The sequence below is a fragment of the Carassius carassius genome, chromosome 14 (genome assembly GCF_963082965.1).
Source record: "Carassius carassius chromosome 14, fCarCar2.1, whole genome shotgun sequence".
Taxonomy (NCBI): Eukaryota; Metazoa; Chordata; class Actinopteri; order Cypriniformes; family Cyprinidae; genus Carassius; species Carassius carassius.
This window is the reverse complement of record NC_081768.1, coordinates 3,003,685-3,292,042: the sequence shown is the minus strand read 5'-3', so window position 1 is coordinate 3,292,042 and position 288,358 is coordinate 3,003,685. Positions and strand designations below refer to the sequence as shown.

The 288,358-nt window shown below is 36.0% G+C and overlaps 8 protein-coding genes and 2 pseudogenes across 11 annotated transcripts in view; 6 read left to right on the top strand and 4 right to left on the bottom strand.

The window, feature by feature from the left end:
• LOC132156730 (anaphase-promoting complex subunit 1-like) overlaps positions 1-31,037 on the top strand; it is a 58,695-nt gene extending 27,658 nt beyond the window's left edge. For both annotated transcript variants that reach the window (XM_059565715.1, XM_059565714.1), the window contains exons 22-48: positions 1,815-1,893; positions 3,142-3,178; positions 3,306-3,379; positions 4,866-5,044; positions 5,857-6,083; positions 6,476-6,594; positions 8,122-8,393; positions 11,234-11,468; positions 11,591-11,682; positions 12,348-12,482; positions 13,391-13,473; positions 13,875-13,953; positions 15,377-15,451; positions 16,327-16,397; positions 16,566-16,656; positions 16,744-16,797; positions 16,885-17,078; positions 19,366-19,452; positions 20,038-20,155; positions 21,999-22,076; positions 22,160-22,227; positions 23,616-23,754; positions 24,039-24,125; positions 25,775-25,870; positions 28,107-28,311; positions 29,285-29,419; positions 30,636-31,037. In XM_059565715.1, coding sequence (XP_059421698.1) covers positions 1,815-1,893; positions 3,142-3,178; positions 3,306-3,379; positions 4,866-5,044; positions 5,857-6,083; positions 6,476-6,594; positions 8,122-8,393; positions 11,234-11,468; positions 11,591-11,682; positions 12,348-12,482; positions 13,391-13,473; positions 13,875-13,953; positions 15,377-15,451; positions 16,327-16,397; positions 16,566-16,656; positions 16,744-16,797; positions 16,885-17,078; positions 19,366-19,452; positions 20,038-20,155; positions 21,999-22,076; positions 22,160-22,227; positions 23,616-23,754; positions 24,039-24,125; positions 25,775-25,870; positions 28,107-28,311; positions 29,285-29,419; positions 30,636-30,748 — 3,222 coding nt within the window. In that variant the 3' untranslated portion in view covers positions 30,749-31,037. The remainder of the gene's footprint in view (positions 1-1,814; positions 1,894-3,141; positions 3,179-3,305; positions 3,380-4,865; positions 5,045-5,856; positions 6,084-6,475; positions 6,595-8,121; positions 8,394-11,233; positions 11,469-11,590; positions 11,683-12,347; positions 12,483-13,390; positions 13,474-13,874; positions 13,954-15,376; positions 15,452-16,326; positions 16,398-16,565; positions 16,657-16,743; positions 16,798-16,884; positions 17,079-19,365; positions 19,453-20,037; positions 20,156-21,998; positions 22,077-22,159; positions 22,228-23,615; positions 23,755-24,038; positions 24,126-25,774; positions 25,871-28,106; positions 28,312-29,284; positions 29,420-30,635) is intronic.
• Positions 31,038-100,007: 68,970 nt separating this feature from the next.
• On the bottom strand, positions 100,008-117,238 carry LOC132156729 (bcl-2-like protein 11). 2 transcript variants are annotated; one of them, XM_059565712.1, is made up of 5 exons: positions 116,596-117,238; positions 114,596-114,873; positions 111,324-111,457; positions 102,337-102,463; positions 100,008-101,240 (listed from the first exon to the last, which is right to left on the bottom strand). In XM_059565712.1, the coding sequence occupies exons 1-5, from the start codon at positions 116,610-116,612 to the stop codon at positions 101,182-101,184; spliced, it is 615 nt and encodes a 204-aa protein (XP_059421695.1). In that variant the 5' UTR covers positions 116,613-117,238; the 3' UTR covers positions 100,008-101,181. The 2 variants fall into 2 exon arrangements, with proteins under 2 accessions (XP_059421695.1, XP_059421696.1); XM_059565713.1 differs by lacking the exon at positions 102,337-102,463 and having other exon boundaries at positions 116,596-116,952.
• Positions 117,239-118,314: 1,076 nt separating this feature from the next.
• On the bottom strand, positions 118,315-166,077 carry LOC132157559 (acyl-coenzyme A oxidase-like protein; annotated as a pseudogene).
• On the top strand, positions 165,981-185,502 carry LOC132156728 (lutropin-choriogonadotropic hormone receptor-like). The gene is made up of 11 exons (XM_059565711.1): positions 165,981-166,314; positions 174,232-174,303; positions 175,818-175,892; positions 176,047-176,121; positions 176,569-176,643; positions 176,925-177,002; positions 179,614-179,682; positions 179,942-180,016; positions 181,635-181,820; positions 182,118-182,183; positions 183,598-185,502. Exons 1-11 carry the CDS (start codon positions 166,160-166,162, stop codon positions 184,817-184,819), a joined length of 2,148 nt encoding a protein of 715 aa, XP_059421694.1. The 5' UTR covers positions 165,981-166,159; the 3' UTR covers positions 184,820-185,502.
• An 881-nt stretch (positions 185,503-186,383) lies between these two features.
• Positions 186,384-214,360, top strand: LOC132156726 (tyrosine-protein kinase Mer-like). Its single transcript, XM_059565709.1, has 19 exons — positions 186,384-186,623; positions 189,282-189,627; positions 190,309-190,409; positions 190,496-190,666; positions 195,693-195,779; positions 197,281-197,396; positions 197,539-197,719; positions 198,945-199,090; positions 203,695-203,830; positions 205,250-205,391; positions 209,477-209,565; positions 209,640-209,735; positions 209,817-209,897; positions 211,052-211,144; positions 211,274-211,392; positions 211,480-211,589; positions 211,959-212,118; positions 212,567-212,703; positions 213,619-214,360. Exons 1-19 carry the CDS (start codon positions 186,542-186,544, stop codon positions 214,058-214,060), a joined length of 2,835 nt encoding a protein of 944 aa, XP_059421692.1. The 5' UTR covers positions 186,384-186,541; the 3' UTR covers positions 214,061-214,360.
• A 2,040-nt stretch (positions 214,361-216,400) lies between these two features.
• On the top strand, positions 216,401-226,584 carry LOC132156727 (transmembrane protein 87A-like). Its single transcript, XM_059565710.1, has 20 exons — positions 216,401-216,612; positions 217,519-217,579; positions 218,118-218,209; positions 218,298-218,432; positions 220,472-220,528; positions 220,620-220,673; positions 220,769-220,862; positions 220,947-221,008; positions 221,262-221,445; positions 221,829-221,928; positions 222,601-222,694; positions 223,340-223,411; positions 224,402-224,510; positions 224,592-224,650; positions 224,730-224,833; positions 224,914-224,987; positions 225,115-225,185; positions 225,423-225,475; positions 225,590-225,620; positions 226,161-226,584. Exons 1-20 carry the CDS (start codon positions 216,475-216,477, stop codon positions 226,200-226,202), a joined length of 1,686 nt encoding a protein of 561 aa, XP_059421693.1. The 5' UTR covers positions 216,401-216,474; the 3' UTR covers positions 226,203-226,584.
• A 4,261-nt stretch (positions 226,585-230,845) lies between these two features.
• On the bottom strand, positions 230,846-258,150 carry LOC132156724 (fibulin-7-like). 2 transcript variants are annotated; one of them, XM_059565708.1, is made up of 8 exons: positions 257,744-258,150; positions 256,386-256,548; positions 253,656-253,832; positions 247,584-247,709; positions 246,331-246,468; positions 236,839-236,976; positions 234,162-234,300; positions 230,846-232,551 (listed from the first exon to the last, which is right to left on the bottom strand). In XM_059565708.1, exons 1-8 carry the CDS (start codon positions 257,813-257,815, stop codon positions 232,176-232,178), a joined length of 1,329 nt encoding a protein of 442 aa, XP_059421691.1. In that variant the 5' UTR covers positions 257,816-258,150; the 3' UTR covers positions 230,846-232,175. The 2 variants fall into 2 exon arrangements, with proteins under 2 accessions (XP_059421691.1, XP_059421690.1); XM_059565707.1 differs by lacking the exon at positions 257,744-258,150 and having other exon boundaries at positions 256,386-256,812.
• A 9,056-nt stretch (positions 258,151-267,206) lies between these two features.
• LOC132156467 (rano class II histocompatibility antigen, A beta chain-like) lies at positions 267,207-269,227 on the bottom strand. The gene is made up of 4 exons (XM_059565454.1): positions 269,011-269,227; positions 268,553-268,828; positions 267,575-267,856; positions 267,207-267,460 (listed from the first exon to the last, which is right to left on the bottom strand). Exons 1-4 carry the CDS (start codon positions 269,081-269,083, stop codon positions 267,339-267,341), a joined length of 753 nt encoding a protein of 250 aa, XP_059421437.1. The 5' UTR covers positions 269,084-269,227; the 3' UTR covers positions 267,207-267,338.
• Positions 269,228-269,339: 112 nt separating this feature from the next.
• On the top strand, positions 269,340-271,024 carry LOC132156466 (zinc-alpha-2-glycoprotein-like; annotated as a pseudogene).
• Positions 271,025-272,691: 1,667 nt separating this feature from the next.
• Positions 272,692-282,495, top strand: LOC132156723 (zinc finger CCCH domain-containing protein 6-like). Its single transcript, XM_059565706.1, has 12 exons — positions 272,692-273,115; positions 275,285-275,501; positions 275,585-275,710; positions 275,793-276,024; positions 276,148-276,266; positions 276,349-276,477; positions 276,566-276,680; positions 276,819-276,928; positions 278,154-278,371; positions 278,788-279,218; positions 279,318-279,491; positions 280,257-282,495. Exons 1-12 carry the CDS (start codon positions 273,030-273,032, stop codon positions 281,714-281,716), a joined length of 3,417 nt encoding a protein of 1,138 aa, XP_059421689.1. The 5' UTR covers positions 272,692-273,029; the 3' UTR covers positions 281,717-282,495.
• The last annotated feature ends 5,863 nt before the right edge of the window (positions 282,496-288,358 follow it).

Genomic DNA, 288,358 nt, shown 5'->3' with positions numbered 1-288,358 from the left:
AGCAGATGCCCCACCTCGATTAGTCCCTGGAAGTGGTGTTCTGAATCACTCGAGAGGAAGATCATAGAGGTCAATGGTGTCATGATGTGTGTGTTTGTTTTCTACTTCCTTCCATCAGGCAAAGCGAAGTGACGCACAACCCCACGAGGTGCTGACAAACCGTTACGCAATTATGGGCCTTGTTTACCCCACCGTTCCCGTCCCTTAGATTAGAGTCCAGAACATTAGAGCATCCATTTGATCCCTCAGTACTTACACTCCCACTGCCTCTCTCTCTCTCTCTCTCTCTCTCTCTTTCCCATCCCCTTTCTTTCTCCCTATTATATTTAGTGGTAATTGCTAAGGACAGCATCAGCATGACTGTGGCTCATACAGTACATAGAGCGGGTTGAGGAGAAGTCTGGCGTTCTTTTTCTAAGATATCAGACTTAAGATTTTCACCTGTTTGGAAACCTAAGCCGGTGAAATAGCCTCTAGGCTTAGACATTGAAAAAAAAAAAAAAAGAATCTGAGCCATATCTTTCCTGTAGAAAATCAAATGGTGTTAGACTTACATTTAAACAATTTTCACTCAAAACTTTCACTCAAATCACGTTGAATTAAAATCTAAATTTTGAAGTTGAAAGACTGAAACGGTTTTAGTGAAATGTGTGTAAAACATGCTCGGAGGACCTTTCATTTACAACTTTGGACTCTTCCTATGTAGTCTCTGCCTGTGTAATTAGTCTATTCAGAAGTATTTAATAATTACCAGGTTGTGAGAAATAACTAGTTGTTGGATGTGCCAAAGTTTACCAGGTTATTAGTGGTTTCAAATACATTCAGATTTCAAAGATATTCAGAGCTTTGCTTAAGCCATTAGTATGTAAAACTAGTTAACTTGGTCAGTGAACAGATAAGGGTTGTTTTAGTATCATTTACCGTTTTAGTATTACACTGTTATAGTTTTCGTTTAATATTTTGAATTAGCTTTATTTTCATATTTTTTAGTTTTCATTATTTTCAGTTATATTTTTAGTAATTTATGTGCTTTCGGCTTTTTTTTTTTTTGTATTTCTAAATAGTTGTAATTTATATTTATTTCAGTTTTAGTTTTATTTCCATTTAAATTTTTGTAGTTTCAGCTAATTTTAGTACTTCAGCGTAAACTCATTTTCATTAGCTGGCAAGGCAACATAAAAAAAAAATAGTGTAGGTTTTCCATCTTATTTTTTTATATTTTATTTCTTTCTGCTTTATTTCAGTTAACAAAATGTTATTATTTTAACATTAACATTTTATTAGTTTTTGTTAATTTGATTTATTTGGATTTTAGATATATTTTAGTTCTTCAACTTAAGCTTATTTCATCTAGTCGCAAAGGAAACATTTCACATTTTTCATTGCAGTATTTAATTTGAGCTTTTTCCCTTAATAAAAATCAGTTTTAAAAGTTTTAGTTAACTACAAAAATATTGGAACAGATTTCAGACCCATACAATGTCAGTAACTCCATACTGTCTTTCTGCTTCATTTCTGATTCTTGCATTTTGGTGATTTTGTTATGTGCTTCTTACACACAATAATTTACATTTCTCGGCTGCATTTGAAATTGATGTTTTGAATGAGCCATATTACCTGTGATCTGTGGTTTTCATGCATGCAGTCATGTGTGTGGTTGATGACTGCGCTCATGCATCGCGTCATGATGAAACATGTTCATTCTCCCCTACAACTGTCATTACAGCAGCAAACCAAAACCACACAGGTGCTGTCCCACTGCTAATACTAACTCTCTTTATGCCCTGTCCTCTTCCTCTCTGTCTGTCTCTCAGAGTTATGCCCTGTACGTGGTCGGGGATGAGGATGCGATCTCGACAAACATGTTGAAGTACCTCTCCAGGCTCTCAGCAGGTGGGCTACATGTGTGTGAGATTAGAGGCTAATGAGAGGCTCTTAACTGTCCTCAGGCCTGGCACTAGACTTCCTGCCAAGCAATAAATAGGAGGATTAATTCATTTATTTATTACATTGCACATGGTAATTTGGATGCACAGATGTAAACTTTTTGTCTGGTACTAATACTATGTATCATAAAACTAGATTGTTCATCAAAATTACGAGGCTAGACCAAACGGAAAATATAGTTTTGCCTTTTCTGAGTAACTGTGTTGATCTGGCATGGGCTATTTTAGATTAGAGAAATAATTTTGCACGTAAAGGGCCTTTTGCATTAAACTCAAATTTTGCATAAATCATTAAAAAAATTATTGTAAAAATTGTACAATTTATGCAACAATTTATGTAATGTCTTTTAAAAGTGTGCAGAAGTTTGTTTGTGTTTCTTGATTAACATTAGTGTTGCTTTTAATGGCATAATATATTTTAATCTGTTGTAATAATAATAGAAAAAAATACAATTCAGTGCAGTCAGTTCACAAACATTTGTACATCACAAATATTTGTATATAAAATGTATTTTAGACATACAGAGTCTGGGGACTGTTTCTGTAGTAAATGTTATATGCGGATAGTTTTCATTAGGCCTTATCAGATGATCAGCGTATTTTGTAGTTTATCTATTTAATAATGAATAATGAGCCTTATGAGCTTATGCTACTGGTGGATAGTTTGTGGGTAGTAAGATTTAATGTTTTTTAAAAAAGAGGTCTAAGTAAGGCTGCATTTATTTATACAGAGAAACAGTAGTCTTCTATTTTAATATATTATAAAATATAATCTATTCCTGTGATACAAAGCTGAATTTTCAGCATTCCTCCAGTCTTCAGCGTCACATGATCTTTCAGAAATCATTCTTCTATGCTGATTTGATGATCAAGAAACAGTTGGGCTGCTTTATATTTTTGTTTAAGGATAAATATAAAATTCATAAGAACAGCATTTATTGGAAATTGAAATATTTTGTACTATTATGAAAATCTTTGTCACTTTTGATCAAAGTATTAATGTCTTTACAAAAAAATAAAATATTTTTTTTACTGGCCCTAATCTATTGAATTGCAATATACATATATATATATATTTTTTTTCATTCTCTAGCATTTCAAATACATTTGATAATGCAAAAACCAGGGAAAATGATTACCGTAGATTAGTGTATCCGTGTTATAACTTTTTTTTTTTTGGTCCATGTTCACACAGGGCAAAAGAAAAACACGAGTGATCCTTTTCTGAGAAGGTACCTATGGTTTATGATTATTGTCATGTGGCCTTATGTTTGTTTTTCTAGATAAGTCTCGGCTCATAAATTCTAGTCAGCTGATTTAGTTTCTCCAGTGTGTTTGATTGTGGGGTGTGTTTCACAGGCAGAGCAGCGTGAAGCCCGCTCCTTCATCTGGATCCCTGGCTGAGAAGCTGGTGGTGTGGTTGACCTCTGCAGGTCAGAGTGACACCATCAACACAAGTACACACATGCAAATACGAGTGCTTGGCCAGTAGAGGTTTAACGATCCATCAATAGAGATAGACACATCTATGAAATGTCTAATGATACAATGTATCAACGCCACATGTAAAATATATTTCTCTTTAGTATAAATATGCACGTTATTTTGACACTGTCCACATTTTCATCAATATCTGTCTATGCATTACCGGCAAAGTGTGCATTCTCATTCAAACTCACGTGTCAGGATGCTAAGACTGTGTGAAGGTTGAGCGTAAAAGACGCTTGAGATAGTTGACGGAATTGTTGAGCACTTGTGAGAATTACATTAACATGTGCGTCTTGTTGAATATTCTAGTAAACACAGTCGGTTAGGCCTATGTCTTAACGTAAACTGTTTAGAAAGAAAATGCATGTGTATTAATATATTTGATCTGTGCTTTCCTTTTAAAGTTAAAGCAGACTAATAGAAAACTTCTGTGAAAGAAGAAAATTCCTCACCGATTTTGGCTGAACAACTTTTATAAGGATTAATCTGTATTTAATTTATACATTGACGATGCAGTGTTTTTACATTTGATTATTACGTTTCTGTACCTGAAAATTCATTTTAGATCTACCTCAAAAGCACTGTTTATTTAATTTGTGTCTTTGCTATATTATTTTTATTTTCTGCTATTTCTTGTAAGTTTGTTATCTGTAGAAAAGATTTTTAGCCTTGAGCCCATAGTAGCAGCGAAAAAAATTAACAGATTTATTTATTTTTATAAATTTTTATACACTAGTACCTTGTTTGTGTTGTTTCCTAATGTGGATTTACATTATTTCACACATTGCATATTTTAGCACAGAAGCCTGAAAAACTGTCTTGACTATTGTCATATCTTAAGATTTATTAATTATTATCTTTAAGAAAAAACAAAAAAACATTGTAGGCCTGTTTTTTGTTGCGACTATCCCAATTGTGGAACAGGATGTGAAAATGTAAGATAAATGTACATGTTATGTTTGCATTTGTGAGTTATGAAAAATTTAAAATAGTTATATAATGTAATAGTATTGACATATCAATCGATATTTCCTGTATCTAATTCGTATCGCTATGAGAATCAATATCGTGTCATGACGAACGACCTGATCTACAGCCCTAATGGCCAGCACATTGTAAGCACACAGTCCCATATTTTACATGCATTGTTGTTTCTCTGATGGTAACAAACTGCAGTACTCAAGGGGGTGATAGAATTTCCTTCAAAAGTCTTTCGTTCTTTCGTATAAGCTAGATATAAACATGTAAACCATTCTACCTTAGTTTTACTTTGCATGATTATGTTGCTATGCCCGTGACAGTACTTTAGACCAGGTCCTGCCGCCTCTGTTGGTTTACTTAAGTTTACATTAGATTAGATATATACAATCTTATATCCTGTCATGGGACATGTGACTACACACTATTTTACATGCTTTTTTTACACCGCAGGATTTACACTGAAGGATCTGGAGTCCGTTCCGTTTGGTGTGGCTCTGCCAATCAGAGACGCCATCTACCAGTGCAGAGAACAGCCCTGCTCTGATTGGTCTGAGGAGGTCTGCGCTCTGATTGGACGACAGGACCTGACCAGGCAAGCTCACAAAGTGACCCTGGCCAACCGTAAATCGGTGAGAAAGTGAATCAGATGTAAAGAAACTAGATCTTGTTTGCCATTACAATTGTATTATCATTGGTTTCTTATTATGAAAAGTCTTAATATATTAGTATTAATGAGTATCAGCTTTTATTTTACAATTTTCAGTTTTCATTCTAATTTTGGATCAGTTTGTGCTTTTGTAATTTTCATTAGTTTTAGTGCTTTTTTTTTTTTTAATATTTTCACTTTATTTTTCAGTTTTAGTACTTCAGCTTTGAATTTTTTTAAGGTCAAGTTTTTCATTTAATATTTAAATTTATTTCAGTATTTTTAATAATGCTCAACATAGTTTTAGTTAACAGTAGCAGCACTGTTTTTACCAGATAAATTATACTGTAGTAAGACAATAGTAAAAGAATAAGTCATACAAGACGAAAAACATTTTACAAAAGGTTGCCTGGCTATTTTAGCTGTTGCTTTTATTTGGATCTTGCCTCTAATTAAAAATGTTACTTATATTATTCATGTTTTCACACTTGCATATTCATTATCATACAAAGTGTCGGAAACCTTAGCAGGGCTAAAAACAAATTTATAAAGCTATTTTTGCCTTTCTAAAAACAATGTTGAAGTATTGTCTCCTGGATGGTGGCTTTGCTGAAAATATCACCCGTCCTCAGTTAAAAAACTTTAGTCTGAATAGTGCTGAAGATGGTATTTAAGACCAGTATTTCCTAGTGCAATTACTGTAATTCTGAAGTGATGAAATGCTGCATTATAAAGTAATTATAAAAGAACTGAATTGTCCACGCTTAACATTCAGTGTGTTTGTGTTTTCTGTAGACTGTGGGTCTGAATGTTATGCTTGAGCCACCAGTCACCAGTGAAGCAGACGAGGAGGAGGATGGTATGACAGACCTGCACCCTGAGGTGACAGGCCTGATCTGGAGTCAGGATCTGAGGGTGCAGGAGGTCCGCCGTCTGCTCCAGAGCTCCAGACCCATCCGGGTCAATGTGCCCCACCTGCCTGAAGTCAGTGACCATGAGTACATAGAGGAGAAAGAGAACAAGTGAGCATACTCAGTATGCAAAACAAAATGTTCTTTATTGGCATCTATGGTTCCATGTAGAACCTTTAACCTCCATGTTTCCATTCCACAAAAGGTTTTCTGTATAATGGAAAAAGATGATTTAGAATATGAAAAAAGGGTTATTTTAGGAACTGTAGATTATTTTCTGTGGCTTCGCTGCCAATAACTGCCTTTCATTCTTAAAAGTGTTACTGCTTTTTTTAACCTTCCTATTTTTAAGAGTGTAGGTTTCTGAAATTATCTTTAATTAAAGAACTAAGTGAAGAACGTAAACACAAATATGCTGAAATGCACTCTGTTAGTGTGTATCTCTAAATCTGTGCCATTCTGTCCACCTGAATTCAGCACTGCTCTACTTATTTTTGTTGCAGGCTGCTGCAGTTGTGCCAGCGCACCATGGCTCTTCCGGTGGGACGGGGACTCTTCACTCTTTTCTCATACCATCCTGTGCCAACCGAACCACTCCCTGTGCCTAAACTCAACCTGACTGGTACTTTCATAAACCACCGCCCAATATTTTGAAGTGTCCTAATGAATAGTTTTACAGGGCTAGCAATGCAGTTTTTAAGAGCCCTGTTGAATTTTGTTTGGCAGTAACTGTGCCCAGACGTTGCAAACCTCCCACCATTCCCACCACAGCTTTATGTCTTTCACCATCTTCCACAATTTCACGTCAGTTGAAAAGAAAACGTTTGTCCAGGACCCTTAGTGGTCTCTGCTATTTTTTAAGGAAAGCATCACCATTGCTCATATGTTGCTCAACAAAAATATCATGCAGAGTTCTGGATGGCCTTTTTCAAACTGGGATACCAAGTAATGACCCAGAACACCCAAAAATTCAAAAATGTAAGATTTATGTTTTTGATTTGTGTATAAATTTTCCATTTTAACTAGTCATAATTAATCATGATTAATCGCATCGAAAATAAAAGTTTTTGTTTATTTAATATATGTGTGTATTGTGTACATTTATGTATATATGAAGACACACACATACAGTGCATTGTATATATTTAGAAAATATTAATATTTGTTTACAAGTATATATTTATATTCATAGAATTTATATTATATATAAATATTTAATATATAAACAACATATTTTTCTAAAATAAATACATGTATGTGTGTGTATTTATATATACATAAGAAATATACACCGTACACAGACATATATTATGTACACAAACACTTTTATTTTGGATGCAATTAATCACGATTAATTGTTGCCCAGTACTAATTTTAGTATAAAATATTCACCATTTAATGCTAATCATATTTGTCAGTCACAGATGAATGAACCAGGTAAGAAACGGGCAAGATTTCTGCACTCTATCTAGTGTACATTTACAATCTGCATTAGATATTTGATTTATTTCTTAAAAGGAAATCGTGTTTTCAAAGTGCGTTTATCCAAATGGCTTAGAATCATAAAAGATTTGATCATTATGAAACAGATCAGTTTATTCAGTTAAACAGTATGAACATTGTGAAAATATTGAATATAGAGCGATATTCAGTTAATGTTTGAGATTGAAACAAATAGGATTTATTGATGATGAATATATAAACATGGTTATTGTGTTTTTAAAACAGATCCCGTTTTTTAGTCCTATTGCAGAAATCTGACCTGTTTTATTAATGTATGACTGACAAATTTGCAGCACATTTGTTTATTTAGTTAAAAACTGTGATACAAATGGATGGAAATTTTATATGCAATTGATAACATACATAAAGCTTAAATATTTTTTTAAATGCACCCACAACACCCGTGCATTGCTATGGCAAGCACGGAAAAGCACGGAAATTTTAGTTAATGCTTTTAGTGTAATTTTTATTGAAAAACCTCTTCCTGTGTAATTTACTAGCTAAAGGGCACTAATAAATGCTGCCTTATTATGTCTTTCCTCACTTTCTCACCATTTTCTCACCAATGACATATCTGTCATTTTTGCTGAACCCAGCTAACAATGCAGTGTGAATAATGTCCCTTCTCTTTTGTCTTCTCCACCAGGCCGCGCTCCTCCCAGGAACACCATGGTGGACCTGAACAGCGGTAACATTGACGTGCCGCCCAACATGACCAGCTGGCCTAGCTTTCACAACGGTGTTGCGGCTGGTCTTAAGATCGCCCCTGCCTCTCAGGTGGAATCTGCCTGGATTGCGTACAACAAACCCAAAAGTGCTGACCTGGCCAATGAATACGCCGGTTTCCTCATGGCCCTGGGCCTAAACGGCCACCTCACTAAACTAGCAACACTTAACATCCATGACTACCTCACCAAGGTCAGTTACAGCCTGTGATGGGAGGTTTTGATGAATGTAGTGATTATGAACATCAATACTTAGTTTTATGTCTAGAGAGCGAAACTGCAGTCAATGAGGGCAAAAGAATATGATGTCTCTTTTCATGGTTCAGTGATATTTCATTATTTATAATTTAGTATTATAGAATAATTGTTAATATTTTTATTAATATTTTGAATTAGCTTTTATTTTTATATTTTCATGTTTAACTTAATTTTAATATATATTAATTTTAGTTTTTTGTTGTTGTCATTTTTACATGAATATGTTTTTGAATATATACATATACATATATGTATAATATTAAGATAGACTTCATTAATTTTTTATTCGCTTTTTCCAGTTAGTGCTTACATATAGATGCAAAGGCATCATTTCAAATTTTTTCATCTAAAATTTATAATTTAATTTATATCAGATTTCAACAAATACAAATTTAATAGTATTATTTGTAATTAAGTTTTATTTTCCCTTAATAATCATACGAATGTATAGTACACACAAATATATATATATTTTAATATGCATTATTATGATTGCATTATACAACATAAACATATCACAACTTCTATATGTACAAAATGCTGCAAATGCACAAGCAAACTTAACAGCAGCTGCATTGTGAATGCGCTCTTCCTTTAGCAAGGCACTTAAACGCAAACACACAAAGATTCCATAACATTATTTAACAGTAATGTTCTCATTATATTATGACAGACTTGGCCTGCACCTGTTGCACTTCACTGTATTTAACTTTTCGAAGTGATTCCAATAATATTTCAAGCATTTAAAAACCATCATCACCAACAGTGTGTCTGCAGGGAATAAAGCATTATTTATCAGCTTTAATATATCTGCAAAATGTTCTTATCGGTTCGATAACGTTAACATTAAAATTAACACTTATCGGCCGATACCGATATGGTTGCCGATATATCGTGCATCCCTAACTTATTTCTTCCTCCTCATGGACCTTCAGTTCATTGAGGCTTTTCCTGAAAACCAGACCTCCCTTCCTCCTTGTAATTCTCCTATCTCGCCATTTTTAGCATCGGAGCTGTCAGGTTTGCATGTTTTCTGGGGTTTTTGCTCTCATCCTGTTGTTTTTCTCACATGAAAGACAAACGTAGATCTGAGTTTCATTCTGACAGTTCACAGGGCAGTAACGTGCGCTGCTCTCTCATTTCCAGTCAGGCCATGCTTTGTTGATACTTTCTGTGGTCGCTGAGCGTATCTGTAATCTATAAGCTATATCGAGCCTTTAGCTAGTTTGGTGTTTACATTGCCCGCTCTCACACTGAGATCTGTGGCCATGCTTTCGAGTCTCCGATAGTACTCTTGCCGATTTTACAAGAATCTGGTAGAAAAACATCCTGTTTTACTTCATGCACATGTAAAAATGAATGAATGAGTGAGTTTAATGAATGAATAAAGTGTTAATTGAGTCCCAAGGTTGCACATCTCCCTCTAAATCCATTCTGTGCTTGAATGGAGAGAAATTACAAGATGTTTGGTCAGATCATGAGATATGGACACACTGAATCTGCTTTAAAACCTGCCTGGCTCTATGCTGGCTTCATAAGGAGCTGTTTTCTAATATAGCCTCCAACTGTAATTGAAACCCAAGTGACTGATTTGCAGTGCTCTACATAGGCAGCAACACATGCACCACATGAAAATTTATGCAAAAAGCACAGACCTGACTCTACAGTGTTCCATGTTGCTAATCTAACTTGCAATATTTGGGACGACACTGTAGGATATAAGTCATTGCTGCTTGTATATAATAAGTTTAGTATTCTCTCTTTTTATCATTCAGCATTAGATTAACATTCCATGATGTGGTAATAATCATATTAATGTATAGCACACACAAATATTGGTTAAACATTTTATTTTATACTGATCGTGGACTTCAGGAGAAACCCCCCTGCAGTCCCCCCACTCACCATCATGAACAGCACTGTGAAGTGCAGTGGAGTCATTCAGGTTCCTGGGCACCACTATCTCTCAGGACCTGAAGTGGGACATTCATATTGACTCCATTGTGAAAAAGGCCCAGCAGAGGTTGTACTTCCTTCGCCAGCTGAGGAAGTTTCTGTCACGAAAACAAATTCTTCGTATGTGTGAACATACCTGGCAATAAAGTTCATTCTCATGAATAAAAAAAAAAAAAAACTATATATGTATGTGTGTGTACATGTATGAATATATATATATATATATGTATATGTGTATATATATATATATATGTATGCATGTATGTATATATGTATGTATGTTTATATATATGTATGTTTATAAATATATATATATATATATATATATATATATATATATATATATATAAAATGTTTATATTAATATTTTAAATTAACAATTTTAGTCAACATATTTTTTTATAAATATAAAAGTATCTTTGTATAGGTATAATTATTTTTATGATAATACATTATTATTATAATACATTATAATTATGTAATAAATTAACATATCATATATCATTTTATTGTATTTTAATTGTATTATTTCATGATATCTCTAATCATTTTTGATATGGTTCATATACTAATCTATTTTTCAAAAACTTTAATGTATTACAAAATGAATTCATTTACTAATTATATCTAAACAATGTTATGTATACACAATTATTATTATATTCTATATTGCTATATATTAACCAAATTATATACTTAATAATAATAATAATTATTATTATTATTATTATATTTATTTGATCTTTTTTTCTTATTTGGCCTATGTTATTACACATGAGCATTTTATGACATGGTTGTGTCTTGTCTCCTTTGACTCAGGGTCACGAGATGACGAGTATCGGGCTGCTGCTGGGTGTTTCTGCTGCCAAACTGGGCACCATGGACATGTCCATCACCCGTCTGCTAAGCATCCACATTCCTGCGCTGCTGCCGCCCACCTCCACAGAGCTGGACGTGCCTCACAGCGTGCAAGTGGCCGCTGTGGTTGGCATCGGTCTGGTTTACCAGGGCACCGGCCACCGGCACAATGCAGAGGTGTTACTGGCAGAGATCGGTCAGTGTGTATGATGGCATCAAATGAGCGAGCTGTTATCATTTGTGCACATTCATGATTGAATTGTTGAGTTAAGTGTCATATCTGAGTCTGTAACAGCTGTGTGTTGTGTTGTTCCCAAGGACGTCCACCTGGTCCTGAGATGGAGTACTGTACGGATAGGGAGTCCTACTCCCTAGCAGCAGGACTGGCACTTGGCATGGTCTGCCTGGGGGTGAGTGTGTTTCCAAAGCGTTTTGTGAATCTTATCCTTTTCCTTGCATAGTCAGCAACAACCGCAACCAGCTTGAAGGAGCACAATGACCAAAAAAACCCTAAATTATCCACTATTTCAACTGAACTAAAATTATATCATTATCATTATAGTCTTTAGTCCTGTGCAGTTTTTACATGTCAGTGTACTATTTCTCAAAAACGTCTTTCGGAAGTAGAATTTATTTATGAACATATTAAAATAATATAATAATATTTAATTAATATTTGTAATATGATATAGGAGAAGGTTGATAATAGAAGAATTGGACTGATCTGAATGTGAGAAAGTTGAATTAAAATGAAATCAGATTTAGATAAAACTATGTAAATGATCTAAGGACAGTTTTGAAAAATGTTTAAAATATTTTTAGGGTGTATTATAAATGTGCTTTAAAACACATTATCATGCGCACAAATTATGGGCTATTTCCAAAAAATCTGATTATATGAATAATATTTTAAATGCCATCTGCAGTCATTTATTTTTATTTTGCGGTAGCGGTGTTTATTATGAAAAGCATGCAGACTCTTTCAGCAGAAGCATGCATTGTATGTATCTATGGGAGATGGGAACCAAAATTATTCCCACGCTGACCCAGCTGTTTGCCCTCTGCTTCTCTGCAGCACGGCAGTAACCTGATCGGGATGACCGACCTGAACGTGCCCGAGCAGCTCTATCAGTATATGGTGGGAGGTCATCGGCGCATGCATGCTGGCATCAACAGAGAGAAACACAAGTCTCCCAGCTATCAGATCAAGGTGGAGTCATTACATAACCATCAAAGAGCTTGTATTCATTTAGAGATTTATTTGTGTGCTGAGAATAATGCCACACCTCTCGTGTGGTCGTGTTTGACAGTTTAAATTATTGTGTGAAAAACAAGGGTTGTTCAAAACACAACAATCTGCTACATACTATTTATCTGGTGCAGTGAATAAAATGTAATAAATAAAAGAATGAATAAAAGTATGGTGAATTGTTATATATATAGTTTTTTATATTTACGGACGAGTCTCCTGTCCCCATATTGGGGAAGTATAAAGTATAAATCTGATGTACAGAGGTGTTGTGTGCGCTGTGTGAACATGTAGTTCTAGACTAAATGTGAATATGCATTAATCCATCCCTCTCGCAAAAAAAAAAAAAAAAAATTTAGTATTCATCAAAATTAATTAAAATAGTGAAATGCAAACTCAGAACCTCCAACCTGCAATAAAAATGTTAAATAACACAAATGTATCTAATCTCATTTTATTAACTAATGTCTTTGCTGCTGATCTTTGATGACCCAGTTCAACCGTACCTAGAAGCAAACATGACTTTAGATAAACTAACAATTGTGCTTCATTGTTTTTTTTATTGCTGAAGAGTGTTGAACCTTCTTCTTTTCCTTCATCCTGAGGTTTATTCATTACACTTTTTGGTGTGAAAGGGCTTTTACAGTTTACAAACAGTCAAGCCCTGCTCATATTTAAAAAGTACGCATTACTTTCCATAAAAAGTAACTAAGTTACGTAATTTAGTTATTTTATTTTATTTTTTAAGTAAAGCAATATTGTACTGCATTATTTTAAAAATAACACTGTAAGTATAATAGTATACTGAACTTAGCCTTACACTACATTATCTAAGGTAAAAAAATTTTTAATGTATCTATTTTTATTAGGAGGGTGACACTATCAATGTGGACGTGACCTGCCCTGGTGCAACACTTGCCCTCGCCATGATTTACCTGAAAACAAATAATCGGTGAGTTTTGTTTCATCATTCACCTACTTTAGTTTCATTTCTTAATCTAAAAAACACATTCTAACTTCTGCTCACTTTTGTCTTTAATTGTTGAGCAAACCGTTTGCCTCAAAAGCGCAACTCTGGATGATGTAGAAATTGACCGGCTTTTCAAACAAACAGAGCAATATTTTGAAAGCGTGTTATGCACTCCGGAAAGTCAACTTACAAATTAGATATAGTTGTCTGTGTGCAATAATCCAGAATAAGAGTTAATTTCCCAATAATCACACTATTGACCTTTTAAAGAAAAATTCATTATGAATCATGAAAGTTTCTTTCAGTTCTTATGTTCAGTGCGAGGCCTTTTTCGGTTTCTTCTGCTCTCTCACATTCACACCTGTCTCTCTGGTCCCCTCCAGGTCTATAGCTGATTGGTTAAAAGCGCCAGACACCATGTTCCTGCTAGACTTCATCAAGCCTGAGTTTTTGCTGCTGAGGGTGAGAGAGCGTTACAGTTCGACAGCCATCAGAAGTTCATTCAGGCCTCTGGGCTCGCAGGGACTTACACATTAACACCTCACATTGGGTTCAGTCCAAGTGTTCTCATGTTTTACGATGGCTTTTCAGGCAACATATGGGGTCATTTTAGCCTGTTGTGTAGTTAACCAACAGGAGGCTCACTTCCTTCTCAGATTCTTTTCCTACTGGTGGAACCGTGCCAAGTCCTAGAGTGCTGCCTTCACGTTTAGACTAATCTGAAAAAGTGCTTCCTTTAAAGATATATTTGTCCAAATTTAATAAAGCTGATACAGGCCTAAATTCAGTATCGATATGAGATAGTAAATAAATATCTATAACCATTTCTCCAATAGAAATGTGTATTTATTTTATATATTTTTTACTAAAATAATGAATAAATTATTTGAAAATGCATCTACTTAAAAAATTATTTGAACTTGATAAATCTTTACAATAAACAGATTTATGCTTTAGGTCAAATAAGTCAAAATAAAAGTCCCACTTGTCTGTGAAACGGAAGAAACCTTGACTAAAATAATTTCCAATAATGTAACGCCAAATTTTGGTTGACCCCTGCACTACCATCTTGTCTTTCGCAGCATCTAGTGCACGAGTGCAGCGTTTTTAGAACACTGTCAGTTTAAAAATAAGTTTAACTAAAAATAAGTTTTTAAACATAAAAAAGCATTTGATGTGAACGTCACCTTAGAAGGCAACTGCCAAGTAGGCAAGCCAGCTCACTAGAGCCCCTTTCACATTGCACGTCCTGGGATTGATTCCGGCATTGAACCCGGGTCGGGGACCTAGTAACATTGCCGGGTTCAACCCGGGACGAGCGCTGTTTGAACAAAAGCCCGATCTAATGCCGTGTCGAAGTGATGACGCACGTTATCGCGCGACTCTTTTACCGTCTGTTTTGAAGGAAGATCAACGTTCGCGACGAAAAAATATGTGCAAACTGTAATGAAGCAGAGATCAGTTAGTTCCTCACTTTCCGCGGTGACGCCGAGATCGTTCGCTTGCTTCAGTGAAAGTATAAGGTGCCTAACGTTTTCGACTCGTACATTACACGTCACGCCCTGATGTCACGTGTCGTTACGGGATCTTTACGGGTTGTGTGTGAAAGCACGCACATATCCCGGGTAATCACTGGCAGTGAAAGTGCAAAATCTAGCGACCCGGGAACAATTGCCGGAACACTTTACCCGTGTATTTGCCGGAATGGCAGTGTGAAAGGGGCTTAGGTTTTGGAACAGTGTCACACAGGACTTAATCTATAAACATGAATGCTTACAAAATAAAGGGGTTGTACAGATATCTCCCTATTTTACAATTCAGCGTAAAATGTTTATTCATAGCCAGCTCTTTGTGTTTGGTAGCTCTGTCTTTGTTCTCTCTACAGACGCTGGCCAGATGTCTTATCATGTGGGATGAGATCTTTCCCAATGCTGATTGGGTGACCAGTAATGTGCCTCAGGTATGTTAGAAGACTAACACCCTGCAGAGACTCCAATATTGCGTCCTGTTTCCAACTAGTTTCTCAAGGGGAAGCACATTTTTTCCTCGGGTCTTATTTTCACTTCCTGTTTCCCTGTAAGTTCATAGCTTGGTAAAATATTTAGCAACGCTTGTGTTGTAAAACGTGGAGCTGTTTGGTCACTTCAGCCGTAGAGGTGGTGCGCAGGTCATTGAGCAAGAGAGGAGGGAGAGGAAGGTCATTGAGAAGTGTGTCTTTTAATTCTGAAGTCATTTCAACATGCTGCAGTTGTGCCAGATCTGCTTTCACACAGAAATGGTTCAAAACTAAGTTTCTGTTAACTTTGTTGCTTTTATTTTCTAATTCTCACATGAAAAAATAAAATATCAGTCACAATTCAGTATTTAAATATCAATGACATGATCACTGATGATAATGTTTTGGAATGTTTCAATGCAAAAAATTCTATCAATCTTAGGTCAGTGGAAAAAAATAAATCTTCCATTTTACTGATTCTTAGCCAAAGATTATAGATTTACCAAGACAGTGCACTCTTATTACTATGATTGGAAGTAAATGCTGTGTGCATTATGGCTATTTAATTGTGAGTTTCTCAGTAAGTTTTTGAGATTTCAATATTTCCCCATTCAAATAGTTAGACTTAATCTTGTATGCCCACAATAATTGTCCGAAAGCATTGCAAATATGACCTCCAAATGAACATACTTTCCTTGAAAGGGACTTTGTTTCTAGCATTGAGCTTAACTTAATTTGGCTCATTGCTAGTGAACAGAGAGGATGTGACGTCATTTAGACGCAGTGTCAGACTCTCTTAATATGATTAATGCTATAAAATATAAGCTTTGTGTTTTCAGATCATCCAAGAAAACATCGGAAACCAGGAGCAGACGTCCGTTTCTGAGGATCTCAACATGGAGACCATAGTGTGAGTAGCATCTGACTCTCTATGATGTTGTGATCGTGTGATTTCTAGGAGATCCTCATACCCACGGACTATTTCTCGCCCATATGGAGGTGTTTTCTATTATGACTTTCCAATGAGTTTTTGTTCCTTTGATGACTGGATGAGCGACATTTGTCACTGTTTCCACAGTCAAGCTCATGACTATATAATAGCTGGAGGCTGCCTGGCCGTGGGATTCCGGTTTGCTGGGTCTGCAAATTCAGATGCTTTTGACTGCTTAGTAAGTGGACGTTTACTTCCCACTTACAGATTTGAGATCTTTCTGAAAGTTCCATGAATATTCTTAATATTTTCTTTCTTTATAAAGTACAAATTTGCCAGAAACTTCATGCAGTGTCTGACGACCTCCACAGCTACAGTGGTGAGCATTTGTTTGCATTGAAGGCGATCATCGTCATGTAATCACAAATATTTATTCACACTTCACACAATGTCCGGTCAACTCCAGACAGGGCAGTATAACCTGCAGACGTGTTTAAGCATGGTCCTCCTGGCGGTTTCAATGGTGATGGCTGGTTCAGGGAACTTGAAAGTGTTGCAGCTGTGCCGATTCCTCCACAAACGCACCTTTGGCGAGATGAATTATGGCTTCCACATGGCCCATCACATGGCTCTGGGCCTGCTCTTCCTGGGTGGAGGGAGGTTAGTTGAGAAATACCAATACTACCCAGCACCTCAGTTCACTTTATAGACGTTATTATGCAATTAATTAGTACTGTTTACTAAGCATCACTATTGCTTAGTGTATTAAACAACCCTATGTACCCAAGTATAAAGTGCTACTGTGATTATATATTTTTGTAGGATTTTGTATTATTGTGGAAAACAAGCTCTGTGGCCTGCAAAAGTTTAGGATTATTGCATGTTTTTACATGTAAACACAAAGTGGCTATTGAAGCAGATTAGTGAGTAAATGAGTTTACCAACAACTTCTGAAGTCCCATCTATGTTGCCTTTTTTAAGAGACATAAAAGCTTAAAAAAGTCACAAGTTTGATATTACTGATGTAGAATAAAATGTGAAAATATCTTAACGTGCAAACATTATTTCAGGCCAAAAACCCACTGACTTATGGTCAATTAAACCGTAAGTTAAAAATACTTGCTAGGTTTTAGGACTCATTCTAACTCATCCCACACATACATCAGTGATTCCACAGGACAAAGGTTTTTGGGAAGTGGCCAAGCAAAGCGTGAGAACATGCCCGCTACAGTTCATGCTATTTATAACCACAGATAAAGCATTATTGTGTTTTTGTCCCCTGACTTTAAAACTGCGATAATAGCCTTTCCCATAATACTTCCGTTCTTCTGTTATGAAATGCTTTCTTTATCTCCTTTGACCCCACATTTCATCCTTTGCTAAACAGTGCATTAAAGGAAGTTCAGCCACAAAGGAATGCCGTCATCATTCACTTATTCTCATATTGTTCATGCTTCTGCATATTCAGAGTTACATTTGATCACACAATGAATTAGATTCAGCCTTGATGTCAAATTTGCAATAATGATTCTTCATCCACCAAGTTTAAATTTAGAAAAAAGGAAATCACATTGGTCTGGCAAAGTGATGCATGTATATGAAAAATGAATGAAAATTCAGGACCAAAATGTAAAATTCAGGTTGTAATTGTGCAAAACTGAAAATGAATTTTATTTAATTGCCAATCAATTTGTCAAATAAAAACTAAGCTCTACAAACATTTTAATTGCAGCTTTTTAATAACAGAATAGTTTCTACTCCACTTTTTTGTTGAAATATAAATGGTGGCTATAATATATTTTTCAAACATACATTAAGACAACCAGTTTAGTACAAATATAATAAATATTTAATAATAGTGCATGTATTTGCCAAAATGCTCCTCTCCTGAGTTTTTTTTTTTTTAGCTAACTATGTCTTTCTTGAGATACACAACCTATTGTTTATTAGCTGTTTTACTGACGTCTTTCCACGGTTGCAACACTGATTGAGCAATTACATGAGACATGATATGTTTGTTTCTTTCAACATATTTTCTGATGTTCATTCATGCTTATTTTGTGCTGTAACTAATAGTAAACTGTTTGAGATGATCGCTTGAAGTGAGGTGCTACAGCAATCTGTGATTTAGTTCATGCATTAACTGTAAACAGCATTGACTAAAATATTGATCTTGAGGTTTAAGAATACATATCATTTTTGATAATATTAATCAGCACTAGCATCATTATGGCTGACAAATTCACCTCTCGTAGTTTTTTTTTCAACATTGTTTGCATGAAATCGACTGACACAGAAACACTAATGAAATATTGCTGATTCGTCAATGATTTTGTCCCTTCAAAACCATTTCAGCCAAAAGCAAAATTTACTGTTTCGGCTGTTTTGGAACATGAAAATGAATGTTGTTTTTAAACTCATGCATAATTTAACTTACACAAAAACGGCAGTCGCCACCCTGCCTGTACTGCTGCTATAGATATGAGAAGAATTGCATATTAAAAACTGTACATGCATGTGTGAAGCAGTGAGCTGAAGGTGTTGTGGTGGGCCGCTACACAAGCTCTTTTTAAAGAGAATTAAGGTGACCTCTAACCAGGTCAATAAAAGGCACAGTAAGAGCCTCTCGTCCTGTCAGAACCTGTTCAAGTGCACTCTTCAACTCGCCCATTATTTTTAAGTGAGGCCTTTTGAAAGAGCACAAATAGTACCGGTGAACAATGCATGGCCAATTTCCCCCTTGCTACACAATTGCGTGTGTCACATGCGCTCTGAAATATTGCCTCCGGGGGACAACTGAATATGCAGCATGCGCGTCCTTTATTTTGGACTAATTTTCAAACATCAATTCACATGCATTGTTCATTTATGTTTTGCTCACTCAAATGGTAATCTAAAAAAAAGTCAAAAACCCCATTTTTATGACATACTTTTGCTTTTCCCACAGGTACACACTCAGCACCTCCAACTCGGCCATTGCTGCCCTCCTTTGTGCACTGTATCCTCATTTTCCTGCTCACAGCACAGACAACAGGTAGACAACAGCTGCTAACACACACACACACACATCACAGTGAGCAAATATGACTATTGTCTTCACTTCTGAGGAAAACCACTTTCATTTTTATTATAAATGAGAATTGTTACCTAGAATCGTGTGTGTGTGCGCGTGTGCATTAAATGCTCATATCTGCATGGTGTCAAAAAGTATTCGCACACTTGAGTCACACTTAAAAACACGTGAATGACGTTGCATTAGATAAGAAGATATCAAACCATGTGGCATTTGTTTCGAAGAACGAGCGCAAACACAGCTTTCACATGAAACATTTCACAAAACTATTTTCAGTTTGAAATGACAAAACAATATATCTAAAGACACTTTTGAGCCGTTTTAAGCGTAAATGTGCAATACTTTTGGTGGAGACTGTATTTCGTCTACTAAAAAAAAAGAATAGAAATGAGAGTAAACACCTGACAGTAATTGAAACACATATTCCAGAGTTTCTAACTACAACTGAATGTCTGTCAGGCTGGTATATGGGATTGAGTTTAAGGTTGGAAGTATAATCATCATTTTTTGTTTCTTCTAAACAGATGTTCTTGTTCGTCTTTGCAGGTATCACCTCCAGGCGTTGCGCCACCTGGCTGTGCTCGCGGCAGAACCGCGTCTGCTGGTGCCTGTAGATGTAGACACTCTCAAACCCTGCTACGCTCTGCTAGATGTCACCTACAAGGTATGTGCTGCACGTGCCTCGCGCCTTGATGTGGTCTTTCAAAACACACATTCAATGAAGCCCAGTTTTATTTTAGTATGAATTATGTACTATTATGGTGTTTATTACATTTTTGAATGAGCTTTTATTTGTGTATGTTCATTTCTCATATTCTTCAGTTTTATTTATTTATTTATTTTAAATATTTTTTATTTAGCTTTATTTTAGTTTTAATAATTGTAATACTTCCACTTATTTTATTTCAGTTAGCTGTCAAGGTAATATTTACATTTTTTTAAATCTTATTTCGGTTTAAGTTGTTAATCTAATGTTTACATTTTATTATAGTTGAATGTGAATTAGTAAATATTGCGTTAATGGGTTTAGTTTTCATTTTAGTTAACAATAACAACACTGGTTACCAACATTAATGCCTTGTCCCACACAACAGAGCTTTTTGAAAACGCCGTTTTCACGTTGTAGTGTGGACTGTGAAAGCATAGGCTTTTGAATATGATGCAATTTTAGTCTTGTGACGCATATTATACCAAAAGATATCCGTGTTTATACTGGTATTGTGCATGTTATGTGCTAAGTCCTTTCACATTATTGCTGCAGATGTGTTACTTGCAGATGTGTACATTCTTTGTACATCACAGTCCTGCAAAGTTGAAAGCAAATTTACTTGCAATTGTTGTTTTTAACGCAGTTGAGTTTTAGATCAGACATACAATCGTGAGTGTGTGGGACCTGGACGTGTCAGCGAATGGTGGGTTCTCTTCGTAAATAAAACAATCCTGTCAGAAGAACTGCATAAAAACGTATCAAGTCTGTTCTGTGTGTATCATCTGGAGTGAGCTTTTTTGATATGCAGAAAGCAGATTTAACGTTTTCTGATGTTTCAGAATGGATGAGACTGTTTGCAAAACGCTTGAAATGCTAGTGTGGACGGAGAGAGTTTTAAAATGAAAACACAGTTTTCAAATGCATCTGGATTAATGTAGATGTAGCCTAGATCAAAACAGACCATTTTCAATTTTTTAATTCATGTTATGAAAAATTTGTTTTTGTACTTGTTCACTTAAGTGCAACTAGCTGTATTTTTAGTATATATATATATATATATATATATATATGGGGTGTGTGATAGAAAATAATGTTAACCAATAGCCAATCATTTGTTTTAGACCATAGTTGTAGGTAAAATAGGTTTTTTGTGTGTGTGTGTGTGTGTGAAATGTACTGATATAATAAGGGTTAAAAGTTAAAGGTTGTGTCAATATGAGAAAATAAGAATATATCTTAAAAATGCAACTTGAGTCACACCTGGGATGAGTAGTGATACTCTTAAGGATGAACTTGACCTTTCGACCTCCATATCAAGGTCAAAGGCTTCATCAAAAGTGCACTGCAAAATGATTTCACATCAAACTCTGAACCTTTTCATGATCCCTTTTCAATTCTTTACTCAAATCACATTTTTCCCCGTATTTTACTTGCTAAAATGGCATGCCTTTTGTTGTTGAAGAGTGTAATTAGCACATAGCTTCACATCCCAACATCTATCCGTCCTGTTGTGTGTGAGGCCATTAGGCCACATAAAAGAGATTCCTAGGTGATAAACACGGCGAAGGACTGTTGAAGGTTGACCGTGATGTCTTACCATGTTTCCCCTGCTGCTTTGAGGACTTATCTTTTCAATTAAATGACGCCAGCCAAAGGAAGGGAACCAGCTGTTCACAGCAATTACAAAGATGTCTTTGTTCACGCTGGCATAGAGTCATGCATAGTGAACGTAAACATAGTGATGCAAGGCGTTAGGCTTCTAATCTGTTTGTGCATGCATGTGGTATGTGTTTAATAGGAGACGCAGTGGTACGAGGAGACGACTGTGGAGTTGATGGCTCCCACCATGCTGCCTGAACTTAACCTTCTGAAACAGGTAATGAATTAAACCACTTCCAAGTACAGCCCATACAACCTCCCTAAATCTGACATGATAGTTTTTTTTTTCTTTGCATCCAGATTAAGGTGAAAGGTCCAAGATATTGGGAGCTGAACATTGACATCAGTAAAGGCACCCATCATCTACAGTAAGTCTGCATGTATATCAATCGAGGTGGAATCAAACTAAACAACTGTCTTGTATTCTAAGGCACCATAGCTATGCTCCAGATGTGAATGCTTTTTCAGTTTGTGCCCAGCAATGTTATGTCCTAATGTTATGTAACTTCATCTTGCAATCTAAGAGAGCACCACACGTGTTCTTCAAAATAAGACAATCCCAGAAAGCACTGCGACAAGCTCAGTAAAAAAAATTCGTTTATTTTGTTCAATACTGAAGTATTAGTGTATGCATACATTATATACACACATAACCGTTCACAAACTCAGGGTCAGTTATATGTAAATTAAGAATGCATATAAATGTAATTAGAATTTAAAACTCTTATTTAGCAAGGATATAGAATTATACAGGAGTCACACAAAACGTAGCTTTATTTATTAAAATGAGAGAATTGCCTTGGGGATTTTTATTTATTTTTTAAATTAAGTCGTCTTTGACTGCAAAATCTATTTTATTAGTGTCCTGCTTTAGAATATACTAGGAAAGTATTACAAATAAATTTTTAGAAGAACTTCTCCTATTAAACTCTATAATTTATTATACCATTCCTTTTATTTTGTTTGTAAATTATATTGTTTAATTATTATTTACAATTCCTTCAAGTGTTGTTTTTAAGCCTATTTAAAATTTTATTACTCTTGAGTTTTCCATGAATACAGCCTTTGATGCTGATATGGTGCAATGATTAATAAACTTAATGATAAATAGTAATTCAACAAGGAATCATTAAATTGACCAAAAGACATTTATTAGGTATTAAAGAGACATTAAAATGCATTAAAGACATTTCTAATGTTATAAATGTTTTCTATTTTAAATAAATGCTGTTCTTTTAAGCTTTTTATTCATCAAAGAATCATGAAAAATGCAAAAACTGTTAAGCTTGTTTAATATTAAAAATAATAAGCACAGCACCATTTTCAGAAATCATGTGACACTGAAGATTGGAGTAATGATGCTGAAAATGCATATTTTCATCCCAGAAATAAATTTTATTTGAATACTTGAAACATTTTTCTTTAAATTGTAAAAAATATTTCATAATTTTAGTTTTGACTGTATTTCTGATCAAATATACACAGCCTCAGTGTAAAAAAGAGACATCTTTTGAAAATATTAAACAAATATACCAAACCCAAACTTTTGAACAATAGTGTAGTGTTATGCTTAATGCTGACCTCTTAATATAATCAACATGAATACTGTTTATGGAGCACACATAGTGTTCCTAATCACTCACTTAATAGGTTCCATTTTTTTTTAGTATACTTCTTTAGAAGGCAGCTCACTAAGTTTTGGAATGGAGTTCAAGTTAATTGTGATCAAGAATTTTAAGCACATTCTGCTTTCTAGATCCATCCTGTCCAAAGACGGTGTTCTGTATGTGAAGTTGCGCGCCGGACAGCTGCCCTACAAAGACGACCCTCAAGGCTGGAAGAGCTTACTGGCCCCTAACCTCAACAACAGAAGCGCTGAAGTGCGCACTTTTAAGGTCGGTCTGTGTGCGCAATAAATATTACCAACAGTCCACAAACTGGTTTGGCCGACATATGCCAATATTTACTGTGTCACATGTCTGTTTGTATATAATTCAAGCATTCATCCACTCATGCAAATACAGAGGACAAAGGTGTAAAGATATTTCCGGGTGTTTGCTGAGGTCTTGTGTTCCCTAAGTTCCAGCATAACGTGTTCTTTCAAACTGCTGCAAAGAATGTGTTTTCATGTCAATGAGTTATTTTTCCCTTTCCTCCCACTTGTTCGTCTCCTACGCAGCCCGAGGCCATCTCAACCTTCACCTCAGACGTGGCTCTGGTCTCCTTCGCCGAGTACTTCTGCAGGGCCTCGGAAAACATGAAGCATGTGAGACCATAAACATGTTGTTTTAAGGCCAAGTGCTTGCTTTGGTAAATAGGAAAAAAGCATTCATGTCCCTACAGGGGCGAGGTCTTGTCCATGTGCATTCGTAAGGAACGAGACGTGGATACTAAATAGTTGTCAGAGACCAAATTTGGCTTGACTTGATCTTTTAAAAACTGTTTGGGTGAGGTGAAAGCCCTTAGTTTACACACTGTGGGATGCAGTTGTTTTAGTGATTTAAAGTTGTCTTCTTAAACATCTAAGACAGAGGAAAAAAGAAAAGCCTTTGGTTTTTATGTTTATGCATCACAAGAGGATTATGCTGGGTCATTTCCAACTTAAAGGAATGATCTGGGGTCTGTTAAGTTATTTTTTTATAGCCTGTGTTCATGAAAAAGTATTTAGGCCCTCCTCAGTTTGCAAAAGTAAAAAGCAAGTAGGTGTACAGTATCCAGAGATGCAAACGTGTCACTTTTTGGGGAAATTATCTTTTTTGGATCCAAAGTAAGTCCTAGTTTCAGTGCAGCATTGCATTCTTTTGTAATGAGAATCGTTTATAGGGCTCCCTGCTGTTCTCCATCAAATTAAAAGCTCTATGGTGTTATTTTTGAAAGGAAAGAAATAAAGACAGCCATGAATATTAGTTAACTCTGTACTATTATAGTAAAATTGTTAAATGATACTTGTTTAATGTTACAGCACAATAGTATTATAACAGTAGTAATACATTTATTGATTTATGTTTTGTGATTTAATAAAAGAAAAACATTAGTATAAGATAATGACAATTATAATATAATTATTATTATTAGTAGTAGTGTCATTATTCTTTTTTTACAGTACTGTAGTAATTTCTTTATTGGTTACTTTTTTTTTTTTACAGTTTAATAAAATGTTATTATATAATATTGTAATATAATATAATTATTACATATTTTATTCTTTTGTTAAAAGTCATTTGTCATGTCACAACCATGTAAAACTGGTAATGATACGTGCAATTATACGAATGATTTAGATAACTTGCATCTTTAATAAAGCAGGTTTTGTACAGAAGGATTAACTCATAATAATGTTAAGCATGTCAGAAATGCTTAAACCCATGAACATTAATTTAAGACCTTTAGTATGTAGTCAAATACAACATACGGTAATGCAAATCACCTTCTTTTGCATATAAACAAACTGGAAATGTGTTTATAGTAAATACTCTTATAATGGAAGCTCAGCAGGAGACCACAAATAAAAACTCTCGGTTTCAAGAGTGTAACCTTAACACATCAAAGAAGGTTTATTGTCATTTCTTTCATACATGATAGAAGAGCAAATGAAATAAAGTGACGCCTCGAGCCTCGGTGCAAAGGTTTAACCAGAAAATGTGTCATGTTCGCTATAAATACAAAACGAATGCAGTAAACATAGGAGTCAATATGACCCACTTTCCTGCTACGCTTGCCATTACCATAAACATTTATTTAGATTTCAATATTTATATTTATTTTTTGTTGTAAGTATCTTTATGGCACAGATGATGTTCTTAGACATTAAGTTAAGCGTAACTCGTAAATTACTAACAAGTCGTAAGTATAGAGTAAATAACACCATAATGATGGTGTTGCTTTAGTTTTCACACATTTTCTGTCTTATTACAGAAGCAGGAGACCGTGGCATTACTGTCAGCAATTCTGTATGAATGTGTGACACAGGAATACCCAGAAATGCTGCCTACACACATCTCTATTGACCAGGTCAGTTACAGTAAAGCATGAATGCATGCAAATATTGGGGGAACTAGTGGTTTTTTACTTGGGTGGAATTTTTTGCTATCATTGTGTCGGTTTCTAAAAAGGTTTTTAAAATGTTTTTGAAAGTAGACACTTTTGCTCACCAAGGCTGTATTTATTTGATCAAAAATACAGTAAAAATTTGCAATATTATTAGTTTAGAATATTTTTTTATATAGGTTATATTATAAAATGCACTTTATATTATTTTATATTATAAAATTTACTGTAAATTTTAAAGTGTAATTTATTTCTGTGATCAAAGGTGAATTTTTCAGCATCATTTCTCCAGTCTTCAGTGTCACATGATCTTCAGAAATCATTCTAATATGCTGATTAAGAAACATTTATGATTATTATCATAAACCATAGTACATATTTTATTTAGCAATATAAATGTATTTTTATTTATTTTTATTAATTTAAATGCAAAACAGTTATGTAAATGTATTATTTATTATAAAATATATTTTTGTTTTATTTTATAATTACCCAGATATTTATTTGTATGATTCATCAGATTCCAGCCCAAAATCAACACTTAATCATGAAATAATAAAACTAATAATGTATATGGCGAATCTAGCCAGGATTTTTTGATGAACAGAAAATCCATCCTTGTGACATATGTATTTACTGTCACTTTTAATCAATTTAATGCATCCTTTCTGAATAAAACTACTAATTTCTTAAAGGGGTGGTTGATTCTGATTTCACTTTTTTTTTTACGTTAGTGTGTAATGTTGCTTTTTGAGCATAAACAGTATCTGCAAAGTTACGAAGCTGAAAGGTCAATGCAAAATGAGATCTTTAAAATTTGGCTACAAAAATGGCTCGTAGGGACTACAACGAGCCACTTCCTGGGTCCGTTATGTCATGAAGCCAGAAATTTACATAAACCCAGCCCCCGGGAACATGTGATAAAGGGGGTGGGCCGTGTTGTGTTTTCCAATGATAAACTTTGTTTATAGACAGATATTTTTCACATAGCTATGAGAAGTTAAACATGGATGCGCATGGTTGCCGTGCTGAATTTAAGCTAAAACCGTGTATTAAAAGCTAACATAAGCAGTAGCATTTACAAATAACAGCATATCTAAATGTATGAGACAACAACAAACAAAAAAGATACCATTAAGAGCTGTGCTTGCACAGGTTCTGTGTGATCCTCTTCACTGATATTATGAGTCTCAATCGGGCTCAAATTCATGTGCAATATTCACAACGTCATTGTTCACTATACAACCAGAACACATGTCACTGAGGTTAGGGGCGGGTCGTTTAGATGTGCACTAGAGACCGTTTAGCCAATCACAACACACTGAGCCTGCTGACCAATCTGAGCCCATTGCATATTTCTGAGGGAGGGCTTCATAAAAACAGGAACTCATCGGAGCGCTCAAATAAGTATGGACAGAGCGGTGTAGAATAAAGGTTAATTATGTGAAAAATAATGTTTGTTTTTCTTCTAAAGCGAAGCATTAACACATTAGACTGTACCCCTTGTACACAAGGCTAGAAAAAAAGGCCTTTTAAAGAAAAAAACTTACTTAGTTTTTCCAAACTTTGAGTCCATCATCTTGAATGAATCTTTTCACTGATCTTTTCACAATAATTTTGATGTTGCTGTGCTGATTGCATGTGGGTCAAAGACGTTAAGATGTCCGCATCAAAAGAAAAATACAAAAGTGATTTTGTGTCCATAGAAAGCACATTAAATGTAAGTAAAATGTCTACTTTTAAGGTTTCAAATAAGTTTTTGGAGAATAAAATGTCAAAATTTGGTTGAAATAATGTTACATTGTCAATTCAGTGTAACACAATATTTATTTAAAAATTCAAACAACATGCTTATTCTGACGTGTACATATTAAAATATCTAAAAGAATAAAGGAGCATACTAAATTTTACAACAGTTTTAAGCAGTATTACACTTTTTTTAATGCTTAAACACTTTTTCGTCTTTGACCCATGTATGTGCTATGGAGAAAGAAGTGCATTATGTATGTAAAATGCCTTATTTCTACTTCAGCTGCATAGTTTGATTTTGTTTGTTTTTTTATTATGTTTGTGTGTGTGTGTGTATTTTTTTACATCGTTTTTGCACTTGGCATTCCCTGTGGACAGCAAAGAAAGAATTTCTTTGTACAGGGAAACCTGTTTTCCTTAAATGTTATCACACTTGTACGCTTCTCCATAGGCCGTGCGGACTCTGGATCGAGGCGATCTCTGTGAGACGTTCAGTCTGTGGCAGATGAAGCTGGTTCTGGAGTTGTGTGAGAGTCGAGTCCTGCAGCAGCGGCTCAGAGACACACAGCGTCAGGGCCACGGCCTGCTGCTCAGCTCTGAGTTCCTGCCCGTCATGAAGAGCTCCGCCGACCGGGCCCTGGATCGCTGGCTCTGTGGTGAGCAGCATGACACAGCATCAGCATCTAACATCATTAGTTCACGTGCTTAGTCAGATTTTAGAGCTTCTGTGTCAGCGTTTGGGTCTTGCATGTGTTTAGTGTTTTGGTCAACACCTTCAGCAAGTGTGAAAGGCTGTAGTGATGTCTGCTCTCTGCAGCGGCTGGCAACTTAAAGGCTAACGAGGGGAAATCTTCCTAACCATTCAGTTTTTATTTACATTGTTAACTTCCACTCTCATTACTGTAAAGCAAAACAGATTCTAAATCATGTAACATAATTATTATAGTTATAATTGTAGTATTTGTTGTACTGGCTTTATTCTAACTTTAATTGAACAATGATATTGCTGCATTAGAAAACGTTTGCGAAGTGAAGGGTGACATTTGCTTAATTGTCATAATGACAAAATGCACAAATCTTAATGGTCATAAAAAAACCTGATTCATTTTCTTTGTACAAAATATAATTTTATAAAAATAATAATAATAGATGTATTCTTTTAATTTAAAATGATTATTTATCAATATTAATGTATTCATTAATTTTTTTTATTTAAATAAAAAGTAATTATGTATTATTATAATTTTTTAATTTTTCTATTCTATTCTGAAATATAGCCCAGACATGTCTTTTGAGATTCATGAATCCTGTATAAAGCATGTCTGGATCAGATTATAGCCCTTAAAAACTTAATAATAATAATGATAAATTAATTTTTTTTTCTAATTTTAAAATAAATATTTCTTAATGTTATTGTATTATTTATATGTATTATTTAAACAAAATGATTATTTAGATATATATTTTTTTAAATAAATGCCCCTGACATATTTTGTGAGATTCATTCAAAGGTGAAGCCACACTAGACATTCACTTCTATTTATATTTGTACAGATGCATACATCATTTTTTCACCAAGTTTGAATCCTTAACTATTAAGCTAACAGCACTGTTATTTTTAACTCCCAGATAACAGTCACGTGCTGCAAGAGTACATGAGAGGACAGCCAATGAACAACGACACTGATGTCAACATGTTAGCCTGCTTCCTGGTTTACCATTCTATCCCCAGCCTCAAGAACATGGTGGCATCTGACCTGGAAGGTACATTACACTCCAATAGTGAAGTGACTTTCAATAGAAGCTAATTGCTGGTTTATTGAGAGAACCAAGAGTTAAATGTAGAGATCTTTGTTTAAAGTAAATTAAGTAAGCTCATGCCATTCCAAACCGGTGTGACTGACTTAGTTCAAAACACAAAATGAAGCTCTAAAGGCACCACAAAACAATATTCCAGAACCAATTTCAGTCTGTTCCTCACACAAAGCTACCATATGGCTTCAGAAGTCTTGAAATATTCTTCAAGAGTCATATGGATCACACTTAAGGTCCTGATATACTTCAAGCAAACTGGTGTGACATAAAAATAAAAATGAAATAAATAAAAAAAATCAGGCCAAAACGAAGCTCGTCTGGAGTTTGTTTTGGGAGTTTGAAATCACAAACTTTCCAGAAAATTTCACTACAGCTAGTTAACACCTTCGAACTACCATTAGTCCGTGGCAATTACATAATAAGTGTGCGTTCTTTGACATGGAAATCAGTTACGAGGATGAACACAGCATAGCTGCTTTATAATAGAAATTGAAGTTGTTCTAATGGAAGAGCAATATTGCGCTGTAAAATCTGCTTACTTTTAAGGGTCCGTTTGTTGATTTTTCAACCAGCTTTGTGTGTGAGTAGTTCAAGTAAATAAACAGTGTGTATTATTTTTTGGTTCACCTTCAACAAATTCAACATTTATTTATCGTAAAACATGACCAAAGATGCCTTTGTCCTGTTTTTTTGTCTAAACTAAATACCATACTTAAGCAGTTTTGTATTCCCACTCGCGGAGCCCTGTGCATTATGGTTGTTGAAGTTTTCCTACCCTTTTGGCCCAGTCTTTTAAACTTAAAATGCACTTCTACTACATAGACAGCCAACTTTTATTTTTTTATTTTTTTTTAAAGCTTAAATAAGATCTAAAAGCTTAAATGTTTCCTAAAAGTAAACTCAGGCGTTTCACAATTCTTTTTAGTCCCTATGTGAAGGATAAAAAAAACCTTTGTGCTTTTTTTTGGAGAACAACCCCTCCAAAGAATAAATAGTCATATTTTCGGCACAGCATGTGCAAGAATAAATAATGAGAGAAATGCAACTTTTAAGTGCAGTTATCCCTTTAAGCACTGGATATCTGATCAATATGTTCTGAAATTTTGCACTGATCTATAGTTAGTCTTTCTTGTACTTTATCTCCTAACATACTCTCTCTGTACAGGATGTTCCTGTTTTCCAGAGCTGCTGGTCAAGAGCAGTCAGTTGGGTGTTCCTGTACGTGCTCTGCTGCGTTTGAGTCCTCTGCTCCTTCAGAAACAATATTCTGGAGTTTAACCCACCAATTCCTGGAGGTCAACCAACCTTCTCCTTATACAGGTACCGCAGGGTCATGGTTGCCTTGTCCTCACAGGCCACAGGAACTCGCTGCATTTATTATGTGGACATTTTTATCAAATGATTGTGTCTTTGGAGCCCTGGAGAAACATGTTTGCTCACCCCTGGTTTGACATGTGTATATAGTTTGTAACTATATTTGTACCTGTGAGATTCCAGTCAGTAAATATGACTGGAGGAAATGGTTTTCATAAAGTATGCCTAGCTTGTATAAAAAAAAAAAAAACTTGTCTGGTTTTGTCAGTTTTTTTTTTTTGGCCAAGGTGAGCATTACTTTAAGGGGCTTTCACACATGCAACAATTCTCAGTTGCTGGATCCAACACTGGCAGTCTTCATATCATGTCACTGCTCATTTGCATAGGATTTAGCTGTCAGCTGCTTGGAAATCAATAATTCTCATTATAAAAAAGAATGACTTGCAGTCGCTTCTTTGGTGCAAATCATTATATATGTGAACGCCCCCTTTACTATTGCTCATACTTTAAATTAGGGGTTTAAGTCACTAAACATAAGTATTAAACTTTGTCACAATAACTGCACCAGGACATGAATGATTGCTCAAATCGTTTGTTGTTAATTAAACTATATATCAAATAAATAAATAAATGTGTAATTGAAATAAAGCTGAAATGAGATCGAAATGTAAATATTAGATGGAAAAAAAACAATTTAAAAATAAGAAATGTTGCTTTGGCTGCTAACTGAAAGAAAATGTTAATTGAATTACTTAAATGCTTAAACCTGGTATTAATTAAAAGTATACAGTATAGAAAACCAGTATATAAAAACAAAAACCAATAAAAACAATGAAAGCACAAAACAAATCTTTACTAAAACTTGAACTAAAATGAAAATAAAATATAAACATAAATGCTAAATTCAAAATATAATGCTTGTGGTGTCCAAATTAGCGCGTTAACCCACGGCTAGTGTTGGCCACCCCACTTACAACTGCTGCTACTGTCACTTTTTCTCTTGACAAGAAGAGCATTTATTCATTTGCAGAATGACTGAGAACGGGAGACGTTTTAGATGCGCGCTCCACTTCACTTAAGCGCCAGGCGCGAGTCAAACAAGCGTGGAAACAGTACTGTGCTCACTTGATTGAAATTATTGCAATATAAAAGTATATTTAAACATTATGGTAGTTGGGTTTAATCGCAATTAATTTCAGAAAAATTTGCGATTAATTATATATATATATATATATATATATATATATATATATATATATATATATATATATATATATATATATATATATATATATATATATATATATATATATATATATATATATATATATATATATATATATATATATATATATATATATATATATATATATATATATATACACACACACACACACACACACACACACACACACACACACACACACATATAGACTCCTATAGAGGGATCCCGAGTCATATCTCAAGCTTCGAGTCTTTAGGGAATTGGGCCAGTAAACAACCACCCAGTGCACATGGGCCTCATGATGACAGGTTTTGCATAGGCATCCACCGTTCACATTTCCATCAGGAAATGTAAAAATCTTGTTTGCATATGTTCTTTTCTTACACATGGCTTTTCTGTCTTTCGTCTTATTAACTGTAGCTCAGCAAAATAAGTATCACACAAGCATTCCTGTATAAATGAAAACCACCCCACTACCAGGAAGACATCACCACACACCCTCTCACATTTCACACTATTTGAATAGCCACGTTTCTGTTTAAAATAGCTCGGCCTGTACTGTGCTTTGAATACTGCTTTCAGTTACTGTGTAACTATTTTACTGAACTAAACCACACTGAAGTGAAAGTTCTGCTGAAACCTCCTGCTGGTAAAAGAATGTAAAGTGAGAGAAACTTCATGTGAAGTCAGAAGACTTGTGTAGAAGCTGTAAGGATTATTAACAGAAAATGAAACCCATTAACAGAAAATGAAATGACTGGTCATATTACCCTTCAAAAATGTGAACCAAAAAGGGGCTTTTGAAGGTTAATATGACCAGTGATTTCATTTTCTATTAATGGGTTTCTTCAGAAAAAAATGAGAAATGGAAACTGAAAGCACAAATGGAGAAAACTGGCCTCTTTTCACACAGAGTAAATATTCAAGGGCTACCAAGCTCTAAAAGGCCTGAAAAAAGCACCATCAAATTAGTCCTCATGTATTGTGTGTTTCCAAGTATCCTGAAGTCATGTGATGTTTTGTGTGAAGATTGTTAGTTTTTCACTGAAAATCTTCCCCTTCATTGCAGTACTTAAAGGGATAGTTCACCCAAAAATAAAAAAAATTGAGAATTGAGAGTTATTCCTATGAAGGTAATTGTCTGCTCTGGAACCAAATTACTTTGTGTTGTTCACAGTAAGGCCCAGCTTCTGTATGTGCTCCAGAACAATCTCTGTGTCACATAGAGCATGCAGCTTGCATCTTGTTGGGGCGCAGAGAAGCCAATCATCTAAACAGGGCAGAATCCTCATGCCCTGAGTCTAAAGAGGAGATAGGGCTGCACTCATTGCATATCGTAAAAACATGAGGAGTCAATTCAGAGCCCGAATTGCAGGACTCTGAATTGATAGACCTGACCCTGAAAGATGAATCTTAGGAACTTCCTGTGGTGGAGAGCAATGGGAACATGGAAGTAAGCATCCCTCAAGTCTACACTCACAAACCAGTCTCCTGTCTTCACAGATCAAAGAACATCGACTGTGCGCAACATCCGAAAGGGAACACTTTAGGAACACACTGAGGTGTCACAGATTCAGAAGTGGATGAAAACTGTCATCCTTTTTTGGAATGAGGAAGTAAGTTGAGTAAAAACCATCTCTCTCTGTCTGAGAAGGGGAACTTTCTCTATGGCTCCTTTCAACAACAGTGAACAAATTTATAATGGAAAGGGCCATTAAACTGGTTGAATCTTTGACAACTGTAGGAAGAATTCCTGAAAATCTTGGAGGCAGGCATCAGAACTGCAGACTGTATCCCTTATTCAGAGTCATTGTCATCTGCAGAATTAAGAGAATGTCATTAGGAGAAGACTGGCCTGCACTAGATGAATGTACAGACCTACCGCTTGAACCACCAGCACTAGACCGGCTGGAGAGAGCATCCTCTTCATCGAGGAAATGTGAAGTGCTTATTTGTTAAACTTACTGTAAAATTAAGCTTTTTTTAAGTAGCTTTTAAGTTGTAAAAAAATATTTGCAGTGATGTTTTTGGAAAGTAGTTGTAAAATAATTGATGGAATTGAAAATTAACACCAGACGTTTTTTTGTTTGTTTGTTTGTTTGTTTTTTGTGAATATAAGGTTGAGGGGACTTGCAGTAATGATTCGGAGAGGAAGGGGGCCTTGGAATAAAAAGGTTGAGAACCACTGTCCTAGTCCGAACATTCACTGCTATTACACCCAAACATGAATACTCAAATTGTAGACTAATTCTGTAGTTTCAGGTTTCTAGATTCTATGTTTACGTTTATCATTATATGTCATATACATTTTTTCACTGGAATAAGTGTTATTATGAATTATGGACTTGTATTTTGTCCAAAAGCCACAGTTTAAAGTTGGACTAGTGTGGATTATTGTGGTGTTTTTTCAGCTCTTTGGACTTTCATTCTGATGGCACCCATTCAGTGCAGAGGATCCATTGGTGAGCAAGTGATGTAAATTCATCTACATCTTGAATGGCCTAAATTTTTATTTTTGGCTGAACTATTCCTTTAATAGATTAGCGAATGTTTTAACAAATGTTCTACAGTCTCTCATTATTTAGACTTCATGCATACTAATGTTAAAATTGTATGCTTATAATAGTTTTAGATGGAATATATTGTCATGTCATGCGTGCATTTTATGACGGGTCACCAAGCCTTATTTTTCACTGGGCTAATGCATCCTGGAATGATTAAAAATATTATTTTATTGTGGCAACTGAAGTCACTTTTGTCCAGGAGTTAACTGGGACTCTCACATTCACACGTGAATGTAACTTGCCATGTTGGAGTATGTAAAAGCTTGAATGAGGTTTGAGAGTTGCAACAATTGGGGGAATAACCTAAAACTCCATTTTGAACTTTCTGTGCCATTATTGGCAACAAATAGTAATTGCTTCGAATGCTCTCCCAGTCTACCAAATCCTCACCATTGGTTGAGCCAATGCTGCTGCGTTGGACCAGTCAAACACAAAGATTGGAAACCCATTCGGTGGTACATAAAATGACACACTGCAGCTTTAAATTCCCTGTTTTTAGTGTGGAGTGCACCACTTGGACTTGAAGCATATTCATAGTTTCATACCCTCTCTTAGCTTCTCTATAGTACTTCCTGTGTGGTTGGGAGTATTGCAAAGGTTGACTGGGCATCGGTATGCCAGTGACTTGTTCAGGAAATCCATACTATGTGATTCTGCCCATGCTCTGTGATCAGATAAACTCTTGTGTGTGTGTGTGTGTGTGTGTGTGTGTGGTGAGTGTTTGAACACTTCATTTCTGCTCAGTTCCCTCTGGAATTACTTAAATGAGCTCCGTTAGAGTTAAACATTGTCTCAGAAGGCTGTGCAAGCTTTGGGAGGCCATGTATAAAGTCTAGATGAAGGAAATCTGCCCTGAAATAACCCCTGCTCACGTGTCTGGACATTCCTGAACAGTGATACCTGTGATTACTGAACCTTCAATCATGAGAGCTGTACCGAATCTGGGGAACAACAGACATTTTAAGATTATTTGTAAGATTCAGCTTGAATGAAAGGTTAACATGAATCTTCTTTAAAGGATTTTTATACTGTGTCCCAGTTTTTGACTGTCACTCCGTTCATGTGCATTTCAAGAAGGAAGGGAAACTTTGAGACCTGATGTGGGATGTTTGGAATGTGAAATATCATGTTGTGAAACCTTGTGGCTGAATGTTTTTTTAGAATGTTTTTGTGCTTCAAAAACAGTTTAACATATTTGTGTCTGTGCATGCATGCAGCATTGATGGCAAGCCCTCACTGACACAGTGAAGCACGCTGTCTGTGTTTGAACGTGATCGGATATCCCCCTGGTCTGGAGCCCCACATCTATATTTGGCATGATTAGTCATGTCAGAATGAAGGGAAGCTTTAGGACTTCCCTTTGTTCTGCTGTGACGTCACAATACATTCAAATGTACAATGTGGGAAAGTCTTCTTTTGTGTACTGAGAGCATATGCATGTAGTTTTATGTTACAGTTGGCGTCAAACCGGATGGTTTTAATTCCTCATTTTGACCTTGAATTCGACAAGCATTTAAAACATGCAGGAACAAGTTTTCAGACAACATCGTGTTTTGAATTCCCATACACGCCCAAATTTTTCCCACGCTTTACAATGCCGCAGTGAAAAAACTGGGTCTAGTTCAGTTGTTGGAGCTTGGAGTTGTTGTTTTTTCTTAGATTTTAGGTTAAAACTTTAGGTTAGAAACTATTTGGTTTTTGAAACTATTTCACTTTTTTGCCGTTTATTTTAAAGCCCCTGTTAAAAAATTAATATGAAATGAAGGCAAGGCAAGGCATAAATATTCATATAAAACAATTATCTCATAGTTTTAGATGGAATATATTGTCATGTCAACTAGTAGTTGACTTAACCAGTGCAGTGTGCATTTCCTTTTATTTTGAGAAGTCTACACGTTTTATGCCAGTTCACCAAATCTCACCCATATGATTTATTTTTATTATTATTATTTCTGGCACACATCACAATGAGCTCATTGTGCCCCATGCATCATGGAGTTATTAAACCGATTGTTTTACCCAGGAAACAAGTCACGTTGTCAAGGCGTTAACTGGGACTCTATTCATTCACAACCTACAGAGAGATTTTGAATCGTTGCCGCAAACTGAGTCTGGTGAAGTGGGCGTCACCAAGAGCGCTTAAGAGAAAGTATGTGTGTGGACCTGTGACTCTACATGAATGACTCAAGTGAAGAAACACGAGTGAAACCACTATTTCAAAGGAAAAAGAAGAGGAAGAGGGGACATCTTGAACATTCGCAGTGGAACTTGAGTGCGCATCTGCGCAAAGTCTCTCCAAAGTCACTTGGTAACTTCTGCGCACCAGTGCAGCTCCATTCTCAAGCAGTTTTGGGGGTAAGTGCACATTAAACACACTAAAGCACTGACTTGAGTATTGAGTATTAAAGGGGGAAAAACTTCATCATAAGTTTAAGTTTTTGCTTATTTATTTAGCATTTTAGATTCATTTTTCTAATCTTACGGTTAGATGCACTGCTGTACTCTAGTATAAAAATGAGTCAGAATTTGAGCGTGCACTTATAGTGCGTTCCTCCCATCACCACGACTTGAAGATCCTTTAAAGCACTGTCAAATCAACGCGCTCTGTTTTATTATTATTATTTTTATCAATGCATACTTAGTATGCATTATATATTGTGTCATTTGCAAAAAAATGTTGCAGGCTTTCTTACATAAGATGCATTGAGTTATTCGGGTCATTTTATTCTCATTGGGCGCTCGATGAAGATAAGAGGAAGCCTGCGGTGCGAGCATGAGATAGTGTTTCTGACTTCCTGTTCCTCTTCAAAAAAGATACTTAATTGGAATAGCTATGCATGGCTCCATATGGCAAGCGTACATGCATGAGGTTTTCGCGTGGAATGACGAGACTAGAATAATGCAAATATCTTTGAATTCCACCTGTAACTGATTCTCTGTTTAATAACTATTTCTTATTTAGCTTCGAAGCGTCTGACCCGTTACGCGAGGCCCGGTCTGTGGTTAGTTACTGTGTCGAGTCACGTACTTAGTTGCTCCCATGTCACAGCGAGGGGGCGTGGCCGGCGGCTGTCAAAGCGACGTCGTGCAGGCGTTTGTATCTGGGTAGAAAAGAGCGCGCGTTGGCTGTGTGTCAACCCGTTTGCTGGCTCCCTAGATAACAAACTAGGGTGCACGCAGCCAGTTTCTGGTAGAAGTTGTGTCTTTTGTTGCCTTCTTGAATTTATGTGTTTGTTTTTCGATCAATAAGCATCTTCTTGCTGTGTGCTATTACAGACGGTTTTATAAACACGCCAAAAACGAAGTAACTTGTTTTAACTGAAATAAAGCCTAATGGAAATACAAACTAGCATTTTTTGCTATTCATTCCGTCTATTTATTCACACAGCGCCGATGACGCTAGACAGACGCGACGCGACGCAACATTCAAAGACGCTCATCTGACGCGTAACGCAGACGGAACGCGCCCCGAAACGTTTGACAGCGAGCTTGAAATCAACTTTTGACCCTTTTTAGTGTGAGAAAACGCTAAATCCCTCTCTTTTGAAGGCGTTTTTCCTTCTTATTCGTGTCATGTTTAACCGTCTCATGGAACTTCCTCTCATTGCCCATTCATGTGGTTTAGTAGCACGGCCCTATATAACTTACACCCATCTGTGAACACGGAGGTGATTTCCAGTGCCCTCGCAACATCATTTGTACCATGGTATACATTAGAATACTATGCCATCACTGTAACATGGCATGGCAAGCAGGTGTTTTAAATGTCAATTTACAGTCTGGCTTGACTTGTTCATGGTAATTTACATATCTGAAGTGAAAGAAGGACTAACTGAGAGCAAGCACTCTAAGAAGTTGTGTATTTTTAAGGTCACATTCGTACCCTTTTATTTTACACTGCCTCCACGTCTACTTTTAGTTAAGCAACGTTGGTTTCCAGTAAAACCTGTTACTGGTGGCCGTAGACAGGCGGAAGTGGTAGCAATGAAACTTGCATTCATAAAAAAGTCTGGTTGTGTCTATTGTTCTGTTTTAGATGGGTTTGAGATGACTGTTCGTGATCAGATACTGTTCCCCAGTAAGTGTGCTGCTTCTAGAGCACACCTCGTATTTCAAAGTTTGATGCAATTCATTTTTGGCTCTGAAGTTGAGTATACGAGAGGGAAACCTCTGAATCACCGGGCCTGATTTTGGTCTGATCTGTCAGATTAGAAAAAGGAACCAAAAAAAGGTTTGAGGAATGAATATGTCTGTAAAATTATGCACAGGTGATAGATATTCGATGATAAGAAAACTAGACATGTGACCTGTGTGCTGTTGCTGTGGTGTGAGCCAGATGAATTTCTCTGCTAGGTTTCATTGCCATCTAGTGGACATTTCTCTCAACTAGGTAAAAGTAATTTACTGTTTTCTAAAAACCCACGCATTTTGATCTACTACAGTATCTAATTTTATAATCTAATATTAATTTGTACCATAGGAGTATAGACATTGTTCAGTTTGAATAGTCATTTAAACTATAATTAAGTACAGTATAATATAAATATAGACAAATAAGTTTGTCATTTTTGACTTTGATTATAGCTTGTGAAGAAACGTCATTGCAATAAAACACAAGTAATTGCAATACTTATTTCAACAAAGTAAATGTATAAGATAAAAATGGTATGTATGTATTTTATGATAATGGTGAATGACGTAATCAGCAGTGACGCATGAAGACCTGTAGTTTCTTGTTTATTTTTATTTTGTCCAATAGGTGGCAGTATTTGCAACATTTCTGACATATGGCCCGTGGTTATGTAAACTTGCCATAAAGTTAATAATCACCACAGGAAGTACTGTCAATCATAAACTATTATAGATGTTTCTGCAGCATTTTGAATGTAGTAGCTACCTAGTCTTAGCACCATTTTTTTACATTTACAGTACCATGGTATTGATAGAATTACATCTGAGAATTATGTAAACAACTTTATATGTAAATTTATATGGTATATGGCTATCGATAGAGTATTATGGTAGGCTATATATTAGTGTAATATAAAAAAAGTGCAGTAGTAGCTAATTGAAAAAACTGACAGTATTATATTACAATTTTATGTGTGTGTGTGTATGTGTGTGTGTGTGTGTGTGTGTGTATATATATATATATATATATATATATATATATATATATATATATATATATATATATATATATATATATATATACACAAACCTACACACACAAATTATGTAAATATACTTAAATAAAACAGATATATGTGTGTGTATAATTATATTTTAATTATAATTTATAATTTTTTTGTAAAATATCGATTTTTCATAAACATACTAGTAAACTTATGATGGTGCCTTTTTGTATTATAGGGTAATATGATATAATGTATTTAAAAAACATTGTGGTATTCTACAATTTTTACAATTTTTACAATTATTCTACAAGTGTAGAATTCTTTGATGTTCTTTGCTATCAACTGTCTTTTGTTTTTTATTCATGCATCATAAAATGATATTTCAGTTGAATAGATTATCATGTCAAACACGATCTAGTTAGTAGTTCTACAGTTTCCCTTCTCTTCATAATGCGTTCACTCCTGCAGTCCGACAGTGTTATTTGTACACCATAAACATGCTCCGTCCTGCCCTCCCATGAAAAGCCAGCTAACCTGTGTGTGAAACATGTATCAGTCATCATGCTGCTCTGGAAGCTCTGCAGGATTAAATACAGCGGTCATATGAGCTCGCTCAAATGATTATTGATCATCTTTAGAGCTCCTCTGTAGCGGAGAGAGCCTATTGTGTTTGACACGCCACTCTCAGGGTTTGATGGGACGCTCTGGAGTCTCCGTGTCCCTGGAGGAGCGTGTAAGAGGAGAGTATTGATCTGAGGTTTTGTGTGGGTTGCAGTGAGAATGAATCCAGAGTTTGTTCTCACAGGGTCGGAGCAAGAGAGACGCAGCTGCACGTGTCTTTAATGAGCCCCAGCTGTTTTTTCGGACACTTATTGACTGCTCATTTGTTTTCAGTTTGTTGTAGACATTCCTGCATGCCCAGTGCATTGGCATGAGTGTTCAGGAAGCTTGCAGTCCCTCACGGGCCAGAGGAACAGTGAAATGCTCCTCAGCCTGTTTTGTGATGCAAATGATGTTCAGTTCCTGTTGATGTAATTGACACTGCTTGTTTTAGTCACCACAAAACGTTCCAGTTTCATTTTTCAGACTTTTAAAACCATTTACCTGGTAAACTGCAAGTGGTAGGAGTTGAAGGCGGATGCATTTTTATAGCAGATAAACACCTGAAAGTGTGAAATGGCACAGAAGATCCTGAAGCTCACGTTAGTGTGTGTTACTAAAGGTGAAAGAAGCTTTTTAAATATCAAAATACTTTTTCCGTATCCCCGTTTACTGTAGATAAATAGGCTAAAATGTTAAAGGGATAGTTCACCAGAAAAATAAGATATTTTGAAGATTGTTGGTTTGCGGACAGTTGACGGTAGCCATTGACTTCCATTGTATATTTTCCCTACTATTGAAGTCAATGGCTACTGTCCACTGTTTGCTTTTGAACAATCTTCAAAATATCTTCTTTTGTATTCAACAGAAGAAAGAAATACAGTACCATATGAGGGTGAGTAAATGATGACAATCTTCTTTTTTTATTTATTCCTTGAACAATATAGTTTAACTAAAAAACTAAAGTGCCCCAAGTTGATTAATCACAGTACATTAAGACAAAAGTTGTCTGAAATGTTATGTATAAATATGCACATGAGGCATTATTGTATGCATTACATATATTTCTTGAACAGAAAATATGAACACTGGATTAAAAAAAACAAATTAATTTTTTTTAATTTAAAGAAACATATATATATATATATATATATATATATATATATATATATATATATATATATAAATCTCAGAATTTACTAAGATTGTTTTTTTTCAAATTCTTGCCTTACTAATTTATAATAAAATATTTTATATTAATATATATATATATATATATATATATATATATATATATATATATATATATATATATATATATATATATATATATATATATATATATATATATATATATATATATATATTTAAGCATAGATTAGCATACTAAAAAGTGCAGTTACTGCGTTTCACCTTTGTGGGGCAGCACTCAACAAAAACCCAACAGGATTTTCCCATTGGTTTGTGGATTTATGCTGAAAATAAGCTCTGTTACAACAATTTATGATTAATTTAAATACAATCAGCAGAAGTACAAAACTAAAAGCGATTATGAGTTTATCTGTTCGGTGTGATGTTTAATGTCTCATAACCTCCGTAGTGCCTTTTAGATACTTGTTTGCCATTTTCAACTTTAGTTGTCTTACAATGATCTGATTCAAGATGCCTTTCAGTGTCTTAACTGAAAGATGACATTAAGTCTAAGATAACACTTGCAGCTTGTTACTCACAGATTCTGCATTTCCTCCCAGATGTCTGCAGGATCTCATTCATTTCTATTCTTCCGTCTCCTCCTCCCCCAGTGTGTTTGTTTTCTGACTCTCTTCTGCCCAGCACAGGAAGTTGAGTAGTTATGGATCTAAAAACATGATGGAAATCAAGCGTAAAGTGACTATTCTGACACACTTCCTGACTAGCCAAGTATTTTCCTGTGTGCTTTCATACCATGTGTGTTTCTGATCCCTCTGATTATCTCTAAACACTTATAAGGTAGCAGTTTTTTGGCCGCCTTGTCTTTATTGTGACCGTGGAATGGGATCTGGACTAAGGACCGAGGCCAGATGTTTGAGCGCTGCTTCTGAGATCTTTCATATCGAAGGTTTTTTAATCACTTTTATGAGAGAAATTCATTAAAATCAAATGGGGCAAATTAACAGTCTCTTGACAACTTGTGAAAATTAGATGTACTCTGATCATACGAAAATTATTATTTTTTTCTTCATATAACTTTTAAGGTTGAGTTTAGTGTTGGATTTTACATAACAAAATAAAATGTTGTTTAACGTTTCCATTAAGTTCTGAAAATGTTATGTTCCTCTGAACTGCAAAAACATCAATGTTTTTAAATATTAAAGAAAAATTCCAATGCAATTTTAGAATTTTGCAAACATTATGAGAACGTTACTTTTGAATGCTCTCTGAACATTCTGAAACAAGTAGTAACATTAAATGTCCCGTTCTTCGTGATCCCATGGTTTAAACTTTAGTTAGTGTGTAATGTTGTAGTTAGAGTATAAATAATATCTGTAAAATTCAAAAAACGACCCGTTTGGACTACATCCCTCTAGTTCCTGCAGTAATGACATCACTAGAACAGTTTTTGGACTAACCTCCGCCCACATCAATACACAAAAAGGGGGGCGTGGTCTTGTTGCGCTCCAACGGAGAAGGAGGAGGAGCTGTGTTTGTCGCCATGTCGTCGAAACGCTGTTATTTTCATCTCGGAGTCCAATCACCTATGTTTGACCTTTCCAGGGACGCTGTACTTACCTTAATTAGATTAATGGTTACAATTTATGTTTAACTCGGTTCCTGAAAATTATAATCCACATGTAAAACTATGTGCAGCACATTTTGCTGAGGACAGCTTCCTCAATCTCAATCAGTTTAATGCCGGATTCGCACAAAGATTATTCTTGAAAGATGGAGCAGTTCCCTCTTTGTCTGGAGAAGGCGTTGTTTATGGACCACAACCAGTAAGTGTATTTTATTATTTAAGTTGGTGCGTTTTACAGTTTCTGTAACTTACACAAAGGGCAACACTGTTTAGCTTTGTTAACAAGATGTTACGGCTGTGCAAAAAAACGAATGCAATTTTCATGTGCATCTCGTCAGTAAAACCGCTCCTGTGATTATAAGTACATCTCCAGCACATGCTCCTGCCCACTTGCTTCTCAAAACTAGCCCAATCACGTTTCCAGGAGGGCAGCGCGCGCTCAGCTGATGTCGAGTCACAACACAGGAACCGCTGGCACAAACAGAACTCATTACGTATTTCTGAAGGAGGGACTTTATAGAACAAGGAAGTCATCAGCCCGTTTTTATGACCGTGAAAACAACGGTATACAGATAGGTGAATTGTGTGAAAAATACTGTTTTTTTTTTTTTTTACACGCGAAACATGAACACATGTTATATTGTACACTGTAAACACAATCAAAGCTTCAAAAAAGCACGAAAAACGGGACCTTTAAAATACATCAGATGAACGTCAAAATAATGTTTCAGAAATAAAATGTTCCATGAGCGATGTATAAATAACATTTTCAAAACAAACACTGTATCAACATTACCTGAAGAATATTTGTTTGACTTATGTGTCTTGGAAAACTCTTTACTCATGGCATGAAGCCAGCCAATCAGATTAGAGCTTGCCAGATCAAGGAAGTGGTTGTTCTTTTTTCTGTTTAGTATAAAACAGTCAGTGAAAGGCCAGCAGGTAATCTGAGAATGAGACTTAATTCACATCTTTGATTGTAAGGTTATTTATTCTGTATGTATCTATATTTATTCAATTCCAGATGCAACAATTCACGAGGTGATGTCTGTGATGTATGTGTAAGAGTTCACCCTAAATGACACCGTACACTGTGATTATGTCAAAGTGAAACAGAGAAGGTCTGATCATCGAGGGGGTGAAGAAGCCGCATCATAATGAGTCAGTACAGTACTCATTACTGCACAGCAGCTTCAAATGTGCGTGGTCAAATAGCACAGCTCGATCGCTATGCTTTCTTTCTGTTGTTTTTTTTCCAGCTTTATACCTTTTTGCTTTGTTTTGTTTTTGTTTGAAGAGTGCTATACTTCTCTGAATTTGCCAAGTAAATCCAATATGGTCTGAAAAACAAGCAGATGAACAGTATAAGAGACATAGTCAATTATTTCAGTAAGTATTGTTGCTAAATTGGAAGCACATATGATGGTAGGTTTAGGGTTAGAGTTGGGTTAGGGGATAGAAAATATCGTTTGGTTAGTATAAAGTAATATGGAAAGTCTATGGAAAGTCCCCACAATTCACCACAATTCAAGAATGTGTGTGTGTGTGTGTGTGTATGTGTATATATTCTTTCTCTTTCTCTCTCTCTCTCTCTCTCTCTCTCTCTCTCTCTCTCTCTCTCTCTCTATATATATATATATATATATATATATATATACAGTATATACAACCGAAATTCCGGAAAAGTTGGGACGTTTTTTAAATTTTAATAAAATGAAAACTAAAGGAATTTCAAATCACATGAGCCAATATTTTATTCACAATAGAACATAGATAACGTAGCAAATGTTTAAACTGAGAAATTTGACACTTTTATCCACTTAATTAGCTCATTTAAAATTTAATGCCTGCTACAGGTCTCAAAAAAGTTGGCACGGGGGCAACAAATGGCTAAAAAAGCAAGCAGTTTTGAAAAGATTCAGCTGGGAGAACATCTAGTGATTAATTAAGTTAATTGATATCAGGTCTGTAACATGATTAGCTATAAAAGCTTTGTCTTAGAGAAGCAGAGTCTCTCAGAAGTAAAGATGGGCAGAGGCTCTCCAATCTGTGAAAGACTGCGTAAAAAAATTGTGGAAAACTTTAAAAACAATGTTCCTCAACGTCAAATTGCAAAGGCTTTGCAAATCTCATCATCTACAGTGCATAACATCATCAAAAGATTCAGAAAAACTGGAGAAATCTCTGTGCGTAAGGGACAAGGCCGGAGACCTTTATTGGATGCCCGTGGTCTTCGGGCTCTCAGACGACACTGCATCACTCATCGGCATGATTGTGTCAATGACATTACTAAATGGGCCCAGGAATACTTTCAGAAACCACTGTCGGTAAACACAATCCGCCGTGCCATCAGCAGATGCCAACTAAAGCTCTATCATGCAAAAAGGAAGCCATATGTGAACATGGTCCAGAAGTGCCGTCGTGATATCTGCAATACATTTATGTTGTTCTGTTCTGTTTACCCTGGGGGGTTTATTTCTGCTAACCCTGTTCTTATAAATGCTAGGCTGGATGGATTTGCAGAACAGAACCATACCGTCAATCCAAACTGTATGCTAATCAGGGACGTGTACAGACATGTTGAGCAGCAGTGGAAAAAAGGGAACTTCTCATATTTTTATTTTTAAAATATATATTAACATAACTCTGACTTACTCACCAATTTATTTATATTCCCTCACACTCACCCAATTGTTTCATGTTTTTTCATTTTTCAACAGATGTCTACAAAATAATCAGTTCACATAGAGGCCATGGCCTTCTTTAGCATTCACTCATTTTATCACAAGAACAGGCAACAACAAAGGAAACGAAGCCACGAAGTCCACGTTTTCTATGCTACTAGTTTCAAGTACAACCCGAATTCCGGAAAAGTTGGGACGTTTTTTAAATTTTAATAACATGAAAACTAAAGGAATTTCAAATCACATGAGCCAATATTTTATTCACAATAGAACATAGATAACGTAGCAAATGTTTAAACTGAGAAATTTTATACTTTTATCCACTTAATTAGCTCATTTAAAATTTAATGCCTGCTACAGGTCTCAAAAAAGTTGGCACGGGGGCAACAAATGGCTAAAAAAGCAAGCAGTTTTGAAAAGATTCAGCTGGGAGAACATCTAGTGATTAATTAAGTTAATTGATATCAGGTCTGTAACATGATTAGCTATAAAAGCTTTGTCTTAGAGAAGCAGAGTCTCTCAGAAGTAAAGATGGGCAGAGGCTCTCCAATCTGTGAAAGACTGCGTAAAAAAATTGTGGAAAACTTTAAAAACAATGTTCCTCAACGTCAAATTGCAAAGGCTTTGCAAATCTCATCATCTACAGTGCATAACATCATCAAAAGATTCAGAGAAACTGGAGAAATCTCTGTGCGTAAGGGACAAGGCCGGAGACCTTTATTGGATGCCCGTGGTCTTCGGGCTCTCAGACGACACTGCATCACTCATCGGCATGATTGTGTCAATGACATTACTAAATGGGCCCAGGAATACTTTCAGAAACCACTGTCGGTAAACACAATCCGCCGTGCCATCAGCAGATGCCAACTAAAGCTCTATCATGCAAAAAGGAAGCCATATGTGAACATGGTCCAGAAGCACCGTCGTGTCCTGGGGGCCAAGGCTCATTTAAAATGGACTATTTCATAGTGGAATAGTGTTTTATGGTCAGACGAGTCCAAATTTGACATTCTTGTTGGAAATCACGGACGCCGTGTCCTCCGGGCTAAAGAGGAGGGAGACCTTCCAGCATGTTATCAGCGTTCAGTTCAAAAGCCAGCATCTCTGATGGTATGGGGGTGCATAAGTGCATACGGTATGGGCAGCTTGCATGTTTTGGAAGGCTCTGTGAATGCTGAAAGGTATATAAAGGTTTTAGAGCAACATATGCTTCCCTCCAAACAATGTCTATTTCAGGGAAGGCCTTGTTTATTTCAGCAGGACAATGCAAAACCACATACTGCAGCTATAACAACAGCATGGCTTCGTCGTAGAAGAGTCCGGGTGCTAACCTGGCCTGCCTGCAGTCCAGATCTTTCACCTATAGAGAACATTTGGTGCATCATTAAACGAAAAATACGTCAAAGACGACCACGAACTCTTCAGCAGCTGGAAATCTATATAAGGCAAGAATGGGACCAAATTCCAACAGCAAAACTCCAGCAACTCATAGCCTCAATGCCCAGACGTCTTCAAACTGTTTTGAAAAGAAAAGGAGATGCTACACCATGGTAAACATGCCCCGTCCCAACTATTTTGAGACCTGTAGCAGAAATCAAAATTGAAATGAGCTCATTTTGTGCATAAAATTGTAAACTTTCTCAGTTTAAACATTTGCTATGTTATCAATGTTCTATTGTGAATAAAATATTGGCTCATGTGATTTGAAAGTCTTTTAGTTTTCATTTTATTAAAATTTAAAAAACGTCCCAACTTTTCCGGAATTCGGGTTGTATATATTTAGAATAAATGACTGCATAAAGAAGGACATATTTTCACTAATCATTTCTTTATTTTGCACAAGACAATAAATTGTTTGCGCATTTGAATTACTTAATGCCTGATTTGCATATCAATGTGGGTTTTACTGTATGGATCTGTTGTTTCTCGATTAAGTTGCCTATATGCCCATGATATATTGCCTTAGCTTAACTTTAGCTAACTTATTACATGGTAGCCTATGAACCATGGAGGTAGCAAGACAAATTAATTATATTGCCTTTTATCTTTTAGAGGCACAGGTAGCTTAGTCTTTTGTTCATCACCACTCACCTCCACACCAAACGACTGAAGAAGGAGGGCTTCACTTCTGCGGCTCTACGCCTGACTGTGACTGTGATGTGCCGATCAATGTCTGCTGCAATGATGTGCTGCATGCCTTATGCTTACATATACATATAGGGATGCAAGTCACATCTAGAGGTCTGAATATCTCAGATACTTAAGGGTGGATTCTGGGTGGACTCTTGGGTCAGTAAACAACCACCGGGAACACCCTAGCAACCACACAACACTGCAATCAAAACACTTCTCACAACCTCTTAGGAACCACATAACTACACCCTGACTACCTCCCACAACACCCTCGCATCTTGCCTGTGAGTCGTGCTCATCCAAACACCACCCACCATTTCTTCAGATAATCTAAAAACCTTCTTGTTTCATGTAATAGTCACTAATCTATCGCTCAGAAACCAAACAGTTTGAGACTACCTGTAGCATTTGACTCATCTGAAGGTCAAAATCACAGCCTCGTTTATTCACAGTCTCATGATCTTACGAAAAAACCATTACTGCATTTTTTTGAAAAATCGATTTGCGTCATGGTCTGAGAGTCTGTGTGTACATTTTTTCTTGCTTTCTATTAAACCAATATACAGTACACTGATAAAATGGCATTAAAACTGGTTTTAATTCAGAAATATTATTTAACGCACTGAACCAGCATACATTAATTTCAATGAATAATTCCAGGTGACAGTGTACATTTACTTTGCAAGCAAAATGACTTGTATATGATATCAAGCCTTGCTTTCTGAAAAAAAAATGCATCAAAATGAAACGTTTAAATAACGTTCTAACAAGGTTCTCTGAAATTTGAACTTTGATAGAATGTTTATTTAAAGTTATCTGGTCTTTATGAAAATTTTCAAAACATCCATGGAATATTTCTCTGAAACATTTTAGTTGGACATCCATCTAACTTTTTTTTCAATATGTTGCTTCTTACTACTTTCAAATAGTTCAGAGAACATTCAAAAGGAACATTCTCATGATGTTGGCAAAACGGAACATTCCTCTTCATTTAAAATTTTTTTATATTTGAATGTTCCGAGAACATACACTGTAGAAATAACATTTTCAGAATGTTTTTTTTCCCTCAGCTGTGATTTTCCGTCCCAAGTGAATGTATCTTGATGTAAGAATGTTTAGATGTTTTTAATGGAAAACAAGCCTAAAATACTCCATTGTACTCTAGATCCAGCTGAACTGAAGATCTGCTCTAGTTGGAGATCACTGAACTGATTCTGCATTCTTGTCATGGGTTGGTTTACTTTACCGCAGTCTCTCTCTCCCACACACTCTCTCTGATGTTTGTCAGGGGTCAGTGTGTGTCTCCTCCGAGCTCTGGCCCCTCACTGCCCTCCCATGCAGTGCTGTGGGAACTTGACCAGTCATCTGCGCAGTTATGAGAGGCATGTGTTTGAGAGGAAGCAGTGGTTTGTGAGTCAGCGCCTCATGAATCGTTCCGTTCCGTTGGCCTTTGGCTCTCTTTTGCTCTTTGAGTCATCTAGATCCCTGTGGTCCTGTGAGATGGGTGTGTGTGAGGGGGAGGAACGCTTGCGTTCCACTGTTTCTGGTCCATTCTCTTGTATTGTTCAGTGCTGTGAGTGCGACTGTCAAGAGAAGCAGTGAATGGTAAGTCAATATCTAATCAATACAGGCTGGATGGCCTTATGACAAGCAGTTGCGAAGGAATGCTTCTAATTGAGATGTCTTTACCTTCTATTTGGTCTTTTCTTCTGATTTGCTGAATTAAAAAAAAAAAATAGAGTGATAGCGCATCATAGTTGCGTAACCGAAATCAAGATATTTCACTGTGATAGTAGCACAGGGTTGGCACTTTACCAAACCTTAAAAACATTTGCAAAGCGTTTGTTGTAAAATGTGCCTCAAGGTCTGTGGCGCATTGACATATTACAACACATGACATCAGTAATGCTTTGATATTGGCCCTGTGCGTCAGTTCACTAATTTAAGGCAATGAATCTGTTTGTGCGATGATTGTGGTGATTCATTACCAAGAGTACAGTGTGAATGGTGCAGACGTACTGGAAGCTTTTCATATTGTTCCACTCAGATGGCAGATCGCCATCAGACCTTCTGTTTATTTGTCTTGAATAATTCAAAGACTTGATTCTTGTTCTTGGTGCGCAGATCCTGTAAATGGACTGTGTGTTTGAAGCTATAAACAACAGATCTTCTGCTATATGTCATGTATTTACTGCTGTACGTCTATGCTGTAAGTTGTCCAGCAAATTTAACCCTTTTTTCTTACTTTAAATATAGAATATATTCATTTTTCATCAAAATTACGCATTTTGTGAGTGTTACTGTACAGTACAATTAAAGATACTAATGGAAATTTTAGCTAACTAAAACCTTAAAAATATTTTTGTTGCTTGAAATAAAATAAAATATAAAAAATAAAGTTATTTAAATTTAGGCTAGTTTACTTGAACTTGAATGACTGTACTACTGAAATGACTAAAAATAAATAAATAAACAAAAACTGAAAACTATATAGACACATTTAAAAAAAAATCTGATTATAAAAAATAACAAAAACACAAAAATATTGAAACTTTAAAGTGATGTAGGAAAATATTAAAATTAATTTTAATTTTAATTCAAAATCTCAACAAAAATTATAATAGAATATAAGTGATACTAAAATAACGCCAGATGTATAGAAGCACCTTAGCCATGTATGTTGTCATGAGAAAAGTGGTGATGTACATCTGGAATACACACACACACACACACACACACACATGTATATTAATACAAAACCACAAATAAAGAGGAAAAAACTTACATAATTAGAAAGTAACCTATGAACATTCTACATTTATGTGTCAACTAATGTAAATGTATAATCTAACTAAATCCTACTGTGGCACATTATATTATTTCTTTCATGAATTTGTGAATTCATGAAAAGGAAGTCAATGCGACCTTCTTCATTTCCCATGGACCCTTTGGATTTTTTCCCAGCATAGTGTGGGAAAACAGTTCCCTCCTCCAGTCTATCTTTAGCTGCTTCGCTGTAGGCAGGGCTGTGTTGTCCATTCAGAGAAAGACTAAGTCCCAATTCATATCCTAGTACTCCTAAATAGTTCACAAGATTTACATTAATGCATTTCTAATCACAGAAAGTACAAAACAGAAATGCAAAGCCAAAGTGAACAGATATGACCCTAAATGTCTAGTAATAAGACATTTTAAGATAAATACATGCTAATGTGCGTGCTAAGAGCTACTATGCAAACAAAAACTGATAAGTTACTGAAGGAGAGCTTTGTGTTATTGTTTTTCACAAAACTGGCAAGTAATGCAAAAACAAAGTGAACAAATATGCCTAAACATAAATTAAAAATACATTTTTAGATACATGCCTCATCTTTTAGAGCTCAAATAAAAACACAGAATAGGAACTGTGTAATTAATTTGTTTTAACACCATACTGTATATGACATTTTCTCACATACTGTACATACATCTGCTTACCTCCCAGCATGAGAAAACTTGTCTTCCTTCTTTTAGTTTAAAACGGACAGATTCGCGGCACAGCGTGAGTTTGCAAGCGTCATTACAGTGTAAAGTGATGGACATACAGAATCATACCTGCAGGGGTCACTCATACTGCATTAAATAAATAACAAACAGTTAATTTAGCCAAAATACATAAATATACAATTATGATGCTATATTATTGATTATTATATGGCTAAGGGTGGTTGCTAGGTCGCCATGATTTTGCCAAGTAAGGGATCAACATCTTTTGATGATCCTGGATCAACATTATTATCCAAAAATACAGACTTAACCCAGTCCCTACCCATAATTTATTCCTCAAATCATTGGGAAGTGATAGCTGATTAACAAGAGTGTAGAAGAACCTGACCCTGATTGTAAGCCTAAAACAGATATTTCCTGAAAAGTTAGATCTCAGTTCTGAATGGTTGATTTGGAAGGTTGAAGGATGTTGATCCAGGAACGTTGTACTTGGTGAAATCACATGTTGCACAGTGATACCCAGAAGCACTGGGTGAAGCACTCATAGCTGTGCCTTATCATGAATAAAACACAGCTACTGACCAATCAGAATCAAGGACTGGAAAAGACAAAATAAACATATAACCATATAATAAAGCATATAAACAAATAATAGTATGCTACATGCTAATGCTAACATTGCAAACTCAATGGTGGAGCATGATGATAAAATTAGCAAGGAATGCCAAGCCAAAGTGAGCAAATATGCACTCAACAAGTTACACAAGCAGTTTGTGATGGTTTTCATAAAATTGGCTAGGAATGCAAAGTAAAGTAGTAATATGAGTTAACATAAATAATGCACAACATTACTGAGGAAGAGCTGGTTTTATGTTGGTTTTCATAAAACTGGCAAGGAATGCAAAGCCAAAGTGAACGAATATGAACCTAAACTTAAAGGAAAAATATATTTTAAGATAAATAACGCAGACTACATGCTAATGCTAAACTGCAAACAAATGGGACTGGACAAGTTGGTATGAAAACGCATATTTTACACACACACATTCCGATCCTGGCTTATTGTTTTACAACATACTCAAACCGATCCATTGTAATATGCTAGATGTTGTTTCAGATAAAAAAAACAATTTTGATTGAAAATATTTGGGTTTGAGTTTGTTCACAGAGAAAATGACCAATGAAAAAGTCCAAAAAACACCAAACCTTAACTAAGCTTCTGGTTTTGATGCTAAAACACGTTTTGCAGAAGTGTGAGAGGTCTTGTTTTGATATTGCCATGCAGAACAGACTAAAATAAGTCCTTCATAGAGGCATGTACCCCACACTAGTATACCATTTACAGTAAGTGCAGAGCGTCAGAACTAGTAACGTAAACCACTGGCTCTAGGGAGCATGATGCATTGAGCACTGTGTGGGGTGCATGGGCGGCTATGACAGAGATGAGTCAGCAATCTTACCAAGCAGAAAACAGAAAAAAAAAAAATTGATTAGTCTTTAACGTTAATCTTGATCAAGAGCGTATCATTCTCACAGACAGATGACTCTCGGAGAGCTTTCAACTGGAGCGAGAAAATTGAATTGCAGGTTTGTTTTGTGATTTATATTTCTTTAAAAGTAGATTAAGACTTCTTCTATGTGCATTGTATGTATAAGCTCATCTAAATGTAGATGAATCTTGTTTTACATGAAGAAGACATTGCATTGTCGCAATTGTTAATTACAATTGTTGTGGAAGAAATTTTGTTGCAGTTAGCTTCTGTGTTCATTTAATTCTTTTCAAGCATTGTCAAGCATGTAACTTTTATGCTTTGTATTGTGTTCTGTTATGTATGTTTCATACTGTATTTGTTTTGCATGGTTAACAGGTTCATATTATTTTTTTATATCAAATCTGGCAATGAATGAGATGCTTTCACTTGACAGCTTACTGGGCCACGTCATTTATTGAATCGACTTGACCGCTAGATTGTACACACGTCATTTGTTGACCATAATTGACCGCTGTTGCCTTTTCATATTATGTAGTAAAGATTAGTATTTTATGCAACACAAAAATACAAGTTCTAGTTTATGTGCATTAATATTTCCTTTAAAATAATCCATCAACTCAATGCACAACACAACTGATTCATTTAACCTTACCAGTGAGGAGGAGCATACATACGATTTGTTTTAATTAAATGCAAATGTTGTAATTTTTTTAATTTATTTTTTAAGATCATTTCTCATGTGGCCAGTCTTTACTGTGTTGTTATCTGCAAAGTTACAGCTGGCTGGTTATACAGCTACTGGAGTTTTATATGACTTGTTATGATTTCTGGTAAAGATGATGTGGAGCTCGCTAAATGTCACTTTAATGTCAAAGGAAAAGGACGAGTATCAGTTGTTTTAGTAGAATCAGGTGTCAAATGACTCTTAAATTGCCTATTTGATCATCCGAGCCTGGTTTCAGTTCGATTTGTCATCATACCGAGCTATTCGAATTACGAATCGTGAAATGTTTGTTAAATGGTTTAGTCATTTCGCCTGGTCTCTCTTTTTAGTAGTAAGATTCAGCACATTTTTTTTTTGAAGGGTGCAAAGAACTCGTTTGCTGATGCATGATGTCAATAGGACACTGCATGGTCTCGGCCCTCCGCTTTCTACGGCTTTTAGTCAGCGCTGTAGATTCTCAAGATTGCAGATTGTAAATGCATTAACTCTTTGCTTATCAGCTCATCGTGGGCAAGACATTTCGCATATTTGGCTTGTTGTTATAAAATTTCACTTCACCGCAATTTGAAAACAATTTATCGTGATTTTATGTCACAAGTCGGTTGTTTATTGTACAAAAGTAAAAAATAAAATAAAATAAATTGACAATTTAAATGTATTTGCATGCTACCCAACCATATGCAAAAATAGAAATAAGAAATAGACTGAACAGGATGATTTTGTAATTGCATAAACAAGACGTGAAGAAGTGATTTCCCAGACAAACACATATAGGAAGTGTTGTCTTCTTACATTTAAAAGTGTAAAGTGTTTATCTGCATTTTCCTACCATTGTTTATTCCTTGCTGTTTGTGACAGAACAGGTCTGACTTCATTCTAGGTCACGATACACCAAACAACATTATAAATAATATATCCATGCTAGCTCTTTCTAATATTACCGTTTTCATGTAGTTGGTAATGATGATCCGGTGTGTGTTTGTATTTAAAGGATTGGTGTAATGAGGAAAAGCAGATGATCGAGAAGACGGCGGTGGGGATATTTAGCCGTAAGCTACATGCTTGGGCGGTTTGGATAAAAGCGCCATGTGATGAGAATGACTCACTATTAGTATTGTTTTCTTAGAATAGTTTGTCCTCTGAAAACATGCTGTTCTCCAAGTCAGAAATTTTTTTCAACATTTCCACAACTTTTACTCACCTTCGTGCCTTCTAAAGCTTTATTTATTGCATTAGAAGCTGCTCTTTTAATTGCATTAAAATTGAACGGTGACTACAGCTGTACATCAAGAAGTTTAAAACTAGATTTTCAATGAATAAATTAATTTCTTTATGTTCACATTATAACTAATTGACTCAGAATATAGTGTATGTGTGATGTGAATTTTATGATGTTTTATGGCACTTTTTTGTTATTGTGGCGCATTCAGTGTATGGAAATGTTCAGCTTAATGTTTCTTTTTGTGTCTCATGGAAGATATAAATTCATACAGGTTTGCATCAACATGAGGGGGATTAAATGATGACAGCTAGTCCTTCAAAATATGGGATCGGATAGATCTCTGAAAGAAGTGTCTTATTGGCAAGGCTGTGCTTATTTGATCGAAAATACACTAAAACAGTAATTGTGTCAAATATTATTACAAATTTAAAATAACTAACTTCTATTGTATTTTAAAATGTAATTTATACCAGTCGTCAGTGTCACATGTTTCTTCAGAAATCATAGAAATATGTTGTTTGCTGCTCGATAACTTTATTATCAATGTTGAAAATAGTCATTCTGCTTTGTATTTTTGTGGAAACTGTAATTTTATATTTTTCACAATTTAGAATGTAAAATATAAATAAAACAGAATTTCTTTAAAATATAAATATACATGTCTTTACTGTAAATGTCTTTTGATCAGTTGCATCCTTGCTAAATAAAAGTATTAATTTATTTGAAAATAAATAATATAAATCTTACTGACCCCAACATTTTGTGCAGTTTGAGATGCACTTTGTAAACTTAATTCTGCTCAGCTCTTAAAAAACATACAGAGATGTCACCTTTTAACTGTATAACTTCCTTTTGTAGGAAGGTCAATCTGACAGATTTGAAATAAGTGATTTCTTACTCAAACAGTGACCGCTGTGCTTGTGTATGACTACTCTTGTGGTATTTTCAGTAATGTGCCCCCTTTGCAAGTATTAAAATCAGCAGACCTGACAGTGACTAAATTTAGGAAAGCAATGTCACTGTTAAAAGACTGCGGCACATTTTATATTGAATAATCTAAGTAAAAATAAGTTACTGAGTAGATAGATGGATAGATGGCTAGATAGATAGATAGATAGACAGACAGACAGACAGACAGACAGACAGACACAGACAGACAGACAGACAGACAGACAGATAGATAGATAGACAGATAGATAGATAGATAGATAGATAGATAGATAGATAGATAGATAGATAGATAGATAGATAGATAGATAGATAGATGTGATGTGAGTACACTGAGAGAGTTGATCAGTTTCATTGTTTGATTTCTGTAGTCTCCGCCCACTCCTCCTCCTCCACCAATCAGAACCCAGCAGTGCTCATTGTTCGCAGCTGCTCTGGTGCACAGGAGCTTTTTAAAGTTTGTCTTTTTGGTCAGTGTGATCTTGTCAGAACACAGAGCTGATGTCTGGCTATCTATTAAGAAATTATAGGTTTTCACATCTTTACCTATTGTTTTCCTTTCCTGGTAATATGATAATGTAATGTTTCCTCCTTTGATCTACCACATCTTCTGTTTTCATTTTTTATGTATTTTTTATTTTTTAATGCTCTTTAATGGGATTAACTGAGAAAATGGAAAAAAGGAAAGAAAAAAAGAATCGATTTTATGAGGTTTTGTGGCCGTTTTCTCCACTTTGTTCTACCCTTGATGAAATCAACTTGAGTGAAACGAGTTTCAAAAGCATCCTGTTGATATATATATATTTGCAAATGGAAAAAGTTTGTTTCAGTTCCAAGCACTTCAGCCCCTCGTACAAAGAACAGAGTAGTAATGAAATGTAGAGCAGTGTTTATTAAATGTGTTGTAATGCCGCAAGCGGCCAGCTGGTGTCGCCAAACACCCGTTGAAGCCATTTCTCTGTTTTCCTATTGTCTTGAATTTTTCTCGGCGCAGGTATATCTCCCCATATGCCACAAATGAGTCATTAGAGTCATTTTGAAACAAAGGGAACTCTCTTTAATTTCGCAGTTTCATTTACAAAACGTGCGACCTTTAGTATTTCACAAAAATACGGGCGTTTTTCATGAAGAGAAGCCTACAGACACTGAAGCCTACAGACTGTGGCTAAGACACGTCGAGTTTATTTAAAGTTACCGTGATTACGATTCAATCTCTTCTCGTATTTAGATGACAGCTCATTACTTTCTTAATAAATTACTCATGAACGACCACTATTATAACTAATCATATTTTTTTTTATGGGATATTGTGCTTCTTTGCTCTGGTTAATTCCCTTTAAATGTGTTTTAAAAGAACACCTGAAGCCTTTTTGAGTCAGGCCGATGAAATTAAAGCTATTTTGACATTTCTTTATTTTTAGAAAATCGTTATTATAGTTGTACTTTAGCTCATTCATTTTGATTGTTGGGCCTACTTTAGGCCACCTTTTGAAAAATTAATCTGATCTCTAAATGTCATCTTTTTGGGTTTCAGTGTCTCTTGTTTCTTTTGCTAACCACATTGTGAAATGTGATTTATAATTCAGATTAATTTTAAATCCTGAGTTTGGTTTTCATGAATTGCAACACATTAGCCACTTTTTGCTTGCTTATTTCACTTGATAACTAGTCAAGATGATCCCTTTTCACATGAATATTCAGGGATAATTAAAATTAATAATAACTTTGCTATTTTGTTTTATAATTATAATAATAACTTCAGTACTTTAATATAAATGTATACTTAAAAAGTGAACAGTGAAGATATTTCAAACCCTAGCTGGCTCTTCATAATGAATTTCATAGGTATAGTCTAATTTATTCTGCTTGATTCAGTCATTTATAATATTTCTGACTAAATCGAACTGTCTCATTTTGATGTTAATCACATAAAACACATTTTTAGGTCTGACAAAATCCCTTTTATGTGTAGGACATGCTACATTACTACCAGAATAGATGTTTTCATATCAAAGGCCGTGTTCTTTGTTTATGCATCATTGTATATTAACCGAATTACACGAGCGATATGCATTAGTCAGATTCTCTGAGGGCGTTTATTTCCTGAGCTTCAACTCTTATCTAAAACCTCTCAAATTTGCTGTTGTGCGTCGGCATTTTATTTTTTCTTCAGCTTAAATGTGTGAAAACTGAAACAGATTTCTAAGAAAAGATGCTGGCTTTCAGTCTACATCACAAATGTAATTTCTTTATGTTCAAAATTAATTTTAACTAAATGAACCGGTGTATATATTTTAAAACAGACTTATGTCCAGCTCTGGTGTTACCAAAAAATAAAATGCAGTTCCTTGATTCGTCAACAGAATATGCTTAGAGGGATGCTTCTGGATGTTTCTTATTATTGTATAAAATAAGAGAGGGGTGGGGGAGAAAGAGCATGTGCTTCATACAAAAAGCCACATAATCAATATGACTTTTAAAGAAGCAATCGATGAGAGAAACATGCCGCCCGTGCTCGAGTTTCCTCACACAATTACCTCACTGACATTTTGTGAGTTTCAAACACATTGGGCGTTAGAGTTTCTATCTTTACAGCCAACACAAAAACTTTAACACACATTTAGAATAAAAGTTTCCAGTTCATATTTAAAGCTTATTTAAGAGTATTTATCCATGTTACAGTCTACAGCTGCATTCTCAAAAGTGTGGAAAATAATTGCTTTGATTATAAAAAAACAAACAAAACGAGTTTGATTTCACACTCAGCATGCATCTGATTTTACATTTGGTACATGTCTTAGATTTAGTTCTGTGTTTTCTCACGCAGCCACGGTGTGCCGTTTCCTGCTTGCTATTACAACATCAGACCTGTTTTGTTTTCCTTCTTAATTTATCTTATCTTTAGCTGTCTTCGTTAACTAATAACCATGATTTATGGGAATGTCACACATGAAGTCCTATAGTACCTGCGCATGTAGGCTGCAGTCTTCAATTATGACATTCTAGTTCACACATTGTGGGTGGATGAAGAAAATGTTTGAATTTCAGATGTAAGGGTGTTGTGTTCTATAAAACCGCCTATAAATCAATATGGGTTTCTAGTGAGATTTCGAATGGACCTACAGCTGTAGTTCGATAAGAGATGATATCACATTGACTATTTCAGTATTAGTCAGTGGAAACTGTTACAAGGAGTATAGAACGGCATATAAAGGATCAGCTTCAGATTAAAGTTTGTCTGCGCTGTATTAACTATGAAGGGTGAGTCGTTTGCTTATGAATTATTTTTCCATTTTAACTGTGCTGATTCGACTGCTTATTTGAAGCTAATAATGTGAGATTGATTTGCTCAAGCTGGATTTAGGGATATCTGAGATGACTGTTGTGTTTGGGAAGGGTGTGCGAATAGAGTTGTGGGCGTCTATATGATGAATATGACTATATTGTTTGCGTGCCGTGTGTTTTTGTTGCAGGGACGTTGATTATGCCTGATATATGTGTGCGCGTGACCATTCGTGGTGTGAGTTGAGTGGAAAGGAAGCACTTTGACAGGCGTTCTCTTTGTTCTGAAGCATTGATTTGACTGCGCTGGCTGATAAAGACCGTGGATCAGGGGTTCTGGTTTTGCTTCGGGACTGATTTTCACACTGTTCGAAAATAGTTTACTGGGTAGAAGTTTCTAAATGTCCTTGAAATCAGATATTGGAGTGGATAGATATTGCTAAAACATGTCAATTTGGGCATCTAAAATAGCTATAGGACTGATTTTTACACCATTCTAAAATTGTTTGCCATGCAAATATTAATAAATAGCCTTAAAATCAAATACTGGAGTGTGTAAATATGGCTATAAACATGAACAACTTTGATATCCTTTTTTGTTTTTACACGTTTCTGAAATCGTTCACCATGCAAAAGTTAGCTAATCACCTTACAATCAAATATTTCAGTACATAAATATTGCTATAAATGTATGAAAATGCCACTCAAGACAATTTTGGTTTCTAAAATTGCTTCAGGACTAAAATTGTGCAGGCAAAAGTTCATAAATTACCTTCAAATCAAATATTTGAGTGTAGATTTATTGCTATAAACATAGGTCCATTTTGGTATCTACGGTTCTACTGAATAACATGCTAGCTGTAGCAATATATATTTAATGCATGTGTGTTTTCTTTTGTCTTGCATATCTAGTTTAAACAGATTAACTGGCACAGAGATACTGTGTGGATGGTGTTTTCTTGATAAGTCTATTTTCTAAGCCTATTCTGATTTCCTCTATAGTCTTGATTTTGTGTGGTTAGTTGCATTTTATTAGTTGTGTTAAGGTTTTTTTTTCAGCTCTCTTTGATCAAAACAGACCTATGACCCATTTTTGTCTAACAACCCACCGGTTACAGCACCAACTTACAAGATGTTTGTTTTTTAAAACAGGAAATGGCCGCATGACCAGTTTATCACCTCCATTGTCTTTCTTATTGTGTCTTTTAGTAAAATGTCTGTGTAGCCTATTAAAGGCTTATTAGAGAAATAAACTACAATGTCATCCTATTCATCACTGAAATCAAAATCCAGGTTAGGTTATTATGCAGATGAAATCTTGCACAGAATACCATGGTACAGTTAACACTCAGGTAAAAGATAAAAGTGAACATTTGTTTTAAGTGCATTTACTCTGGACACTGCTGTCCATCATGTAAGGCAGACTGTGGTATTATGTTTAGGTCTGTTGATGTGCGTTAGGCACTTTGTGAAACCAATGTGATGGATCAAAGCAGCTCTATTTGGGCTTTTTACAGCGTAGACACGACAGTCTTCCCGTGATGGACTGGAAACTGCCGAGGGCTCCCGAATTTTAAATTGTGAAAACAAGATGATGACATAACAGTAGATAAGAGCAGACTGTCTCTTCTGAAAGCCGAGATGCGGTAAAAGAAGTATTGTAAATTGCATACGGCTGAGACGTGAAACCCGAGCTGACTTCCACATTGTAGTTTATTTGGAGGCGCCCCGATGGCCCAATTGTTCTGCTTTGAGCGAGGAAATTGAGCAAGGCCACTCATTTAAGCGGTGACAAGGAAATACGTAATGGGCTTATACAATGTCTCGAAAAATGCACTGTACGTGAATTTTGTTGCCAAATTACATGACTAATAACTCCGTTAACCTGCTTATTTTTAGATGAACTTTTTTTTACAATTACAGCATGGAAACACGTCACTGAATAACCATGCATGCCATTTAAGCTAGATAAACTGAAGCTTTTATTTAATATTATTTCACAAATTTGCTTTTGCACCTTTTTTTTTTTTAGTTGCATTGAATAAAAATGTATGTGATAAATGTAAGTGATAATTGCATTGCTGATCCAAGACCGTGAAACACGCAGTGTACAGACAATTCAACACATGATCTTAACACCCCTACACATAAATTAACCGGCCTTCTGGGCTTTTAAGAATGTGAATTCTTCAGTTCAATAACCATCTGTCCGCTTACATCTGAGTTAGTCTGTTTGCTATTCGTGATTTTATTTTTATTCCCTCACTGGAAACTGTCGGGAAGCGCTGCCTATTTCACTGTGACCTTTAACCTTTTATTTGTCTCTTTGAAGAGCAGCTGCACTAGTCTTACTACACGCAACGCGGGACTATTTCTGCAGCTCTGGAAAAGCAAAAACTGTTGCCTTTTGTGCAGAATGGAACAAACGGTTCTTTGTGTTTGCATTCATGAGCTCCAATATTGGCATTTGTTTACTTACACCGTCTGTGCAGCATTCTGCAACAGATTGTCAAAGATAAAATGCATTTTCTGATAGTGAAATTTCAGCTCATGTCATATTAAAAACAGTTTGCTGAGAGATAATAGGGGAGAGAGCTGTGTTTGTGTGTGCGTGGGTTGGTTTAAGCACAGATGGCACCAGCCAAAAGCATAGGATGTTTAAATGTCAGGCTAAAATACCATATCCTCCACAAAATATAGTACAGTCTCGGCCTAATTAAATTCACCCTTTTTTTCTTTTCTTTCTTTCTCTCTCTCTCTCTCTCTCTCTCTCTCTCTTTCTCTCTTTTTTTGTGAAAACCACAACTTTTCAGTTTTGTTTTTCGGGCGTAATTTGGTTTTATCTTTAAGCTCATCATCTTTGTGTTAAGACAAACATTCCAGGAACCTCCACTGAACATCGCCGGCGTTATTCAGAAAGCCTCTCGCTCTGGGCTTTATGTTGAGTTTTGTTGCACACGTCAATCGCTTCTTCGTAGCGATCAATTTACGGGACGTTCTCCGCTAGTATTAATCTTTTTTGTATTGTGCACACATTTGCAATGCAGATCGGATTGCACTAATAATGCTTATCCCAAGTTTAATAGGATTAATTGATATTCCAGATGCATTGGGGTTGCTTTTACTGAATGCCCTTTGAGTACAGAAATGCGTATTTTAATGAATCCATCAACCCTTTTAGTAACCAGAAGATGATATTCTGGGATTATGTGATGTTAATGTTGCTTTTTATACTTTAAATGTGCGATTTAAGTATCTCTGTTACATATTTCACGTGGTGTTGAAACATAAAAAAATATCACTGGTAAACCATAAGATTAAGATTGCTTCCTTTGACCTTTATTACTGCAGAGAGACCATTTTAAGTCATTTTCAGGTGAGATCTGGCTGTTGGCTCGACGTTAAAAACTAATCTCTGAATCTCTGATCCAAAACAACAAGGCAAAGCCACAACTTTGAGATTTTAAATTTCATCTGCTTACATTGAGATCTAAATGTTACATTTGAAAATTCACCTTAGTGGTTTTATGTGTATTGTTGTGACTGTTTGTGTGTCTGTGTGTGTGTGTGTGTGTGTGTGTGTGTGTGTGTGTGTGTGTGGATATACTCCCACCTGTGGTTCTGTGTGCTGCTTTACTCAGACAGTAGGAGGGCTGAAGACATTTTAACGCAGTCTCATAAACGCTCCTGCATGAAGCAAGAGCAGCAAAAAAATACCCAGCTGCACACAGTGGACATTTTAGTGCTTTCTGAAATGTTGTTAAAATTGTTACCTTTGTTTTTGATGTTCATTCAAATTAATTCTTGAGACTTCTCTCTGCATTTGCCAAAGGAAATGAGCAGATGGCATGCCATCAAAGTTTCCATGTTTACATAAACGTCTTGCCTTCACCTAATGACCTTTATGCAATTAAATAAATCACTTATAAATGCAAAAAAGTTCTTTATTGATATCTGAACTGCTTTTGGTTATATTATTGATTATTATGGTTGAGCTCCTCTGACATTTTTCTCATGCATCTTTTAGTTGTCCTTTTAGACGAGTCAGTGTTGACTAATATAAGAATGATAAGGAATTTAATTATATACTTTAAAAAATATGTGGGTAAGAGTGGATGAGCTGTGTTAAAGGCTGGTCTTGTGTTGACTGTGAAGTTTCAGTATTATTGTCAGTGTGTGTAGGTGTAACTTGTTATCAACAGTCAAAACAGCGTATGATTTTACTCAAACTATTCGTTTTGGAGTTGTCATCATCTGTGTTGCTCATAACGCTGGGGCTACGGCTAATTTTTTGCGTGATTTTTTGGTAAAAACTGTACCGGGTTTGTTAGATGACAATGCAAACATTTGTGCAGAAAGATTAGAAGAGTTTGCATGAAAGTGAAAAATGTTATATTTTGACACAATAAAGCATTAAATTGTGTGAGGCACACCGCAACAAGAAAGAGTTGCTATGAAAGAGCTGGAGATGAGAAAAGTGCTGTAACATTTGTTTTGATCTCCTTCAGGAAGATCTACATCAGCACTGCCTTCATGTGTGCAGCACTCACGTCTGAATTACTGCTTTAAAATGACCGATTGTCTTTCTCAGGCTTTCACATATTTTTGTGTTCTTCTTTTTCTTATTTTGTCGTGTCAAAGACGAGAGAATTCGACAGTCTGCCCACGGCAGTTTTCTCCTCTTTGCCTAACCACGAAGCTCATCAAACGCACTTCTTCTGTTCTCCTGACTGCCTCAATTGACTAATTCTGATCAAGTAGAAATGCAGCGTAAACCTTTTGTCTTTTTAGAGCGTCGTCATATTTTCTTTTCGAAATGTGGAAATTGAGATTTTTCTGTTGTGGGATGAAAGTTCTTGGAACGAGGGTTCGGGTTGTTTTGGTTTCTAAAATCCCCTAAAACACTCAAATCTGAACATGGTTAAATTATCTCTAAATTGTACATTTCGTTTGCTAATTTTATAGAAATATCTAAACATGCTTTGGTGAGGTATAATTGGTTTATTTTAGAGATCTAAAGGAATACAGCACTTTGGCATGTTGTTTACATTCTTTTTTTCTCTCTCCCTAAAATGATCAAATTAGAATTATTGTGCAAACTTTAATTTGGAGACACCTTTATCTTGTAGTTGTTTTTATATAAATAATCCTGAAGTCATTTTGAAACTGATGGTTTAGGTGATATTATAAAAGACTCAAGGGGAAATTTTGCCTCTTGAGCATGTTCTCACCCACTCAGTTTCGTAGGAAAATCTTTAACCTTTTCAGCAACAACGAATGCCCATCAAAAAGTCTGAGAGAGAGACAGAGAAAGAGAGAGAGAGAGAAGTCTGTTTTTCAGGCCACGAGTGTTTTGAGAGACATCTTAAGGACAGCATTTGTGATATTCATTTCGGTTATGACTCAGTTTTCTCTCATTTGAAACTACAGATTTTACGACGATTCACGGACTGATTGAATATTTCTTTCATGAAAATTCATTTCGAAGTGTCAAATTGGGACGGCGCACAGCTGAAATTTGTCGAAGACCTGTATTTCAGAGATTCCAAAGCTAATTTTGGTGAACCTACTACATATGAGTAGTTTATTTGAGAATAAAGTGGCATACTGGTTTTAAATTTGAGCACTTGAAATGTTTTAAATGCTTTAAATTTAGGCTTTGTATTATTTATTTGATTTGATACAATCCAGCTAAATCAATAAAGACACAATCACTTCATAATATGTGCATCTTTCATCTTATTTTAAAGGAATATTTCAGAGCAACTCAACAGAATTAATAGAGAACTAATGCAAATGTAAGATTTTTTTATATGTGACCCATTAAAATCAGAGAGATTTCTAGTTCTGGTTATGGTTAATAAACCTGGCCGATTTCTAAACAAAATAATTTAAAACACATCTTGCATTTTCTTTTTAAGCCCTGTTTCAGGCTAGAGTAGGCCTCATGTTTTTGACCTTTTTGTCACCTGAAGGTCACATGAATATATTCAGCATTATATCAAGTTTGAGATATTCAGGATAAATTGAATTGGTGAATTTGTTTTTTTCTCATGATCTGTTTGCTCACACGCACACAGATATTAGCCTCTCACTTCCTGTTTAAACTTTTGTTTACCATCTGTAAGGTGCTATTTTTAACCCTCTCAGCAGCGACCGTTCAGACACATTCTTATGTGCTGTTTCTCTCCTTGTTAATGTTTTTTGCATTGAATAAAACAAATGTAAATTCTCATGCTCCCTTTGACAAATACTCTTTGACCTCAATTGAGAGAAAAACACACCGCCTCTGAAGTCTCTCAGCTCCCACACGACCTCCAAAAGTGACTGTAGACGGTCTGAATAATAATTCCTGTAACTTAATCAGAAGCACAATGAGCTGATGAATGATTTTAAAGAAAATAGATTTCGATCTGCTCAGTGTTCCTTAATGCAGCTCGTCAGAGAGAATAGTGTTTGGTGAATTAGCAGCGTGAATGCGATGAGAAACCACGTATTGTCTTTCTAACTGTCTGACTAACTCCTGTAGTGCTTTGTGGTGAGTTTTATTCAGATACTGCACAAATTTGACTCTAAGATTTAGTGTAAACTTGACTTCGTCTCAACTGTGTCGTAACCTCTCCTTCTCTGTCTCATCCAGATGATTAAGTGCACATTTTTGATTGATATCTGGAAGGAACCTTTGTACATGAAGAAATTTCTCGCCTACCATCCACCTACGGGACCGGTGCTTTTTTTTGTGTGTCTTTTTTTCCTCTGCTCACACTGGAGATGGTTACTAATCACTGTTTTTTAATTTGGAACTCATTTATCAACTGGCCTAGAGTAACAGATACAAGATAAAGCTTGCGTCAGCATGCGATACACGCATACAGTACATGCGACACACATCATGTTATGAAAGCTCAGCAAAGACTTGTTTGTCTATATTCCCCTCGAGTGTCAGGTGTCCCAACCGTAAAGCTGCATATTTACTCTTATCATCTAAAACACAAATAGCATGGCAATTATTAATGGTGACGCGTATCTTCAGAGCTAAAGGTTACGTATTTGCAATGACCGTCATTTTAGGATGTTTTTGAATTTTCACACCCTACAGCATATGGAACTGTTTTATATGTTGAAACAGGATTTTTTATGTCCTCTTAGATTAGAGATTCATAATGTACACTACAATTCAAAAGATCTTTTTAAGACATTCATACTTTTATTCATGCATTAAATGCATTAAATTGATCAAAAGTGACATTAAGGACATTTATAATGGTACAATTAAAAAATAATGCTGTGGTTTTAAACTTTTTTTATTCATCAAAGAATCCTGAAACACAAAAGATATGAAGCAGCACATTTGTTTTCACCATTGACACTGAAGACTGGAGTAATGATGTTGAAAATTCAGCTTTGATCACAGGAATAAAATACATTTTAAAGTTTAAATACATTTTAAAATGTCAAATAGAAAACTGTTTTAAATTCTAATAATATTTCATAATTTTTGATAAATGTCAACATAATAGAGTCAATGTGATACAAGGGTGTCTAAAATTGCCGATTTATATTTTCAGTTCATGCCCTCTTATACATTTTAAATTTTTTTATATAAAGGTTGCCCCTTCATGTCACATCTGTTACAATATTGTATTTTTCAACATTAAAAGAATGACCAATCCACGATTGAATAAGCCATTGTCTCACATAATTAAAAACAACAATAAATAAAAATGCATGTGCTGAAATACTGACAATATTTCATTTGCTTATTATTATTATAATTTTTTTATATTAGGTCATCTACTGCACCGAATTAATGATCAAAAGCACCAGTAAATATACATGATAAATGAAAACTCCTCAACCCATAAGAGTAGCGTTTTAAAATGTCTCCCCTTACAGCATTCGTCAGCGCAGGCCGAAACCGAGAGGCTTGTTTGCTCTCGGATCTTTAAAGAATAACCACGAGGACAAATGGAGACACTAATCTCACTCACACATCAATTAACAGGTCAAAGACTCGCTGGCCGGTAACATGCAGAGCGGCGTGAATATTTAATAGACAGGGACGCCGTGTTGTTGAAGGGTGTGAGTGCTGGCGTCAGGAGTTAGTTTTTTGTGGGACGTAAGTGCATTGTGCTTCATATTGCAGTAAAACTCTTGTTGATATGGTGGTATAAACACAATCAGATTCAGAAGTGGCATGCAATATTCAATCATGCACACATTTATTTATTGTGTTACTTTGACATCTCCCATTTCCTGTAATTGTTATTTTGAGTGGAAGTTGTTTTTTACACCAAATTTTTGTTTTGATTAAAGTTTATATCTGTAATATATTATATTCTATAGCAAACAGGGGTTTTGTGTCATAGCTAACTATATTGTGTCTCCGCATCCAAGATGCATCTATTTTATAACACTTCTGTGAAGCTACTTTCAATCGGCCCACATTAAGTTGTATATATTGTGTTTGGTCTGGTTGCATGTGTACATAGTCTTTGTGTGGGCCAACGACTCACGGTGTGTGTGTGTGTGTGTGTGTGTGTGAGTATCTAGGCACACTCGGCCGCAGTGTCGGGTTTCCCATCAGGCCCTGAGAGAGCTTTTCTGGCTATTATCTCTTTAGTCACGAGCAGCGCCGTCCTCTCTAGCGCTGACAGAGAGATGGGTGCGAGCCTTCCTCACGCCGCTCTCATTCTACACTCTTACTTCACTAATTGTTTTGTGAGCAAATACTGAATTAGCACAAGATAGCACAAGGATATTGTTTAGACCATGCACTTTCAGAACTCGAGACTTTATAGAGATTGCAGTGCATGTTTAATTGTCTTTAGTTGTTTTAAATTTGTTTCTGAATATGTGTAGCAGCTCGGATCTATTGGACTCGGGAGAATTGTGAGATTTTGATTACAATATTTGCTATTGTTGCTAAACTGAGTACACTTTAAGATAACTGGGGCCCTTTTTCAGGACAAACAAAAGAAGCACATGAAAACGTCTCCATTTGTTCTGCTATTTAATCTCACTGTGGTGCAGAAGAAAATATCGCATTGTGCTTTTTCATTTTGGATAGGCGTATGAATCTTTGTCTTAAATGTGAATATGTTTTTATGTATGTATTTATTTAAATCAATTAAATGTATTTGTTTTTATGAATACTGTTTTATTTATTTTCATTTTTTTAAATTATTTATATAAACATTTACATTTATATGAATTTCTATTTATTGTGATAGCGTGTTTTAAATTAATTAGTGTTTTAATTCATCTTTCCTGTGAAATCTCTCAGCCTTGTGTCATCACGTATTATGTATTCTTCAAGGATGTGGGCTTTTATACGTTTCTCAGCCATTAACCAACAAAGTGCTTGATCAATGACTTTGTAGAGGGGGGACTAACACGTGAACATGTGGTTGAAGTTGAGAGGGAGACAGCCGCCATGCACAATGCAAATTAAACACTGTGTGGGTTAATATGTATTTGTTTTTGACATCATTTACTAGCACAGGTTGTACCGCTGCTTTTCCGTTAAATCGTGATTGCCGCAAACAATTTGTTTTTTCCACCTTCATTATTGAAAAAAAGTGTCATGTGATTTTCGAAAAACTGTTTGATGCAGATGTGTTCAGATCGTGTTGTTTTTCTCTGGAAAGACAAATCCAATGTTTAGTGTTTTAATAGCTGCATGGTTTTGCTGTAATAAAGATTATTATAATTTAGACTTTTTAGCATTCATATTGGGATTTAAAATAAATAAAAGCATCCTTTATAGTTTCAGAATGGTGCTTTTTTTCAAGCTCTTAATATGAAACATCTTACTATATGCCATAAAATGTAAATATTGACTATTTAAAGCATGACTTTGAAAGAGCAAGTCATTTAACATTTTTGTGCTGAGGTTAACTAGATTATCATCTCAAAGCCCTAATCATTTTTTATGAAAATCCTAGTCATAAAACATGTCAGGTGGCATTAATTCTATACGTGCTGACGTGACACATTTACACTGCTTGTAATATGAGGTGTAAGTATTATATTGCTGAAAACTGAACATGTGCACATGCACGGCTACATTTGAATGATCACACTGGTCAAATATTGTAGGTTCTTTCCCAACTGACAAATGTTCAAAAACATTGTCCTGATGTTCAGAAAATGTTACATCTGAACATTCAAAAACAAAGCGAACATTCCATTTTAGAACTTTGCAAACATTATAAGAATGTTACTTTTAAACCTTTTGAAACTTTTAAAAACCATTAGATGAATGTCCAACTACAATTTTTTTGAATAAAAAAACGTTCCATGAACAATATAATTTTCTATGCTAATGTTTTGAAAACACTGTTAAATATGAAACTCTCCAAATAACAATAACATTTTTCTTTGCTAACGTTTCATTAAATTAGAGAAACATTATTTCAAAATGTTCTCTTAATGCCCAAAAAATGCCCTTAATTTTTTTTATCTTATATGAACTTTAAATGAACATGCAAACATTGTAGGACTGTTATTTTTCAAAAACATGAGATCACCGTCCAACTAAAGCATTTCAGAAATCAGATGTTCTGTGAATCATATAGATGTTGTTGTTGTTGTTTTGTTCTGTTAACACCGGAAGATTATTTGTTCATAACTTTGAGAGAACCTTTCAAGAACGTTAACCAAAGTTCCGAGAGCGTTTCTTTTTTTGACCTTTAAAAGCAAACAAGATTAACTCTATATTCTAAAAGTCTAATCCGTGGCGGTCATTATGTGTGTAATGAAGTCCGCCCGCTCGCTATGGGAACAAAGAGACTTCTCTCACTCATGACTCTGTGGATCGGGGAGGAGGGGGTGGAAAAGAAAACACAAAATAAAGCAGAAACGGGGGCTGTTGAGGGCACGGCCTCAGGCCCTGAAACCTCAGCCCTGCTATTACTGCACGTCTGCAGAGAAACGCTCACAGACAGGTGCCGCAGCCCGCGGCTCTCTCACTCTCTCCTGAGGTTTACATCAGTCGTTGTGATTCTGCAAGTTAACTGAAGTTTGTGTGCTTTTGTGCAGGTCACGGTGAGGAGAGACTCGTCCAGCAGAATGGCGTCAGACGTGGGCCGCAGCACTTGAGGTCAGCCGTTCACTCAGCGCACTGTGTTTATTCTGCCTTCAGATCCTCCTGGGAAGTTCCTACTTAAAGTTCGGAAGTCATAATTATGATGTGAAGTGATTTTGCTTGAAATAATACGGATGAGCTGAGCATATTTATGTGTCTTTAACCAAGGTAAAAAGGTTGAATGTTCACAGAACTTGCTTAGAATGTTAATACAGTGTTCATTAACAGTTATCTGGTCTTTTATAAATTTCCCCAAATTTTAGCACAACATATATTATAATAATCTTTCATTTAATGTTTCGGTTCTGAAAAATCGAATGCTTTCTTTTTAAATGTTTATTGGTTTTGGAATGTTCAGAGAACATTTAAAAGTAATGTTTTAATAATGTTCGCAAAATGATAAAATGGAACGTTTGCATTAAAAACCACATGTTGAAACCTTTGGATGTTTTGAATGTTCACACAACATTCTGAAATAGTTTTTACAACTTAATGGGAACATTATTGAAAAATTCTTTGAACTTTTTTGTTTGCTGGGAACTTGAAAAGCATTTTTAGTTCCAGTGCAACAAAATTAAGATCAAATGAACCACATTAGTTGTGATTTAAGCTTTATGTATTTTATTAATCTTGTGTGACAGTATACTGTATAATGATTGAAATTATTCTTTTTTCATTATCACAAAACGTTTACCAGTTTTAAGATTAACATTAAATCAACATCCACAGTCTTGGTTCCAGAAGTATTTTTCTCATTCATTTTCTATAAAGGGATTTTTCAGAAAAAGAAAGAAAGAAAGAAAAAAAGCCATTAAAACTTCAAAGACCAACCAGCTTAAAGATAACAATAAAGATAAAGTTGGTGTAGTTTCAGTTTTTAAGGAAAATGTCTATTATATATCATATAAAGTATAATGCAAATATTAAGTATACTTTTATTAAGCATTATACAACTGCATTTGAATAGTTCATATGTATAAATGTTAGTAAATTTATTTTATTTATTGATTATTTAATTTAAAGGGGTCATATGATGCTGTTTAAAAGAACATTATTTGGTGTAAAGAAATGTTTGTGGTTTAAGGTTCAAAAAACACATTATTTTCCACATACTGTATATTATTTTTTCTCGTCTATGCTCTGCCTTTCTGAAACGCATCGATTTTTACAAAGCTTAACGGTCTGAAAAGCGAGGTGTGCTCTGATTGGCCAGCTATCCAGTGTGTTGTGATTGGCTGAATACCTCAAGCGTGTGATGGAAATATTATGCCCCTTAACAGATTGTGATGCCCTGTCCTGCTGGAGCGATGAGACATAAACATTAAAACCCATTATAAATGTGATATAAACATGATTTCTAGTCGTGTTTCTTTTGAAAGGCAAAAACAATGTAGTTCCACTTTCTCAATGAAACCGCGTCACACACTGCCGGATTCTACGAAGGAGCATCCATTGGGCTTGAGGCAACCACACGGTGAAAGCCGATTCAGCGATCCACAGTGCAAAGTTAATGTATTTCCTCAGTGATCAGCACATATCGGCTCCAGGCATGACGAAGAGGATATCGTCCTCTTTTGGAAGTTCAAACTAAGTAGTTTCGCTTTCACAGTAAAACACAGAGCGTCTATATGACATGGCGGCGGTGGCAACAACAATAATACAACTAGAATAAAAGATACGCCTTCTTTCTTTGCGTGAACATTTGGGCAGCGTTATGCAAATCTTCCCACATAGTGATGTAGAGATGTGGGGGCGTGTTTAAACGAGGCGTTTTAGGCGGATGTGGACGAGACTTAACTTTTATAAAGAATATCTCTTTGGATTTGAGACTTTAGTCTTTGCAACTTTACAGATCTTTAATCACCAGAAGCACTCCAAAGAGAAAGGAAAAATTGAAATTGCATCATTTGACCCCATTAATTTAATTAATATTTTTTTATTTATTTATTTTTTCAGAGCTCGTGTTGATCTGTCTCGAAAAGTTTGTAACTCTATTGAGAAGATGAATGGATTGTACTTCTGGAACCCAGTTGTTGTGTTCTATAGCAATTCGCTTCTGCTGTCATTTCATCATTGACACGAACCCACCAATAATGCTACGGGCTGTTATAAAATCCCATGTTTCTCATTACTAATTACGACATCCTGGCGAATATACTGTGATGTGACTTGAAGACAGCACGGTTTATTTATTTTCAAGCTAAACTGCTGTGGACTGCTGTAGAGAGAAACAACAGAGCATCACTGCCAAACTAGCTGAAGTATTGTTGATGAGCTGATACACTTATCACTGGCAATAAATGTTTCCCTGAAAAACATGATCATTTTGACATCTGTCTTTTTCTGTGGTCAGACTTGTGACTGTTTATTTTAACGGTGCGTTTACGTTGAGCTGTCCTCCTACGATCTGTCTGCCAGTCGCGAACAGAGTGGTTGAGCTGTGGTTTATGTGCACGCAGTTCATTCCCAGAGTCTGTGTTTGAGGACACGTGTAACGCTTTCTCAAATGTCACTCACACATGAGATGTAAGCTTCATGTTGTTGACATACAAAAACTGCCTATTTGAAACATTTCTGCAGTTTGTGCCATTGCATTTCTGCCTGCCTTGATTTTAGGACAATGCATTTCCTGAGTGTGACCATTAATAGATTTATTTTAGTTTTGTTGTTATAAGTTACCAGGAAGAATGTGTTGGATGAATTAGTAAATGATGGTGCAATTAATCATAACTAATTATGCAGTGCTGTTTTAAGTGTACTAAAATACCTCAGTTATTTGTAATTTACATGTGCACGTGTAATTGCAAAATGTGTTTTGATTATTTAATTTAGCTCTTGATTTAAGATTGCAATTTATTATCTTGTTTTAAGACTGCAGATGTGTTTGCACATGCATCTGCATTAAATGCAGTGCAGCGAAGAGTAATGCAACGGCTGAATTTGGATTATGCAGATGTCATTTTTAGTCCTCCCTCTGTTAACACTAATGGGTGTGGGTTAAATCAAATGGTTGAATCATGAGTTTTGCATAAGTGTTTAAAGTCAGATACAGACTTATGGATTAAGGTCACCAAAATATTTGTGACTTTAGAGTGAGTCATTGTTTGTTAAAATAAGAACAGTGTCATTGGTTCTTCATCGGTGGTTAGTAGATGATAAAAAATGATACATGTGTAGGTGAAGAAAACAAAGTGGGTTGAGATGCAGAATACTATGAAAGTGGATATGTTGCACACACAAATAAACAAGCAAACAAGAAAACATATTAATTTTCTTTGAAGGTTTTTTTCTTGTCACGGTTTATTAGTAGTTGTTTTTTTCCTATTGGTTTTTTTGGATTTTCTCAGCTTTGTGTTTTAGGCTTTTATCACATCATAAATTACATTTTATATAAACCACAATCTATCATTCAAAATATAATAATTAAATAATAATAAAAACATAATTATTTGATATAGAATTTATATACCTTTATAAAAAAAAAGTATGTGTGTGCTAATATTAATTAGGACACATTTTTAACTCAAACACAAATTAATACTTTGATGCATATTATGCCATTAATGTTTATATTTCCTATAAATGTCATCACATATCATAATTAATTTTCTGAGGTTTTCAAATTTTTTTTCTCATCATAAATTACATTTATAAATGAACTTCTATTTGTGTTTCTATTTCCACTATAAAACACAATCTATGCTTAAATTTGTTTTTGTTTTTTAATGAAAATTACTTATAGCACCTTATATAATATATAAATATTAATATAATATTAATACCAACCCATATAATAAATTTGAAATATTTTATAATAATAGATTGTTCATAGATCTTCTTATCATACATTTTTATACAAGACAATTTGACATGAAATTTACTTTATTTATTATACGTAATTATATTTATATAATAAAAGTAATATGAATTTGTGTGTGTGTGCATTTAAAACATTTTATTTCTAACTCAAGTAAAGCCAAATGAATGTTTTGATGCATATTATGTCATATCCTATAACTGATGTTGACATTTCCCATAAATGTCAACACGTATCACAAACTGATGTTGTTGGGTGATAAGCAGCATGTGTAACCGGTGCTCTCATGGCTGAGGGGTTCAGACCGGGGCACTGTAGGGTGGGTCACTTCAGGACATGAAGGCTCTGGGTCTTTGCCAGGATCATGAGCTACTAACCAGCGGCTCCCTGCTGATCACACACTTGCTGCGTATAGAGCCACAGGTGCTGCCACACCAGCAAACTCATCTGACATTTAATCAACTACTGTAGAAGGTTGAAACTGATGAAAAAAAGCTTTTTTCTAACATTTCTATATGATATTGTGATAAAAGCGCACTATTCATGTTTAATTCTTTAAGTGCAGCTATTGATGTGAACATTAATATGTCCGTTCATAGGCATCGAAAGACATTTGTGCATTTGTTAAAAAAACAAATCGTGAACCCAATCGCTGGAAGTTTATTCGTTTAATTGAGGGAGTAATTAATTACTCAAGTCATGCGAGGAAATGGGTAAACATACCCTCAAGACAAAAACATCCTGTAGACAGACCTGCTCGTGCTACAGCAAATGTGGGCAGATCGATCTGATACTTTGCTTTCTTGAAATTGTTCTTAATGTCTCCAGCAGCAGGTGCAGAGCAGATTTTGCATGGAGAGGGTGAAACTGTGCAGCTGCAGCAGTGATCCTAAAGCTCAGACGTATGTCAAGATTTTGCTGTCGTACCTTAAGATTATAAGCAAATTTCCTCTGGAGCTTCATTTGACATTGACTTTTGCAGTGGTATCACATGCAGGAGAAACATACCTTTACAGCACTGCCATAGAATTAGTGTCTTATGTAGCTCGAAAGCATGTGAAATAACACTTTTTTTAATTGCAGGTGTATTATTCAATGTCAGTAATTTGCAACAAAATGTTTGACATGAAACTTGAAATAAAATCAGGAACTAGCTCTATTTTAGAGGTATGGGTGAAACATTTCTCGCAGTGGACAAAATTAGACACGTGCGGGAAAATACTGATGAAAACCCCCTGAAATACTGTTTTTATCACCCAAAGATTATATTTTGTGTTTTAGTATTTTTCACATGCATATTTTTATGTATGCATGCCACTGAGTATCTAAAAATGAAATTAATATCAGTAAAAAAAAAACTAATTCACATTTCAAGTTAATGTTTCTGAAACACTTTTTCACTGCAAATTGCTGTTTTAATTATAAAGCATTAGTATTTTATCAGCATAGTAAAAATGTAATTGAAATTAATAAATTAACTTATTATTATTTTTGTTTGTATTATTTGTGCTCCTAAAAATAATATCAGTAACAACTAGAGATTATATTTAATTTTAATATTTCACATAATTTTATATATATATATATATATATATATATATATATATATATATATATATATATATATATATATATATATATATATATATATTAAATTATTAAAATATTTGCATGTGCTGATGAAATTCAATGTACCCGTCTACTGTAACTGCATCTTTCTAATTAAATACTTTTTCATCACAAATTACACAAAAATTATCAGCATAACAAACTTAATTGATTATGATTTTAGTTTGTCTTATGTGCTTACTTAGCCCTACAAATACTGTCAGTATCCATATTTCATTTTTAATATGTATACACACCACTGAGTATAAATTAAAAATAAATTGACATCAGTAAACCAAAACATATGAAATTTGAATGAACTAATGAAATTCATTACACACATTTATAGATATTTTATTTTCATACATGTATAAATAAATACTTTTTTGATTTCATATATCATAATTTAATTTTAAATGCAATTTTAAATGATCTTTCACATATTTTAATGTAAACACAACACCAAGTATCTAAACATAATTTCGATAAGTAGGCTAAACAAAACATTTTAATATTTATTATTAACAGCATATTGTGTAAAATGAGTAAATTAGAATTAGAATAGTTTTTTTGTTTGTTTGCTTGTCTTTAATGTGCTGTAATATAATCAAGAAAATCTGAACTTCTACGTCATGTATAAACTGGAAAAGCAAGCATCTGGATCATAAGCTCCTGGTTCACGAGCGCAGTTTGCCCGATTGTGTCTTCCTGACCACACCTTCTGCTGTGAGTCAGCAAAAAACACAGGAAGCTGTTTCATTACACAATGCCTACTAACTGTTCCCAGTTTTTCTTTTTTCATGTGCCACTGTAAATCTCTTTGGCAAAGATTTTCCTCGATGTTCTAGGTGCATTTTAGCACCATCACGTAAAACCCAAGACAAACACAATCCAGTGTCATAACCATTATCTTATCTGGCGAGAGGTGAGAAGTCAAGGTCAGTCGAAACCGAGCGACAGCAGGAACGATGAGAAGACGAGAGGCATAAAAGAGCTTGACAGACGTGTTGGAGCCAAAGCATGTGTGATACAGATATGATGAATATCTGTTTACAGGCCAGCGGGAGTCACTTCACAAAGACTGTGGTGACTCACGGCCGTCCGGACGCCATCCTGCTCGCCTCGACTGGGGCTGGAAGTCAAGCGTCGGTGCCTGAAGCTGTCAGGCTTTCAAATGCCCCATATTTAACCACTTTAATGCCTCCAGGTCGTGTATTTAAACAGCAGGGGCAAAAGTTTAAAGGCATGGTTGCAAAAATGTCACTCAAAGGGGCAAAATTGCTACATATATTAAGGATGTGGATGCAGGAAATGACTTTTTTTTTTTTTATGCTGTCCAACACATTAAACGCTATTGTCCAAAAGTTTGTGGTTTTTATGTTTCTGGAGAGTCTCTTCTGCTCACCAAGGCTGCATATATATATATATATATATATATATATATGACTAAAAATACAGTCAACAATATTATTACAATTTAGAAAAACTTTTTTTCTCTTTTCCGTTTGAATATATTTTAAAATGTAATTTATTTCTGTGATGCAAAGCTTTTTTTTTTTCCATGATTGCCCCAGTCTTCATTCGTCCTTCAGAATTCATTCTAATATGCTGATTTGCTGCTAAAGAAACATTTATTTTCTATGTCCAAAGTTTTTGCTGCTTAATATTTTTGTGGAAGCTGTGGTTTGTTTGATGAACAGGAAGTTAAAAACAGCATTTATTCATAACAGATATATTTTGTAACATTATACATGCATTTTTTTATACATTTTATGTATCCTTGCCAAATAAAAATATATATATATATATTATTTAATAACGAATGTTAGATTTAATATTTTTAATATAAAATTTTTAATATAATAATATATCCATATATTTATATATATTTTATATATATATAAAAAAACGGACCCCAAATTTAAAAAAAATCTGTAAAAACAAGCAGTAAATATCTGTAGTTTTGACTAGACTGTATATGCAACAGCTGAGAGTGACCAGATCAATTGAGAAACAATGCCCTTAGAGTCGATTGTGGAGCTCAATTTTTTTCCTAAAAAAATGTCCTTAAAAATGTCTGTTTCTGTCAACAGATGCTCCAGTTTCCAAAGGAAAGCCGTTTGAATACAGTGTCATAATGAAAATGTTAAGTCATGGAGATCTATGCTTAATGACACGCTCCTAAAACTCTGTTTGTGTTTCACGATTGATGTAGAGGGACGTGTGTTTGTAGTTCTACTTAATCCACCTGAAACTGTCTGTTACAGACTGTACAGAAGGCCTACCTGACTCACCGATATTAGCATTCACCGTTACAATCACACCATGACAACTCAGCCCCAATTAGCCTTCCCTTGCACCTCTCTGGGCTTTTATTAGTCTGAGCTGTGGTCATCATCATGAGACGGCTGTCTGCTTTTTGTTTATTCTCATGTAGTTATGACACAAATGCAGTGAGAGAGAGGAGTCTTCTGTCTGGGCCCTGCGTGTGCCGCGGGCGAAAGGCTCCTCTGTGATGGGACATGCCCTGACATATCGCTCCACCGCTCTTCTCCTCACTCGCCGATCTTTGTCCAGCTCTGTGTACACAAAAGCTGTGGAATCAGGTGCTGATGTGAATTGGACAGGATCAAAATGTGCTGGAGAAGCACAATCATTTGTGACCCTGGTACTTAAGGGTCAGTGTTTTGAAGCTGAGATTGATACATCATCTGAAATTTATTAAATAAGCTTCCCATTGACATATGGTTTGTTAGCACAGGACAATATCTGTCTGAGGTCTGGAATCTGAGGGTGCAAAAAATCCCCTTTAAAGTTTTCCAAATGAATTCTTAGCAATGCATATTACCAATCACAAATTATGATTTGATAAATTTACAGTAAGACATTTACAAAATATCTTAATAGAACATAATCTTTACTTAACGTCCTAATGATTTTTGGCATTAGAAAGCAAAATAAAAAATGAGATCGCTTTAATATCTCAATTGGTTCTCCTCGATAGTATTCAGATTAAACTGGTTCTACTCTTCTTTGTGTTTCAAGGGAGATCTCTTTAATGTCTCACGTTTTTCTCTTTGGCGAGGAAAAGGCCTAGTATCTCACATAATTTCAAAATAAATCTCAAAGTCGACATTTCAATGGGAAAGTAAAAAAGTGCTTTCCTCTCAAGAAAATGATATGCATGTTCTCAGTGTTAATGTCTCAAATTGTGTTCATATTTGCCAAGACATTAAAATGAACTTGGACGGCTTTTATAAATTCTCTGAAGGCGAAGTGATTCGTGTTCCATTTAATGCAGAGATTTCATGCACGTTTAGCTTCTGCTGTCAGACGGACAGAAAAATCACAAATCAGATCTCTTTAATACTTGTTTCTCCTAGGCATTAAATAGAGAGCAAATTGACATGTTTGCTCTTTTCTTCTCTAGAAAAGAAGCCTAGTGTCTCACATGTGTCTCCTGTAGTTTTAAAAGAGAACTAAATCAAAGGGCCAACACTTCAGTGTTAAGAGATATTCAAGATGAGTCAAATTTCAAGCCACATGAAAGCAAAATTACAAATGAGATCACTTTTGCCCTTTTTCTCATGGACAAAAAAGCCCCAATACATTGCAAAACCTTCGACTGCTGCTATAAAGAGATACATAATTCAACTCATAAAAAAGTGATATAAATGAATGTTTTAGGTTGAATCAGAGATATTAAATGATATTTTTGTCTTGAATCCAGTTCGTTTTGATGCTGACAGTTTTGTTCAGTGTACTATCAGAAGAGATAGTCCATTGTCCTCCTTTGGATAAAAGCGTCTGCTAAATGACTAAATGTAAATGTAATGTAAGAGATGCTAATCAAAAGATCGACACTGATGTAGAGAAGTTTAAGATGAGTCAGTCTCTTAATAATCTGTGAGATTTTAGTTGTTTCTTCTATCTGTATAGCAATGAGATTCAACAGAGAGCAACAGGTCGGGCTTCTCTCTCTCTCTGTGAATCAGAAGGGATCTCGATGTCTCAAGATCAGATTTACCAAGACATCAAAGTCAGTGTTATCAATATAAACTTTGACATTTCTCATTCATAAGTTCAAAAGTTGATTCAAAGGTTGAAAACACAATGATGTGAAGAGAAGTTTAAGATGAGTCCAATCTTAAACCTACAGAATCACTTTGTTTCTCCATTTAATCTCAGATTGATCAAACTCTTAGTGAAAAGTCAGAGCTATCAATTTGGACTCAAATGTTTCTTATTAAATTCTCAAATGATTAAAAAGATCATGTGAAAAATCACAAATGAGATCTTCAACTCATTTCCCTTTGAATCTCCTAAAACGAAATGATTTTCATTTAAAACACATACTGTACTGCCATCCACAAGGACTGATTCATGTTTATTTTAGGTTGTCACTTGTACTCATCCAGTCAGTCGCTCACGTACGACACGGACTTCCACGGCAGAGATGATCGTTTAACACTGATTGTGGGAGTTTTCGGAGTAGAACATGTTCTTAGATCAACATCTTTTTGTTAGTTCTAGAACAATGTGTGTGTCAAACATGAAAAAGTCTTTACCCTTCTGCTTATACAGTTGCACAGATCTGATTGGTTGATAGAGGAGGCATTCCAGGACTACACTGATGAAAGTCAACAGCCATATCAGTTATTTAAAGTAATTTTTTATATTTGTCTAATCAGAAATCAAGGTTTAAACCAGTTGTGTTCAGTTTGTCTAATTACACCCCCCATAGGGAAAAACAAAAATACTAAACATTTTAAAGTAGTATATATCTGTTGACACCAGTGTTATTTTAGTATCTTTGATATAGATACTATAGCATTTATAAATAACTTATAAGTTTTCATTTCAATACTGTTTATTTACAGTTTTTTTAAATGCTTAGTTTTTTAATATTAATATAAAACTATAATTAAAATGTCAATACGCACAGCACAGATACAAATTGTAAATTGTATGAAAGTAAACTAAATTATACATTAACAAAATATTTTAATTTTTTTTTTAAAGTCGAATTTCTAATTTTATATCTAATTTGGCTTTTGTTCAGGATAACATTAAGTTTTAAAAAGCCTTTTTAAAAAATGTTTTGTCTGTTTCACACTGAATGAGTGTTTTTGTCTTAGAGTAAATAAATATTTTGATTAATATTAAACCCAAATTTAAGGTTTTGAAGCCAAATATGTTTGGCTATTTATTTAATGTTTGTCCATAGTGTATTGTATCTTCTGACTTATGGAGCGCCCCCTCCATCCTGTTATGTCATTTTAACTCTGTTTCACTGGCTTATCATTGCTGGTGCTTCTGATAAGATTGCAGCAGCTGATAACAGATGAAGTTTTCTGTATGTCATCCACCCTCAGACACAAACATCATGCTGAGATGCACAAGCCTGTTCAGGACTCTGGGGAAGCCTGTGTTTTATGCGAGGGGTCAGGTTTTGACGATAGGGAAGCATGTGATGCAGGCTGGTGTGTTTAGTGCAGGGTTCAGTCGTATAAGGGAAGTGTTTCTGAAGCTGGTTTGGACAAACAGAGCGTGATGTACAGACGGTTTCTGTTTTGGTCCTGTCGGGTTGTGATGTGTCTAAAGGTACAGCCTCCTATGCTTATCAGATATATATCAGCCCATCACTTTCCTAAGAATGAAAACACACTCTCTGATTAGCATCAGACTGGAACAGCAGCCCTTTGACTCACGGTAATATCACTGATTTATTTCAAGCAAGGTTTAACACTGTAGCTGTTTGATAAGTTATTTTTTTTATTTGCATTTGGCGTAATGTTTTTCCCAAAGTTACATACAGTGCCATTTTTATGTTCCCAGGTCACGAAGCCATGACTTTGTGGTTTTGAGAAACATGCATTGCCTGTATTGACATTGGGAACTTTTTTAAATAAATAAACCAGTTCTTCCTTGTGAATTACGTAAGATATTTTAAAAGATGGTGTAGTAGTGTTTTTGCCTTTTTGTATCATTAATGTGACTTAATTGCCTTGTCTCCCCCTCCAACGTTTCAATTTTTTTTTCACTATCCCATGACATACAAGTGCTGTGCTCTACCCATATTTATATTATCATATTTAAAGACACACACACACACATGTATTTACAATGTTGTATTTAATATTTCATGCATTATTACACATTTATCGTGCATTGCTTTCATAGCATGAGGTTCGGGATTGAACTACTTTGTAAAAAGAGAAACAAAATGTCAGTGTTGAAATGTGGCGGCTCCTGTGAAATCAACCTCCTAACTGATTGTGAGGACTCATACTACAGGACGCTCGTTACAGGACGGCCTGCTGACATTTGACTCACCTGTCCTCACCAAAGGCCCTGCCATAATCTAGCAATATATTTACATGCATTCACATGCATTTACATGTCAATGCACGTTTTTTGTCTTCATTCTGGACAGCATATCTATAGTTTTATTTATTTGAACTTAGAATAAGAAAACAATTTTGCATTTTAAGTTTAAGTGTCTTTACTGTTTGGGGTCACTGTATGATAAGCAGGTTTAAGAATGGGTGTTTCTTTATAACAGGCTGTATCATGTGCAGGAAAGAGGAAGATGTGTGGCAGGTCAGTAAAGGCACACAGTTATCTCTCTTTCAAGTAAGAAGGACATTCAGGATATTCCAGAGACATTTGACTGAGGAGTTTCTTCTCTGAGAGCGTGTTTCACCTGAGCTTGCTTTATATCTGCTCAAAATAACCCCGTCCGGCTTAGCCACACCTCGTGAGTCACCAGCGGCTCACACACTTACACACACAAGCACTGAATCCACACATTTACATGTGCTGCTCTTTTTGTGTTAGCCTCAGTTTGTTCTAGTTTATTTAGAGTCATAAAGCTTTTCAGTGTTAATTCTGTTTTACAGTTCTTTGTCTACAGAATATTTAGTACAGGAATAGACAGTATAGAAAATAAATAAGTGGAGTAAATGAACTGAAAGGGACAATAAAACAAGGGGATATGGTAAAAATTCATTAAACAAATTCATTAAAAAATAAATACATTGCAAAAATGAATTTATCTAGTGTCTACTAGATAAATACCTACTACAAACGATTTCAAGTTACCTGTTAAGTTTTCTTTTAAGATCATTTATTCTATTGAAAAATTGGTTTTACTTGATTTTTATAGCACATTTTTTGTGCATTTTTGTTGTGATGATTTGTGTGGTAAATTGTGACATTTGTTTTTTACATGCTTTGCTGTATTTCTGCAGAAAATCTGGAAGGGAAAACAATAAAAGCATTTTCAGGATAGCTGTTATGTTTAATTAATTCAAATTATTCTGTAGAATTTTGTAATATGCTTATAAAATTATTTATTATTACATTTTTTTATGCATTTTTGAGGCATCGCATTTTGTGGTCTAACTTTAGAGTAAAAGATGCATTTGATGCATTTTCTCCAGCAATTTAGCTAAACAGAAAATAAAAGCACTTTCTTTTTACTTGTTACATTTGTTAGATAATGTAATCTATTGAAAATTAATTTGCCTTCATTTTTTTCCACTTTGTTCCACCTTGATTATAGTTTTGCCTGGTTGCATTTTGGTCTAAGTTTAAAATAGTTGACTTTTTTGTATGTGTTTTGATGCGTTTCCTGCAGCAGTTCTGACAATAAATATCAAACTCCACAAGCAAAAGGCAACAATAGCAAAAGTGAAAACACCTAAGATGCTAAAGCATATGAAGGAGAAACCTTCTCTGCATTATTACATGTATTCGCGCTCTTTTAAACGCTGGCAGTAAATGGTAAAGAAGATGGTGTTGTGTAAGTGCCTGGGCCGCCCTCAGGGAGAGCTCTGTTCATGTTGACACTTCCTGAAGGGGATTTTTCAGGAGGGCTGGGGCTCGAGCGAGTGAAAAAGCCTATAGGATGACTAACTCTCCCTGGAAAGTACACAGAACTCCTGGAGGGTGAGGGGCCGGATCACAGGTGTGGCGGGAGGTAACTGGGATGAGGAATGGGTTAGGATGGAGTTTACCCATGGAATCTACAGCTGGAAATCTTTGGATCATATGTGCACATATTAAAAAAATCAGTGCATTTCACATGTGGATGCCTTGGGGCAACTTCCTGAGCTTTTATGAGGTTACACAGTTAACATTTGGTCAGCACGTAGGGTTAGGTCAGCCAGAAATGAAATGATGTCATGGCACTGCAAGCTTGTGTGATTTACTTTACTTAAGACAAGACACTACTAAGAAAAACATTGTTTATTCATGCACTGGTCAGTTTTCAGATTTTGTGCTATTTGCCTTTTAATTATTACGTTTTTTGGGGATTAGTGGACGTAAAGTGTTTATTGCACTTTATCTATTTGCGTCTGTGTATTTAAATCACGGACTTTATAGGCCATTTTCACAAAATTAGTTTTTTCTCCACTGCAGCAGCACTTACATACTGTACACCAAAACTTACAGAATTATTATTTTCTGTATGCTGAAGGTTTTTATCATGCAGGGGTTTGTTTATGTATTATCCACCTGAGCTTTTTCAGGATGTCATTACTACAATAACTACATTTTTTTTTTTTGGGCTGTTGACAGTATTTTCTGATTCATGGAGTGATATTAAGTGAAATCTAAAAACCCCTCTGTAAAATCCTTGCACTCTTATAAAATAAAATTAAAATTAAACAAGAGCTTTCTACCAATGTTCAGATTTCTGTTCTAAATTTTTTTTTTGGAAATTAGTGTATTTTTAATCACATAATGGATAATTTTTGTGTTTAAACATAATAAACACACACACACACACACACACACACATATATGTATGTATACATATATGTATATATATATATATATATATATATATATATATATATTTTTTTTTTTTTGTGATTGTTGACAGTGTTTTCTGAATTATGGAGTGATAAAGAGTTATCCAAAATCCCTTCTTTAAAAAAATACAATGAAACAAGAATTTTTAAATAACTTTTAGATTTCTGTTCCAAAACGTCATGCAAATTAGTGCATTTTTAATCACATTATGCATCATTTTCATATTTAAGCAACATTTCAGAAAGCATAATGCAAATACATTTAATACATATTCTACCAATTCACCTGGGGTGTCTCGTCTTAAGAAAACAAAACATTCACGCTACTAATTGCCGTGCAATGGCAATGCAAGACAAGGTGGAATCAAGCTCAAGAAAGCACAGTAAAATTATCTAAATTAATTCGTTTTCAAATTCATTCATGCTTTCATAATACTTTCAGCCGAAGCTCCTACAGGTGGCATCTTCCAAACCGGTTGCAAATCAAGTTTTGCAAAGAAAAAAAAAGTCTAATAATGGCTGGGGGTGTATTCTTCTGAAGGATTTGGGTGACACACATTTTCCATGACTCTGGTGGCCAGCTCATGTGTTTGTCCTCCTTGCCCTCTATAGAGACGAGCTCAGAAAGAGTCGCTGCCCCCCTTTCTGGAAACAGCTGCATGCTGGGAGAAAGACGGGGAAAGAGAGCAAGGAAAAAAAAGGAAGGCAATAAAGTAGAGGGCTGGATGTATTTATTTGCTTTTGGTCTGGATTACCAGCAGCACAAAGTTTCTCTTCCCACTTTACCAAGAGAAGTCCCCAACACGCTACGGTAAATGCAACCACACTGCAGTGTGGCCCAATCGCATGCTAAATACAAACACTGATACATGTAGTGGATGCATCTTTATTTGTCCCATCTGTCTCGACACAAGGAAGTAAAACTGCAGAATATACTCCAGTGCTTCTGTTTGTCTTTTTCAACGGCAGATACTTTTGACTTATGGTGTGTTTATTCCATTAAACAACTAAATGAATCCCACAGCAGACCTGCGAGTGCAGCTGCTTTGTGACTTAAAGGGGTTTTTATTTCTTTTCAGTTACAAACGTGCAAGGAAATATACGGTAGATCAGAAGAAAAAAGAGAGAGAGAGAAAAAAAGGTGCTGTGCAATGCGGCATCAATTCTGGCGCCTGATATTTTGGGGACTTTTGACGTTTCATATTCAAATAAAAGAGCAACATACTGTAAAGTGGCCCTAAAAACACTACCTTACAAAATATAAAAGCAAATGTCATGTGCATTCAAGCATCTTTTCTCTTCTGTATTTATGCTTAATGTATTTTAATCACCTGGTGTTTTGCTGACTTTTTGTGGATGTGTGAAGGTCACACAGATGTTGTTCACATATACTGTACACTGTATCTATTTAAACTCAAAATTGAATGAAGTTTTTTTTTTTGTGCATGTAAAGTGTATTTGTGCCAGCTTGTAAATAAATGCCATTTGCTTTCATATTTTGTTGTCTAATGCAGTGGCTTTCATAATGTGCTTTTTCAAGTGAAAAGAAAACATCCAAAATGCATTCTTTTAAGAGTTTTCTTTCCTCCACTTAAATTGCACTTAGATATGTCAAAACATACAGATTTATTCCTACATGTATTCTGAAGGTTTTTACTGTTTTTTGTTTTGTTTGTTTGTTTGTTTTTTAACTGTGGTTTAGGGTTGCTCATGTTTCAGTTGTCTGATTTTATACACTATTTTCTTCCTAAAATTAAAATCAGTGCATGTTTAAACATAACATTTCAGAAAAAAGAAATGTTGATATTTTTATGACTTATTTTTTAATGAGCACAAATGTATTTTTGTGCATGTGTACTTGTGTCATCTTTCTTGAAAACAAAATGCCACTTGCTTTTTCAATTGTATAACTTAAGGGATTTCAGAAATGTTAAAAGTGACCTGACCAAATTTTGCTATAATGTTGATTACCTCAAAAGCAGTGGATACAGTAAATCACTTTACAATAGATGTAGTGCATCTTAAATGTAAAACTACACACTTTGAAAGTTCAACCACAAGATTTAAGCATGAAGCATCTCAAACTGAAGTCAAAGAATTGCATACTGTCTGTGAGTATAAAGTTATAGTCAATATTTCCTCCTAATATTTCAGCTCCTGTCATGACCACTTACATCTGGTAAACCACAGTAACTTTCATATGATATGCACAGGGATACAAGAGAAGAACTTTTAAATGAAGTAAAATCTGCCCACAGGAATAACATCTGTGATGCATGACTAAACACTTCATGTGGCTTGAACAGCAGTGCCACCACTAAAAGAACAATTTAAGACACCTCACGACCCAAATAACACATGTCTTTCAGGGAAAAAGTCCTTAAAATAAAATTAGCTTCACGTTAGCTTTTTAAACCTGTGAACTGCACGACCCATTTAATTTCACTGTAACTATTTCACTTTAACTTATGCATGTTTTTTTATTGTACAGTATGTGTATCATATGGCCATTTTTGTTTTTTAAAAAGCATAAAAAAATAATTTTGCTCTTCATATTTCAGTCCAAGAAAATACATTCACATAACTCACATCTGATGAAAAAAACAAACACACACTTTAATGTGTGCATCAGCATCGAACATATAAAAATAAATATATAAATAAATAAAAGCACACACTCTCTCTCTAGAAAAACTATTAAGTCAAATCTAGTAATTCAATCTAAATCTAGTAGTTTGGTCTCTAGTACAAGGCTATTCAACATTTGCATTTATCCTAAATAGGCAACTATAACATTGAAAATGTTTTTTTCTTTTCCAATTCAAAAATATATTTAATTGAGCCCCACTGTTTACAACACATATTTAGCATATATTTAAAATATATATGGCCTGATATTTATTCATTTATTTGGAAATGCTGTAAATAGCCTAATATGTGTTAAACCTCCAACTTTCCTCTACTCTGGTATATTTTCAAGATCTAGATGAGCCTTATAAGTGCATGAGAATGAGAGAATGATGGGGCAACATTTGCCTGGGTCGCCAACTTCTGCACATGCAGCTTTAAACATTAGTCCATCACCAGCCTGGTTAATATTGTACAGCCAGAAGAACTAGTACAGCTGCATATTTGTCCGATGAGCTTTTTCTTTTAGTCATACTTTCCTTTGTCAAAACAATCATACATGACTATAATTTTATGACACATTCTTGATCGAAACGGTTCACACCGGTTCAGGATTGGATGCATGTCTGTTTTGGCATAGAATTACAGTGTTTTCTGTGTCTTGAAAAGCCATTGCAGCATAGAAAACTGCCTTTCAGGTTGACATGATACATACGCTGATGATAAGATATAAGTATAACACCTTCTCTGACCTGTGACCTACTTCCCTGCTCATGAAGCACAAAGATATACAGAAAACATGATGAACAATGTGGAATGCACTCATACAAACAAGCCAGAATTTCCCTCACATTTCCCTGACATACACCTCGCATTTCCTTGTTACTCTTTGGATTTGTTTGCTTTTTGTGTTACATAACAATCTGTCACAAAGAGCTTTGCCGTGCATGTTCAAGTGCACATCATATATCTCTTAGAAAAAATATTAAAGATGGAAATTACATTAGCTTTCTTTTCTCATCATACGACAATTAAGTAAACACGTGGATTTTAAATACATTTTCATTAGGTTGTAATTTATTTATTAAAGGTGTTTACTTCTTGTTTTCTAACCAATGATTTCAAAAAAGCTTGTTTAATGGACAGAGGCAGACAGTAGTGATTGGGAAGTATTTTTACTCAAGTAAATTTAAAAAGTATCTGTAGTTTATCAGAGTGTTTTTCTTTGGAAAACTACATTCTTACTTCACTACATTCCAAAGTATAATGTCACACTTTTTACTGCACTACATTTCATTAAAGTTGTTGTTTGTTTTACCTTTAATACTTAAGAACAATAAAAATGTAGTATTTTCTTGTTCTCAAGTAAGTCTTTAAATTACTTTTACTTGAGTAAAAGTAAGAAATTAATAGATTTCTAATTTAATTAAGTTTTAAATTATATTTAATGTGAATTGTAGTGCAGAAAAAAGGTACAATATGGTTTGGATTAAGTTGTGAAGTAATGTTTTCTAAAGAAAAAACCCTCTGATAAAGTACAGACACTTGAAAAGTACTTTTAAAGCAGAGTAAAAATATTTCACTACTGTCCGCCTCTGTTAATGGGGAATATTGTGTAAACTGAAAATTTTTTGGTAATGGTTTATGCTAGTTTTTTCCTGTGTGACTTATAACTTTCCATATTGTGTTGTAAAATTTAACTAACAAAAGCCACTTCCTTAATGACATCATCCCCCAGGAAGTGACATGGTTTGAGAGGCAAAGCAACACAAGCTTCAGTAGGCTAAATATGAGTTCAGTGGTGTTATGAAAAATTTAAATATTAATAATAAATAAAATTAACATTACATGAAAATATAAATTGAAATTCAAAAACAAGTTTGCAATTGTTATATATATATGTGTGTGTGTGTGTTCTTGTTTTTGTGATATATCAGGACACAACTCTGTATAATAACATGGGTATGACACAGGTATTACAAGGAGAGGGTGACTTATGAGGACATAACCCATGTCCCCATTCTTCAAAACGCTTATAAATCATACAGAATTAGTTTTTTTGAGAAAGTAAAAATGCACAAAGTTTCCTGTGAGGGTTAGGGTTAGGTGTAGGGTTGGTGTAGGGCCATAGAATATACAGTTAGTACAGTATAAAAACTATTACACTATTAACCACTTTTCACAAAAACAAATGTGTGTGTGTGTGTGTGTGTTTAAAAATCTTTTTGAAAAATACATGTAATTTTTTAAAATCATTAAATATTTTGTCTTTTTGAAAATAAAGTATGGGCTATACAAATCCAAAGCTTGCTGTCTTATCCAAAGCAAGTTACAAATTATATAAATATACAAAGTATTTTAAGTGCTTGACCAGAGCAGATTTCAGAAAGTCTGTTATACTTCCTGAAATATTTCCTGTATGTTGTAACACAAGCACATTAATATTTTAAAGTGACTCCAGTGTGCTGCAGAACAGGACCTGATACTGTCACAGTTATTGCCTTCTTTGAACTTTTTTTCAGTTCATCTTCTGCAATACATTAACAGATCCTCGAACGTGTCACTTATTAAACCTGTAGTAGCTGCTGCAAATCTGATGCAACTCCACGTCGCGGCAGAGATGCACAGCGCAGATCTCGAGGTGATTCAACGGCTGGCAACAAGTCAATAGAAACTCTTTATTATGAGCTCATAATGTCTCTCTGATTATTTACCACCTGAACAATAGTGCTCAAGAACACAACATGCTCAGCAGGACTGAAGGACATGCATGTCTGAATAAATTGTTTTGAGGTATTTTTTTCAACAAGCATTTGCACATAGCCATTGAGATGAATATTAGAAAGGACTGCTGGGACACTGTGTGCGTTGCAGTTAGTTGCATCTCACCGCTCTGCTTTTCAAATTAGAAACCTGAGAGATGCTGGACTGTTCTGCTTCTGACAGTGTTTTACGCAGGACAGAATAACTAGCAAATTTGCAGCCTGCAGTTCACTTGCCTGCTACCTGAGACCTACATCTATACAATGACAAAACTTTTGCTGTAGAAACAATTTTCACTCAGAAACCGCTAGTAGATTTCACAAACAATTACAAAGAAACGGCAAGTGATTTAAATGATTCAGGTAGAAAAACTGAAATAGTATTTTCTTGTAAAACATACTCCAATTATCTCATTTACTACTACAAAATATTTCTTTTACAAGCTTATACACCAGGTTTATTATAGTTAAAGTAAAATCATAAAAATACTTCCATTGCTTGATTAAAATAAACTTTAAATAACTTAAAGATTGAAAACTAGTTTAACTTGATGTACTAAAATAACTAAATCTGAATAATAAATAATAAAATATAGACATTAATAAAACATAGATTATTGTTATTAATTATTATTATTTGTTGTTGTTGCCTTTAAGGGAGAGTGTAAATCACAACTAAAGTGGTTAAATTTACAGAGTAATTCAGATGTGTTTACAAATGATTTAAATAGTTAAAATTACATAAACAATGATAAAATAGTTTGTTGTTGTTTTTACTGTAAATGTTTTGTGTGTGTTTAAAAGTCGTTTTTCCCCTCCAGCAAATGGAATGGCAAACTAATCTTTGTGAGTGTAGTAGTTATATGCCACTCTCACATACATTCGCTGTGCTATGGTGGCTCCGACAGTAAGGAATACAGATGGAGCAAAACAATATGCCATTAAAATTTGCATCCGTTTTTCACTCAGATGATGAATTTATTTCCACATCCTGACTTCTCTGTGATACTTGAGCATGTGCTTTTCCACCCGCGTACGGCCTGATGCAAACTCCTTCGGTGCAGCTGGTAATGGAAACTGCGACACCGGCTGCCACTTCAAACACACGCAGAGATAAAAGCCTGACAGAAGAGCATCTCGCTCAGTGTGCTTTATATCTCATTGTGAACTATTGCAGAAATCTCTCTTTCTCACACACCAGATCCTCCTCAGCCCTCACCACAGCCTTCATGTAGATTACAGCCGCTTGATCTTGAAAGTCAACAACTGAAACAACATCCCATTTCAGCTGACATCATCATGACGGCACGCGCAGAGAAAATAGCCAAACATGTTTCACAACCACTTCCCTTCATGCACCTGCAGCGTCTGCTGTGAGCTGTGACCACCACATAAAACAGGGCTGTTTTTCCTGCCCATATTCCCAAATTAACCAGCTTGGGACTCGTCAGCTTTAAAGTTTGCACTTTGAGGAATATCAGAGCGGATGTCATTGTGTTTGAGGCGTTTCCAAAATTTGAGGCAGCACAAAATGCTGAATTTGTTTGCATAAAATCTAAATTGAACATAATTACTTTTTTTCCTCCCGATTAATTATGTAAATATATATTTTTTTATGTTTAACAAGGAAATATTATTTCGGAATTTTTTTTTACATTTCAGAACACAAATTTTAAAGGGGTCATGAACTGCCTTTTTGTTTTTTAATTTGTACTGTTCTCGGAGGTCCACTTATAACATTATCACATCAAAAGACATCATAATTTAGAAGTGATAAGCAATTTGCAAAGCAAATCTGTCCTGTTTTTAACCCCCTCATTTGAACGATCTGTTTGAATTGGCTGATTGCAGACTCGGAAGTAAAAGCCCACTGCTTTGATTGGCTAATAGTTGTGTATGTTTTACAGCAAACATTCCTCAAAAATAGCTCAATACATTTCAAACGATCTTTAAAAAGAGAAAAACAATAGTGTATAATGAAAACAGTTACTCACATTTGTGTTGCAGATTTATTACTGTCGGATCCAATATAGTCGGCACAACATTATCTTTTAATTGAGCACAGTCTCATGAAAATGCGTATAAATAGTATGCCAAATTAAAATGAAAACTTGTAGTATTGATACACAAAAATGGACTTCGGCATGCATATGATACGCAGGTTTCATGTACATATGATACACATATATTCCACAACCCTAAACTTACCCATCGTGTAGCATATTTATTTGGCGTACTATTTATACGCACTTTTATGAGATCGGGTTATTTAGTTTCAACCTTTTTAAAAAACTTGCATCAAAATGTCCCTTGTTTGTAAATGAATCCACAGTAAAATGAAGTGAACAAAAGACCAAAGTCTTACTGATACGGTCTGGATTTTCATTAAAAATAAAGTTAATTCTCTCTTATCTTCATTTTTTTCTTGGATCAGAAGGGTGGCAATGCATGCACGCAATGTTTTTCCACACCTTGTCACTGGAAAGGGTCTTCAGAGCATCTTTATCGTTTGGTTTTTGCTTTATCGTTTGAGCCCGCATGTTAGTCTCTCTCATAAAACACTACATGAGCGAACTGGTGGCTGGGGCTAAACAAGCAGTGATGTCAAAGCACACGTTCATCTTCTTCTGAGTACGCGGTGCTTATCCACATTATTACATCATAGAGTCCAACATTCCAAAAGCGGTGGTTTTGGCAGATTGGCTTCAACACAAGCTGTTTTTAGACTTAAGATTTGAGTTCTGAAACTTACAGGATGTTTTTATAGTACAATTGCCTCTTATATGTTAAAAGATCATGGGAATTTTGGTTTCATGACCCCCTTTAAATTAAGTCAGTGCATTAATTGCTGTTTCTTCGTAATCAATTAATAGCATTTTCTAAATGAAAATTGTTTCTATACCATATATTTTTTTCAGTGTGGTATAATTGCAGTAAAACAAATAATATATATATATGCCGCTGCAGCTGCCATATGTCCCTGGAGCCTCTGAAACTGTTTCAGTGGGACCACTGTCCTGCTCTTCAACATATTCAGGCAGTTCAACATTGACTAGCCACGTTCCTGCTTGAAGCGTGCTCTCTGTTTGACCAAATCCCACTGCATACCAAAAAAGAGATCCTCTGCATTGGGGACAGTTTGCTGTTTTCCCAGTTGACCCACAGGCCCAACCGGCTGAGGTGCGAGATCACCAACTCCCTGCTCTCTCAGGGGAAACAGGGCTGCCTCCTCAACTTTCGTGAAGACATGGGGTGACAGGGACAGTCCGAAGGGTAGGACCATGTACTGATATTCTTGTCCTTCGAATGTGAACCGCAGCAATGGTCTGTTGCATGAAAGGATTGGTTGGTCCAAGGTCCAAGATTCGTTGTAAACCACCACCTTTTTTGGGTAACACCAGCTCTATCGCATCGTTCACCAGCTGGACTGCAATCTACACAATGAGAACATGATTGATCCACAAACGCCACCTCAGTGTGCTTAATTCCCAGACATGTGAGGCAGTGATCGTGACCATCACCCAACACCTGGTAATGACCACATCCTGAAACGCCCGGGTGATACGTTGTCTGTAGCAAGATATAACATCATATTTACAAAGATGTAACGTCGAGTTTTCTAGATGGAGTCGTGTTTAAAAAGACGCACCCATTAATGCTCTTTTAGGGAAAAAGCTCTTTCACCAAGAGCTCCAAACTCTGAACTCATTCAGTCTTCTTCTCTCAGTAGAGTAGTCAGGGGCAAAAGGATGTGATTGCTCGGCTCCTAAAGCGAAAAGCTGACTATGCATTGCACCTGCTGCTTAGTAATACTCGCGCTGTGATCCGCAGCAATTGGATGCATTCATTGCATGCCAATGTGCATTGGCTCATTTAGTTTATACTCGAAGTGAATTGGTCTCTCTAAGTGAGATCCCAAAATTGGTCATTACAAACGTGATGTTGAAAGTGACCGACTGAAAGGGAACTGCATTTTCAGAGTTCATGAGAAAGCATTAATGTTTTACAAGGTGACGATTAGGTATGTAGTTGTTTGATTTGAATCGTGCGAAAACATTCAGTTTTTTCGAAAACAGTTAAGCATAAAGACCCACCTCTCAAAGGATTGTACAGAAACTTACAAATGAAATTGTATGAATTCTTATGAATTAGTTACCAATTCACCAATTAGGAGGTGACGATTTTGTACACATTGGTACAATGTTAATGTGAATAGTACTAAAATATATATATATATATATTTTAAAAACATTATTTTGGCAAAACAGATTGTTCAGAAATGTACAAATGTACATAAATGTTCATAAAAATAAGCCAATAACTTGCTAAAACCCAGTCACGAATTGTCATGAAACTGTGTTGGCAATGTCAACAGCAAAAATGAAATTGACTCAACTTTCCAGTTGCTTACTGAAAAAATAATACCTCATTTAAATAACTTCCTATTTACATTATCCAAGCATTCTTGGAATCCAGTTTATACAAATTAGGCACCAAAACGTAAAACAAATTACCATGAGATTGTGTAGGCAACATCAACTGCAAACATGTTGTAGAATAAACTAAATTGGTTTACATTCCCCTAACATAATTAAATCTAGAAGATTGTACATTTCAGAGAATTATATCAGTCAAAAGCAAGCAAATCAGGTTCAGGTGAGAAACACAATTTTGTTGTGTAGATCTAAATTAATATGCTTAAAGTTTTTTCTGTTTCTTAGCATTGGGGAGTGAAAGCAGCAATGGTGCTAACTAGATATTTGTAGGAGTGTGACAGTAACTCAGCTGTTTTCAATACACTGTTGCTTTTCCAGTAACTAGCTGCTTTTAGTGACAGGGAAGCAGTGTAGCATGACATTTGTTGACTTTTGCGCACACCTTTACAGCCAAGTGAACTGTGGCGATAATCAAACCTGCTCTGCTGAAACATCCACACATTTGTGGCTCTGGGAAGTCTCGCTTTTTTCTAGGTAATTGGTTTGTAGTTTCTGCAGTAAAATACAGTGGCACTGCTGGGTTCCCAGCATGCTTTGTGGCTGGGGTAAAATCTAGCAATATTTAATCTGATTGTTGCCATTATATTACCATAATAATGTGTGTTATCATTGATGAGATTTATGTTCCAGAAAGTGTAGTGTTGGATTGCTGAAGGTTGTTTTCTTTTGTTATGGTTCTTGCTGCTGACATTATACTGCTCCACTGCTCCGGGTGTGTGTTCATGGTTTGTGTGTGTTCACTGCTTTGTGTGTGCACTTTGGATGGGATAATTGCAGAGCACGAATTCTGAGTATAGGTCACCCTACTTGGCTGAATGTGACTTCACTTATAGCATGACATCAATAGAGTCATCCTTAATAAAACAAACATAAAAGATGGCAAGATGGCATATGATATTTGTTTTATTGCATATAATCTGGATATTACATATAACTCTAACCCTAACCCAAACAGACAATATTTTGTTTAAATGCTGCTGCTACTTTGTTTTTGTGTCACTTTTTAAACTAATCATTGTAAAATAACCATTCATGGTGGATTGCATTATTTGAAAGCTGTACATTTACTAAAATATTTCTCCCTCCTAAAAGGCTTCATTATAGTTAGCTATACACTAAAAAATGTAGCTAACTACTTTTCCAGGGGTTTAGTTTGACTTTAGCTTGTAGCGTTAGAATGTATATTTCAAAGTGGTATCCAGCTTTGGATAAAAGCTACGCAGAAATCTTTGACAGGAGCAAGATGGCAATTTATGTTTTTATTTATGAATTTGTTAAGGTGCTGTCAATTGAATCACTACATATTCTATCATATTTGTACAATACTATAGTGTTTTGTTTTATTGTAAATTGTGAAAAAAAAATTTTTTTTACCATTAATCCCGATACTGCATCCATTGCATCTGATAGATTTTCTCAAACTCTTGACTTAAAGAAAATCCCAAGTTTCCCCACTCGTAATAACACATGTGCAATGACATTCATGTGCATTTAATAAAAAAATAAATAAAACAATCTTTTTGACACGACTTGGACACACCATTACTGCTGACATTATAGCATAATATTAATGAAGTTGATCTAAATCATTTAAATTTTTATAGCACTTTATAAAATACAGATTGTTTCAAAGCAACTTTAAAGTATTAAACAGTAAAGTAAAATCAAAGTTGCAAACATTTGCCTCACTTTTCAAGTTTGCAACATTGATTTTACTTGACTGTTTAGTAAAAGAATATCATAAAGCAGCATTTAAACAATACTATAACATCTAATATAACATCTACAATATCAGCAAAATACAATAACATCTACAATATCCACAACATCCTAATAATGACACCATTGTCTTGCTACAGCTGCTTTACTTGAATGAAGTGAATGATGAATGATGTATATAATAGACACACCTGACATGAAAAAAATCTGCAAAGTACTGGAGATGAGGGTTTCTCCCAGGTGAGCTGATAAACATGTTGAGGTGTTTGCATGATGGAACTTCTTTATGAGAATGAAGTCAATAGAGGAAGACATATGTCTGGGGTCTAAACCACAATATCCTGAGCATATGGCCCCCGTTCTGCACAAGGGTGAGCTGTGACAGCCAAACACACCTGTGAGTGTGTGTCCTTCCAATGAAGACTGCAAATTTCCTGAAAGATGTGGTTTCACACTAAAGGGAAACCAACAATGAACAGCGGCTGTGCTGGAACCCAGCATGGCGTTTGAGAACTGTGCAAGAATTTGCATCTGTTTGCTTTGAGTTACATTACACTTGACAGCACAGACACTCACTCAAAGTGCCAATGAATTATCTTACATTCAGATGAAATGAAGTGTGTGACATAATGTGAGTTTAAGAATTTATACTCTAACCCTTGTGCACTAAGCACTTCCTCATGCCAAGAACATTAACAACATCAACAACAAAAAAGACACTCATTTAGTTCTTTTTTTGTTTTCCAGTGGGGAAGAAGAAAATCGTGTTTGTCAAAGCTTTGTAGACTATACTGGTCGACGTTTTTCAGATTTTATCTTGTGAAATCTGCAGGATAAACAAATAAATGACTAAGCGTGATGTGAAATATTTGTGTGGTATGCAATAGTATAACATTTAAATAAAATTAAAAACATCAATTCAGTTATAATACTTTTTTTTTTTCAAAGCAACCCAACAGTAAATAACAAGGAGTAATGTGAATAAATAATTTTTCATATGTTATCATCATATGTTTTACATTGCTATACTTATTAATTTTAAATAAGCATTTAAAGAGCACACAAAGTTCGCTAATGTAATTACAGACTATTTATTTATAACTTTAGGGTTGTCAATTTAGAAATATTAGTTTAAAATGGCAGTATATCTTGAGTTCAATGTTCCTCTCATTGTTAGCTGTGTTGAGAATCATTTGCATGGGAATGTTCCCACATAGATCAATAAAGTGCTGCTTTTTAACCAGGGGATGTGATGCAATTTGTCGTGTCAGAGCATGGTTAATTGAGTCATGCTAAGTTAGACATAACTCTAACATTCTCAATAAATCCTTCCTCTTCAGTGCACGTGCAGTCATGTGACCACACCCTGATTGGCTGAAAGCAAACTATGGAATTATGTCACAGTTGATGCCAAGTTGTGGAAGGTACCGTACTTTCCATGTCCTGCTGAAGAGCACTGATAGGTCGCTCATTTGGAGGAAGAGAGACTTTCCAGATCTCACAAACAAATAAAGTCTTGTGTCGCAACATTGAGTTTTTCATGCAGGCTGTACAAAGTGTACCTAATCTGACGTGTAAATGGCTTTTAGTGATGTAACCCAAATGAATGGTACGATTTGATCAGTTATTGATTAAAAGTAATTGTTTGATTATGCATGACAAATTTCTTTACAGTGTGCAACTACAAATTTTTAATCAGATTGTCTGTTCAATTTATTTAAAGTTAAATCATATTAAACTGACCTGTAGTTGAATCTTGTACAATATAATAAATGAAGTTAAAATTGGTTAATTTGATGATTTAAATTTTTTAAAACATGTTGACAACTTATTGATCAAATAAAATAGAACAATAAAGCATGCATATATATTAATGTTTTTTTTATGTTATCTTATTGCAGAATGTATGATGAAAATTTAAATTTTTGTTGTTTTTAAATAAATCAAGAATCACCCTGTATTGTCTTTTTTATTAAGGTGTATACTATTTTTGACAACATTTTAGGACTGGTTATCTTACATTTTATTTGATGATTCATTTTTAATACTAACTTAATCTTTAATTTTATTTAAAGTACATTTGTGTACTTGTTTCACTCCGTCCAGTGCACATTATTTTGCACAATAATGACAATATTAATAATTTGCACAGTGTACGGTTCTTAAGATTTTCAGTCCCAAATGTTTATATTGAATTAATTTAATCTTCTAGTGATACAAAAATGACTTTAATTTCTTTCATTGTGATTTACATGTGATGTTGATCCAATTACATTTCCTGCAGGGCATCAATAAAAACTTAAACCCATCAGTTTTATTCAAATCTGTGGATTAATGCTTATTAAAAGAGACAGACTCTGTATTTAGAAAGATGAAAAAAGCGGCTTTTATTTACAGCAGTATTGCACAAATTAGCACAGAAATAGTTCAGTGCAAAATACAAAAAGATGCATTTAACAAACAAACAAACAGAAACAAATGATCATTGTGCTACAAATGTACTGGGTCCTGGGTGGCGTCAGATCGGGTGATGCGGGTGTTCAGTGCAACAGGACTGAAAAGACTCAGTCAGAGGTCCAGTGAGAAACACACAGGTTGGCCTGTAATTCGTGAGAAAAACAAAAACAGTTTGTTCTGGAATCAAAGGGCTGAAGAATGGGAATGCTGCTTAAATCTTTCAGCAAAGGCAAAGAATGAACACATGCAACATGACACAATGTAGTATGCATTGAAAAACGAGGTCTTTGGTTTAAATGGTAAACCTGGAACGGTAGACAAGCTAAACATTGTCATTTTGGCAAAGAGCAACAAACCGATATACAAACAAATGCATGTGATAACACAGGGCCATGCATCTTCCACAAGTGGAATTGTCTAACCGACTTCCTAAACTTTCAGCAACACGTTTCATGGTAGGAAGTCAATACATAAGTTCATATTTAAATCTTTGTGACTTAAAAAAACACATCATTGTTATACCAACATACTTGATGACTCATCCCGAACCTTGTGCATTGATTACTGGAATACTGGGAGAACGGTAATAAAAGGCAAAGCCGGGAGGAGAATCTATTAGCTGAAGTAAAGATGGAAAACTGGTTTGTTCAAGAAATCTACACAGGTGTTTTTTCCTTAGTCCCTGAGACTGTTAAAGGTCATTTAGTCAGGCCAGTTTGTTAGTCGTAATGTGTACACTACTAGTGGACATGGGCAAAGAACTAGAACGGCTGCAAATTTCAGTCCCAAATTTGGTGTAACCATAAACAATGTTTCTGTGAATAAAATCCTGATCTATCACCATTGTGCACTTGAGCAAGGCACTTAAATGCAGTTTCTTCCATGTGCATGATCACTTCGGAGGAAAGCTATTCCATATAAAACCCCTTGACCTAAACTATATTCACAAAACAAGTAATAAACACATGCTGTTTTATCATTAATGAAATCATCAGTTACAAGCCCAAAATATCACTTATGCTCTCTAATAAAACCAAACAATTAACCTAACAAAACAAAAATACCAAATGTGGAATATTTATGTCAAAACAACAAATACATCCATATTAGTTACACATACTTACTATTTTTGCATGACGGTCTGAATTATTTAGTGACAGGAATTTAATAACACAAAACAATGCTTAAAATATGAGATTTAGGAGTCGTTCAGAAGACCTTTTCACATGACTCTCATCTTTAAACACTTTAAGCATAAAGCGGTACTTTGATCTTTGCAGGAAAAGTGTTGCAGATGGCAAAACGGCAAAGCTATTTTCTTGGCTTTCTGGATAAGAACTGGGTAAAAAGTAAAAAAAAAATGGTTGGACAAATGTAGGTTCATACGTGTGTAACGTGATTTAAAAGTTCAGTGGCAAAATGGCTTCAAGTTAATATTATTTAAAATTATGTTAAAGCAATATCAACAGTTATAACTAGGTGAAATACCACCTAAAGTTCACGGGCCAAAAAAGGTCACAGAAGTCACTTTCAAACCTTTTGTTCAGCGAATTTCGCTTCATACTTTTTCGCCCTGATGCAAAACTCTCAGTTGTGTGGATTCCTATTGAAATGACTGGATTTTTGCCACAAAACTTAAAGAGTCACCTTAAGGATGGGATCTTTTGGGAAGTAATTATTCTTTTTGTCAATTTTCCTTGGCTCCAGTGCAAATCTGTAGCAGAAGTTTCTTCCAAATGGTTGCATCAGCAACACACTAAAATGGAAAGTGGCAGCCATACTTTAACCAATACTAATACGAATTTCAATATATCAGTATACAGACTACTGCGTGAACATCATATAACCTAATTAATATTCATGTCCCTCCTATTTATAACAAAGGTATAGCTCGGTGCTTCAAAGTTTCCCGATGTATTGGGATTGACGTGAGTCATGTGAAAAAGACTTTAATTATCTGGCTTCAAAGTGAGAATGCACTTCCGATGTAAAATCCAAGAAAAAGACGGACTAAAGGTAAATCATCATTCAAATGTTATGTGTCAAATTTCTATATATTGTTGATGGTTTCGGTCATGTCTTCAATTGCAATTTTATTAAAATCTAACTTCATTTTCTGTTTTGGGGTTTGTATTTGTATAGACTATTCAAACCAATCGCAAGTGCAAACTTGGAGCCAATGAACACATGAGGGACAGGCAGAAACACTAACATCATCGCTTGATCAACTAACGTCCACGTTCATGAAATTATGCACAAAATGTACAAATTAAATACAGTGGAAATAAATATGAAAGCAATAAAGAAAAAGACAGGGTAAAGACAAAAAAGAGAGATGTGTCAAGGGCAAACAGGCAATGAAGGCACGTTTTCCACACTCCACATGGGCTTCAACAAAAACCTTCATGTCAACACAGCATGTAATGGCTCAGCTTTCCATGTGAACGCAGGAACCTCTGCTGTGAGTCAGTCTATGGATGGCCAAGGGTTCCCGATTTATGTATCCGTCCAGGTCTGCACATATCCCGACAGGTCCAAAACTGTACGCCGAAACCCGGAGAGGTTGCGGAAGAGCAGCACTGCTGTTATTCCTCAATATGTACATATTTACAGTCAGGTTGGGGGGGTGATGTATGATGCTACATGTCTGCTACGCGTCTGCTGGGTGTTCAATGTGTCAATCATCTCCTTCGCAGGAAAAACTGTACTACACGTCCAATAAGGTCATTCATCCACACGATGATGGCGTGTTCGTTGGGAGCATCGTTCCCGCCTGCACCGGCCTGTTCGGATGAGAGAAAAACAAGGCATTTAATTGAGAATCATGTTATTAAAATCAAATAGTACAATGCTAATAGACAACTGCTGCTGACAGCTAACAAGAAAAAGGTGTTGGATCCCCAATGTCCTTTAGGGATGGCAAATCCTGTCATGCAACTCAAACTTTCCGGTAATATTTTAAAAATAAAGACTGAAAGAGTAGTCAGATGTGAAATGGTAGCATATTGTTTGTTTTTTTTAAAGCCTACGTTAAGCTTTTTTCTTCTGGTGACTGTATTTAAACTTCAAAATTCATGAGTTAAAATTATCATAGAGATTATTTTGTTGGCCACAGAGCCTATTTTCTGCAGTAACCCATAAACCAATGGAAAATCCTATTGGCCTTTCATTGAGGGAACCAGAATTACTGCGTATTGTTGAGAGGTTGGCATACCAAAATACATTATCACTGCAGTGCTATATTGCATTTGTTTTAATTATATATATATATATATATATATATATATATATATATATATATATATATATATATATATATATATATATATATATATATATATATATATATATATATATATATATATATAAAATACATTTACATTCCATAGCTGTAATTTTGCTTTTAAGGGCATAAACATAGAGATGTGACTCTAAATTGAGGGTTTAGCTTGAATAAAAGCATTTTAGCATAACACACAAACTCTTCTTAATGGTGCATCTTTTAATTACATTTCCTGAATGCTAAAATGCTTTTTAGAAAAGGGGTTGAATTTGGAGCTAAATGCTAAAAATAATAGTGTTTACCTTACTAATCTACTATTTTTGGACACATATTAGTGCACGTACGCACATGAGATCATTCTGACTCGCAGATCTCACTAATCTTTACAGTAAAGAGCCGCCCAGGTAAGTCCTTCAGCATATACCGTGACACTCTGCACCATGTTGACACATGAAATACCATGGTGAGACCTTGATGTTTTGAGGGGTTTACAGTATCTGTACGCCGGTCAGATCTACAACAAATGCAATACAGGAACTAGCAGCTGCCAGGTTATCCGGTGATCTCCAGGTCTGTGAGATTTGGCAGCGACTGACCTGAACCAGGTGGCCTCTTTCTGGCCTGCAGCTCTGCGCTGCGTTCACCCAGCGTGCTGAATGACTGCGATAAACAGCGAGAGCATTTCCCCCAGGAGACTGGCAGGAACTCGTGAGGAAACACACTCTACAAGCCAGAAAAAAAGACAATAAAAAAAGCCTTTCCTTTAGAGAATTTAAGGAGGATGAAAAACAGCAGGCCGGGGCGTGACCCTCACCTCCAGGGTAAGAATCTACTTTCAGATGGCAACTATCATCAGGCCGGGTGAATCTTATAAAAACTGCTATTTCAGCCCACAATCTTAACACGAATGTTTCAAAATAACAAAATGATTTATATAATTATAATTAATATAAGTAATATTATTTATATTATATAATTAGTAAAGAAAATATTTAGAATATTTAGATAAACAATTAAAATAATTGTATCATAAATACAATTATATGCAATATAAAACAGAGTAAAATAAGCAGTAAAACTATGTTAAAAAAGGTCTTAAAAGAGGCCTTTTATTTATGCCAAAATTTAATTAACTTCACAATTTCAATTCTAATATATATATATATATATGTGCTAATAATGTCACATTAATAAACTAAATGTCACAAGAAAAGGCCTTTTTCTTTTCCTGCTTTTTCTTTATGCAAAATATAGTTTATTTCTTTTTTTTGGTTTTGGGGCGAAATGACCCATTTTATGAGATTCACCTGGCTATCACACACACATTCATTAATGAACCTAAATCACTGAATCAAGGCAGGTGTGCGTCTATGAATACGTTCGACCTGCATGGGGTCTAAATTAGGCCCTGTCATAAAACACTTTCTTTGCAAACAAAGATAGAGAGTGAAAAAAACAGCTTTCAATTCAGTAAAAGCCCTTCCAAAAATCACAACGTGCCCAAGGAAGGACCAGAGGCAGCCAGAGGAAACAGGTGAGGAGGAAGTGGAGTGAAATGGAGGGAGATTTTACCATGTGTTGTGTGTGTGTGGTTATCGAAGAGATTCATGAGTCAATGGGGCTGTGGTGCTTAAAGTGAACATGCTTCAAAGAGAAAAGCTCGTTTCAAAAGCTGCATCATTTCACATGACGTTCATTTTGACTTGAGTGAGTCAACGCTAAACCACGCATCACTGCGAGTCAATGATTTCCACAACAAGATAACTCTTGAGGTCACTGAGTTTAGGTGAACCGAATACAAGGGGCACTTCAGAGAGGAAGCAGTGCCACATATTGAGTTAAATATGCAGGAAGCGTGATCTGAAGAAGTGCTGTTTACTGATATGGGTTTTCAATGACCAGTAGCAATAAACAGAGATTAGGATTGCTTTTGCATGAAATAAAATGCGCTTATCAGGTAGGGGTGGGTGATTAATTCAAACATAATATTTAGCAATTATTATTTAAAAAGATTTAAATCAAGGAATCATCGTTTTGAATATTTTTACACTTAAGACATTTTGATAATACACCAATGCTACAAAATGACAAAAATTCTGCTTCATGCATGAGATGCTGCACAAGACTAGATGGTCAAACATGTTCGTCAAGTGCATGATTACACAGAAAAACAATGGAAAAGCAGAGCAGTGCAATGAAAAACCTGTAAAGAACTACTACTGTATGTTTGATATTTAATGTTTGCATAATAGTGACAGGCTAAAATCTGCTGATATATAATAGCATACTACTGGGGTTATACAGTACTTTGCCATTTTGAACTTGAACTGCCTTGACTTTTTGAGTTGCCCTCTAAAACTGAATGGCTTCATTTTGGTTAATAAATATTTAGCATTTTTATTATTTCATAATATTTATGTTTAAGAGAAGTTTATACAATAGTTGTCTTCATATTTAATGCACTGTTTCTGCAAAGATATTTTACACTTACTCCATGTTGACCACTTCATGTGGGATAACACTTTATTTTATTTTTTGCTATATCGGCCAGCACTAATATCAACTGCACAATGCATAGCCTGTAGTGCAATTAATTTAAATACTTTTAAAATGCATGTATAATGTATAAATGCTGTACAAAGCCGAGCTATATTCACATTTTATATTTGGCCTGTTAGTTGGCATTTGCAAAAACCAATGGAACATTTTCAATTGCACTAAAGCATTTGACTCACATTTAAAAAGGACAAATTATTGTTTTTATCTGACTGTAATCAAACATTTTACATGAGGTACAAGCCCCTTAAGGATGGTAAAATTTTAAAACTGCTTCAAACACAATCAGAATTCCAAGTCGGAACTTTCTGCTTTAAAATTTGGAGGGAGATTTAATGCTTCCATTAATTGGACACAGATAGGATGACCCTAAAACAGCCAAACAGCATCAGATTTATTGGTGTATCACTAGTTTATATAACCGTTCATATGCTGTTAAGAAAGCGCAGTTGTGTGTTGCATGCACAACTTAAGTGGGTCACGAAAAGGCTCTTGGTTGTGATGTGGTGAGTGTGTCTTCAAAACCAGCGTGACACTGCAGATCGAGAAAAATGACAGACGCGCATCCCTCTAATCAGGCACAATTAGCTTATTCACCGCTGCGGAAAAACACAGTCTTATTTACTATTTCAGCCCGGTTTGAGTCGACATATCAGCTCTCGCATCCTCCATCTGGGATCAATTGTGCCACTGTTAGCTTTAAAGGAGCTCTTGACACAAAAGTTGGTGTTTATCTAGAGTTCTATCTGTACTGTGGGACAGGGGGCAAACAGAGAGAGCGTACGGGAGAAGAAGGGTGGCATCCCTGACTCATCTCGCAGGGACAATAGAGTCTGGCATGGAAAAAAACTGCGACCACATGCAAGGAAAAACAGAGCTGCCACAACTCAACAAAGCCAGAGCGCAGCAAAACAACCCTCACAGACTGTAGTGAGCTGCTAATACATTCACAGATGGTCGGTTTGCTATTGCCAGAGCTGGTAAAATGCATGTAATACAACACAAGGGCATGTGCTTTCAGTTTACGTGGACGAATAGCATGTGACAACCTGACGAAATCGAAAAACATGGAGCAACAAAGAAACTACTCCATATTAGCTGCACGTCAGCCTGCAGTTACAGTGCAAAGACGTATGATGGAATGTGTATTATTGTGAAAATCAGTGTAATGACATAAAAACATGAGAGGAAGGTACAAACAGATGCACAGGAAGCAGAATTTGGGAATTGGGACCTCAATCACACTAATGACAATATTTATTAAAAACTCAAACTTTACAGAAAGTTTCCATTTGTGAAAAACATATTTGAAGCATTTTTTAATGGTTTTAGTTAACTATAACAACTGCATGAATAGTTGTATTTTTATTAACTAATCTTCACAATGACTGAAAAATAATGCAACAAATTTGCTTCTTAAAATAAAACATTCAATTTAAAATTTAATTGAAGAAAAATTTCAAATTTATTAACATTTTTATTTTTTTCATATATTTTCATTATTAAATTTTATTATTAAAAATACTTAAAATTATTGTGATTTCTAAAGCCACAATAATTGAAAGACATTTTGTCATTCTAATCTAATTAACATCCAAAAAAAAACTGTTTTTCAGAGTTTTATTTTTTAATTTCCCACCAAACTACATAACGAAACATACTGAATGCACTGTACTTCTAACCATTGCACATTTTCATCCATATCATATTAAATAGAACATCTACCCCTACAAAAGGCATGTTCACACCAAGAACAATAACTATAATGATACATATAACTATATTAGTGTTCACTCTAATGCACAATAGTATTCAGTGTAACATAAACATGTGCTGCAGTTTTGGCATCTGCTACTTTAAATGCTCAAGCTCTTTAAAGTCAGGTGGATTCTGATTGGCTGTCAATGATTTATTGTTCATAAAATCACTCTGGAAGTGATTCCAACAATATTGTTTCTTTGTATTGTTTTCGTCGAATTTGAACAATTATCTTCTTTGGTGTGAATGGGCCTTAAGGTCAACTCAAGCATCTTATCTACTCCGTGAAGCATCCATTGGTTCGTTCCAGCTGCGCTAGGAAGGACAGTTGAGGTTCTGACTTACTGCTAGTCACTCAAACTGCACTAACCCTCAGGGAGACAGTGAGTTTGCAGCATGTTCGGACATAAACGCATGCAATCATCTCCTGAGAGGTAGCCGCATGACTCAACAGAAACTTCACCAGCTACAATACTCTAGACTGTTCCAGTTCTCCAGGGAAGAGGGCGGCAACAAAAGAGCATTGATGCAAAGAGCTGACAAAGGTCCGTCATGTGGGATTTTGCAGTGCGGGATGCAGACATTAGCGGCACTGGAACAACGAGCAGCTCTGTGGCCAGACATCTGCTCTGCATTAGTGCGGTGCTTACTAACAGAGTGCTAGCATGTCACACCAGCACTCCTCCATCAGAGCCAGCGCTGGAGAATGCTGCACATCCAGGACAATTATAGAGCCTCCAATAAATCCCAGCTGAAGTTTCTGATTATCTTTTCTATTTATGAGAGGAACTTGAACGGAAAGCTCACACTGAGTTCTTGCGCCGCTGCATTTAATAAACACGGCTGCCAAAAGAGATTTGATTGCTCAAGTCTTTCTTAATTTATTTTTTTATTGTGCCAAGCATCATTATTAATATTCCTCATACTTACTGTTCGGGCTTTATTCAAATCCCTAACACAAAGTGTTAGACGTTATTAGCTACAACTCATCCTAATACCTCAAATCGAGCGTCTTGAGTGGGAGAGGTGTGATATTGCATTTCTAAGTGATTGAAATTACAATTTTAGTCCGGCAAAGAATAAAATAAAACAAGCCAAAAAGTTTCAAATTTACAATGAATTGGGGACCAGGTCATATTTAGAGACTTGAGGATATTATGTCCTGAAGCATAATTTTAATTATGATGATTTCTAGACCTGGAAAGGGGGGGTAATTTTGTACAAATTATACAACTACATCAGCATTTCTACAGAAATGTTATATATATATATATATATATATATATATATATATATATATATAATATATATATATATATATATATTATGCCAAGCTCTAAAACATTGAGTAGAAATTGTGAATGATAAAAAAAAAATCCTTATACAATATCTTTTTGTAAGATATTGATTATGGATCAGGAATTTTTTTATTATTATTCACAATTTCTACTCAATATTTTGTAGTAGTAGTTGTAGTAGTTGTATGTAGTTGGAACTCACTGGGTCAGAAAACGGGGTCAGAAAGGTTCAAAAGGTTGAAAACCACAGGTCTACATTATAATTTACTTAAGTTAAACACTATAAACCACTTAGCAACACCCTAGAACCCATTTTCAGTACTCTAGCAACCAGATAGCAGTGTCCTGACGTGAGCTTTACACAGACAAGATAGCATTTTTTTCATAAAGTCAAATGTTTAATGACATATTATGGCATTTTCTATATTTTTTAATTTTAAATGTGGAAATACTTCATTTAATTGACAATTTTTCCCAATCAGTTATTCCAAAAATCCCCATTTAGAGGTCAACCAAATGTGGACTAAATATCCAAACACGCACAGGAGCATCAAACTCCTGAAGGTTGAGATTCACTGGTCTACATCGTAGTTTACTTGCTACTTTCTATCAACCATTTAGTAACAACCTAGCAACCACTTGGAATACCCTAGCAACCACATAGCAGCACAGAAGATATAACCATTCATATTTTATTCTTCCATTGATCATGGAAGTCAATTGTTTAATTTAATAAAAGTTTTGTTTAATCTGACATGTTAAATGTGGAAGTTCTTCAATTCATTGACTGCTTTTCCAATCAATTATTCCAAAATCTAAACAAACTAACACACGCAGGAGCATCAAAACCTCGAACACAGACACGTGAGAAGAGAAACAAACAAAAGCGTGGAGTCCAACCCCTCCATTTGGAGTGCTGGCCGGCCGTTTCCTCTCTGACCCTGACAGTGAGTGTCTCTCGCTCGGCCCGAGTGCGTCTATATGGCGCTGAGGAGACTGATCCGCTGCATAATTAGAGCCCAGAGCCTAACCGCAGGGTAAACATAATGAAGCTGAGCTGTCCCAGACACATACAGTGCTGCCATGCAACCCTCCCTCTTTTCTCTCTCTCTCTCTCTCTCTCTCTCTCTCTCTCTCTTTTCAGACGACCCATCGGCCTATTAGAAACCCCACCAGGGCTATTAGTCTGAGTCTTTAAGAGAAGTGGGCGATTTGGGGGGTGGGGTGGGGGGGAGGGGTTGGGTGAATTCTGCTCCTCCTGAGTCTTCTGAAACACAGCAGACTCCGTACGAGGCTGTTGTCACGCACACGCTCCTGTAATGTTAGGGCTGCTTGTTGTGATTCATTAAATGGATATAACATTCGAGTGGACTTGGCATCCACTCTCAACTGTGCTTCAAGATTAGTTTTGAGTTGTGCATTATATTACATTACATTATTATTTCAACATGTAAAATGACCAAAATTATACACCTGCATTGCTTCCAAAGGGGACTTCAAGATGGCTTAAAATGCTTTAAAATAAACCATTAAAATACACATAAGCTCAGAATTCTAACTTCCCTCCTGAGAATTCTAAGTTAACATCCTTGTTTCCTCAGAACTCTGAGTTTCCTTTTTACCTGAGAATTCTGAGTTGACCTTTTTGCCATTCTTTCTTTCCTTTTAGAATTGAGTTTACATCCCTAAATTCTGACTTGTTTACTCAGAATTCTGAGCTTACACACCACACTTCTGCCTTTTTTTTCTCTTAGAATTGAGTTTACATCCCAAAATCTCACAATTCTGACTTTTTTTCTCACAATTCTGACCTGGATGTACAAGGAAGCTTAAAAATAACGTGAAAAAGTGATGTAAATTTTATTTAATTAAGAAATTTATTATTTTTATTATTTTTATTAATAATAAGCTATAATTATTTTATAGCTACTTTCTTAAACTTTTACTTGTTTCTTTGTTTAAAGCCTAAAAGGTTTTTTTTTTTTTTTTTTAATGGCCTTCTGGGGTGCTAAACCCAAACGTCTCCTCTGATTAGGCTACAGGGTGTGTCTGGAGAACCAGGCAAACACGACACATCCAGCAACAATGAATCACTGATGAATCAAGTGCACTTGTTAACAGCAAATGCGTCATGCAGCATTCTATAAGAGCATATCTCTCTGAAAACATGTGATTGTTCTGGAAGGATATTATTTTAAGCAAATAAAAAAACTTTGAAAACAAAACAAAGTTGCCACAGGCATAGTGAAGTATGAGACATAGCTTAACAATCAAATGAAGAACAAATCCTATTTCTACTAGCATTCACAGGTTTGGGGACAGTAAGATTTTATTTTTCAAATAAAAATCAGCACAACTGATTTCAATATTAATAAATGTTTATTAAGGAGCAAATCAGCAAATTAGAATGATTTCTGAACGATCATGTGACACTGAAGACTGGTGTAGTGATGCTGAAAATTCAGCTATTAAACCGCTATTTTAAATTGTAATATTTAAGTATTTTGATAAAATAAATGCAACTTTGGTGAGCACTTTTCAAAAACATTTTAAAAAAATCTTACCAAACTTCTAAATGGGTAGTGTATGAAAAAATGGTGTAAATGTATGTACGAAGATAGAAATGTATGAAAACAATGTCCGACTTTTGTTCACACACTTAACCCCAAGTATGAGCAATAAATAGTAACTGTTGCCTTAACAAGCACCGCTAATAAATGTACCGTTGAGCTGTTTATGAGCACGTCTGGGCTCATGGCCTACAGGTATATCTTTCGAGAGGTTTGCAGGCCTTGCTCACTTGAACAATGACTGAGGTAATTTTACGCAGCAATAACCAGACAACGATAGCCGGAGTAGATAAGGCTCTATTTGCATGCTGAGCTCACAGAGATGACCTCAATCAAAACTCTGTCTTTTAACACTGCTACAGAGAGCGGCTATGAGAAGCTGTTCAACTTCAAATCCTCAAAGACGCAACATTTGCTAGTCGCTAATTCAGGAGCGTAAGATCTGACACAACATAATAAACACAAATACTACCAGACAGAACTGCGTCCAACTGGACAGCTGCCCAAACAGGAAGCATGACACAGTACTGGAGTCCAAGAGGTGAAAGGCACTAATTCTTCAACGGAGGTATTAATCATCTCAGATTTAACAAATACAATAACAGAATCTTATCAGAGCCATCAGCATCGCCATACAGTGAAAACAGGTTTGGATGTTCAATAGATAACCAAAGGTGGACATACTGTACTGGCATGGCTATATTTGCATAAGGAATGCACATAAACACAATTTGAGTCATACAGCCCTGGACATTAATCTAACAAGGTCATATCTATATTATCTAATGTAATAATTGCTCATCAATGCATGGCAATTGCAGTATGAATATTAAGGAGAATAATTGATGCTGATTTGATTTGACAAATTTCATATATAGTGGTGCTAATTTTAATATTACTCCGTATTACAACTGCATTATTTTTACTAATAAAATAAAATAAAAAGTGGGACTCCAAAGAGGAATCATAAATCCCTTAATTAACGGTTCCTGGTGATTGTAGAATCTAGTAATGGAGAATGAGATGATGAAAGGCGAAAGTGTGAACACCATATCAAGCCTTGATTCTTGATGAAGAACCTTGATTTCTTGACTGCTGCCGAAGTGATGCAACATTAAGAAATACAAGTTATGAAAATAAAGCTCCCTTTACAAAGACAGAGTAAACATTTCCCTCATTAAGGCCCTGATCTGCAGAGACTTGCGATGCCGCTTTCGTATGCATGCTCCTCTCTGCAACACCTGATTTATACTCTGATATACGAGGGGGCGGCTTCCAAATGCGAATTCAAACCAGCTAACCTGGACAGACAAAGAAAGCTGTTGCTCTAGCGAGTGAAAATATTTCATCATCATCAATCTCCTGCACTTGATCCTATGGTGTCAACTCAATATTACTCACCCCCAGACAGTACAGACGGTTGAACTCGTCTCCAATGCGCCGCAGCTCCTGAGCGACCGCCATCTCCGGCCCCATGGCTTCCACAGGTGCTGCCATCTGCAAGTGCTGGTGGCTAGGTTCGTCAAACCATACCTCTGAAAAACACAAGCAAAATCAATTTTAAGACATTCAAACCTCAAATGATAGGGATGAGCAAAATATTTTGTATCACTATATAATATATATATATATAATTTTTTTTATGTAAAGGTGATTCAAACATTAAAAATACTAACGAAATGTCTTAATGTACAAAGTAAAGGTCTATCAAAGATGAATCTGATTAATTTTTTTTACTGAAAAGTAACACAGAACACAGAATTTGCAGAACAAAACAAACAAACAAAAAAATGGTGTAGAAACTATTTTCATTTGCTAGTAAAACTGCTATGTAATAACACAATAAGAAATGGCAAGTAATACATTGAACTAAAACATATATAAACATATATATATATATATATATATATATATATATATATATATATATATATATATATTTGTAAAACGCATTGCAATAATCCTTCTGAATATTTACAACTCCAGAAAATACTTTTTTATAGTGGACCAATTTTTTTTTTAAATATTATACTAATATTAGATTATTTAAAAATATATATAAAATATGTATGTATGTATATATATATCCCTTTTATTTAAAAAAAAATCCAAAGTAAAAGTGAGTCTATAACAGATAAATCTGATTTTCTGAAAATCTGATCTTTGAAGTTCGGAATAGGAATAATTTGTGACATCATCTGAAAATATCAGTCTAAGTCGGGGATAGGCAACTCCAGTCCTGGAGGGCCACTATCCTGCAGAGTTTAGCTTCAGGCCTCATAAAAACTCTGCCTGCCTGTATCTATCTAGTAATCCCGAAAACACTGATTGCCTTGTTCAGGTTTGTTTAATTAGGGTTGGAGCTAAACTCTGCAGGACAGTGGCCCTCCAGGACCGATGTTGCCTATCCCTGGTCTAAGTTATAAAATTTCGGCTAAAGATTATGAAAACAAGCTTTTGTGTGCAGTTGAATTATGAAGGCCAGGATTAAGAAGAATAAGTCCTATTTAGAGACTTGAGGATGGAATTTAAACAAGCAGTAAAACAACTACAAATCAAGACATTTCTTATTTCAATTCATCCATCTACTGTTTTTCCTTCTTTCAAGAACCAGAGTCCACACTGTCTTCATATGGTCATACAGAAAGTCAGGATTAATAATCCAAATTTCATGAAAAAATAAACACTCTTTGACTAAACACAAAAATCATTGCCACACCATGCAAGACTTCTTGTCCTGTATATTGCATGCCATCGATTGGTGCCAACAACCACCTCTGCAACCTCTGGTTTGGTTTTTCCACAGCCATTATCATGATTTAATATTTCCTAACAGTGCTAGAATTCCACGTTGTCGGTTGTAAGGCAGTAGCTGAACGATAGCTGAGGTTATGAGGCGAAACGCTAATATCACCCAAATTCTTTCTGAACTCAAATTGATCTCGCGCTATGACTCAAGCGAGAAGCTGTTTGACTGTTATTTCTCATGCTCAATCATATTAGGACCAATGGATACTCATTTCCTTTCACAACTCTGCTAGACCTATATGAACTGAACCAGACAATATCTCAAATATCACTCAGAGTTTCAGTCAACACTTTCACCTCATTCTCTCAGGCCTTTACTACACTGTAACTACACCAACAACTTTACTACACCAACAACAACATCTCAAATGAGGACATCTAAATCAATACTGCAGTGGTCAGATGACTGTGTGTGCGCTCAGTTCTGGCTTTGTTTATCACCGCATCTTTATTTATCTTTGGACAAAATAAGACGTTTGACCCATAAGAGGTGCTCAGAAAGGGCAGAGTTCATACGTTTAAATTTAAGACCTTGTGCCAGCACAATGCAGCAGCTAAAGGTATAAACAAGAGGCCACTGGTAGAGGAACTCTGCTGTCGAGAAAGCAACAGATGAGAGCCCTGATAAGTTATTGTTGTTTCTCTTCGCCATTAAGAGTGGCTACAGGAAGACAATTATCACCATCTCATATCTCCAGGCTCTCAATAGGGAAAACAGAGATGGTTGGATCTCGTGTCTAGACTTCACAAAAGACAGGCTAGTCTATTTTGACTGCATGCACTAAGACTGAGTCTCTAACTGCTTTCTGGAGGCCTCGGTGACAGTGAAGGTAAACAAGAAGACAACAGGCAAATCAGCCCACTCTATCTGAGGCATTATGAGAAGATGGGTCACATGCTGTGGTCATGCGTCTCAGGTGCACCGGGTTTGCAAGATATTGTGAATGAACCAAGCTGAGGGTGCATGCTTTAGAATACATAATGCAGCGAACAATCTGATGTTAACAGAGAGGAAATGCAGGTTGCTTCTTTTAGAGCAGCTTTCACAAAGACAAATGATTCGACTTGGCTTTAGGCAGATCTGTGCTGCTCCTTAATGAGAAGAACATGCTTTCTGGAAGAGATTTTCGAGACAAGTGCACTGCCAAGCATCAAAACATTATGCTTATCACTGTGCTAATGTGGAAAACTGAGAGCCAAGTTAAACATCCAAAGCACTTACATGGATGACATTCATAAACAGTGAGATGTAGCTATATTCTTATTTTTATGCACCTTTATTTCACCTGTACAATCTGTCATTGTCTATTTGGATAGTCTAGTTTATTTATTAATTTTTTACTTCACAGACCCAGCGACCCCCTCCTCTATTCAGATCCCCAACATATATAAAATGGCTAGATTTTATTTGCCAACATTTTCTAATGTCTTTGATTAACATGCTTATTATATAACTAATGTATTACATTTTCACTACTACACATTTTTTTAAAAGAAAATCTATGTTTTATATATCTGTCCACTGACCCCCAGGGGCCCAAAACCAAATTGACCCTTGACCTTGGGAATAAAGCCTCGTTTTAGATAGCATTAAAACGACAATTTAACGAATCATTTACTTTTATCGCCATGAAAATGATCCAAAATCAATAATTATAAATTATAAATTTCGTCAAAACATTGAAGAGCGCGCGTGATTCACAGCTCAGTCACACAAAGGCGGGAAAACCTGCAATTTGAAATGATCCAATTCTTAACGGACTAATCCACTGAGAGAAACCGTTATGATGCCTCGCTGTTAGTCGCGTCAGTGTCGTGTTTACACACCACAAAATAGAGCCTTTTTTTCTCCAGTGGGCTCTTACCATCATTTTGGTCGTCTTGCGCTTCGGAAATATTGGGCATAAACGGGGAACTTGGCACAGAATCGCTGTCGACGGAAAAATAGCCACTAGAGGACCTGGAGAAGGATCGGGACATCGGTGACCTCGACTGGTGACTATTCGACATGGCATTCCCTCCCCTTAACGGGTCCCCATCGCTCGGCTGAGGGAAGTCAAAGTGTTCGGTGCGCAAGACAGCTCCGCCACCGGCTCTCTCTCCGCCTCCCCGCGAGGCCGGGCCGTTAGCCAGCGTTTGCTCTCTGCAGAACAAACAAAACAATCATTACTGTCTTTTGCAAGCGATTCGAAGAGGAATTGTGTGGGTTGTCGGCAGGGGGTTTTGAATTTCCAGTCTATTTCGTGACGATTCGCACGCGCTTGAAAACTCTGCTGGCACAACCGGCAAAGTGCGTCACAGACGAGCTCCACTTCAACTTCCTATTTCTTCCTTACAGCAAAACAGTCTACATGTTGGGATGAAACTCAAGAACGCGCGAGGGCGTCGCGTCGAATAACGCACGGCTCTTCGAGATCGCGCTTATAGCGGAATCTAACTTACACGCGTTCGACTTTGTTTAATCGTTCTGGTCTATACGGGTTCATTATGTCGCGCTTTTTAAAATGAAAACACATCTCGCATTTCTCCGTAAACCAGTTCAGCTTCGTCAGTCATGCCGGTTTGTACAAACCGCGGAACAACCATGACAAAACAGCGGGGAATACAGAAATAAAACACCAAACAATTACTTACACGCTAAAATAAAAATAGAACAAACTCCGTCAATGATGTTGTAGTATCACCTAATGTACCGCTGAATTTGCTGTCCCTTGCACTTCTTAGTAAGTACTTTATAGTCCGTAGGAGCTGCGCGAGTTAGAAACACGCACGCGACTGGATCGCAGTTGCGTTCTTCGGTTTTCTTTATATCTTGCTTCGATGTCTCTTGTCAGCGAGTTGTAAAGTCAGCATTTTACTGACAGTAATGAATAATGTACTGTACGTGCGGGGAGTCTGACGCAACGCGATCGCGACGCCTTACTTTCTTTCTTTAATTTCACCTGTTGTGCTCCATATTCTACTATCATCCCTCGGTTCTGAACGAGTTTTATAGCGATTTATTTTCAAAGAGAGAGCGGCGGCGAAATAATATGCGAACCAAAACAAAGTTTCCAATAATAGGAGCGCGTCGACGCCTCCAAGTGTTCAGACAGCAAACAATAGCGGACAAAGTTTGTTAGTGTCAGTCTAACAGACCGACAGATTATAGACGATAGTTAAAATAAATAAACAGTAATAATAAAAAATAGGCTACGTATCGAACGGCACGTTTTAATTCGCCACTGTTTCCAGTCGGGAACATTTCGAGTCACATTTCGACAGTAAAGCGCGAATAAATATATATTTTACACACGTTGGTAGAGTATCGCCTGGCGTACATCTGTAGAACTTCAACAACAACCGCAGGTTTTCATCGTATTTGGACTTATTTTTCAGTGGATGACGGAAAAGAAAACAAAGCAAACATGTGCATGTCGTTAACAATTGCAATCAGTTCAATAATTCACTCTGGTTAAATGTCAACACGTATGGTCCACTGAGGGGAGTGGACTCCTCTACTATATCTCAACTTTTATTGTCTTTGCGACATTGTTTGGCTGGACGCTATGTAAAACGCGCATCTGAAGTTTCACTTTTTTCCCCCTCGGCGCCCCGCGCAACTTTTTTTTTTGCTCGTTATGCTTCGCTAGCATAAAATATCAACACGAAAAATAATCCAAGGTGATCTTGACAAATGTCCTATTTTATTAAACAGCTTTACTGATTTTAAATCTCGGCGATCAGATGTCATAACGCGTAAATTTTTTACATGCAATCCCATCTGAAAGACAATGTTGTGCAAAAAAAAAAAAAGTGCAAAAAAGTTGTCCTAAAGAAAGCCGGTTGTATGTACAGTATGTACGATACGCGCGTATGAACTCACCTGGACGTGTCAGACATATCCGCTGCGGCAAACTCGCGTTAACGCATCATCTTAGCGATAGACAACAAAACGAAGTGTAAATTTCGAAATATCCAGAGATTAAAAAAAGTGGAAATAGTAAAGCACAGTTCCAACAGCAGACAAATCGATGACTTGAAATCTCTCGATGTGTTTGTTTCGCTTAGAGCAGCTGTCAGATAAGATCCTATGTGAAAAATGTCCACAGGGTTGTTTTGAATGGTCTCTTTTGTCTCGGTGTCTTATTCTTAAGTGCACTTCCTCGCCGAGGCTCACTCTCTCTTGTCTGCTGCGCAGAGAGAGCAAGTTGTTCTTCTGTCTATTTACTGAAGTGAACCCTCACAGTAAAACGGAGAAGCCACGCCCATGTGGGATGGGCTTGTGATGGTCAAACCCACAGGGCTGGGATCTTCTCAAACCACACCATCAGACTCTAAATGTACACAAACACCTTAGATTAAACTACAACAAAAGCACCATAGTTCTTCTTTTGCACGGGCTAGTCTCTTCTGTGGTATATTTCATGTACAGTCAGGTTGAATAATGTTTGATCACAAGTCACAAGTGAATCATGAGCATTTTGAAACAATGTCATGTTGCTTGCTGCATTCAAAACAAACCAGGTTTACAATTGCCAAACTTAGTATTTGGTGCACATTTTATTATGTTATTAATAAAAATAACATTTGTGGCACAGCAGGACAACATTCACAATGCAAACAAAAAGACTATGAGGAAAATAATTGAGCAGGCCGAGCAAATTCTACCTAAATTGTTTACCTTTATTTGGCTCAAATGGTAAATGTATGGCAGTTGATAATGGCATTACAAACTATAGCAGCTGTAATAAATTACATCTGTCCAACATACTATTGTGGTTACTGTTACTCCGTGTATGTGCAATTGCATAAATATTCAATATCTGTGCGTCATGTGAGGACTAATTTTATTTGGGCTTTCTCGACTCCGTATTTAACTAAAAAACTGCCACTTTGCACTTCTTAATGCTGTTACCTCTGTAAGTGCAAGATGTTTAGTTTGTTGGGAGAATTTTGATTCTGGTTCAGATGGTTTTTATTTGAAATAATTTCATCTTAAATCCTTGAAGAATTAAGGGTGGGGGGGGGGTAGAACCTGTATGAAAGACATAATGTTCAACTCGAATAACTGAAATTCCCTTCTTCACACACTCTAAAAAAAATAAAGGTTCTTAATTGGCACTGGAGAGTTTTTAACATCCATTGAACAGAAGATTTTTTTTATAGTGTAATAAGGTTCTTTAGATGTTTTTCCCACTTAGGAAAAATAATTATAAAAAAAATATTCAATGAAAGGTTCTTTATTGGCATCTTTGCTTACATGTAGAATTTTTATCATCCATGGAACATTATTGGACAAAACAGTCTTTGAATGTTAATAGAACAATAAGCCCCAAGAAGCTGTGGTTTATAGTGAATTTATAACCGCTAAGAGACTGTTAGCCTACAACCCCCTTAGCTGTTATAAATTCACTGTAAACCACGGCTTCATGGAGCTTAAGGCTTTTCTAAAACATTCATTCCATATACATAGTATGGTTTCACAAAATAAAACAGAGCAAATAAAGTGTAATGATATTAAGAAAAACATTATTCTTCCGCCAAACAATGTAGTTCCTCAGAAACTGTTGTGGTTCCAACAAAGTAGTTGCTGAGCATGTATGTAGAGTCATTTACAACAGCTTCGAACTTGGCTCAACCAATCAGAATCAAGGACCGGAACTATCCGAAAGGTTCTTTATGGAACTCAGAATGGTTCTTCTGTGGCATTGTTGCAAACCCGTCCCTTTGGAACCTCTATTTTTAAGAGTGAACAAGTAAAAATAGTGTCATGTCCATAGTATATTTAATTTAAGGCCTTGGTCATTAGCAGCAAGTTCTACCATTCATGTGCTTAATCATAAAACCCTCCAATTAGTCCCTCATCACTCCGACCCAATGTGAAAGAACATCAGGAAACCTGATGTCACTCCATCGTTCTTCCTCATCCTCATAAAGTCATGTTCATTCTCTTTTATAGAGTATAGACTGTGGTTGGGTGCTGCTGGGGTACTGTGGGCCCATTCGGCCCTGGGATTGACGACTCCAGCGATAGGATCCTGGACGCAGGAGGACCATCATCATCATCGACCATCTTCAGCGCCTCATCCTTCATCGATCTGCACAGCCCCAAAAGCTTCAAAACAAGCAGACCACAGTCACATGAGCATTAATGCAGCGATTACAAAACTATATCATTATACAACTGGATGTTTTGAAGAAAATGTGAGTAGAGCTTGCCCAATGAGAAACCACCGACAGTCAACCCCCATAATAAGTTGCACAATTTTTCATTTATGTCTATAACACAAACGCTGAGAGACATGCACATTTATAAATGGGGTTAAGGATTTAACCCTTAAGTATGATCAGTAGCAAACACCACTAATGATATTTGACACTAGAAAATTTCTTAATCACAACTACACTGAGGAAAAAAACAACTATTACAAAGGCACATAATTTGAAATACTGAAGTAGAAAAGCTGAATTAGGATTTTCTTGTAAAACACTCCAATAATCATTTATTAAAAACTTCTAATTATCACAAGGTATTAGACAACTTTTTTTACAGGAAATAAAAACCATTACCATTCCTCTTCCATAATAGCACCCTCTGGTGGATATTAACAAAGCAACACTGAAAACTTTCATTTACTAAAGTTCCATTTCCCAATTTGCTCCATTGGATGAACTGTGTGTGGTTTGAGCGGAGACCTTGATGTGTGAGAATACAGTCAGACTGTCCTGAGGGTCAAGCCAACAGGAATGAGAGGTTCCTGCTTTAGCTGAGACAACTGAAGATCACCGTAATGTGATAAAAGACAGAAATGACTCACCATAGCCAATGTTTTGAGCAGAACCACAGCATGCTGGATCAGATGACATACTGACTGTATCAAAAGTTTGACATTACTGTATTTACTGTAACATTATTGAGTTATTCAAATACATAACATAGGGATAAATTCCATAGATCTACATAACTGTGTAAGTTTTTTTTTTTTTTTAAGTTTTTGAAGAGTCTTTTTCTGCTCACCAAGGTTGCATTTATTTGATGAAAAATACAATAAAAACAGTAATACTGTGAAATATTATTAAAATGATTTTTAATTTCAATTTAATTTTGAAATGTAACTTATTCCTGTGATGTATAAGCAAAATTTTCAGTCTTCAGTGTCACATGATCCTCTAGAAATTATTCTAATATATGGATTTGCTGCACAAGAAACATTATTATTATTATTACTACAGTTGAAAACAGTCATGCTGTTAAATGTATTTTTGTGGAAACTATGTATATATTTATATATATGTATATGTGTGCGTGTGTGTGTACAGTATGTGTATATATATAAATAATTCTGAATTATTTGATGAATAGAAAGTTCAAAAGAACATAATTTATTTGAAATAGAATCTTTTGTAACATTATGAATCTTTACTGTTACATTTGATAAATTTAATGCATCCTAGCTGAATAAAATTATAAATTTCTTTGAGAATAATTAAATAATCTTAATGACTCCAAACCTTTAAACAGTATTATAACACAGGCCCGGACTATTTAATAAAAGTTCAAAAACGGTGAAAAAGGAAACTGAAAGTTACAACTCGAACACCTAAAAAACTAAACTTTCCCTCAGAGATAAATGAGCATATATACATTTTGATGATGAACAAATAAAAAGTTCATGCTCAAATTATTTTCTAACCTGATGGATACAGAACACAGGCGTAGTTGCTTAGAAATAAGACTAAAACTATTCAAAATGATTTAATGATAATAAAATTGGAATTAAATAGGGGAAAATCACAATCATACTATTCATCTCCCATCGTTGCTTCATTCGTGAGGTGTCACACTGATTCCACAGACATCCTGCATGAGTCACAGAACCTGCTCTTTTCTCCCACATCGCCTGACAAAGAGTTAATTTATCGTCCTGACACTTTGGCTCCTGCTCAAGTCCTCCAGAGCTCAAGATGAAAGACAAATGATCACAGGCTGTCAGTTTTCTGCAAAGCTCTGCTTGTGTATTTTGACTTTTATAACCCTGTACTATGAAACCCTCTTATTGTTCTGTTTGAGAGACACTCGCTTATCTGTGCCGCATTAACGGTTGAAATATGTTTGGACAAGTCTTGCTCAATATCCATCTGTCCAATGAGGAGTCTGAAATGCGTCTGACCTCTCTCGTTCTCTCTTTCCAGATCGGCTGAAAAGAAAGTAGCTTTATGTAGAGGTTGCATGCGCCGTGAAGCAACGCAGAGATAAGGAGAGTGTGTAAACAGAGAGAGAAAGAGATGGCATGAAAGAAGAGAAAGGGAGACAGAATGGAACATTTGGCCAGAGTTTGGTTACTCACACACTATGCAAAGACAAGTAAAGTTAAGTCAAATATACAGTGCCATCTGATCAGTTTTTAATAGTAAGACAAAAACAAACAAATAACATTTTTTAATAAGAGGACGGCTATACGTAAGGAATACCTGCAAAGTATGAACTTCATATTTTGAAGATATTAATACATTTTGTATTTCATTTGGTATCATTCAAAAGTTTGGGGTCGATAAGGTGTTTAAATGTTTTTAAAATCTCTTATGCTCACTTCTTGCTACATTTATTTAATAAAAAAAACAAGTGAAGCGTCAAATAATTTTAAATATTACATGATAGTCAAATGATCCTTCAGAAATCATTCTTGTATTTATTAATGTCATCAATATTGAGAACAGCTGTGCTGCTTCATATTTTGATAAACAAAGTTTGAAAAAAAGCATTTATTTGAAATGGAAATCTTTTGTAACATTATAAATGTCTTTACTGTCACTTTTAATAAAATTAAATGCGTCCTTGCTGAACAGTATTAATTGTATTAATAAAAAAAAAAGAAAAAATTTTTTTTAGGAAAAGCATCCGCGACAATATCAATAGTTAAAACACAATTGAGAACCCTAGAAGTCTCCAAAAGTGAAAGAGCAGTTTTATGGTCTTTTCATAGTCTTTTTTTTTTTTTCACATCCACTAAAAATCCCCTCTAAACAGTTATCCATTACTCATAAGTCATCACATAAAGCTTACAATTAAATCTAAAAAACGCCCTCCAACACTGCTTCTCTGTGTTGGGGTGAATGTGTGTGTGTTCAGCGAAGCATGTGAGTCTGGCTCTAATGTTGACACATGTAATGATACGAGTGTGTGTACAATAGGACTCATTCTAAAGAGCTGGAGCCACACACAGAGAAATCACACGTACATGTGAGGATCTCATCCACAGAAACTGTCCTCAGCACTCAGACCCCACACACACACACTCGGTCTTACTCACTCAATAACATGCTCATGAACATTTCTTCTGCCTCACTCACTGCCACACACACATACACACACACACACACACAGTCACTAATGCTACTGATCATACTTAAGTTAGTGACCTGAATAGACCCTTAACCTAAGTATTAAACTTCAGCATCATTTGCTGGAAATGAATAACTCATCAAGTGATCAGATTCACTCTCTGTTATTTACATACACAATGTTCATACGTTTAGGGTTGGTAAGATTATTGAATGCTTTTGAAAGATGTGTCTTCTACTCACAAAGACAGCATTTATTTGATCAAATATGCTTTAATATTGTAAAATATTATTACAATTTAAAATAAATGTTTTCAGTTGTCATATATTTCAAAATGTAATTTATTCCTATGATACAAAGCTGATTTTTAAGCATCATTACTGCATTCTTCAGTGTTACATTATCCATCAGAATTCATTCTAATACGCCAATTTGCTGCTCAGTAAACAGTTATTATCAATTTTTTAAATAGCTGTGCTACTTCATATTTTGTGAAAACTGTTTTTTTTATTTTCAGTATTCTTTGAGGATAGTATTTTCAGGTAGTAGCATGTTTTTCAGTATCCTTTGAAAGTTCAGAACAACCACATTTATTTATAAGTTTTTTTTTTTACTTGCTCAATTTAATGCATCCTCTCTGAATAAAAGTATTAATTTCTTACAAAAAAAGCTAAACATTTTTTTGACCTTAAACTTGTGAACAGTATTGTAAAGAGAAAAATCTTGCATAACTTTTTTTGTGTTTTTCGCTTGTTAAATTAAAGATAAATTCTTGAATCTTTTGACTCGAGTACAAATATTACAGTCATTTCTTTTAGAGAAGTATAATAAAGAAGGAAATTCATTTAAATGATACATTCTTAAAAATACATTCAATTAACTGTGCTGGAACTCAGTTGAAAGTGATTTAGGATTAGACCTCTGTTCACTCAGTATTGTTTCTACAACACAGAGATGTTCTGGTTTGACTTCTACAGACACCGACTCTCACATCAATAAAAAAAAAAACGTAATGCCAATCAAGGCTCTGCGGGCCTGACGTTATTTGCATGGCTTATTCCATGGCATGGAAAACTAGATGATAGGCAAAGATGCTCATTCTTATCTGTCCAAAACATGTTTTCATCGTTTAAATCGTTTTTCAGCAACACCCACTCAGCCGAAAAGAAGATGAATACAGTGAGACCCAACATAAACATAAAAGTCCCAAAGGAAAATGAGTTGCTCTTATACAATTTTCCAAGCCATAATGGAGTTCTTAATTATGAGATACAAATAAGTCAATAGTTAAAGTAAGCATGAAGCAAAAAAATTAATGTGGGTATCTCACTTACAAAGTTATGAAAAACACTATTACAGTAATGCTAATAGAATATTTATTCAGCGTTATCTGCTTTAATAATGTTTTGAAAGATTAGCACAAAAAGTCATCCATACATTGTTCACGGAGTGCTTTCTTTCTGAAACTATTAGTTGGATGTTCATATAATATTTTTTAAACATGACAACTCGTCAAAAATAACATTACCATAATGCTTGCATGCTTATTTAACATTTAAATTTTTTTTTTTTTTTTACATTTTAAAAACTGGACATTTTGATCATTAGAAAGTTATTTGAGACATGTTTTTTTCATAACTTAATGAAATGTTAGCAACAAGTTCTTAGAACATATTTTTGTTAGTTATCTGGTTCTCAGTAATGTTTTCTAAACTTTTGCACAGAAAGGTTATTTATACATCGTTCATGGAATGTTTTATTTCTGAAACTTTAAGAATAACGTTTAAGTAACATTGAAAAGTAACATTGGCATAATATTTGGACAATCATATTGGAAAGAGAGAAACCAAGAGGGAAATTATTATTTAAGCCAATTTTATTTTTTGGACATTTTGAACGTACAGAGAAAATTCAGAAATAAAAACTTTAGTTTTTTTTTAAGTTTCCAGCCACCAGATGCATTCCTGATCAATTTCACGAAAGTTTAATGGCATTCAGAACAAAACAAACAAAAAACATTTTATTCTAGCTTTTTTCTCAACATTTGAATGTGGGTAAGTTTCATGAAAAAAGCAACAGATTGAGTCGTATGCTTCCATCAACACATCCAAAGCGTGCACGATCCTATACCACTTTCTGGATCGTTATTTAATTCAGTAACGTTAGGCAGTTTTTATTTATATGCTGTTTAATGCTTGATGATCGTGTTATTTTACGTATGCATCTGCATACATATGCAATCGCTGTTTTCACCTTCTTCTTCACCGTGTTTTAATCTAGACGTTCAAGAGATCACTGTGGCCAAATGTGCAAAGTCCCAATTTGCTCTCCATTTAATCTCATTGCTGTCTAGAAAGAACAGTCAAGATATTGGAGATCACATTTGTGATTCTCATGTTCATCCTTAAGTGAACAGCAGCTAATTATAAACAAGCGATTGGTTATTTTTGCCACGTTATGAAGCCTGTCACATGATAAATTATCTTCAATAACCCATTGAAAACATATAACAATAGTTCATATGAGCCTGCTGAAAGGAACCGTAAGCACATGCCTTCAGTCACGTGCGGTGGCCGCTGCCGTGGCTCTGGGAGAACAGAGGGGGTTGTTTGCACAGAGACAGCGGCTGTGTTGGGTTTGTTCGAGTGGTAAACATGCCGTAAAGCACCTGCTGACCACATACTGACAGACCGGTGTCGACTCTGCTGTCCTCTCGGCTCCTGTGTGGGAGAACCCCAGTGAGGCCGCCTGCCTGTTTAATCACAGCTAATTGTGAACAACTGGTCACTTTACGTGTGTGTGTGTGTGTTGGAGGTAGACAATAGTAATGTTCACATTCTGCCACCCTCTGTCAACGCTGGCTAATGTGCGAAGGGTTAATGAGGAGGTCTAATCTGAAACAGCCTCAGATGGGCAGCAGAAAGGCTATGTGCCTTTTTAACTGCCTAAAGACTGATTGACAGCATTCTGATACCCTCCAGATGTAGGTGTGAAAAACTGAAGCATGGTCACTTATTAGGATGCTAAATGTGTTGACCAACTAGTAACTCGATTACATTCAATTGCTTGCCTTATGCTTTAGCTAAAGATGCATGAACCAAGCCAACAGGGAATGTTTTCACTAACTTTAACTAATGTTAAAGTATATTAATGTTAGGACAAAAAGTTCTTAAAGTAATGTTTATGAAATGCTTTTATAAATGTATTAATATTTGCTATTCATGCTCTAATCATCCTAATGATGTTATTTGTTACTTTTTAGAACCTTTAAATAATGTTCTAATCACAACAGGAAACATTCTAAGAATATTTAAAATCAAAGACCAGATAACATTCCATTTTGGGTGAAAAAGATAGTTGAACATTGTAGGAACGTTTTTGTAATCTTAAAATAATGTTCTAATCATGGCAAGACAACTGGACATTTCAGTGTTCTTAGAATATTAAAAATAAACATTCAAATACTGTTAAAAGTAGTGTTAGCAGAATGTTGTAAAAAATAATGTTCTAATCATGCAAGATTATCCGTTTTTTTGAAACATTTCAAAAGAATGTTCCCACAGCGTTTTTTTACAACCTAAATGTGTTACTGACTAATTGTCATTGATATTTTTGAGCACCTAACCCTACCTCTAGCCTTTATTGCAAAAGCTAACCAGAAAACAGTATTAATGTATTACGAATGAGTCGTGTTGCATTCCAAGTGTTCTGAAGGTGTATAATGTCTTTTTAATAAGAACAGATTGAAACTTTAGGTTTTAATGGCTAAAAATGTCCCCACTTCTTGACATTCAAAATATAAATCTGAACTTCAAAATGATGCATTATTGTGAATTATTGTGGCTGTTCAAATCAGGACAACGTGCCAATGTTTTCTCATTTGAAATCGAGTTCCTAGTTTATTGATATAGCAACACCTTTGGCGTAAAGATGACACTAAAGGTGCTTGACCATGCTTTAGTTTTTGACGTCTCGGGACTGAGAACAGTTGTCAAATGAGTGAATACCTGGCTGTGGATCTGTCGGTTGGTGTTGGGGGTCCAGGTACCACACTCTCTCCTGATACCAGACTAGTGCCATGAAGAAGGCAGAACTGTAAGAGAAATGGCAAAATATGCAACAGAAAAGACACATTAGTGACACACCTTAACACAAAGGCCTGATTTGCACATCTTGCATCTGATTTAATATAAACAGGTTATAGTAGTTGCACTGCAATGCACACTGAATGGTCACAAATGAAAAAATGCTTTGTGTACAGTGCCTACATCAAAGCATGCTACTGGGTGAACTCTGACACTAGGGCTTGGAGTCAATTAAAAAACTTCAGAGACATTGGGAATCGAGCAGTGATTCATTCAAAGAGAATCAGCTGCTCTATACTTGCCCTTTTTCAGTCCAGTAGAGCTAATTGTTAATTATAATGCCTCTTGGTTGTTTGCTAATAGTGATTTGAAGTCTAATCCGTTCCTCCAAATCGGTTCTTTAAAATGGTTTGTTTAAATGAATCGGTTAAAAATAATTATTGTAGCCATTCTTTGACAACTTGTGATTTGTAATGATATGCTGAAACATTCAAATACTGCCAATGATTGCATTCCTGAATACTCTTTCATTCATTGAAGTTAATGAGGTTTGTTGTCGCGGTTTCATTCTGTGATCCTGCATGTCGAAAAAGCACATGACTGACAAATACTGATTAGGACAAGTTTCCTACATTTCAATTTTGCATTTCAAAACATTTCAAGGTGTCTAAAGTGTATATATATATATATATAAAAAATAAACTCAATGGTTTAGATAAAAGGGTAAAACTACTTTGTTCTGTTGGTTTTGAATGCCGCTCTGGACTACATGACGAGATAGACACTGATGATAATCAAGGAATACTAAGGATGTTTAAATCGAAGTAAGCCTTCATATCATGTAGTCACAGCGACAACATATTCATAGAATTTTTACCAAGAATCAAAACCAACATTGAGAAATTGATTCTTGGAACCAACTTCCAGAATGAAGAATCAAGGTTCATTCCAAAAATTTTGGAATTAAACAGTCCAAGCAGAAACTGGTGAAATGCAATGCAAACCTATTAATCAACACAATCTTTTAAAATATAGGCTTATATAAGTAAATTAATGGAGTGCACTATAAAACGCTTTCTGAAAAGTCTGAATGTTCCACATGCAAAAACAGACAGATAAACAGCACTTTCAATTCAGCAAATCTGACTGGATCCAGATGATTCCAGCGGTTTACAGAGGTTACAGTTTGAGGTTTGGCTTTAACTGGGTGTAAATGCGACACCCCTCCTCGTGTAGATTAGATTTCATGAGAATCAAGTTGTAAAAGTTTGCAAAATGTTTGAAACAGGCCTTAAGGGGCCAGTCACACCAAAAATAATAACTCTAAGGGTAAATATATAAGCATCCACACAAAAGCACAATAAATGTTTTGTTTATTATAAGTGTGCGCTACAGTTTTGTGTTCTGCAGCTTTAAATGTTTGAGCTCTTTAAAGTCAGGTAGATTTTGATTGGCTGTTGAGGTCAATGATATTGTTATCATTAAAGTTGTGGTGTGGACTTCTTATAAAATTAGAAAAATTATTAAAATTTTAGAGTTATTGTTACTTCCTGATTGTAGTATTTGAAATTTTCTGTTAAGCTATAAAACAATATGCATTGTGAAAAATGCTATATAAATTAACTTGAATTGATTTGTTATAAATCTTTGGTGTGAACAGAACAGCTCTTTAGTCTTGGCTAACCGGACTTTCAACTAAATGCTCATATGGACCATACTGCATTTATTCGGACAAAAAACTACCAGAAATGAGAGGAAGAGACCATTTGAATGACATTAAACTACCATTCAACTGTCATCTGATTTATTGGCATAAAAAGAATAGGTCATAGGTTTAAAGAAAGCAAATAAAGCATGAACTGATAATAAAACAATTGTGTTCAGAACGACCTGAAAGTTTAGTAGTGTGTGATCCTCAATTGGGTACGTGATGAAAAGCTGTGTAGTGTTTTCCAGCCTTAAGTGTGTCAAACTAAACCGCTACACATATTTCAAAGATTCAGTGATATGAACTTGACAAACTTTGGCAGATCAAACCTTCATTATTGTTCCCTGAAAACTCATAAACTCTACTTGTTTCCCAGTGGACTGATCAAAACGTGCATCCTGACTCCAGGAAACTGTTTAAATGCAATCAATCACAATTTCTTCCTACCATCTACGTGTGCAATAAACACCAGATCGTCTATGAATGGCGTGTCGCCATCAAAGGCGGAGAGCATTCAGAATCGGCACAATACATGGCCAAAAAATGTAAGTGGAAAATACTTGCTGACCCTTGTGTGTTAAGTTATTTTTTTTCCATATCTGAAGGACCCTACACGACCTGTAGGCCCCTTCACATGCATCAACTTGAGTGAGTACAGGATGTTATACAAAAGATGAAGGTGATGGAAAAACAGTAGCGGTACAAGCTAATATCTCCTCAGAGGTGAGGTAGCAACCAAACCACCTAGATGCATCAAAGAGCTGGACAGGAAAAAACAGAGCATGCAAAGCAATCAGTTTTAAAGCATGGACATTAAGAGGAATAATATAACCTTTGACCTGTAGCAAAGCGTGCACCGTATCCTCTTGTTTTTTATTTAATGCTGGATCAAAGCAATATAATTATATAGAGGCACATGATCTCTCTGGCTCTCTTTCTTTGTGTACTGCTCTCTTCCTCATATGCAAAGCAGAGAATTGATGACTTATCGCACAGCCATTAAGTTTCCTATCAGGCCATTGCCAAACGAGGGCTCGCCTGAAATGGAAGTCACCTTGTTGGTGTTTCAGCTTTGGGAACTGAAACCATGCGCATTACGCACAATCATCAGAACAACTGAATAGTAATTATTAAAAGCTTAAAGACCCCAGGAAATTTCTTGACAAGAGTAGTTTCCTTTCCTGTTTTGAAATAGGAAGTTTGGAACAATAAACAGCCAGTACGCTTTACTTACGTAACCGCCATGATTTGCTACTTACTAGTCAGAAACGGTTCATATCAGAGGGATATTTTCTTCCTCGAATGAAATGATTTGCTTAATAAAGGTCAACTTTGCTTAAAGGTCAATGTATATGTGTGTGTATGTGCGCGTGTATTTATGTAAACGTATGTATGTATGAGTATATATAGGTCTGCCTTTAATGGTTTATAAGTTAATGTTTAAAATCAATTCCCCTATGGAGAAAATTAATGGGATTTTTACTTCCGTAAACTGACTTTTGCACTCTATAAATTGAAAACAATAAGTGTATACTGCACAATATTTATTAAGCAGTGAGTTAGTAATCCATTCCAAACAACCATTCCAAAATACTTCTAGTATCTGCACTTTTTGCACTTATGCAATGCCAGGACAGATGCTATCGAGAAACACTCATTTTGAAATGTCAAACTGACGTATCGCAGGTCCCATGACTGTGCGTATCGCAAGCGAGCTCCTCAGTGCCAATAACAGCAACAGAAGTTCGAAGAAACAGGTGGAAGTGAGGTTTTCCTGTTCCTCACTGGCACGATTTGTCTCTCGATCACAGGACTAGTGTGACAGCACACCTCATGACCTGCTAGGAACCAGGTCATTATTCTGTGATTTATTTATGCTAGGTGCTCTCCAGAGGGCCTGACAGCTGCTGTCAGCAGGTCTGAGATCAGTGCAGTTCTGCTCCGGTGCTCAGCAGCTAATCTGATACTCATATGACTGCAGCACACATCCTGATACTGCTGCGTCACATCACTGCCAATGACAGTTAATGTGTAAATCCAACCATAAGCCACAATGAATGACTGCTGAAATCAGTTTATCATAAACTGAGCCACAAAGAGCTGAAACAAATAGTTCAGTTAAAAGTTACACTTCTGTCACCATCAACTCATCCACATGTCATTGCAAGCCTTTATGAATGTTTTTCTTTTCTGTAGCTCATACAGCGATTTAGGCTACCATGTTTAAGTACCAGGAGATTCAGGCTTGTAAATGGACAAAAAAAGCAGCATAAAAATAGTTCAAACAAAATATTTTTTTATTTTCATTTAGGCTAGTCTGTGTATAAATGTGTGACGTATTTGAACACATTTCACTTCCATTAATGTGAAATGTTTTCTGCACATTAAGTAATAAAAAGGCTGTGGACCTTTTCACCCATTCGTTGTGCAACTGATCAAGCTTTTGCAAGCAAAACCACTAACTTTTTTTTTTATTCAATTGCATCAAAAAGTTTGCTTTTTTTGAATTCTGAATGGTTGCACTGCATTTTTATAGATGCTTTCAATAGTGTTCTAGGTAGTTGTTAAGGCATTGCTTTGTGGTTAACAGATTAAGGTGTTTTATGTGTTTGCTAGAGTATTTTTAATGGTTGTAAGGGAATTGTTACTTGGTTTTTTGAGTGTTGTAGGTGGTTGCTAGGATGTTGCTATGCAGTTGTTAAAGGGTTAGTTCACCCAAAAATGAAAATTTTGTCATTAATCACCCCCATGTCGTTCCAAACCCGTAAAAGCTCTGTTTGTCTTAGGAACACAATTTACGGTATTTTGGATGACATTTAAGATAATTTTTCACTCCATCACCGTGCTGCCTATGCTCTTCTGTGTCATCCGCTCTACAAGTTATTAGGGTTGGGTATCGGTTGGTTTTTTTTACAATACCGGTGCCATTTCGATACTTTTAAAAGGGTACCGGTGCCTTAACAGTGCCTGAACCGATACTTAGAAAAAAAATAAAATAGCCACAAAAAACTATGGATAACATTAAAGAACATTACAAAATAGCATGGTGATAGCTAATTATGTTGAAGCTGATGATGACTCGCATCTCCGCAGTACAGTGGTTGCGCCTTAAGAAAGAAATGCAACTTTCATAGAGATTGCATAATAGGAGAGTATTTGTTTTGAATTGGTTAATTTTGAACTTGAAGTAGACATTTAAAGCTTCTGTGAGGGAAGTAGGGTATAGGGAAGTGTCACAGTGTCTGGGTTGTGTCCCTGGGTTTCCACTAGATGTCCTCCTTTCTCACGGTGTCTGTCACCTTATCACTTCCTGTTCCCTTATTTGGTCACCTTCCTCCTTGTTTAGTTAATTGATTGTTCCCCACCTGTCTCCTGTTTCCCCTTTATCCTTCTGTGTATTTATACCCGGTCTGTCTGAGTCTGTGTTACGGAGTCCTTGTTTAATGTTAATGTTAATTCATGTCCGTCAGTTCTTGCCCTTGCCTTGTCTTCTTGTTTGGTTTATGTTTGGATGGATGTTTTTGGTTTCGACTAATGCCTGGACTGTTTACCCTTTGGATTTGCCCTTTAACAAAGTCACATACCTGCACTTGGATCTCTCCGTGTTTCTTGTATCACCAGACGTGACAGGGAAGTATCCTATACGTTGAGTTTCATTTTTTTTATGACGCATTCCTGTTCACAGAGACAGTGACGCACCCTGTTTGTTTTCTTTATTTTACAAAAGCACAATGTTTAGTTATTGAGTGTACATACCGATACTTATAAAAAAATAAATAAAAAATAAAAAGCCACAAAAAACTATGGATAATATTAAAGAACATTACAAAATATTTTTAATAAATCCATAGCTTTCACACACTCCTTGGATGCTCTAATTTCCCAAGCTTCCCTTACTCTAAGGCTAATAAATGTATTTCATGATCTGGGTCATTGTTTAATAGAAAACCACACATAATGTTTCTACTGTATCTCTGTCAATCACTCTGATATATAGTTAAAATGAGTGCTGTCCTCCACTCTTTAATCAGTTCTGTGAATGACTGTATGGTCAGTCTTTATAAAGTAGCAACAATGTCGTTTGTAAAGTACAGTGCTGTGCAAAAGTCTTAGGCACATTAGTTTTTTCACCCCAAAAACGGGTTTTACGCCAGTTATTGATATATTTTGCTGTAGTCCGTCAGTAGAAAATATGTTTACATTACATTCATTTTTCCATTAATTTTAATAGTAATCTAGTGAGATTTTTGAATGCACAAGCAGATCTCCACCTCGTTGCTCCACCTGCCACACCGCTCTAAAGCCGCCTGCCTCTGCTCATCCAAGTGATATTATCCAAGCTCAACCAAGCGGCTCACTCTAGACCTCTGGCCCCTGCTCACTCAAGGCCTGTGTGTGGCATTGTTCCATTGAAAAACTTGTTAAAACCTTATTTTTGCCTTCCAAAAGAAAACACAACTAGAAATCATGTTTATATCACATTTATAATGGGTTTTATGTTTTTGTCCCATCGCTCCGGCCAGACAAGGCTTCACAATATGTTAAGAGGCGTAACATTTCCATCTCACGCTTGAGGCATTCGGCCAATCACAATGTGCTGGATAGCTGGCCAATCACAGCACACCTCGCTTTTCAGAGAGATGAGCCTTGTAAAAATCGACCCGTTTCAGAACGGGCAGCATAGACGAGAAACAAAGAAATGTGTTTTTTTAACCTTAAACCACATAAACACATTCCATTACACCAAATACGCAAAATAATGTTCTTTATAGCAGAATCATATGACCCCTTTAAATTGTGTTCCGAAGATGAACGGACCTTTTACTGGTTTGGAATGACATGGCGGTTAGTGATTAATGACAAAATATTTGGGTGAACTAACCCTTTAATTAAGGTGGTTGCTAGTAGGGCTGCACCTGAATAAAGATTTTTCTAGTAACTAGTAATCATTCATTCAAGCCATTATTCATCAAATCACGTTAAATATATACTGGGGGTGGGAAACTAAACCTTAATGAGTCTTTAATATATAGCCTACTGTATTAAATCTTGTTGCAAAGCACCATTAATATGTCCCAAAAAATTGCACGGTGATAGCTAATTATGCTGAAGCTGATGATGCTGACTCGAATCTCTGCAGTACAGTGGACGTGCCTTAAGAAAGAAATGCACCGTTCATAGAGATTGCATAATCGGAGAGTATTTGTTTTGAATTGGTTTATTTTGAACTTTAAGTAGACATTTAAAGCTTCTGTGAGGGAAGTATGGTATAGTGAAGTAGCCTATACATTGAGTTTCAGGTTTTTTATGACTTATTCCTGTTCACAGAGACAGAGATGTAAGAAAGCGCACCATGTTTGTTTTCTTTATTTTACAAAAGCACAATGTTTAGTTATTGAGTGTACATAAATAAAAGTAGACCCTATACAGTTTCGAATGATGTATTACTCTCATCGGCATGATCAAAAATGACAACATATTTTAAACTGTTTCCATATTTTCATCTGCTATCAGGAAAAACATTTTAGTGATCGTGCTGGCGCCTGCATGTCTAGGATGTCTAGGATTCAATTTTAAATGGTATGCCATATTTGAGGATGATAATTCATAGGTAAACATTTGGATTTCCTGCATGGCTGATATACTATAATTACCTATAATTAAGACTTTTTCTGTAGACAACCAACAAATAAATTTTTGGTTTACCAACACCATGTCTACATCAGCTATAGAAGTCATTATAATTAGCGACACTATCTACACTGGATGTGGCGCAACGTGACATGACAAATCTCCGACAGTAAACTGATGCCTTGTTCTATTTATGACATAATGACACACATATCAAATGATTTGCAATGATCACTTTGTCGTATCCAGTGTAGATATACTTTAATTTTTGCGGCATGACACAACAACTGTTGCATTCGGCACATCAACTAACATTTCATTGACTATTAGGAGGGCAGTTGCTAGAGTAGGCCTATTTTAAATGGTTGCAAAGTAAAGGTGTCATGTACGTGCCCCCTCAGATTTCTGAGCTAAGTGGATTTTGAATGCAGCTTCCAAAAGAAAAAATTGCAGAAAATTATTTTTTAGTTGATAGACTCTGGCGTGATTAGAACATTTAGTGCGGGACAACAGCAGCTGCTAAATTCAAATCAGTGTTCGCTGGCTACATCGCTGCACATTAAAACCAATCACTTACGATTCGGTTGAGCTTGTGAATGCAAATGGTCTCTTGCAAATTCTCTCATTAGAAGCAACAAAGTGCAGATGTGCGTACAATGTAAGTACGATTTTCATTTCACAATGTAAACAACTTCAGTAATTATAATGGGCGTTTTTGAGAGTGCTTGAACTCTGGCTAGGCTGAAGTCAGTGAATATGTTTTTTTGATAATGTAAATGTGGTACTTAAAGTTAATAGATTACACTGATATTAGGTTATTTGCTTATCGCCCATTATTGATCAACTAACATGATCTATAAAGGTGCAAAATGCATTTACTTGCACATACTTGAAAATTTAGATATTTAATGATATAGGTAACATGTTATTTCAAATAAAACGGAATAATAAATAAAAAATATAAGTCTACATATCAGTTATACAGCGCTATTGTGGCTGCTGTTTCACATGACAAGCATAATGAGCTCCCCATCTCTTCACTCGTCCCCCCTTTAAAATAATGAGTGCATGACGCCCCTGTTGCACAGGTATTGTTTTTTGGTTGCTAATGTGTTTTAGGTGTTTTCTAGAGTATTATAAAGGGTTGAAAAGTATTCTGGGTGGTTACTTACTGGCCCAAGTCAAAAGACTCTACCCAAAAGACTTGGGTCTGTTAGCATAAACCCAGAACCCCAAATTATTGTGGTGATGACTTTTTCCAAACACGTGGTGAAGAGTGGAATCCTCTGAAATCTCCCTGCGACTCAGAGAAGCTCAGTTTATTGTTTTTTGAGTGGGCACGAGTCTGCTGTTGTTTCTGAGAACTTTCCATTTGAACCGACTGATGTGTCAAAAGACAAAAAGAGTGTAATGCAGCGGCACACAGAGCAGAGAGACAGCACTTCACACTTACCTTGGTGAGCAAGGCACAATCCTCTTTGATATGGCAATCTTGACGGCGAGAGCAAACTGCTCCAAGGTCACTGCAGAAACATAATAAGAGCAACTAATAGCATAATAGTGAAATTAGAAGGAGGTGCTGCATTAAACATTGTTCCCCTGAGGTCCTAGTTATTTGTATCGAAACAGTAAAATAGTAAAAAAAAAAATTCTGATTATTCTTCACCTTCTCCCTGACTCCTAAAATAAAATGGGACACTTTGTCTTTAAGAAACAATCCTTCCAAATTTGAAATGAAAAGCAGTGCTTTGATGTACCAAAGTCTGCTGCACCCCCAGGCAGATGTTTTCTATCTAGACAATATTTATACCAGCTTGAAAGAGGAAAGACCACAAACAATATAAAACAGAGACTTATTTATCATTCAAATCATCATATTTTGGATTCAGCTAGTGAATTAGCATTGTAGAGTAAGAAAACTACCAAAAATGTGATGAATATCTTTTAACTGAAAGTATGTTCTAAGAATGTTTTTCTAATGTTCCAATTAAGTGACAAAAACTTCTTTCTGAATGTTCCAGTTTTTAAAATGATTTAAAAGTTTCAATATTCCATTTGATCATTTTACTTTTGAATGTTACATTTCTGAAACAAGTAGTAACAAAAAAAAAAAAAGTAAACAAAAAAAAGACCAAAACATCCAACTAAAGTTCACTATAAAATATACATCATTTTGAGAATATTATTACTTTTAGCAAATGCTCTATTAATGTTACCGGAAAAACATTTGTTCATAACTTCGAAAGAACCTAGCCAACGTTCCATGTGCCGGGTTCAATCCTACAGATGCATTATTGAGAGTAAATACTTCATCGGATCACTAATCATTCAATAACTGCACTTTTTGCATTGTCAAGTCTAAAGTTCTAAATGTTACAGTACATTTTCATAGTGGATCAAACTCTTTTATCTCAAAAGATGTATGAAAATGTAATTTCTCATGATTATGAGCATTTTAAATTAGCTTTGTTTGCTATTGCTATTTGCTGTTACATGAAAATCACATATTATGGAAGATTTTATATCATGCTTTGAGTGAACAACAGTGCTTGAATTTACAGATGTGGCTCTTTGCATCTCCTTACTGTGCCTGTGACTCTCTCTGTATGACTTATTTGCGAGGCACTGAACAATTTAATAAATATTCTGTGATCTGTGACCGCTACTGTGTGTTACAATCATGCGTGTAAGTCAGTATTAATATCATAAATGAAAGCCCAAAATGGAACACTTGTGCAAGGTGTGAATAAAAAGCCCCTCATCTCAATGTTATCAGAAGCATCTCAGAGAAAATTAGCGCATGATCTTGGGGTGTGTGTGTGTATAAGTGTGTGGGAGGAGGGTGAGAGAATGGAAATTTGCTATCAGGGGAGGAAAATATATCTTGACACACAAACCCATGCACACACGCGCACACACACACAGAGACTGAGCATGTGGAAATACTCTAGAACATCAGAGGCTGAGAGATGCACAGCACCTTTCTGTTGCTTACTGGGTGTAAGAGTGAATCAGAAAGTCAAAGGGAAGTTAAACAGTGTCTTTAATGATCAAAGACGTGTGGTGAGTTTAGAGTCTACATGGGCACATGAATCACCTACTCTAGACCTCACACACATGCACTATTAATACACTGTGCTTGTTCACACATTTAAAGGTAAAATAATTCAGCATTTAGGGATCAGTGGCAGCAGCATCCTCACTACAAGAAAGGTCTTTTAAATTTCAAACCCCCTACATTTTACTTCAAAAACACAGCTTATGATATTAAGACTCTACAATTAACAAGATTAAAAATGTGTCTTTGTTTGATGTGTTATAAATGTTATATTATTATTATTATTTTTTAAATATAACATTAATAATTGCATAATTATACTTTACTTCAATAATTGATTTTACATTTATTAATCATTTATTCATTTTAAATCTATTGTAATTATTTAATAGATGAATATAGTAAAATCACTAAACAATAATCGTTGTTCCAAACTGGCAACTTAAATGTAACTTTTTGTATTTTTCAAATATTTAAATTGGAAATTTAGACAAAAATATTAATTAAGAATAGCCACTCTGTCATCCTTAATGTAATTACAAATTTAGTTTGATGTTTTATATTTCTCTGTAGTTGGTAAGATCATCTGGCAATTCCTGAGAACTAACTTCCCATTTCTAAGCCAATTTTGCAATGACCAGCTAGTCTTTTTGTGAAATCCTGTTCTTGAATAGTGTCTAGCTTTTTTGTGCTTTATTTTAATAAATTTTTTTAAATTAATTTTTAAAAGTGGCTTCAGTGTCCAAACACATTTTGGGGTCGTTGTGCATACGGCATCCCAGCATCCTACAGGGTGATCTTTTGGACCCCTTTTTATAATGTTAAAGTCTTCTGTGAGAATGTGGATGTAAAAAGAGCATCTGCACACATTCATGCAACACATGGACTATAAATAATGTACATAAACTTCCCTTTTCTCTCACCTCAGTGTATGTGTGCTATAGCTAAAATGGTCAGGTGATGTAAACAGGCGTTCCCACAAAAAACTAATCTGTTTATCTCTACCTGTTCAAAGGAATAAAGAGCATTGAAAACAATTTGTTAAAATTTACAGTCTCAGGAAATGGAGCAAAAGTATTGATGAATCATGTTGAATCACTCAGATTTTTGTCCAATCAAATGCTCTCTAGTATTTAAATGTCCCGTCCCCAACTTAATTACTGTGTATTTGGCAGAGGGAAAAAAGCATTTTTTTTTCTGTGTATAACACATTTGGACACTGATATTTCCCTAATAAAGAGAAAAGATTTATTTTCTTTGGAACTTTGGAAACTATAGCTCTCGCAAAAAGAGCTATAGGCCAAGCAACAGATTAATGGGCTACTTCAAATTTTACAAAAAGCTTATAGACGTAGTTATAATATAAGTCAGACTCTGAAATTGCTGTTTTTGTCATTCTTCTGATGTCATGTTCATTTGTTTGGCAATGTACCCAAGACAGAAGTGTGTCAACACAGAGCTCGGTTAGGTGTTGCTGTCCTGAGACGCAGCTCTCTGCGTGTGCACCAATACCAATGCGAGTACTCAGTTGAGTTTTTCTGTGTCTTGTGTTTGAATGCTTTAAACTCTTTTGAATGTTTAAATTGGCCACGCTTAAATGTGAGTCAGCACTTTCATGCCGCTTTGACTGTCGGATTGAAGTCTACTGTGAAGCTTGCCCCACTGCAGGCTCGTCTGAGTGGGCATTCGTGAGCACCCTTCTGAACATAAAAATGATGAATGGCACACGCTACTGTCTTGAGGACTTAATGGACACATGCATTCGGTGGCCATTGTAAGTCCACAAGAGCACATGAACTCTGCATTCCATTCGGAAGGGCTTATCCCTATACCCTAATCCCTTCAAAGGGTCTTGAAGGGTGTAGGGGACCAGACAACCAGACAATAAGTGTCCTCCTACATCAACATCACATGACCACATGGATGCGTCGTCATCATGCAAAAATCTGCGCAAAGGATCATGGGAGCCCAAAGTGTCCATCAGCTGTACCCTTGGAAATCCTTAATTCCGAAGGGCCCTTTGAAGTGGCCAGTTTTGAGCACTTTGGTTTGGAACGACCCTTCAATATGGCATCCATGATTGAAGTGCCCTTCGGAGGGCGATTATATCCCGTTTGGAATGCACTGAAAGTGTTACATTTGGGACAGGGCCTTGGGAGCAGGAACGCAAATCATTTCGTTTGTGAAATGATTCGCGAACCCGCTCCGAAGTTCCAATCTTAATCAAAAGATTCACAAACTTGCTTCAAAATTCTGATCTTAGTAAAATAATTTGTGATATGTTCCCCCGAAGTCCCGATCATCACTATACGCAAAGTTCTGATATAAATAAAATGATTTGCGATCCATTTGGAGCGCTTCGAAACAATTAATAATTTGTGACGCAATGGTTTAACTGATTCAGAGTGTTGAAAAGCTCCATTTCACCCATCACTAGAAGTGTTTTTTAAAACCATTACTAGCAATGACAAAATTTGAAAATGAAATGCTCTTTTTGATCTGGGTTTTACTAGTAGACCGTTTGAACTGAATGATCAAAATCACGATTATGTATCAGTCAGAGCGGTTCCAGAGTAAATGACTCAATTGAATCGTTTTTTCTGTTCCTTCGCTTTTCACATCTTCAACCATGTTTAAACTATACTCAGTACTACTACTGGCTTAGCTCACTAAGTTAATGACATTAACTGAAGGAGAAAAAAGTATGTTTACAAATAAAATATAAAAATTTCCTTTCCAAGGATAACCTTTCATCACAACTACGATTCAAACATCTACGAACATATTCAGGTATCCGGTTTACTTCTAATTTATGGAATGTTATTATAACTTGATATCTGTTGAGAGAAACATTCTTGGAACATCCTTATAATGTTGTTTGTACTTCAACATTCTCAATGCAGAGAAAACGTTCTTAGAACAGCATTCTCAGAACATCCTTATGATGTCATTTCTACTTGAATGTTTTATGAAAAGCATTTTGTAACCTTTAAATAACATTATAATCACAAAAATAAATTAAATGTTCGAAATTACATTTTTTACTGCAAATAAATGTTCAATTAAAGCATTTCATAGCTATTTATACTTGCCATAGATCTATCTCTTGCTATCCCTTGCTCTTCCTTAAAATAAGCAGCAGTAAAACACAGAGGGCAAGCTCTTTTTGTTTCCAGTTATTTAGTGAGAGCAACTGACCTTACTGTAAGGTCAACTTGCCAGGCTGCACTGTAATACCATTCCCTGTAGCTCACCGCTTTTAGCAGGAACATTAAGTTGTCCATGCTGAAGCCAAGAAAGCTAGATAAACAAGGAAACAGCCAAAAGAAATATAGATTAACTCGGTCAAACAAAGAGATACTGTATAAAATCACTGAACCACTATCAGAATCACATCTAAACAAATAAAAGCTGATAATTATATTTTTTCAGTCTACAGTATGACTGACGACTAAAGATCTCAGCTTTGGTTAATATGTTCTGAATAGCAGGCCCGGAAAACAATTACATCTATCAAATTTTCCTCTTAGGCAGAATTGCTAAATTGGTGACCTAATTGTTAATGTAAACACAAGCGAGGGGGAAGACAGGTTTCTCAGGGCTCAACAGTTAGTGTGCAGCTGTTATGGACTGTAGAGTTTTAGGGGCTGTTTACATAAAATAGTTTTCAGCCAAAAACGAGAAACGTTTTATGCATTTTGCCCGTTCATTTACACGACAGCGGCGTTTTGGGGAATGAAAACGCCTATTTTTAAAAACGGGGTTTCAAAGTGCAAGTTTTTGAAAATGCCACCGTTATTGTTTCTGTGTAAACACCTTATACAGGAATCTTTAAAAATGTATTACAACCAACAGCGGAGATGCATCATATACATCATATAATCGTCGCTTCCTTACCGGTACTGTTTACTAACAAGGTGACAGTGCCAACTACTGGCCTGGCATACATAATATAACTTTTTTTTACATAATTTTTTATAATCTTTTTTTGTGCTTCAAAGAGGTATATTATTTCCATAATGAGTGCTAAAGTGTACTTCTTTTTCACAGGGGAAATGATTCATTATTAATGTACAGTAAATGTCTATTTTACATAGATTCACATCATTTAGAGAATTTTTCTCATCTTTGGTGGCTTACAGTAGAGACTATTATTGACTGTAGAAGAAACTTTGCTTTGTGTCCTCGAACAAAGACCCTTTACGCAGAGTCTCATCTCCGGTCTGCATTATCAGCTTGTCTAGGCCACTCCACCCTGTCCTTAGTGTAAAGGTGTGATCCTAATGGTCAGAACTTCCTTTTAGTCATTAGCGTTCCTCAAGGGATCACACAATCAATGCAATATCACACCATAAACACCACAAACTAAACGCATGACTAATTTTTTGTTTTTGTTTTAACCAACCTCTCCCAGAATGTCAGACTAGGAAAGCACACTTCTTTAATTTCTTACCCTGAATACTGGTGTTCCACAGGGATATGTGTTGTGCCCCCTGCTATATGCACTCTTCACTAATGATGGTCTACCTGCCCATGTAACATACACCATAGTAAAATTAGCAGATGATATATAAGTCATCGGCTTGATCACGAACAATAATAAGTATGTACAAATACAAAATCAGCCTGGTGCTCTAACAATAATCTCATCCTTTACAGCAAGAAGACAAAAGAGATAGTGATGAATTTTAGGACCTGTTCTTCTAAATGGAGTGGCTGTGGTCATCTCTTTTAAATTCTTGGGGTTGAACATTACAGAGGATTTTTCTTTGACTACATACACCTCCAATGTCATTGGAAAAGCACATCAACGTGCTTATTTTCTGAGGAGATTAAAGAAACAGATTGCCTCAGAAACTTCTTGTGAATTTTTAATGACGTGCAATGAGTGCACTAACATATTTCATCACATCCTGGTTGTCAGAATTATTAGATAGAGTGCCCATGAACTTCAATAGAGGGCACTCCACTCAGGACCATTCCACCCATCAACCACCAGATGTCACTTGGACACTAGCACCTCTCATACTGTTGCACCACACCTGAACTACATTACCCATGAGTCACTGCATCACAATCACCCTGCCACACCTGCACCTCATTCATCAGCCAATTTCCTTGCCACACCTGCACCTCATTTACACACACACATAAAGGCAGCACACTCACTCTCACTCAATGCGAAGTCTTGTTTAGCCAGTCTGACATTTCCGAGCGTTTTTCCCTGTGTTTGTTATTCCTGTGTTTTGACCTTTGGACTGTGTATTCCGACTCTGATTCTCTGCTGCCTGTCCCGATCACTGCTTGTTTTTGGTTACGATTCTGGTTATCCCTGACACACCTGACGCCATTCCTGATCTCTGCCTGTATTACCATTCTGTGGAATAAATGCTGCATATGGATCCGAACGCCTCCGACTCCTTGTTACAGAAGACTTCGCCATACCAGGATCCAGCAGCCCAGTATCCCCTTGTCACTGAGGTATCGGTTCCTGTTTCAATGTCAGCATATCACCAATCCAGCCTAACCACAGATCCAGTTGACCTGCTGTTAGATCTTAAGCAAGGAGATCGATCTATTGAGGACTATGTTCAACAGTTCTGTGAATTGGTTTATCGAGTTCCTCTAGACGATGAAGTCTGGTTTAAGGATTTATTCCGTTTTGGACTCAATGAACCAGTAAAATCATGGTTGCCTAGAGGGGAGTTTAATTGCAGCTTAAGGGACACAATGGACTATGCACTCTTGTTATGTGGTTCTCCTTTCATGGTGGGAGAGGCAGAGGACTTTAAAGCCCCAAAACCGCTGCACAAGATGGCCGCCAGCCCAGCGCCGCTGCACAGGATGGCCTGTTGGCCTTCCAGAGTCGAGTCAGTTGACCGTTGAATTTTCAGAGTCGAGTCAGGTTCCAGTGAACTCTCCAGAGTCGAGTCAGGTTCCAGTGAACTCTCCGGAGTCGAGTCAGGTTCCAGTGAACTCTCCGGAGTCGAGTCAGGTTCCAGTGAACTCTCCGGAGTCGAGTCAGGTTCCAGTGAACTCTCCGGAGTCGAGTCAGGTTCCAGTGAACTCTCCGGAGTCGAGTCAGGTTCCAGTGAACTCTCCGGAGTCGAGTCAGGTTCCAGTGAACTCTCCGGAGTCGAGTCAGGTTCCAGTGAACTCTCCGGAGTCGAGTCAGGTTCCAGTGAACTCTCCGGAGTCGAGTCAGGTTCCAGTGAACTCTCCGGAGTCGAGTCAGGTTCCAGTGAACTCTCCGGAGTCGAGTCAGGTTCCAGTGAACTCTCCGGAGTCGAGTCAGGTTCCAGTGAACTCTCCGGAGTCGAGTCAGGTTCCAGTGAACTCTCCGGAGTCAGGGCTAGTCACCGTGGACTTTCCAGAGCCAAGTCAATTCACCAACGATCTTCATGAGCAAAGTCTAGTCACCATTAACCTCCATGAACTAAGTCAAGTCACCATTAACCTCCATGAACTAAGTCAAGTCACCATTAACCTCCATGAACTAAGTCAAGTCACCATTAACCTCCATGAACTAAGTCAAGTCACAGTTGATCCTCAGGAACCAGGTCAAGTCACCAACGATCTTCATGAGCAAAGTCAAGTCACAGTTGATCCTCAGGAACCAAGTCAAGTCACCAACGATCTTCATGAGCAAAGTCAAGTCACCAACGATCTTCATGAGCAAAGTCAAGTCACCAACGATCTTCATGAGCAAAGTCAAGTCATCAACGATCTTCATGAGCAAAGTCAAGTCATCAACGATCTTCATGAGCAAAGTCAAGTCATCAACGATCTTCATGAGCAAAGTCAAGTCATCAACGATCTTCATGAGCAAAGTCAAGTCATCAACGATCTTCATGAGCAAAGTCAAGTCATCAACGATCTTCATGAGCAAAGTCAAGTCATCAATGATCTTCATGAGCAAAGTCAAGTCATCAATGATCTTCATGAGCAAAGTCAAGTCACCATTAACCTCCGTGAACTAAGTCAAGTCACAGTTGATCCTCAGGAACCAAGTCAAGTCACCACCGATCTACCAGAGCCTCGTCACATCTCAGCCGAACTCCCAGAGCCTCGTCACATCTTAGAGCTCTCGTCCTATCCTGTCACGACCAGGGAGGCCGTCAATGAGCTCTCATTCATTCCGGTCTGGGCTACGGAGACCATCCACCAACTCTCTGTCTGTCCTGTCATGGCCACGGAGGTCCTCCATGAACTAACCGCCTGCCCTGTAATGGCCAAGGAGGCCAGCTACCATCTCATCACGGCCACGGAGGCCGCTATTAACCTGTCAATGTTCTCTGTTTCAGTCCCACCTGAGAAGACTTGCGGTCCGGTGCCATCGACTCCACTGTGGTGGTCCTCTGCTTCGCCCTGGTGGGCTTCTGTCCCATCTGCTCGGCTGTGGTGGTCCTCTGCTCCGCCCTGGTGGGCTTCTGTCCCGTCTGCTCGGCTGTGGTGGTCCTCTGCTCCGCCCTGGTGGGCTTCTGTCCTGTCTGCTCGGCTGTGGTGGTCCTCTGCTCTGCCCTGGTGGGTTTCTGTCCCGTCTGCTCAGTTGTGGTGGTCCTCTGCACTGCCCTGGTGGGCTTCTGTCCCGTCTTCTCGGCTGTGGTGGTCCTCTGCTCCGCCCTGGTGGGCTTCTGTCCCATCTTCTCAGCTGTGGTGGTCCTCTACTCCTCCCTGGTGGGCTCCAGCTCCACCTGCTCCACTCTGGTGGGCTGCCACGCCACCTGCTCTGCCTTGGTGGACCCTTGTTCCAGAGTTAGGCCCATGGCGGGCTCCCGTTCCCGAGTTAAGCCCATGGCGGGCCCCTGTTTCCTATGCCAGGCCCAGGAGGGGCTCCTGTTTTCCTGAATTAGGCCCAGGAAGGGCTCCAGTTCCACCTGCTCTGCCCCAGTCCACTGCACTTCCTCATGGACCTGGCCCTCCATCCCTCCCCCTGTTCCGCCTCCGCTCCACCGCCCTCCTAGATTGTTTTGAGCGTCTGGAAGCCGCTCCTTTGGGGGTGCGCTATGTCACGATTATTAGATGGAGTGCCCATGAACTTCATTAGAGGGCACTCCACTCAGGACCATTCCACCCATCAACCACCAGATGTCACTTGGACACTAGCACCTCTCATACTGTTGCACCACACACGAACTACATTACCCATGAGTCACTGCATCACAATCACCCTGCCACACCTGCACCTCATTCATCAGCCAATTTCCTTGCCACACCTGCACCTCATTTACACACACACATAAAGGCAGCACACTCACTCTCACTCAATGCGAAGTCTTGTTTAGCCAGTCTGACATTTCAGAGCGTTTTTCCCTGTGTTTGTTATTCCTGTGTTTTGACCTTTGGACTGTGTATTCCGACTCTGATTCTCTGCTGCCGGTCCCGATCTCTGCTTGTTTTTGGTTACGATTCTGGTTATCCCTGACACACCTGACGCCATCTCTGCCTGTATTACCATTCTGTGGAATAAATGCTGCATATGGATCCGAACGCCTCCGACTCCTTGTTACACTGGTACACTAGAGGAGCTCTGAAAACAAACGCTTTGAAACAAGTTATCAAAATATACAGTTACCATCAGTTAAGGATATTTATATGTCCAGATGTCAGAGCAGACATCCTCCTTTCTGGTAGGAAATACGGAAAAATTTACTGTCATACTAAGACTAAAAAATAGACTAAAAAAACTAAATACACTGAAAATTTGTTAGAGCTGTACAAATATTGAACACTTCCTGATTCAAGGTTTTAAAAATCTTATCATATAAAAATAATACTGTATGAGCGGGGTCAGACAACGTAACATATTTAAACAATAAAATGGCTGTAAAACATAATTTACAGTTCAGATACAGATTTTCACAAAAAAAAACTTTACATTTCAGCCTTTAAACGATTTATTTAAAAGAAATCATCAAAAGTATAAATGTTTGTATTAGTTTAATACATAAATACATCTTACTGTCTTGATTGTTTGGATTTTTTGAAGACACATTAGCTTTTTATAGATTTACCAATTCATGTTTACAACCAGTTCCTGCTTAAAAATATGTTGATTTTAACATTACTCTGAACTAAAACAGCAGACAGGCTGATTGGAAATGCTAATTCATTCTCTGCCAACAGGTGGCGCTTTTGGAGTAGCAGAAATATAGCTGTTTACCTGGTAACCGCTGTACACAAAGCTGGCTGAGCTCTTAAATGCTGCTGTATCAGGCATTACAGGGAAGAATAAATTAAAATGCCATTTATATTTTTCTGAAGACAGTCAGTTCCCTTTAGAGATATAAAAACACCCATGCCGAGTTTTGACTTTGAAACGTGCAGCGCTCATTCAATGAAAACCTAGTCTTTTGATGTTTAATCATCACATTAAGCCATTTCACTATTCAGTCTCTAAATTAAAGCTCTCTTGAAATTATAATTAAGACTTTTGCTTTACCATTTGAGGAATTAAATTTTATTTTATTAACTTAAATTTAATTTCCATCTAAATAAGACTTTAAGGACCCTCGCACACCCTGTGATTGGTTAGTGTTTATGAATTGTATTTGGAAGTGCACTACACACGTTAAAAAGTCTTTTGCTGCTACTATTTAACTGTACTGTTTTGTCGTCTTAAACTTTTAATCTACACTTTTATATTGATATTTATTGTTATTTATTGATATATGTTGTTTTATGTGAATGTTCGAGAATGTGGGATACCAAAAAAATTAGTTTTGCTGAGATGTGGTGAGTATATAAGACACAAAAAGCAGCGATTCACTGTTACAACGTTCTTGTTAAGGATAACACAAGTTACAATAACTTATTTCCATTGTGGTCCTTGTGGCTCAGCAGCACTGTTGGGAACTGAAGTTAGTAACTGAATTACTCTATAATAAAAGTAACTCGTTACCAGGGAAAGTAACTATTTGCGTTACTGTAAAAAAAAAAGAAAAAAAGTTGCTAAATGTCAAAGAATTTGTTTTGTTTTTTTAGCAGTTTTCACAAGTCAGTTGAAATAAGTAGAACAGACAGGTGTTCGTACATAACTTTCGAGATTTATTGCACGTCAACAGACAGCAAGAGTTTTATCCTGCACTCTTTGTAAGAAAAGTGTTTTTGGCCACTAGCTTTGTAGATGCGTGTGTCACACATTACATGTACACATTACATGCACGTTCTTGCCTTTGACTACAATGAATTTGAAGTAGTGCTTATATCTCCACCTTGAAAATGCCAACGTTTCATCGGATTGCTCCTGACTCGCCATTTCTTCTACTGCTGCGAATCTCTGTGTAGCTGTTGCGTGTGTGTGACTGTGTGTGTGTTTGACGCCGCTGGCGCGTGTGTAAAAACACTGGCTCTGATTGGCTACCATGAAACACATGACTCTGCCTTAGCCAATCGTAATCGCTTATCTCGTTATTAACCCACCTGCTCACTCGCTGTGTGAGCCAGGGGTGCGTTCGGATTGCATATTAAATCAATGCATAGTAACGCACCGCATTTAACGTTCAGTAATGTTAACGGCGTTGTAACGACGGGAAAAGTAATTAGTTAGATTACCCCGTTACTGAAAAAATAACCTCGTTACCTAACGCCATTCTTTTAAACGCCGTTATTCAAAACACTGCTCAGCAGTACAATGACAATAAAATCAGTTTATTTTTTACAAAGAGTTTATGACTCATTGTGTCATAATCATTGTGTATGTTTCTGCCCTACAAATGCCCAAACCCAAAATAACCTCCTCTACTGCATACTGTAAAACAATCTTCTCAAAGTTACCAAATTGGACACACTCTTTCAGGGAGGGCACATCCAAAACGTAGCAATGTGCTGGTCATGTGTATGAAATTTAGAGCTAAATGCTAATTTCCCTCATGACAGGTGACGCTCAAATCTCTTAATAACTTCATTAGACTGATGTCCTGCAAAAAAAGTCCCCGCAATCTGAGAGCAAGGATGAGAAAGAGAAATAAAGTGCCTGGCAGAGCCTCTCACGGTTCTTGTGACTTGAGTTTAATCCTCGGTCCCACAATCCCAGCACCCTTTATTTTCACATGCCCCAATATGACCTTCAGCTCTGGTTAATCATTAGCCTAAACACTTAATCAAATAAGAGCCCTCATAAATATAGCCAAAAATTTGTTGAAGTATGCTTTGAAACAGCAAAACTGCAGCCTTACAATATTAAAGTAATATTCAAAGGAAGAAGGCTATATTTGAAAGATAATTTAGTAATATGTTCTCTATGATTCAAAGAGGTAATATCATGAAATGTTTATTTGATTTGTGACATAGAAATAGATTGAGGTACTATGAAATACTACTGTAGCGTTCAGAACTACGGAAAAAATATATCATGATTTCCTTAATATGGAGCAGCGATGATAATAACAAATGTTTTCCGAGCTGAAAATCAGCATATTAGAATGATTTTTTGAAAGATCATGTTACACTGAAGACTGGAGTACAATTCAGCTTTGCATCACAGGAATAAATTACATTTTTACTAAATATTCAAATAGAAAAGTGTCATTTTTGTAACAATGTTTCACAGTTTTACTGTATTTTTGATCAAATAAAAGTAGCCTTTGTGAGCATAAGAGTCATCTTTCAAAAACATAAAAAATCTTAATCAGCCCCCAATCTTTTAAACAGTAGTGTATATACACACAAATATAAACTAAAGCAAAGCAAAAACTCAGCTGAAGTGAAGTTCAAATATTAATCTTGAAGAGTTCAAATTCATTAAATGTTACGATACAGAATTTAGACAGATATTTTCTAACTAATACTTCATATTCAAAATTCCAAATATAGTATTCCAACTACACGGACAACTGAACACGTTTAAGAAACTGTAATGAAAACTAAAATTCCCAATCGCAAAAGTGAATATTGTCCTTCTCAATGGTTTCTCTAGTGTTAAAATGACAACACCATCAGCCTGTCTCTAAGGACTCAATTGCATGACTTTATTTTGGTACTGAAGATAATCTAATTTCAGCAGAAAATACATGTCTTTAGGCTTCGGCAAGCTGTGAATGCAGACGTTGTGTTTGAGACGTTGTGTGTGTCGTCGTCCTATGTGTCAAATCGATGTGTTGCTAATCAGAACCAGCATAAAATGAATCACAAAGCTGAACTCAGCAGTTATCTAATAACCAGCCCAATGCTAAGGAGGCATTATTGTGATCAAATCGTGTGCAATTGCTTCAAAATGACCCCCTTTATTCTAATGCCTTCATAATCCACTTAATTCAATATAGTTTGTGAGACACAGTTTATATTTTTTAAATAATTGCCACTTGTCTAGTTTCCCCTCCAAGCGGTCATCGTGTAGATATCTGTGTTTTCTGTTTACACTGTCTTGTTTGTCTGAACACGAACATTTAAATGTGATATTGGACTATATTAAGGGAATAGCTCTAAAATAAGCAGGAAAACAAATAACAACCTTAAGGAACAAGAGGGTAATAAACATGACCCTTGTGACCAAGCATTTTTTCCCCATCAGTACTTGCTGGCCAGTTTGAGTGCATTTGTTGTGTGGTGTCATCTAAAGCAGTACTTATGAATACCTGAAGCATGACCATGTTGTCGACTTAATGTGACAAAGAAGTCAGAGTCACACTTCAGAGATGGAAATTGTTTTTCCATCATAAAGCCCAACCACAGTTTCTAATTTACCCTAAAATGAACATTTGGTGAAAATGCACTTAACCTCAGGCCATCCAAGATTTTGAGGTTGTTTCATCATCAGATTTGGGTGAATTTAGCTCTGCAGTGAATGGGTGCTGTCAGAATGAGAGTCCAAACAGATGATAAAAACTAATCCACAAGTAATCCACAGCACTCCAGTCCATCAATTAACATGGAAATAAATCCAACATTTAAGGCGGTTTTGACTTTAAACTGTCACTTTTGACCAAAATATGAGTCCATAATAAATAATAAACGCTTTCTCCAGTGAAAAAGTTAATCTCCTGTTGTCATTTCACATCAAACCCACATATTTGTTTGGTTTTGGACTGTTTTTGTATGTTAATGGTGCTTGATTTGTGTGTGTTTTTCAACTGATACGGAGTAGTTTACTTTTTCATTGGAGAAAGCAATATTATGTACTGTATAGAGACCTCTATCCACATTTTTTTAGTTAAATATGTCTTGATGGATTTGTCTCTTACAAACATTTGTAAGATTTGCTTTTTTGCTTTTCACTTCACAAGACATTACCTGATGGTCTGGAGTGGTGTGGATTACTTTTAAATTTTGGATTATTGTGATGTTTTTATCAGCTGTTTGGACTCTCATTCTGACGGCACCCATTCACTGCAGAGGATCCAGTGGTGAGCAAGTTATGTAATGCTACTCTACATTTCTCCAATTCTGTTCTGATGAACCATCAAACTCATTCACATCCTGGATGGCCTGAGGGTGAGTAAATTTTCAGCACAATTTCAAGTTTGGGTGAACTATACCTTTAAAAATGATCACCCACTTCAAGTCTGACCACTTTCAATGTACTGACTCAAACTCACTCAATTATCATAAAACCAAATAGAAATGAATTGTTTTGCTGTGTTTACCAATTAATTAATTTATCCAATATGTGCCCACTTAAATTGATTTTCTGAGTTTGTTGTGAAGCCGTTTCATTGGTGAAGTAGAGCAAAAGCAGACAATATTGACTACAGTATACATCTACAGTATATGACTATATCATACGTTAATGGGGTCATATGATGTTGCTAAAAAGAACATTATTTTGTGTATTTGGTGTAATGCAATGTGTGTATGTTTAAGGTAAAAAAAAAAACATTATTTTCCATATAATGTACATTATAGTTTCTCCTCTATGCCCTGCCTTCTGAAATGCGTCAATTTTACAAGGCTCATCGCGCTATAAAGGCGAGGTGTGCTCTGATTGGCCAGCTATCCAGTGCATTGTGATTGGCCAAATATATGTGTATCAAGTGGGGACATAATTACTGATTATAATGACTTAGTATATCTTAGTATATATCTTTATAAGCATTGCGTATCGCGCTATGTAAGCATAAAACCATGTCTGCATTTGTGATCTGAGAAACTACAAACAACAAGCCTACTCTACACGGCTCAAAACTCATGTTTGAATCATCAGTGGCCAATTATTTAAATATAAAATATGTTCTTACAGGCTATGAGTCAGAGCACCAGACTGTCCTTGCAATGTTTGAACTTCCCAACTTTATAGAAACAACCGTTGTGCCACAGATGCATTGCAGGCTACTGGTTCAGGAAACAGTCCTCATCCTCCATAAAATGCACAGCACACATCTGAATATTTGGGTAGGATTGTTCTGGAACAGTGTTGAAATTCAACACAATTGATTTCTAGGCCAAACAAAGTAGTTTTCACTTTTCACAAGGAAACAAACAGCGACTCCACGACATGGCGCCGACGACAACAGAGAGAATAAAAGGTATGTCTTCTTTCTTTGCGCGAACATTGAGACAGTGAAGTGATGTTCAGCTCAACTTCTCGCATGTTGGATGAGAAACGAAATGGACTAAACCATGAAAAAACTGATTTTATTTTTTTTTTAAAGTAGAACTTGCATACACGTTTAAAAAGACAGAAGTAAATGTCAGTTCTGTATAGGACTATTATTTTTATTGTACCTTAAAAATACATAGACTTAATTTGATTTAAAAAATCACCTGCTGTAGCATACTGGAAAAAAGTGTTTCATTCATCCAATTAAAACATTTTAGGGTAATGATTCACATCTATATTTTTTTTTAACTTGAGCCAATAGTTATTTATTTTTCTCTGGCTCAAGTAAAAATAAATATAGATGTGAATCATTACCCTATATGTTTATTTTTATTATTACTATTTTTTTTTTTTTTTTTTTTTAATTGGACGAATGAAAGACTTTGCATCTTTGTTTTATTCGCACCAAAAAAAATTTTATTTTAACATTTTGGACATTTTACTTTTATTTAGTCTCACTGGTAAAGACCTTTTTTTATATTTAAAACCAAATTTAAAAACTAAAACATATACTGAATGCTGATTAAGAAACATCTTATTGAATGTGTGTTGATTGTGTTGTTAGGACTGTAGAACTATGCAGTTTTTTGGATTTAATTTCACATGGTTACAGTTAATCTTTTCATCTAAGGCCAGTTCTATGTAGTTTTAACCCAATTCAAAAACAAAAGCTAAATGCTGATGTCTGTACCATCTATGTTTGTATTGAATGTAGGCTGTATAAATTAATTTCAGATGGTTATTGTTTTCAATAGCCAAAAGCTAGTTTGGCTTATTAATACCAAATAAACATCCTTTCCTTATTTCTTGTTTGTTGCTTAAAAAAAAATAAAAAATCGGAAATCGGTATTGGAATCAGCCAATTTGCGTGTAAAAAATCGGTATCGGAACCGGCCATGAAAAATCATGATCGTGCATCCCTACTTCTTTATGCACCAAGAGCTTGTTACACTCCAAAGAGAAAGGAAAAATTAAAATCGCATCATATGATCCTTTTAAACAAGTACTAACACAGAGGCCTTCTTTCCCTTTTACTGAATTTTGGTGGAATGTTTATTAGTTTTGGTGGTATTTTGCTAATTAAATGGATGGAAATAAAAAATGTGAGAAGTGCAAACCTCGCCACAGTGATGCTAGAATGTTGTAAATGATTATCAGGATGCTGATTTATGGTTGAGTGGTCTCGTGCACATTAATATGTGGTTGCTAGAGTTTTGTTAGGTGGTTTCTTACAGGTCCAAGTCAATAATCACTTGCAAGGTGAAAGTATAATCGGTTTAGAGCTTGAATTATAGTAATGATGCTTGCCTTAGTAAACGCAACTAATAACGATGCAAACATTCGTTTAAAGTTTTTAGTGTTTGTTTGTGTGACAATGCATTAGATCCTTGTTTATTTAAAAGCCATCTTAAAGTTAACACAAGTGCTGTTTTCTTACCTCGTGTTTTGTGTTGCGTGAGATCAAAATCGTGCACTAATGAATTATACATCAGCCCTGTGGTTTCACGCATTTTAAACATACACGTGCTTTTCACACCACAAGCATTGTAAGCCAACAAAAACCACAGGCTATTAATAAGCTTACACCACTGACATTTACATTTATTTTTCAAGAAAGCAAAAACCTACATCTATGTTTTAAATAAATGAGAACTGGTCATCAAGTGATTGATCAACTTTTTGTCTTCACTAGATCATTTAAATTGCCCTGTAATGATCCTAGATATTCTATGCAGGCTTTAAATTAATATTAAAAATGCATGTATAATAATAAGAATAATAAAAGAACGAGCAAAATCCAATTTCAAATTGTATTAGAATATCATTTGTAAAGCATGTCAAAGTGTACCACTTATATATACTATGCCACCACTTTCCACAAAAACGTCAATGCAAGTTATTCTTTGACAGTTCAGGATGTTGGTATTTGACACTGTTACATCTCTGTGTATATGTGTGTATTTAGGTGCAAAGACACACATGTACTTACCACTCTGCCAGTAAACTAACGGCAGTCTTGCAGACACGCAACGTTCTCCCACGTGCTGCAGGCTTTGAGTCCTGCGACGAGAGCTTGAAGATCCTGACCCTGACACCAAGCACGATCCATCAAACCTGCAGCGAACATACGGACAATGCACATATAATACAAACACATCAAAGCCTAACTTAGTATATAATTGCTTTGAATAAATATATATGATCCCGGTGGTGCTAGAAACATGCTGCAATGTTTTAGCTACAGAATAAATTGATAAATAAACAAATACATTTACATATCAAATAATGGAAAAAAAGCTATTATTTTCTTTTATATATTATAAATAGAATATTTATGTGTCAGTAACTAAACCTCTGTCTGACTTACACTGTACAAATGTTTGACCATTAAACTGACTTTCTAAACTATCTCTTTTGTTTCTAATAAAGCGCAGATGTGTTTGATAAATACTGATGAAACCTGCAGTGGTTTCTCAGAAGGAGGCATCTGAGCTCCTCTTTTCCTTTGATTCTCCTCCTGTGGTATTTCTCAGAATGTGCCAGTGATCTGAACTGCACAAACACAGAGACCTCCAGTGGAGGCCAGTAAAACTGCTCTTTGTGCTGCCACTTTTAAGTCATTAAAGGATGCATATGATGGAAAAGAGGATTTTCTTGGTAGTTTTGATATAGTTTGGTGTTCTGTGTAGACACCCAGACCATTTATAGAAAAATAAGCCAATATGGTTTGCAGTCTTACTACTTTTAAGATTGTGTATGTGCTATTTTGATTCAACATTAAAAAGTTTTTCATTATTATAATTTTTCTTATTATTCAAGTAAAGAATGTGAAGATGATTACAAGTGCCAAATACAAAATGACTTGGACAAACAAACATATAAATTGATAGCTAACATTTTAAAGATAATTCTGATAACTCCTGTATATGTATTCTAGTAAGTGTTAGTGTGTGTGTGTGTGTGTGTGTGTGTGTCTGTGTGTGTGTCTGTGTGTGCGTCATTGTATCTAGGTGTGTGAGAATAATTGAGTATCTAACAGATTATTTTATTATTATAAAATAATAATAATAATTGGGGGTTTACTAGTGGAGACAATAGGTACTGTTTTTGTATTGAGTTTCATTATCTCTTCCATCAACTGGGAGGGATGCAGTGGGTTATTTATTACATTATTAATCTTAGATTTGATTATGGATTTTATTTGTTGATACTGGAGATACTGTTATACCCCGAGACCATACTTCTGGACTAGTGTGTTAAATGATATAAGTTGGTTATTTTGAAATAAATGTAGGGGTGTGTTATTCATTTTTGTTGCCATGATTGAAAATAGATAGGTTTGTTGTATAGTTGAAAGTCAGGGTTGAGCCAGAATGGGGTGTATCTACATGGTGATAGTGATGAATTATTTATTTGATTCACTTTCCACGGAGCTGTGAGAGTTGTCATAGTTGTAGTGTTCTTTATGTAATTCATTTTCTTGACTGAAGTTGGCAGGAAAGCGAGATTATAAAGCCTTTTTGTTGTTTAAAATACAATGGACCCTTTTCACATTAAACTGGGATTCTCAGAAGAGCAAGTCATCATAGTTGATGAATTTCTATAGTAGTGACCGCAGAGTAGACAGCTAATAATATTTCATATTCCCATTTGCTCCAAAAGCAAAAGAATAAATCCATGATAGAGCTTCCATGACAAAATAGGGGGAAAATCTAGAAAGACTGATGCAGAAATGACTGTTTTGTAAATAGTTTTGCAGTGTACTCCCAAGGAAATATAAAACAAAAAGTATATGCTAAATTAGGCAAGACACCCCTAATACTAATAGTTATCACCATATTTCTAATAACTTCTAATAACCTAATAACCTCACCATACTTCCCCAGTTGATTAATTACATTAAGAACTGCAAATAAGGAATTACAAGCTTTCTGAGATATTATGTTTAAATATGCAAATGATGCATAATATTATTAAACATGCATTATTCCAGAATAGAAATCTGAATACTGGATAAAACCGATTCAAAACGGTTTCATTCTGTTGGCATATTACAGTCAAAACTTTTTACGGATTTTTATGACTCCATAATGCAGAAAATAGTCAACATCCAGAAAATGTACAAAAAATAATAATAATCCACCATGATTTTAGGAATGAATGTCGGATCAAATCAGGTGAATAATTTATGAACAAACTCCATGTAAAAAAACTTCAGGATATAGATAAACATACGTTTTTATGTACTGTATGCATGTAAGTACTGCTGAAGTGGACAAAAAAATAAAATAAAACACTTGAGAAACTGGCCATTGTTGTATAATTGAGATTTACACATGCAAACAGATTCAAAGTGTATTTTGTTCCACTAGCCTTAAACAACACATCAAGACGACCCAAATAGCCCAAAATCTCAAAAATGACCAGTGCATGAAAAACAAAGTTTTTGCATGTAGTGTCTTGTCTGTACATAAAAAGATCACCTCAAAGGGATGTGGCCGTGGACAGGAAGTATGTACCTGGTGTTGAAGGTGAGTGCGAGGGCAGCAGCCAGGTCTCAGATACTGCATTTGATCCTGGTCCTTTGGGCCAAACTGTCTGCGACTGCGAAAAGAGACAATAAGAACATGTGCGTTTCATTTAGATGTTTAATGCATTCAATGCAGTCACTGCACACTCAGAAACTTCTGTCATTGTCACATAATCACACACAAACCAAAGCAGACACACAAAGGGGGTCACAGCAAAGGGTCAGATGTCCCTCAACACACCTGGATGTCGACGCACAGAGAAATAAACCGGTAACCTTCCAGGTAACCCACTTTTCTAACCGCAGTGCATGCATTAGTGTGCGGAGGAAGGCGTGCTGTGGTGGACGTCTGGTCTTGTGTCTGTAGGTGTTTGTGTCTTTCTGCTGTACTGAAGTCGAGCTTTGTACACCTGTGACTCTTGAACTACCACAAACTGTATCTCTACATCTAACATCTGCAGGTGGCTTCCCCACAGAGCAGACGAGATGGGAGTGTGTGAGTGTGTGCGCATATGTGTGGTTTTAAAGGTGAGAAGCCCACACAGATATCCTATTGTAACATGCCTCATCTAAAGTTGAGTGTCTTGTCTTGTACAGGCCGCTTCAAATTAAACAGACACATTATGTGCTAGTCAAATGCCATGTAGAACATTGGGTTACTGATGTTATTGTAGAAGCACCCTATTTATAGATGTAGTGTATTTGTTGAGTTAAGTCACATATGTTTATATAGCAGACTCACAGTAAGAAACAAGATAAGAACTGGTAATGTAGCAAATTTCTTTAATTCAGCTATGAAGAAACTTTAAAAAGGGCAATCGTGTCATTCAGTTTAATTTAGTTCAGTGTTGATTAATTTTAGTTCATCATATTATTAATTACTGGACAATAAGCAGCTGTACAGAAGGCAATATTGTTGTTATTTAGCTCAATGTTGATACAGTCCGGTTCAATAAGTGTCGATGTTGCAGATTTTGTCATCTATTATTATTTATTCTGCAACCAAATATCCGAAAGTAAACTGAAACTGAAATAAAAAATTTTATTGATGTTATATCAAACATTTGAACCCCCCCCCCCAAAAAAAAGGAATACAAATATCTAAAATTACAACAACAAAAAAATATATAATAATAAAAATATTAAACTAAATGTATATAAAAAATTAAATATAATAAAATTTGATAAATTAAAGCTATAAAAAAATGAATAAAAGCACATAAAATGTAATAATATCTAAAATATCTAATTATTAATAAATACTACAACAATAGTATAGAAACAACACTTCTGTTAGTTAACATGAACAAACAGATGCACAGCTTCGGTGACGTCAGTAGGGTTATTGTTATGGAGATATACAGCAGGTCATGTGATCTTAACACGACAGCCTTCGTGAGAAAGCACTGTTTTTATCTGAGACTACTTTTGGCATGTGTAACGTTATCTTTCTCAATACATTATTCTAGAAGTAGAGCTCTTTTTTATCGCAACACAGATCAACGAACTATTCTGAACTACAATATTCTATAGTGGAACGTATAGAAGAAGGCGGAAGACATAAGCGGAACCACATAATGCAAACGCACACCTACATTTCCTGAAGACTGACGAGTGTCTGTCATCTGAACAACTGTCCTTCATAACACTTAACAGATGGCAGCACTCTCTCTCGTCATTCATGTGTTACACTGTTAATGGCATTTACAATTTATTTTATCTCCCATATACTTCCTACTTGACATCCTGTATAAGAATCTTTCAGATATTATGTAATTTGTTTTTAAAATTTAGATTGCATTAAGAATTTCTGACATTAAATCACCATTGACTGTAGGTAAGATTTTAAAAGGACTGCATTAACTAAATCCTACTTGGTTGTTGGACATTACAGTCATTGTTAAGTACAACTAAAATATTAAAATAATTAATAACTATTATTAATCATTTCCAATAATTGAAATAAAGCTAATTGAAACAAATTAAAATATAAATATTATATGAAATACTTTAACTTTTTAAAATGTTTTTGTTACTTTTGTTTGTTATTATTATTATTATAATTATTATTATTATTTTCTGTGATTCTGATTTGCAATATGCTTTGTGTGCTACTCACTGGTTTCTGAACAATTAATAATAATAATAATAATAATAATAATAATAATAATAATAAAATAGTAAAAACTGTACTTTACAACAGAAAGGAAACAAATAAAGCATTAAAAAAAATAACAAACATAAATTACAAAAACTAAAACAGAAATTTAAATGAATAAAGACTTTTATAAAAAATATTTAAAATGACTAAAACTGAAATAAAATCTATTAAAGCTATAAAAAAACAATAAACTTACTAAAATATAGAAAAATAGAAAATATAGTCTTAGAAAAGGTAATTTCTTAAAAAAAAGCTATCTTTCTTATATTCTAGATTCATTGCACACAAACTGAAATATTTCACAGGTTTTTTTTTTTTTTTTTTTTTTTTTTGATGGTTACAACTTACAGCTTGGGAAAATAAAAAATTCAGTATCTCAAAAAATTTGAATATTGCATTTTTAAGTTTGATTAATTTTGAGTATAAATACTGCGTACCTCTTGGGCTAGTTTAACCACAACCACAATTATGGGAAAGACTACTGACTTGACAGTTGTCTAGAAGACAATCATCAACACCCTCCACAAGGTCAGTAAGCCACAGAAGGTCATTGCTGAATGGGCTGCTGTTCACAGAGTGCTGTATCAAAATATATTCATAGAAAGTTTACTGGAAGGAAAAAACGTGGCAAGAAAAGGTGCACAAGCAACAGGGATGACCATAGCCTTGGGAAGATTGTCAGGAAAAGACGATTCAAGAATTTGGCAGAGCTTCACAAGGAGTGGACTGAAGCTGGAGTCAGCGCATCAAGAGTCACCACACTCAGACGTCTTCAGGCACAGAATTCAAGCTGCTTGAAGTCCAGTGTGAAGTTTCTGAATCATTTGGGTGCCATGACGCCTGCTGGTGTTGGTCCATTGTGTTTTATTAAGTCCAAAGTCAATGCAGCCATCTACCAGGAGATTTTGGAGCACTTTATGCATCCATGTGCTGATAAGCTTTATAAAGATGCTGATTTCATTTTGCAAGAGGACTTTAGCACCAGCCCACAGTGCCAAATCCACTTCCAATTGATTTGCTGACCATGATACTACTGTGCTTGATTGGGCAGCCAACTCACCTGACCTGAACCTCACAGAGAATCTATGGGGTATTGTGAAGAGCAAGATAAGTAACATCTGACAAACAATACAGAGGACCTCTCAGTCATTGCAACGCCTCAGTAGTGCCACAGGCTGATCACCTTCATGCCACTCCGCATTGAAGCAGTAATTCATGCAAAAGGAGCCTCAACCAAGTATTAAGTGCATAATTAAACCTGCTTTGGAGATCTTGAACATTTCTTTTTTATCAATCTTTTTTTGATTGATCTTTGAGAAAATTAACATTTTTTGAGATACTGAATTTTAATTTTCCTAAGCTGTAAGTCGGAATTAAATTAAAAAAAAACTCTTGAAATATTTCAGTTTGTGTGCAATGAATCTCGAATATAAGAAAGTTTGCTTTTTTTCATTAAATTACAAAAAATAAATAACTTTTCCATGATATTCAAATTTTTGGAGATGCACCTGTGTGGTTATGTATGTATATGTATATATATATATGTGTGTGTGTGTGTGTATGTATGTGTGTGCGTGCATCTGTGTGTGTTTAAATTAATAATAATAAAATAAAGCAAATAACAAAAATTACTAAAATCTTAAAACTGAAATTATAAAAATAAAAGCTAATAAATAATAATTAAAAAAATACTATAATAGTATATAAATTCATACAGTGTCATGCATGAACAAATGGCTGCATGACTTCAGTGATATCAGTCAAAAATTAAAGTAATTTTACAGACGGCGTAGTAATGTGATCATCAGAAACTGCAAATACAAACACAGTTTTCTTTGTAATGACGTGCACCAAGGAATATTTCATGGTGACTTCAAGAGATTGCAAGAGAAGTGTCCAGCTTGCGTATCAATCTCACCAGTTGTCTATTTTTCAAGTCTCATCTTTACAACTAACCTTCCCGCCATTAAAACTAACCAGTGGACGACCGAACAACCTGTTGCTTGTTCAGAGCAAACCTGCGAGCCACATGCGTGCACCATGACCACCGATGGTTTGATGGCACACTGTTGTTTTTAATCGTAAAGCCTCTCGTTCAGAAAGTCTGTGGTGCGTAAGAAGAGGTGTGGTGGGCTGAGAGCGTGGAGCCTGATAACTGTGAGTGTGGTTTTTCTCTCACACCTGAGTGCTCTGAGTGTTTTGGCACCAGAGGGGTGGCTCTTTGTTCCTCCTCTGATATGTGTGTGTGTGGGTGCGCGGAGCTCTTTTGCAAATGGAAAACCTGCAACTATAGAAAGCAAACATTTCCTCTCTTTCTGTATTTTTTCAGCCTGGGGATGCCAAACTCAGAGACACCCAGCGTCGACCACACAGACGCACACCCGCACAAAGCCACCTGTGAGGAAGACACAGCAGCGGAGGCACGGACGAGAGTATCCCTCTGAACTGGATGTGCTCTGTGGTGAGGAGAAACTCTCTCATTTTGTTTTCACTCATTTCTTGAACATGTTGTTTATTTTTCTTTCCCCTACGACCACATAAATCGCTTTTGAAACTCGTCGATGCAGTTTTGATGCGTTTGAAGGAGCGCAACCGTATAATACTGATAATTAATTACAAGGAATTCTTTTGATCTGGTACCACCAGTGCATCATATCTGAATTTCACATGAACTTTCATGACATTCACACAAAGATTTTTTAACATCTTACCTGTGACTGTAGCGTACTGCAATGATGAACCCCAGCTGTAGAGAAGATGCAATGTGTAAAGGTCATTTTTACAAAAACAAGTTAATAAGACTGGACATAATTAATAAAGATGCAGTTCACACTAAAATTATAATTTACTCATCTTCAAGGTGTTTAAAACGTATGACTTATTTTCATTTGTGAATTACAAAATGATATATTTAGCAGATTGACAAAGCAGCTCTTAAAACTATATTATAGGCCAGCTCTTTAGATAAAGTTGGATTTACAAGTACTTCATACATATCTGCATACATACAGTGCAGTTGCATAGGGCAATATACACTATATAGCGAATCTCAGCTGCCTGATTGCTTGTATTTGTCACAAAATGTTAACTATATTATCACCTAGCTCTAATCTGCTAAACGCAACTATAAGGCATAACGATATTAAAATACTGTAAATATTAATATCAGGATTTTCAGTAGAGCAGCTTTAAACTATGTGTATTGTGAAAATATATATACATTTTGACTTGATTTGAAGTGACTCCAGTCCCCTTCCACTTTTACTGTATGGAAAAAAAGCATAATTTTTTTTGTTTTTCACAAGATAGAAAGTCAGAACCGTTATGTGAGAGAAAAAAATTATTATTTACATTTTTAACTGAACTATCATTTCATCTTAGCATATATATATATATATATATATATATATATATATATATATATATATATATATCCTAAACTCAAAATTAAATAATGTTGTAACTAACTGAAATAAAATAGTTAAACTGAAATATAATAATAAAAAAAGACAAAGGCACATAATAAAATCCCTAAAGCTTAAAGTAAAATTAAAATGAATACTGAAAATATAAAAGTAAAAGATAATTAAAATACTATTATAACACTATATAAATAATACAAAAATAACACAATATTACGCTTGAGAAATAGTTGCTTGTCTCCCTCTTGTGGTGAAGCTGAAGCATCACTGATTTTACTGGGACACACAAGTTTGTGATGGAGCATGATAATCATGTTTCCAGACTAATAACACTTACAGCTGTGTTAAATGTGAGTGGAGCCAAGGCTTGTATGGTGAGACCCAGACGGGAGGGCGTCAGAGCAACAAGCCATCACATTGAAGCCACTACTTTTATCTAAAGCGACTTTCAAATGAGGACAATAGAATAGTTGCATCAGTCTTACCCTGAGATTTTCCATTGATAATAAGCGGAGCAAATACAGCAGCATAGTTTCCTTTCATTGCGTTACTGATGTACATTTTCTGAGCATCTTCGGAAAGTGTGTGAATAATAAACTCCTGCAAAACAACCATCAGAAACATTTTTCTGTGTCGGTTTCATAATAATCCAAGTAAGTGTGGATTTGTATCTGACTCTAGATACAAGATCAATTTCATCTGTACTCCTATCCAAGTAAGAGTTCATCCAAAAATGTAAGATCTTCAGAGAATAACACATTATATTTCAGTCCGTTCCTCATAAAGCTATTTTATGGGTTACTGAGAACTTTTATAAAACCTTTTTTGCTGCTTTTTAACCTATTTGGAACTCAATGGTATGAATATCAGCTGTGTATTATTCCATAAGTAGGCATGAATATCATATGGGTTTACAACATCAGTAGCTGACACCACAATTTACTGTAGATTTTGGGTCGAGTATTCTTTTCAAATTTGCATTAAAATCACTGTTGACCCCAGATCGTTCTGTAGATGAAAGAGTAGAAAAGACTTGGGAATACCTGTGTGTGGATTGATCGTATCGGGCCTCAGTGATAATGCCCCTCTCAGTCATTGCAAACATTCCAGTAAACTGTAACTCCTGCAATTAAACACACAAAATCTGATAGGACATGTTGCATTGACATTAAAAGAATAAATCACTCCAAAATGAACAATTGCTGAATATGCACTAAACCTCAGGCCACCAAGATGCAGATGAGTTTATTTCTTCATCAGATTTGGAGAAATGTAGCATTGCATCACTTGCTCACCAGTGGCTCCACTGCAGTGAATGGGTGCCGTCAGAATGAGAATCTAAACAGCAGATTAAAAACATCACAATAATCCACAAGAAATCCACACGACTACAGTCCTTCAATTAACATCTTATGAAGCAAAACAACTTCATGTTTGTAAGAAACTAATACTTTAATCAGGCATTTTAACTTTAACCAAAATACGAGTTAATAATACATAACGCTTCCTCCAGTAAAATAAGTACATCATCTGTTGTTGTCTCACGTCAAAATCCACACAAATATTTGTTTAGAACCACTCTGGACTGTTTTGGCCTAAATAAATATTTGTGCATATTTCTCCCCTGTTTCAGACAAGATTACTTTTTCAATGAAGGAATCAACATTGTGGATCAAGGATTTAGCTGGAAACAACAGATTGAAGTTAAAACTCTTAATGATGGATGGATATGTTTCCTACACAAACACAGTTTTTCACTTCACAAGACATTAATGGATGGATTTAAGTGGTGTGGATTACTGTGATGTTTTAATCAGCTTTTTGGACTCATTCTGATGGCACCCATTCACTGCAGAGGATCCACTTGTGAGCAAGTGATGCAATGCTACATTTCTCCAAACTCATCTGCCTCTTATATGGGTGAGGAAGCTTTCAGACAAATTTAATTATTGGGTAAACTATATCTTTAAATCAATAATTTCAGTTATTCTTGCAATAAACAAACGACACATGTGCAAACTCATGGAGACCAAAATGATCAGGACTTTGAACTACAAACAGTTTTGTGCACATCTATTGAGCGTGTTTGAGGTCTTGAAGACATCTAGTATATTCCTGACTTATTGAAACCGAGAGATACCACTTCGTCTTCTGCTCTGGACTGCCTAGTCCACACACAACACCGAGCTGAGGGATACAGCGAACAGTGCAGTGTGACTATTCAAATGTGGAATAATGCAAATATGTAGTGTCATGCATGCCAACCCGACATGCAAATGCCCTAAGAACAGCTCAAAATTCAGTTACAATGTAAACAACAGCATGCAAAAATAATAGAAAACTTGTTGCAGCTGATTCAGCTTAAATACCTGGAATAATGAAATATAAGAATACACCATACCATGACTTTTTGAAGTGGGAAAGACAACAATTTGGAAGCTTTAAAGAAATATTATTTCAGTTTTCCTACTTCCAAATTTCAAGTACAATTCAACAGGTTACTTGTCATTTCTTCATACATTTTTGTCCAATTTACTAGCAATTTGTGAGTGAAATTTTTTTCAGCGCCATTTTTTTAGTGTATAGCACAAAATTGACAAACCTTGACTCCTGTGGACATGTCAGCAGAGCAGATGATCTCAGTGATGCCTAAACTCTTCTTTATGAAGCCTTTTTTGCTTCTCTTTTAGCTAAACAAAGGCAAATCATATTATTTAAATGCATGTTTTTTTTTTAAATCAGTGGTCTAATGAGGGCACACTTTTGTTCCATGTATCATGGTAAAACCATGTTTTTAGGACTTCTACCATGTTAACTAACCATGTTGAACCTTGGAGGACAATGCAAAGTGAATAATAAAATATTGATAAAATATATCAAAGTGCAATTGTTTTTACCAAATGACAACAGAACTTTAATAAAGGTAACTCCGTACTTTAATAAAGACGTGTAGAATATTCTAATTTCTCATGTACCTGATTTCGAAGGTGTTCTTTCAAGAAAAGCAGTCTTAATCTGATATACTGTAGTCTCTCTGCAGTGAGGTCTCTGTTTTGATCCGGAGTCAGTTCAGAATTGCACCGTAAATTCGAGTGAAGCGCAAAATGGATTCAGATATTTTAAATCTTTACAAAACGTGCACAGCTTCCGTCGTTTGTCTGGAAGAGATGACTGTATATTTCATTCTATTTGCTCAAGATAACTCCGTGAATCAGTCTTTAAATAAAAATCACGAAAATAAAATAATTTTTAATCTCACAGAATTCTCCATCTTGATATCTGGCAAGGCTGCTGGACTGTATCTGTTTCTTGGATGATAACTACAGGAGTTCCTCGTGTTTTCACTTTCGCTTTCACTGTAACTGTAACGTTCCACTTCCGAGTTTGGATGACGTCACCTCGTTGCGCGGCAACACTGACAGTTCACTTTATTAATTTTTTTTTAATTGCCCACTCGTTTATGATGTGATTTAGAAATTGTAATAAAAATTATAACAATAACATTAACAACATTAAAATAGTAACAACAATAATAACATATCTATGTATGAAGTAAATGCATTATTTGGATCTTTGTTAAAGTGCAAAAAACTATAACAGCAATAATAATAAAAAACTTAGCTATATATATATATATGTGTGTGTGTGTGTGTGTGTGTGTGTGTGTGTGTGTGTGTGTGTGTGTGTGTGTGTGTGTGTGTGTGTAAAAGTAAAAAAAGTAAAAAAGACATTGCATAAGTCAAAAATGATGCCATTTCATGAAATGAGAGAAGTGGCCTACAACTTCATTTCATTATGTCCTATCAAGTTTAGATTGCTCCTCCCATTCTTATCACTGGCACAGCCAGGCGCCAGAACAGACACGAACAGACACAAATAAACCCTCTGTTTAACACAGGTCAGCATGGCCTTAGAGAAACATTACCACTTACTGCCCATATGGAAGTGTTCTATATGACATATTTTGCATTGTATCAAGGAGATCTTGCCATATAAAGTGCATGTATATATTCTCTGGGTAGAATAAGATATAACTTTATACGATTTCTATAATAAAATTATGTTCATATGTTAATATGTTACCTTGAACCACAAAACATTAAATCTTAAATCGCACAGGTATATTTGTAGCAGTAGACAACAATACATTGTATGCACCAAAATTATAAAAAAGAAAAATTATGCCAAAAATCATTAATGTTCCATGAAGATATTTCTAAATTTTCTACCGTAACGGTATGAAAACTTAATTTTTGATTAGTAATATGCATTGCTAAGGACTTCATTTGGACTTTAAAGGATATTTTCTCTTTTTTTTTTTTTTTTTTTTGCATCCTCATATTGCAGATTTTCAGATATCTTGGCCAAATATTGTCCTATCCTAACAAATCATACATCAATAAAAGCTTATTTATGTAGCTTTCCAAAAATGGACCCTTATGTCACATATGATCTATCATCTAGGCTACATGATTCTTTTCCGTCTGTCTAATTATCTATAATTGTATTATATTTACTTGACCTAAAATATGACTTTTTTTACATGTAATGTTGATTCAGTCAAAATAAAAACATATATTAATGTTTAATTCTTTATGTACGTGATTGTCTGTCTATACACTATCTATGCCGTGTGTGCACGCGCGCGCGTGTGTGGGTTGTCTATTTTGTTAAATTTTTTTGACGGGCCACGCGCAGCGCGTTCCTTGTTATTTCTGATAAGACTCAAGAAGACAAGCTTAACAGTTTACTTCTCCCAGACCCGATCCTCTGAAACGACTGTGAACAAGTACTGTCTATACAGTGCACTATCAGACTAGTAGCTTGAAGTCTTTCGACTAACTCATAAAGATGTAAGCCACTCGAGGAATCCGCTACTGTTACGCGCATTTGATTCCCGTCAGTCACCAGCCAGAAATCCGGCGAAAAGCGGACGTTTCATTTTTTTTAAAGGCAAAAACATTAGGAGACAATGTGGAGATGTCTCCTGCTGCTCGTCTCTGCTCTGCTGATGTCTTTCTGCGGAGGAGTGTGTTTCGTTTGTCCGGAGATCTGTCGCTGTTCTCAGAAGAGCATCACCTGTAACAGCGCGACGGAGAGCCTGAAGAGCAGGACTCACAGCAGACTGTAAGCACACTGCATCTCATCACCTTATAGCTCACATTTAACTAGACATTAAATGCATATTATACGGTGTACCAAACTGTGCGTCGTCATTGCATTAGCCTAATTGACTTTAACATTACTTTTAAGAGTCACTGTAAGAGTTATGGTTTTCATAGTCAAGACTTATAGGTTCAGAAACAGACATTCACTCATATCAAGATCACTCATGTATATTTAGTTCAAAACGTGCCAATGGATTTTTGCAATTGCACAAAGTTTATCAATGATAGATGTTTGGTGGTTAGAGACTATGTGAAATAAGGCTTTGTCTGCAGTGATTCACTTTGATAATAAACATCTAGAATATCATGTACATCAGAATCAGAATCAGAATCAGAATCAGAATCAGAATCAGAAAGAGCTTTATTGCCAAGTATGCTTGCGCATACAAGGAATTTGTTTTAGTGACATAAGCTTCCAGTAAACAGACACACAACAACACACAGAAAAAAAAAAAAAAAAAAAAAAAAAAAAAAAAAACAATTACGGGAGAATTACAAATTGTCAAATAAATAAGTGTATAAACAATTGTGCTATAAATGATAATGGAATAGGATCGAGTGAGATGCAGGAATGTTCTAGGATGGAGGGGTAACAAATAAATATAAGGATATTGCACATTTTTGCATAAGCATAAGTTTAAGTGGAAAACATTTAACTGTTCATGAGGTAGATTGCCTGGGGGAAGAAACTATTCTTGTGCCTTGCTGTTCTTGTATTTGCGGCTCTGAGGCGCCGGCCAGATGGCAAAAGTTCAAAGATGGGGTGACTTGGATGTGAGGGATCCAGAGTGATTTTCTGAGTCCTTTTCCTCACTCTGGATGTGTACAGTTCTTGGAGGGTGGGCAGGGGAGCACCAATAATCCTTTCAGCAGTCCGAACAGTTCTCTGTAGTCTTCTGATATCTGATTTTGTAGCTGAACCAAACCAGACAGTAATTGAAGTACACAGGACTGACTCAATGACGGCTGAGTAGAACTGTTTCAGCAGCTCCTGTGGCAGGTTAAACTTCCTCAGCTGGCGAAGGAAGTACAACCTTTGTTGGGCTTTTTTCACAATGGAGCCAATGTGATTGTCCCACTTCAGGTCCTGAGAGATGGTGGTTCCCAGGAATCTGAATGACTCCACTGCAGCCACAGTGCTGTTCATGATGGTGAGTGGGGAAAGTGCAGGGGGGTTTCTCCTAAAGTCCACAGTCATCTCCACTGTTTTGAGCGTGTTCAGCTCCAGGTTGTTAAGACTGCACCAGACAGCCAGCTGCTCAACCTCCTGTCTGTAAGCAGACTCGTCACCGTCCTGGATGAGGCCGATGACTGTAGTGTCGTCTGCAAACTTCAGGAGCTTGACAGAGGGGTCTTTAGAGGTGCAGTCGTTGGTGTACAGGGAGAAGAGCAGAGGGGAGAGAACACATCCCTGAGGGGCACCAGTGTTGGTGGAGCAGCTGTTTGACATGAATTTCCCCAGTCTCACTAACTGTTGCCTATCTGTCAGAAAGCTGGTGATCCACTGACAGATAGAGCTAGGAACAGAGAGCTGGGTCAGTTTGGTCTGGAGGGTTGTTGGGATGATGGTGTTGAAAGCCGAACTAAAGTCCACAAACAGGATCCTCACATAAGTCCCTGTTTTGTCCAGATGTTGCAGGATGAAGTGCAATGCCATGTTGATTGCATCATCCACGGACCTGTTTGCTCGGTACGCAAACTGCAGGGGGTCCAGTAAGGGTCCAGTGATGTCCTTCAGATAAGCCAGAACCAGCTTTTCAAACGACTTCATGACGACAGACGTTAGAGCCACAGGTCTGTAGTCGTTAAGTCCTGTTATCTTGGGTTTCTTTGGAATGGGGATTATGGTGGAGCGTTTGAAGCAGGAAGGCACTTCACACAACTCCAGAGATCTGTTGAAGATCTGTGAAAAGATGGGGGCCAGCTGGTCAGCACAGATTTTCAGACAGGCTGGTGTAACGCCATCTGGGCCTGGTGCTTTTCTTCTTTTGTTTTTCTTGAAGACCTGGCGCACATCATCTTCACAGATTTGAAGAGCAGGAGGTATGGAGAGGGGGATTGCAGGAGGTGTTAATGGTTGTGCAGGGAGATGGTCAGAGTGGGTGTTGGGGGTTTCAAATCTACAATAAAACTCATTCAGGTCGTTAGCAAGTCGTTGATTAGCCTCAGTGCAAGGGGATGGTGTCTTGTAGTTTGTGATGGCTCTCAGTCCTCTCCAAACTGAAGTAGAGTCGTTGGAAGTAAACTGGTCTTCCAACTTTTTAGCATAGGTCTTTTTAGCCGCTCTAATCTCTTTGTTCAGTGTGTTCCTGGCCTGATTGTACAAGACCCTGTCCCCATTTCTGTAGGCATCCTCTTTGGCCTGACGAAGGTGTCTGAGTTTTACTGTAAACCATGGCTTATCATTGTTGAATGTTAAATAAGTCCTGGTAGGAATGCATATATCCTCACAGAAACTAATATAGGATGTTACAGTCTCTGTGAGTTCGTCCAGATCGGTGGTAGCAGCTTCAAAAACGCTCCAGTCTGTGATGTCAAAACAAGATTGTAAATCCTGCTCTGTTTCGCTGGTCCATCTCTTCACAGTCTTTACTACAGGTTTAGCAGATTTAAGTTTCTGCTTGTAGGTCGGTATAAGATGAACCAGACAGTGATCAGAACGTCCCAAAGCTGCTCGTGGAACAGAGTGATATGCATCCTTTATTGTGGTGTAACAGTGATCCAGTATATTACTGTCTCTGGTGGGACAGGTAACATGCTGTCTGTATTTTGGCAGTTCACGGGAGAGATTGGCTTTATTAAAGTCCCCAAGAATGATTAAAACAGAGTCCGGGTGTTGTTGTTCTGTGTCTGTGATCTGATCAGCGAGTTTCTGTAAAGCTGAGCTCACATGTGCTTGAGGTGGAATGTAAACACTGACCAGAATGAGCGAGTGAAACTCCCGCGGCGAATAGAACGGCTTGCAGTTGATAAACTGCGTTTCTAGATCAGGACAGCACATCTTCTTTAACACAGTTACATCTGTACACCACCGTTCATTGATGTAAAAGCATGTCCCGCCGCCGCGCGATTTCCCCGTTGATTCTGCGTCGCGATCCGCTCTAAACAGCTGAAAGTCCGGCAGATGGAGTGCGCTGTCCGGTATGGCGTCATTCAGCCAGGTTTCCGTGAAACACAGAGCAGCAGAGTGAGAGAAATCCTTATTTGTCCGAGAGAGCAAAAGGAGTTCGTCCGTTTTGTTGGGTAGAGAGCGGAGATTTGCGAGATGGATGCTAGGCAACGGCGTTCGAAATCCGCGCTTCCTGAGTCTGACGAGCGCTCCCGCTCGCTTTCCCCGTCTGCGCGTCCTGAAGCGCTTGATCAGCGCCGCTGCTCCTCCGATAACAATGTTCAGTAAAACGTCTGTATAATAGAAATCCGGAAAAATATCATGTGGTGTGTTCTGCCGAATGTTCAGCAGTTCATCCCTGGTGAAACTGATCGTGTTTGTTAAACAAAAAACAGGAAAAACGAACAAAAACAGTACAAACACTGGAGAGCCAAGCACTGAAGCAGCCATGTGCGGCGCCATCTCACTTGTGGTCACATGTAACACACCCAAGTCAATTCAGCTTAATTATGTCATGAGAATGCTTGTATTATAGTACAGAATGTTAAATATGAAAATAGGACTAAATGGGAGGTACAGTATGTCATTTTATTTTAAGGTGTGATTTGGAGGGTCATTCCCATTTCTCAGGAATTGTGTGTCCGCATTCAGTTTATTCTCTTCTCAATATATTTCTAAAGGCTCGTGGATCTAATATCCAACAGATAACAACACCCCAAAAGAGAGAGAGAATGAGCTTATCTGTGGCTCTGTTTCATAACTGACCATCACAAATGCATCTGTAGTCTAAACATGCATGTGACCCATTTAGTAATCTGATTTATAAATAAATAGCTATCTGTATTTACCCATTTAATATCTACAAAATGTACCAACATTTTTGTCAATGCTGTCAACACAATATTTATGACAATGTTTAAAAAAAAATGCCACTAAGCCATTGGTTTGGTTGATAAATGGTATAAAATTACAACATTGTTAATAGTATAAGCAACATAATATATATGTAACAATATGAAAAATGTAACAGCATTCCTATATACATCTTATACAATAAACAAAAAATGGTGTACAAAAATTTTCACTCAGAAATTGGTTGCAAATTTCAAGTAATACATTAAATTAAACATATATAAATATTTTTTTTTCTTTTTTTTTTTGTAAAACTTACTCTTGCATTCATTGTTTTATTTACTTGAAAATCTATTTTTACAGTATAATGTTGTCTTCTTAGGACTTAAAAGTAAAATACTTGAAAAAAGTCTGCACACTCACAAAACTTAAAAAGTCACAAGCGAGATTAAAGAAGTGTAAGCAATTTACTGAAAAAACAAGGCAACAAGGCAAAGTTTCGGTCACATGTTGACCAATTTTAATACCAAACTGGATCTTTTAAAAACACAATTGAAAGAGAAGGTATCTATCTATCTATCTATCTATCTATCTATCTATCTATCTATCTATCTATCTATCTATCTATCTATCTATCTATCTATCTATCTATCTATCTATCTATCTATCTATCTATCTATCTATCTATCTATCAAAAAAAAAAATCTGTCCTTAATTACGCACCCTCGTGTCGTTCCATAACCCGTCAGATCTTTGTTCTTCTTTGGAACACAAATTAAGATATTTCTGATGAAATCCGAGAGCTCTCTGACTTTCCATGGGACACAACACAACTAAAGGTAGTAAAGACATTGTTAAAGGGATACTCCACCTCAAAAATAAAGTTTTGTCATTAATCACTTACCTCCATGTCGTTCCAAACCCGTAAAAGCTTAGTTCGTCTTCAAATTATAAATATTACAAAATTATTATGACGATGCTTTTCATACTTTTCTGGACGTTGACAGTGTATTTTACTTGGAAGTCTATGGGACAGTCACAAAACTTCCGGTTTTCATCCAAAATATCTTAAATTGTGTTCCAAAGACGAACAAAGCTTTTACGGGTTTGGAACAACATGGGGGTAAGTGATTAATGACAAAACTTTCATTTTGGGCTGGAGTATTGCTTTAAATCCATGTGACATCAGTGGGTCAACTGTAATGTTATGAAGCTACGAGAATGCTTTTTGTGCACAAAGAAAACAAACATTTCTTCTCTTCTGTATCAGTACCACGATGCGTGCTGCTGATGCAGAAGCACTGAGACTTCTCTTCCTATATTCCCTATGTTTAGATGTGCAGTTTCTTCCATTAAATTTTTTAGCTCCTCCCAGCTTGTTAGCATGATCACAATAACTTTCCTTTAGCTCTGAAAACACTAACAGGCTTGTTACTAGTAGCTGTTCTTCTAAGGAGCAGTGGTGATGCAATATTTGCTTCTCGTTATAGTCCTGCTTACTCATGGCACTTCTCCCTGTTCTTAAAAAAAGCAATGGAGGGGTTATTGACATGTGGCAAGCTTATGACAATTACTATTCAAAATAGATGGGTCAAGTAGTTTTGTCTGACTGATGTGTCTCTTGGTTCAGCTTGCCATGGCACCCGCTGAGCTGATTGTGTACAGAGAGCCAGTGTTTAATGTCCTTGAGGCCTTGAAATCATCTTCTTCCTCTAGTATAACCTTGAGCCCTGATAAGAATTGCGTGCAATCAAAAAGGTTGGGACTTTGGGGTGGTAGCTGAGGTACTCAGTGTGTTTCCACCACGGGAACCAGGATCTTAATTAAATACCCAGTTAAAATTTGCCCCTCAGAAAGTCCCTGCTGGCGAGGTAGTACTTTTTCAAAGGTCAGGAACTTTTGGGAGCGGGACTTGGGCACTGGACATGCTGCGATTGGTTGAGTTTACACAGCATTGTATTTCAAACAGCATTTATTTGCATAATTTTGAAAATATCACTGTTATTCTGTCATGAAATGTAGTTTTAAGAGTATTTCAGGTGAGAATGTAGTTGTTTAAAACACAAATCTGTGGTTTATTTATAAAGATAGCAGCTATTTAAAAATGATTTCGGAGATATGAGCTCCAGGCAATCATGAACATAAGATACAGTAAATGATAATGTCCTTAAAGGCATTCAGAACTATGATCATCCGGCCACATATTTTTTATTTATTTTTATAAATCTTTGACACAGTTTTGGATGAAGCCTCTATAAAAAATACTTGACCACATAAAACATACATTTTAATTATTAATAATATCAAACAATATCAGTATACAAGATTTTTAATAATAATAATTTATTGTAATACCAATAATAATATGCTAATGTAATAGTAATTTTTCTATTTACTACTAATAAAAATGAAATCATAAAAATGTATTTTAAATTTACTTTAGTCAAGTTAAACTTTTATTTTGGCAGGTTGTAGTGAATGCCTTTGATTCTAAACAGTAACAGTTTTTAATTGAATTCGTTTATTACAGCTTTATCTTAGATTTATCAATCCAAAATTAAGAGATATCCATACAATTCTGCATTGCGTAGTAAATTCTGTCCGTTTTCTGCATCACAGAAATAATATGACCTTACAGTATGTCTTGTTTACAAGGCAAAGTATTTATTGCTGCTTAATACTTTGCGAAAGAGGGTTCCTTCAGATCTTACCTTAGAGGATACAGCTGTATATTAATAGAATCTGCATTTAATTATTAGCATGCTTTTCAAGCTTAATAAACAAACAACAACAACAAAAAACATGCATACTATTTTTAGCACTTAATCATGTTTTGAGGCTTCTGTATGTACTAACAAGGGCCGGGCAGCAACTTCACACTCACATCATTAAACCTGCACTGTAAGTGATGAATCAAGCAGCACTTCACAATTGCAAACTCTGAGAGCACGGTGACCCTCTCCCAAAAAAAAACAACAGTGATAATTATCCAAGTGCAGTGGTTTAAACTCGGCCTAGACATGCAAGACATAAAGTGTTGTAATTACATGCAATTTGCATTGTCATTTTTAGCAATGCATTGGAAAATTTGATTGTCGTTTGAAAATTAGGGGTTCAATAAATGTTTTTATTGAATATTTACTTTTTAATTATTGCTGCAAATACTATCTGTCAGACAGAGACACAGCACTTACTCAGGCAAATCCAAAGGAATGGTTTACCCAAAATAAAAATATACTCACCCTCAGTTTTTTTTTTATCAAAAATGTAGCATTGTATCACTTGCTCTGCAGTGAATGGGTGCCGTCAGAATGATAGATTTGTTTCTTACAAACACCATTTTTTTTTTTTTCGCTTCTCGATGTTACTGGAGTGGTGTGGATTATTGTAATGTTTTGAATTTTGATCAGCTGTTTGAACTCTCATTCTGACGGCACCCATTCACTGCAGAGGTGCCATTAGTGAGCTAGTGATGTAATAGTATTCAGTATACTAATCTGAATAGTTTTATTTTACTCGGTTTTAGGTGCTAAAAGAATGAAGGTCAGTTGTCTGTTCCTTTCAGATTTTGGTCCTTGCTGGATAAGTTTTTATCTGCTTTGTCTTAGCGTGGAAGTGCATTGCTGACGTAAAACTTCCTTGAGGCTTATTAAACCTTGTACGCTTTAGAAGATGCTCATTGCCTTGTATTCTACCCCAGTTTTCCACTGAATGATCAAGCTTTAAAGTTTATTAATTTCATCTACAACATTGGATGAAAATGTTTTTACTCTTTCTAAAGAAAGTATGATTTGCTAAGGTGTTCTGAATGGTTGTTATAGTGTGTTGCTACTGTATGTGGTTGCAATAGGGCTTATTCAAATCACTAGTAACACCTAATGAATGTGAAATTATGATTATTCATCTTAATTTCAGAGTTTTGAACTACATCTCAGCGAGAACCATCAGCACTCACAGTTTCGACGGCCTGAAGGGAGTAAAAAGAATGTGAGTAGTCACTTTTAAAAAAAAAATGATGACAGATAACCAGATGTCCAGTGAAGGGTAATGCCATCCACACAATGTGATCTGTGAGGAACATCTTTGATGTTTACTCCCTTTTTCAGAACGCAGAGTAGAATGAGATCTCAATGCCAATTTTTCCTTGCAGCCTTTGAAAAAGCTCAGGACATCCAAGTTAGGAGGAACAGTTTGAACGTTTGCACAGAATAGATTTGTGTGTGTGTGTGTGTGTGAGAATAGAGGGCATTAAAAAGAGCAGTATTTTGTCAATGACAGTTTTAACATCATACTTAGTATCCATCAGATTTTGTGAAGTATCATCCTCTCTTTTGGGATTGAATTTCTTCGTCATTTGTCCAAAACTAGCCATCTCTTGCTCTCGAAATGGATAAAATGTGTTTGGATTATATGGGCTACACTGAAAAAAAATCATACTGGAACTAACCTTTATAAACTATCATAACCCTTTTTAAATTAAAAAGTAGAATTGTAGAATGTGACCAGAACATACGCAATAATATTTAACAACAATAATAATAATTTTTAAAAAGTAAACGTGGTTACAGACAGATTCGGGGAAATGTAATCTTATTAGTATTCATAAATATTTGGATGTGAAGTACGATTGTAGCACATGTACCATTCAAAAGTTTAGGATTTGAAAAAAAATCAATGTATACTTTTCAACACTGGTTATAATAAGATGTTTCTTGAGCAGCAAATCAGCATATTAGAATGATTTCTGAAAGATCATGTGACACTGAAGACTGGATTAATGATGACATTTTATTATTTAAAAAAAATCTATTTATTATTTACAATATTACAGTTTGTACTTGATTTTTGATCAAACATATATGCAGCCTCAGTGAGCATAAGAAACTTCTTTAAAAAATATTAAGAAATCTTACCAACCCCGATCCTTTTAACATTACATTACATGTGTGTTTGAATTTAATGCTGATATACTGATCGCTTAAAGCCTACACTTAAAGCCTAAAAAGGATTGTTTATTAACTGTTTGGAGTTTAGGGGATATTAAATTCATAGGATGATTTTGTTGTAGTCATAATACATAATACAGAAATTACAAATGGCATTAAATATGTTAAACAGCATCACATTTGTTTAATGCATGCATTTACGTAATTCAGCATTACAACAGTTATGTTCAGATCTTTGATTACTTGGCAGTAATTTTGGGATTATTCACTCATAGTTTTTTTTCATCATTTACTCATAAATGAGAGTCATAATTTTTAAGAAACAATTTCCAGTTCCAAATGGTTTTATAGTTGCTGTCAGCCAATGCATTGATAGTGTACATTATAAATAACATTACAATGTACAGAAATTTATATACACAATCCAAGCTCCATCTATCAAAGTTTATAATATGCCAAAGTCAACATGAATTCATATTTGACCTGTACTTTCTATGTGTTTTGGGACACATTTTACCTCTTACTTTGTTCATCTGTTCTTGTTTTTGGATCCAGAGAAATCGCCCAGAGCATATCAGTGGAAACCATAGAGACAGAAGCCTTCAACAACCTTCTGAATGTCTCAGAGATGTAAGAAACCACTCGAACAATGAAAGTGATTCACGGATCATATAATAACTATATTTAATTGCTTGTCGTAATTATAACAGTCTGAAACAGAAAGTTCTTTTCACAGAAATGTGTTGTTTGTTTGTGATTCCTCATGCAATAATTTGTGCCACAGCTCAATCCAGAACACACGAAGCCTTGTTCACATCCACAAGCGGGCATTTAACCACCTTCCCAAGCTGAGATACCTGTGAGCAGTTCTTCCCCAAGCTATATGTAAAGAGTTCAGATGCAAAGGCCTTTAAGTGCCGTTTGAAATGTTTTTCTAAAATCTTCACACATATTTTAACAACATTTTTATATTTATATATATATATATATATATATATATATATATATATATATATATATATATAATTTCCATATTGATTTTTTTGTTATATATATTTATTATAATTTGTATTTATAATTTGTAAGTGTAATTACATATATAGAATTCTATATATCAAACGATATACAAAATTACATATATTTTGGGTAACTTTTAAGAAAAACAAATGCACACACACTCATACAGTTTGTAAATTCACAAAATATGAATGTGGTATAACAGACTAGAATCTCAATTTGTTTTTTTTTTGTTATGTTTTCTTGTACCGATAAAAACCTAAGTCCTATTGTTTTGATACATCTACAGGAGCATTTCCAACACCGGCATAAATGTATTCCCTGACCTTACTTCCATCTTCTCCCTGGAGTCTGATTTCATTCTGTGAGTTTTCGGCTGTTATTTCACTGGTTTGTGTGAGAGATGTGGTGAGTGAGATTGAATGATGGAAAGTAATAATGTAGCTGTAATGCGGCCATGCTACCGTCTTTTATTTTTCTCAAGCTGACAGAAAATGGAGTGTTATGAAAGATACACAGACATACGCACTCTATGAGAGCTTTGAGCCAGAACAATGTCTGAGAAGTGTATTAGATTAGGAGACTTTGTCCACGAGCTTTATCCGATATATTGTTTCAAATACTAAAGTTTTTTTTTCATTTTAGGTATATTTGTGATAATCTTAACCTGCATTCAGTCCCACCGAACGCTTTCATCGGAATGACGAGTGAATTCACCACAATGTAAGTATCTCACAAATCACAATATGGATTCAGGGCTGTAACCTCCATAGACCAAGAATTCCCAGAATTCTTGATTCATTTTTTAAACTTTCATGTTTTCACAGTTCTCTAATGTTGGTAACTGGTTACATCACACGCAGGTTTATTATCCTTTGCAAGTTTGGGGTCAGAGATGTTTTTTTTAAAGAAATTAATACTTTTATTCGACAAAGACACATTAAATTTATCAAAAGTATCAATAATGTCATTTATAATGCTACAAAAGATATTGGTTTCAAATTAATGCTGTTTACAGTTTGCACAAACAATGTGAATTATGGGGTGGTGCTAGCGCAGTGGATAAGACACATGTCTTTGGTGTGAGAGACCCGGGTTCGAATCCACTGTGAGACACCAATGTGTTCCTGAGCAAGACACTTAACCCCTAGTTGCTCCAGAGCTGTGCGACCTCTGACATATGTGGCAATTGTAAGTCGCTTTGGATAAAAGCGTCAGCTAAGTGAATAAATGTATAATGAATTAAGCACAACTGTTTCCAACATTTAGAATAAAAAGAAATGTATCTTGAGCCGCAAGAATCAGAAGGATCATGTGACACTAAAGACTGGAGTTGTTACGGAGTGTAAAGAGACGTGAGGTGTGTCGATCCATTTGCAAAGCTTTATTAGATAACATGGTCAGAAACAGGCAGGGTCAAACACCAGCAAACATATATGGCATAGGCAAGACACAAGAGTATTCCATTAAACAGGTGTGGGTCGATCGATGGTGAAAATAATCCAAAGGGTTTGACAGGAGGGGTAATCTGAGGAACACGAGCAATAGTCCAGGCAAGGTGCAAACATAATCCAAAAAATAAAATGAAAGGGTAATCCAAAATACTCAGTGTGTGTATGATTGGTTACACCTGTGTGTAATCAGTGCAATGGATGATGGAAAATGTAATCCGGCATGACATGCAACAGTCTGTATGAGAGTCAATGTGGGTGTAGGGTGATCTCTGGTGGCAACTGGACAAAAGTCCATGGACAGGATTCGTGACATAGCCACATAGTATTAGATTGGTGTTTTAAAGAGTATTGCACAAAAGCAAGAAAGAGACGAATCATTTTGGGGGGGTTACAATTCTGATATAATGAAAAAAGTTTTCCTGGATGATTGCTGTTAATCAAACCTTTGCTTAGTCTTCATAAGTGTATGAGACACAGCATTCAATATCTGTATCTGTGTGCAAACAAGATAGGAAAGCCTGTAATCACAAACACTTCCTGAAGCACACACATTTATGTAGTATTTGGACATCCCTATAGTGAAAAATAAATATATTAATGTATTTGAAATGCATTTATACCATGCTAAATATATAGTTATGTTAACATATTTAAGTATTGCAACTATACATTTAGTATACTTAACTGTTATACTTTGAGTCTGCTAAAGTGGAACAACTAATTTTGTATATTATTCAAATATATATTTTTCAAATATCATACAGTACTCCTTGATAGTGACATTAAAACGCATTTTAGGCTCAATATTATGAAATGAGCATTGTGCACAGTTAGTACTCCAAGTAAAGTTTAATTTTAAAGTTTTAATTTTTAAATTAAGTCAAGTCACCATAATGTATATGCCACTTTTTACAATGCAGATTGTGTCAAAGCAGCTTTGTAGTGTGTCAAAATGGTGTGCTGCTCTCCTCTGGCCAGATGAAACCCGCAGTTTAATTGTATGCTGCAACAAAATCAGATTGTGCAGAGGACTCATCTGGTTCCTGTGGTCTTGTCCCAATGGCTGTCAAGGTGATGCTCTCATCTAGTTGACATGGTCTCCGCTGACATTCAGGCCTGTCGAGGGCATCTCTAGGTGCTGATCCACCCTCCGGTCTGGATATGGCTTGATCCAGGTGGCTGCAGTGACCATCTAATCTGGATACAGTCTGGATCTGGTGGCTACGGTGACCTCGAAATAAGAAAGAAACAGACTAATATTAGTATAGATGCCTTTCTTCTAAGTTTGTAACAAGTACATTGTTTGTTATGAAAAATAACGGTCCTAGTACTGAGCCTTGAGGTACTGCACATGTGCACTTGTGATTTGCTATCCTCCTAAATACCTCTTTTTTCACTACCAGGAATTGGTGACAGTCAAATAAGTTTGAACCATACCAATGCACTTCCTCTAATGCCAATATAATTTTCTAGTCTATTCAAAAGAATCTTGTGGTCGATAGTGTCAAATGCTGCACTAAGATCCAGTAGCACTAATAGAGAGATACTGTACAACAACAATCTAATTTTAAAACAGGTCATTTGTAACTCTGATGAGAGCAGTCTCAGTACTATGATACGATCTAAATCTGACTGGAAATCGTCACAGATACAATTTTTCTCTAAGAAGGAACATAGTTGTGATGAAACTACATTTTCTGGTATCTTTGACAGAAAAGGGCGAATCAAGATCGGTCTGTATGTAATTAATTTGATGGTGTCAAATTGTGTGGCCTGTATACAGTAGCCAGTACAAACATCACAAGGGATTTATCATTGACACTTGTAATCTGCCGGATAATCTGCTAATGAATTGTTTTCTCTTTTTTTTGTCTTCTCAGGAATCTCTTTAACAATGGATTGCAAGAAATAGAAAGCCATGCCTTCAATGGAACTAAAATAGATAAACTGTAAATACTGGCAAATTATGAATCCATTAATCTCCATTCAGTTTTGCTTAGTAATGCTATTTATCTACAGTATTGTGCTTTACACTGTAAAAAATATTTTTGTTGGAAATAAAAGATTATTGTAGAAAATACTATATAATACTACTATTATCCTATTTTCTATATTGTTTGTGTACTAGCAATTCTTGAATTAAAATAGTTTCAGAGGAAATCTGACAACATCGGTGTAAAATCACAGCATAATCTGTTTGTTTTGCAGGGTATTAAAGAACAACAAAGATCTGCGTGTGATTCATGAAGATGCTTTCAAAGAAGCTTTTGGCCCCACCATGCTGTAAGTGATATTATGCTGAAATAAGACTTTCCTTTTTTTTGCAAATTCACTGTGAAGAGCTCAATTCCTCTTCTCTGTACTGAGAGCTTTGTTTTAAATCTTATCAGACATAATTTTGAATGACTGAAGATGGTGCATTACCTTACTCTAGTCCAGCGTTTCTCAATTCCAGTCCTCGCGACCCCCTGCTCTGCACATTTTGTATGTCTCTCTTATCGCTTCAGACGTTTGTTCTATTCGAACATAAGTGCCTTGCGAAGTGGACATCATAGGATATTTGGCCATGACTCCGGTTTGAATCGAATGTATGTTCCTTTCAAAGTGCACTGAAGTGTGCGAGACGTGAATTTAAATTGTATTTATTTACAGGGGTATATGACGTCACACTTGTCCGTTTGTGAAGACGTTGTGCAGCGCAAATCCGTGAATAAATGTTCCGAAGTGAGGTAAACTTCAACAGATTTCCCCTGCTCAGAGAGTAGGGAGCAATGAACACTGTGTAGGGACCATGTCAATGGGAACACAGTTCTTCTAATGAGCTGATTATCTAAATCATGTGTGTTAACAAAGAGAAACTTGCAAAATGTGCAGAGCCGGGGTTTGCGAGGAATGGAATTGAGAACCGCTGATCTAGAACACAGCTTTACCTCACCTGCTTTTAAATTTCAAGAAAACCTGAAGACCTTGCTTGACTGGTTTGGGTGTGATTGATTACAGTAGGGGAACAAAGCAGGACTGAGCACCTCTCGGGGGGTGTCCAAATTCACATATATACATTTAAAGTATGTGATTCACTGATGATGGGAGGAGTACATGCTTAATGTGCATGTTTATTTGGCAAATGGCTCAAGTTTATCATCTTGAAAATGGTTCATTTTTTGCAAAAAGAATTCTGAGAAAATTCAGAATTGCTGCAATTGCATTCATGCAATTTAGCGCAATTTGCTATCATATTCTGGGCCGTCCTTCAGTGTCACTGTTTTAGTAGGATACATTTAGTTTGTGAAACAGTCCGCGGCCACCCCCCGCGCTAATGGTACAGCCCACAGTGCAAATTATAAGATAAAAAAAAATGGAAAAATAGACAATTTAGATTTTTATTCAAATAATAATTTCTTCAGTCACAATTTGGTAAACTGAAAAAAGGAGAGAATTTGCAATTATTAATTTATGAAGTAACTGAAAAAATGAATGTTTGGTTTCTTTTTTTGCATTTGGACTGTATGGTCTGAAAATGTAATTGTGCAGCGTTACACGGACCCGAGACATAAACTTTTTATGAATTGCCAGATATAAATTTGCAATTCAGAGAAAAAAGTCAAAACTACGAAACAATGTCAGAATTGTGATGTTAATGTTGAGATATTAATCCAGAATTTCAAAAAAAGGTCAAAATTGCAAGATATTAGTGTGCTATTCAGAGAAAAAAGTCAGAATTGTGAGGAAAAAGTCAGAATTGCAACGAAAATATAAGAATTGAGAGATATGGATTCAGGATTGTGATATAAGCGTGCATTTCTGAGAAAGAAAAGGTCAAAACTGCAAGATGTTCTAAAGGTCTAAAGTCTTTTTCTTTATTCAGTGCTGGAAATAAGTTTCTGGCTACTCTTCCCTCTAGGGATGTGTCATCCACAGCACTGCAAACACTGCCCTCTCGTGGTCTGGAGTCGGTGCTGATGCTGGTGGCTCATTCAGCGTTTGCTCTAAAGAGACTTCCTCCACTGAAGGGACTGAAGAGCCTGAGAGAAGCGCAGCTCACATATCCGAGCCACTGCTGTGCTCTGCTCAGCTGGGACTTTGACAGGTCAACACACAAATCAAAACGCCAATGTATTATTGAGGAATAAAATATATAAATAATATAATTTTATCTTATTGTCATATTGAATAAGAGCATCACTAGCCCTTCTTGCTCACTGAACACCATAAAATCATTAATGTAATGAGATTACCAATAGAGCTCCAATAAGAACACCTAACATTCATTTTTGATATTATGATTCGCTGTTCTAATTCAAAGCAGAAGATCATCAGTATAATTCAATGCCTTCATGTCATAGCCTTCATTATGTCTGAAATCAATTTTCTCGTTCTCATATAGAGAGAGATCTGTCATCACTGCATTAGGAAATGGATCATCATACTGTGGTGACAACTCACAAGCTAAGTAAGACTAAGAAGACTTAGTTATCTGATTGCTCAGCCCTGCATCTTAGGGAAAAATGATGCTGATTTACAAAAAAGTCCTAAAAATACTTAATTTGATACAGAGTTTTAAAAAAATCAACAACTTTCCATCATGTAAAGTTTTTTTAAATAAGAAATCAAAAATGTTCTAATTATACGTATCCACTATAATGCGCTGTTTAAAAAAATTAAGAAGTATAAGGAAGTATTTCAACTCTATTATGTATAATTTAAATAAGAAGTGGAAAAAGCGGAAATCAGAATTAGACCAAATTAACTGACCTGTGCAATCCATATGAATATTATAGCTCTTCACTCTGGATGTATATCAAAAATAGACTAATTCATTCCTGATTTCATTACTTTCAAAACATTTTAGATGAAACATCTATTACGATGTTTCAGCATCTTCACATTTCAAGAATTTCAAACTGTAAATTCCAAGAGTCCAGGGCTGCGTTTATCAAAAGGAAAGCACAGCCTAGATAATCTCAGCCATGTAATCCATATGAATTTTATAGCTCTTTACCCTTGATGAATATTTTATGAATATTACCCTATTTTTATTAATCTAATTATTTTAGATTAAACATCTAGAACATTTTGTTTCAGAAGATTGTAAAAAGCACACGAGAACTCAGTTAAGTCTCCTAAGCTATAATACAAACATAGCCTATAGTTTAGAATCACAGATGTGGTATTATTATTTTTTATTGTTTTTTTTTCAATTTAGTTAAAAGTTTTAGTGATTTTGCTTTGTGTTTCTACCATTTTATTTGTTCTTTTAAAATATGCCAATACATTTTTGATTTTTTTTTTTTTCAGTTTTAGTTATTTTAATAATCAAGTTACTACTACTAGTGTTAGTTTTAGCTACTAAAATTAAAATGAGAAATGTTCCCTGGCTTTGGCAATGTCACACCCATGGACCGTCTGTGTGTGTTTTTCTCTCCACGTGCTCCCCATGACCCAGTTTCTCCCTTTTTGATTGTGTTCATTTGGTTCAGGTGTGTTGTTAATTGGCCTCGTTTCCCCATGTATTTAAGCACTAGTCTGTGCAGTCTATGTTTGTCATGTCTCAAACTTCATGTTTGTTTGTTACACCCATTCTTATTGTGGACTACCCCCTTGTTTTGGATTTATTAAAGATTGTTCTCCATTGCTCTTTCTGACACAGAGTGTGACAGGCAACTAGCTTTTAAAAAAGGTTATTTTATATTGTTAGTTAATGTTGATTTTATTTCAGGTAAAGAACAAGTTTTTGCAATGGCTTTTGTTTAATTTAACATTAATAACCTCATATATATCAACAAATTATAGTGTAATATTTTTCACTATACTGTTACTGTTACATGTCACCTTACTGACCATTTTCTCCATGTGTTTATCCTCAGTCCATCTGACGTCACATCTGATGACTCTCTAATATTGGATGGTCCTTTTGCATCAGACATTGCTGGATCCACATCAGCTGAGAACACATTTGGCAGCATGGACTTCTATTACCCAGAGCTGGACCTGTGTCAGCGCCGAACGGCTCTCCAGTGCAGCCCAGAGGCTGATGCTTTCAATCCCTGTGAGGACATCGCTGGATTTAGCTTCTTGCGGGTGGCCATTTGGTTCATCAATGTCCTGGCCATCGCTGGCAACTTGACGGTGCTGCTTGTGTTATGCACCAGCCGCTGCAAACTGACTGTCCCCAAATTCCTCATGTGCCACCTGGCCTTCGCTGACCTCTGCATCGGTGTGTATCTGCTTATGATCGCCACTGTGGATCTCAGGACACAAGGGCATTACAGTCAGCACGCTATCGAGTGGCAAAATGGAGCGGGATGCGAAATCGCCGGGTTTCTGTCGATGTTTGGCGGCGAACTATCCATCTATACGCTGTCTACCATTACCGTTGAGCGCTGGCACACGATCACACATGCTCTCCGTCTGGAACGCCGTCTGGGATTGAGGCACGCTGCTTCGATAATGGTAGTCGGATGGGTGCTTTGCCTAGGAATGGCTCTCCTCCCGTTAATGGGCGTCAGCAGCTACAACAAAGTCAGCATGTGCTTGCCAATGGACATCGAGACGCCTTTATCCCAAGCTTACATTATACTCCTCCTGCTGTTCAATGTTGGAGCTTTCCTGGTGATTTGCAGCTGCTACGTGTGCATTTACACTGCTGTTCGCAAGCCCAAGTTCCCCGGACGTGCTGCCGATGCCAAGATCGCCAAACGTATGGCTGTTCTGATCTTCACCGACTTTCTGTGCATGGCGCCTATTTCATTTTTTGCCATCTCTGCGGCCTTCAAAGTCCCACTAATCACAGTGACCAACTCTAAGATCCTCCTTGTGCTTTTCTACCCCATCAACTCGTGTGCAAACCCTTTCCTATACGCCATCTTCACCAGGGCCTTCAGAAAGGATGCGTACATCCTTCTGAGCTCCATGGGCTGCTGCGAGAGCAAAGCCAACTTGTACCGAATGAAGACGTACTGTTCGGAGAACATCACCCGAAGCAAAAGCAGCGCTGGCTCCAATGCGAGCTCAAAAGCTCCTCGCGCTGTTGTGTGGATGTCCAGCTTTCCTCATCGGACACCTCGACTGCAGATACAAAGAGTCTAAGGAAACAGACATTTGGACTCATTTGATTCCATTATTTTCTTTGCGTTCTGCCCTTGAACTTTGTTCAATCTTATCTGGGAAGCTGATATGCTTATCAGAGGACAATGCAACCCATTTCCACTGTTATGTCTCAATGCATTGATTCTGAATTCAGAAGACTTTTGAGAGAGAATATGGTGTCCAGAAAGGCTATTTGTGAGTAAATGCATCTAAAAATCTAGATCTACGGTGTAGTTCTTTTTTTTTTCTCTTTGTTTTCAGTGAATTAAAATAATGGATGTTAATATAAAGCAATTATCTTTCAAATGTAATCTCTCAGATATATTTTTTATAATCGTCATAATATTATATGGAAGCATCAGTCATTTTCAGAAACTCTTCAAATTACAAAAGCATTTTAGCCTTTTTGTGTGTGTCTGAATTCAACCTGATTATTGTTTTAAATAATTGCTGTAAAAAATGTAATTTGCCAGTTTAAGGTCTTTTGATGTGGAAGGGTTTCCTTAATCTAAGTTATAGCTTAACTAGTTGCTGATGTTTGAACGTAAGTGATTGTTTGAGCTATTGTTTTATATCATGGAATAGCGCCACTTTGTGGACAAATCTATTGTATTGAAAACATTACAAAAGAAGGTCGTTTTTTAGTCACTATGTAGTAGTAGGCTATTTGAAGTCTATTAAAATTCCAGCAAAATGTTTGTAGTCTTTTATTATGTACTTGAATTCCTAAACTATACGACGTATTTTTGACTGTCTAGCCAAGTCAGGTATTTATTTATTTTATTTATTTATCAATCTTTTATTTATTCATCAATTTTCGCTTTTATAATGCAGCATTTTTTTCACAAATTATTTCATAGTACCTCCACAAATATATATATATATATTTAAAAAAAGGCCTTTTTTAGGCCTATTTAATGTCTCAGTGAAGGAATTAGAAGAAAAAGTTAAAATGTCAAAACACTGTCCAATAACAAATCGAGTGGAGTACTTGTGGACAAAAAATAAAGAAAAATCCCAACAGTACATTATTTCTTATAATTTATTTTTAATTAATAGCTTAGTAAACATAAACATCATGTATCAGGCAATATTATTGAGAGATTTTTTTTCAGTTGCTGGTATAAACAGTAATAACTAATACAACATTTGATGACAATATGAATAAAATAAATAATACAGGAAGACAACAAGATTATAAAAGTAAAACAAACGGTACAGATTTAGTAACTCAAATTACGTAACATTCAACAGATCATTATACAGTTTCACAAACTTGACACTTTTTTGTTGTTAATGTTTTTAATAGCCTAATTAGGTAAAGTCACAAAGAAAATTATATAATTTGGGTAATGCTGAAGAAAATATGCATTTATTAATATAACATTTTAAAACAAATACATTTCCTATATATTGGATAGCCTGAATGCACTGTACTTCGCTGTGGATAAAAGCGTCTGCTAAATGCATAAATTAAATTTTAATTTAATTTATATTTACATTTTACAATGAGAAAAAAACACAATCCCCAGACTGTTTATATGACGTCATGCGAGGGAGCGCGCGCGCGTGCCGTGGAGTGAGCTACGCTCGCATTCCTCAGTGTCTTAACAACAAACCCAGAGAAAAGAGCAAAGAAGATGTTATTTGATCTGCACATGCTCTGCTTCATGCGTTTACTCATCTGACGCACTCAGACGAAAGGGAAAAGAAAAGAGCGTTATGGGGTTTATCTTAGGCAAAAGTTTCTTACTTTTAACTCCTCTGCTCGTCGGATTGTTTTCACACTCAGTCAAAGTCACTGGTAAGATTTGCGATTTTCTTAAAACTACTGTGATGTTTTTGTGCATGCTTCGAAAGCAACTGAGTCAACGACCTTAAAAAGTTCCACTTGTTAGTGCTGTGAAAAGCGTGTGCATGTGATGAGATTCGTGTTGTCTTTAAAGAGATTTTGCTTTGTTTTTATCATAGGCTATGGAATCGATTTGTGCGCAGAAACAAGATCTTTAGGAATCAAGTAGTCAACACAAATCTTATGTTTTCTACATAAAAAAAACATTTTAATTGTTTGATTTGTTACTTATCTACTTGGCAGAACCTAATTAAATATTTAAGCATGCTCTACTGAATATTAATGAGGTGGATTATTTTTTAAGGTTAATAATAAGACGTTACATTTTCAGACATGCAATGTAGATCTCAAGATGTAGAGATAGTGACGGATTTGTTGTTAAATAACAAAAATAAAATCTTAATTTTATTAGGTTATATATGAATAAGTGAGTCAAAAAAGCTAAGTAGTTACGTAATATTTCAGGTTTTTACGCTTATTAAAAATGATTTTATTCCAGACTGACTTTGATACAATTAAGCAAAACTTTGAAAAAAAGTTTATTAAATATTGTTTCATGCTGATTTTTAGTATGGCATTTCAGATTAACTAAATATAGACTTTTCTAGCTGGTTGTCCTGTTATGTATCTGAAATTTCATCAGTGCTTATTGGCATTGTGAAAACTGGTTTATAAGACTGGGAATTTTCTATAAAACCTGGAGTGGCTTATAATACTTTCTAATAATAAAGTGGAAGTGGTTAGAGTTCAAATTGAATCACTGCTGCAGCGAAACATGTGTTAGTCCCATTCTAGCTCTTGGCTTGATGACAAAATAGATTTCTATGACTAAATGTACAGTACAACAACTGCTCATTTCATTGTGCCTGAGACATTCGAGTGATAGATAGTATATATAGGAGAGAAAGTATAAATGAAAGGCTCGCTCAGTAAAAGCTGTATGTTTCCTTTGATAACAGATTCCTTTAGAGAAAGAATTTCCTTTAGCTCCTGGAGAACAGGATGCTGGTTTTCCACTGCGTTTCTGAAGCCGTGCCAGACCTGAGTCACTCAATAAAAAATGTATTTCCCTACCACGAACAGCATAGCTTGATATAACGTGGGACTCAATGATTACATGTATGTACTGGAATACATGGGAATTCAAACGATGTTTGGTGTTACCATGGTGCATAGTATAAATACTGTATTATTTATATTAATGGTATTTTTATGCCATGGTATCATGTCCAATGTCAAAGTTTTTTTTAAATTCAGCAAATAAATAAATAATAATGCATTGCAAAAATATTAATGATAACAATTAGGGGTGCACCGAAATTTCGGCCGCCGAAAATTTTCGGCCGAAATGGCATTATCGGTTTCGGGCCGAAATAAAAAAAAACAGCCGAAAACGTAAACCGAAAATGAATGCCACCCGCCCCTCCCATCCGTGAGCAAGCGCTTAGGTTTCACTCACAGTCGAGCTGTTATCACGCGTCTGCCTATCAAAGATTAAGCATGTCAAAGGGCTGTCACAATCAAAAAAAGCTTGTCACAAAAGCTGCACAATCGATCGGACCAACCAACACAAGTTTCGAAAACAGGGAATCGATTTTAACGGCCTTCTCTCGGAGCGCGTCCAGCTCGTCACTATACGCTCGCAGCGAACGCGCGTCACACAGCAACTGCAGGTTCTGACACACACACACACACACAGAGCCTATTAGTGCATAATATCAATGTAGCCTTCAGTAATGTTTTTCATTGATGTTATGGCAGTCCACATTGCTGACTTGTGCGCGTCTCAAGCGCCCTCTTTACGTTCGCCCTAATGCCTGTTTAGTTGTCGGTGGATTTGCCTATATTTGGCGTTGAAAAACGGATCAACGCCAAATATAGGCAATTTACTAACGATTCAATGAACACTTTGCCTATGTCTCAAAAATCGAACAGGATTTTTTTTTCACAAAAGTGACAGCCCTACGAGAGGACACCAAAGTTGCAATATGTAACATTTGTTCTGCAAAAATCTCCAAAATTGTGGATTTTTTTGCACAATTTTTAAAAAACTATTTTATTTGATGGAACATAAAACTTAAAGAATAATTATTATTTATATTTATTGTAAAAAATATTTTATGTTTTGTTATGTAACTGTTAATAAAAGTTTGATTATTATATTGTGATTTTTCAATTCAGATCCATTAAATCCAAGCAATATATATATACGTTTTTAAAAGAAGCCATTTTCGGCTTCAGTTTCGGTTTTCGGCCAAGTGCATCCTAAATTTTCGGTTTCGGCGCAGAATTTTCATTTCGGTGCATCACTAATAACAATGCTTAATTATATATATATATATGTGTATGTATACGTGTGTGTGTGTATATATATATATATATATATGTGCGTGTGTGTAAATAGATGTATATGTAATTTTTTTAATTCTAAGAATTAAATATAAGCGTGTAATTAATTGTTTATATATATATATATACATATATAAATTTTTTTTTTTTTAATTATTATTATTATTATATTATGTATTTTTTATATTTTTCAGATAAATATAGGTAATTTTAATGAAGTAATGACATGCTTATATTTACAAAAACACTAATTTCCTCAAGCAGCTGTCAGTTGGAAACATCCCCTCGCTGTCGTTCACCAGGGAGGTTCATCTCATTGGGGGAGAGAGGGCCGATCTTTCCGGCCAACACAGGCGACGGACCCGCTGCCACGAGCTCCCAGTGTACATCTGTCACAGGAGGAGATCCAGAAGCTGCGCTTCAAACCCACCGTGGGCACAATCCAGCGGTCAGAGGGGGCAGAGGTCAAATTCAACTGCTCCATTGACATTATTGACGTCAACCAGGACCTGAATATTCTGTGGTTTAGGAACGGAAAAGAGATCCCTGATGGCATGCAGTCGGCAGTCTACACTCAAGGCACGGTCACCCTGCTGTCCACTATAAGGTAATTATGACCAGTACTGACTAATATCTGTCTGAATATGTTTGGAGATAATTGAACCTATCCATTTTACAGATTTAACAGATGTTCTTGTGTTAGTTTCAGTCTATCAACAGCTTTTTGTCAATAAATAGGAAATCTAAAACCTCTAAAGATTGCGAATAATAAAAATAAATAAAAGTAATAATAAAATAACTTTAATACTAATATTTAATAACAAATATAAATGCATTAATTAGTTTTCCTCTTTTCACTTATGCTCTTCTACACTAATAATTCCAGCTACAATGACAGTTTTTTATTTTTATTATTATTATTTTTTTATGTAAAGGCAATCTACCCCCGCCCAGAACACTTTATTTTATTTAAAAAATATATTATTATTTTATTTGTTTACCAATTGCCAATATTAATTTTTTATGCACTTCAACTGCTATGACAAGTTGCTTGTGCTTTGTTTTGTTTGTTTAAAAGATGCTTTGGTTAGAAGTGTCTGTGAAATGATCAAATTTAAATGAAGCCTGATGGTTTGTTTAATTTGAGCAATGTTATGCCTGATGCATTTGCTATTGCATTAAATTGCAACAGTCTTTGAATAGTAAATCTGCACTATTTCAATCATTGGCCACCTTTTTCCTTAATGCAACACGTTTTTGATTGATTTCCTTTGACGTCATTTTTCAGCATTAACAGCGTCCAGAGAGCCGATGCTGGAGAATATCACTGCAAGCTCAGTGTCAGTAACAAGATCATCGAGTCAAATCCCATCATTATAGAGGTGGAGGGTAAGTAAACTTTTAACTCGGTGACACAAATCTTTGGTTATGCATTTTAGACGTTTGATGTTTTGCCATATTTGACTCAAATCCAGGCCTGCCGACCTTCACCATACAGCCGAGTGACGTGAACATCACGAGAAACACTTCCTTCACACTGACCTGTGAGGCGGTCGGTCCTCCGAACCCTGTGACCATTAAGTGGCTTCACAAAGGGAAGAGACTTGAAGAAAGCAACAAATCTTCCAGCAACATCACTATTGAAGGTACTAACGTATAGGCTTTTGTTCTGCTTCTCTGTACTGTTTTTGAACTTTGTTTCTTTGTAAGATCACTCAGAAATGCTTTAGTTTCTTCAAATCTTGTTGTCAGTATAGCAGACAATCAATAGGCCTAGAAATAATTTTCGCCACACAATTTGAGCCAAGAAGTGGAAATTTTTTGTTAGGTTACGGTAATAGAGTTGTTGCCCTCATGATCATTTTTTTTTAGAGAATTGGAAGTTCTACCACAAGGTTGTACTTTCCCAAGTGTCTGTTCATGACACTGCGTTACGGATGACAAAAAACACGATGAACTGTTCCTCTGGTAAATCAGGACATCCTTATTGCAGGAAAACATTAGTTGGCAAGACTTTGAACAACAGCAAACAATAGAAATCATACTTTGATCACATTCTGAGTGTTGAGTGGTGACTAGCATGTGCTTGTGGACATAAAATGTCATTCAAAAGCGTTGTCTTTTTCACTATTAAAAAAAGTCTAAGATTTGTAGCATATGTAAGTGTTAATAAATTGCATTGGGCCACATAAAAAAATGTAAGATTGACTGACAATTTTTATTTTAGTTATACGCTATTATTATATTTATTAATGTTTTCATATTTTTTCATTTTTTTTTGGTAAATGTTTTTGTATGTGTGTAATAATTATATTTAGCTTTATTTTTAGTTTTACTAGTTTTAGTACTTATTTCAATTAGTTGTCAGAGCAGCCATTCAGATTTTCAGTTAACAATTTTTGCAGTAATATTTATATTCTGCATGTTTTTTTTTAAATTTATTTTCCGTTTTGTTTTTTTAATATTTTTATTTAGGTCTATTTGAGTTCTAGTTTTAGTAATTTTTAGTAACTTAACATATTTTAGTTAGTTGTCAGTGAAACATTTTTTTAACCATTTTAAGTTCTACTTATTCATTTGGCATGTTTGACCTTTTTTGTGTAATTTTTAGTAACTTGTTTCATTTAGTTCAGTCAACATTCCTACTTTTCATTTAACTATCTTAAGTCAATTTTCCATCTAATATTTCTATTTGAAATTTTACAACTTTATATAAAAATAAAATAAGTTAACACTAACAGCGTTATATTGAGTAGTCTTATTTCAATAGCAGCGTGCAGCAGCAAGAATCTGAACTCTGCTTCTCTCTATTGCCTAGCCCTCTAAAGTCATTATAATTTACAATTTTCTGGAAAGTGATCTGTTTGACATACCAAGCGGGGTCATGTATCCCCTCGCAGTCCCCCAGCTGAGATCATCCAGCACATTTTGTTTTCTGCAGTTATGGAAAATGTGCACATAACAGATATTGTGAATTGTTACTGAAGCTGATGAAGCTTGGTTGTGCGTTTAATGTCGCCTCACAGTTCCATGAATCTGGAAACGTTTCCACATTGCAAACGCAAACTACCTCTAATTAATCAGCCATGTTAAAGCTTGTGTCTTCAGAGGCACTTGTGTGTGATTTTACTGTAAGGACAGTGGGATAAAATCAGTTGCCCTGAAAATTGAGCAGTCAGATTAGAATGAGAATCACATGACTGCGTTTAATTGATTTCATCATTGATTTTCACCCATTAATGAATGCATGTTATCAGTCTAATTGTAAACCAATTATGCACGTGTTTAACTGTGACATTTTTGGACCTCATCATTTTTTATCAAAATGTCATAACTTGATCTTTTGGTGAAACAAGTTTTTAGTTATTTATTATTATTATTTTGTATGTGTGTGTGTGTTTGTCATTTTTCCAAATATGTCTATAGGCTATCATTTTTTATTCATTTAGTTTGTTATTTTAGTACGAAAGTGAGAAATGTTACCTTTTTAAATACATTTTTATGCTAATTTATTTCATTTTACAGTTAACAATTTTTTTTTCTTTTATGGTTTTAGTTTTAGCTAACTATAACAACTCTGCTGGTAATATCTGCAGGACCATGCATTTCCATGTGACAGATAAAGAACTTAACTTCTGTTAACTCATTAAACTCTGCATGTATCTCATCCCATGCTATGCCACATTAAATTGCTTGTCTTGTTAAATAGAGATAGCTTGTTGTTTTCAGATTGATTTATTATTATTTTAGAATTCCCATTTACTCTTTCGATTCAACCGCATTACAATGGCCTGGCCATTACCCAGAATTCCCTAGCATGGTAGCAGTGACCACTCGCAGTTTCAGCATGTGCTTATGTTGTTTGAGGGCAATCACTTATGTATGGTAATCGGTTTCTTGGCAACAGACGTAAACCTGAGTTCTTGTGAAAGCAGGAGTTTTATGGTTAAAGTTAACTCAACCGCTGCTGATATTATGCACACAAAATCTTAATTCTGATAAAATGTTGATTGTGGTTGTGATTTTAAAATGCTTTTTTTTTTTTAGTTTGTCTACTGGGGCTGTATAATTTGGCTAAACATTTTTATGATGTTTTGGATTATTATTTAAAAAAACCGTTACAATAATAAAATATTAAACAAAAAATATTAATATTGTAATATTTTGCTAAAGATTGTGTATTTAATTCAGTATTATAAGATTAGTTGTATTTTACAGTGCAACAGTAAAATTACAAGGATGCATTTTATTTAAATTATTAGAAATATTACTATTTGAATTTCTCTAAAACAGTGTGTATTTAATATTTAATAAAGAATGATACTAAGAATTATTATATTATTTTATTAAAAGCTTTTATTTTACAGTGCAATTAAAATGACAGTCCTGAAGTTTATGTCTTTCTTAGTTTCTTTATTTTCAGACATTAAACCATAATGCTTAGTTGGAGTCTTAAATCTTCTTTCTTCTTGTCAACAGCTGGTTTATGTGGGGTTCACATTAAAAGTTTGGCAAGATGATTGGTGCATGTTGTGTTTTCAAATGCAAGATATATTGTAAGGAACCCAAACTCAGAACAGATGCATATGTAAGTTTGCATGAAGCAGCATTTAAGCTGCTCTACAATGCTAAAAAGAAAAAACGCATCATGAGCTGCTCTCGTGTTAAAGAATACAATGAAATACACTTCACGTACACTTATTCAATTAAATTGCAGCAAGCTGTTTTATTTCAATTAATCGTCCAGCCCTAGCTGCTGGGATGCTGTTTGGCAGTTTATAACTTGCTGTTTTCTTGGTAATCCAGTGTATTATATATTGGAGTTACCATGGTACATGCTTAAAAAACATTGCTTAAAGAGCATTGTTTGTTAGTGCTATAGTGAACACTGTATTGGAGCGACCTCAGATTCTGTTGGGTTCGTATAAAGGGCCTGCTAGCATGGCTCTTCTCCAAACCCGATAATTACAGGCCATCGGAAATGTAGCATACACTTCCTGGCACCCATACAGACTTACAGTACAATCTGTACAGCCTGCTTACATGTTGTTTAAACCAAAACTCAGCTTCCGTTGTGTTGCTTTTTTTTGTAAATTTGCTACATTTAGTCAGTTTGATTCATGAAATCAGTCAAAAGATTGGTCAACTAAAAGCAAAAAATATTAGGTTAACTTTGCAAACGTTCCTTTTTTAGATCTGGGCTTTGCTTGATGGTGTTTCTGTGCAGTTTCAGCCTAAAAAGAGTTTCTTTCCAAATTCAAACCGTGTTGAAATGGTAACTCTTTGCGATTTTAATTACTGTAGTTTCAAATGTGTGGTTTATTTGAGATATTTTTGAGTTTGTATGGTACCTTGCTTTTTAACTAAATCTGCTCTGCATGGCTAAGAGGAAGAAAAAGTCGTCTTGTCTTCTTAAGCGAGGTCTACCTTGAGTACTTAATGCAAAACATCCCTGTCAGATTAGGTATCATTTAGGAAAGTTTAGTCCAGTGCCCAATGATCTGCAATCATTCCTGCATTGAATCTATTATTCAAATTTGCATCTTTTTCCAGACGCTCTTTCATTAGCATAGTTGAGTCGCTTGAAGACGGAGGCATGGTCGGGGATAGACACGCTAGATACCAAGAAACATGTCAACAACAACCAAACCAGTAGCTTCCTGTCAGCTCCACTGGGGGAAGCAATGTGTCCTTTGTGACAGCGGCTCTGAAATGCACTCGAACAAAAGGGAGATTATTGTTGGGCTGGTGTCAGAGTGGGACTGGAGTGTTGGCATGGAGTGGCACTGAAAGACTCGTACTGTGTGACACGCTCGCAGGCCTGCATGTGCTCGAACTTCACCACCGATGCAAAGGCATTTTGCTGTTGATTATGTCACAGACTCTGTTATTTTGATTTTGAGCACCATTAGAGGCACCGATAGATTTAGTAATATATATTCACACTTAATTGGTCAAAACTCACAGTCAAGATTGTATGCTGCTGTAGATTGTTGTAGGGTAAGATGATTTTTAAAAAGTCTCTTATGCTCATCAAGGCTGCATTTATTTGTTCAAATAGACATTAAAAAAAGCTATATTTGTATAGCTATTTTAAATCATTCCAATATGCTTATTTGCTGCTCAAGAAACATTTCTTATCATTGCAATGTTTAAAACAGTTGTTCTGCTTCATGTTTTTTGTGCAAACCATGATACATTTATTTCAGGATCCTTTGATGAATAGATTACAATAATAGCATTTATTTAAAATAGAAATCTTTAGTAACATTGTGAATGTCTTTACTGTCAGTTATGGTCGATATAATACATTAAAGTTAATTTCTTTAAAAAAATCTTTGAAAAAAGTTTTGAAAAACAGTGTATAATGCTTCAGTAAAAACTAAATAAAACTATCAGTAATAATAATAATAATAGTTAGCAAGCATCTTGGATTCTTTCCATTTACCAATCAAATGGGTTGTTCCTCCCCAAATGTAACGCTATTGGTTGAGCTAGAAATTCACATGTTTGGCCGTTCATCAAGTCAGATTAATGTTTGAAGCCATTATCTTTCATTCTTGAAGAAGTCAAAAAAAAAAAAACCCGACAAAAAACAAAACCACAGACAATACTTTTATTATCTGCATATTAAAGTGAGATTAAAAATGTTGTCATTTTTGTTCTGTGCAGGTGTTGATGCGCCCACTCAGTACAGCTGTGAAGCTCACAATAAGAAAGGCCTCGCTGTATCCAGAGAAGCTCACATCAATATCAAAGGTAAAGCCGATCTGAGAACAGGGGCATTTTTAATATTATATTGTATGTGACCAAATACCAGTTTTGAGATCTGAAAGCTGAATAAATAAGTTTTCCATTGATGTATGGTTTGTTATGATATTGACCGAGATACATGAAATTCTGGAATCTGAGGGTGCAAAAAATCGAAATATTAAGAAAAAGTTGTCCAAATGAAGTTCTTAGCAATGCATATTACTAATCAAAAATGTAGTTTTAATATATTTACAGTAGGAAATTTACAAAATATCTTCATGGAATATGAACTTTACTTAATATTCTAATGATTTTTGGCATAAAAGAAAAATCGATATTTTTGACCCATACAATGTATTCTTGGCTATTGCTAAAAATATTTTGACATATTTTATTATATTATTAGCATTTATATTCATGGATGGCCTGATCCATGTCCGTGGCACTTGTCTCAATGCCCAATAATCAGTCATGAATTTACTTGTAATGGTAATATCTCTTACATAATTGCTTTATGCGTGAGTGGGGAACGATTAGACAAAGGACTGGTATGGTAAGACGGATGGATGAAGATGGTACAATTCTTCGCTGCAGTCATTGGTGTTTCAATGATGTGTAATGCTGTATATGATTTGTACTCATCTTTCATGGATGTTGCCATTCAGACACCTTATCCGAAGTCCATCAGATCCCAGTTTCTGTGTGAACTTTAGCCTGGGTGAAAGATGCCTTTTGTTGAGTTGACGTTGCCAGTGACTTTTCTATGGTGTTTCCACTTATGCAACACATCATCAGTTGTGTACCCCAGCCTCATTGGGAGTTTCGGCCCTTTATCACCTTTATCAGTCAGGGCAGGCCCACCACAGGCTGATCAGACCCGGGTGTGTGTCACTTTGTTACATGGTCATTTGGCAGCCCAAACTGCGTCCATCTGCTTCAGCCACAGCAAGTGGCTGCTTATTTCTGCTACAGTCTGCTACTATTATGACGATCCTAGTGGAGTTGGTGACTGCAATTTTGAATGGGAAAGTGAGTCTCTGAATTAAGTCGACTCCCATTTCCCAGTCCCTAGCTATATTCAGCCAGCCTGCGTCAGGAGACAGGCACTTGACCCGCTTTTCTTCCTCTTCCTTAAGTATTTCTTGCATTTTGGGGGATGACGTTTGTGGACACTTTCTTGGTCTCTATTGCTCTATCACTTCAGTACTTGATTGTGGCACCATGTGTGCCTTCCCTATGTCCGGCTGGTCTTACAAACCACCAGGATAGGTTTAATTTTAGATTTGCAAATGCAATTTAATTGATTTTTATTTTCATTTTAGTTGTAGCATTTTTAGTATTTAAACTTACGTTAAGATTTTTACTTCTGCGTTCTTCATATTTATATTTTATTTCTGTTTGATTTCAATAAACAAAAACAGTTTTAGTTAACAATAAGAGCACTGTTTGAGAATCTTTTTCTGAAGCCTCATGAATTCAAATCCTTGAATTTATTTATTTTTTTCAGAGCGTCCTGAAAAAGTGTCAAAGGTCACAGTAGTAAAACGTGAGGCCAACAAACTCCTTATAAGCTGGACGCCGGGACACGATGGCTTCTCTCCTCTCAGCACTTGCTACATCACGGTAAGAAGGACTAAAGAATGAACATTACTTGTACAAGGCCACTGCATTGTGATGAAGCCCCTCAGGAACATAATGTTCAGCTTAGGATCTTGTTGTGATGACTGTCAACAGATAATAAATGGTTATCCTTCATCTGTTCCAGGTGCGAGAGCTTTTGGAGCCAGGAAGCCCCACTGCCGTACACCCCACACACGTGCCTCCGTTCCAGTATGAAATCAGCAACCTCAAGGCCATGACTTGGTACAACATGAGTGTGTCCTGCACCAATGAGATTGGCCCGTCGCCATCCAGCACTTGGGTCCAGAGCAACACCACAGAGGGCGGTGAGTCATCCACATTCCTGGAGCAACTTCCTGCACTTTTGTAAATAAAACTACCATTCCAAAGGTTTTCATTTTTTGGAAATACATTTTTTATTCTCACCAAGGCTGCATTTATTTGATAAAAAATGCAGTAAAATCTGTAATATTTTGAAATATTATTACTGTTTCAAATAACTTTTTGTTATTGTAATATATTGTGAAATGTAATTTATTTCTGTGATGAAAAGCTGAATTTTCCGCAGTGCCACATTATCTTTCCGTGGTCATTCTAATGTTCTGATTTGGAAACAGGAAACATTTCTGTTTATCAGTGTTTAAAAAAAGTAAAGGGCTGTTAAAAATCTCTTATGTTAACTCTACAAACTTGAAATGGAAGATGAAGTTATGTGCATAAGAGTTGATACGAGAAGTACCATTTTTCTAATAATAGAAACTAGAAGATGATTACTGTAGTCTGTAATTATGTCTTTCGTATCCAAGAGATTTTCCAATGCCAAATGGGAATGGGAGTGACCTGGTTGTTAGAAATGCTTTTCCTATGGGGTGTGTCCGTGAAGGATTTCCTCCATATTCCTAAAATAACTACATTTTCTGTCACTGATAAGCATTATGGTTTATGTCATATAATACTTATAATTTAATACAATCTGACATTGAGTAACTGCTTAAAAACATTACCAATATTGGTTTAATTTAGTTATTATATTACACGTAATCATGGCCGTGTTTAGTTTCCGTTGATATGAAAATGATTCATTTTGTGGAGTGAACACATCATCTCGAGAGAGTTGTGAGTGATTTGCGTGTTGCCATATACAGCTATTATAAGCATCTTTGGACTTGTCTTTAAACTTTGGACTTGGACTATAATCTTTACAAAGATTATAAAGAGGGAATTCGCAGTTTAGGGTTAGCGATATTTTTATCTATTTGAACTAATTTCGTTTTTTGTTTTTTTTTTGGTTTTAAAATGATCCACCCCATAGTATTAACTAATTTTGATGCAATAAATATGGTGCAATAGACAAAAACATAATCTTTCATAAAACAAATGTCTCTTTGAAAGTGTTTAGTATATATGATGAGTTGTATTTTTAGAGGTTATTAAAGCACAGTTCTAAACCCGACCTCAGATTTCACTCATTTTCAATCCCTGATTACGGCCATAGATGTAATTAATGTCATTTACATTTTTATTGTTCCAAATTTGTTCCAAATTTTACAGTTCCATCAGAAGCTCCCCAAAACTTGATTGTTCATGTGAACAATTCCATGTTGATGATCCGATGGGAAGCTCCACCCCCTGATAAGTTGAATGGAATCTTGCAAGGATATGATGTCACTATTAAACACGGAACACATACAAACAAGGTTAGTAATTGGTTTGCCAGATGTGTTTTGTGCACTAACAAAATTGACTTTACTAAACATCAATCACTGAGAAATTAAATCATCTCTTTCACTCTTTGCACTGTCTGTTTTTATTTAGAAATCAGCTGAAAATCCTTAGAATCTCAATGTTGTCACAGCTTGTGTGTAGCATTTACAAGAAATGTCACTCAATTTGTTAATTATTTTAAGATACTTTGAAAGAACCTATTTGATTTAAAGGAACATGATTGAAGGAAAATATAAAAGGAAAAGAGTGTATATTTCAGATTCTGTAATTGGTCACTGCTTCTTTGTCCATAAAACTAAGTAAACCAAACCTTAAATCTAAAACTTAAAAAAAAAAAAACCTTTAGACACTTTTTTAATAAAAAAAATTACTTCAGTTTGAACTAAAATTTAAATGAAAACAGAAGATATACAAATAAAAAGTATTCAAAATATTAACTAAAACTACAGTGAAACTAAAATTACACTGGTTGCAACTGAAGTAAGCATCCTTAAATCTGTTTTGTCTGATGGAAAATCATTTAAGAGTCTTGTGGCTCTCAAAATAAGAGCAAAACCCCCTAAACAGACTTTATAGTATCTAGATATCCTGTATGTAACCATTTATTTTTATTGCACAGTTCATCAACTTCTCCCAGGTTGCTCAACAGACATGGTTCTTCATTGGATCTGAGATCACAACAAGTCCCTTTCACCAGCTGTGAGGAAATTAGCTGGATAATTTACAATAAAACAGCTGTTCTTGTTCCTAAGATGAAAGCGACAGTCTGAGATCATTCATTTTTACATGCCAGCCTGCTTGAGTTCAGCTGTATTAATGAAAGCCCCTGAAGCAAATGTCTGCATTATGATATAATGCTTTTATCAGTTTGCAGTGTTTATTAAAGCAATAATTTACCCCAAATTAAAATTTGCTTAAAAAATATACACCCCTTTATGCTATCTAAGATGCAGAGGAATTTGTTTCTTCATCAGATTTGGAGAAATGTAGCATTGCATCAGTGTCTCATCAATGGATGCTCTGCAGTGAATGGGTGCCGTCAGATTGAGAGTCAAAACAGCTGATAAAAACATCACAATAATCCACACCACTCCAATCCAGTCTGTCAATTAACATCTTCTGAAGCAAAAAGCTGCATGTTTGTTGTTAAAAAAATCCACCATTAAGGTATTTTTATTTTTAAACCATTGCTTCCGTCTAAAATTAGTCCTTTTTTTCATAATATAGCTTTATCCAGTGAAAAATGGTAGAGAAATATACACAAATCAAACAACAATTATCAGTGAAAACAGTCCAAAGCGTTTCTAACCAAATATGTGCTTGGATTTTGATGCAAGACGATAACAGGAGATGGATTTTTTTTCACTGGAGGAAGCGTTATAATGGATTATGAACTCGTATTTTACCTAGAAGTGATGTTTTAAAGTTAAAAATATCTAAATGTTTGATTTGTTTCATACAAAGATGCAGATTTTAGCTTCACCATACAGTACATTAATTGATGTATGTACGGGAGTGGTGTGGTTCATTGTGATGTTTTTATCAGCTGTTTGGACTCCCATTCTGACGGCACCCATTCACTACAGAGCATCCATTAGTGAGCAAGTGATGTAATGCTACATTTCTCCAAATCTGATGAAGAAACAAACTCATCTACATCTTGGATGGCCTGAGAGTGATGTATGTTTTCAGCAAATGCTCACTTATTGGTGAACTATTTGTGTAATGAGAAGCATGTCATTTCTCCACCACAAGTGCAATTTGAAAAATAATGACTATATATTTTTATCCCAGATTGGGTTGTTTTGGCAACTAGAATATAAGGTTTTCAAGGTCAGGTGTGTAACAACATGTTGAAAAAAGTTTATTACACAGAACACGTGCTTCTAGTCACTTCCCAAAGTCCCGTGTGGCCAGTGACTATGTGTTTTTTTTTTTAAAGCATGGCCTTTTAGACAATGTGTACGTCCTGTTTCTGTCCTGGTAGCAGGAAACCGACAGTGTGTGGACAAGTTATTTGTTATTGTGCGTTTGTCATGACTCACCACTGAATGACCTGGAATACATGACGAAGCATCAATGTCTTTGATTAACAATCTGCCGTGACTGACCTGTGTGATCTCACACTCTGAACACAACAGGAACTGGAAATGAGCTGCTCTCAGAGCGACACCTGTTGCTTTCCCTCCACAAAATGACCAATTAGTTCGTCAAGTAACATCTGCTCATGGAAGAATGAATGATTTTGACCTACATTTATGTTTGGGTTTTTGCCAAACATTTTATTACAGAAACTTACAAGAATATAAACACATAAAAGTCTGCTAGTTTTAATCTCATAAAACCTTTCAAGAGCAATGTTTTGTTAGTATTATTTGTATTCCATTATTATTTTGTTAATATTTTGAATTAGCTTTAATTGTTCTGTTTTTGTGCTTTTGTCAATTTTCTTTATTTTATTTTTTAAAAATGATTTTTGAGGTTATTTTTTTTTATTTCAGTTATAGTTATAGTTTTATTTGTTTCCGGTTAGCAGTTTTAGTGCTTCAATTAAACTTGTTTCAGTTAGTGGCCAAGGAACATTTCAAATTTTTGTTTAGTTTAATTTTGTTTGTTTATTAATTATTTAATAATTATATTATTCTTGATTTTAGCTATTTTTAGTTAACAATAATAACCCTGGTGCAGGGTCATATTTCTCCCCAAAATAAAAATAATATAAATTATATTTTAATTTTATTAATTGTTTTATGTTTATATATATATATATATATATATATATACATATATGTGTGTGTGTGTGTGTGTATATATATATATATATATATATATATATATATATATATATATTAGTTATTATTATTATTATTATTAAATATATATTTATATTTATTATTATTACTAGACTTTTATTTTTTTATTTTGCACATCGCATTTCTAAACCACTACCTGGAATAGTTCCAGTTTTTGCACAGATCCTGGAATAGTTCAGTTAAGCTGATTGAAATAACGAAGTCATTTTATTAAGTGTACATTTACATAAAAGGTAGCTAGGAATTTATTTTGGTTTAGATTATATATATTGGGTTTGTGTTTTAGCCAATCAATTTCTTGGCGAGTTTGAACAGCATGTTGTTTTTAGGCTGGTTTTAAATATAACTGCTGAGTTTGTTTTTCCCAAAGTAAACCAGGGTTCCTTCAATAAATGGAGGGCAAGGATTGAAAAACTTAAGGACCTGGCTTATCGCAGGATTTAGTTTTTATTTTTGGTTTGTTTTTCTTTTTTAGCATCTGTTTAACCTTTATCTGTTGTGTGCTTCTCGAGCATGGCCAACAGTAGTGTGCATTTAAGGAAGAATTGACTAGGCAAACACATTTAATTGCAGTGTAAATCTCTGAGCAAGGCATAGCAGATATTTACATGCAGAAATTAGACTAAAATAGACTTTCTCAGGGCCCCCAGAACAACTCGTTTTTTGTTTTTGTCGAAGTTCAGATGCAGTTTTTCGTTTGTGGATGTAAAAGCGACTGACAGCGTGTGAAGCCTGACTGACTTGTGTAAGTGTCAGCATATCTGAGAGGTTTTGGGAACAGGAGTGACATGCTTTACGCAACCAGCAGCATGGATGTGTCACATGCATCTCTGTGTGTGTGTGTGTGTGTGTGTGTGTGTGTGTGTGTGTGTGTGTGTGTGAAACTTCCTGCATCCTGCAAGCACATGGCTCACCAAAAACAGTTTCTCTTTTTCTTTCTCTTTTTTTCACCCAGCATTTAAGTTTTGTTTTTACACTGTTTTTGGTGTGATTTCACACAAAAGGGGTTCTTTCCTGTAATACTAAACTGTATGTATTTTTTTTTTATTGTGTAATATTGTAAAATCTTGAATTGAAAGAAGAAGAATGACTTGATGCTATACTTGAGTGGCGTATAGCATTTGCAAATGCTGCTGTGATGTTTAACTCATGATGCTGTGTAATTAGTTTAACCCTGTAAAGCCCGACATTAAATAATATTCAGAAAAAAAAGAAAAAAAAAATTTGATGGAAAAAAATATAGCTTAATTTTTCATAATTTCATATTTGGTGCATCATGCTTTTATGGCTCATATAATATGATCTAGTGAGAATGTGGAGCTTAAAAAGGAGAAAACACATCAATTTTATTCAAAGGCCCATACTGAGTATGCAGTGTGGTGCAGATTCTGATAGCTTGTAATGTAAGTCTATAACAGTACAGCAGATGCTTATATAAAATGCATATAAGTACCAGTTGTCAATCTATATCTCCCAATAATATCTTAGTAAGAATATATTCAATGCTCAGCTTTATGATCAAAACATATAATGCAATGCAGTACAATGATGATTTGAGACATGGAGGGTCTCAAATCTGTGGAGGGTCACAATTACATATATATATATATATATATATATATATATATATATATGTAAAGTAAAAAAGGGGGCCTGAAACAACAATGGAGATTCACACCAGACTGTGCTATGGGCTTTTGACCATAAACTGATTAAAAATGATCTGGTTTTGTTCTGTGTCTGTGTGGAAATGTGTGTTCTAGATCCACAGCATCAGCACAGAGGCCTCAGTGACACTGCAGGTGTTCAACAGCACATACAGTGTGGAGCTGGTGGCCTGCACTCAGAGCGGCTGCGGGAGCAAAAGATCCAACGTCTCGCTCTTTGTACCAGACGCTGGTGAGTAGATGCTAGAACCTTCCCCTGGGTTTAAGTATTAGATTGATGTAACAAAATATTGCAATGCAGTGAAACTGAGCGGGCGAACAAATGAACAAATAAATAAATCCATAGTGGACATCAGTTACCTGGACAATTATATCAGAAAATGATCAAGTACGGAGCCCCGCACCTGACATGCAAGAAAAAATAAATTTATAAATTTATATTTTTATTTATTGTATGTATTTCTTAATCATTTCCTTAATAGCTGACTATTTGTCCGAGGTAACTGAAACTTTTTTATTATTAAATTCATAGTTTATGTAATTTATAGATTTTATATAATTGATTATTATTGTATATTAATTTATATAATAAATGTATAGTATTATAATTTTTATTTTATGTAGAGTTTATTTAATGCATTTTTTTTTACTACTGTCCCAGGTAGCTGAAACTTTGTTTGTTATAACTTAATTCATATTTTATGTAATTTATATTAAAAAAAATTATCATTGATATTATTGTATTATATTAATTTATATAGCAATTGTATAGTTTTATAATTATATTTATTATTTTATTTTATGCAATGATTTTCTATTTTGTATCAATTTGACTATTGTCCCAGGTAGCTGATATGTGCAGTGTTTTTTTTTTGTTTTTGTTTTTTTATTATTATATTATTTATATTTGATATAATTTATATTTATAGATTTCTATATAATGTATATTATGTAAAACGTATTATAATTTTATATAATTATTTCAATTTTATTTTCATCATAGTTTTACCATGTTAATGAATTTATTTATTTATTATTACTTAAGAAGGTCCTTTTAAATGCATTCATATTTTCAAGTCAAGACATAAAAAAAAAAAATTAATTACAGCTTTCCTGCAATTACCATCTTAACAGTCTAGGCACCAATGCAGTTTCTGGAATCAGTTTTAATGAAATATATTTTTAATACTGAGAAGCAATGCAGGAAACCTGAATTACTGCATTACTCAGGAAGACATCATGCTGAACAAATCTTGTTTGCAAATTAATTGCAGTGCATACGTGCATAGATTCCCCAAAGAAACATTTCCAGTTGATCATAAAATGTAAAAACCTTTTTAAATATGCAGTCAATTAAATACTAATAGTCTTGCAGCAGTCAGGAGGGAAACCACCAACCGCAGCTAAAGAGAAATCACTCTTGTGTGATCTCAATATTTTGGACCGAAAGAGGGTCATGAGTAAAGGACACATGATGAAAAACTCAAGCTGCTGAACTGAGCTTTGGGATAAAAAGCCATTAGTGAGATTCAACAGGAGTATGAAACATAGAGGATAATAAGGTTTAGTATTGTGCTGACCTTAGTTCGAAAGCACATATGCCTATTTGTTAATGCAATTGTTTATTAATGCAGGTTTTTTCTGTTTTCAGAATTGCTCGAGTCTCCCTCCTCGACTCCGATTCCCAGTCGTCCCGACTCCGTGTACATCGTTCTTGGAGTGGTTTGCAGTTTCTGTCTGTTGATCATTGTGATGCTCGTGGCCATTTGGTTGCACAATCGCTCTTACTTGCAGTAAGTTGTTTGTCATTTCTTTTTTTCTTCGTCAACATGAAATCTAAATTATTTATTTGACCAGTTTCTGGGTCTTATTGTGCATGATACATCAGAAAGTGATAAAGTGATAAATAAATAATATAAATTTAAATATATATACATTCGTTTGGATTATTTTAATCTAAATGTTTTATGTATTATTTAATTTAATTTAATGTATTATGTGTGTATGTTAAATTAAATGTTTTTAACTCAATTGACTAAAATATGATATATAAAATATATAAAAATACAATTGAAATAATATAACATTTAATTTAACATTACATACACATATATATATATATATATATATATATATATATATATATATATATATATATATATATATATATGCACAAATAATAATATAATATAGATTATGTAATATATACACTATACATTATATATATATATATATATATATATATATATATATATATATATATATATATATATACATGAATTAACCGAATAAAAAGATTAAACAAAATAAATAATACATAAAACATTTAGATTAAAATAATCCAAACGTATGTACTTTCATTTAATTACCATCTTCAGTGTCTGTATGAATGATTTTCTTGTTATTCTGTTTTTCTGCGGTTTTATGAAAGGCATTTTGCAATCCAAGCACTTCATTTTATCACTGGAGATTTAATTGCTGTAATAGTTGTTAAATCTCTGTGTGCTGTTTTCATTCCAAGAGCAAATCTGAAAAACAAGGACTATCTTAGAGACCAGAGTACGTTCTTCTGAATGTACTCGGGGCTTCAGGAAAGAAAAGTTGGTTTGTAAAAACAGCATGGCTTCCTTCTAAAAAATTATGGAGGACAGAGTAAGCCAAAGAGTTTCAAATTATATCTGGTTGTTTGCAAGTGAGACTATCAACATGTCCTCCTTCATTCTCGGGAATCCTTTTACAGCTTCTGGTTGACTTTAACCACAGTTTGCAGTGGGGCTTGTGCTGGTTTTGTGGTTAAGGATCCACTACATTCAAGCATGTACTGGCCATCGGGACTACCGGGAGATTCCCGGTGGGCCGCGGTCCGGTTGGGCCGGTGCGTTATGTATTTTGTTTTTAAATCATTATTAATCGCAAATATATTCGTAAGTAGCTCTCATGGAGCCGCATGATGCTGATGCGAGCTGCGAGACGTGACGTGTTCACTGCTCATTGGCCAATCAGAATCAAGTTCTAGCCTTGAAAAGCGGCCGCATTACAACTGCAACGAAATTCAATATGTTAAATAATAAAATATCTAAGCGTAAAGGAGGGGCAGAAAGTTGAGAGAGAGAAAACGACAAGCACTTGAGGCAGATGCCACCAAATGTGTCAAGATAAATAAATTATTTGCTGGAAGGCAAAAGACTTCGGTGAAGACGTAAGCAGGGCGGGACTTGACGCTGAGGTGAGACAGAGATGTAATGATACACGTAGGCTTCTGCAGTGTTTTGTTACAAAAAGTTACGATGTTCCAGCTGTAATATGCCACCACTCACTGATCTATATAAATGACATTTAAAATTCTCAGCTCTCAGGTTCTGTCCATTTTATTACAAAATTCAGACAATACCGTTTTGGCGTTAGAAAATGTGATGTGACAGATCGCTTTAGCGCCTCAGTTCAAGTAAACCGATCATCTGTTACTTTCTGTTTAAAGATACAGTACAACTTACCGAGATGTATATATGCCTCATAAATAATATCAATCAATCAGTCATCAGTCAAAAGAGAACAATTATGTCACAGAACGTTACATTGACCTCAAGAAAGCCATTTAAAGACCATAGCAGGTTAGTTGAGAAAAATAGCCATAAGAAAGGAGTATTTTGCTAAATATGTGCACTATAGTACATATTTATTATATTTTCACCTGTCATTAAATAATTGTTGTTATAATGAAAACTGCATTATATTTAATTTTAACTAGTTATTTTTAACCTTTAATAATACCAGCTGATGCTCTATGTCTCTATGTTTACAGCATTTATGTGAGATATATTTTTTCAATTTGTAATCAATTGAGAAAACATTCCCTTAAAGTGCCAGACAGCACTGCTCTGGGTGTGTGCTCACAGTGTGTGTGTGTGTGTTCACTGCTCTGTGTGTGTGCATTTCGGATGGGTTAAATGCAGAGCACAAATTCTGAGTATGGGTCACCATACTTGGCTGAATGTCACTTCACTTTCACAGAAGCGAAGCGAAGAAGTGTCATTAATGTGAACAAAAGACAAAGAGAAATAACTCACTGCTCTTGAATAACAGCTTTAACAAGGATATATATGAATATGTTTGTGTGTGTCTGTGTGTTAAGTGAAGTATTTTACATTTGATTATGCAATATATGTACCTGAAAACGGTGCTATTTATGATCATTTTTTCTTATTTTATTGCTGACTGTTCACTTGTCTTCATTAATGTTTGAACTTAATAGTTAGTATTTATTGTGGTATTGAAATTGGAATTGTGGAATGAGATTGCAGCTTATTTACAAAGAAAACAATAGCAATTTCATTTTTATTTATGTATTTATTTTTGGCAGGGCAAGTACAGTTTTGAACCCTAGCATCGAGCTCTGCATTTGAATATATAAGCCAGTCTACTTCAAGGATTTTTAAAGGCCTTTGATTATGTTAAGAAAAATTAATTATAAATCACTACACAACGTTCTTTGTCTTAATTACTCTTTTATTTTATTGTAGATCTTTATAAATCACGTTTACTGTAGATCAGTGGTCTTAATACTAGCCTACTATAAGCAGGTCAGAGGTAATTTGTGTAAGTTAATATATTAAAAAAAAAGTGTTATGTTGCAGCACATTAAATAGTTTTAGCAGAAATTGTGTACCCTAAGCATTAATATTTCTATTAGAATAATAAGAAGCACATAAATTAAGACCTTTAGATATTTAAAATAAAGCCTGATAAAATCATTTGCATTTTCTGTTTATTATTTTAATAGTTTTTTCTTGGTTTTGATAGTAATACATTCTAATCAGTCTTTTACATGCAGATTAATGTATGTTTCGACATGTAGTGTGTGTGTGTGTGTGTGTGTGTGTGCGCGCATGTTTACATGCATAGTGGGCCGGTCTGGATGAAGTCCAGGGCTGATTTTTTGTCCCAGTCCAGCCCTGACTACATTACTAACTAAATGTTAACTGCTCAAGGTCCTTTAGACTGCATCTAAAATTGCTGCAAATGTGGCGAAAATAAATCTAATCTGCATTGAAGACAGACAGGAGGAGTGTTCATATAGTGTACAAACCAGGGCTAATGAATTGTTTGCTTGGCCATTATCATGACAACGTCTAAGGCAAACATTCACAGAGGTTGAAATCCCTCAGTTCAGTTCAGTTCAGCGCAGTTGCATTTTAAGAGTCAGTAGATCTCTAGTCATTTTTTTGTAGTCTGTAGCTTCTCCTTTGCTGAAAAGAGTGGTTTTGCTTTGTTGTTGTTGGTTTTATTCTGATAGCCGGTTGATTTACGTCAGTTGACTCACATTTTTTTTTAATTGATTGATTGAAGCTGTTGCATTGATGACACCGTTTTTTTTTTGTTTGTTCTTTTTTGCAATCTCATTTAGGCTTTTTGTCTTGTTTTGTAAAAATATCTAAATCTAAATCAAAGATACAAGCAAGATGCCACTAGACATTAAGTCTTGTTTTATGAAACATTTATCAAAAGTAAAAATTTGTTTAAAACGGAAACATTTCTGCGAGTGGGGCAAGAAATATAATCTTAATTCAAAGGGAAAACAAGTTTATTTTTCTTACACCATTGGCAGAGTTTATTTATTTATCTATCTTAAACTTACTTAATTGTATATATTTTAACATACTGATTTATTTTCAGTAAAAAGGGCTTTTCATATGTCATTTTACTTTTCAAGGTGATGGATCTCGATTAAGGAAAGTTTAGAGTTTTGAACTTAAAAAAAAAAAGATAATACGAAGTAGGAAAACCATTCAGCTGAAAAGCACAACATGTAACATGTTTGTTTCTGTACTGTGTATTGCTGTGTTTATGTGTAAATGTATATCTCTGGCGCCCTCTACAGGTGTTTGTTTGGTCCTGATGATAAACTCACTCACACTGTTGAGTACAGACCTCAGAGATCCTACAACCGCTCAGCCATCCAGATCACACGTACGTCATGCATTATTCATGTTTTCCAAAATGATAGAAATTATAGATCATGAAGTATGTCTTCATTCCTTTAGTTGCCAGTCTGGGCATCAGCAGTGAGCTTCATGCCAAACTCCAGGACGTGATGATCATGAGGAACCTGCTGTCCATCGGTAAAGTCCTGGGAGAAGGTGAGGACGCAGTCTGCTGTGGATCTGTGTTGAGTTACAGCTCGTGTCAGATGATCGTAATGACTGAGCGCTCTCTTACAGGTGAGTTCGGATCCGTGATGGAGGGGCATCTCAGAAAACCTGATGGGTCCTCGGAAAAAGTTGCTGTCAAGACCATGAAATGTGAGTTCATTTTGTGGGTTTCAAAAATGAAAATTATTTTATTTTTTACATCTAGTAAGTATTTTATTTAAAACCTTTTTTATTACATTTATTATTATTATTATTATTATTATTATTATTATTATTATTATTATTATTGTCATTGTTGTTTTCAAAATATTTATATTTTAAGAATTTTAAGTATTTTTTATTTGAAATTATTTTGAAAAAGGTTTTACATATAATATTATCATTATTACTGTCATTATTATTATTATTTTAAATATTTAGGTTTCACATTTTCTATCACATTATTTAGAAAAAACTTTTTTTTTTATTTTTTTTTTTTATTATTATTATTTTTCGTGTCTTTTTTTATTTTTGCACGTCATAATTCATTACAATATTTGTTATTACCATATTTGCACCCAGAATTTATATATATTTATATATTTTTAGGTTGATTAAATGTTTTTTACTTATGAGAAAATCTTATTAATTTAAAAAGAAGTAAAGAAATAAATGTAAATATATTCCTTAAAATTATTTCTCACTATTGACCCTGTTGTCCACCAAAACAAGCGCAACATTTTTAGAATATTGTCTTTAGACTTTTATTTTTGCGGTAGCTCTGTATATTTCTATGGCATCGCTGTCTAAGAGTAATTAAGCTGATAACGTGGATTTATGTATTGTACGTGAGCATTGTAATGTTTCAAGCAAATATCAGTAAAGCATTAAGATTTTAAAACAAGCGGCTCATTCATAAATCCGTGTGTTCACTGTGAAAATACAACCGGTAGACAGAAGACCATGCTAAAAAGGGGCGGGGCTACATACAGACAATAACCAATTGTGAGTGTTCCTTAAAATCAAATCAACATCTAACACAAAAAAGTCTTGAATTATAATTAATAAATATTACTGTGCATCTTTCATGACTCAGTGGTGGAACGTTTTTACTCTGGATATTGATAAAAACACAGTTTTAGCATTTTGTTGTATTCTTAGAGCTGATTTTATTTTAATATATTAGCCTCAACACTTGCCTCATGTAGCATGATTAACTAATCTGAGAGCTACCTGATCTTGACCGGGGTCTGATAACTAGATAGGCCAAAAGAGAATATCATAAAAGATATCTGAACTAAATCCTTGATCTCTGCCTCTTCCAGTGGATAACTTCTCCCAGAGAGAGATCGAAGAGTTTCTGAATGAAGCTGCTTGCATGAAGGATTTCCACCATCCGAACGTAATCAGGCTGTTGGGTAAGAAACATGCCTGAATGCTCATTAGGAATAAAAACATCTGAAATAGTGTTCAAATCCATAACAAATGATGTCAAGGCATTTCCATGAGTGTGCATCTTTTGTCGTAATGTTGTTTTGTTCACACAGGTGTTTGTTTAGAGGTCGTTTCAGGCCACTTTCCCAAACCGATGGTTGTGCTTCCCTTCATGAAGTATGGAGACCTGCACAGCTTCCTCCTCCTCTCTCGTCTCAGTGAAGAGCCTGTGGTAAGAGTCGCAAAGGAACAACAATACCGTTTGTCTACAAAGTAGTACCATGGTGGTCTATTAGGATGTTGGATGTTGTATTTCCAGTATCTTCCTACACAAATGCTCCTGAAGTTCATGATTGACATCGCTCTGGGAATGGAGTATCTCAGCGGCAGAAGCTTTCTTCATCGTGACCTTGCAGCACGCAACTGCATGTACGTGTCCCGAACTAGACACTTCTAATCAAGGAAGCACCAAGAAATAAAGATATTTTTAAAATTAGAATGATTTCTGAAGGATCATGTGACGCTGAAGCCTGGAGTAATGATGCTGAAAATTCAGCTTTGAATCACAGGAATAAATTACATTTCAAAATATATCCATGTAGAACAAGGTTATTTTAATTTGCAATTTTATTTCACATTATTTTTAATTTTATTGTATTTTTAATCAAATAAATGCAGCATTGGTGAGCAGAAGGGCCTTGTTTAAAAAAAAAATACATTACATGATTGCATCTTGTAACTGTTTAACTGTTGAGTCTCTGTGTTTGTTTGAAGCAATTCACATTTGATTTCATGCAGGTTGCGTGATGATATGAGCGTGTGTGTTGCTGATTTTGGCCTGTCAAAGAAAATCTACAGTGGTGACTATTACAGACAGGGCCGGATTGCCAAGATGCCTGTCAAATGGATCGCTTTGGAAAGCCTCGCTGACAGAGTCTTCACGGTGAAAAGTGATGTGGTAGGAACTGTCATCAATGCCATCTTCGTTCTTCAGTTTTATCCAGATGTATAAGATGTGTGCTGTTTTCCAGGTTCTACAACTGATCCGGTAACTTTGTAGTTCATTCAAGTCTCTTTATGTTCATTGAAGGTTGCATTTATTAATCAAAGATACAGTCAAAGCAGTAATATTCTCAAATATTATTTCAACTTTAAATATCTGTTTACTATTTTTATATATTGTAATGTAATGTGATGCACAGCTGTATTTTCAGCTTCATTCTTCCAGTCTTCAGTGTCACATGATCCTTCAGAAATCATTCTAATATGCATGTTGAAAATGGATGTGCTGTTTTTGTGATACTTTTTAGCGTTTATACTGACTTTTAAACTGAGTTTTTGGTGGTTTGTTATGCAGAAGGTCTACAGCAGTTGTTGAGGTTTGTCATCTCTTGTTCCCCTTCTAGTGGGCCTTTGGAGTGACCATGTGGGAAATAGCCACTCGAGGAATGACCCCATACCCTGGCGTACAAAACCATGAGATTTACGACTATCTCCTCGAGGGAAACCGGCTGAAACAGCCGAGCGACTGTCTGGATGAACTGTGAGTTTGTTCTAAAACTGTGTGTTGAAAATGACCATGAATGTCCAGGAATGTCCACAACTCATATCCAGTACAAAAATGTTCAAATCGAAAGCGACCCTATTTGCTTTGTTTAAAATCATGAAGTACATTACTCTAAAGACAGGAAAAGATTGACTGTTATCAAATATATAACTACTTGCTCCACCAGAAGGATACATTTTACAGAAATACTATTTACTTAGATAAATTGATCTTGTTTAACTATAGCTATACTAGAAAACATGGCAAAGATATAGATTAACCCTGTAAAGCCTGACATATAAAATATACATTTAGTATAGTATTAAAATATATTTATTTTAGACAGAATTAAAAAAAAAAGATAGCTTGTGATTTATGTTGAGCATTAGGCCTTAATGGCTCATAAATTGAAAATATGTAGAAAAAAGACTCAAAGGCCTAAACTGAGCAAAAACACATTATTTGGTGCAGATGCTGATATCTTATATTATCAAAAAGTGATGAAATTCTGATGCTTGTGTTGTAAATCAGTGAGATCTTAATAATATATCCAAGTAAACCTAAGTTCTTCAGTCCAGTAAGTCTCAGTCTTGAAATATTCCTTGCAATATCACAGTTATTCTTATGTTTACTTTTGACAGCAAAAAGACACATGAACCACAAAATGATGGTGGACTTTTGTACAATAATACTAAAAGATCTTATACTTGCTAAAAAAAACTCTAAATGATCCATCAGATGACAGAATGCATGCAGTAAATTGTGTGCAACAGCTTTTGTTTTAGCAAAGTTTTGATCGTGTTGATTAATTCGAGGCCTTTGCATGTAAAATATGGTAGAGTAGGCTTTACAGTGTTAATGTTTTTCAGTAAATCTGAATCTCATAGGACGTCCTGTGCGGTTGTGTTTCAGGTATGACATCATGTTCTGCTGCTGGAGCGTTGATCCGTTGGACCGGCCCGACTTCACACAGGTTAGGAAGAAGCTGGAGAGTCTGGCGGGGAAGCTTCCCGCGGTTTCCAGCCAAAGAGACATTATCTACATCAACACCAGCTTCCCCGAGGAAAAGGAGGAGATACCCGGCGAGGCGGCCGAAGGCCCGGTGCTCACATCCTCACCCTCCTGTAGTCGCCAAACCACGGGCACTTCAGTAGTGACAGCAGACGTTCATGAGAGCACAGACGCAGAGGACGACCGGTACGTTGTGGTCATTTCCTCCCAAGATCATCCGGTGAGAAACGCAGTAGATACGCCACTGTTGGATCACAGACTCTTGGAACAGGACAGCGAAGAAACGGTCAGGGACTCGCCAGCGATGCAGCAGACATCGAGTGACACCACACGTTTGCTCTGATGGGAAGTTGCATCAGATACAGTAACTGACTTTTTTGTGGTAGCCAACGGAAGTATATTTTGTCAAAAAACTGAATTGATAAAGCAATAACCCCCAAGAAGCTGTGTCTAACAATGCCCCTTAGCTGTTATAAACTCACTGTAAACCATGGGTTTATTGCTTTTATAAACCGGTTATTCCATATACGTTTAACAAAATAAAACCGAGCAAATAAAGTGCAATGATATTAACAAAAACTTAGTTCCTCATAAACTATTGTGGTTCCAACAAAGTGTTTGCAGAGCAACACACAGATGTAAACAAAGATCAAATCCATCATAAATGTATATTTGTTTAGATCAGTTTTGGGCTGTTTTAGCTTGTAAACTGTGCTTGATCTGTACCTATTTTTCTCTCCTGATTCAGACCAGACAGCTTTCTTACTGGAGAAAGATTATGGATTCGTATTTTAGCCAGAAGCAATGCTTTGAAGTTAAAAACATCTTTTTGGATTTGTTAATGACAAGTCAATGCGTTTATGAAATACTTACATTACTTGTGGATTATTATTGTGATATTTGGACTATAATTCTGACGGCACCCATTCACTGCAGAGGATACATTGTTGAGCAAAAAATATATTTATTTAATGTTAATAACATTTTACAGTATTACTGTTTTAACTGTATTTTGGTCAAATAAATGCAGCTTTAGTCAGAGACATATTTCAAAATAATAAAAAATTCGTACCAACTCCTAGAATTTGAACAGTAGTGTATGCAAATCTCTCTGGCAACAAATGTCTTGATTTCATCTCTTGCTAAATGTAAAAAATGTTTGCCCTCATACAGCATCTCACAGTTGCACAGAAACACGGTGGACCCTAACCCTGCCTGGTGGCTGAACACTTTACCATGGTGTTATTTTTGCCTTAATGCATGTTGAAGTACAGAGCGCAAAACTGTGATGCTCCAAATGTTAGAAAACAAGTCCTGTTTTTTCTGAAGTGATTAAGTTTATAATGTTATTATCATCAGGAGTAAAATTAAGCTACAGTACATTGTGACTTTAAGCTTTTTTGTGAACTTTGTTTTTGCACAGAACCTAATTTGTATATAAGATATACATTTTGTAAATATAAAGGACACAGTGTTTTTTATATTTAGTGATTTTTACATTTTAACTTGGAAGTTAAACTGAGTCTTTAGAGAAATATACAGAAGTTTTTAAACGTGTGAAGTATTTTTATTACTGTACCTTCTGATTGAGGTACACCGATTAACTGCATTAATTTGAGGTCGAGAGTGTACAATTAATGAACAATATTTTATTAAATACTGCTAACAAAATAAAGTTTGTTTTAAAGTGCTGCCATAAATGTTATATGAAATGATAACTTGGTCTAGTAATACTCTGAATGAGCCATTTGTTCATATTTAAATGTAATATTAAAAGCTGTTACCTGGAAAAGTTGTCTTTTGGATTTCAGTGTCAATACCATTTACTGTAAGCAATAAATATAATTTATTTCATGCAGTTAAATATAAATATAAAACATTTGAATGCATGTTTAAATAACATATTTGATTAAACAAATATTTAGGAAAAGGAGTCATTTTGCAGTTGCTGTCTTATAGGAGCTCATTAGCGGGGAAATCTTTTGTCAGGTTTAATAAAAAAGAAATCAGAAAAAATTGGCTATATGCGCTCCGAAGTCCTGATCTGAATCAAATCATTAAACATCTCAAAGACATCTAATAAACGTCTATTTGACATCTGATAAGAAACGTAGGCCTACTTGTATTGAAATAAAATTAAACACACATTGCAGCACATAAATAAAACTAAAAGGTGACAAAAATGGAAAGACTTGGAGAATTAAATTGGTTCTCGTTTCAGGATGTCGCTCTTCATTATTTCTTACTGTGATGTAGCCCTAATATTTTTTCTAATTTATATATTTTATTATATACATTTATATTATATACATTTTTTCTCAGGTACATTAGGCAGTGTTAAAGATAAAATAAAAATCACTGCGTGCTGCTATCCGAGCAATCATTTGTATAAAAAATAAGCATTTTGTATGTCTGATTTGGTTTATAAGGGCTATTCTATTTTTTTTTTAAGAACACATTCCACAGAGCGTGCTTCGTTCACATGGAAAGAGTTATAGGCTAAAGAAGAATCATGCGCATTAAAAGATGACAAAGACTAACATAACTAATCTATCTAATATATCTGTATTAAGTAGTAAGACACTGATATTAAAAGCCAAATTTAGTGTTCACCGTGCTTATGGTGATGCATAGGCTACTTTTCGCGAGGGTCTGGGACTGTACGCGCACCGTCCTCTTTTTTGACGGCATGACGTGTCAGGTGTGTGCGCGCGTGAGAGAGAGAGCGCGTGTGCGCGCGCGACCGTCTCAGTAAACATGGCCGACAGAAGCCGCAGGTGGATGCAGAGCAGCTGCCTTTTGCTCTTTTTTATCCCATTTCTCCTCATCACTTCATCATTAAATGGAGTAATTGCCGCTCCGGAGATTGGCCTGTGGACTATTACAGTCCTTAGTGTGAGTGTGGATGATGTTTATGATGATAAATTGATGAAAACGAGCGACGAGTCCAAGCGCTAACAGCTAGCATTAAATAACAGTGCATCTTTAGTTATGGATTAAGTGAAGTTTTAACGTTGCAATTTGTAAGACAACCTCTAGAAATTAATGACAAGTTATAAGGCAGCTGTCAGAGTCATTAAAATGATGAAACACGGTTAAACTTTGTCCAAATGCTGTGTTTGCATTAAGACTAGCTCAGTGCTGCATGTTGCAGCAGCTCCACAAAACATAAGACTGTCTCTTTTTTTATTTTTTATTAATATTTTTAGTCAGGTTTTACCCATTTGATCAACATATAGTTTTTAATCCTTTAAACCATGTTTTTAACCATTTACCATTTAGTATGACGACTTTTTCTTTTGTTTTAATATGCTGAATGACAAATGGAAAGTTATTTCACCATTTATTAAGTTAATTGAAACTAAAGTAGACATTTAACTTGCATATAACATGCATTTTATGAATGTAAAATCTCTTTTGTAAATTGCATGTGATGCATGGTGTTGAGAGAACAAAGAACATCTGTTACTGTTAATGATAGCAATAAATGTAGCCTGTTACTGCAGTTTAAAATACAAACTGAGGATTTTACTCCATATTCAGTATAAAGGAATCAGTTGCATTTAATTTTGTTTGGCATTGAGCTGTGACGCTGTCACCTTTGATTGTCCATATGATCTCTGTAAAGTTTGTGACAGGGTCTTATCAAATATTTAAAGGCCTGTCTATTATTTCCACTGAGGTTTCTATTGTGTGCTACTGTAAGACAACGCCAAAACACATGTTTAATTTACTACTGAAACACTTTCTACTGGAAAAACTGTTGAAAAATTTGACAATGTGTTTTCTTCTCTTTTGCAGACATCAAGACCTTTATTGTTGAGGAAAGCCATGTATAAGGACACTGATATTCGATTAAGAGGTGTCTAATGTTGTTATTTCTGCATAGACTGAAGATAAAGCTTAAAGGAATAATCCATAATTTTTTTTTTTTTTACATTTACTCATCCTCAGGCCGTCCAAGATATAGATGAGTTTGTTTCTTCATCAGAACAGTTTTTGAGAAATGTAGCATTGCATCACTTGCTCACCAACGGATGCTCTGGAGTGAATGGGTGCCGTCAGAATACGAGGCCAAACAGCTGATAAAAACATCTTTCCAGTCCATCAAGACGTTTTAACTTAAAACCATTGCTTCTGGCCAAAATATGAGTCCATAAAAGGAAGCAATGTTGTTATTGTGATGTTTTTATCAGCTGACGGCACCCATTCGCTGCAGAGGATCAGTGGATGAGCAAGTGATGTGATGCTACATTTCTCCAAACCTGACATCTTGGATGACCTGAGGATGGGTACATTTCCAGCAAATGTTCATTTTTGGTTGATCTACTTACTCCTTTAATAAACACGTGTCCTGTATTGATTGTCTAGCGAAATAAGGATCTCGTTTCTCCTTGCAGTGTCATCATTCAGTTGTCCGGAGGAAGTGAGGTTCTCCATTCAGTGGTTTCTAAAATACTACCCCTGTCACAATGAGTACAACAATATTGAAGTGAGTGGTAGCCGTTTGCTTCTAAAATCCTTAAAGCATGCATGTGATACTCTTTGTGTGTTTATCATTTGTTTATTTGCTCGCTCAGGAGATGTATGAAAAGACGCCACAGATTCGAGGAAACAGTATGGACCCGAGCCCTCACAGACCAGGAGAGTTTATTCGGCACAAATACAGGGAGATATCCTGCCGCAGCGACATGCACATGTTCCCCATGCTCAATGTACGTTCACACTGCTTGATTTCAGTCAGTAGTATATGCTATACTTTCAGCCTGACCTATTTCTGTCACCTTTATTGAGAAAAATAAGCCACGGTCAGTGTTTTTAGCATTATTAATATTTGATTATATTCCACCATATTTATTAATATTTTGAATAGGATTTTAATTTTATGCCCTTCAGGTTTTATTCTAATTTGAGTCATTTTGTTATCTGCTTTTGGCATTTATATTTGTTTTATATGTATGTGCATTGTGTGTGTGTGTGTGTGTGTATATATATATATATATATATATATATATATATATATATATATATATATATATACACAGTACAGACCAAAAGTTTGGACACACCTTCTCATTCAAAGAGTTTTCTTTATTTTCATGACTATGAAAATTGTAGAGTCACACTGAAGGCATCAAAACTATGAATTAACACATGTGGAATAATATATGGAATTATATACATTAAAAAAAAGTGTGAAACAACTGAAAATATGTCATATTGTAGGTTCTTCAAAGTATCCATCTTTTGCTTTGATTACTGCTTTGCACACTCTTGGCATTCTCTTGATGAGCTTCAAGAGGTAGTCACCTGAAATGGTCTTCCAACAGTTCCCCGAGAGATGCTTAGCACTTGTTGGCCCTTTTGCCTTCTGTCTGCGGTCCAGCTCACCCCTAAACCATCTGGATTGGGTTCAGGTCCGGTGACTGTGGAGGCCAGGTCATCTGGCGCAGCACCCCATCACTCTCCTTCTTGCTCAAATAGCCCTTGATGCCTTCAGTGTGACTCTACAATTTTCATAGACATGAAAATAAAGAAAACTCTTTGAATGAGAAGGTGTGTCCAAACTTTTGGTTTGTACTGTATGTATGTGTATATATATATATATATATATATATATATATATATATATATATATATATATATATATATATATATATATATATACACACAGTACAGACCAAAAGTTTGGAAACATTACTATTTTTAATGTTTTTGAAAGAAGTTTCTTTTGCTCATCAAGCCTGCATTTATTTGATCAAAAATACAGAAAAATTTTTAATATTGTGATATATTATTACACTTTAAAATAATTATTTTTAAATTTATTATACTTTAAATTATCATTTATTTCTGTGATGCAAAGCTGAATTTTTAGGATCATTATCACATGATCCTTTAGAAATCATTCTAATATGATGATTCATTATTATAATAACAATATACACTACTGGTCAGTCATTTGGGGTCAGTAATTTTTTTTTCTTTTTTTTTTTTTAATAAAATCAATACTTTTATTCAGCAAGGATGTGTTAAATTGATAAAAAGTGATAGTAAAGAAAATATATTATTAGAATTTTTATTTTGAATAAATGCAGTTCTTTTTAACCTTTTATTCATCAAATATATTAGACAGCAGAACTGTTTCCAACACTTAAAATAAATCAGAATATTAGAATGATTTCTAAAGGATCATGTGATAGACTGGATGTTACATGTGACACTGAAGGCTGGAGGAATGATGCTGAAAATTCAGCTTTGCATCACAGGAATATATTTTTTTTTAAGTATATTCAAATAGAAAACTATTATTTTAAGTTGTAATAATATTTCACAATATTACTGTTTTTTTCTGTATTTTTGATCAAATAAATGCAGGCTTGATGAGCAGAAGAAACTTCTTTCAAAAACATAAAAAATAGAAATGTTTCCAAACTTTTGGTCTGTACTGTATATATATATATATATATATATATATATATATATATATATATATATATATATACATATACATATACATACACACACACACACACACACATACATACATTAAAATAATGGTTTCTATTTCAATATCCTTCAAAAAATATTATTTCTGTGATGCAAGGCCATTTCTCCAGTCTTCAGTGTCAATGATCCTTACATTAGAAATCATTCTAATATGCTAATTCATTATTCATTATTAATCTTGATTTCATAATTGCAGCATAATTGTTCAGTGTTGTCTATTGTATTTTTTCTTTCTTTTTTGCAGAAATCAAAAGCAGAGCCTAAACCCGTGAGCCCGAATCAGTTGGAAGGCGAGTTAGAGGTAAAACTGCTGAATAACGTTCCTGTTTCAAAAGCTGCTTGTTTTCAAACAACTCAAAAAGAGTAATATTGTTCTTTGGTTTTGACATAAGGATGGGAGTTTCACCAGTTCTTCTGTTGCTGAGGCTGGTTCCTACAGACCGATGGTAAAACATTCTGAGATAGAATATATGGGGTGTTTGGCAACAGCAATAAATTGAGGGTTTGTTGAGTAATGCACATCATTTTTTTGGTGGCAAAGGAACATGTGATTGCTACGACCTGGAGGGACGGGCCTTACCTGCTGGTAGTGCAGATCAATTCAACAAAACAGGATGCCAACTGGAATTTAACCTGTAGGCCTAACGACCTTATCTGCTCTTATCATATGAATATGTAGCTGTTTCTGGCTTATGAATCTTATCTGAACTGTGTTTCAGTCAGTGTTGTGATGAAGGGAACCCACGGCTATCTCTCTGTCACCGAATGGCCTCTCATGATCGTAAGTAGTTTAGATGCTCTTTTATCAGCGTTATATGATGGGTTTTTAAAGCTGGATCTGGAGACCACATCAGGGACTCAAAGGAGTGCATTTATTGAATATTGCATTTATAAACGTATTGTATATTTATTATATGTCTTATATAAAAGAATAAGTTAACAACCGACAACAATCCAATCAATTCCTGATAGACAAAATTCTATTATAATATTTTACATGATTTCGTATGTTTTTCTCCCTCTCTTTTTCTCAGTTCTACATGGTGATGTGTGTGGTGTACATCCTGTACGCTCTTCTCTGGTTCGTCTGGGCATCCTGCTACTGGAAAGACCTGCTGAGGATCCAGTTCTGGATTGCTGGAGTCATATTCTTGGGCATGATAGAGAAAGCCGTCTTCTGTGCTGAATATCAGAACACGAACAACGTGGGCTCAGCATGTTAGTCAAAAAATATACTCTCTATTCCTCGGTTTAAACTGTTACATTCACCTACGATGGCCTAACTCATTTCTGTACCCTTAAAACTGTCTGAATGTCATGGCATATAAAGATAGATAAAACAGTGTAATCTAAAATCTTTTCGTAAGTTTAGTGCATAGGCTGCATTTATTAGATCAAAAATACAATATTTTGAGGTTTTGGTTTGAAACACAAAGTGTCACAATAACTTTTGTCTTCATTTTTAACATTAGATAGATGTTTTATTTTGTCAGTTAATATGTGACCCTTCTTTAAAGCCTCAAAATTGAATCTTTCTTTAAAATGAGTGACATATGTTTTCCCGTGTGTTTAAAAGTTGAATCTCTCTGTCTTCTCTCCAGCTCAGGGTCTGCTGATCTTTGCTGAGCTCATCTCTGCTCTGAAGAGGACTCTGGCCCGTTTGCTCGTCGTCATCGTCAGTCTGGGCTACGGCATTGTCAAGTGAGTAATGAAAGCATCGATCAGCAGGGTTCAGGATCATTTAGGGAATAGTTCACCCCCCAAAAAAGAAAAGTTGGTGATAATGTAATACATCCAAGATGTAGATGAGTTTCTTTCTTCATCTGATTTGAAGAAATGTAGCAGGACAGAGAGAGAGAGAGAGACACCGAGAGAGAGCGAGCCGTTTTCAAACAACACGAGCGCTGTCTTGCTCTCTCTCCCTCGCGCATATTAATCAATTGACACGATGGTGTCGATGTTTAAATCATTTAAAATGAGAATGTAAGTGTGCTCACCCCATTTTTGTTTGTAAGAAAAAATATCGCAATATATATCGCAGAAAAATAAAATATAGCAATGTCATTTTTTCCCAATATCGTGCAGCCCTACTTCAAACCATTTCTTTCATCTAAAATACAAATCCGTAATATTGCCTATTCAAGTAAAAAAACAAAAAAAACAAAAACAAATCACGTCTGAATCAGGAGACAAATATGTACAGATTGAGCACCATTTACAAGCAAAACCATGTTTCTAAACAAATAACTATTAAATATTTTGATGTGAGAGGACAATAGGGGAGAACATGTTTTTGCATTATGAATTATGATGTTTGGGTGAACTATACCGTTGAGTGGTTTTAGAGACAATGATGTTTTTGTGTTTTCTCAGGCCGCGTTTGGGCACCGTCATGCACAGAGTGGTGGGTCTGGGTGTGCTTTACTTCATGTTTGCTGCAGTTGAGGGCATTCTGAGGATCACTGGGGTAAAGCTGACATCCTGGTTCTTTTTAAATCATTTTGTTGAGCAGTTGCATATTATAAGCAGCCATTTTGTCAAATAACCATCAGTAATGAGATGTGATTTAAACGTGTTTGTTGTCAGTAATGAGTGTGATGGGTGTTGATCTGTAAGGGTCGAGATAATGGACAAGCACTCGTCACATACATTATACTAGCTGTGTTTGATTCTTCTGCTCTCTGGTTCATATCCTTCTGATGGGCCTATCAAGCCTGTTCGATTATAAAGACTTCATTTAGTTAACAGAATTATACCATACCAACCAGATTGTGAAGGGATGATTCTGTCATCTTTAAGTCACGTTCTGAACACGGAAGATATGTTGAAGAATGTTGGTATCCAAACATAAGCCATTGATTTTCATTGTATATTTGTCCAAGTCAATGGGAACCAAAACGGTTTGGTTGCTAGCATTATTCATTGTTGCAAGAATTTTTATTTTTGAGTGAACTTTATAACCATATCGTTGAAAACCATTTAAAAGGTGCTTATTGCTTTTAGTGTAATTTTTAGTTTGATTGTCGTTTGTGTTTCAGTTGTTGTAGTGGTGAAGGACTGATCCTACTGTTCCCTATTCCTTATTTTTCCCGCCTCTGTGCATCTCTCTCAGGCTAAAGACTCTGACCTGACCCTGCTAGCCAACATTCCCCTGGCTCTGCTTGACTCTTCTCTGTGTTGGTGGATATCCTTTTGGGACGCTGTGTGTGTGTCTTTGCCCCTGCATAGTCTGTCTGTTGGGCAGTATTTTATTCCTGCATGATGCCTTATTTATGGAGCTCTTGTTTTATTTTCTTATTTGCCTTTTATACCGGAAGACTTTCTTACGAAGCATGATGCTACAAAAAAATATTGATCATTTTCAGCATTATATCTATGCCTATGTGCAATGTTGTTTATTAACATAGACGTTCAGAATGTGTTTACTGTAAATATCCAGTGAAAGATGGTGCAAGTTATCACTACAAATATGCTATTAAATTAAGATTTTTTTAAAAATAAATATATATTTTTATTCAGCAGGGATGCATTAAATTTATCCAAAGTGACAGTAAAGACATTTAAATTGGTAAATTTCTATTTCAAATAAAATTAAACTTGATTAAAACCACATTTTTCATAAAAGCACAATTGTTTCTAGCACTGATAATAATTAGAAATGTTTCTTGAGCAGCAGATCAGCATATTATTCTGATTTCTGAAGATCACGTGACACTGAAGACTGGAGGAATGATGCTGAAAATTCAGCTTTGATCACAGGAATAAATATCCTATTTGAAATATATTAAAAAATTAAAAAATAATTATTTCAAATGACAACTATTTCAAATTTTAACTATTTTTCATCAAATAAATGAAGCCGTGGTGAAAACCCTTAGCTTTATTGATAGTAAAACAACACAACTTTGATCAACAACTGCATGGCCAAACATAATATTTTAATATTATATATAATATTTAACTACATTATAAATAATATGCATGTCATATTATAATACATATAATAGTAGAAACAGTGTAGTAGTTGCATATTTTCAACAGTAATCTGTGAATAATATAAGATTCTGTCTGTGGTAATTAGCAGCATGCTACATAGGAATTATTAGGTTATGTTAACTTATTATATTTCTAGACTTATGGTCCTGTAAATCTCGATTCCTTGACTATATCTCACATATTTGTCAGTCTGGCACAAACCATTAAGACTCTGAAACTCAGAAGAAACCCAGTGAAGCTGTCTTTGTACAGACACTTCACCAACACGCTCATCTTTGCTGTTCTCGGTGAGTAAAAGCAGGAAATGTGGCTGAATACAGTGAAATGGTTAAACCCAGTCGAGGTGACTGATATCTACCGTGTTTCAGCCTCCATTATTTTCATGGTTTGGACAACGAAGAAGTTCCGGTTAGCAGACTGTCAGGCGGTGAGTATCTGAACTCTCTCTGCTCTGATCGGAGCAGAACCAAATGATTTCATACTGGTTCCTGTGTGTTTCTGCGCAGGACTGGATGGAGCTGTGGGTGGATGATGCTTTCTGGAGGTTCCTCTTCTCCATCATACTGCTGGTCATCATGTTTCTGTGGCGGCCGTCTGCCAACAATCAAAGGCAAGCATGTCCTAGTCAGCCGTCTTGTTCTGTATCTTCTAAAGCAGCGTCCTGACCGCATGCATGTGCTCTGTGTCTAGGTATGCGTACACACCGCTTATTGATGACTCAGACGACGAGGAGATTGAAGAGTTCCTGGTGTCTGCAAACATCGGTCAGTCACTTTTTTGTGTGTCTGTATGTCTTGAGGTTTTCACTGTAGGTCTATGTTATTGCACTGTATTGGAAACATTGTTATATGAAAATTGTGGGTTAATTAATATGCACCTATTCATCCTCAGCTGATGGGATAAAGTTGAGGGCGGCTAAGACAGAAACCAATGGAACTGTGAAGCCTGCAGCAGCCAATCAGGTCAGTGTTAATTTGTTTTATTTTAATAATATTTAAGTTGTTTTTTAAGAAATCATTTTATGCTGCATGATTACAAATAGATTGATTAGAAGTGGCCATAAAAACACCTATAATGATAAAAAGAAAAAAGTTATGTTCTTCTGAACTTTTTTTCCCTCAATAAATAAAATTGAGAATCGTCAATAAATAAAACCATAAATGTTATATAAAAAAAAACATATTATTTGATTGTTTCAGGATGAAGATTTGAAGTGGGTGGAGGAGAATATTCCTACCTCTCTGTCTGATGTGTAGGTCGTCTTCTGTTTGATAAAAACACACATACACTCCCTCTGCTGTTAGCAAGAAAAAGCTTCCCATGTAAATTTGTAATTATTCACACAATTATTCGCTTTTATTTTCAGAGCTCTTCCTGTTCTTCTTGACTCAGATGAGGTATGCAAAACTTTATTTCTATCTTAATTTTGCTTTGTTGTTAATTTAAGGTTTTAAGTTTTAGTCTTAGTTTTTTTTTGTTGTTGTTGTTTACGTGTTCTTCTGAAATGCATGGTATACGTTGGGGATACTGTTTCATTACTTTAAATAAAATAAGTGTTAACCTAAAATACATAATAGAACTTATTTTATTTCAGCTATTTGCCTATGCAAAGATTTTATTTTAGTTTAATCACCAAAAATCTACATTTTCAGTTTTTGTTTTTGGGTCAACTAAAATAAATAAAATAACAACAAAACTCTATAGAAATACCAAAAAAAAACACAAAAATAAACAGCAACATAACCATCTTTAACATGAAAATTAACATGGAAAATAGAAAATCATTCAAAATCTTAATAAAATCATCACTGCAGTATCTGATGCACTAAAATAGCATTGTCTAGTTTGCGTTGTTTAATTCACTTTCATGTGTTTGTGGAACATTTACATCAGCCGTCATGAATAAGTGAGTTAATTAAGGCCTGTTTCTCACACAGGAGATCATGACCACCAAGTATGAGATGTCTAAGATGGAGTGAGTTTGAGAAAGCGCTGCGGCTGAAGCAGACCTCCAGAGATCTCGCAGCTGCTGTAAACGCCATCTGACCCTCACCGGAGAGAGTCACAGACTCAGACTGCTTCCTTCCTTTGGTCCGGAGGGTTGGCGGCTTTTGGGTAAATTGAAGGAATCGTGCTGAAGAGGTGGACGCATCCTAGCTGATCTAGAATCAATGCTTCCTGAACTTTGTTGAGGTGTTACCTCTCTTCTTCTTTTTTTCCTGTTTTTTCCTGAACTGTTCAAACGTCCAGAAGACTTAAACGTCATCATCAATCTACAAGAGATCTATGTTTATAAACTTTTGTGAAGACAAACCTGTCAGAATTGTGAGCGAGTATTCAAATGGGTGAAACCATTCTTAGTGCTGGTTTTTTGTTTTGTTTTGGTGTGTGTGTGTGTGTGTGTGTGTGTGTGTGTGTGTGTGTGTGTGTGTGTGTGTGTGTGTGTGTGTGTGTGTGTGTGTGTGTGTGTGTGTGTGTGTGTGTGTGTGTGTGTGTGTGTGTGTGTGTGTGTGTGTGTGTGTGTGTGTGTGTGTGTGTGTGTGTGTGTGTGTGTGTGTGTGTTACTCCATCCTGAAAAACACTGAACTTCAATTTGACCAAAACGTCTTCTCCGTTTCTGTAAGTTAGTCTTTGGCTGTATATAAAGTGTTATTTCAGACGTTTTTTCTATGTTTTCAGCACATGATGTGAATAGGACAATGTCTGTTGGTGTGTCCGATTTGTTTGTGAGATTGTGCAGGGAGTAATTGAAATAGGCCGAATGATTCATAATATATTCTGATTAATTGTAAAGTTGTTTAGTTTTGTAGAGAGCCCACCTTAACTTTTCTCACTTAAAAGGAAAATTCACCTCAAAATTAAATAAAATAAAACTGTTATTTAGTCACCTTCGCGTTGACCCAAACCTGCATGCTGTTATTTATGGAAGATTGTTTTGGCCACAAGAATAAAAAAAAAAAAAAAGTAAATGCATCTTTTTATTTTATAATTCAGCATTTTCTCACACTTCTGAGATATAAACAAGATATACACTTTCTAGCAATTTTTTTTAGTTGAGTTGAAATGTAGCGCATTTTATGATGCATTTTTTTTGGCGCTTGGACATTAATTGTATGCAAAGAAGTAGCATAAAGACTTTCATTTGAAGTAGTGCTATCAAACAATTAATCACGATGAATCGCATCCAAAATAAAAATTTTTGTTCACATTGTGTACTGTGTATGGTTTATAATGTGTATATATAAGTTCAAACACATGCATGTATATATTTAAGAAAAATATGCTATGTTTATATATTAAATATATATATAACATTAAACATAATGTAAATATAAATGTATATACATAAATATTTTCAAAATATATACTATATATGCATATTAAATAAACACAATACAAATACATATAGTATGTAAACAAAAACTTTTATTTTGGATGCGATTAATCGTTTGACCGCGCTAATTTGAAGATACATAGATTATGGATTTGAAACAACAAGGTGGCTTTTTTATTGTTTGGGTGAAATATTATTTTAAATGCATTCGTTTTTCTCTTTAAGGGAAAGTGTATGTATCTTGGATCTCTGTGTAGATGCATAACTGAAGCCTTAACTCTTCAGTACTTTTTTTTATTTTTTTATCACTTGCCATTTCTGCTCTGGTCTCGGTTGTATGGAAGCATTATGGCTAGCAAAAATCATTTTGAAATGTAATATGCAAAATGAAAAAATGTTAAGGCCTTGCAAAATTGTGAGGCGTTGTGATTTATTCCTTTTATTATGTCGTATGTTGTTTTTTAAAAGGGTTCCCAATGTCCTGAAGGAGACAAAAACAAATTGTTTGATAAGACAGTTGAACTTGAAAGTGTCATTTTGTCTGTTCTGTGAAAGCTAATAGTGATAATATTAATATACACCGATTCAAGGGCGCGAGCTCTTCAATAGGCCCCGCCCACTGCTTCAGTACGAAAAATCAAAACAAAACGACATTATGTTTCATAGGTTTTATTGTCATCATCTATATTTCCAGTAAGGCCACAAGGGGGCATCCCTAACTAAATGGTAAGTACAGCAAGTCTTCTTATACTTGATCAAAACAAAGGATGTTATTCTGTCCATTTCTATATGATTTATGATACGTTCTGCGCATCCAAGCCTCAGTTTGGATGTGGAGCTTTCATTTTAACCCATCTGCTTATCTCTAATAAAATCAAAAACAAGAGTTGTGACATTATAAATGCATTTGCTGGCCGTTTTAATCAATTTCATGCATCCTCGCTGAATAAAGCATTATATAAATAGAGTTTTGCTGTTATTTTAATATAACTTGGGCCCAGTTTCACAGACAGGGCGTAGCTTTGTTTTTATAAAAATACTTTTAATAAAAACAATGTTACGTGTGTCGTGTGCATCTTGACTTGAGACAGAACAATGGCACTGACATGTTTTACGATATGTCAGAGTAAGATATTTTCAGTCGAGACTCAAACTTGCATTGTTGTCTTGAGCCTTGTCTGTAAAAACTTGGGTTTATGAACTAAACTACAATAAAATCAAATAAAACACTAAGGAATTACAGAGTATTACTAATTTTCCTCATCTATTTCTCTGGTACTTGGGCGTAAAGTTTAATAATATATATATATATATATATATATATATAATATAATTAATAATATATAAAATATTTAAAAATATATAATAAAAACTACAATTAATGAAAAAAATGAATAAAAATTACACAAACACAACAAAATTACTAAAACTTTAACTGAAATTAAATAACAATAAAAATATTCAAAATATCAATAAAACCTATAGTTTCTCAATTATGCTAAAATAACAATTGCCATAAAACATCCAGAAGTCCATAAGAGTCTTTGAGTTAATCTGTGAACGTTGAGTCTTAAACCCAGGAACATGACCAGAACTAAACACAGTCAAGATAATAATCTACTTTTCCGATGGCAAACACATGTGGTTTTACTGATGCATGACACCCAGCCTCTTACTTTGCAGTCCAGTCCCAAAAAAAGAGACTTAATTTATAAATGCACACACACTCAAACTCTGAAAGAAACACATCAACACCAGACAGGCATCACAAGCATCTCAAACTATTACAGAATCCCTATTACGGTAAATTCCTCATACAGAGTTACTGTATCATAAGGCTTCAGTCTTGAAAAGTACTGCACATATAGTGTCTGTATGCTTTCAGTGTATGGAAAAGAGCAGTGTGAACATTTTCATTCCCAGAAGAAAGCCATGCAGGTTTGGAACGACATGAGCGTGAGTAAATACTTTCTTTGCTTATCACTCCTTCCCACAAAAAATGTCGATGTTTATTGCTTGTAGTGAAAGTTAAATTATGTCTTGGGCCGTTCAGTTTTCTCTGGCAAATCTCGCTGTACTTAAAACCTTTTGAAAGCTTCAAACTGGGCCATTGGACCGAGAGCAGAGATGTTTCTCAGTGGTTATGCAAAGATTTTACAGCTGAAGTGCATTGTCATTTTAAAACAGCACCCGAGCGTCCTGTGAACATGTGCTTCTGGAAGCTTGTGGCTCTTTTGATCTTCTGAGAGAAAAGGCACTGGACAGCCACATGTGTTTAACATTAGGCCTACTGTCCATTTCTCTTTCATGCAAACACGCAATTGACAAACACTGAGAAATACACTTTAATTTCCTGATTGTTATTGGTCCCTGCATTCTTCTTAAGGTCATATCACTGGTCACATGTTAACTTGACAATCGATTTTGATGACTAACCAGCGATTTCTGGACATTTTTGCATTTTCAGGAATCATTTAATCTAAAATATGAGATCGCTCCACCCCGAAGTGGGAGTTTAGTATCTTTTCTGCTCATGAAGGATGCATTTATTTGATAAACCATACCATAAAAACCATAATATTGTGAAATATTATCACCATTTTAAATATGTTTTTTTATTTAATTATATTTCTAAATGTAAGTTATTCCTGTGATGCAAAGCTGAATTTACAGCATCATTACTCCAGTATTCCTTCAGAAATCATTCTAAAATACAGATTTTTTGCTCAAGAAAAATAGATTATTATCAGCTGTGCTGCTTCATATTTTTGAGGAAACTCTCATCTTTTTTCATGTTTCTTTGATGAACAGAAATTAAAAAAAACAGCATTTATTTGAAATGTAATGTTTGTTATATTATAGATGTATTTGTTGTCACTTTTGATCACTTTAATGCATCATTTAATGCAAGTTTTAATTTCTTAAAGGAAAAAAAGAAAATTGTACTGACCCTTTAAGTTTGAATGGTAGTGTATATGCTAATTAACTTAAAGGCACGGTTCACCAAAAAAATTAAATTTTATCAGCATGAAACAAAAATGAGGTTTTTATTTAAATAGGTTTAAATTATAACCGAACTGTCCCTTTAAGAATGAATTCTAATTAAAATGTGGAATGTCCTGCAGGAAAAAAACATCAAAGATCAGAAGAGATGAAAGATCAAAAGAGATGAAAAATGCCAGTGTCAGATCACTTTGTTTTCATTTTGATTAATTGATTGTAAATCTGCTGATCATTCCATGTAAGATCAAAGAAACCAAGACATTGAAAAAAAGTGAATTTCTGACTTTAATTAAGAAACATTCAACGTGTGTGTGCAAGACAGAAATTGAATGCAATAATGTGTGAATGAAACAGCTGTTGATTTCAGTATTAGATACTAAACCTGATGTAACATCAGCAACAGACGCAAAGAGCAATATATCATATTCAAATGCAAAATTACAAAAAAAAAAAGCAATGTTCAGATTTTTTTGTTCTTATTATAAAACATCCAACAAACATAATTGAACAGTAATTAAAAATAGGCACTTCTCTCATGTAGTAGATGCTAAGTGCTGTTTATTTCAGTCTGTGTGAACCCCGTTGATTGACAGCAGTGCATATTTACAAGCTGAATTTAACCATGTAATGTATCAGAAGAAGGAAATAATAAAATAACAACTTACTGTTCTCTTCATCAGGTTGAATTGATGCTTGTGTCTTTAGACGTTCATTCTTTAGCTTTTAAAAATGATCCCATGTTCTCCTCCTTACTGATTGATCTAACCAATCGTTAAGCTGTCGTCGTGGTTACTTCCCAGCATTCGCACCTTTTTACAACTCGATTTTTTCCTTTCATGTCCATTCTACACTTCACTTTACTATTTTCCACTTGCAACAACCTATATTGTTAAATACATTTAAAAGAAACAACACATTTGGCTAGTACTGTACTGTCTCAATGAGATTTGTGAAATGGTTTGTCAAAGGTCAAGTGTGTCATTTTTGTGACGTAACGAAAAAAAAAAGAGAAAAACAGGTAGTCCCGCCCCCAAACTCATGCCATTGGTTGAGATAGAGGTTGACTGACAGACGACCAGAGGAAAAGGTGTCAAGGCTTAAATTCAAGATTAAAAAAAAAACATACTTAAATAACTTATAACAAAAGTCTTAATTATAATTTTAATATGTCTTAAATTTGTGGATGGAAAAAAGATGGCATAAAATAGCCTAATGTGATTATTAAACTTTAAATGGATATGATTTAATTAAATAAATGTGAGTGCCTTAGTAAGTAAAATAATCTGAGGTTTGTTCTGTTTAGACACTCAGTATTCATTTCATTTTGCAGCTCTGAAAAAAAGTCTTTAAAAGTTTTAAATTTGATCGATCTTGCACAGAAGTATGTTAAACAGTATCAAGAGGAAGTATTTTAACACAGAAAAAAAACCCCAGACACATTTCACCTTAAAACACAAATCGGCTAAGAGTTATTGCCTCAAAAATCATTATTCCACATAAGCATGAGTTTCCACTGTAAATCGAGCCTCATTCATTCAGCGTTAGCATCAAGGAAAACATTCCTTCCTCTTCAAGTCTAAACATCAACACTCAATTTAGACAGCAAGCAGCCTCTTCAGAACTCGTAGGGTGAAATCAGAAGGTTGACCCGTGCCAGATGTTTGGCTTGGAAGGTGCGGTCGGCGTATTCGGACATCTCCACCTCCACGCTGAGCTCCTGCGGGCCTCGCAACGGCTGGACCATGATCAGCTCTCCAGTCTGACGGTCTGAACGCTGCATCACGAACATGCTGCGGGCGTCACCTCCGCCTGCGATGCCAAAGCGAAGGCTGTCTGGACCCGGCCGACCCGGAGCCGTCGCAGTGGCCATGCGGAAAAGCGTGGCCGGAGTGCGCAGGTTGGACGGCAGAGACAGGTAGTGGTAAGAAATGGTCTTAGCAGCAAACGGACAGGAACGGCTCTCCATGGGACAGGGATTCCTTTCACACTGGCTGCAGTAGAGGGCAAAAAAGTACTTTACATCATTAATTAGATCTGTTCCAAAACCTACTTTAATAAGCAAGCACACACAGTCCCAAGAACTTTACTTTAGTGATTATCTCATTTTACATTTTTAAAAGCTATGAAAAAACTAAATACTATTACATAATTGAATATTGGTGATTTATATGTTGGTTGCAAAAGAATCTTTCAGAATCTACTTTTGGAAGCTCATTTCTACTGCATAAAGAAAAAAACTTTGTCATTTAATGTCATAATTATGAGATAAAAAATTTAAATTGACATACTACATGATACTTAATTATGATAATTTGACTTTTCACGTTTTGACAATTTTGACTGATTACATAAATTTGATCTCAGAATGACATAGTATGTCATTATTCCTGACTTATTTTTTTGACTAATATCATAATGTGTGTCAATTTAAACTTTTATTTCACAATTATGACTTTGTATGTCATAATTCTAAATTTAATATCATAAAATCTGATTTAGCATGTCACAATTATGACTCATCTCAATTATGACTTAAAATGTCATAGTTCTAACTTTTATCTCATAAATATGACTTAGCAAATCATAATTTTGACTTTTTCTTATAATCCTGATTTATCTCATAATTCTGACTTTATTTGTCATTATGAGATAAATCCAAATTAAACAATCTAACTTTTAACAATCTTGACTTTTTATCTCATAATTCAGATTTCTGTAATAATTTTAATTATTTGACTTGCTTTGTCTTAATTCTGAAGTTTATCTCATAATTATGACTTAGTATGTCAATTGTTTTCATTTCATAATCATGATTTAGTATGTCAATTTTTACATGTCATAATTCTGATTTATAATTTACTTAGTATGTCATAATTCCAACATTTATCTCATGATTACGACTTATGTTATAATTCTGTATTTTCTTTTCATTTCATAATGAGTTAATATGTCGTATTTATGTCTTGTTTCTAATAATTGCACAATTTTGATCTAATAATAATGAATTTGGATATTTTTTATCTCACAATAATAATTGTGCAAAGTATTTGTTAAAGAATGACAACCCAATGTGGCAGAAATAGGCTTCTGTATTTAAATCACTTTCAATGGTTTTGGTTTCAAAAAGTTTTAACAATGCTTTTAAAAACAAAACTAAAATCCTGTCACCTTTTCTCACCTGTTATTCTATTAAAACTATTAAATTAATAAAATCATCACACAGGTCTTTTGTATAGAGCAACAGTTCAAAGTCACAGGCTGGTCTGATATCATGCATTTCAGTCTGTTCTTCACACAAAGTTATAGTATTATTTAGGATTGGAATATAGCAAGTTGTATGGACTACTTTCCATAATAATAATAATAATACAAATAAAAAAATAAAACATACATTTAGGCGACTTATATATATGCTAATTAATTTATATAAATAAATAATAATTTATGTAATATTATGTAATATACCCTTTAGAGTAGCGGTGTTAGTTTAGTGACCTGCTCTATTGGAATCAGCCTCCTGTGTGGCATTTACAGGTTCGTAAAGCAGGTTCCAGTGGAGTTGTACACAGTAAGTCATCAGTCGTGCTGTATGCTCACTCACAAAGGTGATGTCTTGACGTAGCTGACGTTGCCGTGCGAGCGCGGACACTCGGGGTTAATGCACTGGAAACCTCCTCCGGTGTTGATACAGGTGGTGCCACGGCTGCAGTTGTGCTGTTGTGTAAGACATTCATCCACATCTGGAGCGCCCGGAGGAGAGGGAGACATTAGAGTCGGAGAGGGGAGGAACAATAGAGTGAAAGAGAAGAAGAATAGAGGAAAATAGAGGGTTGGAAATGCTGGCTATTTGAGGGACTGTTTGTTTGGACTTTAAATTTTAGCTATGAGTTATGCATTATGAGATATCCACAACTCTAGTTCTGTCATGACAACTCTCGGAGGGATTGGCATAGTAATGTACATGAGCATACATATAGCATACATGAGTCACCTGGTAGCAGATCTATACAGGTGGAGCTGGGGACGGTGGAGGGTTTCTGAAGCAAGCTACAACTGCTACAGCAAGCACTGGTCATATATTTGAATGTTGAGCAGTGAGCTAATTGGCTACTGATACAAGAGAGAACCAATCAGCTGTGCCATGCGATAATGATGTCATTGGGACACATTGAGTTAGACCTATTGGACTGCGCCATCTAGAGTTTCATGCCAGAACTCTATATTTTAACCAAGAATAAAGGCAGTCATAACTTCTGGTGAGAAATAGCACGGTTTTGGTGAGTTACCTCATAAACAAGGTCTTAACTGAGTTACAAAGTCTTAAATGACTGTAAAGCGTTTGGGGGAAATCAGATGCGTGAGATCTGCGTCATCATCAGCTTTTAAAGAGACAGCGCTCAAGTCTGTCACTGATGTAAATCAAAGGACAAAAGGAAAAGAGAAATCGCCCGACTGCTCTAGTCTCTGATTAACTTTTGTAGCTTGAATACAAATTAACCAATACAGTTTATGCATATACAATTGATAGTTTATGTGAAGATTGTTTTAAAATCACTTATTGAAAGTTTTTATATTTCAGAGCCTATTCAATGTTAAAAACAATGGCTTTCAATTATACTGTAATTTTTAATGGCTATAATTAATAGGTAAAGCTGAAAGAAAGTGCATTTAGTAGAGACAGCATTAGCAGTACTTCATTAACAATAGGCTACTTAGTTAAAAGATGCCTTAAACAAATATTTAAAATATACAATCTTTATGTTGTTTCTACATTAATTTGGAGGTTCAGCATGAAATTATGACAATATAAATATATAAATATAAATATTTCTGTTACCCTGTCTGTTTGCTGTATTTATATATATAAACATTTGTTATAAAGCCACATTTCTTTCACCTGTCTAGTAAAATGCTTTTTATTTTTATTGTATTTATTATTTTCATTCACCAAGTGTAAGAAATTACTTGTAGTTTTTGATTTATGTAGATTATATATTTTTTTTTTATATATATAATTGTATTCTAAAATAATCATAATTTCATCTAGAAAATTATCTGCTCTATAAACACATAGTTAACTCCTGAAACACCTGTATTAAAGCCAGATTTCTTCCACCTGGCAGAATAAAATTAAACATTTTATTAAATTTTTTTGTATTTAATTTAATAAAAAAATAAGTTTTATTGGCCAGGTGGAAGAAATTACAGATTACTTTCTATTTGAAATTCTTATTATCTAGAATTAAATTATTTTATTTTATTTTATTTTCAATTTTAAGATCATCAGAATTTCAACTAGAAAGGTAATCTGTTATTTAAAAACACAGTTGGCTACAGAACAAGTTACTAATACAAAGTAGCAAACAGCAATTAAACTGTTCAGGGAAGAAATACTAAATATTTCAGAATTATGTTATTTTTTGCTTCACTTGGCAGCAAGGTTGCCAGGTTTTCACAACAAAACCTGCCCAATTTATACTCAAAACTAACCTAATCATGTTTCGGGTGGTGAAATGCACTTTTTTTTTTTTTTTTTTTTGCTTGGTTTTTCCTAATAAAATTTGCATTCCAAGGTATAAATATCACGTTATTCGTGTCGCTTCAACCTGCAGACATGAAAAACAACCCACAGCAACAGTGTTAAAGTAACCCAATTCCAAAACTTACCAATACTGCATGGCAGACACACAAAAAGAACAGCCTTACATTTTAAAATACATGCAAACAAATTAGGGATCGGTCATGAAAATCGACTAGTCATCTAAAAAAATGACGCGTTGATTAGAGAGGTCAAATACTTTATGTATGTATATACAGTATGAATGTATTAATTCATTAATGCTACTACTGGAATCATTTTGTTATTTTGTTATATTTTATTTGCACGATTGATTCATATCAACATTGCTTTATGATCAGCCAAAAGATCTCTCTCACTTTTTTTCTCCAAATGTTCCTAAGCCTCACCAGACAAACCCCGACTCAAGCGCTTCTCTTCCACATCCCCTCTATTTGTCTTCATCTACCCACTTCATAGCAGGTCTTTGTAAGGTGTCCAAATGACTTTCACAGAGTACGTCCTGCCTGTCGCTTTTTCAGATTCACATTCAAACCACTAAAAATAGAGAGCGCCTTTCAGCAAAGCCGTCATACGGGTTTGGAACGACACCAGGGTGAGTAAAATGTGCCACATTTCTTACTGTCTTGTGACAGCAGGCTGTAAAACACTACTATTCTCAACCCTTATTTTTAAGAGTGTGTGAGTGTTTCTCACTCACCCTCACAGCTTCTTCCATCAGCGAGCAGCTTGTATCCGGTGGGACAGGAGCAGTGGTACGATCCTGGGACGTTTACACAGGCGTGGCCACACAGAGGCCCTCCACGGTCAGCCTTATACACCTCACATTCATTCACATCTGGGCACAACATGTGAATACACGTGTGGATTTGACAAGAGACAGTGACAGAAAGGAAACGAGACAGGAAAATAAAGTATAAGCTACAACAGGGCTCCAAGGAAAATGTTCTTTAATTACTCATATGATGGCCCAACACAGTAAATCATAAAAGTGGTTGGTTGTGTTTAAAAATCATACATTGACACAAATCCTAAAGTATGTTTTGCATAACATCTAACTTAATACTTGTCTAAAACAATCACTAAAAATACAGAAAAAATATTTATGAAATGAAAGTTTCTGAAAGTTTTTGAAAAAGATCCTATAATAATTTAATATGGCTTTATTGTAGTAACAATAATTATGATTTTCCATTATATGGTATGATTGGTATCATAATTTGAAATATGCTGGTTTGATTGTTAGATTCAGATTGTGTTAACGTCACCATATCTACAATGTCAACTAATGGAAAAGTCAAGTTAGTTATTATTTATTATCATGCACCTTATTGTTGTACCTTATTATTTGATTACCCTACTGTTAATAATTAAGCTAATAATTAAATGAATCATTAAAAAAATGTCAAATAATGATTAAAAATAGTAAAACAATCAAAATGAAACACTCACTAAATATGGAAAATTTTATTTGTTTACCTACACGTGACCATTAAAGGCACAGGTTGTAGGAACTGCCACTAGAGGGCGCACTACCAAAACAATAACAATCGCGTGGTTTGATGACGCTAAGAAGGAGCGTGGAATGATGGGATTTGTTGTCTTCTACCCAAGCGATGACAGCCATCAATCAGACGGAAAGATAAATCATGGATTTAACGCGAGTTCAACGATTTGCGCTAGTAGATTACATACAAAGTCAATGAGAACTGTGTACATGCACATGGTTTGTTAAATTATTGAAATATTAACTGTTTATAATATTAAGTGTTTAAAATTTATAAATATTTTAGGTCAAAGGGAATTGGCTGATAAAAAAAAAAGTTAAATTTAACCTGATCTGACCTGTAAAAGTGGACGTTCTTAAGTGTCATCTTATAATTACTGTTAATAATAAATTTAGCATGTACTATTAATGGACAGCCTCCAGCGGCTTATTGCTTTAATGCATCCCTAGATCTCTACTAGAATCCTTATATGTGACTGTAATGGCCTTCCCCTTTAATTTTGTTTTGCTTGGCGTTACCACTAGATGGCGAAATACCCTTATTGTGTATATAAGGGAGAGGAAACAAAGCAAGAGTATTTTCACGTTTGTTCTTGAGCTAACAAGCTTGAGAAAAATGGTTTAAGCTTTAGTATCCCTTTGGCAAGCAGAGCGAGGTATGTTAGTTTGTTTTTCATGTATTTCTTTGGTGTCATTTGTTGTTTAATTTGAACAATGTTAAATGTGTAGTGAATGTTTGTTTGTTTTTGAGTTTATTTTGCTTTATTTATCTATTGTTTTTTGTTTTCTTTGTAGTTTTACGGTGCCACCATGCTGTGATACAATTGTAATGGTGCTATGAAGTTAATGTGTAAACACAGTGTTGTGATGCATGGAAAACATTTGCAACAAGGAATTAAGACAACGATCACTTCAGCAATGAAGTTTATTGCATCTTAAAATAAATCGAAGGCACCCGTCAAAAACTCTCTGTTTCTTTTCTACGAGCTGAAGGGCCGCTACAGTAAAACTCGCTGCTACACATGAGGTTTCATCGTGTTGCTGTTGTTTCATCGCGTGAGTGGGACACTGGACTTTGCATCTAAAGCGCTGATTGAATCACGTTACGTCAGTCCGAGACGGATACCTCATCAGGATTGTAAAATTACACAGTCAGTTGGAGCGTGGCTCATTCATGAATGTTTGGATGGTGATCGTATATCAACGTTACTGTTACAGATGAAAAGGTAAACTTTCAGTAAAAGAACGTTACATGAAGTAAGACTGCAAATACAAGTTTCTGGACTGTGTGAGTTGAAATCTTTACAATTAAAGACACTTTAGATGTTTAAAAATGTTTTGAATTTTATAGAGAATTGACGTTCAAGATATGAAGTTGAATGAGTTGTGAAATATTGATTATGATGTTGAAGTTATTGATTTCAGTCTTCTTTATATAAGTTATTGACTGCCACAGGTAAATGCTGGGTTTTATATTTATGGTAGCCTATATGTCACAAGCACGTGTAAAATGTTGAATGTCAAAGAATTCGTGATCGTGTTGCATATATAAATTGACTTATTACCATTGCTGATTATTTGAGTGTCTAAATTATAGATGTCTGATATGAGTAATGCATTGCTCTCAAGTTTGTAGACAGACAAAATGGAAGACACAGTTGAGCAAATGGCAGCGCAAGCAAGTCAAAAGTTAGTTCCTGATAAGGATTTAAATATTGCAACCGGTTAGATCAAGATCAAGTTCTCGAAAAAGAAATCGTAGAGAGAAAGGCCTAGAGATGCATAAACAGGAGACCCAGAAGCAAGAGAAAGCTTTTAATAAAGCTTATGACTCCTGGAAGCAGACCGCTAAGGAAACTAGGTCTAAATTGAAAGTTTTTTGCACATATGAAGAGCTTGAACATATTTTAAAGGACATTCAAACTAAACATGATGTAGTCACCCAGCATTATGCTCCCTTATTGCACAATCAAACAACAACTTCAGAGATTGTTAAAAGAGTAGATGTTTGTGCCACACTAACTGCAGAAATTTCTGATTTACTGTTGAGCAGATCCAACAAAAAGAAGTTGTAAAGGAGAGAGTAAGGCAGACATTAAATAAAGAGGAGTATGCATCTGTCTTTGGTTACACAAACACTGATACCATCATCTCAGAAAGCCTAACAACATCGGAGACCTTCTCCAGAGCTTCCAGTAAACGAGCCGACGCAGAAGCTGAACTCGCAGCCAAAGTAGAACAAGTGAAGGCTATGCAAGAAATTCACAATCAGCAGGCCAGATTACTTGAGATGGAGAATGACTGGAAGCTGAATGAAGCAAGAATGCTAGCAGAGGTGAAACAGAAAGAATCAGAGATGCATCGAAGACTGGAAGAAGAAAGGACTAAGCTGCAGATGCTACAAGCAGATAAAGAAGTCAAGGTAGCCGCAGCTCGAGTGAATGCCTACAACTATCATGAGAGTAATCTTGAAGTGGAGGAGGAGGGGAGAGGTAATGCAACGTGGTCTGGAAGGAGAGCGGCTGGAACTCAACCCCAGCTGAATCCTCAGGTAGATTCATTCCATCCTCAAGTATTTCAAGAGGTAAAGACAACTCAAGAGACTGAGAACTTGGCTCAAGTGTTAGCGAACTCTCTAAGCATAAATCGATTACCTGTCCCAGAGCCAACGACTTTCACTGGTGATCCTTTGAAGTTCATTGATTGGAAAATGTCCTTCACAGCACTTATTGATCGTAAATCAATTCCTGCAAGTGAGAAGATGTTCTACTTGAAAACCTATCTTGCTGGAGAAGCTCGAAAGGCTGTGGAAGGTTTCTTCTATAGAAATTCTCACGATGCATACCAGGGCACCTGGAAGGTCCTTGAAGAGCGGTATGGAAACCCGTTCATTGTTCAGAGAGCCTTTCGAGAAAAACTTATGAGATGGCCTAAGGTGGGAGTAAATGACCCACTTTCCTTAAGAGAATTCACTGACTTTCTACAAGGCTGTGTTGAAGCTATTCCGCATGTCAAAGGTTTGGCTATTTTGAACGACTGTGAGGAAAACCATAAATTACTCAAGAAATTACCTGAGTCGATTGTACGTAAATGGAGCACAATTGTGGTTGAAGAGTTAGACATGACTGGTGATTATCCAAGTTTTAAACGATTTGCTGAGTTTTTGCAGAAGGAGTCCAAAATAGCTTGCAATCCATTCACTTCTCCACTTCTACTGAGTTCTAAAGTTTCAGATGAGAAATTTCCCAAAAGAGTCAGAGCTTTCAACACAACTCAAGTTAAAGATTCAACAAGAACAGAATTCAAGACGGTATCACCATGTTCTGTCTGTAGGAGTGAAACGCATAGCATCTCTAAATGTCCTATTTTTGCAGAAAAGCCCATGGCTGACAAAAGGTCTTTTATTCGTGAGAATCATATCTGTTTTGGATGTCTGAGAAAGGGGCATATTTCCAAAGACTGCAAAAGACGGCATATTTGTGGCACATGTAGCTTTCGCCATCCAACTTGCTTGCATGAAGATTAAAATCAAAGGGCCTGTGAATGTATCAAGAATGGGGTTCACTCCTACAGACGTGCAAACTAATCAAGAAGTTCAAAAGGTTATGTCTCATACAGTAACGCAACGTGCTTCTGCTACCTCTAGCATTGTTCCTGTTTTTATTTCAACAGTGGATAAGCCACAAAATGAGATTCTCACATACGCTTTACTTGACACACAGAGCGATTCGACTTTTATTTTGAAAGATTTTCTAGATGAGCTCCAAGTAAGCAGTCAAGCAGTGAAGCTGAGACTTAGTACAATGACGACCACAGATACAGTCACCCCAAGTAACAAGGTTAGTGGCTTACAAGTTCGAGGACTCCAAGGTGGGAAATGTATTAAAGTACAGCAAGCCTATACTTGTGACTTTATTCCCGTGGATAAAGCTTATATTCCAACGAGAAAGACTGCGTTGCAATGGCCTCACCTCAGGCACATTGCCAATGAGTTACCACCACTCCAGAGCTGTGATATAGGATTGTTAATTGGATATGATTGTCCTTTAGCATTAGCTCCTTTAGAGATCATTATTGGCACTGAAAATGAGCCTTTTGCGCAGAAAACAGAGTTGGGTTGGAGTATCATTGGCCTTTGTAATCCCCACCTGGACAGACAAGGAAGTCAAAGTTTCATTCATCGAGTTTCAGTGAAAGAATTGTCAGTTCCATCAGCTAATGATGTTTTAAAGGTACTAGAGTCAGACTTCAATGAGAAGGGTTATGAGGATAAATATGTGTCCCAGGAAGATGTCCGTTTTATACGTCTTCTTAGTGACAACATCCAACATAAAGAAGATGGACATTTTCAACTGCCCCTTCCTTTCAAGAGCATCAGTCCTCCTTCACTACCTAATAACAAGAGGCTTGCTATGGTACGTTTGCAGCACTTGAAGAAGAAGTTGAAGTCAAATCAACAGTATTTTGATCATTATAAGGCCTTCATGAAAGAAATGTTCAGCAAGGGAGATGCAGAGATAGCTCCTGTTACATCTGATGAAGGAACAGTGTGGTATATACCCCATCCTGGTGTTTACCACCCTCACAAGCCAGATAAGTTGAGGGTGGTATTTGATTGCTCTGCAAAATTTTGTGGTATTTCTCTTAATGACACCCTTCTCACTGGTCCAGATTTGATAAATTCTCTGGTGGGAGTACTTTGCCGGTTCAGGAAGGAAGCTGTTGCCGTGACATGTGATATCGAAAAGATGTTCCATCAATTTCATGTTCCTCCCGATAATAGAAACTATTTGAGATTCTTATGGTGGGAAAATGGAGATTTGGAAAGAGAACCCAAAGAATATAGAATGACTGTACACCTTTTCGGCCCCGCTTCATCTCCTGGATGTGCCAACTTTGGCCTTAAATACCTTGCAGAGCAGTATAAGTCTGAGTATCCCACAGCTTCGTCATTCGTGAAGAAAAACTTTTATGTTGATGACGGTTTGACTTCTGTTCCATTGATAGAGGAAGCGAAGGAATTGATTGTCAAAACTCAAACTCTGTGTAAGCATGGAGGGTTACGCCTCCATAAGTTTAATTCAAATGAGAATGAAGTTCTTCAGAGTGTGAATTCCACAGAGTGGGCAATAACTACTAAACCTCTTAACCTGACTCCTGAAATAACCGGATACGTTCTTGGCATTCAGTGGTCTACGAAAGACGACACTTTCAGTTTGGACATCAAACTGAAAGACCAGCCTGGAACACGTCGAGGTATTTTGTCAATTGTTGCTTCCTTGTTCGACCCTATTGGGTTTGTTGCTCCTTTCGTGTTGAAAGGAAAGTGCATTTTACAGGAGTTGTGCCATAGAAATATTGGATGGGATGATCCTCTTCCTGACGACTTATTCCTACGGTGGGAGGAGTGGAAAAGTAGTTTTCAGGACTTGAAAGATTTCAGCATTCAAAGATGCTATCATCCACCATCCTTTAGTAAAATTGTCTGGACAGAACTGCACCATTTCTCTGATGCAAGTAACCTGGGGTACGGTGCATGTTCCTATCTTAGGTTCAAGAATGACAAAGACGAAGTACACTGTAGTCTTGTAATGGCCAAAGCTCGAGTTGCACCCACAAAGATCAAAAGCATTCCGAGACTGGAATTGTCTGCTGCTGTAGTTTCAGCCAGAATGAGTGTTATGTTAAAGGCTGAACTGGAACTGAAGATTGATCAAGAGTTCTTTTGGACCGATTCGCAGGTTGTTCTAGCATATGTCAACAATGAAGCCAGAAGGTTTCATGTGTTCGTTGCAAATCGTGTGCAACTAATCCGGGAAATTACAAGTACACATCAGTGGTATTATGTCAATACATCTGAAAATCCAGCCGATCATGTTTCGAGAGGTCTTCTTGTCTCAGACATATCTTCAACAAATTGGATGTCAGCACCCAAATTTTTATGGGAACAAGAAGTGTGTCCACCTCCTAATTTCTCAAATAATCTACTCGTGGGAGATCCTGAAGTCAGACTAGTTCAAGCATTAGTGACGAAGGGTGGTGTTAGTTCTGACTTTCTTGAACGATTTAATCCCCTTTCTTCCTGGAGAACTCTCATTAATGTGATTACTAGAATAAAAAGGCTGGCCTCAAGTCAGAAATATCTTAACAACATTGTGACTGTGGAAGAACAAGAAAAGGCATCTGAGGTTGTTATCAAGCTCGTTCAACAACAGGCTTTTCCCCAAGAGATAAGAGCAATTCAAGGAGGGAAGGTTCTTCAGAAATCAAGTGTACTTTTTCATCTCGATCCTATTTTGAAAAGTGGTCTTTTTCGAGTTGGAGGAAGATTGAAACAGTCGTCTCTTAGTGAAGAGTTCAAGCATCCAGTGATCTTGCCGAAAGACAGCCACATCACCAAACTCATTTTGACACATTACCATGCCAAAATTTGTCATCAAGGGAGGTATCAAACACTCATGGAACTCAGAGCAAATGGGTTTTGGGTTATCGGTGGCAGTAGATCAGTATCTAAATTGATTTACAAATGTGTACAATGTAGGAAGCTAAGACGGCCAGTAGAAGAGCAGCAAATGGCTGAGCTTCCTAAAGAACGGATTGAAGTCTCTGCCCCTTTCTGTTACACTGGTATGGACTGTTTTGGCCCGTTTATCATAAAGAAGGGTCGAAAGGAGTATAAAAGATATGGTCTTCTCTTTACTTGCCTTTCTTCTCGAGCTGTCCATATCGAGATGTTGGAAGATTTGTCAACAGATATGTTCATTAATGCTCTAAGATGTTTCCTAAGCCTCCGGGGAGCTGTTCGTCAACTTTATTGTGATTGTGGTACAAATTTTGTGGGAGCTAGAAATGAACTTCGAGAAGCTCTTAAAGAATGTGACGCAAAGACACTGGAGGCGTTTCTTGTGGAAAATCAGTGTGAGTTTGTTTTTAATGCTGCTTCAGCTAGTCACTCTGGTGGTGTCTGGGAACGCCAAATCAGGACTGTGCGAAATGTGCTAAATGCTACGCTTTCTCAGTGCTCCGGCAGACTTGATGACTCTTCTCTTAGAACGTTGTTTTACAAAGCAATGGCTATCGTTAACAGTCGACCATTAACTATAGATGGAATAAATGACCCCAGGTCACTGGAACCAATAACACCAAACCATCTTATCCTAATGAAGTCTAAGACTGTTCTTCCTCCTCCTGGGAACTTTCTGAAGGAAGACATGTATGCTACAAAAAGGTGGCGCAGAGTCCAGTACTTAATTGAACAGTTTTGGAGTCGTTGGAAAAGGGAGTATCTCCTAAATATTTCCACACGACAGAAGTGGCACGTACCTCGACGTAATCTTGAGATTAATGACATAGTCATCATCAAAGAGGACATGCTGCCAAGGAACCAGTGGCAGTTAGGTAGAGTAGTTGAAGTCATTCAAGGGAACGATGGCTTAGTCCGAGTTAAAGTTCAAACAGGAGAACGAAAACTAAAGACTAAGTTAGGGCATCACCCTAAACCTTCAATCATTGAGCGACCAATTCAAAAATTAGTGGTTCTACTTGAAAGCGAATGATTCATTGATAGGGACTCGTGCATTAGACAATTGGGTTAAACACAAGGTTAAAATGTTTTTTTTGTTGTGTGTTATGTTGGAAAAGGGTCACTGAAGGTTGAAATCATGTATGATATTTGTATGTTTTTGTTTTTGTGTATCATAACATGATTGGTGGGAGTGTAATGGCCTTCCCCTTTAATTTTGTTTTGCTTGGCGTTACCACTAGATGGCGAAATACCCTTATTGTGTATATAAGGGAGAGGAAACAAAGCAAGAGTATTTTCACGTTTGTTCTTGAGCTAACAAGCTTGAGAAAAATGGTTTAAGCTTTAGTATCCCTTTGGCAAGCAGAGCGAGGTATGTTAGTTTGTTTTTCATGTATTTCTTTGGTGTCATTTGTTGTTTAATTTGAACAATGTTAAATGTGTAGTGAATGTTTGTTTGTTTGTTTTTGAGTTTATTTTGCTTTATTTATCTATTGTTTTTTGTTTTCTTTGTAGTTTTACGGTGCCACCATGCTGTGATACAATTGTAATGGTGCTATGAAGTTAATGTGTAAACACAGTGTTGTGATGCATGGAAAACATTTGCAACAAGGAATTAAGACAACGATCACTTCAGCAATGAAGTTTATTGCATCTTAAAATAAATCGAAGGCACCCGTCAAAAACTCTCTGTTTCTTTTCTACGAGCTGAAGGGCCGCTACAGTGACATATAAACAAAACCACAAAACCAGTCTTAAGTTTCAAATTTTTGAAATTGAGAATTATCATCATCATAATCCGAAATTGGTGTAAGACTTGTTACAATAGGATAATATTTGACCGAGATACAACTATTTGAAATTCTAGAATCTGAGGATGCAAAAAAATCTAAATATTGAGAAAATCACCTTTAAAGTTGTCCAAATTAAGTCCTTAGCAATGCATATTAATAATTACTAATGAAGTTTTGATGTATTTACTGTAGGGCATTTACAAAATATCTTCATGGAATATGATCTTTACTTAATATCCTAATGATTTTTGGTATAAAGGATTTTGACCCATGCAATGAATTTTTGCTATTGCTACAAATATACCCCAGAGACTTCAGACTTCTTTTGTTTTCCAGGGACACATATTATGGGGTTGTTTGATGACCCACCCTGACAGATGCTGTTGTCTGAGGTCCCGCTCATGTGGAAGCCTGCGTCACAGCTGCAGTGCTGAGCTCGGTCCACTTTGGCACAGCGAGGCTTACGGCTGAAGGCCGGGTCATTCATGACGCTCCACTCCGGAGGCGCTGAGAGAGACAGAGAGGAAATGGAAAAGAGGAGGCTTAACCTCCCACAAACACACAGACCCACATATGAGTGACAAACATTCACATGCATGCTTTCATTTATAGACCGGGACACAGGTCAAAGGTGAAGTGTGTCATGCTTCACTACTAGCAGCTCCATGTGGAATCGCAAAAGTATGTTTTGCATTTTCTGTTGAAAATGTGTGTTGCACATGCAAAAAGTTGCCACTGATGATTAGTGGGTGTTGAGAGGTGGGTGATCTGACGGTTTTGTATTGTTAACCTGAAGAAGTCCTCATTCTTCTAATCAAACAAATCAAAGAATGTTGGTAACAGTGTTGAGGGTAACGAGTTACTATTTTTAATAAGTAACGGAAGGTACTTCGTTGTCCAATTTACTGAAAGATCTCGTGATCCCGTGTTGAGAGAAAACTGGAGTGAGTGTTTAAAAAAACATTCTAATAATCAAAAATGACTTTAGATAAACATAACATTTGTGTTTTTTTATTTTCTTCTTCTGTGTCTTATTGTAAATGCAATCCAGAATGGCAGCACAGCTGAAAGGTAACTGTATCCATTTCACTTTGGGTATGAAAGAGCTTTTACATTTTCCAAAAATATAACTTTATGATATCAAAAACAAGCAATAAAGAAGCAACCCCAGCACAGATGAGGAAAAGTTACGCAAAAGTAATGTAATGCTTTGCTTTCCATAAAAGTAATTGAATTAGTTACTTTTTTAGGGAGTAACGCAATATTGTAGTGTATTCACTTTCCCCAAGACTGGTTGGTGACTAAACACTTCCTTGATTTCCATAGTTGTTTTTTTCTTCTTTTTTCATACTATGGATGTCAGTGGTTTGGTTTGATTACCAACATTCTTCCTTTTGTGCTCAGCAGAAGAAAGAAACTCATACAGATTTGTTACAGCTTGACAGTGAATAACAGAATTTTCTTTTTTTGGGTGAATCATCCCTTTAAAAAACAAAAATGAAAAAGAATCAGGATAAGATTGTGGGTTATGATCTTTTCCTGAAAAAGCAGATTTTTGTGATATCACCCACTCCTAGTTAATATCTGTTGACACGTATAGTACAGATTAAAGGAACACAGACCTGTCTGCGTCTGGTATTGACATTGACTGCCGCTCCAGTTGTGTGGACAGGTGCACTTGTACTGGTTCAGAGCCTCCACACAGGTGCCGGCGTTCTGACACGGGTTACTGGCGCACACGCTCACATCTGTGTGAAAGACAACAGCCTTACAGTGCAGACCAGTGCTTGCTCTCTGAGGAGCTGAGATCAATGATGTTACAGTTCACACCAAATACATGCTGGCCTAATGCAACTCATCTTAAAATGAGAAATTAAAACATACTTTGCATACAGAAAATGGATCACATGGCATTTATATTACAATAATAAATCCGAATCTGTTGTGTGTAGGTGTTTTTTTTTTGACAATTTTTATTTTTCTTTATAATTATTTAATAGTAATATGTGATGGCATTAAAGTTAAAAAAGGTAATGCAATAACTTAATCAATTTAAATCAATGATTTAGTGCAACATAAATCAAAGGCAATACAATGCAATATGTATACATTTGCAAGTATAACATTTCTATTCTATTTTCTTTTTTTTTTTTTTTACAGTCATGAGAATGGGGGAAATGTGTCATAAAATATAATGAATAATGTCGCAGTTCAAAACAATCATATTTATATATATATATGTTTGTTTTCATGAGGTTCTTGTAAATCTTTTTCTGTTTTATTTTTTTATGCAGTTTTTATTATTTATACTTTATAGGTCTTTCTATGCCATTTTTTATTAAATAAAAGAAATGTGTAACTGTAAAAAAAGTAATACAATGAGTTTTTTTTAATCCAACTAAAATCAATGAATTAATTCAACATAAACTGAAACCAGTAAAATATATATTTTTTTACCATGATGTATAATCAAATGTATTTGATAAATAAATTGATAAATGTAAGAAATTATTATTATTATTATTATTATTATTATTTTATTATTATTATCATTATTATTATTATTGTTTTTTTGTATTTATTTATTATTATTATTATTATTTCATTATTTTTAATTTATTGGGTTTACATGAAAATAATGTGACAAAGCAAAAAAAAATCTTATTCTTCTTTTGATTTTTGGGTGAAAATGACCCAAACATGTCTGGTTTCATGAGATTCACCCTGAATGGTTGTGTTGTATAAAGCCACTTTTTGTATTATCTGGAATACCGTCTTTATCATGGATCTGCAATCCTAAATAAGGCCGAATGAAAGAAATAGTTGAAATGTCCCAGATTCTTATCTCGGTGTCTGTACAGAGCTGAGGATTATGTGTCCATGGAAAGCACCTGAATTGTTGGAGGAATTAAACAAGCCCACATTCTTCCCTATTTCCTGTACAGAATGGCACAGTAAAATGAAACAGATCTGCTAGAATGTTAACAATGGAGTGTAAGGGGATGTTGAGTGGCTTCTCGCTGTCACATTGACTGTATCCCGCACGCAGCTTTGGGAGGTCTGTAAGGTTTACAGCAGCTACTGTGCCACGCAACATCTGTCGGCAGCAGCTGCGGATGGTAACCTTCATCTGCTCCGGATGGGAATTTACTGCCACTGCTGTAAATATCTATAATGGACAGTGAGAGCAATGTTGTGAGGCCCGTGGACAGAAGAAAAGATGAGCAGATAAAGCGCTGTGAGACACATGTTAAGGCAATGATCCCTGATGAGCTGAAGCAATGATCCCTGAAACTACTTTATTTTGTATTTGATTTGTGGTTATTTCTGCAATAAAAGAGTAGTGATGTTAGTAGGGTGTAATGGTATCTGGTTTGGATGATTTGTAAATGTTTTAAAAAATATGCTGAAGATTGTTCAGACAACTTGCACCATTGTGGAGTATTGACAAAAACTACATATGAAGTAAAATCAAGTGTAATAAATTTTTCAGCGTAATGCATTATTATAAGGATACATGTATGCTTTCAGGACTACAAAGCTGATATGTGAAGCAGTGTTATTTATTTTAGTATAATTTATACACTATTATTGTACTTGTGGATTTATACTTTTAATATTTCTATTTATAGCTTTATTTTTTATTTCAGTTTTGTTTTAAATAATTTTATTACTTCAAACTTAGTTTTTTTTTTTAGGTTTGTGCAAAGTCAACATAGTAATTGAAATATTGACTATTTGTATATCAAATATTTATATTTTATCTCTGCTATATTTGAATTGACAAAAACAAGTTTTTAAAAGTGTTTGTTAGCAATAGCATTAATATGAAGATAACTGAAGAGAATTGCATTAAGAAATAAGTGAAGATTATTCTTATGGATAAACAAAATAAAAATAAATATAAATAAATATAAATATAATTTATATATATATATATATATATATATATATATATATATATATATATATATATATATATATCACATTACAGTAATTAAATTAATTAAATTTATTAAAAATGCATTATTATTATTATTATTTATTCGTTGTTTTTTTTCCTTTTGATTTTGGGATGAAATATGACACTAAAATATAAAGTAAATAAATTATATTTGTCATAAAGAAAATGCAGCCTGTTTCATACCTTTCAGATGTTTTGCGTTTAGACACAAATGCTCATTACCATTATGCATCTAGACTTTTTCCTTTTGTGTTTGTCTTTATTTCTGTTACCAAGTCAGCAAGTCTAAATTATTTTCTGTAGTATTCAACATTGTGCCACAATTGCTTTCAAGTTAGATCTGTACTTCTACAGGGGAAAATCCAGTGTGAAAAGAAATCCACACGAAAAGAAAAATAGAAATACAGCACGTTGGACATCAGACATAAGGAAGTAGAAAGACATTGAGAGTGAATGAGAAAAAAGTTTTAACTTTTCGGCCAAAGGAATGTTTCTTCGACAACAGCGCTCACGATCCCTCTCCTGTTTATTTTCTTTCCCAGGAGGCTTAAGTGCAAGAATTTGCAGTCCCCAACATATTTCAAAACTGCCTAGGTACATAGCTATGTTATTTCACCAACTCTGAAAGGTGCTTTCGTATACCTCAAAACTCTCAAAATAGACAGACTTACCCCGCCTGCAGAAACATAGACATTACACGGTCTGTGCAGGGTTTAAACCTAAACTCTCTCTCAAACACACACCCTTTCAAACACACACCCATCCCACTGTACCACTTGGAATGTCCCGAATGCTGCCAGCAGCGATATTAAAGGAAGTCATCAATAGCATGCTTAGCATAGTTGCGTGCTATTGGAGCATGGGCCGGCTTAATGAGATGTGTGTGAGCTTAACCACTGACCTCTGAGACTTCATACAAAACACAGAGTGCTGTACACTGCCAGTCTGTTTATTCTTTATTCATATTTTCTCATTTTGGATAATAGTAAAGTGTCAAAGTTATGAAATACCACAGATGGAAGTGTGATGTGGTGAGCTAAACATGTGAGAAATGAGAAGTACGTTTGAGCTGCTTCTGCTTAGATTACAGCTCTGCTCATGAGGTGCATCCTGGGATGCTTTTGAATACTATTTAAGAAGGAATATGAGTTATCTTATGAAGGCCTCTTTCTGCTTCAGAGTGAAAAAAATAAAACAGATAAGGTGAATTTTGAGATATGCATTAATGAAAAATATATTATTACAGCCACAACCTTTTCTAAATGATTGGTTGATTTATTATTAATAATAATAATAATAATTAATAGTTATTTACTATTGGTAAAAATGTGTTTTCATACTCACACATAATGCTGGTTTCAGCCATTTTTTTCAAAATGTGATAACACTTTACAATAAGGTCCTATTAGTTAAAATTAGTTAATGCACTAGCTAACATTAATAATGTGCAATACTTTTTTATTTATTTATTTTTTTACAGTATTTATTCATCTTTGTTGATGTTAGTTAAAACTGTTAATTATTAGTTCAAGTAATGCAGTTAACAAACCTTTTTATAAAGCATTACCTTTGCAGTGTTATTTTAGTATCATTGAGAGATTATTATAGTTTTTATTTATTTGTATATTCATTTGAATGTTATTTAAAGTTTCAGTTACTTTGTTGTCTTTTTACTAGTTTTTATTACATTTTATTTGGGTTTATTTTATTTCTTCACCTCAATTTCACATAACACTATTAAAAATCATTTGTGTTCATTAAAATATAGCAGAGAACAAATATAAATATTAGTAGAGTATGTTGCATTGGCATAAGTGTAAGATGAAGTATTAAATTGATTAAAACAAAAAGTGTAATAAAAATAAGGCTGAACAGAAAGATATACAAAAAAAAAAGTAAATTATAAATGCACATACAAAACTACTGAAACTAAATACTATAATAGTGTATAAATAATAATAAAACAACACTGCTTCACATATCTGCTTTTGAGCTCAAAATGTAAACATTTTTAAACATAAGTTCTTTTTTTTTTTCAAGTAACGAAAATGTTCAAATAACAGTGATTTTAGATTATTTTTTTTTAAAACCCTGAGCAGAAACATGTTTTCAGTCAAGTGTCCAATCTTTTGAGCGCTAGTGTATTTTCAGACCGAGTTGAAACATGAGGTATGAAGCTGGCTCTTTTTACAGTAGCCAGCTGAAGCCAAAGCATGAAGGTCATTGAGACGCACCATGGACAGGAATGCAAGTACAGGTGTTTCGGGACATTTAATGCTTCTTTAACGATAGCTTCATTCAGTGCAGCTCAAGAGTGAAGAATGCATCTCTTTCTTCAGCGCTCCTTATCTTTCTGCCTGTGTGTAACTGTGTGTGTAGTGCTGCTTTTGCTAGCTGTGGCGTTCACAGTCACTTTCTTTCACAAGCGCTGCTATTCAGGCTTTATCTCAGTACTGTCACCCTGAATGGGATTTCAGATTAGCCAGCTCACAATACAACAATAAAATGGTAGTCTCTGTGTCTTAGTCCAGGAATTCTGCTCAATAACACAGATATAGTTACATGGTGAATCTGTGGGCTATGTATGATGATGATACATGATTCTTTATCTGGTTTTTGTGTTTCTAATCCACTTCAACATTACCATTTAAAACAATTCTCGGTTGCAAGAGTCTTTAATCTTTTCAGTTCAAGAATAATATATATATACATACATATATATATACATACATGCATACATACATACATATATATATATATATATATTTTTTTTTTATGTACTATGATAGTTTGGCAATCATGTTGTGTGGTTCTATCAGCTGTTTTGTGAATCAATCCCTATTAATGTAATCATTCAAATGGGTTTGGAAAAAGGAGAGAAATAGTTTGCGATTCAGATTGATTCATTTGCACAGTTCACTCATGCACTGAATCGTTTGTATGGGTTTCTCACAACATAATGGGATCCTTTAAAACAGAAACCAAAAAAAATTGTGCTGGATTGCATAAAATTGATATAAAATTCATTGCAAACAAATCTTGCTAATGTGTTCTTTCATTTTTGTGTCCGCGATGAATCAGCTCTTTATACCACAAGCAGAGCTTGAGAATCAGCAACACACAGTATTGTAGGAAAAGACCATTATATACATAAATAAAAGTATTAAAAAATATATATTACAACATGAAGGCACTTTTTGATGGGTACTTAAGAGAGATTAGAAATGCCTTTCACTGATTCAATGATTCACTTAATTCACTTTTCATTACTGAACACATTAACGTTTTTGAGTGAATCAGCTGAATCAATGAATCATTCATTAAAGGCACCCACTTTTGACTTGCTGAATTAAGGTGTGTTCTTGAAAGAATCGATTGCATGATTGATTGAGTGATTCTTTCCGGAATGAATCAAATGCTTGATTCATTCCTGAACTAATCAGCATTTTGCAAAGAGGTTGACACTCTCATAAAGGCAGCCACTTGTTTCAACAATCAGCGATCTTGAATGATTCAGTGACTCACTAATCAAGACAGTTGTTGGTTTCTGTTCTGTTTCTGATCCTGAATTTGTTGAATTAATTCAAATGAAGTCAAGACAGTCTCTTGTTTTGTCTCATTTACTGGTGTTTGTGTACAGTGTCTCTATGTACTGTAGTGAAGTTCACTTGTGTTGAGGTTCCACCAGATACAGTGTATGATACACATTCATTTAAAGCTTTTGACCCACCTTTACAGACGACGCTGACTCCGCTCCAGGTACCGTTCTCCTGGCACACGCGTGTTCCCGGTCCTATCATGCGATAACCCTGAGAACACGTGAAATGGACCTCATGACCCACCAGGTATTTTGAGCCAAACTTCCTCCCGTGGGCCGGAGCCACCAGAGTTGGACATGAGGATTGAGCTAAAGATGACATGAGAGGACAAACAGACATACAGAGAGGGGAATGTCAGAGTAGAACAGACTTACATGAGGAACCGAAGTCTCGCTGAATGCTGAAATGCTGGGTTATATTGCTTGAAGGCATGCATGTGTTACTGAATGTGGGAACTGTCATGGGAAAAGATGGGAAATGCCTCATTTTATACAGACAAGAATAGAAGAATAGGAAGAATACCACATGGACCGTAGACGAAAACAAGGCCTGGTGCTTGTATGTTGTTTATGGGTAATTAAGGTAAACAATCCATGCACCAAAAAGAGAAAATCAAAATGATGAAATGTCTTTAAAACCTCTTATTTCTCAAGCTTTTCTAGTTAAAGCCAAAAAATGTTATAGCTAAAACCTAAATAATTAAATAAATAAATAAATAAATAATGAATTAAAATAAACCTTTTCTATATATATATATATATATATATATATATATATATATATATATATATATATATATATATATATATATAAATATATATAAATATATATATATATATATATATATATATATATATATATATATATATATATATAAAATATTTTTGAAATTAAATTAATGAAAATATAGACATGACAAAAACACACAACAAAGCGACTAAAACATAACATTTAAAGGTAAAGTAAAAAATGTTAAATATATATACAGTAGTTTAAATATCCATAAAAACTATAATAGTATCTGAATGAGACTAAAATAATACAGTTTTTTTTTTTATCTTAAATATCTGTTTTATGTAATATGGAAAAAAAATGCATGCATGTTGGATTATTAATTAAAAAAGAGTATATGTTTTTTTTTAAGTGGTGTGTATATATATATATAAATATATATATATATATTTTAACAATTCAGATTTCACAGGCTGGTGAGTTTCTCAAATAATCTACATATTTTTTTTCCTCTCAAGCACTGGCTGCTACAAATGCCAAAGTAACTGATGATTCCTGCCATCAACCCTGGTTCATGAACTGTCAGTAGCTTGGGCCAAATGACAGCTACACATCCGACCCGTTCACATCATCCGTAGAGCGATGAGCGTAATCCAGAGCTTGGACTCCTTTCCAAACCTGAAGAAGCAGCCAGACCACTGATTTTAAAGGAAGGAAGTCATTTCATGCTTTTAAAATCCAAATAGAATTTGAGAGATCTTTGATTTGTTGGAGTTCTGAGGCTCGTTTATTAGGATTAATAAATCCTCTATGCAAGAATGACTTCCCAAAACAACATTTTTTATTGACTGGATACTTTTGTTGCCAACTGACACAAGCTCTTTCATTCAACAAAGCCATTTTGCAGAGCGCAGATACATGAGAGAGTGTATGACTCAAAACAATATTTAAATGAACTGTAGCTTTTTTTTATTTCTGTGGTCAAATATTGTCTCCTATCCTAGCTTAGTATGCAAAAACACCATCATAACGAAGATCTATTTGCATCTTGATGCAGCAACATTGACCAACTGCAGGAAACCTGTTTGAGAACAATCATTATTTTCTCAATTTTGTTTGGGGGGGCTAAAGGTGCAGAGTTTTTATGTTCACTGGAAATGCATGAAGTTTTTTTTTTTTATATACACTGTATATATATATATATATTTCAGTTGAATTATAAATACTGAAGTACACTGAAGTACAAATTTACTATACTGTACTGAGGTACATTTTCCATGCAAAAATGCCCACTTTCCATTGTCAATAGCAATTTTGCAGAGCAACGCTAAATGTGGCTTCACCTTAAGAATTTTCATCTTCCAATTAATGGCAGCTTGCATATTTATTTATTAATTTCTTTGATTATTATTGTTATTATTATAGACTATTTCAGTTTTAATTAAATATTATCTTATATATTTACATTGTAAATTAGCAGTTTACATTTTAGTAATTTTATGTTAGATTTTTTATATTTCTATTTAGCTTTATTGTATGTCAGTTTTAGTTTTAGTAATTTTATTGCTTCATTTCAAAACCTTAACTATTTCAGTTAAATTGTAAAAAAAAAAAAAAAAAAAAAAAAATTTTGAAGCTGTGAATAAAACAGATTATTGGAGTACATTTTACAAAAAAATACTATTTTAGTCTTTCTACTTGATCATTTCATGTCTAATTCAATTAAATTTCTCTGTCTTTTTGTAAATATTATTTACTAGCAATTTCTGAGTATAAATACACTACACTGCACAATTTTTTTTTAGTTTAGTTTTTAATATCTAATATTTATATTTTACATTTCAGCTTTATTAAAAGCTATTTTTTGATAGTTTTAGTTCTAAAACAATAACAGCGCTGGCCTCAAATCTGAAGCAGCCTTCAGATTTACATCTTTCATATTCCACTTTGATGTGTTTTACAACTATGACATCAGCAGCTCCAGATGCCTGCATGACATCACACACACCTGCTCTATGTGGAATCAGTAAGTCAGAAATAAACATGCACATTTAGGAAAGAAGAGACTCCACATTCACAGCGTTTATTGATATAATGAGATATGAATGTGAATGTGTTATTGCACTTACATGAGGACTGGTCTGCTTGTGGGAGCTTGGACACTGAGTTTTGAAGGTTGGTGAGCTTGGACTTCATAATCCGAAGCCCTTCTGTGAATCGTATCTCCTGTCCTTTAAGAAACTTCTCCATTTGACGCAGTATCCCCATCACTCTATGCTTATCCATACAACCCTGAGGTAAAAAAAGCACAACCATCCGAGCACCTGGTTACAATTTGATGGCAAGCAGTTATCCCTAAATTACAGATTCGCCCGAACACAAGCTCATAAATGGAGAAGATATTGGACGTCCAAAACGATTGCAAGGAACATTCCCACTAAACGTTAGCTTTGTATGAAAATGAAAAATGGCACACATGAATGATCAAGGCCAGATGTTGTGGGTGATGTCATGCATTAAGGCACAGGGACTCCTGTGGGGCATGACATGAAAGCTCAGGCCAGTGTTTAGCAGCTCATTGGCGTGCCAGCACACAACCGAGTTCCCTTGGAAACACAAATATTACTCCAGCAACAATTTATCAGAAGCGATGCATTTGGACCGTGCATTCGGTCAGTGGGCAACCTCTAGGAACCACATGCAAGAGACTAATTCTTGCTTTTTCTCTTCAGATGCTTGATGGCAGTTTAACAGAAAGCTGTTGGGCAGATGTCTCTAAGACCTCTGTCCAAAACGCTGGTCTCCTGTATGTTATTCATGGCAGTTGAATACAGTCTCGTTAGAGGAAAGAGGAAATGTATTGGCCTTTCACTAAGCTCTATGCCATGGTAAATAAAGGCAGTGCTAATCTGGATAAAAGACAAAAATGCATCCGACATATTTAATTATATAGCTAACACTTTTGAACACTCACTTGAAATGCCTCAATGACATTGAAGTAATTTGCATAAACCTTTATCTATGCAAGTGGAATTTAATGTGAAGACAAAAAAAAGCTAAATTTGAACAGAAATTGGTTGAAGAAAGATAAATAAGATTTTTTTTTTAAATTACACCTATGTTAACTTAAGAAGAACTGACTTCATAAATCCACCAAAAATCATCAAATCCCCTATTAACTAAAAACCATTGAGCAAAACTGATGAAGAAATGCCATATTCCAGTAGCCTACTTCTGGAAACTCACAAAACAAAATACCATACAATATATTCATTCAAATTCTTTTATCTACTGTATGCCAAGTTTGGCAAAGGTTTGTAATTGAGACTTCGTTCGATAAGTAGATTTTTTGCGATATATAAAATCATATAAAGCACTAATATAATTGACTATTTACGCATTATAATTGTATATTCATATAAATATTGTAGTTATTAATTATGTCACATAAAAATCCATATAATTATAAATATACACGTATACTCGCCTGCGCTTCATCATTACAGTCGTACATTGATAAAAAATTGAGCAGGAGAAAAACTGTGCACGATAACTTCATCCTTCTATATCTGAGTCTCTATAAAATCGCTGAATTTTCTTCTTGTGTCTTTTGTTTTTAATCCTCAAGTGTGTTTACGGTTCCAAGCTGTGCAGTCTAATAGTCGTAGAAACAAGCCTGGGAGGAAATGTTTGATAAACTGTTGCAGAAGTGAGTAAAGATGCTCCTGTTCTCCTCCTGAAGACGCGAGCGCCTGTGGAGTCGTGAAGACTGATTCGCGAGTTGTTCTTGTGGAATGATTCTTGTAAATGATTCGATTGAACCGATTCGCAAAGCGGGGATTCCTCCAAGAGAGCAGCATTCATTCGTCCATGAAAATGTCACTACAGTGCAGATCTGCGTATGTATGGTGGGGCTGGGAGGAGGATCTATGTCGCAATGTCAATTTTTTGTGTTTTTGCTGCCACCAGCTGTTCAGGTTGGGCCTTGCACAGTGAATATAGAATAATCAATAATTAATAATTAATAAAATTTTTAAGTGACTAAATGACACTAAAACATGTAAACACGGATATCTGCAGAATTAATATTCAAATGAAATAATTTAAGAATGTTGTGATGAATTGTACCAAAATGATTCAGTTCAGTTTTTCAAAGCACCACTGTAATTAAAATAAGGGCAGATACCATGATTCCAAAAAGGATGTCGAGAGGTAGTGCATAAGCCCAGTACAGATTTTATGTGGGGACTGAAAATTTTGGCCCTTGAGAAAAAGACATATAATTTATTTCGTGATGCAAATCCGAATTTTCATCAGCTGTTACTCCAGTTTTCAGAGTTATGATCATTCAAAATATAATTCTAATATATTGATTTATTACCAGTGCTGGAAACAGTTTTGCTGCTTAATATTTTTTTGGAACCTGTGACATTTTGTTTAGGATTATGATAAAAAGAACATCATTGATAGTAAATCAACATATTGTAATGATCTCTGAAGGATTATGTGACATTGAAGACTTGAGTAAAGGTTGATGAAATATATATATATATTTATAAACACACACATACATTGCATACATTTTATCTATATATCTAAATAAAAATAGGTTCAGTATATATGACCCAAAGTAACTAGTAACTAACTGAGTAGATTTTTTATCCGATACTTTTTTACTCTTACTCAAGTAACTATTCAGACTAGTACTTTTACTTTAACTTGAGTAAATATTTCTAGAAGTACTTTTACTTTTACTTGAGTACAGTTTTTGGGAACTCTATACCCACCTCTGGCACACAGTGAACATGACATGAATAGTGGGCAAATGCATTAAGTGCAGCATAATTTGAAATCACGAGTTTAAAGTTTAAAGAATTCAATTCACACGGACTGACCATCACGCAGAGAATACACGATCATGCTGGATACACACTTCACAAAATCTCACAGATGGATTCGACTAAGTTTGCAAGGTTTGTCAAAATAAATATTCATTAGCCATTCAAAGATTTGTTTAAATCATATAAATGCGTTGCTTAATACTTACGGCAAAAGATAAAGTATTTTAATGTTTGTCTTTCTATTACTAATCCCATAAAAGCAATCATTATAATACTTTTTGTATATGTTAATTTCTTTGTTTAAACGTTCTATCTGATTATTAGACAGACTTCTACCCGTATGAAAGAACTGTTAACAATGACTTTCTCAGCACCGTCAAACTAAAAGTCCCGCTTAATAAAAATAATAACAAAAACCTTAAAGTGACTACAAATGAGCATGTAAAGCAGATATCTTTAAAAGAAATTCCGTGTGGAGCATTCCCCCAATCCCGTTTGCATCTCTGACCTAGGCATGTACGTCTAGTGAGCAAAAAAATAAAATACCTTGTTTATTATTTTATTATTTATTTATTTTTCTGGAGCAGACACCCTTGTCCCTGTAGTGGGGCTCTGGTTATGAAAATTAGTCAACGATATGGGGTGTCTAGTCAGGACACGGAAGGCAGAGATATATGTTGAAGGCTTTAATATATCACTTTGGAATACAGATATATCACTTCTGGAATACAGATGCACACTTTGGGAATACAGATGCGATGCACAGGCACTATTTCTTATGGTTTTACAGTGTAGGTGTGGTTCTAAATGAAAGGAAATACACATCAATATTACTTCCATAAACACAATTTAGTTAACTGTATAACTATCTCTAGTCACTTAAACAAGCAGTGCTAAACATGTCCCGAAACGTAACCACAATGGGAATAACATATAAGTCACACATACAACAGATATAAAGGCTGTCAATGACTATCAACGTTAACATAAATTACTAATATAAACTATAATCTATATGATATAGTTCCAACTTACTTGTAGTCACTGACGCACACGAACACAATGCGAAGATTAGCTCAACTGAAACTGAAACTAAACTGACAGCCGTTCTCTACAAGCCAGGGCATGTCGCAACATGTCAGAAAAAAGGCGTGGTCTGAACGAACACTCGCTGTACATACTCTGTCCATATTCACATCACTTGAGCCTTTTGCACAGCCGCCCCATAATTCACGGTGTGAATTATCTCCTGGAGAGGCTCAACTATCCACAGGAGCTGCTGTCGAGGCATTATCCGGTATGGCTGGCAGCTCAATGAGCTTGGCCACTGGTCTGGTGTAGGTCCTCCCATCTACCTGCACCTCGGCAGTCCTCACTTTCCCATCGACACTCCTAATGGTCTTTGTGACTCGTCCCACGGGCCACAGTGCACGAGGTAACCTTTGGTCAATTACCATCACCACTGTACCCACAGTGAGGTTCTCTGTGTCCTTTACCCATTTCTGCCTTGATTGCAAGAAAGGCAAGTAGTTCCGTATGAAATGCGTCCAAAACTGGTCAGCTAACACCTGACTGTGCCGCCATCTTCTTCGACTGAGAATCTCAGACTCAGGGTACACCACCTGAGGAAGCGAAGAGTCGGGCCGCCCCATGAGGAGGTAATTGGGGGTCACGGGATCCACATCGGCTACATCTGTCGACACATAGCCCAGTGGCTTGGAGTTGAGGATTCCCTCCACCTCAATCAGGACTGTCTGCAAGACGTTTTCGTTCACTGTCTGTGCTCCCAGAGTAACATAGAGTGCAGCCTTAATGGATCTGACTTCCCGCTCCCAGGCTCCACCAAAGTGAGGTGCATTTGGTGGGTTGAACTGGAAACGGATCTGGTGCTTAGCCAACTTAGTCTGCAGCTCCACACACATGGCCTCAAAACTTGCCTTGAGCTCGTGCTCCCCTCCGTGGAAGTTGGTCCCACAGTCAGAGAGAAGCTCGAAGGGAGTTCCCCGTCTAGCCACGAACCTTCTGAGTGACATAAGGAACGAGTCGGTATCCATGTTGGGCAGCACATCGAGGTGAATGCACCTGGTGGTCATACACTTAAAAACAATTCCCCATCTCTTTTCCATACTCCGACCTCGCTTGACCTGGAATGGGCCAAAGCAGTCTACTCCTGTTGAATAAAATGGAGGCTTCAGGAGGCGGAGACGACAAGGGGGCAGATCTGCCATCTTAGGAATCGTAGGCTTTGCTCTCCATTTCTGGCACTCCGGGCAGGATCTCTGATGACGACGCACAGCTTCTCGGCCTTGGAGGATCCAAAACTTGCGCCTGAGCTCTGCGAAGACCCTCTCCGATCCAGAATGGTGTAACTTGTTGTCGTACTGTCGTATGATAAGTTTGGTAATATGGTGCTTGGGTTCCAGCACAATTGGGTGTACGACATCATCTTCCAGACTAGTAGAACGGCGCAGCCTACCACCTACTCGGATAAGGCCCCTAGAGACATCGTACTCTGGAGCAAGTGACAAGAGCCTACTGCTGGATGGAAGTGCTTTCCCTGTTTGTAGGCACTTGACTTCGTCTGGAAAGCTATCATATTGTGCTCTCTGAAGGATTCTGAGTTCTGAGTTCTGCTTCTGCGTAGTCATCTGCACTGAGGGCGCTTGATTGGGAGGCCGCCCCATGCAGTGACCTACTCGTTGCCTCAAGGAGATCTTCGAAGGTAGAGTGGTCTTCAGTGGCTGGGATCTCTGGAGCCGTAATGGCTGACATAATGCCACAGAACGCAGACCTCTTCATCTCTGTCTCATCTGTGACCTCCACGAAAGAAGTTGTGGCTGGCCATCTTTCACGTGATAGCCGAAGGAAGGCAGGACCTTGGCTGAATTGGTTTGGCTTGGCTAGGTCGGATAGTGTCATCCCTCTGGTGATAGCATCCGCGGGGTTATTCTGTGTGTCCACATACCTCCATGACCGGTGATCCGTCAGCTCCTGAATCTCAGATACACGAGTCCCTACAAACACCTTGTATCTGCAGGACTCTGACTGTATCCAGGCAAGTACTGTGGTGGAGTCAGACCACAGCACTGTGTCCCTCAACTGAAGGGTGAGCTCTCTCTGGATCATCTGGGCAAGCTGAGCTCCGGTAAGGGCGGCACAGAGCTCAAGGCGTGGCATTGACTGTTGTTTCTTCGGTGCCACTCTTGAACGTGCCAGCACAAAGGCTACATGGACTTGGCCATGAGGATCCTCACCACGTAGGTAAGCAACTGACCCGTAGGCGGACTCTGATGCATCACAGAATACATGAAGCTCGAGGGTGATGGCACTTACATCCACGTCCAGTGGGAAGTAACTCCGGGTGAGACTAACCGTTGAGAGCTGAGGGAGCTCTTCTTCCCATGAAGTCCAGGCTTGCAGGAGGTCGACCGGTAAGTTTGGGTCATCCCAGTCGCGGTCTTTGGCCCACAGTCTCTGGACCAAAACTTTGGCCCTTGTCGTGAAAGGCAGGATATGACCTAGGGGATCATACTGGCTTGCTAATATCTTATAGATATTTCGCATGGTCGTCTGGCTTGGGAAAACCGGGCGATGCCTGTAATGGAGTGTATCCTCCATGAAGTGCCAACTGAGGCCTAGCGTCATTTCTTGAGCTTCACCATGCGTCTGAGAAACCCATCTTTCGCTGCTGTCAGACTTGGCTTCCTTAGGCAAGTTGCGAATCACCTCTGGCTGGTTACTGGCCCATTGACGAATATCGAAGCCACCTGCAGCTAGAATGGTTCTAAGCTTCGTCACGAGGTTCCTGGCTTCTACTACGGTGGGTAGACTCTGCAGGCAATTGTCGACGTAGAAACACTGTTCCACACTGTGGCGGACATTTTCTCCTGATTGACTTGACTCATTGATGTGTTTCTGAAGAGCAAAGATCGCGCAGCAGGGACTGCACGTCGTCCCGAACGGCAGAACCTCCCACTGGTACACTGATGGCTGTTTGTCCGTTTTTAGATCCCTCCAAAGGAACCTCAGCAAAGGCTTGTCTCTGTCCAGCAGGCGGACCTGGTGAAACATCCCTTTAATGTCTCCACTTACTGCGACTCGATGCTCCCTGAAGCGCAGGAGGACTCCAAGGAGTGAGGGTCCTAAGGCTGGACGAGGAAGGAGGTAGTTATTCAAACTTTGTCTGCCAAGCTGGAAGCTGCAGTTGAAAACAATCCGCTCCTTGCCATTGTGTCTGACCATGTGATGGGGCAGAAACCACGACTCCTTGGATGAGTCCACCTCACAGAAGTCAATCTTGGTGGCGTACCCAGCAATCTCAAGTTTCTTGATCTCCTCCTGGTAGGTAGATGCACGCAGTGGATCTTGTACTAACCTCTTCTCTGTGTTTCGCAGGTTCTTCATCACGACTTCCTTTGAAACTTGCAGCTTGGGCATGTTTGGGACTCGTAGAAGGGGTGTAGCGTACCGATGCACTCCGTTTACTTCTACACGGATGGTCTCGGCCTCTAATAGGTCCACTGAGTACTTGTCCTGTCTGGATCTGGTCACCAATCTCTCACTTTTGAAAGGTAGTGTATCTAACTGCCACAACCGTTCAACTTGACTGAACAGCTCAGCAGAAGGGGAGGAAACTGTGGTGAACAAGCACTGTGTGGGGGGAAGCTGTTGCTGCAGGTATTTTGCTGGACCCTGAAGTGTCCAACCGAGCTTAGTCTTGACTGCTGCAGGACCACCAGGGGGACCAAGATGCACTGGCTCAATCGGAACGATCAGATCAGCATTATCCGATCCAATCAGGAGGGTTGGCTGAACACCATCGATGGGTGGGATTGCCAGACCTCGTAGATGGCGATATCTTCTCTGGAGCTGGGTAACCGGGTAACTGTACTGAGAGAGGCCTAGGTGTTCACCTGTGAATGCGCCTTGAATGGAGAACCTTTTTGTTGGTTGGGAAGCTGGAGTGATCGTAAAGGACACACGTGAGCCTGACAGTATCTTGATGTCTTGGCGGATAGTACGGAGTGTGAGGTCTTCTACTTGACCCTGTACTCCTAGGTGGCGTGCTGCAGACGAAAGCAGAATGGTTCTCTCAGAGCCATCATCCAGCACTGCATACGTGTCAAGCACTTTATCCTGGTATTGCAAATTGACTCTGACAATCTTTAACAGCACCTGGCTATATCTATTTGGCTGATCCAGGTAGTGAGTCTCTGCCGCCGATGTGATGGTGGGCTCGTTCCCACTCCTCTGGTTGACCTCGTGAAGGACAGAGAGGTGTTTCGACTTACAAAGGCGACACGGCTTCTTGAGGTCACAAGCAGAAGCTAGGTGAGAACGTCCACATCTCCAGCACCTCCTCTTGACTTTAATCCAGTCCACCATCTCTGATTTGGTAAGTCTAGCGAAGCTCTCACATTGGCTGAGGTAGTGTTCTGCCTCACAGTAAGGGCAGGATATCTTACCCTTCCCTTGGGTTCGCATAGAATGAGCTGCTTGAGAGGGCGTGTCGGATGGATGGTTACTTGAACTGTCTATCCCATGCATAACCGTAGTAATCTTAACCTTGGACTTCTGCTGCTTAAATTCCCTCTTATCCTTCTCACTGTGAGCTTGAAGTGAGGGCTCAATGTCCAGGCATCTGACTTCTGCCTTCAGCCACTCTGAAAATTCAATGAGCGTTAGCTTCAGTTTATCCGGGTCCTTCCTATACTGTTGACGACGAAATCTCTCTTGCTGGTGCTTGGGGAGCCTGCTTAGAAGTCGCTTCACATTGGAGCCGCAGTGGAGTTCCTCATGGCCTTCACCTCGGACAGCTTTCAGCATCCCTACCAGCGACTGCACTCTGATGGAGAACTCGTCGAGAGCTCTATCATCTCGGATGGGGGGTAGACGTTCCATGTCCTCTATCTCCTTCAGCACAAACTGATATGGACGTCCATAGCGTTCATCCAGTGCTTTCAGAGCTTCAGAGTAGGGCATACTAGACTCTGCATGAGCTAGCACTAGGCGATGTGCATGTGGCACCTTGACATGCTTCAGCAAGATGGCATACTTGTAATGCTCGGACTGAGAAGGATGGAGGAGTGTACTAAGGGAAAGGCGTAGCTCCACATATTGAGCTCTGTCCTCCTTGGTAAAGTCAGGAAATGTTGGGCCTTCTATATTGGGGGGTGTATGCTGATATCCAGTGGATGGATAATGGGCCAGCATGGCTGGATTCCCTTGGTAGAAAGGTTGGGGTACATAAGGAGGCTGAGGTATTGACTGGTGCACGGGTAAAGGCATCATCTGATCGAAAGCTGGATTTCCATGTAGCGATCTGGGAGGAGCCACATGTGAGAGATGTGATGTATGAGGCTCAGGTGGCACCAGATGTGGATTTTCCAACTGAGGCTCCCTACCTTTCTCGTATTGGCTGCCGGGTGCCGCTGCACTGGGCTCACAATTACCCGATATAGGGTAGGACGAGAGTGAGCTATATGATGTGGCATTTCTTAATAAGCCTACTGATGGCTGTAGACCCTGGGTTGACTCTCTGGGATAACTGGGCTGAAGGTGAGCTGGTGGATCATGTTCAGAATCCTGCTTGATAGCTTGAACACCATAGCGTGGAACGAGCGTATGCTGAGGGGGTTGAGTGACTCGGCTGAGAGACGGAGGAAGTGTCATTTGTTCTAGCTGATGGGTTAGTTCTGCAGCTACACTTGGGTGATCCTCAGTTCTGTGTTGGTGAGGAACAAGGGTTGGCAAAGGCTGTGGTTCACCTCCTCTGTCTGGGTAGAGTTGGCGTACTGGGGTCTGATGCCGTGATGACCTCCTTGACGACTGAGCTGAGGTCCGAGGGGAATGATGCTGCAGGAAAAACTCCAAAAGCTCTGTTTGTTTCTTAGCAGTTTCACTCTGTTGCCGCGCTGTCTCCAAGGCTTGATGAACAATGGCTTCATTTGCATTATGCATTGGTGACATTGAGGATATGCTTCTAGCAGGACTGCGTAGCTCCCTCTCCTCTTCGTGCCTGTGCATCTGCGCTAAGCTATGCTGATCTGAATATTCGACTAAAAAATCATCCAGATATCTTGGGCGTTGCAGTGAGCGTTTGGGGCGCACTGGCGAAACAGGGAGGCTGATTCCTTCTTTACTGGTTGCCATATCATTGACACTATCCGGCTCGAAGGACCATAAATTGTAGTGGGGCTCTGGTTATGAAAATTAGTCAACGATATGGGGTGTCTAGTCAGGACACGGAAGGCAGAGATATATGTTGAAGGCTTTAATATATCACTTTGGAATACAGATATATCACTTCTGGAATACAGATGCACACTTTGGGAATACAGATGCGATGCACAGGCACTATTTCTTATGGTTTTACAGTGTAGGTGTGGTTCTAAATGAAAGGAAATACACATCAATATTACTTCCATAAACACAATTTAGTTAACTGAATAACTATCTCTAGTCACTTAAACAAGCAGTGCTAAACATGTCCCGAAACGTAACCACAATGGGAATAACATATAAGTCACACATACAACAGATATAAAGGCTGTCAATGACTATCAACGTTAACATAAATTACTAATATAAACTATAATCTATATGATATAGTTCCAACTTACTTGTAGTCACTGACGCACACGAACACAATGCGAAGATTAGCTCAACTGAAACTGAAACTAAACTGACAGCCGTTCTCTACAAGCCAGGGCATGTCGCAACATGTCAGAAAAAAGGCGTGGTCTGAACGAACACTCGCTGTACATACTCTGTCCATATTCACATCACTTGAGCCTTTTGCACAGTCCCCATGCCTACAAATGCCCTTGACAATAAATACAGACTATTTAAAAGTGACTAAAGAACACTAAGGCCTGGTTTCACAGGCTGTGCTTATTAAGCCAGGATTAGTCCTTAGTTAAATTAGCGTTTGTTTTAAATGCGCCTTATAAAAATAAAAATAAAAAATAAAAAATAAAAATAAATAAAATACGGGTGTACATTTTAATAAAAATCAGTGCATGTTGCTTTCAGTAAAGACATCTCAAACATGCATTTCTTTTCTTTCTTTTTCTGGGACTAGGTTTTAAGCCTTGTCTGTGAAACCAGGCATAAAATTGCCAAACATGGATTTACAGAATAAAGATTAAATTATAGATTGTAATGGATTCTATCTAAATAAATGATAGCCTACTGTTCTCATCTATAAGCCACAATGTACTGCAGTTCCGTTTTCCCCCATTATAATTGAGAATGCTGTTCTCTTCTTAAAATCAGGACAGATACCATGATTCCCAACAGGATGCCAAGAAGTAGTGCGTAAGCCCAGTAGAGATGTGATGTGGATGCTGAAAATTCAGGCCCTTCAGAAAAGTTTAAAAACAGTAAACAAATATTTTATTAATTATTTTATCAATATATTACTATTTGAACAAAAACTTTATATTTCACATTTCCGATAAAGTGATCACACTTACTCCACTCTGTCATTTTAGGTTCAGCCAAACTACTGTGTCTCACTTCACATGTGTACACGTCCCCATATTGTGGGGTGATATTCATACACTTGTACACTTTGAAGGTCCAGTCTTCCCCATACACTAAGTCAGAGGTCTCTGCTTTCACAGTGGAATTTTGGCCATTTAGATAAAAGTTTATTTCAATGTCACCAGGGTTAAACCCAGTGGCATAGCAGTAAAGGACATTTACTTTTCCTTGTTCTTCAGTAAATTTAGTATACACATTGACGGAAGGACGTTCTACGGAGAAAATAAAGAAAGAATTCAAATAAGAAAACTTAAATAGTTGTTAAAGGAATAGATTGAAGAAAAGTTTTATAATTTTTTTAATTCATTAAAAAAAATAACCTGTTCAGGTTCATGTGTGTGTCATATGAAAATTCAGTCGAATTTGTGAACAAATTCATAGTTTTTTTTAGATTTTACATTTCCGGGTTATGCAGCCGCGGATGTACCACAAATATATATTTTTGCACACCCATTTGCTTAAATAGCAAAAGAAAAACTCCACAATAGTGTATTCATGACTTTCAGTAAAAGGAAACAAATTGAGAGAGACTGATTACGGCAGTCAGAAGAGAGAATGAAGTCAAATTACCGTCCCTCCCATAGATGCTGCATTAGAAAACACCCTCACATTTTTTTTTTGTTATTTGATGTAATACAAAGAATTGTGTTATAGATGTACATTGTTTTGTTGTTTTTTTGGGAATGCAAAACATATATTTGTGATATTCTCTCATTCACTGCTCTTCAAGTTAACCCAGCTATGATGACTACCGCTGCTGAGCAACCCATAATTGTGAAAAAAGTCCATTGAAAGTCCCCAAACATCCCCAATCCCCAATTTAAATTCTTAAAGATTTCCTATTTGTTGTGATATAGAAGGAATGTAATGTCAGTTTAGAAGGATATCATAACTAATGATCAGTTTACCCAAAAGTGCTTTCGATGAATTTGTTTCTTGTTTGAGTTTCTCCAGGTAATCAGTTTGTGCATAAAATCCTGCTAACACCTCATTCATGCAGAACGACTGATCGCGGTCTTCTAAAACTGAGAACCCGGCGCTTGCACTGGGACGCAAGACAAATGTATTTTTTGCCTGGTCAAAGTATGCAAATGTGGCTTCATTCACCAAAACAACCACTGCCTGGTCTATGGTGCCATTTTCCATCATCCTTGTGTAGGCCAGGATATTAACTGTCTGGTACTCTAAAAAAAACAACAACAAAAAACATAACTTATTCATTAATATTAAGCAGTACAATATTTTCAAATTAATAAATGCAACGGATTTACACATGCTAAGATTCTTATCTTCCTGTTGTCTAAATGATGCATTACTTCCTGTTGAAGAGGAGGGATGAGAAAACAAAGCAAAATTATAACTTTACCTGTCCACATAGTGATCTGAGGAGGAAGCAGAAGTATTAATATTAATGTCTGTATGATTTCCATGTTTGCCATTCACGAAGTTTGGTTCACAGAAAGTAACCAAAAGCCAATGTGTTCCTGTTAAAACCAGTATTAGTCACCTGACAATCACATGATGTTTTGACCAGTTTTTCTTTCCATACTTTCACTTTTGATATTCCATGGTTTCCTTTTACAGGCTTGAATGATTTCTTCCTTAAGAATTTTTGTCAGTTCATTAACAATTAGACCCATATAGAGTGATTTCAAATATAATAAAATATTAAAATAACTTGATTGCACCATTAGAGTACAGCAATATAAAAGACCCACTTTCACTTTTGAAACTTGTATTGTTGTGAATGCTGACAAAACAAAATGCAGGTTTTTCATTTCGTCGTGGCTTTCTTTAATACCATCCTTGCAGCAGGTAGGACATTTTGACCAATATAAATATTTTTATATTTCGTTTAATATTGTGTGGGAGAATATATATATATGCTCTTTATGAGAGAAAGGCTTAACAGGTTTAAAATCCAATTAGGTTCTGTGCATATTTTAACATCAAATTACCTGCATGTGATCTATAGATATTTAATATTAATAATATTGCAATTGGTTTACTTTAGAAGAACATGCATACCAGCAGTTCATTGGATGTGCATTTAATAATGAAGGGCAAGTTAGCCGTTTCTGGCGCTATGGGTATGATGGCAGAGACATCATGCATGTGGATTTGGCGAAGGAAGCTGTGGTTGCTACAAGTGAACCTGGTCAACGTTTAGCAGATGAGAGAAAGAGCAAAGAATACATTAAGAGAAAAGAGGCAAGACTAGTAAAGGTGTGTTCTGCTGTGAAAACTGTCTTCCTAAAGTCCAACAACTCCCTCTCCAGGGCAGGTAAATCTGCAGTATATGTCTATCACTGACTGTAAATTGGATGTATACTGTAGTTTTGATGCAGAAATATGTTTAAAGTACATCTACTGTATATTCTCTGTTTATTTTTAGTTGGTTTCACATTGCAATTTTGATAAACAATTCCTTACTTTTCAAATGTAGCAAAACCTGCAGTATATGTGTCTTCTGGAGGAGAAAAGGATCAGCAATATCTTAAATGTGTTGTGCGTGGCTTTTATCCAAACGTCATTAAAGTACGCTGGACTCACAAAGGAAGACCCATCTATTTTGGTGTATCAACTACTGGAATACTCCCTCACAAAGATTTTTTTTCTTTCGCACTTTCCAGATGATCTCCTATCTTAGCCTTAGAAACGTGAGCGGCCACGATGTTACCTGTTACCTATTAATGAAAAAATGAGGATAACCTATGGTAAGTCACTCACAAGGGCATGAATAATTTATTTGAGCATAATGATAAATTATCTGAAAACTTAACACAGACTTGCTCTGTTTTTTTTTTTTCAGGGGAGAAATCCTTGTTTCTGTCACAAATCACCGAACATGTACTTAAGGCAGTGGCTGCCTTTCTTCTTGGATTTGTATTACCAGTGTGCCTAACTGTACTAATTATATGCATAAGGCAAAAGACATCAAAACCACCCGAAGATGAGATTCAAGACACAAGTGATGAATCAGAAGCATCTTTATCTTTGAATTTAATGAATATCTCTCAGGAAACATAAATACAAACCATATTCCAAAAAAGTTGGGACGCTGTACAAATTGTGAGTAAAAAAGGAATTGAATGATTTACAAATCTCATAAACTTTTATTTTATTCACAATAGAATATAGATAACATATCAAATGTTGAAAGTGATACATTTTGAAATGTCATGCCAAATATTGGCTCATTTTGTATTTCACAAGATCTACACATTCCAAAAAAACTTGGGACAGGTAGCAATAAGAGGCCGGAAAAGTTAAATGTACATATGAGGAACAGCTGGAGGACCAATTTGAAACTTATTAGGTCAATTGGCAACATGATTGGGTATAAAAAGAGCCTCTCAGAGTGGCAGTGTCTCTCAGAAGTCAAGATGGGGCAAAGGATCACCAACTCCCCCAATGCTGTGGCGAAAAATATCTGGAGAATCTGGATCAATCTCAATTTTTGGAAAACTGGGACGCCATGTCTTCCGGACTAAATAGGACAAAGACAACCCAAGTTGTTATCAGCGCTCAGTTCAGAAGCCTGCATCTCTGATTGTATGGGGTTGCATGAGTGCATGTGGCATAGGCAGCTTAAGAAGACCTAAGACAGTTGAGCAACTAGAAGCCTGTATTAGACAAAAATGGGACAACACTCCTATTCCTAAACTTGAGCAACTTGTCTCCTCAGTCCCCAGACGTTTGCAGACTGTAATATAAAGAAGAGGGGATGCCACACAGTGGTAAACATGGCCTTGTCCCAACTTTTTTGAGATTTGTTGATGCCATGAAATTTAAAATCAACTTATTTTTCCCTTAAAATTATGAATTTTCTCAGTTTAAACATGATATGTCATCTGTTGTATTCTGAATAAAATATTGAAATTGGAAACTTCCACAGCATTCTGATTTATTCACAATTTGTACAGTGTCGTGGCCTAATGGTTAGAGAGTTGGACGCCCAATCAAAAGGTTGTGAGTTCGAGTCCCGGGCTGGCAGGAATTGTGGGTGGGGAGAGTGCATGTACAGTTCTCTCTCCACCTTCAATACCACGACTTCGGTGCCCTTGAGCAAGGCATCGAACCCCCAACTGCTCCCTGGGCGCCGCAGCATAAATGGCTGCCCACTGCTCCGGGTGTGTATTCAAAGTGTGTGTGTGTATTCACTGCTCTGTGTGTGTGCACTTCGGATGGGTTAAATGCAGAGCACAAATTCTGAGTATGGGTCACCATACTTGGCTGAATGTCACGTCCCAACTTTTTTGGAATCGGGTTTGTATTTAAGGCTAGTGTGACTCCAAACCCTATTATTATTATTAAAGTTTAGCCACAGACAAATACTTTTATTTTCATATTTGTGTTGAACTGAATCTCAAGTATAGTATGCACAAAGTCTTTATCTCTATAGGTATCAAAAATATATGCTAGAGATTTCACATACTAGTTTGTGATTGTTTAAGCTTGTTCACTGTTTAAAGAGTTTGTAAATGAAGTGAAACTTGTATAACTTTTTTTCTGCATAGTCTAACATACATAGGCTACTTAACACTATTGTCACCTTTACTGTTAATAATTCATTTACACAAATTAAACGGGCTATTTATGACAAATGCTTTATGTAGTACATTGGTGTTACTTTGGGAATGTAAGTTGTTCTGTTAAGCTTTTAAACTTATACATTGTTTAATTTTGCTCCATCTGTTTTACTTAGACATTGGGCTATTTTTGAATTGCACAGTTGTGTTCAATATTTAGTCTTTTAATGTATTTAGTTTTTTTCTTGTTTATGAAATTTCCAAAACACGTAAAAGAGCTTAGTACATCGCACTGCTTAAGAAAAAAACATAATATTGGTCAAATAAAAAGAAAAGAAAAACAGAATATAAATAGTGCGTCATCAGAACATGTACGGCGAGCTCAAAACGATGACATCCTCAATAGCCAATAGATTAACAGAAAATTGTTCTCGCGATTAGGCGCCAGTGCTTCAACCAATAGCAGAGTGAGTCTTTGTGGCGGAAAACCCAGCGATTGGCTCTGCTTACAAACTGGGCGGAACCACTGTGCTTCTGCAAGATCCTCGCAGCCATTTTCACGAAAATGTTGCGGGCGCCATGTCTGAGGAAGATCTAGAAAAAGCCTTCGAACATGAACACAATATTCTGCGTCTGCAGTCTCGCACCAAGACATCTGTGAAACCGCCGGGGACACAAACAAAGCTGAGGGTATCAAAGCTGTATTGAGACAGCGGTAAACATGAGAGCGGATATATGTCTGTTAAGCGTCTCACGTGTTGTTGAGACGCGTAAACCGTGAGTTTTTCTCCAGACTGTCAGTAACGTTATATCAAAACCTTCAGGAGAAGGGCCAGTTCCGTTTCCAACCATCATGGCTTTTGTGAGCCTCTTCTCCAGTCCCCCAAGCCCCGTACTTGACAAACACATGACAGACTGTGAGCTGACAGGGCAAGAGAGGTCGAGTAAACATGTTCTTGTCTGCAAATGCTTCACTGTGTGGGTCTATCGAGTGTATGTGGATCTTTTGACATCTATTTTGGTTTTCCAAGTATGTTAGGCTTCGTTTTCGCTGTTTGACAGGCCTTTCCCCCAGTTCACTAAATAATATTTTCCTGCATGTACTGTAGAAGTCTTTAGTAGCTTGTCATTATTACTGTAATGTTAAAAAGTCGCTTGAAGGCTGTTGAATATGTAAATGATCACGACGCGTACGATGCCCCGCCCACTCACGGTCCATCGGAAAGCCCCGCCCACTTCGAAAAGGAAAACATGTCTGGTAGAAATTCAGGACAGGACTGTTGAGGCATTGTGAGCCATGTGTTGAGCTGTTTTAATTATCAGCCAGTGATGGGAGGTTCTAAAGTTGGCCGAGTCTGTCTTAAATGTATCTGCCCACTTTGACCCTATTTATTTCTATTTTCTTTCATGCATTCCTAGTATTGTACATGATTCGTCATCAAAATTTTTATAACATCACATTTTTTTGTCCATTTATATCAAACGTCATTGTCAGAAATAATGTTAAATGAGTTAATTGAAATGTCATAATTTCTGAAATCATAACTTCACAGGCCTAGATAAAATATTTATCAAGTTAAGTCGCAGATAACATAATTTTGGCCCACACTTTAAAATATCTACGCCATATTTGGAGGATTTCTATGTCCTCATTCTTGAATAATTTCAACTCCAACCCATGCTAGTTTCAGATTACTTTTTGAATCAGCGTAACACCTTTTATCTCTTTGTGTGCATTATCTACATTTACACGAGTACATTGCTCATGCATTTAATATTGAGAAAGTGCTATGTGTTTTAATAATGTGCTATGTTGTAATAATTAGGTAGCAGATAACATAACTTTGGCCCACACTTTTAAATATCTACGCCATATTTGGAGGATTTTTATGTCCTCAATCTTGAATATGAATTTTTGCCCCCAATTCAGATGCATTTTTACCCTAGTAATGTAAGTTGCAATAAAGTTGCAAATATTTCCAATGGTGCAGTATAAACATAGCATGCATTACTGAATAAAGAGTTTGCTGGCTTGACCTTGAAAGTATCCAGATGCAAAAGATCTCATTGCAACTCTAGCCCATGCTAGTTAAAGATTACAACAGCGTAACACCTTTTATCTCTTTATGCATTATTTAAATTCACACATGAGTACATTGCTCATGTGTTTAATATTGAGAAAGTGTTGTAATAATGTGCTATGTTGTAATAATTATTGAGTTTTCTTCCATATCTGTCCTCAAAGTTCAACATAGAAGACACCAAGTTAGTCATCAGACCAGTACTACATCATCCCATTGAAAAACACTGATGTTGTGTGTTAACTATGTAAAAACAATCATTTTGTGTTTCCAAGCACACTAAGGTAGTATAGTGCCATATTAAAGCATGCATTATGGTATGTAAAGCCATTTAGCAATGTAAAATCCCAAAGATCTTGGTTTCCTTCTATAGTGTCATCATGGCCTAATTTAGTAAAGACTGCTGTGTCCTTGTTCTCACTTCAAACTTTAATGCTTGGAAAACTTGGGAATTTGACTCAAACATTCACATCCGTATTGGTTGTAATCCAAAAAGAGTTAGCTGCTCCATTCATTTTGCATTGGGCATTTAAGAGGAAGGTTTATGCTGCTTGATTATGTGACTCTGGCATTACCCAAAATAATTAGAATTACATAAACATATAGAAAAAAAGATTACTATGTTTGAAATATTATGAACAGAAAAGCAAATTGCAGTGTTTATATCCAGCATATGCTCTTCAGAACAGAATAGACACTTTAATCTTTTGATTTTAGTTATATTTTTATTATGGCTTTTTTGAAGTTGTAACTATATATTTACTGATGGCCTATGCAAAGCTCACTATGGTGTTGTGGGTGTTTGCTAATGCATTGTTTTAATGTTTGTAGGATGTTCTCTCTGTTTGCTAGAGGATTGTGGGTGGTTGATTTTTGGCTCAAGTCTTTAAAACTTCATAACAAACCTTTAATTCTGTGCATGTTTCAGTATATGACTCAGTATATTTCGCTATTTCCCTGATTTGATGGCACTTTCTTGGCTCATTGTTTTATCCAATTAAATTCTCAAACATGTTTGATCTTACAGGGAGGATGGCGAATTGGAGGACGGAGAAATAGATGATGAAGGCATAGGCATAGAAGAAGTGAAGGAAACCATGGAGGATTCTGAAAAGGTCGAGAAAGACAAAGAGAAAGGAAAAGACAGAGAAAAAGATGAAAAGTCACACCGGCATTCCCGAAAGCGACACAGGAAAATTAAAGAAAAACGACGGTCGAAAAGAAGGAGACGAGACCATCAAAAAGTACATTCTTTCCTATCTTTTTTGTGCAACTGTTACTAGTTTTGACCTTTTCTCTTACCTTTTTTCAACATTTTCCAACTCAGAATCACTCGCCATCATCCAACGGCTCCAGCTCGGACAGCTATGACTCAGATCACGAGCGACAAGACAGACCTAAAAACAAGAAGAGGAAAGGAACATACCGTGACCACGATGGAGAACTGGTGCAGGTCAGTTCAGAGTCAGGTACTGGATTTAACATTTCATTAGCAGCAGCTTTCAGTTCATTTTCTTTTCTACCCACATCTCCAGCGGGAAAATGAACCCACGAAACCACCAAGATCAATGCAGCACAAGAACAGCGATTTAGACAGATACAGTGACTACAGTGAAGAAAAGTATGACTATGATGAAGAGGATGATTTCTCTGAGGAGCTGTCTAAATACAAACATGCTAAAGAGTCGTCTGGTCATGGCAAAGGAGGGGCTAAAGACCAGGCCAAGAGACCAATCATGAAGGGACAACAACAGCAGCAGCAGCAGTGTATGGTGTTTACTTTACTAACAAAGAAAATAAAAGACTGCGTGGGAATTCATTTGAAGACCCAACAGACTAAATCTGCAATTTTGGCCATTCCTTCATTAATTTCTTTCACTTGTTATGTAGTTGGTGGGCAGCGAGGTAGAGGTCGTGGTGCCATTGGCAGGGGACGGGGAATGCCGAACAAGAATAAGAAACAGAAGGGCAAGAACTGGGGCCGGGGTCGTGGTCGAGGAGGAGAAGGGGTGAGAATTTCTCATTTTTAAGTGAACCATCTGCAGTAAGATCTCTGGGCACTCATGTTGTTATTGTCTTGTCCTCATACAGGATTCTAAAGATCCAGCCAGTTTCCAGAAGAAGCGTCCAATCATGAGCCAGGAATTCATTAATCAACATACGGTTGAACACAATGGGAGGCACATTTGTAAATATTTTCTTGAGGGTAGATGCATCAAAGTAAGCCAATTTCACCCTTGTCACACACATGTTGGGTTAAACAGTATTTGTTTAAATTCAGTTGTAATGTGATGGTAATGCTTCACAGGGGGACCAGTGCAAGTTTGACCATGATAATGTTGTTCCAGAGAAGAAGAAAGAACTGTGCAAGTTTTATGTCCAGGGATACTGTACCAAAGGAGATATCTGTTTATACATGCACAATATCCTTTCAAAACATTTCTTGCATAAATTTTTATAGATTAGCAGTAGGAAATAATCATAACATGACATTAGTCAATAAAAAGAAAAGGGATTTCTGTTGTTTGTTACTCATTTTGGACCTTGACTCTTAAGTGTAGGTGAATATCCGTGCAAGTTCTTTCACACCGGAGCAAAGTGTTATCAGGGAGACAACTGCAAGTTCTCCCATGAACCTTTAACTGATGTTACCAAGGGACTTTTGGAGAAGGTATGGACTAACTTGTGACTTAATAGTCAGTTTTCTCACAAATACATGCACTGCATGCATATTTAAAATCCACACTGACCGCTGAGAATTTTAAGTAACTTGGGATAATGTGCCTTGCTCCTGACAACTTTTCAGATTTATTTTTAACGCGTTCAGTGAAAGGGATTTACTCTGTATATGAATTTCATTCCACGCTACAAGATCGTATTTATATAAACTGGAATAATACAAAAATAGAGCCAAACTAAAACAGAAATTAGACAATAGTAATAAAAAAGTATAGTGAATAAATTAAATTAATAATAACTGAAGGACATGAAAGCATGTGTTTCTGTAAATAAGGTGCATTAAGTGAATGAATCTTTGATTAATATGAATATTTTAATCAAAAACGTGTCTCCATGTACTATTTAGTAAAATTCTAGTGCATTTAATCTATTAAATAACAGCAGAGTGAGCGAGTTTTTGGGAATGCTAAAATTAAATTTATTTGAGTGAATAAAGTACCACATTTCATTGTCAGGATGGGTAGATAAAATTTTATTTTATTCCACCTTCTAGAACATCCTCAGTTTATATATTTTCTAATATATATATTTTCTACTTGGTTGCATTTCGGGTCAAAGCAAAAAAAAAAAAAAAAAACATTGTCGGAAACATCAATATAAAATGTGGTGAACTATTAATGGGCAATTCTACAATTAATTGTACTATAAATTATACTGCAAATGGAATATACGGTAAATTGATAAACTGTTCGGCCTGATGATGTTTAATGTTTCAGAGAGCGTCTGTAGTCCCATTTAGCAACTTATTAGCAACCGTCTTTTTTAAGAAATGTAACAGTAAAAAAAAAAAAAATCACAAGTGGGGTGTAACTGTTGTGTTTTATATTGTAGAATCAAACATAAAAGTCTCTTGAGCTTGTGTGAAACACGGACCTTATTTTAGGGGATTTAACCAAACTCCCATTCAAAAAACCAATTGACATGGACGATAGAACCGGAAGTGCTACAATGCTAACTTGCTTCCTCGTTTTTGCCTACAAAGTGACATCATAGCTCCACCACTCTATTAGAGCTATTTTAGCACTTTAAGAAGTCCAGGTATGAAACTGTCACATCCAGCAAGGTATATGTTTTAGCATCAACTCTTGAAAGCACTTAATGTCACATTCAATGAATAAATCACACATTGGAAACCTAATTATTGCTGCACATTTAAGATCCTAAATATAGATGAGGAAACAGTCAATGAGGATGAGCTGGAGTTAGAAGATCTGAGAAAACAAGGAATCGCTCCACTACCTAAACCACCTCCAGGAGTTGGATTGTTACCCACTCCTGGCCCTGGAAGTCCAACGGATGGAGGCAAGAAGATCCCCTCTCTTTTTGAGATTAAAGTTCAGCCTACTGTGGACTTGGCACAGAAGATTGCTCTAAGGTACTGTTGGCATTTATTAACTTAATCCTTTTAACACTTACTGTTTACATCCAGAATATTTGGTCAAGTTTGGTCTGTTTACATATCATATAAGCTGTTCTAGCATTATCATTTAGATTTTTCTTATATCCCATTCACTTGTTTGTTATCAATAAATATATTTTCATTTCTACAAGTCAAAAGAAACAGTAGATGATTATTTCTATATTCATAAAGGTCACAGTTCAGAACCACAGTTACTTCAGATTGGCATTGTATGGATTACCTATTCATTATTACAGAACATTTTAGAAAAATGTTTTTACCCCAATAGTCCCAAGTGGGTGTCAGTTATATTACATACAATTATGTAAACAAGTTGCTGTTGTAGTTTGTGCTTTCATTTGTAGCATGTTTCATTGTGGTTTTCATTGCAGGCCCAATTTCTACAACAGTACATCTCCTCCCGCTGGACAGTTTCAAGGTGGTCCACAGTTTGGCAGTAGCCCTGAGGATATGCAGGCTGGCAATATGATGTCTTCTCCACCCAATCCTTCCCATTCCCCTCATCCAGGCTCCATTGGAAGTCCTCCAATACCATTCACAGGTCCAGGAATGCCCCAAAGCCCACCATGCCCTCCTCCACCCCAAGGCTTTGGCCAGTGCTCTCCGAGGCCACCTCCAGGTCAGCCGCCTGCTTTTCATGGAAACATGCTGCACATGAACCGTCCAACACTGAATCAACAGGGGGCTCCCCTGTTTCAACCTGTGTCTGATATGCAAATGAACATGCCTTTCCCAAACATGGGCCAGATGCCCTCTGAGTTTTTCAAGAATTTGTTTAGCAGTCAGTCTCTGGCCCAAGGGGGTATGTCTTATCTTAGTATTTTCCATTAATAGATCCCCTTAAAGTATGATATTTATTAAAAATGGATTATTGACGTCCTGTTTTCCATTGTATCTACAGATGAGGGACCCATGCAGGACTCGCAGCCACATGGTAACGCTGATTCCAGTGGGATGCAGGACATCCTTCCGGCTGTACAGAAGGCTTTGCTTTTACATCTCAACCAGAACAAGCAAGACTCTGACTCTCACAGGGAGGAGGGACACGGGTCTGCACCTTCCAACAGAGAGAAAGGTTAGAGTGGGATATTGGACATAAACATTTTGAAACAATATTACTTTAACCCCGAACAACAGCGTGCTGCAGATGTACTAAAACCTGGAAAACAAGATACCCGTTTTTTTTTTTTTGGTCTGTGGTTAACACAAGCTTGTCAGATTTTATTCTATAATGTAAAATAAATCAGTAATGCATCACTTGTGATATTTCATGTGTCTTGTAAAAAGTTGTTTCTTAAGTGGGACTACAGAGATTGCTAGGGGTGTTAAACCTACCGGTAATCACTGCAAACAGGAAAATTTATCTATTCACTGTTACAGCAAAATATTCTAACTTTAACTTTCACATTTGAAGTAAAGACTAAAAGAGTTAAGCTTAATATTAGTGACACTGAAGTAATGCATTCGTGGTGTAGTTTATTTATAGCCAAACCTTAGCTTTTCCTCTTCTGCAGATTGTTTTTAGCCTTCAAAATTAATAAAACTTTTGTTAATTTGTGAAGGTTATCGTGATTAACAAAACTTGTTAGAATCATAAACTTTTGTTGATTGCAGCTTTTTTATATATATCATTTTTTGCAATAATCCAGAAGCCAGTAGAAAAATCCTTTTGGACTTAAGCGAGGGAACCAGCATCGTAATGTTTTATATACTGTACAGTCAAATCAATTTTAAAATGGAATAGTAACACATTAGTAAAGTAGGTTTAAAATATGAAAACCCTGGTTCTGGTTTGATTCTATTTGAATGTTCATACTCTAATATAATTTCTGTTTATTAGATGAAGCCCCTAATTGGTACTCCAGTGATGAGGAAGAGGGCAGTAGCGTAACAGCCATCCTTAATACTCTAAAGAAGCAGAATGACATGCTGAAAAACCAGCCTAGCATGGGACCAGCCGACCCCAGACTCCAGAAGGAACGAGTTTTGCCCAACGATCCTCGCTTAAAACCTGACCCACGTCAGCATCCCCCAGATCCCAGAAAAGATGCTGGAGATGGTGTCGGGGACCCCAGGCTTGCCAGAGACCCACGCAAGATGAAACCTTTGGACTCCTGCAAACCTGACCCTCATCGCCACCCAAACCCCGCCGTGTCCCGCAAACCTCACGCCGGAGAGGATGATGATGAATGTGAGAGAGAGCTGAGGGAACAAGCAGCCTTGATCCCGTTGGATCCCAGTCCTGGAGCTGCGCTGCGAGACCCCCGCTGTCAAATCAAGCAGTTCAGTCACGTCCGGGTGGATATTCTCCTCCAGCGTCCGGCGTTTGCACAAACCGTGGTTTGGGCTCCAGAAGACCTCATACCTCTGTTGATTCCCAAACAGGAGCCCTCCATAAATCTTCCACTCCCACCTTTAATCGCAGATGCTCAGCTAAACCGTAGTCTTTCCTCGCCACCGGATCATCCTCCATCAGCAACCCCAACACCTCCTGATCCACGTCTGGCAGCCGCCCGCTTCAAAGAGGGAGTCGGGCGCCTCGGCAGTCCTCTTGGTAGGGTTGTGGATACTCGTCACCACCACCCGGACAAGCCCCTGGACCCACGTACTCATAAGACTCTTGATCCCAGAATCATCCGCTCTGGAAGCCTGGACTCCAAGCTGCCTGGTATAAGGGAGAGTACATCTGGAGGAGGAGCCTCTGACCCGCGGCTACACCGTGGATCTTCAAACCAACTGGTTGGTGCTTCCACTAAGCCCGAGTCAGAAAAGTTGCCCCCATATGCTCCCCACCTGGCATCTTCAGTGGGTGCGGGTCTTGAAAGCCCAACCACGCTTTTAGGTGGGATAAGTTTATACGATCCACGCAATCACAGCCTACTTTCCCCGAAACGTGAAAGTGAAGAGCACTCTAACAAATCAAGTATCCTAAAGCCGTCTGCAAAGCTTCCAGGCTCTCCACCACATGCCTCGCCGTCACAGGGAACAGGAGTTGAAAAAGACGATCCACTTGATGACTCCGAGAGCAACACTAGTGGCTGTCCATCAATTACTCCCATGGCTACAGTGATGCCAGCATCTCCTTGCTCTCCAGTTTGGGCGGCAGCTCCCGCCGTGCACAACTTGCCTATCCAGGCACTAGCAGGACTGATCCGGCCTGCTTACACTGACCCGCGGCGGAACAAACCCATGGTTCCTCCTCAAGAGGATGAGCAGGACAAAGACAGTAAGAAGAAAGACAGGCCCTTGAGGGATGTCTTCAAAACCTTTGACCCCACAGCCTCTCCATTCTGTCAGTAAACACGCCTATACGGAATATATCTCATGCATTTACTGTATTCTGTACATCTGTTCTTTATATTCACCCTGCATGTATATAAAGCTTTTCTATTTATTTCTATCTGTTTGTACATACATTCTCCACTGCTGCATTATGATCTAACCAGATATATTTTTATTTTGGCGTCTCGTGCATAGATTCTCATTGGACAGGCAAGGGCTTTATTTGCTTAAGAAGCATTTTAAGTACATTTCTATCTGGAGACTTTGGTAAGCAGAGTCTGCTAAACTGGTGATTACATATATAATATCAGTGATGCAATGGTTCTGTTTCTGTCAGCGGTTAAAAGGGATGTGTGGCTTAAAGTTTTCATATTTTTAGTACTGTGTAATGCATAAAGCTATAGAAAAAATATAACATTTTGCTAAATTCCCACGTTATTTATCGCATAGCTACATACAAAGTATATATAAACACTGTAATATAACAGCACTTCTATGTCTCATTCAAATGTGCATTTCATCAAATCATTTGTGATTTTGGTGATGAAAAGGTTCCTACGAAATTCTATTCAGAGAGTCTCTGTTGTAAATGGTTTTCTTTTTAACGCAATCTTTTTTATGGTCATTGTTTTTTGTGTAGATAATTCTATTTTATTTGTATGTGTTTTTCCACTAAAAATGCTGAACTGTTTTGTGTTCTTTTACCAGTCTGACTGAAATGCTAAGGGAAATTAAATACATCAGTCACTTTTTAATTCGATGTCTAAAATTGAATAAAAAGGATTAAGTGATTCTGATATTAGTGTTTTTAAGTGGATGTCACTTTTGTGTTGTGAAGCACATCACAATAGCAGCCAGCTGAGCAACTTCAGTCATTGTTTTAGCCTTCAGGCTAATGCATTTTACTGTACAATGAACTTTGATCTTCAAAAATAGTGTCAAATCATCAGTTTCCAACTAAATTTCACACTTGATCTCATTTATAATTTACAATCATACTTCTAAAATGCAGTTACCATTACTCTTCAGATACATGTTGATATATATATATATATATGCATTCATATAATTCAGACAAAAATGCACAGTTCATGAAAAATTGCACATACTGTAAAATAAAGTATGTGAAATAATCAGTCTGAAATTGATTATTGAACAGTTACATGTATACCATTCAAACATTTGGTTAATGTTTGAAGCTTTCATTTATTTATTTAATTTTTTAAGTTTGATAACTTTTTTTTTTCAATGTCCTTTTCCAAAAATTTTTTTGGGTTAGTAGACTTAAACATCAATTCATGTATTAGAAGATGTATGTTTTTACAGTATAACAGTAAATTATTTATTAATGGGATCAGGCCTGCAATTATACTTGGATGTTGATAATAAAATAATGAAAACGTTTTATCTTTTGACTTCTCACATTTTGGCTACTTATTATTTTATGACGTCAGTATAAATATTTTTGGAGACTTTTTTTTTTAAGCACATTGTCTTTATTGGGCATTTTAAGTTTGGTTTGAGAGGCTAAACATTTTTTAAATTGAATTAAAGCATTTAGCAGATGTTTTTATCCAAAGCGATTTACAGTGCATTTAGGCTAAAATTTTTTAGCTAACGTGTTCCCTGGGAATCAAACCCACGACTAGAGTCCTGCACGGGTTCGGGTACCCGCGGGTTTGAAACAGGTGAAAAATATCCAACTGTGTCGGATACGGGTGCGGGTCGGGTCGGACACAGGGGAAACACGGCACGGGTTCAAAACAGTCACGTGCAAACGTAAAAATAGACTGCGGTCAAGCCAGCCGCACTTCTGAAAAACATGGTTAAGCCAGCCGTGATTGAAATTTTTGTGCGCGCGTAATACCACAATTACGGTACTGACAGGAACACACATATTTAATATGAGGGAAATAGACATGCATGCATGTGTGACACAAAAAAATTAACTTTTAGGTAGCAAAATATTTTTTAGTAATTCTGTCAATTACACTAAGGTTATTACATTGTCTGCTATATATTTGCTTCTTATTTATTAAATACGGGCAATTGATTGATAAAACATTGATCAAAATTAAGATAAAATGAATAAAAAACGAATATCTTTCAAAAAGAGTTTTCAATAAATAACTTCTGTATGACCTGGCAATAAAATAAGAAAAAAGTGTGTCTAATGTAACGTTGGCTTAACTGATTTGATTTCGGGTGAGGGTCAGGTCGGGTGTCGGTTCTATTTTAAGCAGGTCGGGTCGGGTGCGGATTTTAAATAGTGCTGCTGTCGAAAACGGGTCGGATGCGGTTTTAAGCACTGCGGGTACGGGCGGGTGCGGATTTACAAAATCGGACCCGTGTAGCTCTCTGCCCACGACCTTACGCTGTTAACGCAATGCTCTACCACTCGAGCCACAGGAGAACTTATAAATTATAAATCAATGTGATATACCAGTTTTTGTCATGGCTGTTGACTTAAAGGGGGGCTACAATGGTGTTTCGTGTATTCAGAGTTGTTCAGTGTTAAAGAGATGGATTCTCATGATAAACATGTCTAAAGTTTTAAAAAATAATTTAGAAGAATTAGCTACTGAGAATTTCTGTGCTGAAAATCTTACTTCCGGGTTGGTACAAGTTTCGCCTGTTTTTTTCCGATCGTGGATCCAATGACGTAGACGAGAACGTAAGTCCTTATATGAGCATTTCTACCGGAAAAGCACACACTGACCGGAGGAGAGCGAGACCGCGCACGTCAGCCATAGACAGTAAAAGAAATGGACACAGCGACCCCATTGGATTCAACGTTGAAAAATGAAGTCAATTAGAAGCACGCACTTCCTGGGGGTCGGGCGTACTGCACAGACTCAAATGATGATGTATATGTCACGTGAGCAACCTGTAAGTCTTCTAATCGCTGTGCCAAGAGAAATCTGAATCACCCACCGAATCTTCCAGAGAAGGTGAGCGTGAACAGGAGCAAATTTTGGTAAGTATTCTGATTAATTATCTCCCTTGACTTTATGCCTCCACGTTCCCCCGATAGCCTCATAGACAGTAAAAGATTGCCTGCGAGCTTCTTCTCCTGTCCATACGGTAATTTCTCTACTGTGCGACAGAGAGTCGCTGGTTATCGTTAAGCCGCCTTTCCACTGCACACGACATTCGGACACGATTGTCGCATTTCTCCCTCTAGCGGCAGTTGTGCAGAACTTTCAAACTGGTCGTGCAGCAACCGTTACCTTGGCATATTCACCATGGTAAAATTAATAATTTTAATGAACATAGTTAATTTATGAATGCATCGTCACAAATCAGGTGACCCCCAAAATAAAAACAGTAGGTTTTATGGGGCTAATCAACGTAAATAATGGTTTAATAATTATTAAATAATTATTTCTGCCATAAGTATTATAAACCACCATTTTACAGAAATAGTGTTTAAAGGATAATGTTAATGTTAACAAAATATTGGTAATTCTGACCTCGCACCGATAGTTTTGATTAGAATACATCACATCCGGTCGGGCGTTCGCATACGGTCTAGTCGCAGAAGTTCAAATATTTGAACGTATCCGAGGCTCAAATCAGATCGAAATTTCCGCATACGCATTTGATCGGAACTCCACGCAGCTCCCGCATTACTTTCCATTGGAAATGAATGACTTCCGGTCTGTCGCTTCTCGTTCGTCGGAGACAGTGGAAAGGCGGCTTTAGCCTATTTTTTACAAAAACTGCTTCTACGGGAACATAACGTAAGATACAAGGTAATGGAGCCTTTTATACATTTTCGTGTTTCTTTAGAAATAATTAATGGAGAAATGGAGTCTTTAAACGCCTCAGATGTAAAGTTATTCGCTGTCAAATTGACGCTAAAATGAATGGGAGTCAATGGAATGCTAACAGCAGGTTGGGGTCCGCTAGCCAATGGCGGCGCCCAGGGGTGCTTCAAAAAAATATGAAACCCTGCCCCCCTGACATCAATGCACTTCAAAATCATCCGCAGCGCTGCATAAGTTTTGTTCGAGAATGCCTCCAAATAAGTGCATTTTTGGATATGAGGGAGAGTTTACCGTGTTCAGCTTCCCCAAGAACCCATTGTTACATGACCAGTGGATGCAGTTTGTTTTCCTGGGCAGCAAAGGAGTGTATCAAGTGCCTTTGTCATTTTGAATGTTTTACATTTACATTTATTCATTTAGCTGACACTTTTATCCAAAGCGACTTACAATTGCTATATATGTCAGAGGTCGCACGCCTCTGGAGCAACTAGGGGTTAAGTGTTTTGCTCAGGGACACATTGGCGTCACACAGTGGATTCGAACCCGGGTCTCTCACACCAAAGGCATGTGTCTTATCCACTGCGCCAACACCACCCCAAAACCACGTTTTGTAAACGAGGCCCAAGTCGACGCTGGATTTGCACATCGTTTGCTATTAAAACATGGAGCCCATGTTTAAAACATGGATAAAAGACCCCATTCATGTAAGTACAACTGCATCAGATTTCTGTATTTTGTTGGAAATCAGCACACAATGGAAACAACACGAAACATCAGTATTATAGCTCCGCCCACCGCACGCCTCCAGGAGCTCAGCTTGATTACCAAGCTCATATGGCCAATGAGCAAGCTTGCTTGTTTTGTGAGATACTGTGCATCTTTATCTTCATGTGCCTCAACAAACTCCATTCATCCAGTTGCTCTGGATCTCCTGAAACACAACACAGACAAAGTCCTTCACGTTTAGGATGCTACTACATGCATACATGAGCTGCTCAATCTCCTCTGACCATCTCCGTTGCATTTCTTTTAGTTTTTCCAGAGCTTCACTTGAACACATCTCATCTTCCACTAGATTTCGCATAAGAACACAAATTTACTTGATTCAGTCTCATGATGCATCCCCTTGAGTTCTCTACGCCCTCAAGACTCTTTGCATCACACGTTAAAGCTGAGATGAAGCCTGCCACTTCTGAAATCTTGTCAGCATGAGCTATGAAGGATTCAGGTTGAACCTGAAGTGTTTCCACATGCAATTTATCTTCATCTCGGACATGAGCTCAACTGTCCAAGGGAGTTGAAGTAGTGACAAATATGTACATTACTCGCAACTGTGTGGCCTTTACCAGAGCATCGTCAAGTTGTGGATTTGATTCAAAAGAGAAGCACGTGTGTGCAAGCTGTTAATTATCACTGCAACATCTCTGACCAGAGCTGAAGGACTTGCTTGTAGTGTGCAGCAACCTCAAACTGAATATCCCTGCGAGAAGGGTTTGCTTCTGCCATGCTGTGGAACCCTAGTTTACGGAGCATAATGTCAAAACCACCATCCTGAACACAAGCAGTCTTAAACCAGATGGACTCATTATTGCTACACTCAAGAGCAATTGTAAACCAGCTGCCAGCAGTTCATGTGGATGCTACACTGTAATACAGAACAAATTACTAAGATGTACCGCTTTGCACTCTGTGCCTCCTCGCTGTGTGGATGTTTGATGGTCGTGTACATGGCAGTATGCAGCATGGAAACACATTTCAGCATTTCTAAAGAAGCACCCAAGTGCTTCTGTTGTCACGCAGTTCCTGAATTCTTTCAACGACCAAGTTGTGAAGAAGCAGCATTGCTTTTGTGTATACTTGAAATGCTTTCAATAAGGACGATATGTCTGCTGCAGCTCCTACATGAGAAAGACACTGCGAGAGCCAATCAGCAACTGCAGTGATCTTCCTTACATCGTCTTCTACTTGAAAGATCTATAGAGACCAAAAAAACAAATGGAATCCATCTTTAGGCATTTCTGTCACAGAGGCTGTTGGTAAATATTTTTCTACAAAACTCAAGATATTTAACATTTCTAACAAGTTCTGGTTTGGGGCAAGGGTTGCAGCATGACTCTAAATAAACTATGAATGCCATGTGAATTTTTCAGGTCTTTTAACAGAATGAAGATCCACACCCGGTTCCTGAAGACACTCCAAGACCCTATTCCAAAGTGCACCCTAAACCCCTGCATTGTTAAAAAAACTGCAATGCATTGAAATACAATGCATTTCCAATATGAATTTCCAAAGACTCATCATTTGATTGCATTGGCAAGTTATTAGACATTTTACACAAAACTGACCTACAATTATACCTAATATTATAGTTAACTAAAACCTGGAAATAAAACTTAAAAAATCGAGTACTTAAAATAAACATAAAACTAACTTAATTTCAGCCATTTGCCCAAGAAACATTTCTCATCTCTCTCTAGTAAAAATAGCAATAAATAATACAAAAAAATACAAACCAATTCACAATATTATGAACTATTTCAATGGTACTAAAACAACAAGGCATAAAATACAAAATAAATATTTTAAATATATTTATAAAATATTTTTTATAATCTATAATGTAGTGAAAAAAGGCGGACATTATGTAGTACACAGTGAAAGCAGTCCACTAGTATTCCACTAGAGGGCATCAGTGCAACAAGAAACACCTCTCTGCAATAAATATTTGGGTGGCACAGAAAAAAGCTGAGACGAAACATCTGTTTGTGATATTTAATTTTAAAAAAGCAGTTTCAGTAGATAAATATACAGCTTGAGCTTGTACAACAAACATATTTCTCAATACATCTAAAACATCAGTGACAGTAGTTTATTCTAAAATGCTCAAAAT

Bases quoted from the DNA above. Each gene is read 5' to 3' on its own strand.
- LOC132156729 (XM_059565712.1), bottom strand. The intron at 111,458-114,595 runs GTAAGAGCCCAC...TGTGTTTTTCAG, and splicing joins GCAAGACGACCAAAATGATG to AGGTATGGTTTGACGAACCT. The intron at 101,241-102,336 runs GTCAGTCGCTGC...TCATCCGAACAG, and splicing joins AAAGAGGCCACCTGGTTCAG to GCCGGTGCAGGCGGGAACGA.
- LOC132156728 (XM_059565711.1), top strand. From the start codon at position 166,160: ATGTGGAGATGTCTCCTGCTGCTCGTCTCTGCTCTGCTGATGTCTTTC. The intron at 180,017-181,634 runs GTAAGTGATATT...TCTTCCCTCTAG, and splicing joins GCTTTTGGCCCCACCATGCT to GGATGTGTCATCCACAGCAC. The intron at 181,821-182,117 runs GTCAACACACAA...GTTCTCATATAG, and splicing joins CTCAGCTGGGACTTTGACAG to AGAGAGATCTGTCATCACTG.
- LOC132156726 (XM_059565709.1), top strand. From the start codon at position 186,542: ATGGGGTTTATCTTAGGCAAAAGTTTCTTACTTTTAACTCCTCTGCTC. The intron at 197,720-198,944 runs GTGAGTCATCCA...CAAATTTTACAG, and splicing joins GAGCAACACCACAGAGGGCG to TTCCATCAGAAGCTCCCCAA. The intron at 211,590-211,958 runs GTACGTGTCCCG...GATTTCATGCAG, and splicing joins CTTGCAGCACGCAACTGCAT to GTTGCGTGATGATATGAGCG.
- LOC132156727 (XM_059565710.1), top strand. From the start codon at position 216,475: ATGGCCGACAGAAGCCGCAGGTGGATGCAGAGCAGCTGCCTTTTGCTC. The intron at 224,511-224,591 runs GTGAGTAAAAGC...ACCGTGTTTCAG, and splicing joins GCTCATCTTTGCTGTTCTCG to CCTCCATTATTTTCATGGTT. The intron at 225,476-225,589 runs GTAGGTCGTCTT...TTTTATTTTCAG, and splicing joins CCTACCTCTCTGTCTGATGT to AGCTCTTCCTGTTCTTCTTG.
- LOC132156724 (XM_059565708.1), bottom strand. From the start codon at position 257,815: ATGAAGTTATCGTGCACAGTTTTTCTCCTGCTCAATTTTTTATCAATG. The intron at 253,833-256,385 runs GTAAGTGCAATA...TGTCATCTTTAG, and splicing joins ACAAGCAGACCAGTCCTCAT to CTCAATCCTCATGTCCAACT. The intron at 234,301-236,838 runs GTGAGTGAGAAA...CGGGCGCTCCAG, and splicing joins TGATGGAAGAAGCTGTGAGG to ATGTGGATGAATGTCTTACA.
- LOC132156467 (XM_059565454.1), bottom strand. From the start codon at position 269,083: ATGGCAAACATGGAAATCATACAGACATTAATATTAATACTTCTGCTT. The intron at 267,857-268,552 runs GTAAACTGATCA...TTTTCTCCGTAG, and splicing joins TTCATCGAAAGCACTTTTGG to AACGTCCTTCCGTCAATGTG. The intron at 267,461-267,574 runs GTAAGTGTGATC...ACTTTTCTGAAG, and splicing joins ACCTAAAATGACAGAGTGGA to GGCCTGAATTTTCAGCATCC.
- LOC132156723 (XM_059565706.1), top strand. From the start codon at position 273,030: ATGGCTTTTGTGAGCCTCTTCTCCAGTCCCCCAAGCCCCGTACTTGAC. The intron at 273,116-275,284 runs GTCGAGTAAACA...TTGATCTTACAG, and splicing joins GAGCTGACAGGGCAAGAGAG to GGAGGATGGCGAATTGGAGG. The intron at 279,492-280,256 runs GTTAGAGTGGGA...TCTGTTTATTAG, and splicing joins ACCTTCCAACAGAGAGAAAG to ATGAAGCCCCTAATTGGTAC.